Genomic DNA, 288,358 nt, shown 5'->3' on the forward strand with positions numbered 1-288,358 from the left:
TAGAACGTTGATATGGATGACAAACAACAACGATGCAGCACCAATCTCTTTGGCACTCCACTAGTCACAGGCATCAAGTCAGAGAGGCAACCATCTTCCACCACTCTCTGGCTTCTCCCACAAAGCCAATGTCTAATCTAATTTCACAGCTCATCTTGAAAGCCGAGCAAATTAACCTTCTTCACTTAGCTCCCATGCGGGACCTTGTGAAACGCCTTGTGAAGACCATGTAAGCAACATCCATTATCTTGCCTTCATCAACTTTGCTAAAAAGTTCCTCAAAATACTCTATTATATTTGCTAGACATGGCCTACCGCGGACAAAGCCATGCTGACTATTCTTCAGCATTCCATGTCTATCTGGGTACCCATATATCCGACCCCTTAGAATACCTTCCAAAAACTTCCCCACTACTGATGCCAAGCTCACCAGCTTATAATTTCCGGAATAATTTTTAGAGCCTTCTTTAAACAGTGGAACAACATTAGCTATCCTCCAATCCTCTGGTACCTCACCTATCGCAAAAGATGATTTAAATATCTCTGCTAGAGACCTGGAAATTGCCGCACTTGCCTCCCACAGGGTCCAAGGAAACATCTTGTTAAGCCCTAGGGATTTTTCTACCCTAAATTGCTTCAAGGGAGCAAGCACCCCACCTCTGTATTCTTTAAAGGGTTTATAAAGTTGATGCTGCTTTGCCTCACTTATAGACTCTGTGCCCATCTCCAGAGTAAAACCAGATGAAAAAAATCATTTAAGACTTGGCCTCCACAGCTACTTGTGGCAAGAATTCCACAGAATCACCACTCTCTGGCTATAGAAATTCCTCCTTATCTCCATTCTAAAAGTACAACCCTCTATTCTGACACTGTGCGCTCTGGTCTTAAGACTCTCCCACCATACAAAACATCTTCTCCACATCCACTCTATCAAGGCCTTTCACCGTTTGATAGATTTCAATCAAGTCACCCCTCATTCTTCTGAACTCTAGTGAATAAAGGCCCAGAGCCGTTAAATGCTCTTCATATGACATATATCATTTTGGTGAAGCTCTTTTAAACATTCTCCAGTTTCAGCACAACTATATACTACTAAAACTCTCATGCTCTGTCTGTGACCTCCAATTAGCGTGAACGGTGCATTACAGCAACACTTTTTTTGGCTAAATCGATTTAAAATGCGCTAACTTACAGAATGCAGGCAAAGTTCAGGGTTATATATTTGTATAAAATTGCTCATTCGCAAAAATCAACAGGCTGACTTTCACCAGAAACCAATCTGCCATCATGGAAATCGAGATATGATGTCCTGCCTCATCCCTGTACCGAAGACGCCGCACCCCAGGGGCTCCAATGACTACAGACTGGTGGCATTGACCTCCCACATCATGAAGACCCTGGAGACATTTGTTCTAGAGCAGCTCTGGCCTATGGTTAGGCCACACTTAGACCTCCTCCAGTTCGCCTACCAGCCCCATCTAGGAGTTGAGGATGCCATCGTCTACCTGCTGAACCGTGTCTACGCCCACCTGGACAAGCCGGCGAGCACTGTGAGGGTCATGTTTTTTGACTTCTCCAGTGCATTCAACACCATCCGCCCTGCTCTGCTGGGTGAGAAGCTGGCAGTGATGCAGGTGGATGCTTCCCTGGTGTCATGGATTATTGATTACCTGACTGGCAGACCACAGTACTTGCATTTGCAACACTGTGTGTCAGACAGAGTGGTCAGCAGCACTGGGGCTCCACAGGGGTCTGTCCTATCTCCCTTTCTCTTCATCATCTACACCTCGGACTTCAAATACAACACAGAGTCTTGCCATCTTCAGAAGTTTTCTGATGACTCTGCCATAGTTGGATGCATCAGCAAGGGAGACGAGGCAGAGTACAGGGCTATGGTGGGAAACTTTGTCACATGGTGTGAGCAGAATCATCTACAGCTTAAAGTGAAAAAGACTAAGGAGCTGGTGGTGGACCTGAGGAGGGCTAAGGCACCGGTGAACCCTGTTTCCATCCAAGGGATCAGTGTGGACATGGTGGAGGATTACAAATACCTGGGGATACGAATCAACAGTAAAGTGGACTGGTCAAAGAACACTGAGGCTGTCGACAAGAAGGGTCAGAGCCGTCTCTATTTCCTGAGGAGACTGAGGTCCTTCAACATCTGCCGGACGATGCTGAGGATGTTCTACGAGTCTATGGTGGCCAGTGCTATCATGTTTGCTGTTGTGCGCTGGGGCAGCAGGCTGAGAGTAGCAGATACCAACAGAATCAACAAACTCATTCGTAAGGCCAGTGATGTTGTTGGGGTGGAACTGGACTCTCTGACAGTGGTGTCTGGAAAGAGGATGTTGTCTAAGTTGCATGCCATCTTGGACAATGTCTCCCATCCACTCCATAATGTGCTGGTTAGGCACAGGAGTAAATTCAGCCAGAGACTCATTCCACCGAAATGCAACACTGAGCATCATAGGAAGCCATTCCTGCCTGTGGCCATCAAACTTTACAACTCCTCCCTCGGAGTGTCAGACTCCCTGAGCCAATAGGGTGGTCCTGGACTAGTTTCCACTTGGCATAATTTATATATTATTATTTAATTATTTATGGTTTTATATTGCTATATTTCTACACTGTCCTTGGTTGGTGTGACTGTAACGGAACACAATTTCCCTCGAGATCAATAAAGTACGTCTGTCTGTCTGTCTTTGACGCGCACGGCCAGCCTCAGCAGCGACAGCAACTGGAGCAAAAGGGCAGGGCAGCTCTATTTCGAATGGTCACATATCACCATCAGCATGTGCAGGATTGGGACAGATCTAACTGCCACTCATCAATAACAGATCATCTAATCTTACTGTAATGATGTACTTCTCTTTCAATATTTTTATTAGTTTCTGCATAAAGAAATGCAGAGTACAAGAGGATATATATTATGTCAAAAAAATTAGTACGAAGTACATTGTATTAAAAATACAGTTACAATCACTAAACCCTGTAGTTATAAAAATTAAATCATAATATTGAAATATGAAGAATTTGGTACCCAGAAAAAAAGAAAAAAATCTAAACACACTACCAAAAGCAGAGCTGTTAGGAACAGCAAGAAAAAAGGGGGGAACCCTTACCATATAATAAATTATATTATTAGCCACCAGCTGTACTTTTACAACTAATCAAAGATTTTGAAAGTATGAGTGGCGGGAAGCGAACGCCGTCCATTCCTCCGCTGAGGAATTGTTCCCGGTGAGTTGCACCGCTCCCGGTTTCCACGACCCACCACTACACCGGACGGAATGTTAAAGGGTCAGCAGAATGTTCTCGACAGAAGGCAGTGGGGGAATTAGTTGTGGATGAGAGTAGTGGAAGTGGGATGTGGTGACATAAGTTCAGTGACCATTCGTGCTTCATCAGTTGAGGCAAATGGAAGTTTTAAAGTCTCACCTTATCCGCTTCACCACTTCCCTTAGATCTCCATCCATTCTCCCAGTTGAATAATTATATCTCACAATCTTATGCTCCACTGTTCCACGACACTAGTCACTTTTAGATGTTGCACAGCCATATCTCACAACTAATGTAATACAAGAATATTGCCCGATGCTCATTAACACACTTACTTTGGAGCATAAGGCAATGAATATCAATAGGAAACAGCAGGTAGAGTTCGCAGGGAGGGGGTTACTTTTAAAACTGTATACAGAACATAGAATACTACAACACAGTATGGTTCTTTGCCCAACCTTTAACATACTCTAAGATCAATCTAAGACTTCACTCCTGCATAGCCCCTGTTTATGTTTATCATCTGTGTGCCGATCCAAGCGTTTCTCAAATGCATCAAATGAATCTGTCTCTACCACCACCCCTGATAGGGCATTCCACACACTCACCACTCTGTGTAAAAAACTTACTTCTGATAGACCCCAATACTTACCTCCAATCACTTAAAGATATGCACCCTGGTATTAGTTATTTCCACTCTGGGGAAAAGTCTCCAGCTTTCCACTTGACTCATATCATCTTGTACACCTCTATCAAAAACCCTCTCATCTTCCTTTTCTCCAAAGAACCCTGGCTCATTCAACCTATCCTCATAAAACATGCTCCCTAAACCAAGCAGCATCCTGGTAAATCTCCTCTCCATCCTCTCTAAAGCTTCTGCTACACCCTTTCTATAATGGGGGCAAGAACTTATCACAATATTCCAGGGTTTTATAGAGATACAAGATTAACTCACAGGTCTTGAACTTATCCCCTGACTAATGAAAGACATAATATACACCTTCATAACCACCTTATCAACTTGCATGGCAACTTTGAGGGAGGTATGGACCGCAGGATTCGTCTGTTCCTCCACATGTTAATTATCATGCTATTAACCCTGTATTCTGCTTTCAAGATTAACCTTCCAAAGTGGAGTTGCAGTCACTGTCTCTGAAATGATCTGACACCTGATCTGGGTTATTGCCGAGCACCAGACTTGTATGGCCTCTATTCTAGTAGGTTTGTCTACATACTTCCTGCACACACCTAACAAATTTCACTCCACCTACTAAGGAGTAGGCACTAAGGAGGTGCCAATTCATTTAAGAGAAGTTAAAAACACCCATGACAACAACCCTTGTTTACACCTTTCTAAAATCTGCCTCAAGGTCCGTTCCTCAGCGTCTCCTTTGATATTTGGGGTTCTATAAAATACTCCCAACTGGGTGATTGATCCCTTTCTGTTTCTATCTTCAAACCACAGCAACTCAGTGGACAATTACTGCACAATGTTTGCCCTTTCTGCAGCTATGACACTATCTCTGAGTAGCAATGCCATTCCCCCAGCTCTTTTACCTGTGTCCCTTTCAAAATATCTAAATCCTGGGAACATCCAGCAGCTATTCTTGGCCTTGTGACAGCCAAGTCTCTGTGACGCAATATATGTATTGATATTGTGTTGCTATTCTTCTTTACATCGTACCTAATATTGGCTGATGTTAAACTAATGTTATATTCATGTGCTGTATTTTGGTTAAGTTGCTCATAGACAGTCTGGCCAAAAAGAAATGTCTGTGTTGTCTGTCTTTATAACTTCATTTCCTTCTGTTTCTCATTTTTGTATTCCATCGTTCTTTTCTGTACAAATTGTGAAAAATGTGGATTGTGGTTGTTCAGTTCTCTGTGAATTCTTGAAGAGTTCTACTAGAGTTCTCCAGCAAAGACCAGAGATTTAATTACTAGTCCAGTCAACCAACAACCTGCTCTCCGGCTGGATTTCCCTTATAGAATGTACGCTACCCATATTAGGAAAAATTAGGCTTCTGAGTCACGAGTCATGTCATGAATGGGGTAATCTTTTCGTGTATTCATGTATTTGAGCATAGTGGCATGTCATCACAGAATGAAGGAATAATTTTGCTTCTTGGACATTAGTGTTTGACCTTCATGTAACAGTGTTTATGTTCAATGGCAATTTATGATTAAATGAGCAGAATCCTTTTTAGGTAAAGTTCAGCTCAGGGTTTACCTAAAGATAGAACTAAATGTTACATAATGTGCATATGTGTTGGTTTTCCTCTCAGAAAATCATCAAATTCACCAAAAATCCTTGAAAATTTTTTTAGCATTCTTTTTCCAGAATTTGGGAGGATTTAGAACCATAGAACCATAGAACATTACAGCACAGAAACAGGCCTTTTGGCCCTTCTTGGCTGTGCTGAACCATTTTTCTGCCTAGTCCCACTGACCTGCACCTGGGCCATATCCATCCATACACCTGTCCAAGTTTTTCTGAAATGTCAAAAGTGAGCCTGCATTTACCACTTCATCTGGTAGCTCATTCCACAGCCAGTTTTGCAGGGGTCTGGGAACCAGAGCACCAGGTCAGTAAATGAATGATTGGACAGGAAAGTAGATGTCAAGAAAAGTATTGATAGGCAAAATTGAATTAACAGGTAGTTAGAAATGTGCATGTTTTAATGCTAAGAGCATTATGGATAAAGGTGATGAACTTAGAGCATGGATCAGTAAATGGAACTGTGATGGACTTGGGACTTGGTTGAGAGAGGGGCAGGAATGCATGGTTAATATACAGTACCAGAAAAGATAGAGGAGGAGGTAAATCAGGGACAATATCACAGCTGCACTCAGGGGAGACATATGGAGGGGTAGACACTGAGTCCATTTGGATGGAACTCAAGAATAGGAAGGGTGCAATCACACGGATGAGATTGTGCTACAGACAGCTGCCCCCCACCCCACAGCCAGCAGAACAGTGAGGAACAGGTATATGACCAAATTAAGGAAGTGTGTAAAATTAATAGGGTGGTCATGGGAGATTTTAAATTCTCTAATCCAAGCTGGGACCTCATTAGTACAAGGGGTTTAAATGGGGCCAAATTTGTTAAGTGTATCCAGGAGGGTTTGTTAAATCAGTATATAGATGGTCTAATAAGATGAGGGACTGTACTGGACCTTGTCTTGGGTAAAGAGCCTGACCAGGTGACTGACCTTACCATAGGTGACCAGTTAAGGAACAGTGACCACAATTCCTTAATTTTCACGATAGCTATAGACAAGGATAGACAAAGTCCTTGAAGGAGATTCTTAAATTGGAGAAAGTTACAAGGGCATTAGGCAGGAACTAAGGAGTGTTAATTGGGAATACCTTTTCTCTGGCAAATCTACATCAGACGTGTGGAGGGTGTTTAAAGATCAACCGCACAGAGTCCAGTAAATTTATGTTCCTGTGAAAAGGAAGGACAGGGATAGAAAGGTAAGAGAACCTTGGATGTCCAGAACCTTGGATTAGGCAGAAAATGGTGTTGAGTAGATTGATGGAACTGAAGGCTGATAAATCCCCAGGGCCTGCTGGTCTGCATCCCAGGGTACTTAAGGAGGTGGCTCTAGAGATCGTGGATACATTGGTAATCATTTTCCAATGTTCTATTGATTCAGGATCAGTTCCTAAGGATTGGAGGGTAGCTAATGTTATCCCACTTTTTAAGAAAGGAGGAAGAGAGAAAACAGGGAATTATAGACCAGTTATCCTGACATCAGTGGTGTGGAAGATGCTGGAGTCAATTATAAAAGATGAAATAGTGGCACATTTGGATAGCAGTAACAAGATTGGTCTGAGTCAGCATGAATTTACAAAGGGGAAATCATGCTTGACTAATCTTCTGGAATTTTTTGAGGATGTAACTATGAAAATGGATAAGGGAGAGCCAGTAGATGTAGTGTACCTGGACTTTCAGAAAGCCTTTGATAAGGTCCCACATAGAAGATTAGTGAGCAAAATTAGAGCACATGGTATTGGGGGTTGGGTACTAACATGGGTAGAAAATCGGTTGGCTGACAGGAAACAAAGAGTAGGGATTAATCGGTCCTTTTCAGAATGGCAGGCAGTTGACTAGTGAGGTACCGCAAGGCTCGGTGCTGGGACTGTAGCTATTTACAATATACATTAATGATTTAGATGAAGGGATTAAAAGTAATATTAGCAAATTTGCAGATGACACAAAGCTGGGTGGCAGTGTGAAATATGAGGAGGATGTTAGGAGAATGCAGGGTGACTTGGACAGGTTGGGTGAGCGGGCAGATGCATGGCAGATACAGTTTAATATTGATAAATGTGAGATTATCCACTTTGTTGGCAAAAACAGGAAGGCAGGTTACATATGAATGGTGTCAAGTTAGGAAAAGAGGAAGTACCATGAGATCTAGGTGTTCTTGTACATCAGTCACTGAAAGTAAGCATGCAGGTACAGCAGGCAGTGAAGAAAGCTAATGGCATGTTGGCCTTCATAACAAGAGGAGTTGAGTATAGGAGCAAAGAGGTCCTTCTGCAGTTGTACAGGGCCCTGGTGAGACCACACCTGAAGTATTGTGTTCAGTTTTGGTCTCCAAGTTTGAGGAAGGACATCCTTGCTATTGAGAGAATGTAGCATAGGTTCACGAAGTTAATTCCTGGGATGGCGGGACTGTCATATGTTGAAAGGTTGGAGTAACTGGGCTTGTATACACTGGAATTTAGAAGGATGAGAGGGGATCTGATTGAAACATATAAGATTATTAAGGGATTGGACACGCTAGAGGCAGGAAACATGTTCCCGATGTTGGCGGAGTCCAGAACCAGAGGCCACAGTTTAAGAATAAGGGGTAGGCCATTTAGAACAGAGTTCAGGAAAAACTTTTTCACCTAGAGAGTTGTGGATCTATGGAATGCTCTGTCGCAGAACGCAATGGAGGCCAATTCTCTGGATGCTTTCAAGAAAGAGTTAGATGGAGCTCTTAAAGATAGCAGAGTCAAGGGATATGGGGAGAAGGCAGGAACGGGGTACTGATTGTGGATTATTAGCCATGATCACATTGAACGGTGGTGCTGGCTCGAAGGGACGAATGGCCTACTCTTGCACCTATTGTCTATTGAAAGATGATAAATTTAGTCAAAAAGTAAAAGGAAAGGTATGTAAAGCTTTGGAAGTTAGGATTAAATGAAGCACATGGAGAGTATAAAGATGCCAGAAGAGAACTAAAGAAGGAAATTAGGAAAGCCAGGAGGGGCCATGAAAAGCCTTGGCAAGTCGGATTAAGGTGAATGCCAAGACATTCTTTACATACATCAAGAGCAAGAGGCTAACTAGGGAGAGGACAGGACCACTCAAGGGTAAAAGGGGAAACATTTGCTTGGATGCAGAGAATATGAATGAGGTCCTTAATGAGTATTTTAGCTCAGTATTTACCAAGGAAAAGGACAGGGAGGACCAGGAGATCAGTGCTGAGTGCATAAGTACGTTAGGGCATTTAGAAATCAAGGAGGAGAAAGTGTTGGGTCTCCTAATGAGTGTTAAGGTGGATAAGTCCCCAGGGCTTGATGGGATTTATGCCAGGTTATTGAAGAAGGCAAGAGATGAAATTGCTGGGGCATTGACCAGTGTCTTTGTGTCCTCTCTAAGCAGAAGTGAGGACCCAGAATACTGGTGGGTGGCTAATGTTGTACCCCGTTTCAGAAAAGAACAAGGCAAAATCCTGGAAACTATAGACCGGTGGCTCCTCACATCAGTTGCAGGGTAGTTGCTGGAGAAATTTCTTAGAGATAGGACAGGGGTCACCAACCTTTTTTGCACTGCGGACCAGTTTAATATTGACAATATTCTTGCGGACCGGCCGACAGGGGGGGGGGGGGGGGGGGCGGGGTGTTAATCAAGACCAGAATATAGGTGATAAGTTAACTATAAGTCACTTATAAGTGGCTAATACACTCAATTTTATTTCTAAAAGTGTTTATCTAATGAATTTAATATTAAACACTCAGGGCATATTTTCCTCGCATGAACGTAGTGATAAGTCAATTATAGCTCACTTGTAAGTCAATAACATCATAACATTTTAAGTAACATTTGGATATTAAACACACAGCACATATTTTCCTCGTATGAACATATAAGATCATTGCAACAGACCAGTGAGAGGACAAGGTAATTGCCGAAGTGATTGTACCGGGGCCACAGTGATCGCAGTCCAGAGAGAGCAACCGACCGAGCAAGAAGTGCAACAGGATGCGTGCCCGCCCCCCTTGTAGATAGGTGGATCTATCGGCCAACAAAAGTTTGGCTGGAGGGATGACTTTCAGTAGATCGCAGCGAGGTAGCTACTCTGCTACTTATGAAACCCTGAGCCTGAATTAGGTTGTCTGTGAATATTTTAGCACCGGGTTCCCCACGAACATTTGGTGTGCTAAACAGGTTTAGAGGCGGCACCCATCTGTCCATGCTCCAGGCCAGTAGCGACGGCACTTCTTGCGATCCGCGTGAGGTGGCCGGTTACCCAAGGCCATCCAGTGATCCCTGGTGCTAGGGTATCACTGAGTTTAGGCGACTGATGGCCTCACGTGGGTTCAAATTCAAGTTCAACAGTAGGCGTGACAGGGAATGAGGAAAGGTGCAGCTGACTCATATTGTTTCATATCGCCAAATCATATTGTTTCCTCACGGCCCAGTAGCATATGCTTTGTGGCCCGGTACTGGTCCGCAGCCCAGTGGTTGGGGACCACTGAAATAGGATATATGAGCATTTGGAAACCCATGGCCTAATTAGGGAGAGCCAGCATGGTTTTGTGCAGGCCAAGTCATGTGTTACCAACTTGATTGTTTTTTTGATAAGGTGACAAGAGAGATAGATGAAGGTAGACCAGTAGATGTTGTTTACATGTATTTTAGTAAGTTGGTAGCCAAAAGACCTGTTCCTGTACTGTACTATTATATGTACATATGGGCTGTGTTATTCTTGTTCTCCGACTTTATATCCGTCCACACTGAAGATCCTCCAATGGCGGAGCAATGTCAAAAAGAAACAACATGCCTTGTAATGCTTCCTCTCCACATTATCCGTTATTCCACACTCCGGCACAGTTCCTCAGCCTTATCTTTCCATTTGACATTATTCCACCCACATTATAGAGGTCAACTCTCTCATGGTAAGTTGTGTCGAACCATTCTTGTAGTTTTTTGAGTAAGATACCAGGATAGTAGATGTTGGCAAGGCAGTAGATATTGTCTACATTCATTTTAGCAAGGCATTTGACAAGGTCCCGCATGGGAGGTTGGTCAAGAAGGTTCAGTTGCTTGGCATTCATGATGAGGTAGTAAGCTGGATTGGACATTGGCTTTGTGGCAGAAGCCAGAGAGTGATAGCAGATGATTGCCTCTCTGACTGAAGGCCTGCGACAAGTGGAGTGCCACAGGGAATGGTGCTGGGTCCATTGCTGTTTGCCATATATATCAACAATTTGGATCATAATATGGTTAACTGTATCAGCAGATTTGCAGATAACACCAAGATTGGAGGTGTTATGGTCAGCAAAGAAGACTTTCATGGCTTGCAGTGGGATCTGGATCAGCTGGAAAATTTGGCTGAAAAATGGTAGATGAATTTTGATACGGAGAAGTGTGAGGTCTTACACAGTGAATGGCAGTGCACTGAGGAGTATGATAGAACAAAGGGATCTGGGAATACACATCCATAACCTATTGAATGCAGTATCTCAGATAGATAGGGTCGTAAAGAAAGATTTTGCCTCTTCGGCCTTCATAAGTCAAAGTATTGAGTACAGGGGATGAGATGTTATGATGAATTTGTATAAGTCATTGGTGAGGCCTACTGTGGAGTACTTTGTCCAGGTTTGGTCACCTACCTACAGGAAAGATGCAAATAAGGTTGAAAGAGTACAGAGAAAATTTACAAGGATGTTGCCGTGTCTGGAGGACCTGAGTTATGTGGAAAACTTGAATAGGTTAGGATTTTATTCCTTGGAACATTGAAGATTGAGAGGAGATTTGATAGAATGAAGGGGTTAATATATGAAGATCATTGGCAGCTTTGGGCCTGTACTGACTGGAATTTAGAAGAATGCGGGGAGATCTCCGAATGAAATCTACCGAATGTTGAAAGGACTAGATAGGGTGGATGTGGAGAGCATGTTTCTTATGGTGTGGGTATCCAGAACTAGAGGACACAGCCTCAAAATTGATGGGTGAACCTTTAGAACAGAGGTAAGGAGGAATTTTTTAAGCCAGAGAGTAGTAAATCTGTGGAAGGCTCTGCCACAGACTGCTGTGGAGACCAAGGCAGTGGGTCTTTTAAAAGTGGAAGTTGATCATTTCCTGATCGGTCAGGGCATTAAAGGATGTGGCAAGAAGGCAGGTGTATGGGCTTGAGTGCGATCTGGGATCTGCCATGATGGCATGGCAGAGCAGTCTCGATGGGCTGAATAGCCTGTTCTATTCCTATGTCTTATGGTCTAGTGTTGGACCCCTTCGAGTTCAGGTGTTATCAGTTTCTCAAATACGTTTTAATCGGCCAAATCATCCTTGCCCTCACTGCCATGTGGCACAGGTGGCAATCCAGAGATTACTATGTTGGAAGTCCTGCTTCTCAGCTTTCTACCTAACTCCCTAAATTCTCTCTTCAGGGCCTCCTCCATTTTCCTCCTTATGTCATTGATACCAAGAGGTTTGCCAGATTGTAATGGAAAAAAAATGAACTGTTCCATTCATTGTGAACTCAGTTTTGAGTGTGGTGCCTCTACTGGCCTAAACTATCAGACCCGTTTTGAATTTCAATGTTTTTGGATTCAAACTGTTATCCATTCCTCCCCTGCCCCACCACACCCCCATACCACACCTCGGGGAGATACCGCTGCAATAACATACTGTACATTTTACATGGCTGCATACAGGTAGGGACCAGTGTTTCATTAAACAGCAGTCAATTGAAATTGACCACTTGGGGCTGTCAGTGGGGTAACAGAACCACATGGGAGCCTACCTGTTGCAATTGCTGGATCAGACTGATTCAGAGGATGATTGATCTAAATGTATCATAATTATTCCAGGAGGAAATGTCTTATGACAATGTTGTTGCTGTGCTGTAGCTGTGCTTCAAGTTTATTAATATCAAGCAGATCTTAAAACACATACAATAAAGCTATATGGAACTTTTGTATTGTGTTTGCCCTATTTAGACTGGTCAGGATGTACTGACCAGGAGATGTAGTAGCAACAACTAAAAAGACAAAACTATTCAGTTAAATATAATTTGAAAAGTATTTACAGTTAATAAATGACAACCATCACCCAGTCCATCTGTGCAAGAGTCTTCTGTAATGTGGGAGAGCAGGTTCGAGGATCCAATGAATGAAACAGGAGACACAGATTGAAGATGGCTACATTAGGTATTTATTTAAAAATGAACAGTGAAACACTAAACAGGGTGTCCAACTAAACAAGCATTTAACTAAATAAATAAGCTAACCAAAACCACTACACTGTACAATGTTACCCTTTAAATGAATGGATACTCAGCTAAAACTCCCCAATTTATAAAACCCTAGAAGTAAGCATGCTATGAACAGATACTCAACAATCGCCCATCTATGTCTGCAATGCTCTCTCTCAGAGCTCCTTCAGTGCTGGTCATGACTCTCAGCATGAAGTGGGCCCTGTGGATGGAAGGAAAGAAAGAGGGTGACCCCGCCACATGTGCTATTTTTATATTCCCCCCCCCCCCCCGGGTGCTCGGAATGGGAATGGGTGTCGTGGTGCATAAGCCAACCAATGGGAACAGAGCATTGCAGGCTTTAAATGAACCAATTGGCACAATGGAAGTGGTTTTCAACTAAAATAAGCCACGACCCAACAGGAAAATCATCCCTCGAAAGTTGTGACTCTGTGACAATCTGCCCCTCAGGATAATAAACTACAGATACAAGACAGAAGTATAATACCCAGTATTACAAGCCCAATAGTTACCCTCTAGTATATTATAGTAGTCCACCAACCTTCCGGAGCCCCAAAAGGCCACTAACATCCCCCCAGAGTGAAATAGTTATGGAACTGGTACCTTGCTTTCATAATTTTGTTCACCAATTGTTTAAAGTGATCAGCCAGCTGAGTAATGTTCCCTGACTCATCAGGAATGTAAGTGCAGCAATTTTGACTAATAACAGCACAAGTACCACCTTTCCCTGCAAGCAGGTAATCTAAGGCCATCTGATTTTGCAAGTCGACCATTTGAATAGCTACCCCCTCGGCAGATACCTCAGTTAACGTTTCCTCAGTATCTGTTTCGTCAGCCAACATTTCTATTGCAGAGATCATGTGTATAATTTCCTGAGACAGCTTAGTGATACCATACATGGGAAAGGCTATCATCTAAAATGGTTTTGCCTCCATAATAGCCCACTTATTACACTGACCCACATAAGCAGGGTGTTCATCCAGATGACTGAGGTGATGTATCAAAGGCACCACATATCCTGGATAGCAGCAACCGTACCACCCCAGTGGAAGCCACAGATAGGTCTGAGTGATGCATATCCACTAAGTGCCGTTCAGCGTCCAAGGAGTACACACCTTTATAGGACCCCTCGGTATAGATACGGCCATCTCAGGGTACCTTTCCCGTTCGCACTCGCTGTATCCCACCGTCTGCTTTAACCTGTGCTCATCATAATGTCTGCACCAACATTCCTTTCCCTTCACTATTGGGTCAGGAATTACCTTCACAGTCGGAACCTTGGAATTAAATAAACTATACATAGGGAAGTACCAGCCCTTAAAACACTCACTCCACTGGGGTCAATTAAGGCTCGTTCTTTAAAACCGCAGCCGTACTGTGGGGTGAAGTAGGTTGGAATGGACACTCCCTCTTGGCTTTTCCCAAATCAGAACCCCGAGAAGCTGGATAATTTCCCCAAGTCTTTCTCCTAAAAAGGATCATTATTAATGGCATTCCTTCTGCGGTGCGGTTCAGTGTTCGCAAACAAATCCAGCAGTCCGACATGTGAGTCCTGTTTTCATATTCATACATCTCTTGCAGGAACGTGTTGTAGGACTGCCCACCGTAAATTACATCAAAACCACTGCCGCCAGCATCCACCACTTTGCCATTCTGTAATGTAGAGAAACACACATTCACTTTCTCTTGAACACCAGAATATCTGCAGATGCTGGAAATCCAGAGCAACACACACCGTGCTGGGGGGGGGGGGGGGTGCGCGGGGTGGCTCAGCAGGCCAGCCAGCATCTATGGAAAAGAGTAAACAGTCCTGATGAAGGGTTTCAGGCCAAAATATCGACTGAATGTATACTCTTTTCCTTACATGCTGCCTAGCCTGGGTGAGTTCCTACAGCACTTTGTGTGTGTTTCTTCACTCTCTCTTGGTTAATCGTTGGGCATTTAAACATGTCATTCCCGCATTTCCCTGGCAATGCAACCCACCGCGTATTCTCCAGTCCATGTGCTACGATATCTCCCCCATCCAGTGGCCCCTGTGGTTGCTGTACCCAAACCTTCCCCAATTACTCCTCCAACTCCACCTCCTCAGAGGATCTGACACCGCTAAGTAACAGGACATCAGAGACCCACCTGGACTTGCCGGCTGGGAGTTCAGGTGATCCACTGCTTCCTGTAGCATCCTCAGCCACCCCTGGAGGGTGTGGGTAGGGGTCAGTAGCTTTATTTCTTGATTCAATAACCCATTCATACATTTGATTAGCCTCACTGCTTGCAAGTAACATGAAATGTGAAACACCCAGGAAATAACTGATTCTCTGCGACAATCCTGGACCTTAGCTCGCATAAAACGTGAGCCATTGTTATTAATGACAAATGCTGTAATCCTGTGATGGCGTGTTCTGGCTCAGCACAGACACGCAGCCTTGTGGCTTGAACTCATGCCAACCCTAGTCAGCACATACGGCTTTTTATTTTGTCATGGCAGAGTCCCAATGTAATTGATCTGCCAGATCTGATAGAAGTGTATAAAATTATGATGGGTATAGATAGAGTGAATGCAAGCAGGCTTTTTCCACTGAGGCTAGGGGAGAGAAAAAACAGGACATGGGTTGAGGGTGAAAAGGGAAAAGTTTAAAGGGAACATTAGGGGGAGCTTCTTCACACAGAGAGTGGTGGGAGTGTGGAATGAGCTGCCAGTTGAAGTGGTGAATGCAGGCTCACTTTTAACATTTAAGAAAAACTTGGACAGGTACATGGATGAGAAGGGTATGGAGGGATAGGTTCTAGGTGCAGGACAGTGGGACTTGGCAGAAAAGTGGTTCGGCACAGCCAAGAAGGGCCAAAAGGCCTGTGCTGTAATGCTCTATGGTTCTATCTGACTGCCTCCTTTATCCTCCGAATATGCCTGGAGGGACCTGCCGGCCAACCCCTAGGTTTAGTGGGTTGGCAGGTCAAGCAATTTGTGGCTGCAATTCGGGCCTTGTCATAAGTTGCATTCATCTGCAAATGGCCACTCTTCTGGTGTGCCCAGTCCTCCTCCTCGGAACACAAAGTGACCATCTTGACCTCTGCCGCTCTACCCACAGCAATGTTATGAAAGGCTTCCTTGGTTTCCTGAAAAGTGTGGGCATCTACATTGTAGATAGTAATCTGCCACTGGCATGTATCCCTCCAAATACGTTCCCAAGAAGGTCACTCATGTACCTCCCATATTTTCCCGTGCCACTGAGGCTTGCATACCACCGTGCCATTAGCGACTGCCCAGGAGTCAGCATAGATCCTGATAGGCCCGCTTCATTCTTGGAGGGGCAGAGTTATGGCCACCAATTCAGCCAATTGGCTGGATCCCCCTCCCCCTCTTTCATGCAACCATGCCCGTTGCAGGATGGAGAGCCACAGCCATCCACTGCTGCTTGCCACTCTGCCAACGGCTGGAGCTGTAGCTGAACCAAACGTTGTTTTACCTCAGGAGTCAGATTGTCGTATGGCTTACCCACTGCATGGATGAGGGGTTCATTGTGGAAAACTTATCGTGAGCGCAATGGTGACTAATGGGCAAGGTCATAACCTGCTCAAAGATCCGGCTCACCCCGTCTGGACCTTCCTCGGCCCTGTCTGCGATGTACCATTTCTATTTGACGATTGTGTCCTTTTTGTGAGTCACATTGTCGGACTTTACTAACTGCATGATAGGGAGTTACAGTTGCAGCACAACCGACTCAGAGGCTGTCTGATGTGAGCTGCAAAGCCAAATAACAGGCAAATAACTGTCTCTCAGTGTATCGGGTTGCTGCCTCAGGGAGAGTCTTAGTTCAAAACCCTAAAGGGAGGTGGTGCCCTTCAAAACCTGCCACAGGCTCCATTCAGCGACCCGAGGGGTGGTCGAAACATGCAGGCCGAAGGGTATGCCACTCTTTCATGGGGTAATGGGAGAGCCTGTTCCATGGCCTGTTTGGCAGCCTCAAAAGCTGCCTGATGTTCAGGAACCCATTGGAGAACGATTTTTTCATGGGAAACCTGGTATAGGAAGGATAATATCACAAATGACCTGACTTGGTCTAACCAAGCAGAGTCCACTGCCAAGAAGGCCCACCAGCGCCTTTACTTCCTGAGGAAGCTGAAGAAATTTGCCTGTCCCCTAAAACCCTCACTAATTTTTATAGATGCACCGTAGAAAGCATTCTACTAGGGTGCATCACAACCTGGTAGGGAAGTTGTCCTGTCCAAGACTGGAAAAAGCTGCAGAAGATCGTAAACATAGCCCAGTACATCACACAAACCAATCTTCCATCCTTGGACTCACTTTACACCGCACGCTGTCGGAGCAGTGCTGCCAGGATAATCAAGGATACAACCTACCCAGCCAACACACTTTTTGTCCCTCTTCCCTCCGGGAGAAGGTTCAGGAGCTTGAAGATTCGTACGGCCGGATTTGGGAACAGCTTCTTTCCAAATGTGATAAGACTGCTGAACAGACCCAGACCTGGGCCGTTCCTTCCAAATATCTGGACCTGACTTGCATTACCTTACTTTCCTTTTTCTATTTTCTAATTATGATTTATAATTAAAATTTTTATTATATTTACTTTGATTTGTACTTCAGGGAGTGCGAAGCGCAGTATCAAATACTGCTGTGATGATTGTACGCTCTAGTATCAATTGTTTGGTGACAATAAAGTAAAATAATATCATGGTCAGATGGGTAAATGTTGGCACCATCAACCCAGGAGTCCAACAAAACATTGCATCTCCTCGTTAGAGGTGAGAATGGTGGTTTTCAGAACCTTCAGCTTAACCTTTTCAGGAAACTCCCACTGTCCAGAATGCCTCTGTATTCCTGGGAATAGAACATTCTGACTGGGGCACTGTGTCTTATAAGACCATAAGCCCTTAAGACAAAGGAGCAGAATTAGGCCATCTGGCCCATCGAGTCTGCTCCACCATTCAATCATGGCTGATCATTTTTGTTTTCTCCTCTTCAACCCCAGTTCCTGGCCTTCTCCCCATAACCTTTGATGCCATGTCCAATCAAGAACCTATCAATCTCTGCCTTACATACACCCAATTATCTAGTCTCCGCAGCTGCGTGTGCAACAAATTCTACAAATTCACCGTCTTTTGGCAAATTTCTCCGCATCTGTATCAAAGGGCACCCCTTTATCCTGAGGCTATCCCCTCTTGTCCTAGTCTCTCTCACCATGGGAAACATCCTTTCCACATCTACTCTGTCTAGGCCAGGGGTAGGCAACCTTAAGCATAAATGATTTTCTAGCATGTGTTATTTATTAATCTGAGACAAAATATAACCAGATGTATTTAACTGGATAATTCCCATATTTCAAGTTTTCTATGGCATTTATCTGGCCCTCTGTCTGCTCATTAATACACGATCCGGCCCACAGAGGCAAAAAGGTTGCTGACCCCTGGTCCAGGCTTTTCAACATTCGAAAGGTTTCAATGAGATCCCCCCTCATCCTTCTGAATTCCAGCGAGTACAGACCCAGAGCCATCAAAAGTTCCTCGTATGATGACCCTTTCATTCCTGGAACCATCCTTGTGAACCTCCTCTGGACCCTCTCCAATGACAGCACATCCTTCCTAAGATGAGGGGCCAAAAACGGTTCACAATACTCAAGGTGATGCCTCACCAGTGCCTTATAAAGCCTCAGTATCACATCCTCACTCTTGTATTCTAGACCTCTTGAAATGAATGCTAACGTGGCATTTGCCTTCCTCACCACCAACTTGACCTACAAGTTAGACTGTAGGGTATTCTGCACAATGACTCCCAAGTCCACTTACATCTCAGATTTTTGGATTTTCTCCCCGTTTAGAAAATAGTCTGCACATTTGTTTCTTCTACCAAAGTGCACAACCATGCATTTTCCAACATTGTATTTCATTTACCACTTTCTTGCCCATTCTCCTAACCTGTCTAAATCCTTCTGCATCCTACCTGTTTCCTCAAAAGCTACATGCCCCTCCACCAATCTTCATATAATCTGCAAACTTCGCAACAAAGCCATCTATTCCATCATCTACATCATTTATATTCAGCATAAAAATAAGTGGTCCCAACACCGACTGCTATGGAGCATCACTGGTCACTGGCTGCCAACTTGAAAAAGATCCTTTTATTCCCACTCGGTGCCTCCTAGCAATCAGCCAACGCTTTAACCATGTTAGTAATTTTCCTGTAATACCATGAGCTCTTAACTTGGTAAGCAGCCTATGTAGCACCTTGCCAATAGCCTTCTGAAAGTCCAAATACACACCATCCACTGCATTCCCTTTATCTATCCTATTTGTAATCTCCTCAAAGAATTCCAACAGGTTTGTCAGGCAGGATTTTTCCAGAAGGAAACCATGCTGACTTGTACTATCTTTTCCTGTGTCACCAAGTACTCCATCACCTCATTCTTAACAATTGGCTCTAACATCTTCACAACCACTGAGATTAGGATAACTGTTTTATAATTTCCTTTCTTAAAGAGTGGAGTGACATTTGCAATTTTCCAGTCCTCTGGCACTACACCAGAGTCCAACGATTTTTGAAAGATGTTTTCTAATGCCAACACAATCTCTAACACTACCTCTTTCAGAACTCTAGGGTGCAGTTCATCTGGTCCGGGTGACCGATGTACCTTTAGATCTTTCAGCTTTTGAAGCACTTTCCCTCTTGTAACAGTAACTCCATCCACTTCTCTTCCTTCACACACAACATTAAGCATACTGCCAGTGTCTTCCACAGTGAAGATTGACGCAAAATACTCATTTAGTTCAGCAGCCATCTCTTTGTCCCCCATTTTAATTTCTCCTGCTTTATGTTCTAGCAGTCCTACGTCCACTCTTTTTCTTTTATTTTTAACATACTTGAAAAAAACTTTTTACTACCCACCTTGCTAGCTTGTTTGCTAATGTTTTTCGTATTCATATTTTTCTTTCTCATGATTTTTTTAGTTGCTCTCATAAGTTATAAAAAACTTCCCAATTTTCTATCTTCCCTCTAATTTTTGCTGTGTTGTATGCCCTTTTCCTTTGCTTTTACAATAGCTTTGACTTCCCTTGTCAGTCACGGTTATACTATTTTACCATTCGAGCACTTCTTCATTTTTGGAATACGTGTGTCTTGCACCTTCTTCATTTTTCCCAGAAATGCATGCCATTGCTGCTCTGCTGACATCCCTGCCAGCAGTTCCTTCCAGTTTACTTTGGCCAACTCCTTTCAAATACCACTGTAATTTCCCTTACTCCACAGAAATACTGCTACATCAGACTTTATTTTCTCCCTGTCAAATCTCAAGTTGAACTCAATCATATTGTGATCACTGGTTCCTAAGGGTTATTTTACCTTAAGCTCCCTAACTGCCTCCGGTTCATTACAAAACACCCAACCTAGTATAGCTGATCCCCAGGCAGGGTCAATGACAAACTGCTGTAAAAAGCCATCATATAGGCATTCAACAAACTTGAGATCCATTACCAACCTGATTTTCCCAATCGACCTGCATGTTAAAATCTCTGATGACCACCATAACATTGCCCTTTTGACTCCCCTTTTCTATTTCCTGTTGTAATCTGTGGTCCACCTCCCAGTCACTGTTGGAAGGCCTGTATATACTGTAACTGCCATCAATGTCCTTTTACACCTGCAATTTCTTAACTCAACCCACAAGGATTCAACATCTTCCAATCCTATGTCACTGATTTGATGCCATTCTTTCCTAGTAGAGCCACACCACTCCCTCTGCCTAACTTACTATCCCTCTAATATAACGTGTAACCTTGGAGATTCAGCTCCCAGCTACAACCATCCTTCAGCCACAATTCAGTGATGGCCACAACATCACATCTGACAATCTGTAATATTGATCATCCACCTTATTTCTTATACTACTCGTATTTAGATACAACACCTTGAGTACGTACTTGCTATCCTTTCTGATTCTGCATCCCTAATGACTTAATATTCAGTCTGTTGGCTGCAACTAAGTCCCATCACCTGCCTGCCCTTCCTGACAGTCTGACTGCATGCTATTGTTTACCATCTGTCCTATCCTGAGTCCCATCACTCTGGTTCCCACCCCGCTGCCAAATTAGATAAAACCCTCCCCAACAGTTCTAACAAACCTGCTCGCAAGAATATTGGTTCCCTCGGGTTCAAGTGCACTTTTGAACAGGTCAGACATCCCCCAGAAGAGATCCCAATGATCCAAGAGCCTGAAGCCCTGCCCCCTTCAGCCTCTTTTCAGCAATGCATTTATCTGCCAAATCATCCTGTTTCTACCCTCAATGGTGCATGACACAGGCAGCAATCCAGAAATTACTACCCGGGAGGACCCGCTTCTCAGCTTTTTACCTAGCTCTCTAAATTCTCTTTTCAGGACGTCATTGCTTTTCCTTCCTATGTCATTGGTACCAATATTGTACCAAGACATCTGGCAGCACCTCCTCCCTTTCCAAAATGTTGTGGACGTGATCTGTTTCATCCCTGACACTGGCAACTAGGATGCAACATACCATCCGGTGTCCCATTCACGTCCACAGAATCTCCTGTCTGCTATAAGGGTTGATGGACCACCCTCGCTCCCCCAGGGAGTTCACTAAGCAATTCAATGCCTGCTGCACTACCTCCTGCAAGGGCCTCTGTAGCCACACATCAATGCTTCCCCTATGTCCTTAGTGATGGGCACCACATCTGGAACAGTGGTTGTGAGGCACGGAGTGTGTTTGTTCAACTGTCAATCGATTCTGCAACAGCCACCCTGAGTGTTATAGGGAGAGGTGCAGGGCAAATAACTCCCTCATGTTACAGGGCTTCTACAGTCTCCCCAGTCTCTTTGGTGTCTCTTACTGATTGGTGTTGCCCACCTTTGAGGGGAGCAGAACCAGCAAAGGCTCCCACTTAGCCAATTCCACCAGCTCCTTTGCTTGGTCTACTCCAAAGGAAAAATAGCCCTTACTTATCTGCAATGCTCTATCCCTCAACACATTCACGCTCGGAATATTCAGGAGATGCTGCCACTAAGACAGACATGGCTCCTGGCTGTCCTGCTTCAAGACCTACCTGCAGAAAAACCTAATCACAACTAAGAGAAAATCTGCAGTTGCTGGAGATCCAAGCAATACACACAAAATGCTGGAGGAACATAGATGCTGCCTGACCTGCTAAGTTCCTCCAGCATGTTGTGTGTGTTTGCAGAGTAACATTCTAGGCAAGAAGAAGGGAACCCCCCCCAAAGACACAGAGTCCCTGCCAAATGTCAGGATTGCCTGAAGTGATGGTGTGCTCGGTGCCAGTATCTACCGGTGTCATCGATCCCTGGACGTTCCCCTTTCCCCAATGCACCGCAATAGGTATGTAAGGCCTCAGGTCTCCAGCCAGGGAAAGGGCCACCAAACGTATTTGCCAGGAGCCCTGACCACATCCCTATGGGTGCGGGATGGGAGCACGCCACCTATTAGTGGACACCTGCTGCCACTGGAGGCCCTTTGTAATCACTCCACTGTGGGATATACGGAATCCTGACCTTGAGACACAGAAACCGGCGAGAAATTAGGCATGCTCCTATCCGAGAGGGATTAGAAGATGACATCCCACTCTTGGCTTTACCCTTGTCTGAATTCCCCTTGCAGTGTTCCTTCCACATCTCATATAAGCTGGAAGTGGGAACGCCATCGATCCTCTCCTTTGGCACCACTGCCCTAAGCAGCCAGAAAGCATCCCTTTGGCTATCCTTTCTCCTGGGAAATCCTAGCGAGTTAAGTATGGACATGATGTAGTGTCCAGTTTCAACCATAGGGTAATCCAACTGATCAGACCAATCTATAGGCAGCCTATAGCCCTGCATGAGGTTAGCAAGGCTTCCAAAGCCTGCGATATTATCTGTCCAACCAGGGACTCGGTATCTCTCATTTGGGGGGAGGGTTCTCTCTCTTGCTCATCCATCTAAAAATACTCATCTTTTGTCCAACTACTGGATTCTGCCATGACAACACCAAATGTAATGCAGGTTCGAGGATCCAATGAGCGATACAGGAGACACAGATTTAAAAATGGGAACAATAGGGTGGTAAATTGGATTAGTAAGTATGCAGATGATACTAAGGTAGGTGGCGTTGTGGAAAATGAAGTAGGTTTTCAAAGCTTGCAGAGAGATTTGGCAGATGACGTTTAATGTGAATAAGTGTGAGGTTATCCCCTTTGGGAGTAAGAACAGGAAGGCAGATTATTATCTGAACAGTGTAAAGTTAGGTAAGGGAGAAATACAAAGAGATCTAGGAGTCCTTGTTCATCAGTCACTGAAGGTGAATGAGCAAGTGCAGCAGGCAGTGAAGAAGGCTAATGAAATGTTGGCCTTTATTACAAAGGGAATTGAGTACAAGAACAAGGAAATCCTCTTGCGTTTGTACAGGGCCCTGGTGAGACCACACCTGGAGTATTGTGTACAGTTTTGGTCTCCAGGTTTAAGGAAGGACATCCTGGCTGTAGAGGAAGTGCAGCATAGATTCACAAGGTTAATTCCTGGGATGTCCGGACTGTCTTACGCAAAGAGGTTAGAGAGACTGGGCTTGTACAAGCTGGAATTAAGGAGATTGAGAGGGGATCTGATTGCAACATATAAGATTATTAAGGGATTGGACAAGATAGAGGCAAAAAGGATGTTCCAGATGCTGGGAGAGTCCAGTACCAGAGGGCATGGTTTGAGAATAAGGGGTAGGTCATTTAGGACAGAGTTAAGGAAAAACTTCTTCTCAGAGAGTTGTGGGGGTCTGGAATGCACTGCCTCGGAAGGCAGTGGAGGCCAATTCTCTGGATGTTTTCAAGAAGGAGCTAGATAGGTATCTCATGGATAGGGGAATCAAGGGATATGGGGACAAGGCATGAACCAGGTATTGATAGTAGATGATCAGCCCTGATCTCAAAATGGTGGTGCAGGCTCGAAGGGCCGAATGGTCTACTTCTGCACCTATTGTCTATTGTCTATTGTCTATTTAGGCCAGTTAGAAGAGTGGGCTGAATGATTGCAGATGGAGTTTAATGCTGATAAGTGTGAGGTGCTACATTTTGGTAGGGATAATCCAAATGGGACATACATGGTAAATGGTAGGGCATTGAAGAATGCAGTAGAACAGAGTGATCTAGGAATAATGGTGCATAGTTCCCTGAAAGTGGAATCTCATGTGGATAGGGTGGTGAAGAAAGCTTTTGGTATGTTGGCCTTTATAAATCAGAGCATTGAGTATAGGAGTTGGGATGTAATGTTAAAATTGTACAAGGCATTGTTAAGGCCGAATTTGGAGTATTGTGTACAGTTCTGGTCACCAAATTATAGGTAAGATATCAACAAAATAGAGAGAGTACAGTGAAGATTTATTAGAATGTTACCTGGGTTAAGTTACAGGGAAAGGTTGAACAAGTTCGGTCTTTATTCTTTGGAGCGTAGAAAGTTGAGGGGGGACTTGATAGAGGTATTTAAAATAATGTGGGGGATAGATTGAGTTGACGTGGATAGGCTTTTTCCATTGAGAGTAAGGGAGATTCAAACAAGAGGACATGATTTGAGAGTTAGGGGCCAAAAGTTTAAGGGTAACATGAGAGGGAATTTCTTTACTCTGAGAGTTGTAGCTGTGTGGAATGAGCTTCCAGTGGAAGTGGTAGAGGCAGGTTTGGTATTGTCATTTAAAGTAAAATTGGATAGGTATATGGACAGGAAAGGAATGGAGGGTTATGGGCTGAGTGCGGGCCAGTGGGACTAGGTGAGAGTAAGTGTCGGCACGGACTAGAAGGGCTGAGTTGGCCTGTTTGTGTGCTGTAATTTTTATATGGTTATAATAGGTATTGATTCAAAAATGAATAGTGAAACACTAAACCAGGTATCTAACTAAACGGATACTTAACTGAACAAACGCCTGTCTATATCTGCAATGCTCTCTCTGAGATCCTTCAGTGCTGGTCATGACTCTCAGCATGAAGTGGGCCCTGTGGATGGCAGGAAAGAAAGGGGGTGACCCCTCCAGATATGCTAACTTTTACAGTATACCTCCAGCGGACCCAAAACTGGAAATGGACACCGTGGAGTGCAAGCCAACTAATGGGAAAAGAACTTCGCAGGCTTTAAACAAACTAATCAGCAAGGTTGGAAGTGGCTTTTGACCAAAATAAGCCGTGCCCCCAACAGGACAGTCTTCGCTTCCCACATTGTCTCACATCTCACAAATCCAGAGTGAAAGAAATTCATTCTCGATTTTAAAGGATGGTCAAAGACAGCGTGTTCAAGTTTGGGTCATTTGTATAATAAGTTTATTAGCAAATCTCCCGATAGCTTGAGGATGGTAAAGTGAATGATCAGCAAAGAACACATTAAAATAGATTAGTTTTCATCCCTGCTACTGAAGCTTATGTTCTGAAAATAATGTCTACCATTGTCCCATACTTACAGATAGATTCAGTGCAGGTAAATCGTACTCTGTAATCTTTACACTTCCCATCACTTTTCTCTGTATACACACAATAGAATCCAGTAGCAATGTTGCACCTGTTGGCCACAGTGCAAGAATATGGGTAAATTATGAATGCTCTGTAGTATGAAATAATATCAGTGAAAGAATGTGATCAGCTTTGTTACGTACCTACAAATGTTCTCTCCAGTCTGTGAGGATGGAACCTCTGATGCTGTTTCCACCTCACAGGTTATTGGGTGATTACAGATGCGGTGTGGAAAAGCTTTTTGTAGACTGGTGAGATTTTCACATATTCCCTGTCCTGATGGGTTATCACGGTGAAACCACTCAGTTTTGCATGCATTGGCTGAAGATGAGAAACAAGCACATTAATCTAACAATTCTGTTAAATCTCACCTGCTCTGTTTGAATTGCGGCCAATCGATGAACATGATCCATTAGCAAGGGTGAATAAAAATAAGGCAGAGGCAAGTGGAGCAGCCATTGTTGGAGGGACCAGCGTTTAAGTCATGAGGCTTCAGCATTGGCTCGCCAGACTTGGTGAGGAAAGTATCTGGGAAGTCTCTTTTGCTTCTTTATTCTTCATTCCTAATCTGAGCCTGGCCAGGTGATTGACCTTTCAGCGGGTGAGCACTTAGGGAAGAGTGACCACAATTCCTTAACTTTCAGGATAGCTATAGACAAGAATAGGTATAATCCTTGCAGGAGAGTCTTAAATTGGACTATGTCAAGGGCATTAGGTAGGAACCAAGGACAGTCAATTGGGAACACCTTGTTTCCGGCAAATCCACTTTACACATGCGGAGAGTGTTTATAAATGAATTGCATAAAGTACAGGAAATGTATGTTCCAGTTAGAAGGAAGGGCAGAGATGGAAATATAAGAGAACCTTGGATGTCCAGAGAGGTGATGAATTTAGACAAGAAGAAAAGATACGTAAAGCATCAGAAGCCCATACTATGCAATTCTCCCTCAAGTCTGTTGTGAATCTTTGAAGTATTAACAAGTAGGATAGACAAAGGAGAGTCAGTGGATGTTGTATACTTGGATTTTCAGAAGGCTTTTAACAAGGTGCCACACATGAGGCTGCTTAACAAGTTAAGAGCCCATGGAATTACAGGAAAGATACTAGCAGAGATAGGCATTGGCTGATTGACAGATGGCAAATAGTGAGAATAAAGGGAGCCTTTTCTGATTGGATGTTAGTAACTAGTGCTGTTCCCCTGGGGGGTTTGCTAGGACCACTTATTTTTATGTTATACAGTATGTCAATGACTTGGATGATGAAATTGATGACTTTGTCACCAAGTCTGTGGATGATACAAAGAGAGGTGGAGAGGCAGGTAGTGTTGAGGAAGCAGAGAAGCTGTAGAAGGACGTAGACAAATTAGGAGAATGGGTAAAGAAGTGATCGATGGAATATAGTTTCAGCAAGTGTATGGTCATGTTCTTTGGTAGAGAAAAAAATAAAAGCACAGTCTAATTTCTAACTTAAGAGAAACTTCAAAAATGCTAAGTGCAAAGGGATTTGGGAGTCCTCGTGCAGGATTCCCTGAAGGTTAATTTGCAGGTGAATAAAACTGCACACAATACTCCAAATTATGCCACACCAATGTCTCATAGAACTTCAACATAACATCCCATCTTTTGTACTGAATGCAGCACACACAAAGTGCTGGAGGAACTCAGCAGGTCAGGCAGCATCTGTGGAAATGAATAAACACGCTACGTTTCAGGGTGAGACCCTTCTTTAGGACTAGAAAGGAAGGGGGAAGAATAGAAAGCTGGGGAGAGAAGGAGTGCAGCTAGAAGGTGACAATGGGGACAGGTGGATAGGAAAGATAAAGAGAGGAAAGAATCTGACAGTACTCCATACTTTGATTTAGGAAGGCCAATATGCCAAAAACTTTCTTTACAACCCTACGTACCTGTAGATCCACTTTCAATGAATTATTCCCAGATCACTTTGCTCTACAGCACCCCAACATTCATTGTGTAAGACCTACTGAAGTGGAAGACTTCGCATTTGTCTACATTAAATTCAATCTGCCATTTTTCTGCCTATTTTTCTAGCTGGTCCAGATCCCACTGCAAGCATTGATAGCTTTTCTTGCTGTTCACTACACCTCCAATGTTGGTTTCATCCACAAATTTGCTGATCCTGTTAACCATATTATCATCTAGATCATTGATATAGATGATGAACAACAGACTTTGCACTGATCCCTGCATCACTTCACTATTCATAGACCTAAGTCAGAGAGGCAACCTTCTAGTACCACTTTCTGGCTTCTGGCACAAAGTCAATGTCTAATCCAATTTACTACCTCAGCTTAAATGCTGAGCGACTCAACCTTCTTGACTATCCTTCCATGCGGGACCTTGTCAAATGCCTTGCTAAAGTCCATGTGTGCATCATTCACTGCCTTGCCTTCATCAGTTTTCCTAGTAACTTTCTTGAAGCTCTGTAAAATTCAACAGCCACAACGTACCATACACAAAAGCCATCCCTAATCATCCACTGTCTATCCAAATATTCATATATCCGGTCCTTTAGAATACCTTCCAATATCTTTCCCACTACTGATGACAGGCTCACTGGCTTATAATTTCCTGGTTTGAAGTATCAACAATAACCTTTATTAACAATGGAACAACATTAGCTATCCTCCATTCCTCCAGTAACTCATCTGTCATGAAGGTTGATTTAAATATCTCTTCTGGGGCCCCATCATTTTCTGCATTTGCCTCCTACGAGGTCTGAGGGGATACCTCATAATGCCTTGGGTATTTATCCACCGTTTGCTTCAAGACAGCAAACACCTACTCTGCAATCAGTGCACGGCCCATGATCTCACTGCTCCTTTGCCTCACTTCTATAGATTCTGAGTCCATTTACCGAGTAAATATAGATGCAAATAATCCATTTAAGATCTCCCCTACCGCTTTTGGCTTCATGCATAGATTACCGTTCTGTTGTTCCAGAGGACCAATTTTGTCCCTTGCAACTTTTTTGCTATAAGCATAACAATAGAATCCTTTAGGATTCTCCTTTGCCTTCTCTGCAATGGAAATATCATTCCTTCTTTTAGCCCTCCTGATTTTTCTTAAGTATTCTCTTGCATTTCTTATACACAATATGTATAATAGTATACCGATTATACTATTATATTATATTATACTATAATATATATATTATATTATGCTTATTATATATTATATTATAATATAATATATATAATAAATTATATTATACTATAAGAGTAAATAGGTATAGCATTTCAAGTTTATGAACATCAAGCAGTTCTTCCAACCAGATAAGATGTTGTTTAATGGAGCTTTTATACTGTAGTCAGGTTAATGGGAAGGATATACTCACTGCGAGCTGCAGTAGAAACAGCACCTAAAAGCAGAATGAAAACACCTCATTTAATGATAATTTGAAAAGTACTGACAGTTATTAAAGGTCAAACAACACCCTGCCAAACTATGGAGGAGCCCTTCCCTCCCGCAGCGGGCTCAGTAGTCACCTCAGGAGCCATAAATCTGGAGTGGAAGTTATGCATTTCTGCTCCAAAAGCAACGTCAGATAAAGAGTGTTCAAGGTTGGTGTGACTAGATTTTTGGACTAGCTGACCTCTTTGGAATTTAAATGTGTTCATATTGTCATCCCTCCCTCAGGGAATTTTGTAAACATGTCTGCATAAACCCTGTATTACAAGGTAGCACACGCAAGGTAGGTCATTGGATATCGCTTTTATACATTAGTCAATCCAAATTGACTTGGAACTGGTGATAGGGCAATGGAACAGCATGGGAGCCACCTGGACCTGGATTGACGTAGAGAATGAAGGACTGGTTGATGAGCTAAGTGTATCTAATTGTTTCAGAGGGAAAAGATACAGCTGTGTCTAAGGTTGATTATAACCAGGGAGCTCTGAAAACACAGACAATGAGGCTTGATAGAAACTTTTTTGCAGTCAAAGTTTTACGCCATTAGAATAGGAAGGATATACTCACCCAGAGTTGTAGAAGAAGCAGTACCTAAAAGCAGAAAGGAAACAACTCAGTTAATGATAATTTGAAAAGTATTGACAATTTATAGAAGTCAATGATCACCCAGTCTTCCCTTTCCACATGGGCCTCATCAGTCCAACAAGGAACTACAAAACTGGAGTGGGTGTAAAGCATTCTCAATCCCAAAGAACTGTATAATAGCAGTGTTCATGACAGGGGTGACTAGAGTTTTGGACAATATGGAAGTGAGCATAGATAGCTATAGTAAGAGGGTGGCAGAGTGAATGATTGGCTCTGAACACATTAATTCAGCTAAGTGTCCAACCCTTCTTCTACAGCATATGTTCTGAAATCAATGACCAACATTGCCCCATTCAGTTTTGCAGCTACAGGTTGAAGATGGGAAATAGGAATTACATTAACAATGAATAAACTTTCTGGTGGTACTCATCTGCTGTTTTTGTTGAGCACAAAATACATGCAGTAATATTTTGTTTCAAAATGTATTACATCAACCTGCATGTGAGACCCCAGTGTGTTATGGAAGCACTGACTGCTGTTCACTTTGCTTTATGCCTTGTGACCCACAATGGCTGATGTCAAGAACTGTTTCCCCTCAGCTCCAGAACTGGTCCTGACCTCTTCACAAATACCATCGTCCACTCTGTCCTCAATAAACTTCCAGCTTTTGTTATTACTAGCAAATCATCAGTATCAGAATTGTCACTGTCTCTCAAATTATTGTTCACATTTTCTGCATCTGCTTCCATCAATACCTCCTCCTCTAGTCACATATCTACTCTCCATGATGAGTCTTATCGACCATTATTTGTGACAAGCATAATCTCTGCTGCTTTTTTTCCAATAGATGTGGACACCGCGTTAGGGAACTGGAGATGCAGCTCGATGATCTTCATCTGGTCAGGGAGACTGAGAAGATGATAGGGAGGAGCTATGGGCAGGTAGTCACACCAGGGCCTCGGAAGACAGATAAGTGGGTAACAGTCAGGAGAGGGAAGGGCAGGAGTTAGATGCTGGAGACTACCCTTGTGGCTGTCCTTCTTAACAATAAGTACTCCTGTTTGAGTACTGTTGGGGGGGGAATGGCCCACCTGAGAGAAGTAACAGTGGCCGTGCCTTCGGCACACAGCTTGGCTCTGAGGGTAGGGAAAGGAAGAGGATGGCAGCAGTGATAGAGGACTCAATAGTTAGGGGGTCAGACAGGTGATTCTGTGGACGCAGGAAAGAAGCACGGATGGTAGTTGCCTCCCAGGTGCCAGGGTCCAGGATGTTTCTGATCACATCCACAATATCCTGAAGTGGGAAGGATAACAGGCAGAGGTCTGGTACATATTGCTACCAACTACATAGGTAGGATGAGGAGGTCCTGAAAGCAGATCATAAGCAATTAGGAAGGAAGGTGAGAAGCAGGACCACAAAGGTAGTAATCTCAGGATTGCTGCCTGCGCCACATGGCAGTGAGTATAGGAATAGAATGAGGTGGAGGATAAATGTGTGGCTGAGGGATTGGAGCAGGGAGAAAGATTCAGATTTCTGGATCATTGGGATGTTTTTGGGGCTGGTGTGACTTGTACAGAAAGGATGGTTTGCATTTGAATCCCAGGGGTCCAATATCCTGGCGGGGAGAATTACTAAGGCTATTGGCGAGAGTTTAAACTAGAACTGCTGGTGGCTGGGAACTGAACTGAAGTAACGGAGGAGGAGGCAGTTGGCTCACAAATAGAAAACCTAGGAGACAGTGAGAGAGGGAGGATAGGCAGCTGATAGAGAAGGGATGCGCTCAGACCGATGAGCATGTAGATATTAAAAATGAGATGTACTGGAGCTTTTGGTAAGTATCAAGTTGGATAAGTCACTGGGACCAGACGAGATATACCCGCAGGCTACTGCGGGAGGCGAGGGAGGAGATTGCTGAGCCTCTGGTGATAAACTTTACATCATCAATGGGGACGGGAGAGGTTCCGGAGGACTGGAGGGTTACAGATGTTGCTCCCTCATTCAAGAAAGGGAGAAGAGATAGTCCAGGAAATTACAGACCCGTGAGTCTTATTATAGGGGTTGATAAGTTGATGGAAAAGATCATGAGTGGCAGTATTTATGAACATTTGGAGAGGCATAATATGATTTTGTCAAAGATGGGTCGTGCCTTACGAGCCTGATTGAATTTTTTTGAGGATGTGACTAAACACATTGATAAAGGAAGAGCAGTAGGCGTAGTATATATAGATTTCAGCAAGACATTTGATAAGGTACCCCATGTAAGGCTTATTGAGAAAGTCTAGAAGCATGGGATCTGAGACGACATTCTTTTGTGCATCCAGAATTGGCTCACAAAAGGCAAGGAGTTTTTGGAGACAGGTCATATTCTACATGGAGGTCGGTGACCAGTGATGTGCTTTGGGGATCTGTTCTGGGACCCCTACTCTTCGTGATTTTTATAAATGACCTGTATGAGGAAGTAAAGGGATGGGTTAGTCACTTTGCTGATGACACAAAGTTTGGTGGTGTTGTGGATAGTTTGGAGGGCTGTCATAGGCTACCGCAGGACATTGATACGATGCAAAACTAGGCTGAGAAGTGGCAGATTGAGTTCAACCCAGGTAAGTGTGAAGTGGTTCATTTTGGTAGGTCAAATATGATGGCAGAATATAGTATTAATAGCACTGTGGAGGATCGGAGGGATCTTGATGTCCGAGTCCATAGGACACACAAAGCTGCTGTGCAGGTTGACTCTATGGTTAAGAAGGCATACAGTGCATTGGCCTTCATCAATTGTGGGATTAAGTTTAGGAGCCGAGAGGTAAGTTGCAGCTATATAGGACCCCGGTCAGACCCCACTTGGAGTACTGTGCTCAGTTCTGGTTGCCTCACCAGAGGAAGGATGTGGAAACCATGGAAAGGGTGTAGAGGAAATTTACAAGCATGTTGCCTGGATTGGGGAGCATGCCTTATGAGAATAGATACTAGAATACTGCAGCACAGTACAGGCCCTTCAGCCCTTGATGTTGTACCGACCCATATATTCTTTAAAATTACTAAATCCATACTACCCCATCACCCTCTATTTTTCTTTCATCCATGTCTGTCCAAGAGGCTCTTAAATACTCCTAATGTTTTAGCCTCCACCACCATCCCTGGCAAGTCATTCCAGGCACTCACAACCCTCTATGTAAAAAACTTAACCCTGATGTCTCCCCTAAACCTCTCTCCCTTAACTTGGTACATATGCCCTCTGGTGTTTGCTATTCATGCCATAGGAAACAGGTACTGGCTATCCATCCTATCTATGCCTCTCATAATGTTGAAGATCTCTATCAAGTCACCTCTCATCCTTCTATACTCTAAAGAGTCCCAGCTCTGTTAGGCTTGCCTCATAAGACTTGTTTTCCAATCCAGGTAACATCCTAATAAATCTTCTCTGCACCCTCTCCATAGCTTCTACATCCTTCCTATAATGAGGTCTAATTCTCTAAGTGTGGTCTCACCAAGGATTTGTAGAGTTGCAACATGGCTTCTCTTCTCTTGAATTCAATCCCCCTATTAATGAAGCCTAGCATCCCGTAGGCCTTCTTAGCTATCCTGACAACCTGTGCAGCGACCTTGAGGGACATATGGATTTGAACCCCAAGGTCCCTCTGTTGATCCACACACTTAGGTAACTGACCATTAACCCTGTACTCAGCCTTCTGGTTTGTCCTTCCAAAATGCATCACCTCACACTTGTCTGGATTGAACTCCATCCGCCACTTTCCTGCCCAACTCTGCATCCTGTCTATATCCTCTTCGACAACCTACAGCTCCATCCACAACTCCTCCAATCTTCGTGTCATCTGCAAACTTACTCACCCGTCCTTTCACCTCTTCATCCAGGTCATTTATAACAATCAGTAAGAGCAGGGGTCCCAGGACAGATCCTTGTGGCACTCTACTACCCTCTGCTTTCTTCCTTTAAGCCAAATTTTGATCCAAACAGCCAAGGTTCCACTGATCCCATGCCTCATGACTTTCTGGATGAGATTCTCGTGGGGGACCTTGTCAAATGCCTTGTAAAATCCATGTTGACCATATCTACTGCCCTACCCTTATCAATTTCTTTTGATACCTCTTCAAAAACTCAATTAGGCTCGTGAGGCACTACCTTCTCTTCACAAAGCAAGTTGACTATCATTAAGTAGACTGTACATCTCCAAATGCTTGTAGATCCTAACCTTAAGAATCCTTTCCAATAGTTTGCAGACCACCGATGTAACACTCACCGGTCTGTAGTTCCCAGGATTCTCCCTATTACCTTTTTTAAACAAGGGAACTACATTTGCCATTCTCCAGTCCTCCTGCAGTTCCCCTGCAGCCAAAAAGGATTCAAAGGTCATAGCTACTGCTTCAGCAATCTCTTCTCTCACTTCCCACAGCAACCTGGGGTATATCATGTCCAGCCCTGGGGACTTATCAATCTTGCTGTTTTTAAGAAAATCTAACACTTCTTCCTCCTTAAACTTCACATTGTCCAGGACACAGGCCTGTTCTATTTCGATCTCATCCTGATCAAGGTCCTTTTCACTTCTGAATACTGAAGCAAAATATTCATTTAGGACCTCCCCAACCTCCACCGCTTCCAGGCACATGTTGCCTTCTTTATACTTTAGCGGCCCCACCTTTGTTCTTGTCATCCTTCTGTTCTTCACATACGCATAGAACACCTTGGGGTTCTCCTTAATCCTACATGCCAAGGCCTTCTCATGCCCCCTTCGAGCTCTCCTGAAGTCCTTTCTTAAGCTCCTTCCTGGCTACCTTATATTTCTCATGAGCCCCTCCTGCTTCCTGCTTCTTATATCTGACATATGCTTGAGTGAACTCGGCCTTTCCTCCTCGAAGCAACAGAGGATGAGAGGTGACCTGATAAGAGGCTCACAAAAGGCAAAGAGTGGTTGGAGACAGGTCATATTCTACATGGAGGTTGGTGACCAGTGGTGTGCCTCAGGGATCTGTTCTGGGATCCCTACTCTTTGTGATTTTTATAAATCACCTGGATGAGGAAGTGAAGGGATGGGTTAGTAAATTTGCTGATGACACAAAGTTTGGGGGTGTTGTCACATATCTACTCTCCATGATTACTTCAATGAGTCTAATCGACCATTATTTGTGACAAGCATAATCTCTGCTGCTTTTTTTCCAATAGATGATTGGCTCTGAACACATTAAATCAGCTGAGTGTCCAACCCTTCTTCTACAGCATATGTTCTGAAATCAATGACCAACATTGCCCCATTCAGTCTTGCAGCTACAGGTTGAAGATGGGAAATAAGAATTACATTAACAATGAATAAACTTTCTGGTGGTACTCATCTGCTGTTTTTGTTGAGCACAAAATAAATGCAGTAATATTTTGTTTCAAAATGTATTACATCAACCTGCACGTGAGACCCCAGTGTGTTACGGAATCAACTGTCACCCGCAACACTACAAAACTAGAGTGGGTAAAATGCATTCTCAATCCCAAAAAATTGGAGGGTGAGGAATGCTCATGACAAGGGTTACTCGGATTTTAGACAACATGGAAGTGAGTATCGATAGCTACAGTAAAAGGGTGGCAGAGTGAATGATCACCTCTGAAGACATTAAATCAGCTGACAGTCCTGCTTTTCTTTACAGACATGTTCTGAAATCAATAATCACCATTGGCCCATTCAGTATTGCAGCTACTGACTGAAGATGGATAATAATAACTAATTATAATAAATGCATTTTCTGATGGAACTCATCTGCTGTCTTGATACATGCAGAAATATATTTGGTATCAGAATGCATTACATCAACTGGCATATGAGAGGGTAATGTGTTACGCAATCTCTGATGTGCTGTTCAGTTTCCGTAACCCATCTAGTCCAATGGTGGCTACTGACAAGAACAATATCCCCTCAACTCCAGACCCGATCCTGACCCCTTCACATGTGCTTCGTACACCCTCTCCCCATTAAACCTCATCTTTCATTATTATCAGCTTATCATGAATATCACATTTGTCCAACAAAATAACATTTTTTTTTAATCTCTACTGAATTTAGAACTCTAGAGTTGCTGAGTTCTGACCAGCTTGCATTCAAATGACTCATATATGTCAGGTATGGATGAACCCAATGACAGATTCTCCATATCTTCCCTCCTCAGCTGTTTCCTCGTGCTACTGTGACTAGCTTTTCCCTTGTGTGTCACTTTCTCATGATTTCAGTCTTCACCTCAAACTGATTGTTACTAAAGCAATGCTAAATCTGATCGATTTGTGACCACTGTCCACAAAAAATTTGTTCATTGAAAACACCAATCACCAAGCAAGACACAGTTCCCTAACTTCCCTTAGCACAGAAATGACCTGATTATATTCCTTCTGAATAAAACTTGTGAGTTCACAAAGACTGGCAATTACAAGCAGCAATTATTTGCTAAGAAGACCCACTCCCTGTTTCAAGATTATTAAAGTCAAAAAACTCTTCAAACTAGACACAATGTCATTTGATGGAGCTTTTGAACCGCAGTTAAAATTTGCAATGTTTAGGATTTGAGGGATGTACTCACTGGGAGCTGTGGTAGAATTAGCACCTAAAAATCAGAAAAACCCAATTTATTTAATTACAATTTAAAAAGCATTGACAGTTCTTAAAGTTCAACTATTACACTGCTCAACTATGGAGTGCTCACATCACATGGCAGGTTCACTATTTATCTCGGGCCACTAATCTGGCGATGAGGTTAAACATTCTTGCTGCAATAGCACAGTGAAATAAGGCTTGTTTCGGGTTGGGGTGACTAGATTCTTGGACTATGTGACCACTTTGGAGTTAAATGAATTTGCAACCTCATTTTATCCTGTCTCACCCACGGGGAATTTTGTAAATACATCTGAGTAAAGCATGTTCTACAAGGATGCACATAGTTCACTTGACGTTGCTTTCAAACAGCAGTCAGTGAAAGTTAACCATTTGTAACTGGTGAGAGGGGAATGAAATGGCATCGGAGCACACTTGACTCATGAAATTCCTGCTCTGTATGACCTAGAAAATAACTGACTGGTTGATGATCTAAATGCATCCACTCATTGCAGAAGGCAAAGTTGCAGCTGTGTTTCACATTAATTATAATCAAGGAGCTCTTGAAATACAAATGATGAGGCTTGGCAGAGTTGCAGTCACAGTTACGCTTTTAGAATAGGAAGGATATACTCACCTGGAGTTGTAGTAGAAGCAGTACCTTAAAGCAGGAAGAGAAAAATTCAGTTAATTATAATTTGAAAATTATTATCTGTTAAAATTGTACAAAGCATCGGTGAGGCCAAATTTGTAGTATTGTGTACAGTTCTGGTCACCGAATTATAGCAAAGATGTCAACAAAATAGAGAGAGTACAGAGAAGATTTACTGGAATGTTACCTGGTTTCAGCACCTAAGTTACAGAGAAAGGTTGAACAAGATAGGTCTTTATATAGAGAGCAGAAGGTTGAGGGGGGACTTGACAGAGGCATTTAAAATTATGAGGGGGATAGATAAAGTTGACGTGGATAGGCTTTTTCCATTGAGAGTAGGGGAGATTCAAACAAGAGGATATGAGTTGAGAGTTAAGGGGCAAAAGTTTAGGGATAACACGAGGGGGAACTTCTTTTCTCGGAGAGTGGTAGCTGTGTGGAACGAGCTTCCAGTAGAAGTGGTAGATGCAGTTTCGATTTTGTCATTTAAAAAAAATTGGATAGGTATATGGAGGGGAAAGGAATGGAGGGTTATGGGCTGAGTGCAGGTAGGTTGGACTAGGTGAGAGTAAGCATTCGGTATGGACTAGAAGAGCCGAGATAGCCTGTTTCCATGCTGTAATTGTTATGGTTATATGGTTATCTGTTTCTATATCTCAATCATCACCCAGCCATAATATGGGAGAGCCTTCTCTCCCCACAAGGGCTTGGATTGTCACCCGCGGCACCAGAATACAGGAGTCGGTGTAAGGCATTCTCAATCCCAAAGAATTGTACGGTAAGGAGTGTTCAAGACAGCGGTTACTAGAATTTTGGACAATTCTGAAGTGAGCATTGATACCTGAAGAGAGAAGGTGGCAGAGTGAATATTCACGTCTCAAGACATTAAATCAGCTGAAAGTCCAGCTTTACTCTTCAGACATGTTCTGAAATCAATAATCACTATTGCCCGATTCAATATTGCATAAGAACTAATTATAATAAACACATTTTCTGATGGAACTCCTATGCTGTCTTTATACATGCAGAAACATATTTGGTATCAGAATGCATTACATCAACTGGCATATGAGAGCGTAATGTGTTACACAATCTCTGATGTGCTGTTCATTTTCCCTGACCCATCTTGTCCAATGGTGGCTGCTGATAAGAACAATATCCCCTCAACTCCAGAACTGATCCTGACCCCTTCACACATTGTTCATACACCCTCTCCTCAATAAACCTCTATCTTTCATTTTTATCAGCTTATCATGAATATCACATTTGTCCTACAAAAAAATGTATTCTTTTCTTTTTGAATTCTACTGAATTTTGAACTCTAGTGTCCTAATGATATGAAAATTCCGCATAGTTGTCTTTGTTCCTTACAGGAAAATTGTGTTCCTAAGTTCTGAGCAGCTTGCCTTCAAAGGACATGTATATGTCAGATGTGGATGAACCCAGTAACAGATTCTCCATTTCTTCCCTCCTCAGCTGTTTCCTCGTGCTACTGTGGCTAGCTCTTCTCCTGTATGTCACTTTCTCATGATTTCAATTTTCACGTGAAGCTGATCGTTACTGAAACAATGGTAAATTTGATAGATTTGCGACCACTGTCCACAAAAGAATTGTTCACTGAAAACTCCAACCACCAAGTAAGACACAGTTCTATCTTCCATTAGCATAGCAATGACTTGTATATTTTCCTTCTGAATGAAATCTGTGAGTTCTCAAATACTGACAATTATAAGCAGCAATTATTTATTGCTCAGAAGACCCTCTCTCTCTTCCAAGATTATTAACTTTATTAACAAAAAACTCTTCAAGCTGGACACGATGTCATTCAATGGAGCTTTTCAACTGCAGTTAAAATTAGCAATATTTAGAATTTGAGGGATGTACTCACTGGGAGCTGCAGTAGAACTAGCACCTTAAAGCAGAAGAAGCCAATTTATTTAATTACAATTTGAAAAGCATTGATTGTTATTAAAGGTCAACTATTACACTGCTAAACTGTGGAATCCTCACATCACACGGCAGGTTCACCATTTACCTCGGGCCACTAATCCAGAGAGGAGGTTAAACATTCTTGCTGCAAAAGCACGATCAAAGAAGGCTTGCTTTGGGTTGGGGTGACTAGATTCCTGGACTACATGACCATTTGGAGTTAAATGAATTTGCAACCTCATTCTATCCCATCCCACGCACAGGAAATTTTGTAAATATGGCTGGATAATGCATGTTCTGCAAGGATGCACATAGTTCACTAGACGTTGCTTTCAAACAGCAGACAGTGAACATTAACCACTTGGAACAGGGAAGAGGGGAATGTAATGGTATCAGAGCCTTTTGACTCATGAAATTCCTGTTCTGTTCTGATCCTGAAAATAAAGGACTGGTCAATGATCTAAATGCACCTATTCGTTGCAGAAGGAAAAGTTGTAGCGAGTTTCACATTATTTATAATCAAGGAGCTCTTGAAGTACAAATGATGAGGCTTGACAGAGCCTTTTTACTACAGTCACAGCTATGCTTCCAGAAATAGGAAGGATATACTCACTTGGAGATGTAGTAGAAGCAGTACCTTGAAGCAGAAAGAAAAATGTTCAGTTAAATATAATTTGAAAATTATTATCTGTTTATATATGTCAATCATCATGCAGCCATAACATGGGAGAGTCTTCTCTCTCCACAAGGGCTTCAATTGTCACCCACGGAACCACAAAACAGGAGTGGGTGTAAGGCATTCGCAATCCCAAAGAATTATACGATAAGGAGTGTGCAAGACAACGGTTACTGGAATTGTAGACAATTCAGTAGCATTGATATCTGAAGGAAGAAGGTGGCAAAGTGAATGATCAACTCTGAAGACTTAAAATCAGCTGACAGTCCAACTTTTCTATTCAGACATGTTCTGAAATCAATAATCACCATTCAGTTTTTCAGCTACTGTGTTAAGATGGATAATAATAACTAATTATAATAAATGCATTTTCTGATGCAACTCATCTACTGTCTTGCAGAAACATATTTGGTATGAGAATGCATTACATCAGCTTGCATATGAGAGTGCAATGTGTTACACAATCTCTGATGTGCTGTTCAGTTTCCCTGACCCATCTTGCCCAATGGTGGCTACTGACAAGAACAATATCCCCTCAACTCCAGAACTGATCCTGACCCCTTCACACATGCTTCGTACACAGTCTCCTCAATAAACCTCCAGCTTTCATTTTTATTGGCTATTTATGAATATCACATTTGTCCTATTAAAAACATTTTTTTTTAATTTCTACTGAATTTCGAACTCTGGTGTCCTAATGATATGAAAATTTTGCATAGTTGTTTTTGTTCCTCAAAGGAAAATTGTGTTCCAGATTTCAGACCAGATTGCTTTCAAATGACTCATACATGTCAGATGTGGATGAACCCAGTAACAGATTCTCCATATCTTCCCTCCTCAGCTGTTTCCTCATCCTACTATGGCTAGCTTTTCTCCTGTGTCATTTTCTCATGATTTCAGTCTTCACCTGAAACTGATCGTTACTAAACAATTCTAAAACTGATCGATTTGCGACCACCATCCTCTAGGAATTTGTACACTGTAAACTCCAAACACCAAGGAAGTCGCAGTTCCCTAACTTCCCTTAGCATAGCAATGACCTAAATATATTTCTTCAGAATGAAACCAGGGAGTTCTCAAATACTGGTAATAATTGTTTGCTAAGACCCACTCTCTATTTCAAGATTCTTAAATTCGAAAAACTCTTCAAGCTAGACACGATGTCGTTAAATGGTGCTTTTGAAGTGCAGTTAAAATTTGCAATATTTGGGATTTGTAAGATATACTCTATAGAACTAGCACATGAAAGCAGAAAACACAATTTAATTATAATTTGAAAACCATTGACGGTTATTAAAGGTCAACTATTACACTACTATATTTAGGAATTGAGGGATGTACTCACTGGGAGCTGCAGTAGAACTAGCACCTAAAAGCAGAAAGAGACAATTTACTTAATTACAATTTGAAAAGCATTGACAGTTATGAAAGTTTGACTATTACACTGCTAATCAGTGGAGTGCTCACATCACACGAGGGGTTCAGCATTTACCTGGGGCTACTAATCTGAAGAGGAGGTTAAACATTCTTACTGCAAAAGAACGGTTAAATAAGACTTGCTTAAGGTTGGGGTGACTAGATACCTGGATTACATGACCACATTGGAGTTAAATGAATTTGCAACCACATTCTATCCCGTGCCACCCACAGGAAATTTCATAAATATGTCTGCATAGAGCATGGTTTGCTGGGATGCACATAGTTCACTAGACGTTGCTTTCAAACAGCAGTCAGTGAAAGTTAACCATGTGGAACCGGAGGCAGGTGAATGAAACGGCATCGGAGCCCAGTTGACTCATGAAATTCCTGTTCTGTACTGACCCAGAAAATAAAGGACTGGTTGATGATCTAAATGCATCGATTTGTTGCAGAAGGAAAAGTTGTAGCTGTGTTTTACATTACTTATAATCAAGGACCTCTTGAAATAAAAACGACGATGCTTGACAGAGCCTTTTTACTGCCATCACACTTATGCTTTTAGAATAGGAAGGATATACTCACCTGGAGTTGAAGTAGAAGCAGTACCTTAAAGTAGAAAGAAAAACTGTCAGTTAATTATAATTTGGAAATTATTATCTGATTATATATGTCAATTACCAACCTACTATAATGTGAGAGAGTCTTCTCTCTCCACAAGGGCTTCAGTTGTCACCCGCAGCACCACAAAACAGGAGTGGGTGTAATGCACTCTCAATTCCAAAGAATTGTACGGTAAGGAGTGTTCAAGACGGCGGTTACTCAAATTTTCGACAATATGGATGTGAGCATTGACAGCTATAGTAAGAGGGTGGCAGGGTGTGTAATCAGCTCTGAAGACATTAATCAGATGAAAGTTCAGCTTTTCTTTTCAGACTGATTCTGAAATCAATAATCACTGTTGCCCCATTCAGTATCGCAGCTACTGAGTGAAGATGGATAATAAGAACTTATTACAATAAAGCATTTTCTGATGGAACTCATCTGCTGTCTCTATATATGCGGAAATGCATTTGGTATCAGAATGCACTACATCAGGTTGCATATGAGAGCGTAATGTGTTACGCAATCTCTGATGTGCGGTTCAGTTTCCCTGACCCATCTTGCCCAATGGTGGCTACTGACAAGAACAAATCCCCTCAACTCCAGAACTGATCCTGACCCCTTCACACCTACTTCGTACACCCTCTCCTCAATAAACCTCCAGCGTTTGTTATTATCAGCTTATCATCAGTATCACAATTCTCCTATAAAATAATGTATAATTTTTTTTGCTTTCTACTGAACTTGGAAATTTTGTGTCCTAACGATATGAAAATTTCACATAGTTGTCTTTGTTCCTTACAGGAAAATTGTGTTCCTGAGTTCTGACCAGCTTGCCTTCAAAGGACATGTATATGTCAGATGTGGATGAACCCAGTAACAGATTCTCCATATCTTCCCTCCTCAGCTGCTTCCTCGTGCTGCTGTGGCTAGCTTTTCCCTCGTGTGTCACTTTCTCGTGATTTCAGTCTTCACCTGAAACTGATTGTTAGTAAAACAATGCTGGATCTGACCTATTTGCAACCACTTTGCACAAAAAATTTGTTCACTGAAAACTTCAATCACCAAGCAAGACCCATAGCAATGAGCTGAATATAATCCTTCTGAATGAAACCTGGGAGTTCTCAAAGACTGGCAATTACAAGCAGTAGTTATTGTTTGCTCAGAAGACCCACTCTGTGTTTCAAGATTATTAGTCAAGAAACTCTTCAAACTAGACACAATGTCATTCGATGGAGCTTTTGAACTACATTTAAAATTTGCAATATTTAGAATTTGAAAGATATACTCACTGGGAGTTACAGTAGAGCTAGCACCTGAAAACATACAAAAACAATTCAATTATAATTTGAAAACCACTGGCAGTTATTAGATGTCAACTATTACACTGCTAAACGGTGGAATCCTCACATCCCACGGCAGGTTCAGCATTTACCTCGGGCCACTAATCCAGAGAGGAGGTTAAACATTCTTGCTGCAAAAGCACGGTCAAAGAAGGCTTGCTTAAGGTTAGTGTGACTAGATTTCTGGGCCACATGACCACTTTAGAGCTAAATGAATTTGCAACCTCATTCTATCCCATCCCAACCATGGGGAATTTTGTAAATATGTCTTCATAATGCATGTTCTACAAGGATGCACATAGTTCACTAGACGTTGCTTTCAAACAGCAGACAGTGAAAGTTAGCCACTTGGAACTGGAGAGAGGGGACTGAAATGGCATCGGAGCACACTTGATGCATGAAATTCCTGCTCTGTATGACCCAGAAAATAACTGACTGGTTGAGGATCTAAACACATCCACTCATTGCAGAAGGCAAAGTTGCAGCTGTGTTTCACATTAATTATAATCAAGGAGCTCTTGAAATACAAATGATGAGGCTTGGCAGAGTTGCAGTCACAGTTACGCTTTTAGAATAGGAAGGATATACTCACCTGGAGTTGTAGTAGAAGCAGTACCTTAAAGCAGGAAGAGAAAAATTCAGTTAATTATAATTTGAAAATTATTATCTGTTAAAATTGTACAAAGCATCGGTGAGGCCAAATTTGTAGTATTGTGTACAGTTCTGGTCACCGAATTATAGCAAAGATGTCAACAAAATAGAGAGAGTACAGAGAAGATTTACTGGAATGTTACCTGGTTTCAGCACCTAAGTTACAGAGAAAGGTTGAACAAGATAGGTCTTTATATAGAGAGCAGAAGGTTGAGGGGGGACTTGACAGAGGCATTTAAAATTATGAGGGGGATAGATAAAGTTGACGTGGATAGGCTTTTTCCATTGAGAGTAGGGGAGATTCAAACAAGAGGATATGAGTTGAGAGTTAAGGGGCAAAAGTTTAGGGATAACACAAGGGGGAACTTCTTTTCTCGGAGAGTGGTAGCTGTGTGGAACGAGCTTCCAGTAGAAGTGGTAGATGCAGTTTCGATTTTGTCATTTAAAAAAAATTGGATAGGTATATGGACAGGAAAGGAATGGAGGGTTATGGGCTGAGTGCAGGTAGGTTGGACTAGGTGAGAGTAAGCATTCGGCATGGACTAGAAGGGCCGAGATAGCCTGTTTCCATGCTGTAATTGTTATGGTTATATGGTTATCTGTTTCTATATCTCAATCATCACCCAGCCATAATATGGGAGAGCCTTCTCTCCCCACAAGGGCTTGGATTGTCACCCGCGGCACCAGAATACAGGAGTCGGTGTAAGGCATTCTCAATCCCAAAGAATTGTACGGTAAGGAGTGTTCAAGACAGCGGTTACTAGAATTTTGGACAATTCTGAAGTGAGCATTGATACCTGAAGAGAGAAGGTGGCAGAGTGAATATTCACGTCTCAAGACATTAAATCAGCTGAAAGTCCAGCTTTACTCTTCAGACATGTTCTGAAATCAATAATAACTATTGCCCGATTCAATATTGCATAAGAACTAATTATAATAAACACATTTTCTGATGGAACTCCTATGCTGTCTTTATACATGCAGAAACATATTTGGTATCAGAATGCATTACATCAACTGGCATATGAGAGCGTAATGTGTTACACAATCTCTGATGTGCTGTTCATTTTCCCTGACCCATCTTGTCCAATGGTGGCTGCTGATAAGAACAATATCCCCTCAACTCCAGACCCGATCCTGACCCCTTCACACATTCTTCATACACCCTCTCCTCAATAAACCTCTATCTTTCATTTTTATCAGCTTATCATGAATATTACATTTGTCCTACAAAAAACTGTATTCTTTTCTTTTTGAATTCTACTGAATTTTGAACTCTAGTGTCCTAATGATATGAAAATTCCGCATAGTTGTCTTTGTTCCTTACAGGAAAATTGTGTTCCTGAGTTCTGACCAGCTTGCCTTCAAATGATTCGTATATGTCAGATGTGGATGAACCCAGTAACAGATTCTCCATATCTTCCCTCCTCAGCTGCTTCCTCGTGCTGCTGTGGCTAGCTTTTCCCCCGTGTGTCACTTTCTCGTGATTTCAGTCTTCACCTGAAACTGATTGTTAGTAAAACAATGCTGGATCTGACCGATTTGCTACCACTTTGCACAAAAAATTTGTTCACTGAAAACTTCAATCACCAAGCAAGACCCATAGCAATGAGCTGAATATAATCCTTCTGAATGAAACCTGGGAGTTCTCAAAGACTGGCAATTACAAGCAGCAGTTATTGTTTGCTCAGAAGACCCACACTGTGTTTCAAGATTATTAGTCAAGAAACTCTTCAAACTAGACACAATGTCATTCGATGGAGTTTTTGAACTACATTTAAAATTTGCAATATTTAGAATTTGAAAGATATACTCACTGGGAGTTACAGTAGAGCTAGCACCTGAAAACATACAAAAACAATTCAAATATAATTTGAAAACCACTGGCAGTTATTAGATGTCAACTATTACACTGCTAAACGGTGGAATCCTCACATCCCACGGCAGGTTCAGCATTTACCTCGGGCCACTAATCCAGACAGGAGGTTCAGCATTCTTGCTGCAAAAGCACGATCAAAGAAGGCTTGCTTAAGGTTAGTGTGACTAGATTTCTGGGCCACATGACCACTTTAGAGCTAAATGAATTTGCAACCTAATTCTATCCCATCCCAACCATGGGGAATTTTGTAAATATGTCTTCATAAAGCATGTTCTATAAGGATGCACATAGTTCACTAGACGTTGCTTTCAAACAGCAGACAGTGAAAGTTAACCACTTGGAACTGGAGAGAGGGAACTGAAAGGCATCGGAACTGAAAGAGCCCACTTGATGCATGAAATTCCTGCTCTGTATGACCTAGAAAATAACTGACTGGTTGAGGATCTAAACACATCCACTCATTGCAGAAGGCAAAGTTGCAGCTGTGTTTCACATTAATTATAATCAAGGAGCTCTTGAAATACAAATGATGAGGCTTGGCAGAGCCTTTTTACTGCAGTCACAATTACGCTTTTAGAATAGGAAGGATATACTCACCTGGAGTTGTAGTAGAAGCAGTACCTTAAAGCAGGAAGAGAAAAATTCAGTTAATTATAATTTGAAAATTATTGAGAGTTTATATATGTCAGTCATCACCCGGCCAACAAGTGGAAGAGTCTTCTCTTCTATAAGGACTTCAAATGACCCCAAGGCACCACAAAACTGGAGTGGGTATAAGTCATTCTGAATCTAAAAGAAGGTTATGATAAGGACTGACTAGTTTTTTGGACACTATGGAAGTGAGAATTGTTAGCTCTAGTAAACGGTCTGAGAGTCACTGATCGGCTCTGAAGGCATTAAAGCAGCTGGGATCCGGCTTTTCTTTTCAGTCTTATGTTCTGAAATCTATAAAGATCATTGCTCCATTCTGTTTTGCAGCTACTGACTGAAGATGCGAAATAAGAATTACATTCAGATCTCTTGATAGCTTCTTATGCTCCTTCTCTGCTTCATTTTCTGCGAGAGCGCAAACTGCCTTCAGTTGCTAAGCACTTATGTATATTTGCTTTCGCTTTATGACAGAATTAAGAACTTGTTTCTTGCAACGATATAAAAACTTCCCATACTCTCACAGGGAATTCTGTAGATATGTCTAGCTAAAGAATGTTGCACTTGGCTGCTTATTGTGTTGATCATTAGTCACCCTTGTTTGGGGAAGATTAAATTTGCATCTTTTTGATCCAGTCTTCTTAATTGTCTAATTGTTGCTGCAATCTTCATTATTATAAGTATGAGCTATGGAGATGAGCAGACAACACCATTACTCCCTTTGAAGTCGAGTCAGCTTTATTTGAGACCAGTGGACAATAGCTGAGCTGGTGTACATGAAAGACCATTAATAACATCTAAGACCGTAAAACTTTTATTTTGATGTTGACTCAACGTATCTCCTCTCCAAACTATTTCTAACAGTTTGTTAACATTGAGCACTTCATCTGTTCAATTCCTACCAAATACAGTTTTGAGAGTGGTAAGTCTTGGTGTCCTGAACAGACAGACCTCTTCAGTATTACAGTGCTTAATTGTAATACTAAAGAGGTCTGTTAGGTCAAGATACTAAATATTAATCGTTATCTGTCCCTCTCTCAGGGACTTCTGTAGATATGTCTACATAATGCACATTGCACCTGGTAGCACATGGGTCTGGTGAGGTTCTTTTCAAGCAGCAGTCAATCTCACCCACTTGGACCTGGCAATAGGTGAAGGCAACAGCATGAGATGTCACTAGACAATTGTGATTCCTGACAAAGACTGATGTAGATAATGAAGGACAGGTAAAAAAGATGATTTAAATGCATCTATTTGCTTCAGAAGGAAGTGTCTTACGACCATACTGTTATTACGCTGTAACTGCGTCTCAGGTTTATTAACGTTAATCAGCTCTTCAAACTAGCCATGGTGTTGCTTGATGGAGCTTTTGTACTGTAGTCAAAATTTGCACTATTTAGAATGGGAAGGATATACTCACTGGAAGCTGTAGTGAAACTTGCACATAAAAGCAGGAAGAAAATTATTCATTTAATTATACTTTGAAAAGTGTTGACAGTTATTACAGATCAGCCATCACCCAGCACGGATGGAGAGCGTGCAAGGGAGGTAGCTGGATTCGAACTGGGGACCTCTCTCCCCGAAGTCCAGCACTGATGCCACTACACTACGAGAATTACATTAATACTCAATACACATTCTGGAGATACTCATCTGCTGTCTAGGTTGAGCACAATAGACATGCAACAATATTTTGTATCAGAATACAATACATCAACTTGCATTTGAGACCCCAATGTGTTACGGAATCAATGATGTGCTTCTCACTTTCCTTTACCCCCCATGTCCCATGATGGCTGATGTGAAGATCTGTTTCTCCTCAGCTCCAGAACCGGTCCTGACCCCTTCACAAATGCCGTTGTCCACCCTGTTCTCAACAAAGCTCCAGCTTTCCGTATTACCAGCAGATCATCAGAATCAGAATTGTCATTGTCATTCAAATTCTTGTCCACGTTTACTATATCTCCTTCAATCAATACTTCCTCCTCAGTTCAGACATAGTCTCTCTATGAATACTTCAATATGCACGATCAGACATTATTTGTGACAAGTACAATCTGCACTCCTCTGCCTTCAATAGATGTGAAATGGTATCTACAAACCTGTCAGTGGCATGTGTAATGCACTTGGGAAATAAGTTGTGGGCAGTTTAGGTCTCAGGAAGGATCAGCTGTCTTTGGCACTGGAGCAGATAATAAAGGAGGTCTTTTCTCTTGAAGGATTCTTTTTACATGGTTACATGGAAGTGAATATGGATAGCAATAGTATGAGGGTAACAGACGGGTTGATCAGCTCAGACTGCATTAAATCAGCTAAAGGTCCTCCTCTTATTCTAAAACATATGTTCTGAATGCTATACACGAGGAAATCTGCAGACGCTGGAAATTCAAACAACAACACACACAAAATGCTGGTGGAACACAGCAGGCCAGGCAGCATCTATAGGGAGAAGCACTGTCGACGTTTCAGGCTGAGACCCCCCGAAACGTCGACAACACTTCTTCCTATAGATGCTGCCTGGCCTGCTGTGTTCCATCAGCATTTTGTGTGTGTTGTTTTCTGAATGCTGTAACTTGCATTTACCCATACTTACAAAATGATTTAGGGCAGGTGAATCGTATTCTGTAATCTTCACAGCTCTGATCACTTTGATCGGTGTTCTTACAGAAGAATCCACGAGCCACATTACACCTGTTCACCACAGAGAAGGAACATGTAATGGAGTCATTGATGAAGCTATTAATGTTCTTTGGAATGAAGTAATATTTGTGAAACAATGTGAGCAGCTTTGTTACGTACGGTTCAACAACGTCTCCAGTCTCTGAGGCTGGAACCCCTGATGTTGTCTCCACCTCACAAGCGCTTGGATAAAGGCAGAGGCGGTCGGAAAATCTAATATATAGATTGTGAAAAGTTTCATAATCTCCCTCGCCTGATGGGTCATCAATGTTAAACCATTCAGTTTTGCATATTTTGGCTGAAGTTGAGAAAAAAACATTAAAACTTTACATTAATAGTGAACACATTTTCATGGAACTTACATGCTGACATTGTCATGCATAGCATAGAGTTTGTATCAAAATATATCAACTTGCAGATGAGACCACAATATGCTAGTGATAAATGATGCACTGCTCACTTTTCTTTACTCTGTCTGTCCCATAGTGACTGATGGGACTGTTTCCACTCAGCTCCCAGAGCAGGTCCTGACCCTTTCCAACAAGACAAGTTCTGTACTGGATCTGCTGTTGAAGAATGAGCCTGGCCATGTGACCGAACATTCAGTGGGTGAGCAGTTAGGGAAAACTGACTACAATTGGTGAATTTTTAAGATAGCTATAGTTAAGGTTAAGCCTGAAACTTATGGGAGAGTACTAAATCAGAGCAGGGCAAATTCAGGGAGCATTAGGCAGGAAATATGGTCAGTGAATTAGGAACAGCATTTTTGTGCATTTCCATATCCAGCCTGTGGAGTGTGTTTAAAGACCAACTTCCAAGTACAGGACAGGTATAGTATGTTCCTGTCAGAAGAAAGGACAAAGATGGTAATGTAAGAGAACCTTGGATATTGAGAGAGGTAGTGAATTAAAGGCTCAGGAAGCTAAGATCAAACACAACCCTTGAGGATTATAAGTAAGCCATAAACAAACTCAAAAAATTAGAAAAGCCAGAAGGAGGCATGAAAAATCATTGGCCAAGAGGAATAAAGAGCATCCTCAAGTATTCTATACACACATCATGAGGAAGAGGGTAAGTGGGGAGATGTTGGATCTCTCAAAGTGCACTGAAGTGGATAAGTCCATCGCGTCCGATTGAATATGTCGCCAGGTTCAGACATGGCCCAAGTGTGGAGTGAGAGATACTGAAACAGGTTGATAGTTCACAGAACTTAACGCAAACAATGTTAAAAGCAAAAGAAAACAATAAACGTTAGGCCAAGCAGGGCCATTGACTAAAACTCTCGAATGGAAAACGAAGCCTACACTGCGGCTGAAAAGAACAACTAAGAATAAAACGAATATCGCTAGTTTTCAGAGTCAGTTGACTCGATAATCCAATTTCTCAGGCTAAGCGGAAAGTAGATACCCCCAGTCTCGACAAATATTAGGGGTAGGATTTATGAGCATTTACAAAACCACGTCCTAATTAGGGAGAGCCAGCATAACTTTGTGTGGGGAAAGTCGTGTCTTACTAAATTGATTGATTTTGTTAATGAGGTGACAAATGTGACTGAAAAAGGTAGAGCTGTGGATGTTGTGTATAGGACATCTAGTAAAGTGTTTGACAAGATCCCTCATGGCAGTGTTTAGTGTCACCTCTAGTAAGGAGAGGTTATTGAAAGGACAGGATTGTAGTCAACAGAATGAGTTGCAATTAGAAGTTAGACAAAATCGAAAAGTGTGAATAGGTTTTATATTTGAATGCATATAGTACAACGTTTGTATATGGAGTAAGTTAGATGAACTTGTAACACTGTTACAGATTGGCACATATAAGCCTGTGTGCATCACTGAATCATGGCTGAAATAGATTATAGCTGGGAACTTAACATCCAAGGATACACATTGTATTGAAAGGACAGAGAGGTAGGCAGATGGGATGGCGTGGCCCCATTGTTAAAAAATGAAAATTGAATTAGAAATAAGTGACAGGATCAGAAAATGCTTAATCATGGCTGGAGCTAAGAACTGCAAGTGTGAAAAGACCCTTATGGGAGTAGTATACCAACCCTCAAATAGCAGTAAAGATGTGGTCTATAAATTACAGCTGGAGATAGAAAATGTGTTCCGAATTAGCAATGTTACAATAGGCATGTGAGATTTCAATAGGCAGGTAGATTGGGAAAATCAGGTTGGTGCTGTACCCCACAAGGGGGAGTTTCCAAAATGCATATGAGATGGATTTTTGGAGTAGTTTGTGGTTGAGCCCACCAGAAGATCAGATATTCTGGAATGGGTGTTGTGTTATGAGCCGGAATTGACTAAAGAGCTTAACATAAAGGAACTCTAAGAGGCAAGTGATCATAATATGATAGAATTCACCCTGAAATTTGTGGAGAAACTAAAGTCAGATGCATCAGTATTTAAGAGCAGCTTAAGGGAATTACAGAGGCATGAGAAAGGAAATTGCCAAAAATGATTGGAAACAACACTGGCAGGGATAATGACAGAGCAGCAATGGCTGGAATTTCTGAATGGAATTCGGAAGGTGCAGACTATATACATCCCAAAAAAGAAAAAGGCAAAGCCAACCCAAAAGCCAAAGAGAGAGCATATAATAGAACAAAAATTAGTGGGATGTTAGAGGATTGGGAAGCTTTCAAAAACAAACAGAAGACAACTAAAAAGTTCGTAAGCAAGAAAATATGGAACACAGAAGTAAGCTAGTCAAAAATATATTAGTGGACCATAAAAGTTTCTCCAGATACATAAAAGAAGCGAGACTGGATATCGGACTGCAAGAAAACGATGCTGGAGGGGTAGTTGTGGGGACAAGGAAATGGCAGATGAACTGAACAGGTATTTTGCATCAGTTTTCACAGTGGAAAACACCAGTAGTATGCTGGAGGTTTGAGACTATCAGGAGGCAAGTGCGTGAAGTTGCCATTATTACTGAGAAGGTTTGTGGGAGAGGTCTGAAGGTAGATAGGTCACCTGGACTAGATGGTGTACACCACAGATGACTGAAGTGGTTGTGGAGGCATTAGAAATAATCTTTCAAGAATCACTCGATTCTGAAATGGTTCCAGAAGACTGGAAAGTTGCAATGTCACTCCACTCTTCAAGAAAGGAGAGAGGCTGAATAAAGGAAATTATAGGACAATTAGGCTGTCCTCGGTGGTTGAATGATATTGGAGTCGATTGTTAAGGGTGTGGTTTCAGAATACTTGGAGGCACATGATAAAATAAACTTTAGTCAACATGGTTTCCTCAAGGGGAAATCCTGCCTGACAAATCTGTTGGAATTCTTTGAAGAAGTAGCAAGCAAGATTGACAAAGGAGAATTGGTGGATGTTGTGAACTTTGATTTTCAGAAGGCTTTAGATAAGGTGCTACACAGGAGGCTGCTTAACAAGTTAAGAGCCCAACGTGTTACAGGAAAGATACTAGCATGGCTAAAGCAGAGGCTGATTGGCAAGGGTCAAAGAGTGAAAATAAAGGGAGCTTATATCTGGTTGGTTGCTAGTTATTAGTGGTGTTCTACAGGGTTGTGTAGTGGAAACACTTCTTATGTTATATGTTGATGAGTTGGATGATGGAATTGATGGCTTTGTTGCAAAGTTTGTGGATGTTACAAAGATAGGTAGAGAAGCAGGTAGTTTGTGAAAGTAGAGATGCTACAGAATAACTTGGGCAGATTAGGACAGTGGGTAAAGAAAAGGCTGATGAAATACAGTGTCAGAAAGTGTATAGTCATGCACTTTGGTAAAAGAAATGAAAAGGTAGACTATTTTCTAAATTGAGAGAAAATACAAAAAGCTGAGGTGCAAAGGGACTTGGGAGTCTTGTGCAGAAGTTCCTTTCCCTTAAAATACTGTTCACAGTAAAGACTGGGAGCTATTGACCCACTTCAGCGTCTCTTTCTCCACACTTAAGTCATATCCATGTATGACACTTGAAGTATTGTGGGCAGATTCAGGTCCCTATCTGAGAAAGGTTGCACTGACATTGGGGAGGGTTCAATGGAGGTTTACAAAATTAATTCCAAGATTGAACATATAATGAGCATTTCATGGCTCTGGGCCTGTACTCACTGGAATTCAGAAGATAGAGGGCTGACCTTATTGAAAACTATCAAATGTTGTAAAGCCTTGATAGAGTGGATGAGGAGAGGATGTTTGCTATAGTAGCAGATTCTAAGACCAGAGGGCACTGCTTTGGAATAGAGGGGCTTCCTTTCAGAATGGAGATTACGAGATTAACAGAACATTCTGTTTTTAATTCTTTCAACAGTGGGAAAGTATACTGTCTGTCTACTCTAAGCCTTTCATTATCTTATAAACCTCTATCAGATCCTCACCCAGACTTCACTGCTCCACTTAAGGTGAGAGGAACTAATTTGAAAAATGATGTGAGGGGCATGTTTCTTTTACACAGTGTGGTAGGTGTCTGGAATGCACTGCATGGGTTGGTGGTAGAGGGTGATACATTAGGGACATTAAAGAGATGTTTAGATGGGCATATGAATGTAATGAAAATGGGAAGACATAGACATTGTGTAGATAGATGGATTAGTTTGGTTGAATATCTGAATATTCATTGGTTGATTATAACATTGTGGGCAAAAACGTCTGTTCCTATGCTGTATTGTTCTATGGTCTGTGTTCTATGTTTAACTCCTGTCATCCATAAACCTCCAGCTCTGGAAATTACCAGTGGATCGTTAATCTCAAAATTGTCACTGTCTCCCAAATTCTTGTCTATATTTCCTGCATCTCCTACCTGCTCCAGTCAAATATCATCTCAATACTTTTGTGGGTCTTAAGCAGTTCACTATTTGTGCCAAGTATAATCTGTCCTACTTTGCCTTCATGATGATGACATCAACTCAGGCCTGAGAAGCCAGTGTCGGGCATTTTTGTGCTTTACAACACACGGAACGAAAGACTGTGTGGCGCGCCACTCCTCACACAGGACATTTCGCAGTATATTTTCTTTTATTTTGCAAGTTGCAAGCACAGCACTCAAACCGGCGTGGATGGAAAGCGTACTCGGGAACAGCCTGACTGGATTTGAACCCGGGAACCTCTGTTCCGGAGTCCAGTGCTGATGTCACTGCGCCACCAGCCGACAACTGATGTGAAATGCAATTCACAAAGCTACCAATGTCATATGGAAAGGAAATGGATAACAAGTGCCAAAATGAGCGAGGTGGAGTAGGTAGTAAGGAGGGTCTTTTCTCTACACAGATAGTATCTGCATGCATACATACTGAAGTGAAAGAGGAGATACCAAAAAACTAATACTGAACATTACTGCTCTCCTCACTCATGATAGTCACAACCTGTCCCTGAGCTCCATGTCCTCCTCCTTGGTAGTTATTGATCCAAAGTGCAAACTTACATAGTTCCTCACCTACATGATTAGTCTCCAGGTACAATTTCACTCTGTTGTAAAGGTAATACTATCTGTCCAGCTACCTTCTTGTTTATAATGTTTGCATTAAATCCTTAGTATTTACCTTAGTTATTCTCACCAAGGATATTTTTGACAATGCTTAGACCTCATGATTCTCTGTTAACACAATTCCATGTTTCCTTCATATTCCGCAGGAGCCAAACTGATTTTAGCTGCCGAAACCTTACATATGTTTCCTTTGGATTTCTGCCTAAATTTACATCTGGTCCTTTTGTCTAAGGATCCCACAAACCACAAATCGCATCTTTGTTCCTCACAGGAATATTTTGGCCTGTGTTCTTACCAGTGGTGCTTTAATGACTCTCACATTTCATATTTGGACTAGCCCAATAGCACCTACTCGATATCTACTATCCCCAGTCGCATCTTCATGCAGTTCTTTCTAGCTTTTTCCATTTTAGTCATTTACTCCCAAGGTCCAATCTTTGGTATTTCCCAAACAGTCAGTATTCAACAAATAGCTTGCTTTTCTCTTTTGTGCACAGATGTGAGTGTCTTTCCATTTCTCTACATTTTACCCAACCTGCAAGTTTCCCGCCATGCTGTGAGTTTGTATAAAACCTCTTCCAGCTTTGTTAGCATCTACTTCAAGTTTAATTATTGTATAACCTTATATGAATATGGTTAATGAAGCAGCATATTTCCAGGGCCAAGGTGCAACACGTGTTACCAACGGCACACAACACATGCCGTGGAACAAGTAGCACATATGTTACAATTTCGGAAAAGTTCTGGCTCACTAGAGAGCAGTACTGAAAGGAGTCACCAGGTTCCAACCCAGTATGGATTCTAGCACTCCCCATGGAATTTCTCAAACATCGCCTCAGCAGACCCTCTCCTGGTTGGATGCAAAATGCACGCCCATGCATTTGGACCAGTTCTCGCCAATGCTGAGGCAACACAGCTCCACAGTATATCACATTACCAAAGTTCAACAGGGGCTTGCAATCCCAATAAAAACATCCAAGAAAATCACTCGCACCATGCACCATTATGGTACGACGGTATGCAACAAGTCTAGGTGAAAACAAAAGAGTGATACGCAACAAGTCCAGCTCCATTGCTATCAAACAATTCACTGATGCGACAGTCCTGCAGAAGTTTGCAGTAACGTGCGATCATAAAAAAAGATAGAAAGGACGAACAAAGACAAGTTTGATTGGACAGAGAGTGGCTGCTGCGGCTGAACTTGCTGCCATCTTACTGGAAATAGCAACTCACACTCAAAGCTCCAAGTTAAACATCAGGTGTCAGCATGATTTTCTTTCCAGCGATGTTGCGTAATTTCCACACAGGTGCGGAAACAACATCCTCACCGTAGCAGAGGAAGAGTTGAGGAGTGTTACTGGTTCAGATTCAGAACATGGCTTGTTCCACTATGCCAATGAAAAGGCAGGCATAGCTGGGTTAAACACGATCAGTTTGAACATGATCAGTTATTATAATGTGCACTGCAGATTGTACTGTTTGTAGCTTCAGGATGCTGATGGAAGAGAGAAATATATTGGAGTCTGAATGGTGTTGAGCTGCATAAGCATGAGGACTCCCATACCAGTGAGTAGTGAATAAACCACTGCATGTGTTCCTTCAACATTGTGATCAGAGGAGTGTGCTTGAAGTGTCAGAAGATGAACAAATGAATGCAGAACACACAGCTTCAGCTCAGTTCCTGATGCAAGGGTAGCAGCAATGTTATTGGTGGATGTCTCGGCTATGATAAATGTCTAGATATCCATGAAAATGGCTAGATTTTATTTATCATTGTGTTGTCCAATAATTGGCCCATTCTTGGGGATGTGTTACTTTACATCTTTTCCTCTCTGCTTTGTTGATTGCCCAGTTGGTCTGCAGACTCAACAATGCAGATGAGTACATAACCCTTTTGCTCCCTTTAAAATCAAGATTGACTCGTTCGTGATCCAATGGACAACAGCTAAGCCAGTGTTCATCAGAGACTGTTGATAAAACTTATGACTCTCGGCTTTTCTTCTACGTTGACTCAACATGACTGTTCTCAGTGGTATTTCTGCCAGGTTGTTGATGGAAGGTTCTGAGCACATCATATATTCGATAAATACTGAACTCTGTTTTTGAGTGTGGTGCTACCTGACCTCTTTGGAATTTAAATGCGTTTGCATTTTCTTCAATTCAGTCCCACCCACAGGGACATCTGTAAATAGATCTGTATGAAGCATGTTCTACATGGTAGTACATAGGTTGCTGGACGTTACTTTTAAACGGCAGTCAGTCTAAGTTGACCATCTGGAGATGATGACAGGTGAATGGAAAATACTGGTGCTAATTGGATTGTTGCAATTCCTGTGCCAGACTAACCCACAGAATGAAGGACTGGTTAATGATCAAAATGCATCGAAATGTTTGAGAAAGAAAGGCCTTACAGCCATATTGTTACTTGGTCATAAGTGTGATTCAACATAATTCACATAAAGGAGCTCTTAAAACACCCAGGAGAGGCTTGAAGTTGCATTTGAACATTAGTCAAAGATCTTCCTATTTATAGTGGACCGAATATACTCACATGTATCTGGAGTAGGAGGAGCAGCACCTAAAAGCAGAAATAAAACAATTCAGTTAATAACAATTTGATAATTATTGACAGTTTATATATGTCAATCATCACATGCCCATCTGTAGAAGTGTCTTCTCTTCTCACATGGGCCTCACCTGTCACCCAGTGTTTCAAGACTTTCTCAGACTCCAAGAAGTGTCAAACAAGGAGTGTTCAAGATATGGGTAACTGTATTTTTGGACAATACACAACTGAACATAGATACCTATAGTAAGATAGTGGGAGAGGGAATGATCAGCTCAGACCACAATAAATCAGCTAAAGGTCCATCTATCATTCCATAGCAGAAGTTCTGAACTCAATGACTTCCATTTTCCATACTTACAAAATGATGCAGGGCAGGTGAATCGTATTCTGTAATCTTGGCAGCTCTGATCACTTTGCTCGTTGTTCACACAAAAGAATCCAGCAACAACATTACACCTGTTGACCACAGAGTAGGAAGATGTAATGAAGTCATTGATCAAGGTATCAGTGTTCTTTGGAATGAAGTAAAGTTGTGAAACAATATATGCAGCTTTGTTACATACGGTTGAACAATCTCTCCAGTCTGTGAGACTGGAACCCCTGATGTTGTCTCCACCTCACAAGCGGTTGGATAAAGGCAGATGCCGTTGGGAAACTTTATACGAAGAAGGGTAAGAAGTTCATTATCTCCGTCCTCTGATGGGTCATCAATGTCAAACCACTCAGTTTTGCATGTTTTGGCTGTAGCTGAGAAAAAACATTAACACTTTACATTAATAGTGAAAACACATTTTGGTGGATCTTATCTGCTTACGTTGTCAAGCATAGCATACATGCATCAATACTTTCCATCAAAATGCATCATATCAACTTGCAGATGAGACCGCAATATGTCAATGATAAATGATGCACTGGTCACTTTCCTTTACTCTTCCTGTCCCACAATGGCTGATGGGACTGTTTCCACTCAGCTCCCAGAGCAGGTCCTGACCCTTTCCAACAAGACAAGTGTTGTACTGGATCTGCTGTTGAAGAATGAGCCTGGCCATGTGACTGAACACTCAGTGGGTGAGCAGTTTGGGAAAACTGACTACAACTGGTTAACTTTTTAAGGTAGCTATCATTAAGGTTAGGTCTAGAAAATGAGGGAGAGGAGCAGGGCAAATTCAGAGAGCATTAGGCAAGAACTAGGGACAGTTAATTAGGAAATGTGTTTTTGTCTGTGTTCACATCCAATTTGTGGAATGTGTTTTGTTACGTACCCGTGGGTATTTTGTACTTGTCACGTGACAGTGGTGTTGAAGCTATACCGGACTTAAGGTAATGGTCTTGTGATGGTGGAATGACGTCATTTTCCCGCCAGTAGAGGTCATGTGACAGGTTTTTTTTAAACAGGGTATAAAAGGAGGACTCCTCCCTGTGAGGAGGGGCAGTTCGTGGCTGGATTTGCCATTTCAACTCCATGTCACTGCGTGGTCCAATCTTATGATGCAGTTTGGTTGAAAGATGGAGTTTTATTTAATGCCTAAAATTTAAAAGGTCATTGCTGGCAGTTTCTTTATAATACTGCCAGCTAAAAGTCAGTGGAGAGTGAAGATCGGAGTTTGGGAGCTAAAAGATCGAGGAAAGTCGATTTTGACGGTGAAACAGGTTCGACCTTGTTTGATCCTCATTGGGAAGGAATTCGTTGGCTGTCCCTATGTTAATCCCTGTGAAATATAGCAGAAAGGTTTTGGGTACAGTTTTGTCAAGGAAAGGTCAGTGCCTTTAAGTCGTTTCATTTTCATCTTCGTAAATTCTCCGGGGAAAAGTAGTTCGACTGGAAATCGCAACAACACAACGTGAAAGAGAATTTAAATCGTCTAAAATGTCTCTCCTTTAATGGACTGTAAGCATTTTGAACTATTGCAGTACTACTTCGAAGAACTGTTTTTGCAACATCGCTTTAAGAACTGTTTTCGCTTTATTGCTTTAAGAATTGTTTAAGCTGCCGCACAGCAGCTGACTTCCGGTTATGTTAGATGTTTGTTTACTTTTGGGGGTTTGTTTTTCAGTGTTTAATAAATGTTTTATTTGTTATAAAAACCCTGCCTCACTTGTATATTTATTGTTGCTGAATCCATAACATAAATATGTGGGCTCGTCCGGGATGAATCATTTTTGAGTTTGAATGCTTGTTAAATTCTGAATCGGTGTTTTAGAAAAGGGGAATACTTGATTCTTTGGTTTGATTGGCTTGTGAGTGGTATTCGGCAACAATGAATATTGATGAGTTTCTGGCTTCACCAGACGCGGAGTTGTTAGCGAAGGCGAAAAAAACTGAGGTGTCTGAGCTAGCTAGTCGATTGGAACTTAAAAGTATTTCAAAGTGTACATTGAAGGCTCTAATACAGAGAAAAATCGCATCACACTATGTAGATTCGGGTGATTTTGATGAATCGATTTTAGAGTCGTTTCCAATAAGTAATCTAGAGATGCAGTTGCAAATCCAACAAATGAAGTTGGAACAAAGTAAAGCAGAATTGGAGCATTGTAGGTTAGAAGCTGATAATAAAAAAAGGGAATTTGAATATGTGATGGCGGAATTAAGGTCTGAGAATCAGTCTGCTGGTTCTAGAAAACCGCTTGTTGCTAGTCAAGAAATTAAATTGGTCCCTCCATTTAGTGAAACAGAAGTGGAAAGATATTTCCAACATTTTGAAACAATTGCTCAGATTTCAGAGTGGCCGAAAGATAAATGGTCAGTGTTGTTACAAAGTGTAATTAAAGACAAAGCACAAGATGTTTATACAGCTTTAACTGCTGTGCAAGCACTTGATTATGATATTGTGAAACAGCAGATTTTGAAAGCATACGAATTGGTCCCAGAGGCATATAGAGAAAGATTCAGAAGTTTGAAGAAGTCTGTGGAAAAAACTTAAGTGGAATTTGCCTATGATAAAGCTATGTGTTTTGAGAGATGGCTTTCCTCTAAAAATGTAAATGGGGACTATAATACATTGAAAGAGCTGATTTTAATGGAGGAATTTAAAAGAAGCATCCCTGTTGAAGTAAGGACCTACTTAAATGAGAGGGATACTGATACATTGCAGGACTCTGCTAGATTAGCTGATGAGTATGTTTTAATCCATAAGAATAAATTTCCTCAGGGCAGAATTTTTAAGAGGAAAAATAACACGGAGACTCAAGGTAAATCAGAAATTAAATCAGAAGTTAATGAGAAAGGAAAGGAGGAAGGAAAACCTGTGAAGGAAAGACAGTTTGGTCCTATTTGTAATTATTGTAAGAAACCTGGCCATGTATTAGCTAACTGTTTCTGATTGAAAAAGAAAAAGAAGGAAGCAGTCCCAGATGCCTGTGTGCAACATATTGAAGCACCTGTAAAATTACAGGGTTCGATAAACACAAATGAGGTTTTGTTAGAGTCTGACCAAGTTAAAAAGAGATATGATCATTTTATAACTGAAGGGTTTGTATCCTTGAAAGAAGGATCTACTCCGGTGCCAATAAAAATCCTTAGGGATACTGGAGCTTCTCAATCACTGATGTTAGACAGTGTATTGAAGTTTAATGAAGAGTCTGATACTGGTGAGGTAAATTACATACGAGGTGTTGGGAGTGATTTTATGCCTGTACATTTGCATAAAGTAAATTTAAAGTCAGGGTTAGTTACAGGATTTGTTAAAGTAGGATTACAGCCTAACTTACCTGTGAAAGATATTTCTTTATTGTTAGGTAATGACTTGGCAGGTGGACAAGTTTTTCCTGAAGTGCATTTGACAATGGAGTCAGAGGAACCAGAGATGAATTCTAACACAGATTCTTCCTGTGTTGTGACTAGAGCTATGGCTAAAAAGATTGATGCGCAGAATGAGGTTGTTACTCATGACTGTTCAACTCAGGTTTCGTGTTTTGAGGATGTGTCAGAGACTTTCTTACCTTCATTGTTTGAACAAGATTCTTGGAGTAAGTCTGACTATGAAAATTTATCTCTGTCTCGGAAGGAGATGATAGCAGAGCAGAGTAGAGACCCTGCGATTATAAAATTAAGAGAACAAGCTCTACCAGATAGTGAAATTGAGAAGGTGCCAGTAGGATATTACTTGGAAAAAGGAGTGTTGATGAGGAAGTGGAGATCACCTACAATTCCTGCAAGTGAGGAATGGAATATTGTTTACCAGGTAGTTGTCCCTAAAGTTTATCGAAATGAGATTTTGACTCATTTATTACTTACATTTATTCCATTTATTACTTACATCTTCGATTGAAAATCAATTAATGAAAACCAGATCTGATTTTTATATACATAGTGATAAATTAGGTAAACTGTTAGCTAATCAATTGAAGAATGCTTTGGTTAAATGCCAAATTATTAAGATTCATCAGCAGAATGGTGATTTGACAGTTAACCATGATGAGATAAACAAATCTTTTCAAGATTTTTATACCTCCCTGTATCATTCTGAATTCCCTCATGATTATATTATCATGTATGATTTTCTTGGGAAATTTAATTTTCCAAAATTATCATCAGATGATCTTTCAATATTAGAAACTCCTATTATGGATGCAGAAATTAAAGGGGGTATTTCCTCTATGAATTCTGGGAAAGCACCAGGTCCAGATGGGTATACAGTAGAATTTTTAAAATGTTTTTCCTCTACTCTTTCTCCTTGGTTCTGCAGGGTTTTTGAAGAAGCAATTAGATTGGGTAATCTGCCACAATCTTTTTATAGAGCTTCCATTTCTTTAATATTGAAGAAAGATAAAGACCCTACTGACTGTGCATCCTATAGACCAATATCCTTATTGAATGTAGATTTCAAGATCTTTTCCAAGTTACTGGCATCCAGGCTGGAGAAAGTATTACCTCAAATTATCTCGGAAGATCAAACTGGTTTTATTAAAAATCGCTATTCTTTTTTCAATGTTAGGAGATTATTGAATATTGTTTATACTCCTTCACATAGCACCTCAGAATGTGTCATTTCATTAGATGCAGAGAAAGCATTTGATAGAGTTGAATGGCCATACTTATTTACTGTGCTTGAGAAGTTTAATTTTAGTCCGACATTCATTTCCTGGATTAAACTGATATATCATACTCCAGTAGCCTCGGTTTTTACTAACAATCAAAGATCTCCCTTTTTTCGTTTATTTCGGGGTACGAGACAAGGCTGTCCTCTTAGTCCATTATTATTTGATATTGCTTTAGAACCCTTGGCAATTGCTATTAGAAAATCACCGAACATTTTTGGAATAACTCGTGGGATGGATATACATAAGTTATCATTATATGCAGATGATTTATTATAATTTATTTCTGATCCTGAGAAATCCATTCCTGCAGTTATATCATTGTTGGCTCAATTTAGTAATTTTTCTGGGTATAAATTAAATCTTAATAAGAGTGAATTGTTTCCTTTAAATAGACAGGTTCCAATTTATGGAAAATTACCTTTTAAATTAGTTAATGACCCTTTTATATACTTAGGGATTAAAATCACAAAAAATTATAAGGATTTTTTTAAGGTTAATTTTTTTACCCTTAATCGATCAGATTAATTGTTTGTTCACTAAATGGTCACCATTATCTTTATCTCTGATAGGTCAGATTAATGCTATTAAGATGATTATTTTACCCAAGTTTTTATATATATTTCAAGCGGTACCAATTTTTATACTGAAATCTTTTTTTGCTAATGTTGATTCAAAAATTTACTCATATATATGGCAGAATAAAAATCCTAGATTAGGTAAAAAATATTTACAGAAGGCAAGGAAGGAAGGTGGATTGGCATTGCCTAATTTTAGATTTTATTATTGGGCAGTTAATATCCGATATTTGATATGTTGGTTAAAGGATTGGGATTTATCTTTTAGCCCTCATTGGGTGAACCTGGAAATTAAATCTGTACAAGGATTTTCATTGGGTTCTATTTTAGGGACTTCTCTTCCCTTTGCTCTTTCTAAATTGCAGAAACGAATTGACAATCCGATAGTTAAACATACTTTATGTATATGGTTTCAATTTTGGAAATTTTTTGGGTTGACTCAGTTTGTTTTAAATATTCCTATTGTATCCAATTTCTTTTTTTATCCTTCTATTATAGACCAAGCTTATTCAGCTTGGAAGACTAAAGGATTACTACGATTTTCCGATTTATTTTTGGATAATTGTTTTATGTCTTTTGAACAATTATCTAATAAATATAATTTGCCTAGATTTCATTTTTTTAGATATTTACAGATTAGGAATTTCTTAAATACTGTACTTCCTACCTTTCCAAATCTTGAGTCTTCGGGTATTTTGGAGAATTTACTAGAACTAAATCCTTCTCAGAAAGAGGTAATATTAAAACTCTACAATATAATTATGAAGATACGTTCAGAGCCCTTCTATAAGATTAAAAATGATTGGGAAAGAGAACTTAACTTAACTATCCCTATTGAAAATTGGGATAAAATTCTTCAATTAGTCAATTTATCATCTATATGTACTAAACATTCATTAATACAGTTTAAAGTTGTGCATAGGGCTCATATGTCCAAGGATAAATTGGCTCATTTTTATTCCTATATAAATCCTATTTGTGACAGATGTCATTCTGAGATAGCGTCTTTAACTCATATGTTTTGGTCTTGTCCGCTTTTGAAAAAATATTGGAAAGACATTTTTGATATTATTTTCATGGTATTGAACATTGATTTACAACCTCATCCTATTACTGCAATTTTTGGTTTACCAATGATGGACTCAGTCCATTTATCTTCTTCTGCTTGTCGAATGATTGCATTTCTTACATTAATGGCTAGAAGATCTATTTTGTTGAATTGGAAAGAAATTAATCCTCCTACCATATTTCATTGGTTTTCTCAAACTATGTTATGTCTAAATTTAGAAAAAATTACAAGTGTTGTATTTGACCATTCTATTAAATTTGAAAAGATATGGAGACCATTTATTCAATATTTTCATATGATGTAATGTGACCCTGTTCCAAGCCTATTTGTTTTTCCAGTTTTGATTTTACATATGTTGAGAGGATCAAAGTTGACGACACTGATGATTTTGTATTTTTGTTAGATATTATAAACAGCCCATTTTTTTCATCATTTTTTTCCCTTTTTTTCTTTTTTCTTTTTTTTCCTTATTAGTTATTAGGTTGTTAGATTAGTTTTTCGAGCATAATTTTTTTTCTTTTTCTCTTGTCTGTTTTTTTAATATATTATGATATACCTAGTTTTGCTTTGTTTATATGCTACTTGTATTGTCCATGATTTGGGAAGACTCATTTATATTGTAACTATTGCTTATGTATCCTTTCATGTTCAGTTTAAATTTGTATGTTTGTAATCCCATTATCTATGTATTAATCTTATTATGTTGATATTAATAATAATAATAAAAAGATTGGAAAAGAAAGAAAAGAAAGGAAAACTGTGGACAAGATTTTAAAACATTTTTACTGGCCTGGTCTAAGAAAAGATGTGGCGATGTTTTGTAAAACGTGCCATACTTGTCAAATTGTGGGTAAACCAAATCAATTTACACCAGTGGCTCCATTACAACCTATTCCAGCATTTGGTGAACCATTTTCTAAAGTTATTATAGATTGTGTTGGTCCATTACCAAAGACAAAAACTGGTTATCAGTACTTGTTGACTATAATGTGTACTTCGTCTAGGTTTCCAGAGGCAGTACCACTTAGGAATATAACAGCTAAAACTGTGACAAAGGCTCTTATAAAGTTCTTTACTTATTTTGGATTACCTAAGGAAATACAAACTGATCAAGGCAGTAATTTTATGTCTGGATTGTTTCAACAGATAGTTCATAAATTGGGAGCTGAGCAAATCACTTCGTCTGCATACCATCCAGAATCACAAGGTGCCTTGGAGAGGTTTCATTCTACCCTCAAGAATATGATTAGGACATATTGTGTGGAAAATGAAAGTGATTGGGATGAGGGTATAAATTTACTTTTATTTGCATTAAGGGAATTGGTACAAGAATCTTTAGGTTTCAGTCCATTTGAACTTATATTTGGGCATAGAGTTAGAGGACCTTTAGCTTTATTAAAAGAACAATGGATTAGTAAGGAAGTACACACTAATTTGTTGGACTATGTTTTGAAATTTAAGGACAGGTTACATAAAGCTTGTAGCTTAGCCAAGGAAAATTTAAAATTGGCTCAGGAGAAAATGAAAACTTGGTATGATAAAGAAGCTAGGATGAGGATGTTTAAGCCTGGAGATAAGGTGCTGGTTCTTTTCCCAGTGCAAACGAATCCTTTACCTGCTAGATTTCATGGTCCTTATGAAATTGTGTCTAAAATCAATGATGTGGATTACATGATAAAAACTCCAGATCATAGAAGGCCAACACAACTTTGCCATATAAATATGATAAAACCATATTATGAGAAACAATCTGATACTGTGACTGTTGTGGTTAATGATAATGAATTTGATTTAACTAGGAACATGATAGATGATTCATCTGAATTTCATTCTAAATCCAACATTGTTTCTATCAGGTTACCAAATTCAACCATTCTGGAAAATATTGATGAGAAATTAGCAAATTTACAGCCAGAGCAGAAACAGCAGATGAAGAAATTAATTTTTAAATATAAGGATTTGTTTCCAGACGTTCTGAGAAGGACTACTAGAGCTTCACATGATGTAGATGTTGGAGATGCCAAACCTATTAAACAACTCCCATATAGGATGAATATAGAAAAATGTGAATTTGCTGAGAAAGAAATTAAATATATGTTAGAGAATAATATTATTAGATCTTCTAACTCGAATTGGAGTTCACCCTTTGTTATGGTGCCAAAACCAGATGGTAGTATTAGGTTTTGTACGGACTATAGGAAGGTGAATGCTGTAACGAAAACAGATGCATATCCAATTCCTAGAGTAGATGATTGTGTAGATAAAGTTGGAAAAGCAAAGTTCCTTACAAAGATTGATTTATTGAAAGGGTATTGGTGTGTTCCACTAACAGACAGAGGTAGAGAGATTTCTGCATTTGTGACTCCATCTGGGCTATATGAATATAATGTTCTTCCATTTGGGATGAAGAATGCCCCAGGTACTTTCCAGAGGATGATTAACTCTCTGATTCAGGGATTGAAAAATACAGATGCTTATATTGATGATTTAGTGACAGGAAATGATACTTGGGAAGCACACGTTATTGCGGAGGAGAAATTGTTTGAAAGGCTTTCAAAAGCTAAGTTAACTATTAATTTAGCTCAGAGTGAATTCAGACATGTTGTGAGTCAAGGTAAGGTAGCTCCTGTTCAGGCAAAAGTTCGGGCAATTTTAGAGATTCCCACTCCAACGGGGAAAAAAACTCTCAGAAGATTCTTGGGAATGGTAGGATATTATTGAAAATTTTGTAAGAATTTTGCTAATGTTGCCCTTCCATTAACTAACCTTTTGCAGAAGAATGTGAAGTTTGTGTGGACAGTGCCTTGTCAAGAAGCATTTGAAAAATTGAAAACAATGATATGTCAACAACTTGTGCTTAAGGCACCTGACTTTGAAAAACCTTTTTCATTAGCTGTAGATGCTAGTGATGAGGCTGCAGGAGCAGTATTAATGCAAAGGAATGAGGGTGATGAGGTTGATCATCCAGTAGCTTACTTTTCTAAGAAATTTAATAAGCATCAAAGAAACTATTCGACAATAGAGAAAGAATTGTTATCTCTTGTTTTAGCTTTAGAACATTTTGACGTATATGTTGGTACAACTCAAAAACCACTTATTGTTTACACTGATCATAATCCGTTAGTTTTTCTGAGTAAGGTGAAAAACAAAAACAGAAGGTTATTAAATTGGAATTTGATGTTACAAGAGTACAATATTGTGATAACTCATATTAAAGGTAAAGATAATGTGGTTGCTGATTGTCTATCTCGATGTTGAAAGTACAATGTAATTTTTTTTATGGAGTGGTTTTTTTTACAATTGTAACATTCCTACTGTATTGTAAGTTGTCAGATGTTATATGATGATACTATGTATACTGTGTATGTTATAAAATTTATACATTTGTTTTTTTTCCTTGTAAATAATTGTTAAAATTTTGTTCTTGACAGACCCAAATTTTTTTTTTTGGAGGGAGGTGTACTTGTCACGTGACAGTGGTGTTGAAGCTATACTGGACTTAAGGTAGTGGTCTTATGATGGTGGAGTGACGTCATTTTCCTGCCAGTAGAGGTCATGTGACAGTTTTTTTTTAAACAGGATATAAAAGGAGGACCCCTTCCTGTGAGGAGGGGCAGTTCGTGGCTGGATTTGCCATTTCAACTCCATGCCACTGCATGGTTCAATCTTATGACGCAGTTTGGTTGAAAGATGGTGTTTTATTTAATGCCTAAAGTTTAAAAGGTCATTGCCGGCAGTTTCTTTATAATACTGCCAGTTAAAAATCAGTGGAGAGTGAAGATCGGAGTTTGGGAGCTAAAAGATCGAGGAAAGTCGATTTTGACGGTGAAACAGGTTCAACCTTGTTTGATCCTCATTCGGAAGGAATTCGTTGGCTGTCCCTATGTTAATTCCTGCGAAATATAGCAGAAAGGATTTGGGTACAGTTTTGTCAAGGAAAGGTCAGTGCCTTTAAGCCGTTTCATTTTCATCTTCGTAAATTCTCCGGGGAAAAGTAGTTCGACTGGGAATCACAACAACACAACGTGAAAGAGAATTTAAATCGTCTAAAATGTCTCTCCTTTAATGGACTGTAAGCATTTTGAACTTTTGCAGTACTACTTCGAAGAACTGTTTTTGCAACATCGCTTTAAGAACGGTTTAAGCTTCATCGCTTTAAGAACTGTTGTCGCTTTATTCCTTTAAGAACTGTTTAAGCTGCCACACATCAGCTGACTTCCAGTTATGTTAGTTGTTTGTTTACTTTTGGGGGTTTGTTTTTCAGTGTTTAATAAATGTTTTATTTGTTATAAAAACCCTGCCTCACTTATATATTTATTGTTGCTGAATCCGTAACAGTTTAAAGACCAACTTCCCAGAGTTCAGAACATGTACAGTATGGTCAGATAAAAGGACAAAGATGGTAATGTAAGAGAACCTTAGATGTGATGAATTTAGTGAAGAAGAAAAAGCGTAGGAAGCTAAAATCAAACACTATCTTTGAGGATTATAAGGAAGCTAGAAAAGAACTCAAAAGAAATTAGGAAAGCCAGAAGTGGTCATTGAAAAGTCTCTGGCAAGGAGGAATAAAGAGCTGCCTCAGGCATTCTATACATACATCAGAAGCAAGAAGATAAATGGAGAGAAAGATGAATGACTCGATGATGAAGGGAGAAAGAAGAGACTGCTAGGGCCTTGACCAATATCCTTGTGTCATCTCTAGCCACAGGCAATATCCCAGAAGACTGGCAGGTAGCTGATGTTGTTCCATTATTCAGAGGGAACAAAGGATAATCCTGGAAATAATACACCTGTGTGTCTCATGTCAATGGTAGTGAAGATTCTGGGGGACTAGAAAATTGCAAATGTCGATCCACTCTTCAAGAAGGGAGAAAGGTAGAATAATGAAAATTAGAGACCAGTTAGTCTGGGCTCATTGGTTGAGAAGATGTTGGAGTCAATTGTAAAGGGTATGGATTCGGGGTAGAAACATAGAAACGTAGAAAACCTACAGTACAATACAGGCCCTTCGGCCCATAAAGCTGTGCTGAACATGTCCTTACCTTATAACTACCTAGGCTTACCCATAGCATTCTATTTTTCTAAACTCCATGTATCTATCCAGCAGCCTCTTAAAAGAGCATATTATTTCTGCCTGCACCACCGCTGCCTTCAGCCCATTCCACACACTCACCACTCTCTGCATAAAAAAACTTACCCCTGACATCTCCTCTGTACCTGCTTCCAAGCACCTTAAAACTATGTCATCTCGTGGTAGCCATTTCAACCCTGGGAGAAAGCTTCTGACTCTCCACATGATCAATGCTTCTCATCATCTTATACAGCTCTATCAGGTCACCCCTCATCCTCCGTTGCTCCAAGGAGAAAAGGCTGAGTTCACTCAACCTATTCCCATAAGGCATGCTCCCCAATCCAGGCAACATCCTTGTAAATCTCCTCTGCACCCTTTGTATGGTTTCCACATCTTTTCTGAATTGAGGCAAACAGAATTGAGCTCAGTACTCCAAGTGGGGACTGACCAGGGTCCTATATAGCTGCAACATTACCTCTCGGCTCATGGTTGATGAAGGCCAATGCACCGAATGCCTTCTTAACCACAGAGTCAACCTGCGCAGCTGCTTTGAGTGACAGATGGACTTGGATCCCAAGATCCCTCCGATCTTCCACACTGCCAAGAGTCTTACCATTAATACTATATTCTGCCATCATATTTGACCTACCAAAATGAACCACCTCAAACTTATCTGGGTTGAACTCCATCTGCCTCTTCTCAGCCCAATTTTGCATGCTATCAATGGCCCACTATAACCTCTGACAGGCCTCCACACTATCCACAACACCTGCAACCTTTGTGTCATCAGCAAATTTACTAACCCATCCCTCCACTTCCTCATCCAGGTCATTTATAAAAATCACAAAGAGTAGGAGTCCCAGAACAGATCCCTGAGGCACTCCACTGGTGATCGACCTCCATGCAGAACATGACCCATCTATAACCACTCTTTGCCTTCTGTGGGCAAGCCAGTCTGGATCCAGAAAGCAATGTCCCCTTGAATCCCATGCCTCCTTACTTTCTCAACAAGCCTTGCATGGAATACCTTATCAAATGCCTTACTGAAATCTATATACAGTAAACTACATCTTCGGCTCTACCTTCATCAATGTGCTTAGTCACATCCTCAAAAAATCTAATCAGGCTCGTAAGGTATGTCCTGCATGTACTTGCAGGTACATGATAAAATAGGCCATAGTCAACATGGTTTCCTCCTGGGAAAATCTTGCCTGACAAACCTGTTGGAATTCTGAAGAAATAACAAGTTTACTGTAATTCATTTTTTCTCTGTTATTTTGTATTGTGTTGTACTGCTGCCATGAAGTTAACAAAGTTTACAGCATATGCTAGTGATATTAAACCTGATTCTGATTCTACCATAATATTTAAATAGGTCTTAAATAATTCACTATTTGTGCCAAGTATAATCTATGCTTCCTTGACTTCAACTGATGTGGAATGGATTCTACAGATCTCCCATCATCACATACAAAGCAAATTGGTAACAAGTGGATAAACTTAGTCCAAAAATTTCCCAGCTTGATGAAACTTCAAAGACAGTCGACGTAAGTCTTCAATCACTTAAATTGGAAATTCAACAACAACAAGCAAGAATTTCAGCTCTTGAAGAAGCCACCCGCCAGAGAGATCGTAAAATTGAAACTTTGGAACAAAAGCTGTCTTCGACTTCTCAAGTGCTGGAATGCTACAAATCCAAAATTATTGATCTTGAAAATCGATCTCGAAGACAGAATCTGCGAATAATCGGGCTCTCGGAAAATGTCAAGAAGGGAGATCCAGTTGAATTTTTCCTCTAAATTCTTAATGGATGTGTTCGGCTCAAATGTTCTGGATACCCCTCCAGTGATCCACCGTGCGCACCGCATTTCTCGCTTAAAACCAGCTCCAGGTGAAAAACCAAGGCCAGTAATCCTCCAGCTTCACTATGCTCATATTAAAGACTGCCTGATTTGAGCTGCCCGACAGAAGGGCACGATCGACTTTCAAGATTTCAAATTTCGAATCGTGGAAGATTTTAGCCCTGAAGTTTTGAGGGAAAGAATGGCTTTTAAATCGGTGATGTCGGAATTCTTTCGGAAAGACTTCAAACAAGTGCTGTTATTCCCAGCGCAGCTGAGAGTTGGTCTTCCCGATAATTCTCGTCGGCTGTTTAAATCTCCAGCTGATGCCCAGAGATTTCTCGAGGAATATCATCTTTCTACTACGAGTTGTTTAATGTATTGTACTTTTATTATCCATCTTTAATAGTTTTTTATTGTTTCTGCTTTTTCTTTTAAGCTTATAGATTCGGACCTTTCATAATTTGAAGATCCGTATACGATGACTGATAGTGTAATTACTTTTTACATGTTCAACTAAAGGTTAGTTTTCGGTTTTTTTATTCTTATTCTTTTGATTTTGAAAGCTACTAATTAAATGTTTTTTAAGTTTGAATATATTTTTGCTTTATATCTTTAATGCTGAAGCATTCATTTTTTTTTAAATCTCTCTTTTCAAGATGTCGTTTCTTCTTCCCATAAGACCTTAATTTCTTGCACACCTCACATCAGTTCGGGTGTGTCTGAACAAGAGCGCTGGTGTTCTATCGAAATATTAGTATAATGTGATCCTGTTTTAGGTTCTAATGGTTTAGTTTATTTTTCTCTCTTAATCTTTTTTTAATAATATTAATTTTTTAGTCTACTTCCTGTTATACTAACCCTTTGTATTTTTTTGAATATGGGTGGATTGTCTCTTTTTTTTTCTTTTTTCTGTGCTGTCGTCTTGAGGGATGGGAGTAGAATTAGTGTTATTTGCCTGCTGGCCTTTCTCTGGCTTTTTCTTGGGTTTTTGCGGGTGGGGAGAGGGGATTTCTCTTTTTGCTTAGTTTTTCCTTTTGTGGACCGACCTGAAACTACCAAAATGTCTGAAGTGTCGTAACTTCTGGTTTCTCTTTGAACCTGCTCTTCTCTTCCAGATTCATAAATTTACTTTCTGTTTAACCTTGTGCGTTTACTACGATAAATGTTAGCAACATGCATAAGATCTTAACCCCTTCACACTTGCTTCGTACGCCCTCTCCTCAAAAAACCTCCAGTTTTCAGTATTATCATGTTATCATCAGTGTTACAATTGTTATATACAAGAAAGTATCCTTTTTTTTTGCTTTCTACTGAACTTAGAGCTCTTGTGTCCTAACAATATGAAAATTTCACATAGTTGTCTTTGTTCCTCACTGGAAAACTTTGTTCCTGAGGTCTGTGAAGGTTGACTTCAAATAACTCGTATATGTCCGATGTGGATGAACCCAATAACAGATTCTCCATATCTTCCCTCCTCAGCTGTTTCCTCGTGCTACTGTGGCAGCCTTTTCCCAGTGGGTCACTTTCTCATGATTTCAGGCTTCACCTGAAACAGATCATTCCTAAAACAATGCTAAATCTGATCGATTTGCGACCACTGTTCACAAAAGATTTGTTCTCTGAAAACCTAATAACCAAGCAAGACACAGTTCCCCAACTTTCCTTAGCAGAGCAATGACCTGAGTATATTACTTCTGAATTAAATCTGGGAGTTCGTAAAGACTGGCAATTACAAGCAGCAATTAATTGCTAAGAAGACCCACTCTCTCTTTAAAGATTATTAAAGTCAAAAGTCTTGAAGCTAGATATGACGTTGTTCGATGGAAATATTGATATACATTTAAAATTTGCAATATTTAGGATCTGGAAGATATACTCACTGGGAGTTTCAGTAGAACGAGCACCCGATAGCAGAAAAATACAATTTATTTAATTAAAGTTTGAAAACCATTGACAGTTATTTAAGGTCATCTATTACACTGCCGAATGGTGGAGTCCTCACTTCACAGTGCAGGGTGAGCATTTATCATGGGCTACTAATCCTTTGAGGAGTTTAAACATTCTTGCTACAAAGCACGGTCAAATAAGGCTTGCTTAAGGTTGGGGCGACTAGATTCCTGGACTACATGACCACTTTGGAGTTAAATCAATTTGCAACCACAATCTATCCCGTACCACCCACGGGATATTTCGTAAAGATATCTGCATAAAGCATATTCTACAAGGATGCACATAGGTCACTAGACGTTGCATTCAAACAGCAGTCAGTGAAGCTTAACCACGGAACTGTTGAAAGGGGACTGAAACGGCATCGGAGCCCACTTGACTCGTGAAATTCCTGTTCGGTACTGACCCAGAAAGTAACGGACTGGTTGATGATCTAAATACATCCATCGTTGCCAAAAGAAAAGTTGTAGTTGTGTTGCACATTAATTATAATCAAGGAGATTTTGAAATACTAAGGAAGAGGCTTGGCAGAGCCTTTTTACTGCAGTCACAGTTATGCATTTACAATAGGAAGGATATACTCACCTGGAGTTGTAGTAGAAGCAGTACCTTAATGCAGACAGAAAGAAGTTCAGTTAATTATAATTTGAAAATTATTATCTGTTTATATATGTCAAACATACTCGGCCATAATCTGGGAAAGTCATCTCTCTCCACAAGGGCTTCAATTGTCAGTCGCGGCACCACAACACAAGAACGGGTGTAAAGCATTCTCAATCCCAAAGAATTATCCCATATGGTGTGTGCAAGACAGCGATTAAGCGAATTTTGGACAATTCAGAAGTGAGCATTAATACCTAAAGGATGAAGGTGGCAGAGTGAATGATCACCTCTGAAGACATTAAATCAGCTGACAGTCCAGTTTTTCTATTCAGACTGATTCTGAAATCAATTATCACCATTGCCGCATTCATTATTGTAGCTACTGACTGAAGGTGGACAGTAAGAACTAAATATAATAAATGCATTTTCTGTTGGAACTCATCTGCTCTCTTTATAATTTGCAGAAACATATTTCATATCAGAATGCATTACATCAACTGGCATATGAGAGGGTAATGTGTTATGCAATCTCTGATGTGCCGTTGAAGTTCCAAAACCCATCTTGTCCAATGGTGGCTACTGACAAGAACAATATCCCCTCAACTCCAGAACTGATCTTAACCTCTTCACACGTGCTTTATACACCCTCTCCTCAATAAACCTCCAGCTTTCAGTATTATCTTGTAATCATCAGTGTTACAATTGATGTATACAAAAACGTATCTTTTTTTTTGCTTTCTACTGAAGTTAGAGCTCTTGTGTCCTAACAATATGACAATTTCACATAGTAGTCTTTGTTCCTCACTGGAAAACTTTGTTCCTGAGATCTGTGAAACTTGTCTTCAAATAACTCGTATATGTCAGATGTGGATGAACCCAATAACAGATTCTCCATATCTTCCCTCCTCAGCTGTTTCCTCGTGCTACTGTGGCAGCCTTTTCCCAGTGGGTCACTTTCTCATGATTTCAGGCTTCACCTGAAACTGATCATTCCTAAAACAATGCTAAATCTGATCGATTTGCGACCACTGTTCACAAAAGATTTGTTCTCTGAAAACCTAATAATCAAGGAAGACGCAGTTCCACAACTTTCATTAGCATAGCAATGACCTGACTATATTACTTCTGAATGAAATCTGGGAGTTCTCGAAGACTGGCAATTACAAGCAGCAGTTATTTGCTAAGAAGATCCACTCTCTCTTTCAAGATTATTAAAGTCAAAAAAGTCTTGAAGCTAGACATGACGTTGTTCGATGGAGCTATTGATACACAGTCAAAATTTGCAATATTTAGGATTTGAAAGATATACTCACTGGGAGTTACAGTAGAACGAGCACCTGAAAGCAGAAAAATACAATTTATTTAATTAAAGTTTGAAAACCATTGACAGTTATTTAAGGTCATCTATTACACTGCCGAATGGTGGAGTCCTCACTTCGCAGTGCAGGGTGAGCATTTATCATGGGCCACTAATCCTTTGATGAGTTTAAACATTCTTGAGACAAAGCGCGGTCAAATACGGCTTGTTAAGGTTCGGGCGACTAGATTCCGGGACTACATGACCACTTTGGAGTTAAATCAATTTGCAACCACAATCTATCCCGTACCACCCACGGGATATTTCATAAAGATGTCTGCATAAAGCATGTTCTACAAGGATGCACATAGTTCACTAGACGTTGCATTCAAACAGCAGTCAGTGAAAGTTAACCACGGAACTGTCGAAAGGGGACTGAAACGGCATCGGAGCCCACTTGACTCGTGAAATTCCTGTTCGGTACTGACCCAGAAAGTAACTGACTGGTTGATGATCTAAATGCATCCATCGTTGCCGAAGGAAAAGTTGTAGTTGTGTTGCACATTCATATAATCAAGGAGCTTTTGAAATACTAAGGATGAGGCTTGGCAGAGCCTTTTTACTGCAGCCAGTTATGTGTTTACAATAGGAAGGATATACTCACCCAGAGTTGTAGTAGAAGCAGTACCTTAATGCAGACAGAAAGAAGTTCAGTTAATTATAATTTGAAAATTATTATCTGTTTATATATGTCAATCATACTCGGCCATAATGTGGGAAAGTCATCTCTCTCCACAAGGGCTTCAATTATCACTCACGGCACCACAAGACAAGAGTGGGTGTAAGGCATTCTCAATCCCAAGGAATTCTCCCATAAGGAGTGTGCAAGACAGCGATTACTCGAATATTGGACAATTCAGAAGTGAGCATTAACACCTAAAGGATGAAGGTGGCAGAGTGAATGATCACCTCTGAAGACATTAAATCAGCTGACAGTCCAGTTTTTCTATTCAGACTGATTCTGAAATCAATTATCACCATTGCCGCATTCATTATTGTAGCTACTGACTGAAGGTGGACAATAAGAACTAAATATAATAAATGCATTTTCTGTTGGAACTCATCTGCTCTCTTTATAATTTGCAGAAATATATTTCGTATCAGAATGCATTACATCAACTGGCATATGGGAGGGTAATGTGTTATGCAATCTCTGATGTGCCGTTGAAGTTCCAAAACCCATCTTGTCCAATGGTGGCTACTGACAAGAACAATATCCCCTCAACTCCAGAACTGATCTTAACCTCTTCACACGTGCTTTATACACCCTCTCCTCAATAAAAATCCAGCTTTCAGTATTATCTTGTAATCATCAGTGTTACAATTGATGTATACAAGAACGTATCCTTTTTTTTGCTTTCTACTGAAGTTAGAGCTCTTGTGTCCTAAAAATATGACAATTTCACATAGTAGTCTTTGTTCCTCACTGGGAAACTTTGTTCCTGAGATCTGTGAAACTTGACTTCAAATAACTCGTATATGTCAGATGTGGATGAACCCAATAACAGATTCTCCACATCTTCCCTCCTCAGCTGTTTCCTCGTGCTACTGTGGCAGCCTTTTCCCAGTGTGTCACTTTCTCATGATTTCAGGCTTCACCTGAAACAGATCATTCCTAAAACAATGCTAAATCTGATCGATTTGCGACCACTGTTCACAAAAGATTTGTTCTCTGAAAACCTAATAACCAAGCAAGACGCAGTTCCCCAACTTCCCTTAGCATAGCAATCACCTGACTATATTACTTCTGAATGAAATCTGGGAGTTCGGAAAGACTGGCAATTACAAGCAGCGATTATTTGCTAAGAAGACCCACTCACTCTTTCAAGATTATTAAAGTCAAAAAAGTCTTGAAGCTAGAGATGACGTTGTTCGATGGAGCTATTGATACACAGTCAAAATTTGCAATATTTAGGATTTGATAGATATACTCACTGGGAGTTTCAGTAGAACGAGCACCTGAAAGCAGAAAAATACAATTTATTTAATTAAAGTTTGAAAACCATTGACAGTTATGTAAGGTCATCTATTACACTGCCGAATGGTGGAGTCCTCACTTCGCAGTGCAGGGTGAGCATTTATCATGGGCTACTAATCCTTTGATGAGTTTAAACATTCTTGCTACAAAGCACGGTCAAATACGGCTTGTTAAGGTTGGGGCGACTAGATTCCTGGACTACATGACCAGTTTGGAGTTAAATCAATTTGCAACAACAATATATCCCGTACCACCCACGGGATATTTCGTAAAGATGTCTGCATAAAGCATGTTCTACAAGGATGCACATAGTTCACTAGACGTTGCATTCAAACAGCAGTCAGTGAAAGTTAACCACGGAACTGTCGAAAGGGGACTGAAACGGCATCGGAGCCCACTTGACTCGTGAAATTCCTGTTCGGTACTGACCCAGAAAGTAACTGACTGGTTGATGATCTAAATGCATCCATCGTTGCCGAAGGAAAAGTTGTAGTTGTGTTGCACATTCATATAATCAAGGAGCTTTTGAAATACTAAGGATGAGGCTTGGCAGAGCCTTTTTACTGCAGCCAGTTATGTGTTTACAATAGGAAGGATATACTCACCCAGAGTTGTAGTAGAAGCAGTACCTTAATGCAGACAGAAAGAAGTTCAGTTAATTATAATTTGAAAATTATTATCTGTTTATATATGTCAATCATACTCGGCCATAATGTGGGAAAGTCATCTCTCTCCACAAGGGCTTCAATTATCACTCACGGCACCACAAGACAAGAGTGGGTGTAAGGCATTCTCAATCCCAAGGAATTCTCCCATAAGGAGTGTGCAAGACAGCGATTACTCGAATATTGGACAATTCAGAAGTGAGCATTAACACCTAAAGGATGAAGGTGGCAGAGTGAATGATCACCTCTGAAGACATTAAATCAGCTGACAGTCCAGTTTTTCTATTCAGACTGATTCTGAAATCAATTATCACCATTGCCGCATTCATTATTGTAGCTACTGACTGAAGGTGGACAATAAGAACTAAATATAATAAATGCATTTTCTGTTGGAACTCATCTGCTCTCTTTATAATTTGCAGAAATATATTTCGTATCAGAATGCATTACATCAACTGGCATATGGGAGGGTAATGTGTTATGCAATCTCTGATGTGCCGTTGAAGTTCCAAAACCCATCTTGTCCAATGGTGGCTACTGACAAGAACAATATCCCCTCAACTCCAGAACTGATCTTAACCTCTTCACACGTGCTTTATACACCCTCTCCTCAATAAAAATCCAGCTTTCAGTATTATCTTGTAATCATCAGTGTTACAATTGATGTATACAAGAACGTATCCTTTTTTTTGCTTTCTACTGAAGTTAGAGCTCTTGTGTCCTAAAAATATGACAATTTCACATAGTAGTCTTTGTTCCTCACTGGGAAACTTTGTTCCTGAGATCTGTGAAACTTGACTTCAAATAACTCGTATATGTCAGATGTGGATGAACCCAATAACAGATTCTCCACATCTTCCCTCCTCAGCTGTTTCCTCGTGCTACTGTGGCAGCCTTTTCCCAGTGTGTCACTTTCTCATGATTTCAGGCTTCACCTGAAACAGATCATTCCTAAAACAATGCTAAATCTGATCGATTTGCGACCACTGTTCACAAAAGATTTGTTCTCTGAAAACCTAATAACCAAGCAAGACGCAGTTCCCCAACTTCCCTTAGCATAGCAATCACCTGACTATATTACTTCTGAATGAAATCTGGGAGTTCGGAAAGACTGGCAATTACAAGCAGCAATTATTTGCTAAGAAGACCCACTCACTCTTTCAAGATTATTAAAGTCAAAAAAGTCTTGAAGCTAGAGACGACGTTGTTCGATGGAGCTATTGATACACAGTCAAAATTTGCAATATTTAGGATTTGATAGATATACTCACTGGGAGTTTCAGTAGAACGAGCACCTGAAAGCAGAAAAATACAATTTATTTAATTAAAGTTTGAAAACCATTGACAGTTATGTAAGGTCATCTATTACACTGCCGAATGGTGGAGTCCTCACTTCGCAGTGCAGGGTGAGCATTTATCATGGGCCACTAATCCTTTGATGAGTTTAAACATTCTTGCTACAAAGCACGGTCAAATACGGCTTGCTTAAAGTTGGGTCGACTAGATTCCGGGACTACATGACCACTTTGGAGTTAAATCAATTTGCAACCACAATCTATCCCGTACCACCCACGGGATATTTCGTAAAGATGTCTGCATAAAGCATGTTCTACAAGGATGCACATAGTTCACTAGACGTTGCATTCAAACAGCAGTCAGTGAAAGTTAACCACGGAACTGTCGAAAGGGGACTGAAACGGCATCGGAGCCCACTTGACTCGTGAAATTCCTGTTCGGTACTGACCCAGAAAGTAACTGACTGGTTGATGATCTAAATGCATCCATCGTTGCCGAAGGAAAAGTTGTAGTTGTGTTGCACATTCATATAATCAAGGAGCTTTTGAAATACTAAGGATGAGGCTTGGCAGAGCCTTTTTACTGCAGCCAGTTATGTGTTTACAATAGGAAGGATATACTCACCCAGAGTTGTAGTAGAAGCAGTACCTTAATGCAGACAGAAAGAAGTTCAGTTAATTATAATTTGAAAATTATTATCTGTTTATATATGTCAATCATACTCGGCCATAATGTGGGAAAGTCATCTCTCTCCACAAGGGCTTCAATTATCACTCACGGCACCACAAGACAAGAGTGGGTGTAAGGCATTCTCAATCCCAAGGAATTCTCCCATAAGGAGTGTGCAAGACAGCGATTACTCGAATATTGGACAATTCAGAAGTGAGCATTAACACCTAAAGGATGAAGGTGGCAGAGTGAATGATCACCTCTGAAGACATTAAATCAGCTGACAGTCCAGTTTTTCTATTCAGACTGATTCTGAAATCAATTATCACCATTGCCGCATTCATTATTGTAGCTACTGACTGAAGGTGGACAATAAGAACTAAATATAATAAATGCATTTTCTGTTGGAACTCATCTGCTCTCTTTATAATTTGCAGAAATATATTTCGTATCAGAATGCATTACATCAACTGGCATATGGGAGGGTAATGTGTTATGCAATCTCTGATGTGCCGTTGAAGTTCCAAAACCCATCTTGTCCAATGGTGGCTACTGACAAGAACAATATCCCCTCAACTCCAGAACTGATCTTAACCTCTTCACACGTGCTTTATACACCCTCTCCTCAATAAAAATCCAGCTTTCAGTATTATCTTGTAATCATCAGTGTTACAATTGATGTATACAAGAACGTATCCTTTTTTTTGCTTTCTACTGAAGTTAGAGCTCTTGTGTCCTAAAAATATGACAATTTCACATAGTAGTCTTTGTTCCTCACTGGGAAACTTTGTTCCTGAGATCTGTGAAACTTGACTTCAAATAACTCGTATATGTCAGATGTGGATGAACCCAATAACAGATTCTCCACATCTTCCCTCCTCAGCTGTTTCCTCGTGCTACTGTGGCAGCCTTTTCCCAGTGTGTCACTTTCTCATGATTTCAGGCTTCACCTGAAACAGATCATTCCTAAAACAATGCTAAATCTGATCGATTTGCGACCACTGTTCACAAAAGATTTGTTCTCTGAAAACCTAATAACCAAGCAAGACGCAGTTCCCCAACTTCCCTTAGCATAGCAATCACCTGACTATATTACTTCTGAATGAAATCTGGGAGTTCGGAAAGACTGGCAATTACAAGCAGCAATTATTTGCTAAGAAGACCCACTCACTCTTTCAAGATTATTAAAGTCAAAAAAGTCTTGAAGCTAGAGACGACGTTGTTCGATGGAGCTATTGATACACAGTCAAAATTTGCAATATTTAGGATTTGATAGATATACTCACTGGGAGTTTCAGTAGAACGAGCACCTGAAAGCAGAAAAATACAATTTATTTAATTAAAGTTTGAAAACCATTGACAGTTATGTAAGGTCATCTATTACACTGCCGAATGGTGGAGTCCTCACTTCGCAGTGCAGGGTGAGCATTTATCATGGGCCACTAATCCTTTGATGAGTTTAAACATTCTTGCTACAAAGCACGGTCAAATACGGCTTGCTTAAAGTTGGGTCGACTAGATTCCGGGACTACATGACCACTTTGGAGTTAAATCAATTTGCAACCACAATCTATCCCGTACCACCCACGGGATATTTCGTAAAGATGTCTGCATAAAGCATGTTCTACAAGGATGCACATAGTTCACTAGACGTTGCATTCAAACAGCAGTCAGTGAAAGTTAACCACGGAACTGTCGAAAGGGGACTGAAACGGCATCGGAGCCCACTTGACTCGTGAAATTCCTGTTCGGTACTGACCCAGAAAGTAACTGACTGGTTGATGATCTAAATGCATCCATCGTTGCCGAAGGAAAAGTTGTAGTTGTGTTGCACATTCATATAATCAAGGAGCTTTTGAAATACTAAGGATGAGGCTTGGCAGAGCCTTTTTACTGCAGCCAGTTATGTGTTTACAATAGGAAGGATATACTCACCCAGAGTTGTAGTAGAAGCAGTACCTTAATGCAGACAGAAAGAAGTTCAGTTAATTATAATTTGAAAATTATTATCTGTTTATATATGTCAATCATACTCGGCCATAATGTGGGAAAGTCATCTCTCTCCACAAGGGCTTCAATTATCACTCACGGCACCACAAGACAAGAGTGGGTGTAAGGCATTCTCAATCCCAAGGAATTCTCCCATAAGGAGTGTGCAAGACAGCGATTACTTGAATATTGGACAATTCAGAAGTGAGCATTAACACCTAAAGGATGAAGGTGGCAGAGTGAATGATCACCTCTGAAGACATTAAATCAGCTGACAGTCCAGTTTTTCTATTCAGACTGATTCTGAAATCAATTATCACCATTGCCGCATTCATTATTGTAGCTACTGACTGAAGGTGGACAATAAGAACTAAATATAATAAATGCATTTTCTGTTGGAACTCATCTGCTCTCTTTATAATTTGCAGAAATATATTTCGTATCAGAATGCATTACATCAACTGGCATATGGGAGGGTAATGTGTTATGCAATCTCTGATGTGCCGTTGAAGTTCCAAAACCCATCTTGTCCAATGGTGGCTACTGACAAGAACAATATCCCCTCAACTCCAGAACTGATCTTAACCTCTTCACACGTGCTTTATACACCCTCTCCTCAATAAAAATCCAGCTTTCAGAATTATCTTGTAATCATCAGTGTTACAATTGATGTATACAAGAACGTATCCTTTTTTTTGCTTTCTACTGAAGTTAGAGCTCTTGTGTCCTAAAAATATGACAATTTCACATAGTAGTCTTTGTTCCTCACTGGGAAACTTTGTTCCTGAGATCTGTGAAACTTGACTTCAAATAACTCGTATATGTCAGATGTGGATGAACCCAATAACAGATTCTCCACATCTTCCCTCCTCAGCTGTTTCCTCGTGCTACTGTGGCAGCCTTTTCCCAGTGTGTCACTTTCTCATGATTTCAGGCTTCACCTGAAACAGATCATTCCTAAAACAATGCTAAATCTGATCGATTTGCGACCACTGTTCACAAAAGATTTGTTCTCTGAAAACCTAATAACCAAGCAAGACGCAGTTCCCCAACTTCCCTTAGCATAGCAATCACCTGACTATATTACTTCTGAATGAAATCTGGGAGTTCGGAAAGACTGGCAATTACAAGCAGCAATTATTTGCTAAGAAGACCCACTCACTCTTTCAAGATTATTAAAGTCAAAAAAGTCTTGAAGCTAGAGACGACGTTGTTCGATGGAGCTATTGATACACAGTCAAAATTTGCAATATTTAGGATTTGATAGATATACTCACTGGGAGTTTCAGTAGAACGAGCACCTGAAAGCAGAAAAATACAATTTATTTAATTAAAGTTTGAAAACCATTGACAGTTATGTAAGGTCATCTATTACACTGCCGAATGGTGGAGTCCTCACTTCGCAGTGCAGGGTGAGCATTTATCATGGGCTACTAATCCTTTGATGAGTTTAAACATTCTTGCTACAAAGCACGGTCAAATACGGCTTGCTTAAAGTTGGGTCGACTAGATTCCGGGACTACATGACCACTTTGGAGTTAAATCAATTTGCAACCACAATCTATCCCGTACCACCCACGGGATATTTCGTAAAGATGTCTGCATAAAGCATGTTCTACAAGGATGCACATAGTTCACTAGACGTTGCATTCAAACAGCAGTCAGTGAAAGTTAACCACGGAACTGTCGAAAGGGGACTGAAACGGCATCGGAGCCCACTTGACTCGTGAAATTCCTGTTCGGTACTGACCCAGAAAGTAACTGACTGGTTGATGATCTAAATGCATCCATCGTTGCCGAAGGAAAAGTTGTAGTTGTGTTGCACATTCATATAATCAAGGAGCTTTTGAAATACTAAGGATGAGGCTTGGCAGAGCCTTTTTACTGCAGCCAGTTATGTGTTTACAATAGGAAGGATATACTCACCCAGAGTTGTAGTAGAAGCAGTACCTTAATGCAGACAGAAAGAAGTTCAGTTAATTATAATTTGAAAATTATTATCTGTTTATATATGTCAATCATACTCGGCCATAATGTGGGAAAGTCATCTCTCTCCACAAGGGCTTCAATTATCACTCACGGCACCACAAGACAAGAGTGGGTGTAAGGCATTCTCAATCCCAAGGAATTCTCCCATAAGGAGTGTGCAAGACAGCGATTACTTGAATATTGGACAATTCAGAAGTGAGCATTAACACCTAAAGGATGAAAGTGGCAGAGTGAATGATCACCTCTGAAGACATTAAATCAGCTGACAGTCCAGTTTTTCTATTCAGACTGATTCTGAAATCAATTATCACCATTGCCGCATTCATTATTGTAGCTACTGACTGAAGGTGGACAATAAGAACTAAATATAATAAATGCATTTTCTGTTGGAACTCATCTGCTCTCTTTATAATTTGCAGAAATATATTTCGTATCAGAATGCATTACATCAACTGGCATATGGGAGGGTAATGTGTTATGCAATCTCTGATGTGCCGTTGAAGTTCCAAAACCCATCTTGTCCAATGGTGGCTACTGACAAGAACAATATCCCCTCAACTCCAGAACTGATCTTAACCTCTTCACACGTGCTTTGTACACCCTCTCCTCAATAAAAATCCAGCTTTCAGTATTATCTTGTAATCATCAGTGTTACAATTGATGTATACAAGAACGTATCCTTTTTTTTGCTTTCTACTGAAGTTAGAGCTCTTGTGTCCTAAAAATATGACAATTTCACATAGTAGTCTTTGTTCCTCACTGGGAAACTTTGTTCCTGAGATCTGTGAAACTTGACTTCAAATAACTCGTATATGTCAGATGTGGATGAACCCAATAACAGATTCTCCACATCTTCCCTCCTCAGCTGTTTCCTCGTGCTACTGTGGCAGCCTTTTCCCAGTGTGTCACTTTCTCATGATTTCAGGCTTCACCTGAAACAGATCATTCCTAAAACAATGCTAAATCTGATCGATTTGCGACCACTGTTCACAAAAGATTTGTTCTCTGAAAACCTAATAACCAAGCAAGACGCAGTTCCCCAACTTCCCTTAGCATAGCAATCACCTGACTATATTACTTCTGAATGAAATCTGGGAGTTCGGAAAGACTGGCAATTACAAGCAGCAATTATTTGCTAAGAAGACCCACTCACTCTTTCAAGATTATTAAAGTCAAAAAAGTCTTGAAGCTAGAGACGACGTTGTTCGATGGAGCTATTGATACACAGTCAAAATTTGCAATATTTAGGATTTGATAGATATACTCACTGGGAGTTTCAGTAGAACGAGCACCTGAAAGCAGAAAAATACAATTTATTTAATTAAAGTTTGAAAACCATTGACAGTTATGTAAGGTCATCTATTACACTGCCGAATGGTGGAGTCCTCACTTCGCAGTGCAGGGTGAGCATTTATCATGGGCCACTAATCCTTTGATGAGTTTAAACATTCTTGCTACAAAGCGCGGTCAAATACGGCTTGCTTAAAGTTGGGTCGACTAGATTCCGGGACTACATGACCACTTTGGAGTTAAATCAATTTGCAACCACAATCTATCCCGTACCACCCACGGGATATTTCGTAAAGATGTCTGCATAAAGCATGTTCTACAAGGATACACATAGTTCACTAGACGTTGCATTCAAACAGCAGTCAGTGAAAGTTAACCACGGAACTGTCGAAAGGGGACTGAAACGGCATCGGAGCCCACTTGACTCGTGAAATTCCTGTTCGGTACTGACCCAGAAAGTAACGGACTGGTTGATGATCTAAATGCATCCATCGTTGACGAAGGAAAAGTTGTAGCTGTGTTGCACATTAATTATAATCAAGGAGCTTTTGAAATACTAAGGATGAGGCTTGGCAGAGCCTTTTTACTGCAGTCACAGTTATGAGTTCACAATTGGAAGGATATACTCACCCGGAGTTGTAGTAGAAGCAGTACCTTAATGCAGAAAGAAAGAAGTTCAGTTAATTATAATTTGAAAATTATTATCTGTTTATATATGGCAATCATCACCGACCATAATCTGGGAAAGTCATCTCTCTCCACAAGGGCTTCAATTGTCACTCTTGGCACCACAACACAAGAGTGGGTGTAAGGCATTCTCAATCCCAAGGAATTGTCCCGCAAAGAGTGTGCAAGACAGCGATTACTCTAATATTGGACAATTCAGAAGTGAGCATTAACACCTAAAGGATGAATGTGGCAGAGTGACTCATCACTTCTGAAGACATTAAATCAGCTGACAGTCCAGCTTTTTTATTCAGACTGAATCTGAAATCAATTATTACCATTGCCGCTTTCATTATTGCAGCTACTGACTGAAGGTGGATAATAAGCACTAAATATTATAATTGCACTTTTTTTGTTGGATCTCATCTGCTCTCTGTATAATTTGCAGAATTATAGTTGGTATCAGAATGCATTACATCAACTGGCATATGAGAGGGTAATGTGCTATGGAATCTCTGATATGCTGTTCAGTCTCCCAAACCCATCTTGTCCAATGGTGGCAACTGACAAGAACAATATCCCCTCAACTCCAGACCCGATCCTGACCCCTTCACATGTGCTTTGTACACCCTCTCCTCAATAAATCTCCAGCTATCAGTATTATCAGCATATCATTAGTGTTACTTTTGTTGTATAAAAGAACGTATCCTTTTTTTTGCTTTCTACTGAACTTAGAACTCTTGTGTCCTAACAATATGAAAATTTCACATAGTAGTCTTTGTTCCGCACTGGAAAACTTTGTTCCTGAGGTCTGTGAAACTTTACTTCAAATAACTCGTATATGTCAGATGTGGATGAACCCAATAACAGATTCTCCATATCTTCCCTCCTCAGCTGTTTCCTCGTGCTACTGTGGCAGCCTTTTGCAAGTGTGTCACTTTCTCATGATTTCAGGCTTCACCTGAAACTGATCATTCCTAAAACAATGCTAAATCTGATCGATTTGCGACCACTGTTCACAAAAGATTTGTTCTCTGAAAACCTAATAACCAAGCAAGACGCAGTTCCCCAACTTCCCTTCGCATAGCAATCACCTGACTATATTACTTCTGAATGAAATCTGGGAGTTCGCAAAGACTGGCAATTACAAGCAGCAATTATTTGCTAAGAAGACCCACTCTCTCTTTCAAGATTATTAAAGTCAAAAAAGTCTTGAAGCTAGACACGATGTTGTTCGATGGAGCTATTGATACACAGTCAAAATTTGCAATATTTAGGATTTGATAGATATACTCACTGGGAGTTTCAGTAGAACGAGCACCTGAAAGCAGAAAAATACAATTTATTTAATTAAAGTTTGAAAACCATTGACAGTTATGTAAGGTCATCTATTACACTGCCGAATGGTGGAGTCCTCACTTCGCAGTGCAGGGTGAGCATTTATCATGGGCCACTAATCCTTTGATGAGTTTAAACATTCTTGCTACAAAGCGCGGTCAAATACGGCTTGCTTAAAGTTGGGTCGACTAGATTCCGGGACTACATGACCACTTTGGAGTTAAATCAATTTGCAACCACAATCTATCCCGTACCACCCACGGGATATTTCGTAAAGATGTCTGCATAAAGCATGTTCTACAAGGATGCACATAGTTCACTAGACGTTGCATTCAAACAGCAGTCAGTGAAAGTTAACCACGGAACTGTCGAAAGGGGACTGAAACGGCATCGGAGCCCACTTGACTCGTGAAATTCCTGTTCGGTACTGACCCAGAAAGTAACGGACTGGTTGATGATCTAAATGCATCCATCGTTGACGAAGGAAAAGTTGTAGCTGTGTTGCACATTAATTATAATCAAGGAGCTTTTGAAATACTAAGGATGAGGCTTGGCAGAGCCTTTTTACTGCAGTCACAGTTATGAGTTCACAATTGGAAGGATATACTCACCCGGAGTTGTAGTAGAAGCAGTACCTTAATGCAGAAAGAAAGAAGTTCAGTTAATTATAATTTGAAAATTATTATCTGTTTATATATGGCAATCATCACCGACCATAATCTGGGAAAGTCATCTCACTCCACAAGGGCTTCAATTGTCACTCTTGGCACCACAACACAAGAGTGGGTGTAAGGCATTCTCAATCCCAAGGAATTGTCCCGCAAAGAGTGTGCAAGACAGCGATTACTCTAATACTGGACAATTCAGAAGTGAGCATTAACACCTAAAGGATGAATGTGGCAGAGTGACTCATCACTTCTGAAGACATTAAATCAGCTGACAGTCCAGTTTTTCTATTCAGACTGATTCTGAAATCAATTATCACCATTGCCGCATTCATTATTGTAGCTACTGACTGAAGGTGGACAATAAGAACTAAATATAATAAATGCATTTTCTGTTGGAACTCATCTGCTCTCTTTATAATTTGCAGAAATATATTTCGTATCAGAATGCATTACATCAACTGGCATATGGGAGGGTAATGTGTTATGCAATCTCTGATGTGCCGTTGAAGTTCCAAAACCCATCTTGTCCAATGGTGGCTACTGACAAGAACAATATCCCCTCAACTCCAGAACTGATCTTAACCTCTTCACACGTGCTTTATACACCCTCTCCTCAATAAAAATCCAGCTTTCAGTATTATCTTGTAATCATCAGTGTTACAATTGATGTATACAAGAACGTATCCTTTTTTTTGCTTTCTACTGAAGTTAGAGCTCTTGTGTCCTAAAAATATGACAATTTCACATAGTAGTCTTTGTTCCTCACTGGGAAACTTTGTTCCTGAGATCTGTGAAACTTGACTTCAAATAACTCGTATATGTCAGATGTGGATGAACCCAATAACAGATTCTCCACATCTTCCCTCCTCAGCTGTTTCCTCGTGCTACTGTGGCAGCCTTTTCCCAGTGTGTCACTTTCTCATGATTTCAGGCTTCACCTGAAACAGATCATTCCTAAAACAATGCTAAATCTGATCGATTTGCGACCACTGTTCACAAAAGATTTGTTCTCTGAAAACCTAATAACCAAGCAAGACGCAGTTCCCCAACTTCCCTTAGCATAGCAATCACCTGACTATATTACTTCTGAATGAAATCTGGGAGTTCGCAAAGACTGGCAATTACAAGCAGCAATTATTTGCTAAGAAGACCCACTCACTCTTTCAAGATTATTAAAGTCAAAAAAGTCTTGAAGCTAGAGACGACGTTGTTCGATGGAGCTATTGATACACAGTCAAAATTTGCAATATTTAGGATTTGATAGATATACTCACTGGGAGTTTCAGTAGAACGAGCACCTGAAAGCAGAAAAATACAATTTATTTAATTAAAGTTTGAAAACCATTGACAGTTATGTAAGGTCATCTATTACACTGCCGAATGGTGGAGTCCTCACTTCGCAGTGCAGGGTGAGCATTTATCATGGGCCACTAATCCTTTGATGAGTTTAAACATTCTTGCTACAAAGCACGGTCAAATACGGCTTGCTTAAAGTTGGGTCGACTAGATTCCGGGACTACATGACCACTTTGGAGTTAAATCAATTTGCAACCACAATCTATCCCGTACCACCCACGGGATATTTCATAAAGATGTCTGCATAAAGCATGTTCTACAAGGATGCACATAGTTCACTAGACGTTGCATTCAAACAGCAGTCAGTGAAAGTTAACCACGGAACTGTCGAAAGGGGACTGAAATGGCATCGGAGCCCACTTGACTCGTGAAATTCCTGTTCGGTACTGACCCAGAAAGTAACTGACTGGTTGATGATCTAAATGCATCCATCGTTGCCGAAGGAAAAGTTGTAGTTGTGTTGCACATTCATATAATCAAGGAGCTTTTGAAATACTAAGGATGAGGCTTGGCAGAGCCTTTTTACTGCAGCCAGTTATGTGTTTACAATAGGAAGGATATACTCACCCAGAGTTGTAGTAGAAGCAGTACCTTAATGCAGACAGAAAGAAGTTCAGTTAATTATAATTTGAAAATTATTATCTGTTTATATATGTCAATCATACTCGGCCATAATGTGGGAAAGTCATCTCTCTCCACAAGGGCTTCAATTATCACTCACGGCACCACAAGACAAGAGTGGGTGTAAGGCATTCTCAATCCCAAGGAATTCTCCCATAAGGAGTGTGCAAGACAGCGATTACTTGAATATTGGACAATTCAGAAGTGAGCATTAACACCTAAAGGATGAAGGTGGCAGAGTGAATGATCACCTCTGAAGACATTAAATCAGCTGACAGTCCAGTTTTTCTATTCAGACTGATTCTGAAATCAATTATCACCATTGCCGCATTCATTATTGTAGCTACTGACTGAAGGTGGACAATAAGAACTAAATATAATAAATGCATTTTCTGTTGGAACTCATCTGCTCTCTTTATAATTTGCAGAAATATATTTCGTATCAGAATGCATTACATCAACTGGCATATGGGAGGGTAATGTGTTATGCAATCTCTGATGTGCCGTTGAAGTTCCAAAACCCATCTTGTCCAATGGTGGCTACTGACAAGAACAATATCCCCTCAACTCCAGAACTGATCTTAACCTCTTCACACGTGCTTTATACACCCTCTCCTCAATAAAAATCCAGCTTTCAGAATTATCTTGTAATCATCAGTGTTACAATTGATGTATACAAGAACGTATCCTTTTTTTTGCTTTCTACTGAAGTTAGAGCTCTTGTGTCCTAAAAATATGACAATTTCACATAGTAGTCTTTGTTCCTCACTGGGAAACTTTGTTCCTGAGATCTGTGAAACTTGACTTCAAATAACTCGTATATGTCAGATGTGGATGAACCCAATAACAGATTCTCCACATCTTCCCTCCTCAGCTGTTTCCTCGTGCTACTGTGGCAGCCTTTTCCCAGTGTGTCACTTTCTCATGATTTCAGGCTTCACCTGAAACAGATCATTCCTAAAACAATGCTAAATCTGATCGATTTGCGACCACTGTTCACAAAAGATTTGTTCTCTGAAAACCTAATAACCAAGCAAGACGCAGTTCCCCAACTTCCCTTAGCATAGCAATCACCTGACTATATTACTTCTGAATGAAATCTGGGAGTTCGGAAAGACTGGCAATTACAAGCAGCAATTATTTGCTAAGAAGACCCACTCACTCTTTCAAGATTATTAAAGTCAAAAAAGTCTTGAAGCTAGAGACGACGTTGTTCGATGGAGCTATTGATACACAGTCAAAATTTGCAATATTTAGGATTTGATAGATATACTCACTGGGAGTTTCAGTAGAACGAGCACCTGAAAGCAGAAAAATACAATTTATTTAATTAAAGTTTGAAAACCATTGACAGTTATGTAAGGTCATCTATTACACTGCCGAATGGTGGAGTCCTCACTTCGCAGTGCAGGGTGAGCATTTATCATGGGCCACTAATCCTTTGATGAGTTTAAACATTCTTGCTACAAAGCGCGGTCAAATACGGCTTGCTTAAAGTTGGGTCGACTAGATTCCGGGACTACATGACCACTTTGGAGTTAAATCAATTTGCAACCACAATCTATCCCGTACCACCCACGGGATATTTCGTAAAGATGTCTGCATAAAGCATGTTCTACAAGGATACACATAGTTCACTAGACGTTGCATTCAAACAGCAGTCAGTGAAAGTTAACCACGGAACTGTCGAAAGGGGACTGAAACGGCATCGGAGCCCACTTGACTCGTGAAATTCCTGTTCGGTACTGACCCAGAAAGTAACGGACTGGTTGATGATCTAAATGCATCCATCGTTGACGAAGGAAAAGTTGTAGCTGTGTTGCACATTAATTATAATCAAGGAGCTTTTGAAATACTAAGGATGAGGCTTGGCAGAGCCTTTTTACTGCAGTCACAGTTATGAGTTCACAATTGGAAGGATATACTCACCCGGAGTTGTAGTAGAAGCAGTACCTTAATGCAGAAAGAAAGAAGTTCAGTTAATTATAATTTGAAAATTATTATCTGTTTATATATGGCAATCATCACCGACCATAATCTGGGAAAGTCATCTCTCTCCACAAGGGCTTCAATTGTCACTCTTGGCACCACAACACAAGAGTGGGTGTAAGGCATTCTCAATCCCAAGGAATTGTCCCGCAAAGAGTGTGCAAGACAGCGATTACTCTAATATTGGACAATTCAGAAGTGAGCATTAACACCTAAAGGATGAATGTGGCAGAGTGACTCATCACTTCTGAAGACATTAAATCAGCTGACAGTCCAGCTTTTTTATTCAGACTGAATCTGAAATCAATTATTACCATTGCCGCTTTCATTATTGCAGCTACTGACTGAAGGTGGATAATAAGCACTAAATATTATAATTGCACTTTTTTTGTTGGATCTCATCTGCTCTCTGTATAATTTGCAGAATTATAGTTGGTATCAGAATGCATTACATCAACTGGCATATGAGAGGGTAATGTGCTATGGAATCTCTGATATGCTGTTCAGTCTCCCAAACCCATCTTGTCCAATGGTGGCAACTGACAAGAACAATATCCCCTCAACTCCAGACCCGATCCTGACCCCTTCACATGTGCTTTGTACACCCTCTCCTCAATAAATCTCCAGCTATCAGTATTATCAGCATATCATTAGTGTTACTTTTGTTGTATAAAAGAACGTATCCTTTTTTTTGCTTTCTACTGAACTTAGAACTCTTGTGTCCTAACAATATGAAAATTTCACATAGTAGTCTTTGTTCCGCACTGGAAAACTTTGTTCCTGAGGTCTGTGAAACTTTACTTCAAATAACTCGTATATGTCAGATGTGGATGAACCCAATAACAGATTCTCCATATCTTCCCTCCTCAGCTGTTTCCTCGTGCTACTGTGGCAGCCTTTTGCAAGTGTGTCACTTTCTCATGATTTCAGGCTTCACCTGAAACTGATCATTCCTAAAACAATGCTAAATCTGATCGATTTGCGACCACTGTTCACAAAAGATTTGTTCTCTGAAAACCTAATAACCAAGCAAGACGCAGTTCCCCAACTTCCCTTCGCATAGCAATCACCTGACTATATTACTTCTGAATGAAATCTGGGAGTTCGCAAAGACTGGCAATTACAAGCAGCAATTATTTGCTAAGAAGACCCACTCTCTCTTTCAAGATTATTAAAGTCAAAAAAGTCTTGAAGCTAGACACGATGTTGTTCGATGGAGCTATTGATACACAGTCAAAATTTGCAATATTTAGGATTTGATAGATATACTCACTGGGAGTTTCAGTAGAACGAGCACCTGAAAGCAGAAAAATACAATTTATTTAATTAAAGTTTGAAAACCATTGACAGTTATGTAAGGTCATCTATTACACTGCCGAATGGTGGAGTCCTCACTTCGCAGTGCAGGGTGAGCATTTATCATGGGCCACTAATCCTTTGATGAGTTTAAACATTCTTGCTACAAAGCGCGGTCAAATACGGCTTGCTTAAAGTTGGGTCGACTAGATTCCGGGACTACATGACCACTTTGGAGTTAAATCAATTTGCAACCACAATCTATCCCGTACCACCCACGGGATATTTCGTAAAGATGTCTGCATAAAGCATGTTCTACAAGGATGCACATAGTTCACTAGACGTTGCATTCAAACAGCAGTCAGTGAAAGTTAACCACGGAACTGTCGAAAGGGGACTGAAACGGCATCGGAGCCCACTTGACTCGTGAAATTCCTGTTCGGTACTGACCCAGAAAGTAACGGACTGGTTGATGATCTAAATGCATCCATCGTTGACGAAGGAAAAGTTGTAGCTGTGTTGCACATTAATTATAATCAAGGAGCTTTTGAAATACTAAGGATGAGGCTTGGCAGAGCCTTTTTACTGCAGTCACAGTTATGAGTTCACAATTGGAAGGATATACTCACCCGGAGTTGTAGTAGAAGCAGTACCTTAATGCAGAAAGAAAGAAGTTCAGTTAATTATAATTTGAAAATTATTATCTGTTTATATATGGCAATCATCACCGACCATAATCTGGGAAAGTCATCTCACTCCACAAGGGCTTCAATTGTCACTCTTGGCACCACAACACAAGAGTGGGTGTAAGGCATTCTCAATCCCAAGGAATTGTCCCGCAAAGAGTGTGCAAGACAGCGATTACTCTAATACTGGACAATTCAGAAGTGAGCATTAACACCTAAAGGATGAATGTGGCAGAGTGACTCATCACTTCTGAAGACATTAAATCAGCTGACAGTCCAGCTTTTTTATTCAGACTGAATCTGAAATCAATTATTACCATTGCCGCTTTCATTATTGTAGCTACTGACTGAAGGTGGATAATAAGCACTAAATATTATAATTGCACTTATTTTGTTGGATCTCATCTGCTCTCTGTATAATTTGCAGAATTATAGTTGGTATCAGAATGCATTACATCAACTGGCATATGAGAGGGTAATGTGCTATGGAATCTCTGATATGCTGTTCAGTCTCCCTAACCCATCTTGTCCAATGGTGGCAACTGACAAGAACAATATCCCCTCAACTCCAGACCCGATCCTGACCCCTTCACATGTGCTTTGTACACCCTCTCCTCAATAAATCTCCAGCTATCAGTATTATCAGCATATCATTAGTGTTACTTTTGTTGTATAAAAGAACGTATCCTTTTTTTTGCTTTCTACTGAACTTAGAACTCTTGTGTCCTAACAATATGAAAATTTCACATAGTAGTCTTTGTTCCGCACTGGAAAACTTTGTTCCTGAGGTCTGTGAAACTTTACTTCAAATAACTCGTATATGTCAGATGTGGATGAACCCAATAACAGATTCTCCATATCTTCCCTCCTCAGCTGTTTCCTCGTGCTACTGTGGCAGCCTTTTGCAAGTGTGTCACTTTCTCATGATTTCAGGCTTCACCTGAAACTGATCATTCCTAAAACAATGCTAAATCTGATCGATTTGCGACCACTGTTCACAAAAGATTTGTTCTCTGAAAACCTAATAACCAAGCAAGACGCAGTTCCCCAACTTCCCTTCGCATAGCAATCACCTGACTATATTACTTCTGAATGAAATCTGGGAGTTCGCAAAGACTGGCAATTACAAGCAGCAATTATTTGCTAAGAAGACCCACTCTCTCTTTCAAGATTATTAAAGTCAAAAAAGTCTTGAAGCTAGACACGATGTTGTTCGATGGAGCTATTGATACACAGTCAAAATTTGCAATATTTAGGATTTGATAGATATACTCACTGGGAGTTTCAGTAGAACGAGCACCTGAAAGCAGAAAAATACAATTTATTTAATTAAAGTTTGAAAACCATTGACAGTTATGTAAGGTCATCTATTACACTGCCGAATGGTGGAGTCCTCACTTCGCAGTGCAGGGTGAGCATTTATCATGGGCCACTAATCCTTTGATGAGTTTAAACATTCTTGCTACAAAGCGCGGTCAAATACGGCTTGCTTAAAGTTGGGTCGACTAGATTCCGGGACTACATGACCACTTTGGAGTTAAATCAATTTGCAACCACAATCTATCCCGTACCACCCACGGGATATTTCGTAAAGATGTCTGCATAAAGCATGTTCTACAAGGATGCACATAGTTCACTAGACGTTGCATTCAAACAGCAGTCAGTGAAAGTTAACCACGGAACTGTCGAAAGGGGACTGAAACGGCATCGGAGCCCACTTGACTCGTGAAATTCCTGTTCGGTACTGACCCAGAAAGTAACGGACTGGTTGATGATCTAAATGCATCCATCGTTGACGAAGGAAAAGTTGTAGCTGTGTTGCACATTAATTATAATCAAGGAGCTTTTGAAATACTAAGGATGAGGCTTGGCAGAGCCTTTTTACTGCAGTCACAGTTATGAGTTCACAATTGGAAGGATATACTCACCCGGAGTTGTAGTAGAAGCAGTACCTTAATGCAGAAAGAAAGAAGTTCAGTTAATTATAATTTGAAAATTATTATCTGTTTATATATGGCAATCATCACCGACCATAATCTGGGAAAGTCATCTCACTCCACAAGGGCTTCAATTGTCACTCTTGGCACCACAACACAAGAGTGGGTGTAAGGCATTCTCAATCCCAAGGAATTGTCCCGCAAAGAGTGTGCAAGACAGCGATTACTCTAATACTGGACAATTCAGAAGTGAGCATTAACACCTAAAGGATGAATGTGGCAGAGTGACTCATCACTTCTGAAGACATTAAATCAGCTGACAGTCCAGCTTTTTTATTCAGACTGAATCTGAAATCAATTATTACCATTGCCGCTTTCATTATTGTAGCTACTGACTGAAGGTGGATAATAAGCACTAAATATTATAATTGCACTTATTTTGTTGGATCTCATCTGCTCTCTGTATAATTTGCAGAATTATAGTTGGTATCAGAATGCATTACATCAACTGGCATATGAGAGGGTAATGTGCTATGGAATCTCTGATATGCTGTTCAGTCTCCCTAACCCATCTTGTCCAATGGTGGCAACTGACAAGAACAATATCCCCTCAACTCCAGACCCGATCCTGACCCCTTCACATGTGCTTTGTACACCCTCTCCTCAATAAATCTCCAGCTATCAGTATTATCAGCATATCATTAGTGTTACTTTTGTTGTATAAAAGAACGTATCCTTTTTTTTGCTTTCTACTGAACTTAGAACTCTTGTGTCCTAACAATATGAAAATTTCACATAGTAGTCTTTGTTCCGCACTGGAAAACTTTGTTCCTGAGGTCTGTGAAACTTTACTTCAAATAACTCGTATATGTCAGATGTGGATGAACCCAATAACAGATTCTCCATATCTTCCCTCCTCAGCTGTTTCCTCGTGCTACTGTGGCAGCCTTTTGCAAGTGTGTCACTTTCTCATGATTTCAGGCTTCACCTGAAACTGATCATTCCTAAAACAATGCTAAATCTGATCGATTTGCGACCACTGTTCACAAAAGATTTGTTCTCTGAAAACCTAATAACCAAGCAAGACGCAGTTCCCCAACTTCCCTTCGCATAGCAATCACCTGACTATATTACTTCTGAATGAAATCTGGGAGTTCGCAAAGACTGGCAATTACAAGCAGCAATTATTTGCTAAGAAGACCCACTCTCTCTTTCAAGATTATTAAAGTCAAAAAAGTCTTGAAGCTAGACACGATGTTGTTCGATGGAGCTATTGATACACAGTCAAAATTTGCAATATTTAGGATTTGATAGATATACTCACTGGGAGTTTCAGTAGAACGAGCACCTGAAAGCAGAAAAATACAATTTATTTAATTAAAGTTTGAAAACCATTGACAGTTATGTAAGGTCATCTATTACACTGCCGAATGGTGGAGTCCTCACTTCGCAGTGCAGGGTGAGCATTTATCATGGGCCACTAATCCTTTGATGAGTTTAAACATTCTTGCTACAAAGCGCGGTCAAATACGGCTTGCTTAAAGTTGGGTCGACTAGATTCCGGGACTACATGACCACTTTGGAGTTAAATCAATTTGCAACCACAATCTATCCCGTACCACCCACGGGATATTTCGTAAAGATGTCTGCATAAAGCATGTTCTACAAGGATGCACATAGTTCACTAGACGTTGCATTCAAACAGCAGTCAGTGAAAGTTAACCACGGAACTGTCGAAAGGGGACTGAAACGGCATCGGAGCCCACTTGACTCGTGAAATTCCTGTTCGGTACTGACCCAGAAAGTAACGGACTGGTTGATGATCTAAATGCATCCATCGTTGACGAAGGAAAAGTTGTAGCTGTGTTGCACATTAATTATAATCAAGGAGCTTTTGAAATACTAAGGATGAGGCTTGGCAGAGCCTTTTTACTGCAGTCACAGTTATGAGTTCACAATTGGAAGGATATACTCACCCGGAGTTGTAGTAGAAGCAGTACCTTAATGCAGAAAGAAAGAAGTTCAGTTAATTATAATTTGAAAATTATTATCTGTTTATATATGGCAATCATCACCGACCATAATCTGGGAAAGTCATCTCACTCCACAAGGGCTTCAATTGTCACTCTTGGCACCACAACACAAGAGTGGGTGTAAGGCATTCTCAATCCCAAGGAATTGTCCCGCAAAGAGTGTGCAAGACAGCGATTACTCTAATACTGGACAATTCAGAAGTGAGCATTAACACCTAAAGGATGAATGTGGCAGAGTGACTCATCACTTCTGAAGACATTAAATCAGCTGACAGTCCAGCTTTTTTATTCAGACTGAATCTGAAATCAATTATTACCATTGCCGCTTTCATTATTGTAGCTACTGACTGAAGGTGGATAATAAGCACTAAATATTATAATTGCACTTATTTTGTTGGATCTCATCTGCTCTCTGTATAATTTGCAGAATTATAGTTGGTATCAGAATGCATTACATCAACTGGCATATGAGAGGGTAATGTGCTATGGAATCTCTGATATGCTGTTCAGTCTCCCTAACCCATCTTGTCCAATGGTGGCAACTGACAAGAACAATATCCCCTCAACTCCAGACCCGATCCTGACCCCTTCACATGTGCTTTGTACACCCTCTCCTCAATAAATCTCCAGCTATCAGTATTATCAGCATATCATTAGTGTTACTTTTGTTGTATAAAAGAACGTATCCTTTTTTTTGCTTTCTACTGAACTTAGAACTCTTGTGTCCTAACAATATGAAAATTTCACATAGTAGTCTTTGTTCCGCACTGGAAAACTTTGTTCCTGAGGTCTGTGAAACTTTACTTCAAATAACTCGTATATGTCAGATGTGGATGAACCCAATAACAGATTCTCCATATCTTCCCTCCTCAGCTGTTTCCTCGTGCTACTGTGGCAGCCTTTTGCAAGTGTGTCACTTTCTCATGATTTCAGGCTTCACCTGAAACTGATCATTCCTAAAACAATGCTAAATCTGATCGATTTGCGACCACTGTTCACAAAAGATTTGTTCTCTGAAAACCTAATAACCAAGCAAGACGCAGTTCCCCAACTTCCCTTCGCATAGCAATCACCTGACTATATTACTTCTGAATGAAATCTGGGAGTTCGCAAAGACTGGCAATTACAAGCAGCAATTATTTGCTAAGAAGACCCACTCTCTCTTTCAAGATTATTAAAGTCAAAAAAGTCTTGAAGCTAGACACGATGTTGTTCGATGGAGCTATTGATACACAGTCAAAATTTGCAATATTTAGGATTTGATAGATATACTCACTGGGAGTTTCAGTAGAACGAGCACCTGAAAGCAGAAAAATACAATTTATTTAATTAAAGTTTGAAAACCATTGACAGTTATGTAAGGTCATCTATTACACTGCCGAATGGTGGAGTCCTCACTTCGCAGTGCAGGGTGAGCATTTATCATGGGCCACTAATCCTTTGATGAGTTTAAACATTCTTGCTACAAAGCGCGGTCAAATACGGCTTGCTTAAAGTTGGGTCGACTAGATTCCGGGACTACATGACCACTTTGGAGTTAAATCAATTTGCAACCACAATCTATCCCGTACCACCCACGGGATATTTCGTAAAGATGTCTGCATAAAGCATGTTCTACAAGGATGCACATAGTTCACTAGACGTTGCATTCAAACAGCAGTCAGTGAAAGTTAACCACGGAACTGTCGAAAGGGGACTGAAACGGCATCGGAGCCCACTTGACTCGTGAAATTCCTGTTCGGTACTGACCCAGAAAGTAACGGACTGGTTGATGATCTAAATGCATCCATCGTTGACGAAGGAAAAGTTGTAGCTGTGTTGCACATTAATTATAATCAAGGAGCTTTTGAAATACTAAGGATGAGGCTTGGCAGAGCCTTTTTACTGCAGTCACAGTTATGAGTTCACAATTGGAAGGATATACTCACCCGGAGTTGTAGTAGAAGCAGTACCTTAATGCAGAAAGAAAGAAGTTCAGTTAATTATAATTTGAAAATTATTATCTGTTTATATATGGCAATCATCACCGACCATAATCTGGGAAAGTCATCTCACTCCACAAGGGCTTCAATTGTCACTCTTGGCACCACAACACAAGAGTGGGTGTAAGGCATTCTCAATCCCAAGGAATTGTCCCGCAAAGAGTGTGCAAGACAGCGATTACTCTAATACTGGACAATTCAGAAGTGAGCATTAACACCTAAAGGATGAATGTGGCAGAGTGACTCATCACTTCTGAAGACATTAAATCAGCTGACAGTCCAGCTTTTTTATTCAGACTGAATCTGAAATCAATTATTACCATTGCCGCTTTCATTATTGTAGCTACTGACTGAAGGTGGATAATAAGCACTAAATATTATAATTGCACTTATTTTGTTGGATCTCATCTGCTCTCTGTATAATTTGCAGAATTATAGTTGGTATCAGAATGCATTACATCAACTGGCATATGAGAGGGTAATGTGCTATGGAATCTCTGATATGCTGTTCAGTCTCCCTAACCCATCTTGTCCAATGGTGGCAACTGACAAGAACAATATCCCCTCAACTCCAGACCCGATCCTGACCCCTTCACATGTGCTTTGTACACCCTCTCCTCAATAAATCTCCAGCTATCAGTATTATCAGCATATCATTAGTGTTACTTTTGTTGTATAAAAGAACGTATCCTTTTTTTTGCTTTCTACTGAACTTAGAACTCTTGTGTCCTAACAATATGAAAATTTCACATAGTAGTCTTTGTTCCGCACTGGAAAACTTTGTTCCTGAGGTCTGTGAAACTTTACTTCAAATAACTCGTATATGTCAGATGTGGATGAACCCAATAACAGATTCTCCATATCTTCCCTCCTCAGCTGTTTCCTCGTGCTACTGTGGCAGCCTTTTGCAAGTGTGTCACTTTCTCATGATTTCAGGCTTCACCTGAAACTGATCATTCCTAAAACAATGCTAAATCTGATCGATTTGCGACCACTGTTCACAAAAGATTTGTTCTCTGAAAACCTAATAACCAAGCAAGACGCAGTTCCCCAACTTCCCTTCGCATAGCAATCACCTGACTATATTACTTCTGAATGAAATCTGGGAGTTCGCAAAGACTGGCAATTACAAGCAGCAATTATTTGCTAAGAAGACCCACTCTCTCTTTCAAGATTATTAAAGTCAAAAAAGTCTTGAAGCTAGACACGATGTTGTTCGATGGAGCTATTGATACACAGTCAAAATTTGCAATATTTAGGATTTGATAGATATACTCACTGGGAGTTTCAGTAGAACGAGCACCTGAAAGCAGAAAAATACAATTTATTTAATTAAAGTTTGAAAACCATTGACAGTTATGTAAGGTCATCTATTACACTGCCGAATGGTGGAGTCCTCACTTCGCAGTGCAGGGTGAGCATTTATCATGGGCCACTAATCCTTTGATGAGTTTAAACATTCTTGCTACAAAGCGCGGTCAAATACGGCTTGCTTAAAGTTGGGTCGACTAGATTCCGGGACTACATGACCACTTTGGAGTTAAATCAATTTGCAACCACAATCTATCCCGTACCACCCACGGGATATTTCGTAAAGATGTCTGCATAAAGCATGTTCTACAAGGATGCACATAGTTCACTAGACGTTGCATTCAAACAGCAGTCAGTGAAAGTTAACCACGGAACTGTCGAAAGGGGACTGAAACGGCATCGGAGCCCACTTGACTCGTGAAATTCCTGTTCGGTACTGACCCAGAAAGTAACGGACTGGTTGATGATCTAAATGCATCCATCGTTGACGAAGGAAAAGTTGTAGCTGTGTTGCACATTAATTATAATCAAGGAGCTTTTGAAATACTAAGGATGAGGCTTGGCAGAGCCTTTTTACTGCAGTCACAGTTATGAGTTCACAATTGGAAGGATATACTCACCCGGAGTTGTAGTAGAAGCAGTACCTTAATGCAGAAAGAAAGAAGTTCAGTTAATTATAATTTGAAAATTATTATCTGTTTATATATGGCAATCATCACCGACCATAATCTGGGAAAGTCATCTCACTCCACAAGGGCTTCAATTGTCACTCTTGGCACCACAACACAAGAGTGGGTGTAAGGCATTCTCAATCCCAAGGAATTGTCCCGCAAAGAGTGTGCAAGACAGCGATTACTCTAATACTGGACAATTCAGAAGTGAGCATTAACACCTAAAGGATGAATGTGGCAGAGTGACTCATCACTTCTGAAGACATTAAATCAGCTGACAGTCCAGCTTTTTTATTCAGACTGAATCTGAAATCAATTATTACCATTGCCGCTTTCATTATTGTAGCTACTGACTGAAGGTGGATAATAAGCACTAAATATTATAATTGCACTTATTTTGTTGGATCTCATCTGCTCTCTGTATAATTTGCAGAATTATAGTTGGTATCAGAATGCATTACATCAACTGGCATATGAGAGGGTAATGTGCTATGGAATCTCTGATATGCTGTTCAGTCTCCCTAACCCATCTTGTCCAATGGTGGCAACTGACAAGAACAATATCCCCTCAACTCCAGACCCGATCCTGACCCCTTCACATGTGCTTTGTACACCCTCTCCTCAATAAATCTCCAGCTATCAGTATTATCAGCATATCATTAGTGTTACTTTTGTTGTATAAAAGAACGTATCCTTTTTTTTGCTTTCTACTGAACTTAGAACTCTTGTGTCCTAACAATATGAAAATTTCACATAGTAGTCTTTGTTCCTCACTGGAAAACTTTGTTCCTGAGGTCTGTGAAACTTTACTTCAAATAACTCGTATATGTCAGATGTGGATGAACCCAATAACAGATTCTCCATATCTTCCTTCCTCAGCTGTTTCCTCGTGCTACTGTGGCAGCCTTTTGCAAGTGTGTCACTTTCTCATGATTTCAGGCTTCACCTGAAACTGATCATTCCTAAAACAATGCTAAATCTGATCGATTTGCGACCACTGTTCACAAAAGATTTGTTCTCTGAAAACCTAATAACCAAGCAAGACGCAGTTCCCCAACTTCCCTTCGCATAGCAATCACCTGACTATATTACTTCTGAATGAAATCTGGGAGTTCGCAAAGACTGGCAATTACAAGCAGCAATTATTTGCTAAGAAGACCCACTCTCTCTTTCAAGATTATTAAAGTCAAAAAAGTCTTGAAGCTAGACACGATGTTGTTCGATGGAGCTATTGATACACAGTCAAAATTTGCAATATTTAGGATTTGATAGATATACTCACTGGGAGTTTCAGTAGAACGAGCACCTGAAAGCAGAAAAATACAATTTATTTAATTAAAGTTTGAAAACCATTGACAGTTATGTAAGGTCATCTATTACACTGCCGAATGGTGGAGTCCTCACTTCGCTGTGCAGGGTGAGCATTTATCATGGGCTACTAATCCTTTGATGAGTTTAAACATTCTTGCTACAAAGCACGGTCAAATACCGCTTGCTTAAAGTTGGGTCGACTAGATTCCGGGACTACATGACCACTTTGGAGTTAAATCAATTTGCAACAACAATCTATCCCGTACCACCCACGGGATATTTCGTAAAGATGTCTGCATAAAGCATGTTCTACAAGGATGCACATAGTTCACTAGACGTTGCATTCAAAAAGTGTCAGTGAAAGTTAACCACGGAACTGTCGAAAGGGGACTGAAACGGCATCGGAGCCCACTTGACTCGTGAAATTCCTGTTCGGTACTGACCCAGAAAGTAACGGACTGGTTGATGATCTAAATGCATCCATCGTTGCCGAAGGAAAAGTTGAAGCTGTGTTGCACATTAATTATAATCAAGGAGCTTTTGAAATACTAAGGATGAGGCTTGGCAGAGCCTTTTTACTGCAGTCACAGTTATGAGTTCACAATTGGAAGGATATACTCACCCGGAGTTGTAGTAGAAGCAGTACCTTAATGCAGAAAGAAAGAAGTTCAGTTAATTATAATTTGAAAATTATTATCTGTTTATATATGGCAATCATCACCGACCATAATCTGGGAAAGTCATCTCACTCCACAAGGGCTTCAATTGTCACTCTTGGCACCACAACACAAGAGTGGGTGTAAGGCATTCTCAATCCCAAGGAATTGTCCCGCAAAGAGTGTGCAAGACAGCGATTACTCTAATATTGGACAATTCAGAAGTGAGCATTAACACCTAAAGGATGAATGTGGCAGAGTGACTCATCACTTCTGAAGACATTAAATCAGCTGACAGTCCAGCTTTTTTATTCAGACTGAATCTGAAATCAATTATTACCATTGCCGCTTTCATTATTGTAGCTACTGACTGAAGGTGGATAATAAGCACTAAATATTATAATTGCACTTATTTTGTTGGATCTCATCTGCTCTCTGTATAATTTGCAGAATTATAGTTGGTATCAGAATGCATTACATCAACTGGCATATGAGAGGGTAATGTTCTATGGAATCTCTGATATGCTGTTCAGTCTCCCTAACCCATCTTGTCCAATGGTGGCAACTGACAAGAACAATATCCCCTCAACTCCAGACCCGATCCTGACCCCTTCACATGTGCTTTGTACACCCTCTCCTCAATAAATCTCCAGCTATCAGTATTATCAGCATATCATTAGTGTTACTTTTGTTGTATAAAAGAACGTATCCTTTTTTTTTGCTTTCTACTGAACTTAGAACTCTTGTGTCCTAACAATATGAAAATTTCACATAGTAGTCTTTGTTCCTCACTGGAAAACTTTGTTCCTGAGGTCTGTGAAACTTTACTTCAAATAACTCGTATATGTCAGATGTGGATGAACCCAATAACAGATTCTCCATATCTTCCTTCCTCAGCTGTTTCCTCGTGCTACTGTGGCAGCCTTTTGCAAGTGTGTCACTTTCTCATGATTTCAGGCTTCACCTGAAACTGATCATTCCTAAAACAATGCTAAATCTGATCGATTTGCGACCACTGTTCACAAAAGATTTGTTCTCTGAAAACCTAATAACCAAGCAAGACGCAGTTCCCCAACTTCCCTTCGCATAGCAATCACCTGACTATATTACTTCTGAATGAAATCTGGGAGTTCGCAAAGACTGGCAATTACAAGCAGCAATTATTTGCTAAGAAGACCCACTCTCTCTTTCAAGATTATTAAAGTCAAAAAAGTCTTGAAGCTAGACACGATGTTGTTCGATGGAGCTATTGATACACAGTCAAAATTTGCAATATTTAGGATTTGATAGATATACTCACTGGGAGTTTCAGTAGAACGAGCACCTGAAAGCAGAAAAATACAATTTATTTAATTAAAGTTTGAAAACCATTGACAGTTATGTAAGGTCATCTATTACACTGCCGAATGGTGGAGTCCTCACTTCGCAGTGCAGGGTGAGCATTTATCATGGGCTACTAATCCTTTGATGAGTTTAAACATTCTTGCTACAAAGCACGGTCAAATACGGCTTGCTTAAAGTTGGGTCGACTAGATTCCGGGACTACATGACCACTTTGGAGTTAAATCAATTTGCAACCACAATCTATCCCGTACCACCCACGGGATATTTCGTAAAGATGTCTGCATAAAGCATGTTCTACAAGGATGCACATAGTTCACTAGACGTTGCATTCAAACAGCAGTCAGTGAAAGTTAACCACGGAACTGTCGAAAGGGGACTGAAACGGCATCGGAGCCCACTTGACTCGTGAAATTCCTGTTCGGTACTGACCCAGAAAGTAACGGACTGGTTGATGATCTAAATGCATCCATCGTTGACGAAGGAAAAGTTGAAGCTGTGTTGCACATTAATTATAATCAAGGAGCTTTTGAAATACTAAGGATGAGGCTTGGCAGAGCCTTTTTACTGCAGTCACAGTTATGAGTTCACAATTGGAAGGATATACTCACCCGGAGTTGTAGTAGAAGCAGTACCTTAATGCAGAAAGAAAGAAGTTCAGTTAATTATAATTTGAAAATTATTATCTGTTTATATATGGCAATCATCACCGACCATAATCTGGGAAAGTCATCTCTCTCCACAAGGGCGTCAATTGTCACTCTTGGCACCACAACACAAGAGTGGGTGTAAGGCATTCTCAATCCCAAGGAATTGTCCCGCAAAGAGTGTGCAAGACAGCGATTACTCTAATATTGGACAATTCAGAAGTGAGCATTAACACCTAAAGGATGAATGTGGCAGAGTGACTCATCACTTCTGAAGACATTAAATCAGCTGACAGTCCAGCTTTTTTATTCAGACTGAATCTGAAATCAATTATTACCATTGCCGCTTTCATTATTGTAGCTACTGACTGAAGGTGGATAATAAGCACTAAATATTATAATTGCACTTATTTTGTTGGATCTCATCTGCTCTCTGTATAATTTGCAGAATTATAGTTGGTATCAGAATGCATTACATCAACTGGCATATGAGAGGGTAATGTGCTATGGAATCTCTGATATGCTGTTCAGTCTCCCTAACCCATCTTGTCCAATGGTGGCAACTGACAAGAACAATATCCCCTCAACTCCAGACCCGATCCTGACCCCTTCACATGTGCTTTGTACACCCTCTCCTCAATAAATCTCCAGCTATCAGTATTATCAGCATATCATTAGTGTTACTTTTGTTGTATAAAAGAACGTATCCTTTTTTTTGCTTTCTACTGAACTTAGAACTCTTGTGTCCTAACAATATCAAAATTTCACATAGTTGTCTTTGTTCCTCACTGGAAAACTTTGTTCCTGAGGTCTGTGAAACTTTACTTCAAATAACTCGTATATGTCAGATGTGGATGAACCCAATAACAGATTCTCCATATCTTCCCTCCTCAGCTGTTTCCTCGTGCTACTGTGGCAGCCTTTTGCAAGTGTGTCACTTTCTCATGATTTCAGGCTTCACCTGAAACTGATCATTCCTAAAACAATGCTAAATCTGATCGATTTGCGACCACTGTTCACAAAAGATTTGTTCTCTGAAAACCTAATAACCAAGCAAGACGCAGTTCCCCAACTTCCCTTCGCATAGCAATCACCTGACTATATTACTTCTGAATGAAATCTGGGAGTTCGAAAAGACTGGCAATTACAAGCAGCAATTATTTGCTAAGAAGACCCACTCACTCTTTCAAGATTATTAAAGTCAAAGAAGTCTTGAAGCTAGACACGATGTTGTTCGATGGAGCTATTGATACACAGTCAAAATTTGCAATATTTAGGATTTGATAGATATACTCACTGGGAGTTTCAGTAGAACGAGCACCTGAAAGCAGAAAAATACAATTTATTTAATTAAAGTTTGAAAACCATTGACAGTTATGTAAGGTCATCTATTACACTGCCGAATGGTGGAGTCCTCACTTCGCAGTGCAGGGTGAGCATTTATCATGGGCCACTAATCCCTTGATGAGTTTAAACATTCTTGCTACAAAGCGCGGTCAAATACGGCTTGCTTAAAGTTGGGTCGACTAGATTCCGGGACTACATGACCACTTTGGAGTTAAATCAATTTGCAACCACAATCTATCCCGTACCACCCACGGGATATTTCGTAAAGATGTCTGCATAAAGCATGTTCTACAAGGATGCACATAGTTCACTAGACGTTGCATTCAAACAGCAGTCAGTGAAAGTTAACCACGGAACTGTCGAAAGGGGACTGAAACGGCATCGGAGCCCACTTGACTCGTGAAATTCCTGTTCGGTACTGACCCAGAAAGTAACGGACTGGTTGATGATCTAAATGCATCCATCGTTGACGAAGGAAAAGTTGTAGCTGTGTTGCACATTAATTATAATCAAGGAGCTTTTGAAATACTAAGGATGAGGCTTGGCAGAGCCTTTTTACTGCAGTCACAGTTATGAGTTCACAATTGGAAGGATATACTCACCCGGAGTTGTAGTAGAAGCAGTACCTTAATGCAGAAAGAAAGAAGTTCAGTTAATTATAATTTGAAAATTATTATCTGTTTATATATGGCAATCATCACCGACCATAATCTGGGAAAGTCATCTTACTCCACAAGGGCTTCAATTGTCACTCTTGGCACCACAACACAAGAGTGGGTGTAAGGCATTCTCAATCCCAAGGAATTGTCCCGCAAAGAGTGTGCAAGACAGCGATTACTCTAATACTGGACAATTCAGAAGTGAGCATTAACACCTAAAGGATGAATGTGGCAGAGTGACTCATCACTTCTGAAGACATTAAATCAGCTGACAGTCCAGCTTTTTTATTCAGACTGAATCTGAAATCAATTATTACCATTGCCGCTTTCATTATTGTAGCTACTGACTGAAGGTGGATAATAAGCACTAAATATTATAATTGCACTTATTTTGTTGGATCTCATCTGCTCTCTGTATAATTTGCAGAATTATAGTTGGTATCAGAATGCATTACATCAACTGGCATATGAGAGGGTAATGTGCTATGGAATCTCTGATATGCTGTTCAGTCTCCCTAACCCATCTTGTCCAATGGTGGCAACTGACAAGAACAATATCCCCTCAACTCCAGACCCGATCCTGACCCCTTCACATGTGCTTTGTACACCCTCTCCTCAATAAATCTCCAGCTATCAGTATTATCAGCATATCATTAGTGTTACTTTTGTTGTATAAAAGAACGTATCCTTTTTTTTGCTTTCTACTGAACTTAGAACTCTTGTGTCCTAACAATATGAAAATTTCACATAGTAGTCTTTGTTCCTCACTGGAAAACTTTGTTCCTGAGGTCTGTGAAACTTTACTTCAAATAACTCGTATATGTCAGATGTGGATGAACCCAATAACAGATTCTCCATATCTTCCTTCCTCAGCTGTTTCCTCGTGCTACTGTGGCAGCCTTTTGCAAGTGTGTCACTTTCTCATGATTTCAGGCTTCACCTGAAACTGATCATTCCTAAAACAATGCTAAATCTGATCGATTTGCGACCACTGTTCACAAAAGATTTGTTCTCTGAAAACCTAATAACCAAGCAAGACGCAGTTCCCCAACTTCCCTTCGCATAGCAATCACCTGACTATATTACTTCTGAATGAAATCTGGGAGTTCGCAAAGACTGGCAATTACAAGCAGCAATTATTTGCTAAGAAGACCCACTCTCTCTTTCAAGATTATTAAAGTCAAAAAAGTCTTGAAGCTAGACACGATGTTGTTCGATGGAGCTATTGATACACAGTCAAAATTTGCAATATTTAGGATTTGATAGATATACTCACTGGGAGTTTCAGTAGAACGAGCACCTGAAAGCAGAAAAATACAATTTATTTAATTAAAGTTTGAAAACCATTGACAGTTATGTAAGGTCATCTATTACACTGCCGAATGGTGGAGTCCTCACTTCGCAGTGCAGGGTGAGCATTTATCATGGGCTACTAATCCTTTGATGAGTTTAAACATTCTTGCTACAAAGCACGGTCAAATACCGCTTGCTTAAAGTTGGGTCGACTAGATTCCGGGACTACATGACCACTTTGGAGTTAAATCAATTTGCAAACACAATCTATCCCGTACCACCCACGGGATATTTCGTAAAGATGTCTGCATAAAGCATGTTCTACAAGGATGCACATAGTTCACTAGACGTTGCATTCAAACAGCAGTCAGTGAAAGTTAACCACGGAACTGTCGAAAGGGGACTGAAACGGCATCGGAGCCCACTTGACTCGTGAAATTCCTGTTCGGTACTGACCCAGAAAGTAACGGACTGGTTGATGATCTAAATGCATCCATCGTTGACGAAGGAAAAGTTGAAGCTGTGTTGCACATTAATTATAATCAAGGAGCTTTTGAAATACTAAGGATGAGGCTTGGCAGAGCCTTTTTACTGCAGTCACAGTTATGAGTTCACAATTGGAAGGATATACTCACCCGGAGTTGTAGTAGAAGCAGTACCTTAATGCAGAAAGAAAGAAGTTCAGTTAATTATAATTTGAAAATTATTATCTGTTTATATATGGCAATCATCACCGACCATAATCTGGGAAAGTCATCTCTCTCCACAAGGGCGTCAATTGTCACTCTTGGCACCACAACACAAGAGTGGGTGTAAGGCATTCTCAATCCCAAGGAATTGTCCCGCAAAGAGTGTGCAAGACAGCGATTACTCTAATATTGGACAATTCAGAAGTGAGCATTAACACCTAAAGGATGAATGTGGCAGAGTGACTCATCACTTCTGAAGACATTAAATCAGCTGACAGTCCAGCTTTTTTATTCAGACTGAATCTGAAATCAATTATTACCATTGCCGCTTTCATTATTGTAGCTACTGACTGAAGGTGGATAATAAGCACTAAATATTATAATTGCACTTATTTTGTTGGATCTCATCTGCTCTCTGTATAATTTGCAGAATTATAGTTGGTATCAGAATGCATTACATCAACTGGCATATGAGAGGGTAATGTGCTATGGAATCTCTGATATGCTGTTCAGTCTCCCTAACCCATCTTGTCCAATGGTGGCAACTGACAAGAACAATATCCCCTCAACTCCAGACCCGATCCTGACCCCTTCACATGTGCTTTGTACACCCTCTCCTCAATAAATCTCCAGCTATCAGTATTATCAGCATATCATTAGTGTTACTTTTGTTGTATAAAAGAACTTATCCTTTTTTTTGCTTTCTACTGAACTTAGAACTCTTGTGTCCTAACAATATCAAAATTTCACATAGTTGTCTTTGTTCCTCACTGGAAAACTTTGTTCCTGAGGTCTGTGAAACTTTACTTCAAATAACTCGTATATGTCAGATGTGGATGAACCCAATAACAGATTCTCCATATCTTCCCTCCTCAGCTGTTTCCTCGTGCTACTGTGGCAGCCTTTTGCAAGTGTGTCACTTTCTCATGATTTCAGGCTTCACCTGAAACTGATCATTCCTAAAACAATGCTAAATCTGATCGATTTGCGACCACTGTTCACAAAAGATTTGTTCTCTGAAAACCTAATAACCAAGCAAGACGCAGTTCCCCAACTTCCCTTCGCATAGCAATCACCTGACTATATTACTTCTGAATGAAATCTGGGAGTTCGGAAAGACTGGCAATTACAAGCAGCAATTATTTGCTAAGAAGACCCACTCACTCTTTCAAGATTATTAAAGTCAAAGAAGTCTTGAAGCTAGACACGATGTTGTTCGATGGAGCTATTGATACACAGTCAAAATTTGCAATATTTAGGATTTGATAGATATACTCACTTGGAGTTTCAGTAGAACGAGCACCTGAAAGCAGAAAAATACAATTTATTTAATTAAAGTTTGAAAACCATTGACAGTTATGTAAGGTCATCTATTACACTGCCGAATGGTGGAGTCCTCACTTCGCAGTGCAGGGTGAGCATTTATCATGGGCCACTAATCCCTTGATGAGTTTAAACATTCTTGCTACAAAGCACGGTCAAATACGGCTTGCTTAAAGTTGGGTCGACTAGATTCCGGGACTACATGACCACTTTGGAGTTAAATCAATTTGCAACCACAATCTATCCCGTACCACCCACGGGATATTTCGTAAAGATGTCTGCATAAAGCATGTTCTACAAGGATGCACATAGTTCACTAGACGTTGCATTCAAACAGCAGTCAGTGAAAGTTAACCACGGAACTGTCGAAAGGGGACTGAAACGGCATCGGAGCCCACTTGACTCGTGAAATTCCTGTTCGGTACTGACCCAGAAAGTAACGGACTGGTTGATGATCTAAATGCATCCATCGTTGACGAAGGAAAAGTTGTAGCTGTGTTGCACATTAATTATAAACAAGGAGCTTTTGAAATACTAAGGATGAGGCTTGGCAGAGCCTTTTTACTGCAGTCACAGTTATGAGTTCACAATTGGAAGGATATACTCACCCGGAGTTGTAGTAGAAGCAGTACCTTAATGCAGAAAGAAAGAAGTTCAGTTAATTATAATTTGAAAATTAATATCTGTTTATATATGGCAATCATCACCGACCATAATCTGGGAAAGTCATCTCTCTCCACAAGGGCTTCAATTGTCACTCTTGGCACCACAACACAAGAGTGGGTGTAAGGCATTCTCAATCCCAAGGAATTGTCCCGCAAAGAGTGTGCAAGACAGCGATTACTCTAATATTGGACAATTCAGAAGTGAGCATTAACACCTAAAGGATGAATGTGGCAGAGTGACTCATCACTTCTGAAGACATTAAATCAGCTGACAGTCCAGCTTTTTTATTCAGACTGAATCTGAAATCAATTATTACCATTGCCGCTTTCATTATTGTAGCTACTGACTGAAGGTGGATAATAAGCACTAAATATTATAATTGCACTTTTTTTGTTGGATCTCATCTGCTCTCTTTATAATTTGCAGAATTATAGTTGGTATCAGAATGCATTACATCAACTGGCATATGAGAGGGTAATGTGCTATGGAATCTCTGATATGGTGTTCAGTCTCCCTAACCCATCTTGTCCAATGGTGGCAACTGACAAGAACAATATCCCCTCAACTCCAGACCCGATCCTGACCCCTTCACATGTGCTTTGTACACCCTCTCCTCAATAAATCTCCAGCTATCAGTATTATCAGCATATCATTAGTGTTACTTTTGTTGTATAAAAGAACGTATCCTTTTTTTTGCTTTCTACTGAACTTAGAACTCTTGTGTCCTAACAATATCAAAATTTCACATAGTTGTCTTTGTTCCTCACTGGAAAACTTTGTTCCTGAGGTCTGTGAAACTTTACTTCAAATAACTCGTATATGTCAGATGTGGATGAACCCAATAACAGATTCTCCATATCTTCCCTCCTCAGCTGTTTCCTCATGCTACTGTGGCAGCCTTTTGCAAGTGTGTCACTTTCTCATGATTTCAGGCTTCACCTGAAACTGATCATTCCTGAAACAATGCTAAATCTGATCGATTTGCGACCACTGTTCACAAAAGATTTGTTCTCTGAAAACCTAATAACCAAGCAAGACACAGCTCCCCAACTTCCCTTCGCATAGCAATCACCTGACTATATTACTTCTGAATGAAATCTGGGAGTTCGCAAAGACTGGCAATTACAAGCAGCAATTATTTGCTAAGAAGACCCACTCTCTCTTTCAAGATTATTAAAGTCAAAAAAGTCTTGAAGCTAGACACGATGTTGTTGAATGGAGATATTGAAACACATTTAAAATTTGCAATATTTAGGATTTGAAAGATATACTCACTGGGAGTTTCAGTAGAACGAGCACCTGATAGCAGAAAATTACAATTTATTTAATTAAAGTTTGAAAACCATTGACAGTTATTTAAGGTCATCTATTAAACTGCCGAATGGTGGAGTCCCCACTTCGCAGTGCAGGGTGAGCATTTATCATGGGCCACTAATCCTTTGAGGAGTTTAAACATTCTTGCTACAAAGCACGGTCAAATACGGCTTGCTTAAGGTTGGGGTGACTAGATTCCTGGACTACATGACCACTTTGGAGTTAAATCAATTTGCAACTACAATCTATCCCGTTCCACCCACGGGATATTTTGTAAAGATGTCTGCATAAAGCATGTTCTACAAGGATGCACATAGTTCACTAGACGTTGCATTCAAACAGCAGTCAGTGAAAGTTAACCACTTGGAACTGTTGAAAGGGGACTGAAACAGCATTGGAGCCCACTTGACTCATGAAATTCCTGTTCAGTACTGAACCATCTCTCTCCACAAGGGCTTGAATTGTCACTCGCGGTACCACAAGACAAGAATGTGTGTAATGCATTCTCAATCCCAAAGAATTGTCCCAATGACCTGAATATATTCCTTCTGAATAAAACTTGTGAGTTCACAAAGACTGGAATTACAAGCAGCAATTATTTGCTAAGAAGACCTACTCTCTGTTTCAAGATTATTACAGTCAAAAAACTCTTCAAACTAGGCACAATGTTGTTCGACGAAGCTTTTGAACTGCGATTCAAATTTGCAATGTTTAGGATTTGAGGAATGTTCTCATTTGGAGCTGCAGTAGAACTAGCACCTAAAAGCAGAAAAAGCTAATTTATTTAATTATGTTTTGAAAGGCATTGACAGTTGTTAATGTTCAACGATTAGACTGCTAAACTTTGGAGTCCTGACATCACCTGGCAGGTTCAGCATTTACCTTGGGCCACTAATCCAGACAGGGGATTGAAACGGCATCGGAGCCCACTTGACTCGTGAAATTGTTGTACTCTACTTACCCAGGAAATAATGGACTAATTGATGATCTAAATACATCCAATAGTTGCAGAAGGAAAAGCTGTATATGTGTTTCACATTATTTATAATCAAGGAGCTCTTCAAATGAAAACGATGAGGCTTGACAAAACCTTTTTACTGCAGTCACAATTACGCATTTAGAATGGGAAGGATATACTCACCTGGAGTTGTAATAGATGTAGTACCTTAAAGCAGGAAGAAAAAACTTCAGTTAAATACAATTTGAAAATTATTATCTGTTTATATACGTCAATCATCATTGGCCATAATGTGTGAGAGTCTTCTCTCTCCACAAGGAATTCAATTGTCACTCACAGCACCACAAAACAGGAGTGAGTGTAAGGCATTCTCAATGCCAAAGAATTGTACGGTAAGAAGTGTTCAAGACAGTGGTTACTCGAATTTTGGACAATTCATAAGTGAGCATTAATACCTAAAGGATGAAGGAGGCAGAGTGAATGATCACCTATGAAGACATTAAATCAGCTGACAGTCCAGCTTTTCTATTCATACTGATTCTGAAATCAATTATCACCATTGCCGCATTCATTATTGTAGCTACTGACTGAAGGTGGATAATAACAACTAAATATAATAAATACATTTTCTGATGGAAAGCATCTGCTGTCTTTATACTTGCAAAAATATATTTGGTATCAGAATGCATTACATCAACTGGCATATGAGAGGGTAATGTGTTACGCAACCTCTGATGTGCTGTTCATTTTCCCTGACCCATCTAGTCCAATGGTGGCTACTGACAAGAACAATAACCCCTCAACTCCAGAACTGATCCTGACCCCTTCACACATGCTTTGTACACCCTCTCCTCAATAAACCTCCAGCTTTCATTGTTATTAGCTTATCATCAGTATCACAATTGTCCTATAAAAGAATGTATATATTTTTTTGCTTTCTACTGAATTTAGAACTCAAGTGGTCTAACAATATGAAAATTTTGCATAGTTGTCTTTGTTCATCATTGGAAAATTTTCTTCCTTTTCAATCGAAGCAAGAGGCTGAGAGTGGAAGACTGAAGGCATCGCAGAGGAAAAGAATGGCGTTTTTTTTGTATAACAACTCGGGGAAAAGAGGCTAGACTGTGCAAGCGCGTAATGTAGTGCGCATAGGTTTAAAAGAAAGACTGCCATATACAGCGGTCATTGTCGGAGCAGGACGTCTTTGGCTCAATCAGGCAGAGGTGAGGGTAGGTTCCGGTAAGTTTCTGTTTTTCTTCTTTTTTTTTGTTCAGACTAGAGAATATGCCAGGCAGGATGTTGGAATGTTCCTCTTGCAGGATGTGGGAAGTCAGGGAGATTTCCAGTGTCCGGAACAATGATACCTGCAAGGAGTGCATCCAGCTGCAGCTAACAGACAGCGTTAGGGGACTGGAGCAGGAGCTGGATGACCTCTGGATCATTTGGGAGTCTGAGCATTTATAGATAGTAGCTTCTGGGAGGTAGTTACACCTAAGAAACAAGGCACAGCTAATTGGGTTACTGTCAGGCAAGGGAAGGGGAAAGGGCAGGTAGTGCAGGGTTCCCCTGTGGCCATTCCCCTCCAGAACAGGTATGCCAATTTGAATACTGTTGTGGGGGGGACGGCTTACCTGGGAAAAGCTGTGGCAGCCATATCTCTGGCACTGAGTCTGGTCTGCAGTGCAGAAGGGAGGGAGGAAGAAGAGGAGAGCGGTAGTGATAGGGGACTCCATAGTCAGGGGTACAGTCGGGAGAATCTGTGGTCGTGACAGAGACTCTCGGATGGTTTGTTGCCTCCCGGGTGCCAGGGTTAGGGATGTCTCTGATCGCGTGCACAGCATTCTGAAATGGGAGGGTGATCAGCCAGATGTTGTGGTACACATAGGTACCAATGACATAGGTATAAAGAGTCAGCAGGTCCTGAAGAGTGAGTACAGGGAGCTTGGTAGGAAGTTGAAAAACAGGACCTCGAGGGTAGTAATCTTTGGATTGCTGCCTGTGCCACGTACCAGTCAGGGTAAGAGTAGGATGCTCTGGCAGATGAACACATGTCTGAGGAACTGGTGTAGGGGGCAGGGTTTCAGATTTCTAGATCATTGGGACCTCTTCTGGGGCAGGTGGGACCTGTACAAGAGAGACGGGTTACACCTGAACTACAATGGACCAATATACTTGCAGGGAGGTTTGCTAGTGTTATTGGGGAGGGTTTAAATTAGATTAACAGGGGGATGGGAACCAGAGTGCCAAAGTAGATAGTGAAACAGGGGTAAAAATAAATTATGTTAGTAATTCATGCAAAGTCACAAATGGTAAGGTTGTGTGTGGTGGTAATTATCTTCTGAGGTGTGTATATTTCAATGCAAGGAATATTGTGGGAGGCTGACGAGCTGAGGGCGTGGATTGACACGTGGAATTATCACACTGTAGCCATTACTGAAACTTGGCTACAGGAGGGGCAGGACTGGCAGTTCAATGTTCCAGGGTTCCGATGTTTCAGACGTGATAGAGGCAGAGGGGTTAAGGGTGGAGGGGTGGCTTTGCTAGTCAGGGAAAATATTACAGCAGTGCTTCACCAGGACAGATTGGATGGCTTGTCTACTGGGGCTATATGGGTGGAGCTGAGAAACAGGAAAGGTATGACCACATTAATAGGGTTGTATTATAGACCACCCAATAGTCAGCGAGAATTGGAGGAGCAAATCTGCAGAGAGATAACAGACAACTGCAGGAGACCGAAAGTTGTGATTGTAGGGGATTTTAATTTTCCACTCATTGATTGGGACTCCCATACTGTTAAAGGTCTAGATGGGTTAGAGTTTGTAAAATGTGTTCAGATAAGTTTTCTAAATCAATATATAGATGTACCAACTAGGGAGGATGCAATATTAGATCTCCTGTTAGGAAATGAGTTAGGGCAGGTGATGGAAGTGTGTGTAGGGGAACACTTTGGTTCCAGTGATCATAACATCATTAGTTTCAACTTGATCATGGATAAAGATATATCTGGTCCTTGGGTTGAAGTTCTAAACTGGAAAAAGGCCAAATTTGAAGAAATGAGAAAGGATCTAAAAAGCGTAGATTGGGACAGGTTGTTCTCTGGCAAGGATGTGATTGGTAAGAGGGAGGCCTTCAAAGGAGAAATTTTGAGAGTGCAGAGTTTGTATGTTCCTGTCAGGGTTAAAGGCAAAATGAATAAGAATAAGGAACCTTGGTTCTCGAGGGATATTGAAACTCTGATAAAGAAGAAGAGAGAGATGTATAACAGGTATAGGCAACAGGGAGGAAATAAGATGCTTGAGGAGTATAAAAAGAGTAAGAAAATCCTTAAGAAAGAAATCAGGAGGGCTAAAAGAAGACATGAGGTTGCTTTGGCAGTCAGGGTGAAGGATAATCCTAAGAGCTTCTAAAGGTATGTTAAGAGCAAAAGGATAGTAAGGGATAAAATTGGTCCTCTTGAAGATCAGAGTGGTCGGCTATGTATGGACCCAAAAGAAATGAGAGAGATATTAAATGGGTTTTTTGCATCTGTATTTACTAAAGAAACTGGAATGGAGTCTACAGAAACAAGGCAAACAAGTAGGGAGGTCATGGAACTTATACAGATTAAAGAGGAGGAGGTGCTTGGTGTCTTGAGGCAAATCAGAGTAGATAAATCCCCAGGACCTAACAGGGTATTCCCTCGGACCTTGAGGGAGTCTAGTGTTGAAATTCCAGGGGCCCTGGCAGAAATATTTAAAATGTCGATATCTACAGGTCAGGTGCCGGAGGATTGGAGGATAGCTCATGTAGTTCCGTTGTTTAAAAAAGGCTCAAAAAGAAAGCTGGGAAATTATAGGCCGGTAAGTTTCATATCAGTAGTAGGTAAATTATTGGAAGGAATACTAAGAGATAGGATCTACAAGTATTTGGATAGACAGGGACTTATTAGAAAAAGTCAGCATGGCTTTGTGCATGGTAGGTCATGTTTAACCAATCTATTAGAGTTTTTCGAGGAAGTTACCAGGAAAGTGGATGAAGGGAAGGCACTGGATGGTGTATACATAGACTTCAGAAAGACCTTTGACAAAGTCCCGCATGGGAAGTTAGTTAGGAAGATTCAGTCACTAGGAGAGGTAGTAAATTGGATTAGACATTGGCTCAATGGGAGAAGCCAGAGAGTGGTAGTGGAGAATTGCTACTCTGAGTGGAGGCCTGTGACTAGTGGTGTGCCACAGAGATCAGTGCTGGGTCCATTGTTATTTGTCATCTATATGAATGATCTGGATGATAATGTGACAACTTGGATCAGCAAATTTGCTGATGCTACAAAGACTGGAAGTGTAGTGGACAGTGAGGAAGGTTTTCAAAGCTTGCAGAGGGATTTGGACCAGCTGGAAAAATGGGCTGAAAAATGGCAGATGGAGTTCAATGTGGACAAGTGTGAGATATTGCACTTCGGAAGGTCAAACCAAGGTAGAACATACAAGGTAAATGGTAGGACACTGAGGAGTGCAGTAGAACAGAGGGATCTGGGAGTACAGATACATAATTCCCTAAAAGTGGCATCACAGGTAGATAGGGTCGTAAACAGAGCTTTTGGTACATTGGCCTTTATAAATCAAAGTATTGAGTATAAGAGTTGGAATGTAATGGTGAGGTTGTATAAGACATTGCTGAGACTGAATTTGTATTGTGTGCAGTTTTGGTCACCTAAGTACAGGAAGGATATTAATAAGGTTGAGAGAGTGCAGAGAAGGTTTGCAAGGATGTTGCCGGGACTTGAGAAACTGAGTTACAGAGAAAGGTTGAATAGGTTAGGACTTTATTCCCTGGAGCGTAGGAGAATGAGGGGTGATTTGATAGAGGTGTATAAAATTATGATGGGTATAGATAGAGTGAATGCAAGCAGGCTTTTTGCAGTGAGGCTAGGGGAGAAAAAAAAAACAGAGGTCATGCGTTAAGGGTGAAGGGGGAAAAGTTTAAAGGGAACATTGGGGGCACTTTTTCACACAGAGAGTGGTGGGAGTGTGGAATGAGCTGCCAGATGAAGTGGGGAATGCGGGCTCACTTTTGACATTTAAGAAAAATTTGGACAGGTACATGGATGAGAGGGGTTTGGAGGGATATAGCCCAGGTGCAGGTCAGTTGGACTTGACGGAAAAATGGTTCAGTACAGCCAAGAAGGGCAAAAAGGCCTGTTTCTGTGCTGTATTACAAATACCTGGGGATACGAATGGACAATAAACTGGATTGGTCAAAGAACACTGAGGCTGTCTACAAGAAGGGTCAGAGCCATCTCTATTTCCTGAGGAGACTGAGATCTTTTAACATCTGCCGGATGATGCTGAAGATGTTCTACGAGGCTGTGGTGGCCAGTGCTATCATGTTTGCTGTTGTGTGCTGGGGCAGCAGGCTGACGGTAGCAGACACCAACAGAATCAACAAACTCATTCGTAAGGCCAGTGATGTTGTGGGGGTGGAACTGGACTCTCTGACAGTGGTGTCTGAAAAGAGGATGCTGTCCAAGTTGCATGCCATCTTGGACAATGTCTCCCATCCACTCCATAATGTACTGGTTAGGCACAGGAGTACATTCAGCCAGAGACTCATTTCACCGAGATGCAACACTGAGCATCACAGGAAGTCATTCCTACCTGTGGGCAACAAACTTTACAACTCCTCCCTCGGAGTGTCAGACACCCTGAGCCAATAGGCTGGTCCTGGACTTATTTCCACTTGGCATAATTTACTTATTATTATTTAATTATTTATGATTTTTATATTGCTATATTTCTTCACTATTCTTGGTTGGTGCGGCTGTAACGAAACCCAATTTCCCTCGGGATTAATAAAGTATGTCTGTCTGTCTATCGCCTCAACTTCAGAAGTGATCCTGAGCCCTTCACTAGTGATTGGTACACCCTCTCCTCAATACACCTCCAGCTTTCATTATTAATATCAGATCACCATCAGTATCACAATTGTAGTACAAAAGAACGTATGCTTTTTGTTTGCTTTCTACTGAATTTAGAACTCTTGTCTCCTAACGATATGAACATTTTGCATAGTTGTCTTTGTTCATCACTGGAAAATTGTGTTCCTGAGTTCTGACCGGCTTGCCTTCAAAGGACTCATAATTGTCAGATGTGGATGAACCCAATAACAGATTCTCCATATCTTCCCTCCTCAGCTGTTTCCTCGTGCTACTGTGGCTAGGTTTTCTCCTGTGTGTCACTTCCCCATGATTTCAGGGGAGTTCTCAAAGACTGGGAATTACAAGCAGCAGTTATTGTTTGCTCAGAAGACCCACTCTGTGTTTCAAGATTATTAGTCAAGAAACTCTTCAAACTAGACACAATGTCATTCGATGGAGCTTTTGAACTACAGTTAAAATTTGCAATATTTAGAATTTGAAAGATATACTCACTGGGAGTTACAGTGGAACTAGCACCTGAAAACATACAAAAACAATTCAATTATAATTTGAAAACCATTCGCAGTTATTAAATGTCAACTATTACACTGCTAAACGGTGGAATCCTCACATCCCACGGCAGGTTCAGCATTTACCTCGGGCCACTAATCCAGAGAGGAGGTTCAGCATTCTTGCTGCAAAAGCACGGTCAAAGAAGGCTTGCTTAAGGTTAGTGTGACTAGATTTCTGGGCCACATGACCACTTTAGAGCTAAATGAATTTGCAACCTCATTCTATCCCATCCCAACCATGGGGAATTTTGTAAAGATGTCTGCATAAGCATGTTCTACAAGGATGCACATAGTTCACTAGACGTTGCTTTCAAACAGCAGTCAGTGAAAGTTACCCACTTGGAACTGGAGAGAGGGGACTGAAATGGCATCGGAGCCCACCTGATGCGTGAAATTCCTGATTTGTACTGACCCAGAAAATAACTGACTGGTTGATGATCTAAATGCATCCATTCGTTGCAGAAGGAAAAGTTGTAGCTGTGTTTCACATTAATTATAATCAAGGAGCTCTCTTGAAATACAAATGATGAGGCTTGGCAGAGCCTTTTTACTGCAGTCACAGTTACGCTTTTAGAAGAGGAAGGATATACTCACCTGGAGTTGTAGTAGAAGCAGTACCTTAAAGCAGGAAGAAAAAACTTCAGGTAAATACAATTTGAAAATTATTATCTGTTTATATATGTCAATCATCAACTGGCCATAATGTGGGAGGTTCTTCTCTCTCCCCAAGAGCTTCTGTTGTCACTTACAGCACCACAAAACAGGAGTGGGTGTAAGAGATTCTCAATCCCAAGGAATTGTACGGTAAGGAGTGTTCAAGATAGTGGTTACTAGAATTTTGACAACTGAGAAGTCAGCATTGATACCTAAAGGATGAAGGTTGCAAAGTGAATGATCACCTTTGAAGACATTAAATCAGCTGAAAGTTCAGCTTTTCTTTTCAGACTGATTCTGAAATCAATTATCACCATTGTCCCATTCAGTATCGCAGCTACTGAGTGAAGATGAATAATAAGAACTAATTATAATAAAAACCCTCTCCTCAATAAACCTCCAGCTTTCAGTATTATCACTGGATCTTCAGTACCAGAATTGTTGTGTAAAAGAGCATGTACTGTTTTTTGCTTTCTATTGAATTTAGAACTCGTGTGTTCTAATGGTATGAAAATTTCTCAGATTTGTCTTTGTTCCTCACAGGAAAGTTTTGTTCCTGAGTTCTGACCAGCTTGCCTTCAAATGACTCGCACATGTCAGATGTGGATGAACCGAATAACAGCTCCTCCATATCTTCTCTCCTCAGCTTCTTCATGCTGCTGTGGCTAGCCTTTTCCCTTGTCTGTCAGTTTCTCCTGACTTCAGTCTTCCCCTGAAACTGATCGTTACTATATGAACGCTAAATCTGATGGTTTTGCGATCACTGTTCACAAAAAGGTTGTGCACTGAAACTCCACAAACCAAAGAAGACATAGTTCCCTTACTTCCCTTAGCACAGCAATGACCTAACAATTTTACTTCTAAATGAAAATCGGACATCCTCAGGGACTGGCAATTACAAGCAACAATTATTGTTTGCTAAGACGACCAACTCTGTGTTTCAGGTTTATTAAAGTCAAGAATCTCTTCAAATCAGACATGAAGTTGTTTGTTGGAGTTTTTGAACTGTAGTTAAAGTTTGCAATATTTAGTATGGGAAGGATATACTCACTGGGAACTGTAGTAGAACTAGTACCTAAAAGCAGAAAGAAACAATTTAATTAATTATAATTTTTAAACCATTGACAGTTATTAACGGTCAACTATTACACTGCTAAACTGTGGAGTCCTCCTATCGCACAGAAGATTAGCATTCACCTCAGCGGCCACAAATCCAGGGTGGAGGTTATACAATCTTGCTGCAAAAACATGGTCAAATAAGGTTTGTTCAACGTTGGGCTGACTAGTTTCTTGGACTACCTGACCACTTTGGAGTTAAATGTCTTTGCATCCTCATTCTATCACATGCCACCTATGGGGAATTATGTGAATATGCCTGCATAAAGCATGTTACAAGGTTGTATACAGGTCACAAGATATTTCTTTCAAACAGCAGTTAGTCAATGTTAACCACTTGGAACTGGTGATAGAGAAACGGAACAGTATTGGAGCCCACTTGATTCGTGAAATTACTGCGCTGTACTGACCCGGAAAACGAACGACTAGTAGATGATCTAAATGTATCTAACTTTTTCAGCAGGAAAAGTTGTAGCTGTGTTTCACGTTAATAACAATCACGGAGCTCTTAAAATACAAACAATGAGGCTTGATAGAGCCTTTTTACTACAGTAAAAGTTACGCTTTTAGAATAGGACGGATATACTCACCCGGAGTTGTATTGGAAGCAGAACCTAAAAGCAGAAACAAAAAAATTCTATTAATTATAATTTGAAAATTATTGAGAGTTTATATATGTCAATCATCACCTGGTCAACAAGTGGAAGAGTCTTCTCTTCTATAAGGACTTCAAATGACCCCAAGGCACCACAAAACTGGAGTGGGTATAAGGCATTCTGAATCCAAAAGAAGGGTATGATAAGGACTGACTAGTTTTTTGGACACTATGGAAGTGAGAATTGATAGCTCTAGTAAGAGGGTCTGAGAGTCTCTGATCGGCTCTGAAGGCATTGAAGCAGCTGACATCCGGCTTTTCTTTTCAGTCTTATGTTCTGAAATCTATAAAGATCATTGCTCCATTCTGTTTTGCAGCCACTGACTGAAGATGCGAAACAAGAATTACATTCAGATCTCTTGATAGCTTCTTATGCTCCTTCTCTGCTTCATTTTCTGTGAGAGCGCAAACTGCCTTCAGTTGCTAAGCGCTTATGTATATTTGCTTTCGCTTTATGACAGAATTAAGAACTTGTTTCTTCCAACGATATAAAAACTTCCCATACTCTCTCAGGGAATTCTGTAGATATGTCTAGCTAAAGAATGTTGCACTTGGCTGCTTATTGTGTTGATCATTAGTCACCCTTGTTTGGGGAAGATTAATTTTGCATCTTTTTGATCCAGTCTTCTTAATTGTCTAATTGTTGCTGCAATCTTCATTATTAAAAGTATGAGCTATGGAGATGAGCCGACAACACCATTACTCCCTTTGAAGTCGAGTCAGCTTTATTTGAGACCAGTGGACAATAGCTGAGCTGGTGTTCATGAAAGACCATTGTTAACATCTAAGACCGTAAAACTTTTATTTTGATGTTGACTCAACGTATCTCCTCTCCAAGCTATTTCTAACAGTTTGTTAACATTGAGCACTTCATCTGTTCAATTCCTACCAAATACAGTTTTGAGAGTGGTAATTCTTGGTGTCCTGAACAGACAGACCTCTTCAGTATTACAGTGCTTAATTGTAATACTAAAGAGGTCTGTTAGGTCAAGATACTAAATATTAATCGTTATCTGTCCCTCTCTCAGGGACTTCTGTAGATATGTCTACATAATGCACATTGCACCTGGTAGCACATGGGTCTGGTGAGGTTCTTTTCAAGCAGCAGTCAATCTCACCCACTTGGACCTGGCAATAGGTGAAGGCAACAGCATGAGATGTCACTAGACAATTGTGATTCCTGACAAAGAATGATGTAGATAATGAAGGACAGGTAAAAAAGATGATTTAAATGCATCTATTTGCTTCAGAAGGAAGTGTCTTACGACCATACTGTTATTACGTTGTAACTGCGTCTCAGGTTTATTAACGTTAAGCAGCTCTTCAAACTAGCCATGGTGTTGCTTGATGGAGCTTTTGTACTGTAGTCAAAATTTGCACTATTTAGAATGGGAAGGATATACTCACTGGAAGCTGTAGTGAAACTTGCACATAAAAGCAGGAAGAAAATTATTCATTTAATTATACTTTGAAAAGTGTTGACAGTTATTACAGATCAGCCATCACCCAGCACGGATGGAGAGCGTGCAAGGGAGGTAGCTGGATTCGAACTGGGGATCTCTCTCCCCGAAGTCCAGCACTGATGCCACTACACTACGAGAATTACATTAATACTCAATACACATTCTGGAGATACTCATCTGCTGTCTAGGTTGAGCACAATAGACATGCAACAATATTTTGTATCAGAATACAATACATCAACTTGCATTTGAGACCGCAATGTGTTACAGAATCAATGATGTGCTTCTCACTTTCCTTTACCCCCCATGTCCCATGATGGCTGATGTGAAGATCTGTTTCTCCTCAGCTCCAGAACCGGTCCTGACCCCTTCACAAATGCCGTTGTCCACCCTGTTCTCAACAAAGCTCCAGCTTTCCGTATTACCAGCAGATCATCAGAATCAGAATTGTCATTGTCATTCAAATTCTTGTCCACGTTTACTATATCTCCTTCAATCAATACTTCCTCCTCAGTTCAGACATAGTCTCTCTATGAATACTTCAATATGCACGATCAGACATTATTTGTGACAAGTACAATCTGCACTCCTCTGCCTTCAATAGATGTGAAATGGTATCTACAAACCTGTCAGTGGCATGTGTAATGCACTTGGGAAATAAGTTGTGGGCAGTTTAGGTCTCAGAAAGGATCAGCTGTCTTTGGCACTGGAGCAGGTAATAAAGGAGGTCTTTTCTCTTGAAGGATTCTTTTTACATGGTTACATGGAAGTGAATATGGATAGCAATAGTACGAGGGTAACAGAGGGGTTGATCAGCTCAGACTGCATTAAATCAGCTAAAGGTCCTCCTCTTATTCTAAAACATATGTTCTGAATGCTATACACGAGGAAATCTGCAGACGCTGGAAATTCAAACAACAACACACACAAAATGCTGGTGGAACACAGCAGGCCAGGCAGCATCTATAGGGAGAAGCACTGTCGACGTTTCAGGCTGAGACCCCCCGAAACGTCAACAGCACTTCTTCCTATAGATGCTGCCTGGCCTGCTGTGTTCCATCAGCATTTTGTGTGTGTTGTTTTCTGAATGCTGTAACTTGCATTTACCCATACTTACAAAATGATTTAGGGCAGGTGAATCGTATTCTGTAATCTTCACAGCTCTGATCACTTTGATCGGTGTTCTTACAGAAGAATCCACGAGCCACATTACACCTGTTCACCACAGAGAAGGAACATGTAATGGAGTCATTGATGAAGCTATTAATGTTCTTTGGAATGAAGTAATATTTGTGAAACAATGTGAGCAGCTTTGTTACGTACGGTTCAACAACGTCTCCAGTCTCTGAGGCTGGAACCCCTGATGTTGTCTCCACCTCACAAGCACTTGGATAAAGGCAGAGGCGGTCGGAAAATCTAATATATAGATGGTTAAAAGTTTCATAATCTCCCTCGCCTGATGGGTCATCAATGTTAAACCATTCAGTTTTGCATATTTTGGCTGAAGTTGAGAAAAAAACATTAAAACTTTACATTAATAGTGAACACATTTTCATGGAACTTACATGCTGACATTGTCATGCATAGCATACAGTTTGTATCAAAATATATCAACTTGCAGATAAGACCACAATATGCCAGTGATAAATGATGCACTGCTCACTTTTCTTTACTCTTCTTGTCCCACAGTGACTGATGGGACTGTTTCCACTCAGCTCCCAGAGCAGGTCCTGACCCTTTCCAACAAGACAAGTGTTGTACTGGATCTGCTGTTGAAGAATGAGCCTGGCCATGTGACCGAACATTCAGTGGGTGAGCAGTTAGGGAAAACTGACTACAATTGGTGAATATTTAAGATAGCTATAGTTAAGGTTAAGCCTGAAACTTATGGGAGAGTACTAAATCAGAGCAGGGCAAATTCAGGGAGCGTTAGGCAGGAAATATGGTCAGTGAATTAGGAACAGCATTTTTGTGCATTTCCATATCCAACCTGTGGAGTGTGTTTAACGACCAACTTCCCGCAGTACAGGACAGGTATAGTATGTTCCTGTCAGAAGAAAGGACAAAGATGGTAATGTAAGAGAACCTTGGATATTGAGAGAGGTGGTGAATTAAAAGCTCAGGAAGCTAAGATCAAACACAACCCTTGAGGATTATAAGTAAGCCTTAAACAAACTCAAAAAATTAGAAAAGCCAGAAGGAGGCATGAAAAATCATTGGCCAAGAGGAATAAAGAGCATCCTCAAGTATTCTATACACACATCATGAGGAAGAGGGTAAGTGGGGAGATGTTGGATCTCTCAAAGTGCACTGAAGTGGATAAGTCCATCGCGTCCGATTGAATATGTCGCCAGGTTCAGACATGGCCCAAGTGTGGAGTGAGAGATACTGAAACAGGTTGATAGTTCACAGAACTTAACGCAAACAATGTTAAAAGCAAAAGAAAACAATAAACGCTAGGCCAAGCAGGGCCATTGACTAAAACTCTCGAATGGAAAACGAAGCCTACACTGCGGCTGAAAAGAACAACTAAGAATAAAATGAATATCGCTAGTTTTCAGAGTCAGTTGACTCGACAATCCAATTTCTCAGGCTAAGCGGAAAGTAGATACCCCCAGTCTCGACAAATATTAGGGGTAGGATTTATGAGCATTTACAAAACCACGTCCTAATTAGGGAGAGCCAGCATAACTTTGTGTGGGGAAAGTCGTGTCTTACTAAATTGATTGATTTTGTTAATGAGGTGACAAATGTGACTGAAAAAGGTAGAGCTGTGGATGTTGTGTATAGGACATCTAGTAAAGTGTTTGACAAGATCCCTCATGGCAGTGTTTAGTGTCACCTCTAGTAAGGAGAGGTTATTGAAAGGACAGGATTGTAGTCAACAGAATGAGTTGCAATTAGAAGTTAGACAAAATCGAAAAGTGTGAATAGGTTTTATATTTGAATGCATATAGTACAACGTTTGTATATGGAGTAAGTTAGATGAACTTGTAACACTGTTACAGATTGGCACATATAAGCCTGTGTGCATCACTGAATCATGGCTGAAATAGATTATAGCTGGGAACTTAACATCCAAGGATACACATTGTATTGAAAGGACAGAGAGGTAGGCAGATGGGATGGCGTGGCCCCGTTGTTAAAAAATGAAAATTGAATTAGAAATAAGTGACAGGATCAGAAAATGCTTAATCATGGCTGGAGCTAAGAACTGCAAGTGTGAAAAGACCCTTATGGGAGTAGTATACCAACCCTCAAATAGCAGTAAAGATGTGGTCTATAAATTACAGCTGGAGATAGAAAATGTGTTCCGAATTAGCAATGTTACAATAGGCATGTGAGATTTCAATAGGCAGGTAGATTGGGAAAATCAGGTTGGTGCTGTACCCCACAAGGGGGAGTTTCCAAAATGCATATGAGATGGATTTTTGGAGCAGTTTGTGGTTGAGCCCACCAGAAGATCAGATATTCTGGAATGGGTGTTGTGTTATGAACCGGAATTGACTAAAGAGCTTAACATAAAGGAACTCTGAGAGGCAAGTGATCATAATATGATAGAATTCACCCTGAAATTTGTGGAGAAACTAAAGTCAGATGCATCAGTATTTAAGAGCAGCTTAATGGAATTACAGAGGCATGAGAAAGGAAATTGCCAAAAATGATTGGAAACAACACTGGCAGGGATAATGACAGAGCAGCAATGGCTGGAATTTCTGAATGGAATTCGGAAGGTGCAGACTATATACATCCCAAAAAGGAAAAAGGCAAAGCCAACCCAAAAGCCAAAGAGAGAGCATATAATAGAACAAAAATTAGTGGGATGTTAGAGGATTGGGAAGCTTTCAAAAACAAACAGAAGACAACTAAAAAGTTCGTAAGCAAGAAAATATGGAACACAGAAGTAAGCTAGTCAAAAATATATTAGTGGACCATAAAAGTTTCTCCAGATACATAAAAGAAGCTAGACTGGATATCGGACTGCAAGGAAACGATGCTGGAGGGGTAGTTGTGGGGACAAGAAAATGGCAGATGAACTGAACAGGTATTTTGCATCAGTTTTCACAGTGGAAAACACCAGTAGTATGCTGGAGGTTTGAGACTATCAGGAGGCAAGTTCGTGAAGTTGCCATTATTACTGAGAAGGTTTGTGGGAGAGGTCTGAAGGTAGATAGGTCACCTGGACTAGATGGTGTACACCACAGATGACTGAAGTGGTTGTGGAGGCATTAGAAATAATCTTTCAAGAATCACTCGATTCTGAAATGGTTCCAGAAGACTGGAAAGTTGCAATGTCACTCCACTCTTCAAGAAAGGAGAGAGGCTGAATAAAGGAAATTATAGGACAATTAGGCTGTCCTCAGTGGTTGAATGATATTGGAGTCGATTGTTAAGGGTGTGGTTTCAGAATACTTGGAGGCACATGATAAAATAAACTTTAGTCAACATGGTTTCCTCAAGGGGAAATCCTGCCTGACAAATCTGTTGGAATTCTTTGAAGAAGTAGCAAGCAAGATTGACAAAGGAGAATTGGTGGATGTTGTGAACTTTGATTTTCAGAAGGCTTTAGATAAGGTGCTACACAGGAGGCTGCTTAACAAGTTAAGAGCCCAACGTGTTACAGGAAAGATACTAGCATGGCTAAAGCAGAGGCTGATTGGCAAGGGTCAAAGCGTGAAAATAAAGGGAGCTTATATCTGGTTGGTTGCTAGTTATTAGTGGTGTTCTACAGGGTTGTGTAGTGGGAACACTTCTTATGTTATATGTTGATGAGTTGGATGATGGAATTGATGGCTTTGTTGCAAAGTTTGTGGATGTTACAAAGATAGGTAGAGAAGCAGATAGTTTGTGAAAGTAGAGATGCTACAGAATAACTTGGGCAGATTAGGACAGTGGGTAAAGAAAAGGCTGATGAAATACAGTGTCAGAAAGTGTATAGTCATGCACTTTGGTAAAAGAAATGAAAAGGTAGACTATTTTCTAAATTGAGAGAAAATACAAAAAGCTGAGGTGCAAAGGGACTTGGGAGTCTTGTGCAGAAGTTCCTTTCCCTTAAAATACTGTTCACAGTAAAGACTGGGAGCTATTGACCCACTTCAGCGTCTCTTTCTCCACACTTAGGTCATATCCATGTATGACACTTGAAGTATTGTGGGCAGATTCAGGTCCCTATCTGAGAAAGGTTGCACTGACATTGGGGCGGGTTCAATGGAGGTTTACGAAATTAATTCCAAGATTGAACATATAAAGAGCATTTCATGGCTCTGGGCCTGTACTCACTGGAATTCAGAAGATAGAGGGCTGACCTTATTGAAACCTAGCAAATGTTGTAAAGCCTTGATAGAGTGGATGAGGAGAGGATGTTTGCTATAGTAGCAGATTCTAAGACCAGAGGGCACTGCTTCGGAATAGAGGGGCTTCCTTTCAGAATGGAGATTACGAGATTAACAGAACATTCTGTTTTTAATTCTTTCAACAGTGGGAAAGTATACTGTCTGTCTACTCTAAGCCTTTCATTATCTTATAAACCTCTATCAGATCCTCACCCAGACTTCACTGCTCCACTTAAGGTGAGAGGAAGTAATTTGAAAGAAGATGTGAGGGGCATGTTTCTTTTACACAGTGTGGTGGGTGTCTGGAATGCACTGCATGGGTTGGTGGTAGAGGGTGATACATTAGGGACATTTAAGAGATGTTTAGATGGGCATATGAATGTAATGAAAATGGGAAGACATAGACATTGTGTAGATAGAGGGATTAGTTTGGTTGAATGTCTGAATATTCATTGGTTGATTATAACATTGTGGGAAAAAGGTCTGTTCCTCTGCTGTATTGTTCTATGGTCTGTGTTCTATGTTTAACTCCTGTCATCCATAAACCTCCAGCTCTGGAAATTACCAGTGGATCGTTAATCTCAAAATTGTCACTGTCTCCCAAATTCTTGTCTATATTTCCTGCATCTCCTACCTGCTCCAGTCAAATATCATCTCAATACTTTTGTGGGTCTTAAGCAGTTCACTATTTGTGCCAAGTATAATCTTAGCCTTCATGATGATGACGTCAACTCAGGCCTGAGAAGCCAGTGTCGGGCATTTTTGTGCTTTACAAGACGCGGAACGAAAGACTGTATGGCGCGCCACTCCTCACACAGGACATTTCGCAGTATATTTTCTTTTATTTTGCAAGTTGCAAGCACAGCACTCAAACCGGCGTGGATGGAAAGCATACTCGGGAACAGCCTGACTGGATTTGAACCCGGGAACCTCTGTTCCGGAATCCAGTGCTGATGTCACTGCGCCACCAGCCGACAACTGATGTGAAATGCAATTCATAAAGCTACCAATGTCATATGGAAAGGAAATGGATAACAAGTGCCAAAATGAGCGAGGTGGAGTAGGTAGTAAGGAAGGTCTTTTCTCTACACAGATAGTATCTGCATGCATACATACTGAAGTGAAAGAGGAGATACCAAAAAACTAATACTGAACATTACTGCTCTCCTCACTCATGATAGTCACAACCTGTCCCTGAGCTCCATGTCCTCCTCCTTGGTAGTTATTGATCCAAAGTGCAAACTTACATAGTTCCTCACCTACATGATTAGTCTCCAGGTACAATTTCACTCTGTTGTAAAGGTAATACTATCTGTCCAGCTACCTTCTTGTTTATAATGTTTGCATTAAATCCTTAGTATTTACCTTAGTTATTCTCACCAAGGATATTTTTGACAATGCTTAGACCTCATGATTCTCTGTTAACACAATTCCATGTTTCCTTCATATTCCGCAGGAGCCAAACTGATTTTAGCTGCCGAAACCTTACATATGTTTCCTTTGGATTTCTGCCTAAATTTACATCTGGTCCTTTTGTCTAAGGATCCCACAAACCACAAATCGCATCTTTGTTCCTCACAGGAATATTTTGGCCTGTGTTCTTACCAGTGGTGCTTTAATGACTCTCACATTTCATATTTGGACTAGCCCAATAGCACCTACTCGATATCTACTATCCCCAGTCGCATCTTCATGCAGTTCTTTCTAGCTTTTTCCATTTTAGTCATTTACTCCCAAGGTCCAATCTTTGGTATTTCCCAAACAGTCAGCATTCAACAAATAGCTTGCTTTTCTCTTTTGTGCACAGATGTGAGTGTCTTTCCATTTCTCTGCATTTTACCCAACCTGCAAGTTTCCCGCCATGCTGTGAGTTTGTATAAAACCTCTTCCAGCTTTGTTAGCATCTACTTCGTTTAATTATTGTATAACCTTATATGAATATGGTTAATGAAGCAGCATATTTCCAGGGCCAAGGTGCAACACGTGTTACCAACAGCACACAACACATGCCGTGGAACAAGTAGCACATATGTTACAATTTCGGAAAAGTTCTGGCTCACTAGAGAGCAGTACTGAAAGGAGTCACCAGGTTCCAACCCAGTATGGATTCTAGCACTCCCCATGGAATTTCTCAAACATCGCCTCAGCAGACCCTCTCCTGGTTGGATGCAAAATGCACGCCCATGCATTTGGACCAGTTCTCGCCAATGCTGAGGCAACACAGCTCCACAGTATATCACATTACCAAAGTTCAACAGGGGCTTGCAATCCCAATAAAAACATCCAAGAAAATCACTCGCACCATGCACCATTATGGTACGACGGTATGCAACAAGTCTAGGTGAAAACAAAAGAGTGATACGCAACAAGTCCAGCTCCATTGCTATCAAACAATTCACTGATGCGACAGTCCTGCAGAAGTTTGCAGTAACGTGCGATCATAAAAAAAGATAGAAAGGACGAACAAAGACAAGTTTGATTGGACAGAGAGTGGCTGCTGCTGCTGAACTTGCTGCCATCTTACTGGAAATAGCAACTCACACTCAAAGCTCCAAGTTAAACGTTCAGGTGTCAGCATGATTTTCTTTCCAGCGATGTTGCGTAATTTCCACACAGGTGCGGAAACAACATCCTCACCGTAGCAGAGGAAGAGTTGAGGAGTGTTACTGGTTCAGATTCAGAACATGGCTTGTTCCACTACGCCAATGAAAAGGCAGGCATAGCTGGGTTAAACACGATCAGTTTGAACATGATCAGTTATTACAATGTGCACTGCAGATTGTACTGTTTGTAGCTTCAGGATGCTGATGGAAGAGAGAAATATATTGGAGTCTGAATGGTGTTGAGCTGCATAAGCATGAGGACTCCCATACCAGTGAGTAGTGAATGAACCACTGCATGTGTTCCTTCAACATTGTGATCAGAGGAGTGTGCTTGAGGTGTCAGAAGATGAACAAATGAATGCAGAACACACAGCTTCAGCTCAGTTCCTGATGCAAGGGCAGCAACAATGTTATTGGTGGATGTCTCGGCTATGATAAATGTCTAGATATCCATGAACATGGCTAGATTTTATTTATCATTGTGTTGTCCAATAATTGGCCAATTCTTGGGGATGTGTTACTTTACATCTTTTCCTCTCTGCTTTGTTGATTACCCAGTTGGTCTGCAGACTCAACAATGCAGATGAGTGGGTGTAAGGCACAACACAAGAGTGGGTGTAAGGCATTCTCAATCCCAAAGAATTGTCCCAAATGGTGTGTGAAAGACAGCAATTACTTGAATTTTGGACAATTCAGAAGTGAGCATTAATACCTAAAGGATGAAGGTGGCAGAGTGAATGATCACCTCTGAAGATATTAAATCAGCTGACAGTCCAGTTTTTCTATTCAGACTGATTCTGAAATCAATTATCACCATTGCCGCTTTAATTATTGTAGCTACTGACTGAAGGTGGACAATAAGAACTAAATATAATAAATGCATTTTCTGTTGAATCTCATCTGCTCTCTTTATAATTTACAGAAATATATTTTGGATCAGAATGCATTACATCAACTGGCATATGAGAGGGTAATGTGTTAAGCAATCTCTGATGTGCCGTTGAAGTTCCAAAACCCATCTTGTCCAATGGTCGCTACTGACAAGAACAATATCCCCTCAACTCCAGAACTGATCTTAACCTCTTCACACGTGTTTTATACACCCTCTCCTCAATAAACCTCCAGCTTTCAGTATTATCTTGTAATTATCAGTGTTACAATTGATGTATACAAAAACGTATCCTTTTTTTTGCGTTCTACTGAAGTTAGAGCTCTTGTGTCCTAACAATATGACAATTTCACATAGTAGTCTCTGTTCCTCACTGGAAAACTTTGTTCCTGAGATCTGTGAAACTTGACTTCAAATAACTCGTATATGTCAGATGTGGATGAACCCAATAACAGATTCTCCATATCTTCCCTCCTCAGCTGTTTCCTCGTGCTACTGTGGCAGCCTTTTGCAAGTGTGTCACTTTCTCATGATTTCAGGCTTCACCTGAAACTGATCATTCCTAAAACAATGCTAAATCTGATCGATTTGCGACCACTGTTCACAAAAGATTTGTTCTCTGAAAACCTAATAACCAAGCAAGACACAGTTCCCCAACTTTCCTTAGCATAGCAATGACCTGACTATATTACTTCTGAATGAAATCTGGGAGTTCGCAAAGACTGGCAATTAGAAGCAGCAATTAATTGCTTAGAAGACCCACTCTCTCCTTCAAGATTATTAAAGTCAAAAAAGTCTTGAAGCTAGACACGACGCTGTTCGATGGAGCTACTGATACACAGTCAAAATTTGCAATATTTTGGATTTGTAAGATATACTCACTGGGAGGTTCAGTAGAACGAGCACCTGAAAGCAGAAAAATACAATTTATTTAATTAAAGTTTGAAAACCATTGACAGTTATTTAAGGTCATCTATTACACTGCCGAATGGTGGAGTCCTCACTTCACAGTGCAGGGTGAGCATTTATCATGGGCCACTAATCCTTTGAGGAGTTTAAACATTCTTGCTACAAAGCACGGTCAAATAAGGCTTGCTTAAGTTTCGGGCGACTAGATTCCTGGACGAATTGACCACTTTGTAGTTAAATCAATTTGCAACCACAATCTATCCCGTACCACCCACGGGATATTTCGTAAAGATGTCTGCATAAAGCATGTTCTACAAGGATGCACATAGTTCACTAGACGTTGCATTCAAACAGCAGTCAGTGAAAGTTAACCACGGAACTGTCGAAAGGGGACTGAAACGGCATCGGAGCCCACTTGACTCGTGAAATTCCTGTTCGGTGCTGACCCAGAAAGTAACTGACTGGTTGATGATCTAAATGCATCCACCGTTGCCGAGGGAACAGTTGTAGCTGTGTTGCACATTAATATAATCAAGGAGCTTTTGAAATACTAAGGATGAGGCTTGGCAGAGCCTTTTTACTGCAGTCACAGTTATGCGTTTACAATAGGAAGGAAATACTCACCCGGAGTTGTAGTAGAAGCAGTACCTTAATGCAGAAAGAAAGAAGTTAAGTTAATTATAATTTGAAAATTATTATCTGTTTATATATGTCAATCATCACCGGTATAATGTGGGAAAGTCATCTCTCTCCACAAGGGCTTCAATTATCACTCGCGGCACCACAACACAAAAGTGGGTGTATGGCATTCTCAATCCCAAGGAATTGTCCCATAAGGCCTGTGCATGACAGCGATTACTCGAATATTGGACAATTCAGAAGTGAGCATTAATAGCTAAAGGATGAATGTGGCAGAGTGACTCATCACTTCTGAAGACATTAAATCAGCTGACAGTCCAGCTTTTTTATTCAGACTGATTCTGAAATCAATTGTCACCATTGCCACTTTCATTATTGTAGCTACTGACTGAAGGTGGATAATAAGCACTAAATATTATAATTGCATTTTTTTGTTGGATCTCATCTGCTCTCTTTATAATTTGCAGAATGATAGTTGGTATCAGAATGCATTACATCAACTGGCATATGAGAGGGTAATGTGCTATGCAATCTCTGATATGCTGTTCAGTGTCCCTAACCCATCTTGTCCAATGGTGGCTACTGACAAGAACAATATCCCCTCAACTCCAGACCCGATCCTGACCCCTTCACATGTGCTTTGTACTCCCTCTCCTCAATAAACCTCCAGCTATCAGTATTATCAGCATATCATTAGTGTCACTTTTGTTGTATAAAAGAACGTATCCTTTTTTTTGCTTTCTACTGAACTTAGAACTCTTGTGTCCTAACAATATGAAAATTTCACATAGTTGTCTTTGTTCCTCACTGGAAAACTTTGTTCCTGAGGTCTGTGAAACTTGACTTCAAATAACTCGTATATGTCAGATGTGGATGAACCCAATAACAGATTCTCCATATCTTCCCTCCTCAGCTGTTTCCTCGTGCTACTGTGGCAGCCTTTTGCAAGTGTGTCACTTTCTCATGATTTCAGGCTTCACCTGAAACTGATCATTCCTAAAACAATGCTAAATCTGATCGATTTGCGACCACTGTTCACAAAAGATTTGTTCTCTGAAAACCTAATAACCAAGCAAAACACAGTTCCCCAACTTTCCTTAGCATAGCAATGACCTGACTATATTACTTCTGAATGAAATCTGGGAGTTCGCAAAGACTGGCAATTAGAAGCAGCAATTAATTGCTTAGAAGACCCACTCTCGCCTTCAAGATTATTAAAGTCAAAAAAGTCTTGAAGCTAGACACGACGTTGTTCGATGGAGCTATTGATACACAGTCAAAATTTGCAATATTTTGGATTTGTAAGATATACTCACTGGGAGGTTCAGTAGAACGAGCACCTGAAAGCAGAAAAATACAATTTATTTAATTAAAGTTTGAAAACCATTGACAGTTATTTAAGGTCATCTATGACACTGCCGAATGGTGGAGTCCTCACTTGGCAGTGCAGGGTGAGCATTTATCATGGGCCACTAATCCTTTGAGGAGTTTAAACATTCTTGCTACAAAGCACGGTCAAATACGGCTTGCTTAAAGTTGGGGCGACTAGATTCCTGGACTACATGACCACTTTGGAGTTAAATCAATTTGCAACCACAATCTATCCCGTACCACCCACGGGATATTTCGTAAAGATGTCTGCATAAAGCATGTTCTACAAGGATGCACATAGTTCACTAGACGTTGCATTCAAACAGCAGTCAGTGAAAGTTAACCACGGAACTGTCGAAAGGGGACTGAAACGGCATCGGAGCCCACTTGACTCGTGAAATTCCTGTTCGGTGCTGACCCAGAAAGTAACGGACTGGTTGATGATCTAAATGCATCCATCGTTGCCGAAGGAAAAGTTGTAGCTGTGTTGCACATTAATATAATCAAGGAGCTTTTGAAATACTAAGGATGAGGCTTGGCAGAGCCTTTTTACTGCAGTCACAGTTATGCGTTTACAATAGGAAGGAAATACTCACCCGGAGTTGTAGTAGAAGCAGTACCTTAATGCAGAAAGAAAGAAGTTCAGTTAATTATAATTTGAAAATTATTATCTGTTTATATATGTCAATCATCACCGGTATAATGTGGGAAAGTCATCTCTCTCCACAAGGGCTTCAATTATCACTCGCGGCACCACAACACAAAAGTGGGTGTATGGCATTCTCAATCCCAAGGAATTGTCCCATAAGGCCTGTGCATGACAGCGATTACTCGAATATTGGACAATTCAGAAGTGAGCATTAATAGCTAAAGGATGAATGTGGCAGAGTGACTCATCACTTCTGAAGACATTAAATCAGCTGACAGTCCAGCTTTTTTATTCAGACTGATTCTGAAATCAATTGTCACCATTGCCACTTTCATTATTGTAGCTACTGACTGAAGGTGGATAATAAGCACTAAATATTATAATTGCATTTTTTTGTTGGATCTCATCTGCTCTCTTTATAATTTGCAGAATGATAGTTGGTATCAGAATGCATTACATCAACTGGCATATGAGAGGGTAATGTGCTATGCAATCTCTGATATGCTGTTCAGTGTCCCTAACCCATCTTGTCCAATGGTGGCTACTGACAAGAACAATATCCCCTCAACTCCAGAACCGATCCTGACCCCTTCACATGTGCTTTGTACTCCCTCTCCTCAATAAACCTCCAGCTATCAGTATTATCAGCATATCATTAGTGTCACTTTTGTTGTATAAAAGAACGTATCCTTTTTTTTTGCTTTCTACTGAACTTAGAACTCTTGTGTCCTAACAATATGAAAATTTCACATAGTTGTCTTTGTTCCTCACTGGAAAACTTTGTTCCTGAGGTCTGTGAAACTTGACTTCAAATAACTCGTATATGTCAGATGTGGATGAACCCAATAACAGATTCTCCATATCTTCCCTCCTCAGCTGTTTCCTCGTGCTACTGTGGCAGCCTTTTGCAAGTGTGTCACTTTCTCATGATTTCAGGCTTCACCTGAAACTGATCATTCCTAAAACAATGCTAAATCTGATCGATTTGCGACCACTGTTCACAAAAGATTTGTTCTCTGAAAACCTAATATCCAAGCAAAACACAGTTCCCCAACTTTCCTTAGCATAGCAATGACCTGACTATATTACTTCTGAATGAAATCTGGGAGTTCGCAAAGACTGGCAATTAGAAGCAGCAATTAATTGCTTAGAAGACCCACTCTCGCCTTCAAGATTATTAAAGTCAAAAAAGTCTTGAAGCTAGACACGACGTTGTTCGATGGAGCTATTGATACACAGTCAAAATTTGCAATATTTTGGATTTGTAAGATATACTCACTGGGAGGTTCAGTAGAACGAGCACCTGAAAGCAGAAAAATACAATTTATTTAATTAAAGTTTGAAAACCATTGACAGTTATTTAAGGTCATCTATGACACTGCCGAATGGTGGAGTCCTCACTTGGCAGTGCAGGGTGAGCATTTATCATGGGCCACTAATCCTTTGAGGAGTTTAAACATTCTTGCTACAAAGCACGGTCAAATACGGCTTGCTTAAAGTTGGGGCGACTAGATTCCTGGACTACATGACCACTTTGGAGTTAAATCAATTTGCAACCACAATCTATCCCGTACCACCCACGGGATATTTCGTAAAGATGTCTGCATAAAGCATGTTCTACAAGGATGCACATAGTTCACTAGACGTTGCATTCAAACAGCAGTCAGTGAAAGTTAACCACGGAACTGTCGAAAGGGGACTGAAACGGCATCGGAGCCCACTTGACTCGTGAAATTCCTGTTCGGTGCTGACCCAGAAAGTAACGGACTGGTTGATGATCTAAATGCATCCATCGTTGCCGAAGGAAAAGTTGTAGCTGTGTTGCACATTAATATAATCAAGGAGCTTTTGAAATACTAAGGATGAGGCTTGGCAGAGCCTTTTTACTGCAGTCACAGTTATGCGTTTACAATAGGAAGGAAATACTCACCCGGAGTTGTAGTAGAAGCAGTACCTTAATGCAGAAAGAAAGAAGTTCAGTTAATTATAATTTGAAAATTATTATCTGTTTATATATGTCAATCATCACCGGTATAATGTGGGAAAGTCATCTCTCTCCACAAGGGCTTCAATTATCACTCGCGGCACCACAACACAAAAGTGGGTGTATGGCATTCTCAATCCCAAGGAATTGTCCCATAAGGCCTGTGCATGACAGCGATTACTCGAATATTGGACAATTCAGAAGTGAGCATTAATAGCTAAAGGATGAATGTGGCAGAGTGACTCATCACTTCTGAAGACATTAAATCAGCTGACAGTCCAGCTTTTTTATTCAGACTGATTCTGAAATCAATTGTCACCATTGCCACTTTCATTATTGTAGCTACTGACTGAAGGTGGATAATAAGCACTAAATATTATAATTGCATTTTTTTGTTGGATCTCATCTGCTCTCTTTATAATTTGCAGAATGATAGTTGGTATCAGAATGCATTACATCAACTGGCATATGAGAGGGTAATGTGCTATGCAATCTCTGATATGCTGTTCAGTGTCCCTAACCCATCTTGTCCAATGGTGGCTACTGACAAGAACAATATCCCCTCAACTCCAGAACCGATCCTGACCCCTTCACATGTGCTTTGTACTCCCTCTCCTCAATAAACCTCCAGCTATCAGTATTATCAGCATATCATTAGTGTCACTTTTGTTGTATAAAAGAACGTATCCTTTTTTTTTGCTTTCTACTGAACTTAGAACTCTTGTGTCCTAACAATATGAAAATTTCACATAGTTGTCTTTGTTCCTCACTGGAAAACTTTGTTCCTGAGGTCTGTGAAACTTGACTTCAAATAACTCGTATATGTCAGATGTGGATGAACCCAATAACAGATTCTCCATATCTTCCCTCCTCAGCTGTTTCCTCGTGCTACTGTGGCAGCCTTTTGCAAGTGTGTCACTTTCTCATGATTTCAGGCTTCACCTGAAACTGATCATTCCTAAAACAATGCTAAATCTGATCGATTTGCGACCACTGTTCACAAAAGATTTGTTCTCTGAAAACCTAATAACCAAGCAAAACACAGTTCCCCAACTTTCCTTAGCATAGCAATGACCTGACTATATTACTTCTGAATGAAATCTGGGAGTTCGCAAAGACTGGCAATTAGAAGCAGCAATTAATTGCTTAGAAGACCCACTCTCGCCTTCAAGATTATTAAAGTCAAAAAAGTCTTGAAGCTAGACACGACGTTGTTCGATGGAGCTATTGATACACAGTCAAAATTTGCAATATTTTGGATTTGTAAGATATACTCACTGGGAGGTTCAGTAGAACGAGCACCTGAAAGCAGAAAAATACAATTTATTTAATTAAAGTTTGAAAACCATTGACAGTTATTTAAGGTCATCTATGACACTGCCGAATGGTGGAGTCCTCACTTGGCAGTGCAGGGTGAGCATTTATCATGGGCCACTAATCCTTTGAGGAGTTTAAACATTCTTGCTACAAAGCACGGTCAAATACGGCTTGCTTAAAGTTGGGGCGACTAGATTCCTGGACTACATGACCACTTTGGAGTTAAATCAATTTGCAACCACAATCTATCCCGTACCACCCACGGGATATTTCGTAAAGATGTCTGCATAAAGCATGTTCTACAAGGATGCACATAGTTCACTAGACGTTGCATTCAAACAGCAGTCAGTGAAAGTTAACCACGGAACTGTCGAAAGGGGACTGAAACGGCATCGGAGCCCACTTGACTCGTGAAATTCCTGTTCGGTGCTGACCCAGAAAGTAACGGACTGGTTGATGATCTAAATGCATCCATCGTTGCCGAAGGAAAAGTTGTAGCTGTGTTGCACATTAATATAATCAAGGAGCTTTTGAAATACTAAGGATGAGGCTTGGCAGAGCCTTTTTACTGCAGTCACAGTTATGCGTTTACAATAGGAAGGAAATACTCACCCGGAGTTGTAGTAGAAGCAGTACCTTAATGCAGAAAGAAAGAAGTTCAGTTAATTATAATTTGAAAATTATTATCTGTTTATATATGTCAATCATCACCGGTATAATGTGGGAAAGTCATCTCTCTCCACAAGGGCTTCAATTATCACTCGCGGCACCACAACACAAAAGTGGGTGTATGGCATTCTCAATCCCAAGGAATTGTCCCATAAGGCCTGTGCATGACAGCGATTACTCGAATATTGGACAATTCAGAAGTGAGCATTAATAGCTAAAGGATGAATGTGGCAGAGTGACTCATCACTTCTGAAGACATTAAATCAGCTGACAGTCCAGCTTTTTTATTCAGACTGATTCTGAAATCAATTGTCACCATTGCCACTTTCATTATTGTAGCTACTGACTGAAGGTGGATAATAAGCACTAAATATTATAATTGCATTTTTTTGTTGGATCTCATCTGCTCTCTTTATAATTTGCAGAATGATAGTTGGTATCAGAATGCATTACATCAACTGGCATATGAGAGGGTAATGTGCTATGCAATCTCTGATATGCTGTTCAGTGTCCCTAACCCATCTTGTCCAATGGTGGCTACTGACAAGAACAATATCCCCTCAACTCCAGAACCGATCCTGACCCCTTCACATGTGCTTTGTACTCCCTCTCCTCAATAAACCTCCAGCTATCAGTATTATCAGCATATCATTAGTGTCACTTTTGTTGTATAAAAGAACGTATCCTTTTTTTTTGCTTTCTACTGAACTTAGAACTCTTGTGTCCTAACAATATGAAAATTTCACATAGTTGTCTTTGTTCCTCACTGGAAAACTTTGTTCCTGAGGTCTGTGAAACTTGACTTCAAATAACTCGTATATGTCAGATGTGGATGAACCCAATAACAGATTCTCCATATCTTCCCTCCTCAGCTGTTTCCTCGTGCTACTGTGGCAGCCTTTTGCAAGTGTGTCACTTTCTCATGATTTCAGGCTTCACCTGAAACTGATCATTCCTAAAACAATGCTAAATCTGATCGATTTGCGACCACTGTTCACAAAAGATTTGTTCTCTGAAAACCTAATAACCAAGCAAAACACAGTTCCCCAACTTTCCTTAGCATAGCAATGACCTGACTATATTACTTCTGAATGAAATCTGGGAGTTCGCAAAGACTGGCAATTAGAAGCAGCAATTAATTGCTTAGAAGACCCACTCTCGCCTTCAAGATTATTAAAGTCAAAAAAGTCTTGAAGCTAGACACGACGTTGTTCGATGGAGCTATTGATACACAGTCAAAATTTGCAATATTTTGGATTTGTAAGATATACTCACTGGGAGGTTCAGTAGAACGAGCACCTGAAAGCAGAAAAATACAATTTATTTAATTAAAGTTTGAAAACCATTGACAGTTATTTAAGGTCATCTATGACACTGCCGAATGGTGGAGTCCTCACTTGGCAGTGCAGGGTGAGCATTTATCATGGGCCACTAATCCTTTGAGGAGTTTAAACATTCTTGCTACAAAGCGCGGTCAAATACGGCTTGCTTAAAGTTGGGGCGACTAGATTCCTGGACTACATGACCACTTTGGAGTTAAATCAATTTGCAACCACAATCTATCCCGTACCACCCACGGGATATTTCGTAAAGATGTCTGCATAAAGCATGTTCTACAAGGATGCACATAGTTCACTAGACGTTGCATTCAAACAGCAGTCAGTGAAAGTTAACCACGGAACTGTCGAAAGGGGACTGAAACGGCATCGGAGCCCACTTGACTCGTGAAATTCCTGTTCGGTGCTGACCCAGAAAGTAACGGACTGGTTGATGATCTAAATGCATCCATCGTTGCCGAAGGAAAAGTTGTAGCTGTGTTGCACATTAATATAATCAAGGAGCTTTTGAAATACTAAGGATGAGGCTTGGCAGAGCCTTTTTACTGCAGTCACAGTTATGCGTTTACAATAGGAAGGAAATACTCACCCGGAGTTGTAGTAGAAGCAGTACCTTAATGCAGAAAGAAAGAAGTTAAGTTAATTATAATTTGAAAATTATTATCTGTTTATATATGTCAATCATCACCGGTATAATGTGGGAAAGTCATCTCTCTCCACAAGGGCTTCAATTATCACTCGCGGCACCACAACACAAAAGTGGGTGTATGGCATTCTCAATCCCAAGGAATTGTCCCATAAGGCCTGTGCATGACAGCGATTACTCGAATATTGGACAATTCAGAAGTGAGCATTAATAGCTAAAGGATGAATGTGGCAGAGTGACTCATCACTTCTGAAGACATTAAATCAGCTGACAGTCCAGCTTTTTTATTCAGACTGATTCTGAAATCAATTGTCACCATTGCCACTTTCATTATTGTAGCTACTGACTGAAGGTGGATAATAAGCACTAAATATTATAATTGCATTTTTTTGTTGGATCTCATCTGCTCTCTTTATAATTTGCAGAATGATAGTTGGTATCAGAATGCATTACATCAACTGGCATATGAGAGGGTAATGTGCTATGCAATCTCTGATATGCTGTTCAGTGTCCCTAACCCATCTTGTCCAATGGTGGCTACTGACAAGAACAATATCCCCTCAACTCCAGAACCGATCCTGACCCCTTCACATGTGCTTTGTACTCCCTCTCCTCAATAAACCTCCAGCTATCAGTATTATCAGCATATCATTAGTGTCACTTTTGTTGTATAAAAGAACGTATCCTTTTTTTTTGCTTTCTACTGAACTTAGAACTCTTGTGTCCTAACAATATGAAAATTTCACATAGTTGTCTTTGTTCCTCACTGGAAAACTTTGTTCCTGAGGTCTGTGAAACTTGACTTCAAATAACTCGTATATGTCAGATGTGGATGAACCCAATAACAGATTCTCCATATCTTCCCTCCTCAGCTGTTTCCTCGTGCTACTGTGGCAGCCTTTTGCAAGTGTGTCACTTTCTCATGATTTCAGGCTTCACCTGAAACTGATCATTCCTAAAACAATGCTAAATCTGATCGATTTGCGACCACTGTTCACAAAAGATTTGTTCTCTGAAAACCTAATAACCAAGCAAAACACAGTTCCCCAACTTTCCTTAGCATAGCAATGACCTGACTATATTACTTCTGAATGAAATCTGGGAGTTCGCAAAGACTGGCAATTAGAAGCAGCAATTAATTGCTTAGAAGACCCACTCTCGCCTTCAAGATTATTAAAGTCAAAAAAGTCTTGAAGCTAGACACGACGTTGTTCGATGGAGCTATTGATACACAGTCAAAATTTGCAATATTTTGGATTTGTAAGATATACTCACTGGGAGGTTCAGTAGAACGAGCACCTGAAAGCAGAAAAATACAATTTATTTAATTAAAGTTTGAAAACCATTGACAGTTATTTAAGGTCATCTATGACACTGCCGAATGGTGGAGTCCTCACTTGGCAGTGCAGGGTGAGCATTTATCATGGGCCACTAATCCTTTGAGGAGTTTAAACATTCTTGCTACAAAGCACGGTCAAATACGGCTTGCTTAAAGTTGGGGCGACTAGATTCCTGGACTACATGACCACTTTGGAGTTAAATCAATTTGCAACCACAATCTATCCCGTACCACCCACGGGATATTTCGTAAAGATGTCTGCATAAAGCATGTTCTACAAGGATGCACATAGTTCACTAGACGTTGCATTCAAACAGCAGTCAGTGAAAGTTAACCACGGAACTGTCGAAAGGGGACTGAAACGGCATCGGAGCCCACTTGACTCGTGAAATTCCTGTTCGGTGCTGACCCAGAAAGTAACGGACTGGTTGATGATCTAAATGCATCCATCGTTGCCGAAGGAAAAGTTGTAGCTGTGTTGCACATTAATATAATCAAGGAGCTTTTGAAATACTAAGGATGAGGCTTGGCAGAGCCTTTTTACTGCAGTCACAGTTATGCGTTTACAATAGGAAGGAAATACTCACCCGGAGTTGTAGTAGAAGCAGTACCTTAATGCAGAAAGAAAGAAGTTAAGTTAATTATAATTTGAAAATTATTATCTGTTTATATATGTCAATCATCACCGGTATAATGTGGGAAAGTCATCTCTCTCCACAAGGGCTTCAATTATCACTCGCGGCACCACAACACAAAAGTGGGTGTATGGCATTCTCAATCCCAAGGAATTGTCCCATAAGGCCTGTGCATGACAGCGATTACTCGAATATTGGACAATTCAGAAGTGAGCATTAATAGCTAAAGGATGAATGTGGCAGAGTGACTCATCACTTCTGAAGACATTAAATCAGCTGACAGTCCAGCTTTTTTATTCAGACTGATTCTGAAATCAATTGTCACCATTGCCACTTTCATTATTGTAGCTACTGACTGAAGGTGGATAATAAGCACTAAATATTATAATTGCATTTTTTTGTTGGATCTCATCTGCTCTCTTTATAATTTGCAGAATGATAGTTGGTATCAGAATGCATTACATCAACTGGCATATGAGAGGGTAATGTGCTATGCAATCTCTGATATGCTGTTCAGTGTCCCTAACCCATCTTGTCCAATGGTGGCTACTGACAAGAACAATATCCCCTCAACTCCAGAACCGATCCTGACCCCTTCACATGTGCTTTGTACTCCCTCTCCTCAATAAACCTCCAGCTATCAGTATTATCAGCATATCATTAGTGTCACTTTTGTTGTATAAAAGAACGTATCCTTTTTTTTTGCTTTCTACTGAACTTAGAACTCTTGTGTCCTAACAATATGAAAATTTCACATAGTTGTCTTTGTTCCTCACTGGAAAACTTTGTTCCTGAGGTCTGTGAAACTTGACTTCAAATAACTCGTATATGTCAGATGTGGATGAACCCAATAACAGATTCTCCATATCTTCCCTCCTCAGCTGTTTCCTCGTGCTACTGTGGCAGCCTTTTGCAAGTGTGTCACTTTCTCATGATTTCAGGCTTCACCTGAAACTGATCATTCCTAAAACAATGCTAAATCTGATCGATTTGCGACCACTGTTCACAAAAGATTTGTTCTCTGAAAACCTAATAACCAAGCAAAACACAGTTCCCCAACTTTCCTTAGCATAGCAATGACCTGACTATATTACTTCTGAATGAAATCTGGGAGTTCGCAAAGACTGGCAATTAGAAGCAGCAATTAATTGCTTAGAAGACCCACTCTCGCCTTCAAGATTATTAAAGTCAAAAAAGTCTTGAAGCTAGACACGACGTTGTTCGATGGAGCTATTGATACACAGTCAAAATTTGCAATATTTTGGATTTGTAAGATATACTCACTGGGAGGTTCAGTAGAACGAGCACCTGAAAGCAGAAAAATACAATTTATTTAATTAAAGTTTGAAAACCATTGACAGTTATTTAAGGTCATCTATGACACTGCCGAATGGTGGAGTCCTCACTTCGCAGTGCAGGGTGAGCATTTATCATGGGCCACTAATCCTTTGAGGAGTTTAAACATTCTTGCTACAAAGCACGGTCAAATACGGCTTGCTTAAAGTTGGGGCGACTAGATTCCTGGACTACATGACCACTTTGGAGTTAAATCAATTTGCAACCACAATCTATCCCGTACCACCCACGGGATATTTCGTAAAGATGTCTGCATAAAGCATGTTCTACAAGGATGCACATAGTTCACTAGACGTTGCATTCAAACAGCAGTCAGTGAAAGTTAACCACGGAACTGTCGAAAGGGGACTGAAACGGCATCGGAGCCCACTTGACTCGTGAAATTCCTGTTCGGTGCTGACCCAGAAAGTAACGGACTGGTTGATGATCTAAATGCATCCATCGTTGCCGAAGGAAAAGTTGTAGCTGTGTTGCACATTAATATAATCAAGGAGCTTTTGAAATACTAAGGATGAGGCTTGGCAGAGCCTTTTTACTGCAGTCACAGTTATGCGTTTACAATAGGAAAGAAATACTCACCCGGAGTTGTAGTAGAAGCAGTACCTTAATGCAGAAAGAAAGAAGTTCAGTTAATTATAATTTGAAAATTATTATCTGTTTATATATGTCAATCATCACCGGTATAATGTGGGAAAGTCATCTCTCTCCACAAGGGCTTCAATTATCACTCGCGGCACCACAACACAAAAGTGGGTGTATGGCATTCTCAATCCCAAGGAATTGTCCCATAAGGCCTGTGCATGACAGCGATTACTCGAATATTGGACAATTCAGAAGTGAGCATTAATAGCTAAAGGATGAATGTGGCAGAGTGACTCATCACTTCTGAAGACATTAAATCAGCTGACAGTCCAGCTTTTTTATTCAGACTGATTCTGAAATCAATTGTCACCATTGCCACTTTCATTATTGTAGCTACTGACTGAAGGTGGATAATAAGCACTAAATATTATAATTGCATTTTTTTGTTGGATCTCATCTGCTCTCTTTATAATTTGCAGAATGATAGTTGGTATCAGAATGCATTACATCAACTGGCATATGAGAGGGTAATGTGCTATGCAATCTCTGATATGCTGTTCAGTGTCCCTAACCCATCTTGTCCAATGGTGGCTACTGACAAGAACAATATCCCCTCAACTCCAGAACCGATCCTGACCCCTTCACATGTGCTTTGTACTCCCTCTCCTCAATAAACCTCCAGCTATCAGTATTATCAGCATATCATTAGTGTCACTTTTGTTGTATAAAAGAACGTATCCTTTTTTTTTGCTTTCTACTGAACTTAGAACTCTTGTGTCCTAACAATATGAAAATTTCACATAGTTGTCTTTGTTCCTCACTGGAAAACTTTGTTCCTGAGGTCTGTGAAACTTGACTTCAAATAACTCGTATATGTCAGATGTGGATGAACCCAATAACAGATTCTCCATATCTTCCCTCCTCAGCTGTTTCCTCGTGCTACTGTGGCAGCCTTTTGCAAGTGTGTCACTTTCTCATGATTTCAGGCTTCACCTGAAACTGATCATTCCTAAAACAATGCTAAATCTGATCGATTTGCGACCACTGTTCACAAAAGATTTGTTCTCTGAAAACCTAATAACCAAGCAAAACACAGTTCCCCAACTTTCCTTAGCATAGCAATGACCTGACTATATTACTTCTGAATGAAATCTGGGAGTTCGCAAAGACTGGCAATTAGAAGCAGCAATTAATTGCTTAGAAGACCCACTCTCGCCTTCAAGATTATTAAAGTCAAAAAAGTCTTGAAGCTAGACACGACGTTGTTCGATGGAGCTATTGATACACAGTCAAAATTTGCAATATTTTGGATTTGTAAGATATACTCACTGGGAGGTTCAGTAGAACGAGCACCTGAAAGCAGAAAAATACAATTTATTTAATTAAAGTTTGAAAACCATTGACAGTTATTTAAGGTCATCTATGACACTGCCGAATGGTGGAGTCCTCACTTGGCAGTGCAGGGTGAGCATTTATCATGGGCCACTAATCCTTTGAGGAGTTTAAACATTCTTGCTACAAAGCGCGGTCAAATACGGCTTGCTTAAAGTTGGGGCGACTAGATTCCTGGACTACATGACCACTTTGGAGTTAAATCAATTTGCAACCACAATCTATCCCGTACCACCCACGGGATATTTCGTAAAGATGTCTGCATAAAGCATGTTCTACAAGGATGCACATAGTTCACTAGACGTTGCATTCAAACAGCAGTCAGTGAAAGTTAACCACGGAACTGTCGAAAGGGGACTGAAACGGCATCGGAGCCCACTTGACTCGTGAAATTCCTGTTCGGTGCTGACCCAGAAAGTAACGGACTGGTTGATGATCTAAATGCATCCATCGTTGCCGAAGGAAAAGTTGTAGCTGTGTTGCACATTAATATAATCAAGGAGCTTTTGAAATACTAAGGATGAGGCTTGGCAGAGCCTTTTTACTGCAGTCACAGTTATGCGTTTACAATAGGAAGGAAATACTCACCCGGAGTTGTAGTAGAAGCAGTACCTTAATGCAGAAAGAAAGAAGTTAAGTTAATTATAATTTGAAAATTATTATCTGTTTATATATGTCAATCATCACCGGTATAATGTGGGAAAGTCATCTCTCTCCACAAGGGCTTCAATTATCACTCGCGGCACCACAACACAAAAGTGGGTGTATGGCATTCTCAATCCCAAGGAATTGTCCCATAAGGCCTGTGCATGACAGCGATTACTCGAATATTGGACAATTCAGAAGTGAGCATTAATAGCTAAAGGATGAATGTGGCAGAGTGACTCATCACTTCTGAAGACATTAAATCAGCTGACAGTCCAGCTTTTTTATTCAGACTGATTCTGAAATCAATTGTCACCATTGCCACTTTCATTATTGTAGCTACTGACTGAAGGTGGATAATAAGCACTAAATATTATAATTGCATTTTTTTGTTGGATCTCATCTGCTCTCTTTATAATTTGCAGAATGATAGTTGGTATCAGAATGCATTACATCAACTGGCATATGAGAGGGTAATGTGCTATGCAATCTCTGATATGCTGTTCAGTGTCCCTAACCCATCTTGTCCAATGGTGGCTACTGACAAGAACAATATCCCCTCAACTCCAGAACCGATCCTGACCCCTTCACATGTGCTTTGTACTCCCTCTCCTCAATAAACCTCCAGCTATCAGTATTATCAGCATATCATTAGTGTCACTTTTGTTGTATAAAAGAACGTATCCTTTTTTTTTGCTTTCTACTGAACTTAGAACTCTTGTGTCCTAACAATATGAAAATTTCACATAGTTGTCTTTGTTCCTCACTGGAAAACTTTGTTCCTGAGGTCTGTGAAACTTGACTTCAAATAACTCGTATATGTCAGATGTGGATGAACCCAATAACAGATTCTCCATATCTTCCCTCCTCAGCTGTTTCCTCGTGCTACTGTGGCAGCCTTTTGCAAGTGTGTCACTTTCTCATGATTTCAGGCTTCACCTGAAACTGATCATTCCTAAAACAATGCTAAATCTGATCGATTTGCGACCACTGTTCACAAAAGATTTGTTCTCTGAAAACCTAATAACCAAGCAAAACACAGTTCCCCAACTTTCCTTAGCATAGCAATGACCTGACTATATTACTTCTGAATGAAATCTGGGAGTTCGCAAAGACTGGCAATTAGAAGCAGCAATTAATTGCTTAGAAGACCCACTCTCGCCTTCAAGATTATTAAAGTCAAAAAAGTCTTGAAGCTAGACACGACGTTGTTCGATGGAGCTATTGATACACAGTCAAAATTTGCAATATTTTGGATTTGTAAGATATACTCACTGGGAGGTTCAGTAGAACGAGCACCTGAAAGCAGAAAAATACAATTTATTTAATTAAAGTTTGAAAACCATTGACAGTTATTTAAGGTCATCTATGACACTGCCGAATGGTGGAGTCCTCACTTGGCAGTGCAGGGTGAGCATTTATCATGGGCCACTAATCCTTTGAGGAGTTTAAACATTCTTGCTACAAAGCGCGGTCAAATACGGCTTGCTTAAAGTTGGGGCGACTAGATTCCTGGACTACATGACCACTTTGGAGTTAAATCAATTTGCAACCACAATCTATCCCGTACCACCCACGGGATATTTCGTAAAGATGTCTGCATAAAGCATGTTCTACAAGGATGCACATAGTTCACTAGACGTTGCATTCAAACAGCAGTCAGTGAAAGTTAACCACGGAACTGTCGAAAGGGGACTGAAACGGCATCGGAGCCCACTTGACTCGTGAAATTCCTGTTCGGTGCTGACCCAGAAAGTAACGGACTGGTTGATGATCTAAATGCATCCATCGTTGCCGAAGGAAAAGTTGTAGCTGTGTTGCACATTAATATAATCAAGGAGCTTTTGAAATACTAAGGATGAGGCTTGGCAGAGCCTTTTTACTGCAGTCACAGTTATGCGTTTACAATAGGAAGGAAATACTCACCCGGAGTTGTAGTAGAAGCAGTACCTTAATGCAGAAAGAAAGAAGTTAAGTTAATTATAATTTGAAAATTATTATCTGTTTATATATGTCAATCATCACCGGTATAATGTGGGAAAGTCATCTCTCTCCACAAGGGCTTCAATTATCACTCGCGGCACCACAACACAAAAGTGGGTGTATGGCATTCTCAATCCCAAGGAATTGTCCCATAAGGCCTGTGCATGACAGCGATTACTCGAATATTGGACAATTCAGAAGTGAGCATTAATAGCTAAAGGATGAATGTGGCAGAGTGACTCATCACTTCTGAAGACATTAAATCAGCTGACAGTCCAGCTTTTTTATTCAGACTGATTCTGAAATCAATTGTCACCATTGCCACTTTCATTATTGTAGCTACTGACTGAAGGTGGATAATAAGCACTAAATATTATAATTGCATTTTTTTGTTGGATCTCATCTGCTCTCTTTATAATTTGCAGAATGATAGTTGGTATCAGAATGCATTACATCAACTGGCATATGAGAGGGTAATGTGCTATGCAATCTCTGATATGCTGTTCAGTGTCCCTAACCCATCTTGTCCAATGGTGGCTACTGACAAGAACAATATCCCCTCAACTCCAGAACCGATCCTGACCCCTTCACATGTGCTTTGTACTCCCTCTCCTCAATAAACCTCCAGCTATCAGTATTATCAGCATATCATTAGTGTCACTTTTGTTGTATAAAAGAACGTATCCTTTTTTTTTGCTTTCTACTGAACTTAGAACTCTTGTGTCCTAACAATATGAAAATTTCACATAGTTGTCTTTGTTCCTCACTGGAAAACTTTGTTCCTGAGGTCTGTGAAACTTGACTTCAAATAACTCGTATATGTCAGATGTGGATGAACCCAATAACAGATTCTCCATATCTTCCCTCCTCAGCTGTTTCCTCGTGCTACTGTGGCAGCCTTTTGCAAGTGTGTCACTTTCTCATGATTTCAGGCTTCACCTGAAACTGATCATTCCTAAAACAATGCTAAATCTGATCGATTTGCGACCACTGTTCACAAAAGATTTGTTCTCTGAAAACCTAATAACCAAGCAAAACACAGTTCCCCAACTTTCCTTAGCATAGCAATGACCTGACTATATTACTTCTGAATGAAATCTGGGAGTTCGCAAAGACTGGCAATTAGAAGCAGCAATTAATTGCTTAGAAGACCCACTCTCGCCTTCAAGATTATTAAAGTCAAAAAAGTCTTGAAGCTAGACACGACGTTGTTCGATGGAGCTATTGATACACAGTCAAAATTTGCAATATTTTGGATTTGTAAGATATACTCACTGGGAGGTTCAGTAGAACGAGCACCTGAAAGCAGAAAAATACAATTTATTTAATTAAAGTTTGAAAACCATTGACAGTTATTTAAGGTCATCTATGACACTGCCGAATGGTGGAGTCCTCACTTGGCAGTGCAGGGTGAGCATTTATCATGGGCCACTAATCCTTTGAGGAGTTTAAACATTCTTGCTACAAAGCGCGGTCAAATACGGCTTGCTTAAAGTTGGGGCGACTAGATTCCGGGACTACATGACCACTTTGGAGTTAAATCAATTTGCAACCACAATCTATCCCGTACCACCCACGGGATATTTCGTAAAGATGTCTGCATAAAGCATGTTCTACAAGGATGCACATAGTTCACTAGACGTTGCATTCAAACAGCAGTCAGTGAAAGTTAACCACGGAACTGTCGAAAGGGGACTGAAACGGCATCGGAGCCCACTTGACTCGTGAAATTCCTGTTCGGTGCTGACCCAGAAAGTAACGGACTGGTTGATGATCTAAATGCATCCATCGTTGCCGAAGGAAAAGTTGTAGCTGTGTTGCACATTAATATAATCAAGGAGCTTTTGAAATACTAAGGATGAGGCTTGGCAGAGCCTTTTTACTGCAGTCACAGTTATGCGTTTACAATAGGAAGGAAATACTCACCCGGAGTTGTAGTAGAAGCAGTACCTTAATGCAGAAAGAAAGAAGTTAAGTTAATTATAATTTGAAAATTATTATCTGTTTATATATGTCAATCATCACCGGTATAATGTGGGAAAGTCATCTCTCTCCACAAGGGCTTCAATTATCACTCGCGGCACCACAACACAAAAGTGGGTGTATGGCATTCTCAATCCCAAGGAATTGTCCCATAAGGCCTGTGCATGACAGCGATTACTCGAATATTGGACAATTCAGAAGTGAGCATTAATAGCTAAAGGATGAATGTGGCAGAGTGACTCATCACTTCTGAAGACATTAAATCAGCTGACAGTCCAGCTTTTTTATTCAGACTGATTCTGAAATCAATTGTCACCATTGCCACTTTCATTATTGTAGCTACTGACTGAAGGTGGATAATAAGCACTAAATATTATAATTGCATTTTTTTGTTGGATCTCATCTGCTCTCTTTATAATTTGCAGAATGATAGTTGGTATCAGAATGCATTACATCAACTGGCATATGAGAGGGTAATGTGCTATGCAATCTCTGATATGCTGTTCAGTGTCCCTAACCCATCTTGTCCAATGGTGGCTACTGACAAGAACAATATCCCCTCAACTCCAGAACCGATCCTGACCCCTTCACATGTGCTTTGTACTCCCTCTCCTCAATAAACCTCCAGCTATCAGTATTATCAGCATATCATTAGTGTCACTTTTGTTGTATAAAAGAACGTATCCTTTTTTTTTGCTTTCTACTGAACTTAGAACTCTTGTGTCCTAACAATATGAAAATTTCACATAGTTGTCTTTGTTCCTCACTGGAAAACTTTGTTCCTGAGGTCTGTGAAACTTGACTTCAAATAACTCGTATATGTCAGATGTGGATGAACCCAATAACAGATTCTCCATATCTTCCCTCCTCAGCTGTTTCCTCGTGCTACTGTGGCAGCCTTTTGCAAGTGTGTCACTTTCTCATGATTTCAGGCTTCACCTGAAACTGATCATTCCTAAAACAATGCTAAATCTGATCGATTTGCGACCACTGTTCACAAAAGATTTGTTCTCTGAAAACCTAATAACCAAGCAAAACACAGTTCCCCAACTTTCCTTAGCATAGCAATGACCTGACTATATTACTTCTGAATGAAATCTGGGAGTTCGCAAAGACTGGCAATTAGAAGCAGCAATTAATTGCTTAGAAGACCCACTCTCGCCTTCAAGATTATTAAAGTCAAAAAAGTCTTGAAGCTAGACACGACGTTGTTCGATGGAGCTATTGATACACAGTCAAAATTTGCAATATTTTGGATTTGTAAGATATACTCACTGGGAGGTTCAGTAGAACGAGCACCTGAAAGCAGAAAAATACAATTTATTTAATTAAAGTTTGAAAACCATTGACAGTTATTTAAGGTCATCTATGACACTGCCGAATGGTGGAGTCCTCACTTGGCAGTGCAGGGTGAGCATTTATCATGGGCCACTAATCCTTTGAGGAGTTTAAACATTCTTGCTACAAAGCGCGGTCAAATACGGCTTGCTTAAAGTTGGGGCGACTAGATTCCTGGACTACATGACCACTTTGGAGTTAAATCAATTTGCAACCACAATCTATCCCGTACCACCCACGGGATATTTCGTAAAGATGTCTGCATAAAGCATGTTCTACAAGGATGCACATAGTTCACTAGACGTTGCATTCAAACAGCAGTCAGTGAAAGTTAACCACGGAACTGTCGAAAGGGGACTGAAACGGCATCGGAGCCCACTTGACTCGTGAAATTCCTGTTCGGTGCTGACCCAGAAAGTAACGGACTGGTTGATGATCTAAATGCATCCATCGTTGCCGAAGGAAAAGTTGTAGCTGTGTTGCACATTAATATAATCAAGGAGCTTTTGAAATACTAAGGATGAGGCTTGGCAGAGCCTTTTTACTGCAGTCACAGTTATGCGTTTACAATAGGAAGGAAATACTCACCCGGAGTTGTAGTAGAAGCAGTACCTTAATGCAGAAAGAAAGAAGTTAAGTTAATTATAATTTGAAAATTATTATCTGTTTATATATGTCAATCATCACCGGTATAATGTGGGAAAGTCATCTCTCTCCACAAGGGCTTCAATTATCACTCGCGGCACCACAACACAAAAGTGGGTGTATGGCATTCTCAATCCCAAGGAATTGTCCCATAAGGCCTGTGCATGACAGCGATTACTCGAATATTGGACAATTCAGAAGTGAGCATTAATAGCTAAAGGATGAATGTGGCAGAGTGACTCATCACTTCTGAAGACATTAAATCAGCTGACAGTCCAGCTTTTTTATTCAGACTGATTCTGAAATCAATTGTCACCATTGCCACTTTCATTATTGTAGCTACTGACTGAAGGTGGATAATAAGCACTAAATATTATAATTGCATTTTTTTGTTGGATCTCATCTGCTCTCTTTATAATTTGCAGAATGATAGTTGGTATCAGAATGCATTACATCAACTGGCATATGAGAGGGTAATGTGCTATGCAATCTCTGATATGCTGTTCAGTGTCCCTAACCCATCTTGTCCAATGGTGGCTACTGACAAGAACAATATCCCCTCAACTCCAGAACCGATCCTGACCCCTTCACATGTGCTTTGTACTCCCTCTCCTCAATAAACCTCCAGCTATCAGTATTATCAGCATATCATTAGTGTCACTTTTGTTGTATAAAAGAACGTATCCTTTTTTTTTGCTTTCTACTGAACTTAGAACTCTTGTGTCCTAACAATATGAAAATTTCACATAGTTGTCTTTGTTCCTCACTGGAAAACTTTGTTCCTGAGGTCTGTGAAACTTGACTTCAAATAACTCGTATATGTCAGATGTGGATGAACCCAATAACAGATTCTCCATATCTTCCCTCCTCAGCTGTTTCCTCGTGCTACTGTGGCAGCCTTTTGCAAGTGTGTCACTTTCTCATGATTTCAGGCTTCACCTGAAACTGATCATTCCTAAAACAATGCTAAATCTGATCGATTTGCGACCACTGTTCACAAAAGATTTGTTCTCTGAAAACCTAATAACCAAGCAAAACACAGTTCCCCAACTTTCCTTAGCATAGCAATGACCTGACTATATTACTTCTGAATGAAATCTGGGAGTTCGCAAAGACTGGCAATTAGAAGCAGCAATTAATTGCTTAGAAGACCCACTCTCGCCTTCAAGATTATTAAAGTCAAAAAAGTCTTGAAGCTAGACACGACGTTGTTCGATGGAGCTATTGATACACAGTCAAAATTTGCAATATTTTGGATTTGTAAGATATACTCACTGGGAGGTTCAGTAGAACGAGCACCTGAAAGCAGAAAAATACAATTTATTTAATTAAAGTTTGAAAACCATTGACAGTTATTTAAGGTCATCTATGACACTGCCGAATGGTGGAGTCCTCACTTCGCAGTGCAGGGTGAGCATTTATCATGGGCCACTAATCCTTTGAGGAGTTTAAACATTCTTGCTACAAAGCGCGGTCAAATACGGCTTGCTTAAAGTTGGGGCGACTAGATTCCTGGACTACATGACCACTTTGGAGTTAAATCAATTTGCAACCACAATCTATCCCGTACCACCCACGGGATATTTCGTAAAGATGTCTGCATAAAGCATGTTCTACAAGGATGCACATAGTTCACTAGACGTTGCATTCAAACAGCAGTCAGTGAAAGTTAACCACGGAACTGTCGAAAGGGGACTGAAACGGCATCGGAGCCCACTTGACTCGTGAAATTCCTGTTCGGTGCTGACCCAGAAAGTAACGGACTGGTTGATGATCTAAATGCATCCATCGTTGCCGAAGGAAAAGTTGTAGCTGTGTTGCACATTAATATAATCAAGGAGCTTTTGAAATACTAAGGATGAGGCTTGGCAGAGCCTTTTTACTGCAGTCACAGTTATGCGTTTACAATAGGAAGGAAATACTCACCCGGAGTTGTAGTAGAAGCAGTACCTTAATGCAGAAAGAAAGAAGTTAAGTTAATTATAATTTGAAAATTATTATCTGTTTATATATGTCAATCATCACCGGTATAATGTGGGAAAGTCATCTCTCTCCACAAGGGCTTCAATTATCACTCGCGGCACCACAACACAAAAGTGGGTGTATGGCATTCTCAATCCCAAGGAATTGTCCCATAAGGCCTGTGCATGACAGCGATTACTCGAATATTGGACAATTCAGAAGTGAGCATTAATAGCTAAAGGATGAATGTGGCAGAGTGACTCATCACTTCTGAAGACATTAAATCAGCTGACAGTCCAGCTTTTTTATTCAGACTGATTCTGAAATCAATTGTCACCATTGCCACTTTCATTATTGTAGCTACTGACTGAAGGTGGATAATAAGCACTAAATATTATAATTGCATTTTTTTGTTGGATCTCATCTGCTCTCTTTATAATTTGCAGAATGATAGTTGGTATCAGAATGCATTACATCAACTGGCATATGAGAGGGTAATGTGCTATGCAATCTCTGATATGCTGTTCAGTGTCCCTAACCCATCTTGTCCAATGGTGGCTACTGACAAGAACAATATCCCCTCAACTCCAGAACCGATCCTGACCCCTTCACATGTGCTTTGTACTCCCTCTCCTCAATAAACCTCCAGCTATCAGTATTATCAGCATATCATTAGTGTCACTTTTGTTGTATAAAAGAACGTATCCTTTTTTTTTGCTTTCTACTGAACTTAGAACTCTTGTGTCCTAACAATATGAAAATTTCACATAGTTGTCTTTGTTCCTCACTGGAAAACTTTGTTCCTGAGGTCTGTGAAACTTGACTTCAAATAACTCGTATATGTCAGATGTGGATGAACCCAATAACAGATTCTCCATATCTTCCCTCCTCAGCTGTTTCCTCGTGCTACTGTGGCAGCCTTTTGCAAGTGTGTCACTTTCTCATGATTTCAGGCTTCACCTGAAACTGATCATTCCTAAAACAATGCTAAATCTGATCGATTTGCGACCACTGTTCACAAAAGATTTGTTCTCTGAAAACCTAATAACCAAGCAAAACACAGTTCCCCAACTTTCCTTAGCATAGCAATGACCTGACTATATTACTTCTGAATGAAATCTGGGAGTTCGCAAAGACTGGCAATTAGAAGCAGCAATTAATTGCTTAGAAGACCCACTCTCGCCTTCAAGATTATTAAAGTCAAAAAAGTCTTGAAGCTAGACACGACGTTGTTCGATGGAGCTATTGATACACAGTCAAAATTTGCAATATTTTGGATTTGTAAGATATACTCACTGGGAGGTTCAGTAGAACGAGCACCTGAAAGCAGAAAAATACAATTTATTTAATTAAAGTTTGAAAACCATTGACAGTTATTTAAGGTCATCTATGACACTGCCGAATGGTGGAGTCCTCACTTGGCAGTGCAGGGTGAGCATTTATCATGGGCCACTAATCCTTTGAGGAGTTTAAACATTCTTGCTACAAAGCACGGTCAAATACGGCTTGCTTAAAGTTGGGGCGACTAGATTCCTGGACTACATGACCACTTTGGAGTTAAATCAATTTGCAACCACAATCTATCCCGTACCACCCACGGGATATTTCGTAAAGATGTCTGCATAAAGCATGTTCTACAAGGATGCACATAGTTCACTAGACGTTGCATTCAAACAGCAGTCAGTGAAAGTTAACCACGGAACTGTCGAAAGGGGACTGAAACGGCATCGGAGCCCACTTGACTCGTGAAATTCCTGTTCGGTGCTGACCCAGAAAGTAACGGACTGGTTGATGATCTAAATGCATCCATCGTTGCCGAAGGAAAAGTTGTAGCTGTGTTGCACATTAATATAATCAAGGAGCTTTTGAAATACTAAGGATGAGGCTTGGCAGAGCCTTTTTACTGCAGTCACAGTTATGCGTTTACAATAGGAAGGAAATACTCACCCGGAGTTGTAGTAGAAGCAGTACCTTAATGCAGAAAGAAAGAAGTTCAGTTAATTATAATTTGAAAATTATTATCTGTTTATATATGTCAATCATCACCGGTATAATGTGGGAAAGTCATCTCTCTCCACAAGGGCTTCAATTATCACTCGCGGCACCACAACACAAAAGTGGGTGTATGGCATTCTCAATCCCAAGGAATTGTCCCATAAGGCCTGTGCATGACAGCGATTACTCGAATATTGGACAATTCAGAAGTGAGCATTAATAGCTAAAGGATGAATGTGGCAGAGTGACTCATCACTTCTGAAGACATTAAATCAGCTGACAGTCCAGCTTTTTTATTCAGACTGATTCTGAAATCAATTGTCACCATTGCCACTTTCATTATTGTAGCTACTGACTGAAGGTGGATAATAAGCACTAAATATTATAATTGCATTTTTTTGTTGGATCTCATCTGCTCTCTTTATAATTTGCAGAATGATAGTTGGTATCAGAATGCATTACATCAACTGGCATATGAGAGGGTAATGTGCTATGCAATCTCTGATATGCTGTTCAGTGTCCCTAACCCATCTTGTCCAATGGTGGCTACTGACAAGAACAATATCCCCTCAACTCCAGAACCGATCCTGACCCCTTCACATGTGCTTTGTACTCCCTCTCCTCAATAAACCTCCAGCTATCAGTATTATCAGCATATCATTAGTGTCACTTTTGTTGTATAAAAGAACGTATCCTTTTTTTTTGCTTTCTACTGAACTTAGAACTCTTGTGTCCTAACAATATGAAAATTTCACATAGTTGTCTTTGTTCCTCACTGGAAAACTTTGTTCCTGAGGTCTGTGAAACTTGACTTCAAATAACTCGTATATGTCAGATGTGGATGAACCCAATAACAGATTCTCCATATCTTCCCTCCTCAGCTGTTTCCTCGTGCTACTGTGGCAGCCTTTTGCAAGTGTGTCACTTTCTCATGATTTCAGGCTTCACCTGAAACTGATCATTCCTAAAACAATGCTAAATCTGATCGATTTGCGACCACTGTTCACAAAAGATTTGTTCTCTGAAAACCTAATAACCAAGCAAAACACAGTTCCCCAACTTTCCTTAGCATAGCAATGACCTGACTATATTACTTCTGAATGAAATCTGGGAGTTCGCAAAGACTGGCAATTAGAAGCAGCAATTAATTGCTTAGAAGACCCACTCTCGCCTTCAAGATTATTAAAGTCAAAAAAGTCTTGAAGCTAGACACGACGTTGTTCGATGGAGCTATTGATACACAGTCAAAATTTGCAATATTTTGGATTTGTAAGATATACTCACTGGGAGGTTCAGTAGAACGAGCACCTGAAAGCAGAAAAATACAATTTATTTAATTAAAGTTTGAAAACCATTGACAGTTATTTAAGGTCATCTATGACACTGCCGAATGGTGGAGTCCTCACTTGGCAGTGCAGGGTGAGCATTTATCATGGGCCACTAATCCTTTGAGGAGTTTAAACATTCTTGCTACAAAGCGCGGTCAAATACGGCTTGCTTAAAGTTGGGGCGACTAGATTCCTGGACTACATGACCACTTTGGAGTTAAATCAATTTGCAACCACAATCTATCCCGTACCACCCACGGGATATTTCGTAAAGATGTCTGCATAAAGCATGTTCTACAAGGATGCACATAGTTCACTAGACGTTGCATTCAAACAGCAGTCAGTGAAAGTTAACCACGGAACTGTCGAAAGGGGACTGAAACGGCATCGGAGCCCACTTGACTCGTGAAATTCCTGTTCGGTGCTGACCCAGAAAGTAACGGACTGGTTGATGATCTAAATGCATCCATCGTTGCCGAAGGAAAAGTTGTAGCTGTGTTGCACATTAATATAATCAAGGAGCTTTTGAAATACTAAGGATGAGGCTTGGCAGAGCCTTTTTACTGCAGTCACAGTTATGCGTTTACAATAGGAAGGAAATACTCACCCGGAGTTGTAGTAGAAGCAGTACCTTAATGCAGAAAGAAAGAAGTTAAGTTAATTATAATTTGAAAATTATTATCTGTTTATATATGTCAATCATCACCGGTATAATGTGGGAAAGTCATCTCTCTCCACAAGGGCTTCAATTATCACTCGCGGCACCACAACACAAAAGTGGGTGTATGGCATTCTCAATCCCAAGGAATTGTCCCATAAGGCCTGTGCATGACAGCGATTACTCGAATATTGGACAATTCAGAAGTGAGCATTAATAGCTAAAGGATGAATGTGGCAGAGTGACTCATCACTTCTGAAGACATTAAATCAGCTGACAGTCCAGCTTTTTTATTCAGACTGATTCTGAAATCAATTGTCACCATTGCCACTTTCATTATTGTAGCTACTGACTGAAGGTGGATAATAAGCACTAAATATTATAATTGCATTTTTTTGTTGGATCTCATCTGCTCTCTTTATAATTTGCAGAATGATAGTTGGTATCAGAATGCATTACATCAACTGGCATATGAGAGGGTAATGTGCTATGCAATCTCTGATATGCTGTTCAGTGTCCCTAACCCATCTTGTCCAATGGTGGCTACTGACAAGAACAATATCCCCTCAACTCCAGAACCGATCCTGACCCCTTCACATGTGCTTTGTACTCCCTCTCCTCAATAAACCTCCAGCTATCAGTATTATCAGCATATCATTAGTGTCACTTTTGTTGTATAAAAGAACGTATCCTTTTTTTTTGCTTTCTACTGAACTTAGAACTCTTGTGTCCTAACAATATGAAAATTTCACATAGTTGTCTTTGTTCCTCACTGGAAAACTTTGTTCCTGAGGTCTGTGAAACTTGACTTCAAATAACTCGTATATGTCAGATGTGGATGAACCCAATAACAGATTCTCCATATCTTCCCTCCTCAGCTGTTTCCTCGTGCTACTGTGGCAGCCTTTTGCAAGTGTGTCACTTTCTCATGATTTCAGGCTTCACCTGAAACTGATCATTCCTAAAACAATGCTAAATCTGATTGATTTGCGACCACTGTTCACAAAAGATTTGTTCTCTGAAAACCTAATAACCAAGCAAAACACAGTTCCCCAACTTTCCTTAGCATAGCAATGACCTGACTATATTACTTCTGAATGAAATCTGGGAGTTCGCAAAGACTGGCAATTAGAAGCAGCAATTAATTGCTTAGAAGACCCACTCTCGCCTTCAAGATTATTAAAGTCAAAAAAGTCTTGAAGCTAGACACGACGTTGTTCGATGGAGCTATTGATACACAGTCAAAATTTGCAATATTTTGGATTTGTAAGATATACTCACTGGGAGGTTCAGTAGAACGAGCACCTGAAAGCAGAAAAATACAATTTATTTAATTAAAGTTTGAAAACCATTGACAGTTATTTAAGGTCATCTATGACACTGCCGAATGGTGGAGTCCTCACTTGGCAGTGCAGGGTGAGCATTTATCATGGGCCACTAATCCTTTGAGGAGTTTAAACATTCTTGCTACAAAGCACGGTCAAATACGGCTTGCTTAAAGTTGGGGCGACTAGATTCCTGGACTACATGACCACTTTGGAGTTAAATCAATTTGCAACCACAATCTATCCCGTACCACCCACGGGATATTTCGTAAAGATGTCTGCATAAAGCATGTTCTACAAGGATGCACATAGTTCACTAGACGTTGCATTCAAACAGCAGTCAGTGAAAGTTAACCACGGAACTGTCGAAAGGGGACTGAAACGGCATCGGAGCCCACTTGACTCGTGAAATTCCTGTTCGGTGCTGACCCAGAAAGTAACGGACTGGTTGATGATCTAAATGCATCCATCGTTGCCGAAGGAAAAGTTGTAGCTGTGTTGCACATTAATATAATCAAGGAGCTTTTGAAATACTAAGGATGAGGCTTGGCAGAGCCTTTTTACTGCAGTCACAGTTATGCGTTTACAATAGGAAGGAAATACTCACCCGGAGTTGTAGTAGAAGCAGTACCTTAATGCAGAAAGAAAGAAGTTAAGTTAATTATAATTTGAAAATTATTATCTGTTTATATATGTCAATCATCACCGGTATAATGTGGGAAAGTCATCTCTCTCCACAAGGGCTTCAATTATCACTCGCGGCACCACAACACAAAAGTGGGTGTATGGCATTCTCAATCCCAAGGAATTGTCCCATAAGGCCTGTGCATGACAGCGATTACTCGAATATTGGACAATTCAGAAGTGAGCATTAATAGCTAAAGGATGAATGTGGCAGAGTGACTCATCACTTCTGAAGACATTAAATCAGCTGACAGTCCAGCTTTTTTATTCAGACTGATTCTGAAATCAATTGTCACCATTGCCACTTTCATTATTGTAGCTACTGACTGAAGGTGGATAATAAGCACTAAATATTATAATTGCATTTTTTTGTTGGATCTCATCTGCTCTCTTTATAATTTGCAGAATGATAGTTGGTATCAGAATGCATTACATCAACTGGCATATGAGAGGGTAATGTGCTATGCAATCTCTGATATGCTGTTCAGTGTCCCTAACCCATCTTGTCCAATGGTGGCTACTGACAAGAACAATATCCCCTGGACTCCAGAACCGATCCTGACCCCTTCACATGTGCTTTGTACTCCCTCTCCTCAATAAACCTCCAGCTATCAGTATTATCAGCATATCATTAGTATCACTTTTCTTGTATAAAAGAACGTATCCTTTTTTTTGCTTTCTACTGAACTTAGAACTCTTGTGTCCTAACAATATGAAAATTTCACATAGTTGTCTTTGTTCCTCACTGGAAAACTTTGTTCCTGAGGTCTGTGAAACTTGACTTCAAATAACTCGTATATGTCAGATGTGGATGAACCCAATAACAGATTCTCCATATCTTCCCTCCTCAGCTGTTTCCTCGTGCTACTGTGGCAGCCTTTTGCAAGTGTGTCACTTTCTCATGATTTCAGGCTTCACCTGAAACTGATCATTCCTAAAACAATGCTAAATCTGATCGATTTGCGACCACTGTTCACAAAAGATTTGTTCTCTGAAAACCTAATAACCAAGCAAAACACAGTTCCCCAACTTTCCTTAGCATAGCAATGACCTGACTATATTACTTCTGAATGAAATCTGGGAGTTCGCAAAGACTGGCAATTAGAAGCAGCAATTAATTGCTTAGAAGACCCACTCTCTCCTTCAAGATTATTAAAGTCAAAAAAGTCTTGAAGCTAGACACGACGTTGTTCGATGGAGCTATTGATACACAGTCAAAATTTGCAATATTTTGGATTTGTAAGATATACTCACTGGGAGGTTCAGTAGAACGAGCACCTGAAAGCAGAAAAATACAATTTATTTAATTAAAGTTTGAAAACCATTGACAGTTATTTAAGTTCATCTATTACACTGCCGAATGGTGGAGTCCTCACTTCACAGTGCAGGGTGAGCATTTATCATGGGCCACTAATCCTTTGAGGAGTTTAAACATTCTTGCTACATAGCGCGGTCAAATAAGGCTTGCTTAAGGTTGGGGCGACTAGATTCCTGGACGACATGACCACTTTGGAGTTAAATCAATTTGCAACCACAATCTATCCCATACCACCCACGGGATATTTCGTAAAGATGTCTGCATAAAGCATGTTCTACAAGGATGCACATAGTTCACTAGACGTTGCATTCAAACAGCAGTCAGTGAAAGTTAACCAAGGAACTGTCGAAAGGGGACTGAAACGGCATCGGAGCCCACTTGGCTTGTGAAATTCCTGTTCGGTACTGACCCAGAATGTAACGGACTGTTTGATGATCTAAATGCATCCATCGTTGCCGAAGGAAAGGTTGTGGCTGTGTTGCACATTAATTATAATCAAGGACCTTTTGAAATACAAACAATGAGGCTTGGCATAGACTTTTTACTGCAGTCACAGTTATGTGTTTGGAATAGGAGGAATATACTCACCCGGAGTTGTAGTAGAAGCAGTACCTTAATGCAGACAGAAAGAAGTTCAGTTAATTATAACTTGAAAATTATTATCTGTTTATATATGTCAATCATGCTCGGCCATAATCTGGGAAAGTCATCTCTCTCCACAAGGGCTTCAATTGTCACTCGCGGCACCACAACACAAGAATGGGTGTAAGGCATTCTCAATCCCAAAGAATTGTCCCATATGGTGTGTGCAAGACAGCGAGTACTCGAATTTTGGACAATTCAGAAGTGAGCATTAATACCTAAACGATGAAGGAGGCAGAGTGAATGATCTCCTCTGAAGACATTAAATCAGCTGATAGTCCAGTTTTTCTATTCAGACTGATTCTGAAATCAATTATCACCATTGCCGCATTCATTATTGTAGCTACTGACTGAAGGTGGATAATAACAACTAAATATAATAAATACATTTTCTGATGGAAAGCATCTGCTGTCTTTATACTTGCAAAAATATATTTGGTATCAGAATGCATTACATCAACTGGCATATGAGAGTGTAATGTGTTACGCAACCTCTGATGTGCTGTTCATTTTCCCTGACCTTTCTTGTCCAATGGTGGCTACTGACAAGAACAATATCCCCTCAACTCCAGAACTGATCCTGACCCCTTCACACGTGCTTTGTACACCCTCTCCTCAATAAACCTCCAGCTTTCATTGTTATTAGCTTATCATTAGTATCACAATTGTCCTATAAAAGAATGTATATATTTTTTTGCTTTCTACTGAATTTAGAACTCATGTGGTCTAACAATATGAAAATTTTGCATAGTTGTCTTTGTTCATCATAGGAAAATTTTCTTCCTTTTCAATCGATGCAAGAGGCTGAGAATGGAAGACTGAAGGCATCGAAGAGGAAAAGAATGGCGTTTTTTTTGTATAACAACTCGGGGAAAAGAGGCTAGACTGTGCAAGCGCGTAATGTAATGCGCATAGGTTTAAAAGAAAGACTGCCATATACAGCGGTCATTGTCGGAGCAGGACGTCTTTGGCTCAATCAGGCAGAGGTGAGGGTAGGTTCCGGTAAGTTTCTGTTTTTCTTCTTTTTTTTTGTTCAGACTAGAGAATATGCCAGGCAGGATGTTGGAATGTTCCTCTTGCAGGATGTGGGAAGTCAGGGAGATTTCCGGTGTCCGGAACAATGATACCTGCAAGGAGTGCATCCAGCTGCAGCTCCTAACAGACAACGTTAGGGAACTGGAGCATGAGCTGGATGACCTCTGGATCATTTGGGAGTCTGAGCATTTATAGATAGTAGCTTCTGGGAGGTAGTTACACCTAAGAAACAGCGCACAGGTAATTGGGTTACTGTCAGGCAAGGGAAGGGGAAAGGGCAGGTAGTGCAGGGTTCCCCTGTGGCCATTCCCCTCCAGAACAGGTATGCTGATTTGAATACTGTTGTGGGGGGGACGGCTTACCTGGGACAAGCTGCGGCAGCCATATCTCTGGCACTGAGTCTGGTCTGCAGTGCAGTAGGGAGGGAGGAAGAAGCGGAGAGCGGTAGTGATAGGGGACTCCATAGTCAGGGGTACAGTCGGGAGAATCTGTGGTCGTGACAGAGACTCTCGGATGGTTTGTTGCCTCCCGGGTGCCAGGGTTAGGGATGTCTCTGATCGCGTGCACAGCATTCTGAAATGGGAGGGTGATCAGCCAGATGTCGTGGTACACATCGGTACAAATGACATAGGTATAAAGAGTCAGCAGGTCCTGAAGAGTGAGTACAGGGAGCTTGGTAGGAAGTTGAAAAACAGGACCTCGAGGGTAGTAATCTTTGGATTGCTGCCTGTGCCATGTACCAGTCAGGGTAAGAGTAGGATGCTCTGGCAGATGAACACGTGGCTGAGAAACTGGTGTAGGGGGCAGGGTTTCAGATTTCTAGATCATTGGGACCTCTTCTGGGGCAGATGGGACCTGTACAAGAGAGACGGGTTACACCTGAACTACAAGGGGACCAATATACTTGCAGGGAGGTTTGCTAGTGTTATTGGGGAGGGTTTAAATTAGATTTGCAGGGTGATGGGAACCAAAGTAGATAGTGTTTAAATTAGATTTGCAGGGTGATGGGAACCAAAGTAGATAGTGAAATGGGGGTAAAAATAAATGATGTTAGTAATTCATGCAAAGTCACAAATCGTAAGGTTGTGTGTGGTAGTAATAATCTTCTGAGGTGTGTATATTTCAATGCAAGGAGTATTGTGGGAGGCTGACGAGCTGAGGGCATGGATTGACATGTGGAATTATCACACTGTAGCCATTACTGAAACTTGGCTACAGGAGGGGCAGGACTGGCAGTTCAATGTTCCAGGGTTCCGATGTTTCAGACGTGATAGAGGCAGAGGGGTTAAGGGTGGAGGGTTGGCTTTGCTAGTCAGGGAAAATATTACAGCAGTGCTTCACCAGGACAGATTGGATGGCTTGTCTACTGGGGCTATATGGGTGGAGCTGAGAAACAGGAAAGGTATGACCACATTAATAGGGTTGTATTATAGACCATCCAATAGTCAGCGAGAATTGGAGGAGCAAATCTGCAGAGAGATAACAGACAACTGCAGGAGACAGAAAGTTGTGATTGTAGGGGATTTTAATTTTCCACACATTGATTGGGACTCCCATACTGTTAAAGGTCTAGATGGGTTAGAGTTTGTAAAATGTGTTCAGATAAGTTTTCTAAATCAATATATAGATGTACCAACTAGGGAGGATGCAATATTAGATCTCCTGTTAGGAAATGAGTTAGGGCAGGTGATGGAAGTGTGTGTAGGGGAACACTTTGGTTCCAGTGATCATAACGTCATTAGTTTCAACTTGATCATGGATAAAGATATATCTGGTCCCTGGGTTGAAGTTCTAAACTGGAAAAAGGCCAAATTTGAAGAAATGAGAAAGGATCTAAAAAGCATAGATTGGGACAGGTTGTTCTCTGGCAAGGATGTGATTGGTAAGTGGGAGGCCTTCAAATGAGAAATTTTGAGAGTGCAGAGTTTGTATGTTCCTGTCAGGGTTAAAGGCAAAATGAATAAGAATAAGGAACCTTGGTTCTCGAGGGATATTGAAACTCTGATAAAGAAGAAGAGAGAGATGTATAACAGGTATAGGCAACAGGGAGGAAATAAGATGCTTGAGGAGTATAAAAAGAGTAAGAAAATCCTTAAGAAAGAAATCAGGAGGGCTAAAAGAAGACATGAGGTTGCTTTGGCAGTCAGGGTGAAGGATAATCCTTAGAGCTTCTACAGGTATGTTAAGAGCAAAAGGATAGTAAGGGATAAAATTGGTCCTCTTGAAGATCAGAGTGGTCGGCTATGTATGGACCCAAAAGAAATGGGAGTGATATTAAATGGGTTTTTTGCATCTGTATTTACTAAAGAAACTGGAATGGAGTCTACAGAAACAAGGCAAACAAGTAGGGAGATCATGGAACTTATACAGATTAAAGAGGAGGAGGTGCTTGGTGTCTTGAGGCAAATCAGAGTAGATAAAACCCCAGGACCTGACAGGGTATTCCCTCGAACCTTGAAGGAGACTAATGTTGAAATTGCAGGGGCCCTGGCAGAAATATTTAAAATGTCGATATCCACAGGTCAGGTGCCGGAGGATTGGAGGATAGCTCATGTAGTTCCGTTGTTTAAAAAAGGCTCAAAAAGAAAGCTGGGAAATTATAGGCCGGTAAGTTTCATATCAGTAGTAGGTAAATTATTGGAAGGAATACTAAGAGATAGGATCTACAAGTATTTGGATAGACAGGGACTTATTAGAAAAAGTCAGCATGGCTTTGTGCATGGTAGGTCATGTTTAACCAATCTATTAGAGTTTTTCGAGGAAGTTACCAGGAAAGTGGATGAAGGGAAGGCAGTGGATGGTGTATACATAGACTTCAGAAAGACCTTTGACAAGGTCCCGCATGGGAAGTTAGTTAGGAAGATTCAGTCACTAGGAGAAGTAGTAAATTGGATTAGACATTGGCTCAATGGGAGAAGCCAGAGAGTGGTAGTGGAGAATTGCTACTCTGAGTGGAGGCCTGTGACTAGTGGTGTGCCACAGAGATCAGTGCTGGGTCCATTGTTATTTGTCATCTATATGAATGATCTGGATGATAATGTGACAAATTGGATCAGCAAATTTGCTGATGCTACAAAGACTGGAAGTGTAGTGGACAGTGAGGAAGGTTTTCAAAGCTTGCAGAGGGATTTGGACCAGCTGGAAAAATGGGCTGAAAAATGGCAGATGGAGTTCAATGTGGACAAGTGTGAGATATTGCACTTCGGAAGGTCAAACCAAGGTAGAACATACAAGATAAATGGTAGGACACTGAGGAGTGCAGTAGAACAGAGGGATCTGGGAGTACAGATACATAATTCCCTAAAAGTGGCATCACAGGTAGATAGGGTCGTAAACAGAGCTTTTGGTACATTGGCCTTTATAAATCAAAGTATTGAGTATAAGAGTTGGAATGTAATGGTGAGGTTGTATAAGACATTGCTGAGACTGAATTTGTATTGTGTGCAGTTTTGGTCACCTAAGTACAGGAAGGATATTAATAAGGTTGAGAGAGTGCAGAGAAGGTTTGCAAGGATGTTGCCGGGACTTGAGAAACTGAGTTACAGAGAAAGGTTGAATAGGTTAGGACTTTATTCCCTGGAGCGTAGGAGAATGAGGGGTGATTTGATAGAGGTATATAAAATTATGATGGGTATAGATAGAGTGAATGCAAGCAGGCTTTTTGCAGTGAGGCTAGGGGAGAAAAAAAAACAGAGGTCATGTGTTAAGGGTGAAGGGGGAAAAGTTTAAAGGGAACATTGGGGGGCGCTTTTTCACACAGAGAGTGGTGGGAATGTGGAATGAGCTGCCAGATGAAGTGGTGAATGCGGGCTCACTTTTGACATTTAAGAAAAATTTGGACAGGTACATGGATGAGAGGGGTTTGGAGGGATATAGCCCAGGTGCAGGTCAGTTGGACTTGACGGAAAAATGGTTCGGTACAGCCAAGAAGGGCAAAAAGGCCTGTTTCTGTGCTGTATTACAAATACCTGGGGATACGAATGGACAATAAACTGGACTGGTCAAAGAACACTGAGGCTGTCTACAAGAAGGGTCAGAGCCATCTCTATTTCCTGAGGAGACTGAGATCTTTTAACATCTGCCGGATGATGCTGAGGATGTTCTACGAGGCTGTGGTGGCCAGTGCTATCATGTTTGCTGTTGTGTGCTGGGGCAGCAGGCTGACGGTAGCAGACACCAACAGAATCAACAAACTCATTCGTAAGGCCAGTGATGTTGTGGGGGTGGAACTGGACTCTCTGACGGTGGTGCGTGAAAAGAGGATGCTGTCCAAGTTGCATGCCATCTTGGACAATGACTCCCATCCACTCCATAATGTACTGGTTAGGCACAGGAGTACATTCAGCCAGAGACTCATTCCACCGAGATGTAACACTGAGCATCATAGGAAGTCATTCCTACCTGTGGGCAACAAACTTTACAACTCCTCCCTCGGAGTGTCAGACACCCTGAGCCAATAGGCTGGTCCTGGACTTATTTCCACTTGGCATAATTTACTTATTATTATTTAATTATTTATGGTTTTTATATTGCTATATTTCTTCACTATTCTTGGTTGGTGCGGCTGTAACGAAACCCAATTTCCCTCGGGATTAATAAAGTATGTCTGTCTGTCTATCGCCTCAACTTCAGAAGTGATCCTGAGCCCTTCACTAGTGATTGGTACACCCTCTCCTCAATACACCTCCAGCTTTCATTATTAATATCAGATCACCATCAGTATCACAATTGTAGTACAAAAGAACGTATGCTTTTTTTTTTGCTTTCTACTGAATTTAGAACTCTTGTCTCCTAACGATATGAACATTTTGCATAGTTGCCTTTGTTCGTCACTGGAAAATTGTGTTCCTGAGTTCTGACCGGCTTGCCTTCAAATGACTCATAATTGTCAGATATGGATGAACCCAATAACAGATTCTCCATATCTTCCCTCCTCAGCTGTTTCCTCGTGCTACTGTGGCTAGGTTTTCTCCTGTGTGTCACTTCCCCATGATTTCAGGGGAGTTCTCAAAGACTGGCAATTACAAGCAGCAGTTATTGTTTGCTCAGAAGACCCACTCTGTGTTTCAAGATTATTAGTCAAGAAACTCTTCAAACTAGACACAATGTCATTCGATGGAGCTTTTGAACTACAGTTAAAATTTGCAATATTTAGAATTTGAAAGATATACTCACTGGGAGTTACAGTGGAACTAGCACCTGAAAACATACAAAAACAATTCAATTATAATTTGAAAACCACTGGCAGTTATTAAATGTCAACTATTACACTGCTAAACGGTGGAATCCCCACATCCCACGGCAGGTTCAGCATTTACCTCGGGCCACTAATCCAGAGAGGAGGTTCAGCATTCTTGCTGCAAAAGCACGATCAAAGAAGGCTTGCTTAAGGTTAGTGTGACTAGATTTCTGGGCCACATGACCACTTTAGAGCTAAATGAATTTGCAACCTCATTCTATCCCATCCCAACTATGGGGAATTTTGTAAAGATGTCTTCATAATGCATGTTCTACAAGGATGCACATAGTTCACTAGACGTTGCTTACAAACAGCAGTCAGTGAAAGTTAACCACTTGGAACTGGAGAGAGGGGACTGAAACGGCATCGGAGCCCACTTGATGCGTGAAATTCCTGTTTTGTACTGACCCAGAAAATAACTGACTGGTTGATGATCTAAATGCATCCATTCATTGCAGAAGGAAGAGATGTAGCTGAGTTTCACATTAATTATAATCAAGGAGCTCTTGAAATACAAATGATGAGGCTTGGCAGAGCCTTTTTACTGCAGTCACAGTTACGCTTTTAGAAGAGGAAGGATATACTCACCTGGAGCTGTAGTAGAAGCAGTACCTTAAAGCAGGAAGAAAAAACTTCAGGTAAATACAATTTCAAAATTATTATCTGTTTATATATGTCAATCATCAACTGGCCATAATGTTGGAGGTTCTTCTCTCTCCTCATGAGCTTCTGTCATCACTTACAGCACCACAAAACAGGAGTGGGTGTAAGAGATTCTCAATCCCAAGGAATTGTACGGTAAGGAGTGTTCAAGATAGTGGTTACTAGAATTTTGACAACTGAGAAGTCAGCATTGATACCTAAAGTGAATGATCACCTTTGAAGACATTAAATCAGCTGAAAGTTCAGCTTTTCTTTTCAGACTGATTCTGAAATCAATTATCACCATTGTCCCATTCAGTATCGCAGCTACTGAGTGAAGATGAATAATAAGAACTAATTATAATAAAATTGCATTTTCTGATGGAACTCATCTGTTGTCTATACTTGCAGAAATATATTTGTTATCAGAATGCATTACTTGCATATGAGAGCGTAATGTGTTACACAATCTCTGATGTGCTGTTCAGTTTCCCTGACCTATCTTGTCCAATGGTGGCTACTGACAAGAACAATATCCCCTCAACTCCGGAACTGATCCTGACCCCCTTCACACATGCTTTATACACCCTCTCCTCAATAAACCTCCAGCTTTCAGTATTATCACTGGATCTTCAGTACCAGAATTGTTGTGTAAAAGAACATGTACTGCTTTTTGCTTTCTACTGAATTTAGAACTCGTGTGTTCTAATGGTATGAAAATTTCTCAGATTTGTCTTTGTTCCTCACAGGAAAGTTTTGTTCCTGAGTTCTGACCAGCTTGCCTTCAAATGACTCGCACATGTCAGATGTGGATGAACCCAATAACAGCTCCTCCATATCTTCTCTCCTCAGCTGCTTCTTCATGCTGCTGTGGCTAGCCTTTTCCCTTGTCTGTCAGTTTCTCCTGACTTCAGTCTTCCCCTGAAACTGATCGTTACTATATGATCGCTAAATCTGATGGTTTTGCGATCACTGTTCACAAAAAGGTTGTGCACTGAAACTCCACAAACCAAAGAAGACATAGTTCCCTTACTTCCCTTAGCACAGCAATGACCTAACAATTTTACTTCTGAATGAAAATCGGACATCCTCAGGGATTGGCAATTACAAGCAGCAATTATTGTTTGCTAAGATGACCAACTCTGTGTTTCAGGTTTATTAAAGTCAAGAATCTCTTCAAATCAGACATGAAGTTGTTTGTTGGAGTTTTTGAACTGTAGTTAAAGTTTGCAATATTTAGTATGGGAAGGATATACTCACTGGGAACTGTAGTAGAACTAGTACCTAAAAGCAGAAAGAAACAATTTAATTAATTATAATTTTAAAACCATTGACAGTTATTAACGGTCAACTATTACACTGCTAAACTGTGGAGTCCTCCTATCGCACAGAAGATTAGCATTCACCTCAGCGGCCACAAATCCAGGGTGGAGGTTATACAATCTTGCTGCAAAAACATGGTCAAATAAGGTTTGTTCAACGTTGGGCTGACTAGTTTCTTGGACTACCTGACCACTTTGGAGTTAAATGTCTTTGCATCCTCATTCTATCACATGCCACCTATGGGGAATTATGTGAAGATGCCTGCATAAAGCATGTTACAAGGTTGTATACAGGTCACAAGATAATTATTTCAAACAGCAGTTAGTCAATGTTAACCACTTGGAACTGGTGGTAGAGAGACGGAACAGTATTGGAGCCCACTTGATTCGTGAAATTACTGCGTGTGTGCACCCGGAAAATGAACGACTAGTAGATGATCTAAATGTATCTAACTTTTTCAGCAGGAAAAGTTGTAGCTGTGTTTCACGTTAATAATAATCACGGAGCTCTTAAAAGACAAACAATGAGGCTTGATAGAGCCTTTTTACTGCAGTCAAAGTTATGCTTTTAGAATAGGACGGATATACTCACCCGGAGTTGTACTGGAAGCAGAACCTAAAAGCAGAAACAAAAAAATTCTATTAATTATAATTTGAAAATTATTGAGAGTTTATATATGTCAATCATCACTTGGCCAACAAGTGGAAGAGTATTCTCTTCTATAAGGACTTCAAATGACCCCACGGCACCACAAACCTGGAGTGGGTATAAGGCATTCTGAATCCAAAAGAAGGGTATGATAAGGACTGACTAGGTTTTTGGACACTATGGAAGTGAGAATTGATAGCTCTAGTAAGAGGGTCTGAGAATCACTGATCGGCTCTGAAGGCATTAAAGCAGCTGACATCCGGCTTTTCTTTTCAGTCTTATGTTCTGAAATCTATAAAGATCATTGCTCCATTCTATTTTGCAGCTACTGACTGAAGATGCGAAACAAGAATTACATTCAGATCTCTTGATAGCTTCTTATGCTCCTTCTCTGCTTCACTTTCTGCGAGAGCGCAAACTGCCTTCAGTTGCTAAGCGCTTATGTATACTTGCTTTCGCTTTATGACAGAATTAAGAACTTGTTTCTTCCAATGATATAAAAACTTCCCATACTCTCTCAGGGACTTCTGTAGATATGTCTACATAATGCACATTGCACCTGGTAGCACATGGGTCTGGTGAGGTTCTTTTCAAGCAGCAGTCAATCTCACCCACTTGGACTTGGCAATAGGTGAAGGCAACAGCATGAGATGTCACTAGACAATTGTGATTCCTGACATAGACTGATGTAGATAATGAAGGACAGGTAAAAAAGATGATTTAAATGCATCTATTTGCTTCAGAAGGAAGTGTCTTACAACCATACTGTTATTACGTTGTAACTGCGTCTCAGGTTTATTAACGTTAATCAGCTCTTCAAACTAGCCATGGTGTTGCTTGATGGAGCTTTTGTACTGTAGTCAAAATTTGCACTATTTAGAATGGGAAGGATATACTCACGAAGCTGTAGTGAAACTTGCACATAAAAGCAGGAAGAAAATTATTCATTTAATTATACTTTGAAAAGTGTTGACAGTTATTAAAGATCAGCCATCACCCAGCACGGATGGAGAGCGTGCAAGGGAGGTAGCCGGATTCGAACTGGGGACCTCTCTCCCCGAAGTCCAGCACTGATGCCACTACACTACGAGAATTACATTAATACTCAATACACGTTCTGAAGATACTCATCTGCTGTCTATGTTGAGCACAATAGACATGCAACAATATTTTGTATCAGAATACATTACATCAACTTGCATTTGAGACCCCAATGTGTTACGGAATCAATGATGTGCTTCTCACTTTCCTTTACCCCCCATGTCCCATGATGGCTGATGTGAAGATCTGTTTCTCCTCAGCTCCAGAACCGGTCCTGACCCCTTCACAAATGCCGTTGTCCACTCTGTTCTCAACAAAGCTCCAGCTTCCGTATTACCAGCCGACTATCAGAATAAGAATTGTCATTGTCATTCAAATTCTTGTCCACGTTTACTATATCTCCTTCAATCAATACTTCCTCCTCAATTCAGACATAGTCTCTCTATGAATACTTCAATATGCACGATCAGACATTATTTGTGACAAGTACAATCTGCACTCCTTTGCCTTCAATAGACGTGAAATGGTATCCACAAACCTGTCAGAGGCATGTGTAATGCACTTGGGAAATAAGTTGTGGGCAGTTTAGGTCTCAGAAAGGATCAGCTGTCTTTGGCACTGGAGCAGGTAATAAAGGAGGTCTTTTCTCTTGAAGGATTATTTTTACATGGTTACATGGAAGTGAATATAGATAGCTATAGTACAAGGGTGGCAGAGGGGTTGATCAGCTCAGACCATATTAAACTAGCTAAAGGTCCTCCTCTTCTTCTAAAACATATGTTCTGAATGCTGTAACTTGCATTTACCCATACTTACAAAATGATTTAGGGCAGGTGAATCGTATTCTGTAATCTTCACAGCTCTGATCACTTTGATCGGTGTTCTTACAGAAGAATCCACGAGCCACATTACACCTGTTCACCACAGAGAAGGAACATGTAATGGAGTCATTGATGAAGCTATTAATGTTCTTTGGAATGAAGTAATATTTGTGAAACAATGTGAGCAGCTTTGTTACGTACGGTTCAACAACGTCTCCAGTCTCTGAGGCTGGAACCCCTGATGTTGTCTCCACCTCACAAGCGCTTGGATAAAGGCAGAGGCGGTCGGAAAATCTAATATATAGATTGTGAAAAGTTTCATAATCTCCCTCGCCTGACGGGTCATCAATGTTAAACCATTCAGTTTTGCATATTTTGGCTGAAGTTGAGAAAAAAACATTAAAACTTTACATTAATAGTGAACACATTTTCATGGAACTTACATGCTGACATTGTCATGCATAGCATACAGTTTGTATCAAAATATATCAACTTGCAGATAAGACCACAATATGCCAATGATAAATGATGCACTGCTCACTTTTCTTTACTCTTCTTGTCCCACAGTGACTGATGGGACTGTTTCCACTCAGCTCCCAGAGCAGGTCCTGACCCTTTCCAACAAGACAAGTGTTGTACTGGATCTGCTGTTGAAGGATGAGCCTGGCCATGTGACCGAACATTCAGTGGGTGAGCAGTTAGGGAAAACTGACTACAATTGGTGAATTTTTAAGATAGCTATAGTTAAGGTTAAGCCTGAAACTTATGGGAGAGTACTAAATCAGAGCAGGGCAAATTCAGGGAGCATTAGGCAGGAAATATGGTCAGTGAATTAGGAACAGCATTTTTGTGCATTTCCATATCCAACCTGTGGAGTGTGTTTAAAGACCAACTTCCCGCAGTACAGGACAGGTATAGTATGTTCCTGTCAGAAGAAAGGACAAAGATGGTAATGTAAGAGAACCTTGGCTATTGAGAGAGGTAGTGAATTAAAAGCTCAGGAAGCTAAGATCAAACACAACCCTTGAGGATTATAAGTAAGCCATAAACAAACTCAAAAAAATTAGAAAAGCCAGAAGGAGGCATGAAAAATCATTGGCCAAGAGGAATAAAGAGCATCCTCAAGTATTCTATACACACATCATGAGGAAGAGGGTAAGTGGGGAGATGTTGGATCTCTCAAAGTGCACTGAAGTGGATAAGTCCATCGCGTCCGATTGAATATGTCGCCAGGTTCAGACATGGCCCAAGTGTGGAGTGAGAGATACTGAAACAGGTTGATAGTTCACAGAACTTAACGCAAACAATGTTCAAAGCAAAAGAAAACAATAAGCGCTAGGCCAAACGCTAGACTAAAACTCTCGAATGGAAAATGAAGCCTACACTGCGGCTGAAAAGAACAACTAAGAATAAAACGAATATCGCTAGTCTTCAGAGTCAGTTGACTCGACAGTCCAATTTCTCAGGCTAAGCAGAATGTAGATAAAAAATCATCGCTCTGTCCAAGTCTCGACAAATATTAGGGGTAGGATTTATGAGCATTTGCAAAACCACATCCTAATTAGGGACAGCCAGCATAACTTTGTGTGGGGAAAGTCGTGTCTTACTAAATTGATTGAGTTTGTTAATGAGGTGACAAATGTGACTGAAAAAGGTAGAGCTGTGGATGTTGTGTATAGGACTTCTAGTAAAGTGTTTGACAAGATCCCTCATGGCAGTGTTTAGTGTCACCTCTAGTAAGGAGAGGTTATTGAAAGGACAGGATTGTAGTCAACAGAATGAGTTGCAATTAGAAGTTAGACAAAATCGAAAAGTGTGAATAGGTTTTATATTTGAATGCATATAGTACAACGTTTGTATATGGAGTAAGTTAGATGAACTTGTAACACTGTTACAGATTGGCACATATAAGCCTGTGTGCATCACTGAATCATGGCTGAAATAGATTATAGCTGGGAACTTAACATCCAAGGATACACATTGTATTGAAAGGACAGAGAGGTAGGCAGATGGGATGGCGTGGCCCCGTTGTTAAAAAATGAAAATTGAATTAGAAATAAGTGACAGGATCAGAAAATGCTTAATCATGGCTGGAGCTAAGAACTGCAAGTGTGAAAAGACCCTTATGGGAGTAGTATACAAACCCTCAAATAGCAGTAAAGATGTGGTCTATAAATTATAGCTGGAGATAGAAAATGTGTTCCAAATTAGCAATGTTACAATAGGCATGTGAGATTTCAATAGGCAGGTAGATTGGGAAAATCAGGTTGGTGCTGTACCCCACAAGGGGGAGTTTCCAAAATGCATATGAGATGGATTTTTGGAGCAGCTTGTGATTGAGCCCATCAGAAGATCAGATATTCTGGAATGGGTGTTGTGTTATGAACCGGAATTGACTAAAGAGCTTAACATAAAGGAACTCTGAGAGGCAAGTGATCATAATATGATAGAATTCACCCTGAAATTTGTGGAGAAACTAAAGTCAGATGCATCAGTATTTAAGAGCAGCTTAAGGGAATTACAGAGGCATGAGAAAGGAGATTGCCAAAAATAATTAGAAACAACACTGGCAGGGATAATGACAGAGCAGCTATGGCTGGAATTTCTGAATGGAATTTGGAAGGTGCAGACTATATACATTCCAAAAAGGAAAAAGGCAAAGCCAACCTAAAAGCCAAAGAGAGAGCATATAATAGAACAAAAATTAGTGGGATGTTAGAGGATTGGGAAGCTTTCAAAAACAAACAGAAGACAACTAAAAAGTTTGTAAGCAAGAAAATATGGAACACAGAAGTAAGCTAGTCAAAAATATATTAGTGGACCGTAAAAGTTTCTCCAGATACATAAAAGAAGCTAGACTGGATATCGGACTGCAAGAAAACGATGCTGAAGGGGTAGTTGTGGGGACAAGGAAATGGCAGATGAACTGAACAGGTATTTTGCATCAGTTTTCACAGTGGAAAACACCAATAGTATGCTGGAGGTTTGAGACTATCAGGAGGAAAGTGTGTGAAATTGCCATTATTACCGAGAAGGTTTGTGGGAAAGGTCTGAAGGTAGATAGGTCACCTGGACTAGATGGTGTACACCACAGATGATTGAAGTGATTGTGCAGGTATTAGAAATAATCTTTCAAGAATCACTCGATTCTGAAATGGTTCCAGAAGACTGGAAAGTTGCAATGTCACTCCACTCTTCAAGAAAGGAGAGAGGCTGAATAAAGGAAATTATAGGACAATTAGGCTGTCCTCGGTGGTTGAATGATATTGGAGTCGATTGTTAAGGGTGTGGTTTCGGAATACTTGGAGGCACATGGTAAAATAAACTTTAGTCAACATGGTTTCCTCAAGGGGAAATCCTGCCTGACAAATCTGTTGGATTTCTTTGAAGAAGTAGCAAGCAAGATTGACAAAGGAGAATTGGTAGATGTTGTGAACTTTGATTTTCAGAAGGCTTTTGATAAGGTGCTACACAGGAGGCTGCTTAACAAGTTAAGAGCCCAACATATTACAGGAAAGATACTAGCATGGCTAAAGCAGAGGCTGATTGGCAAGGGTCAAAGAGTGAAAATAAAGGGAGCTTATATCTGGTTGGTTGCTAGTTATTAGTGGTGTTCTACAGGGTTGTGTAGTGGGAACACTTCTTATGTTATATGTTGATGAGTTGGATGATGGAATTGATGGCTTTGTTGCAAAGTTTGTGGATGTTACAAAGATAGGTAGAGAAGCAGGTAGTTTGTGAAAGTAGAGATGCTACAGAATAATTTAGGCAGATTAGGACAGTGGGTAAAGAAAAGACTGATGAAATACAGTGTCAGAAAGAGTATAGTCATGCACTTTAGTAAAATAAATGAAAAGATAGACTATTTTCTAAATTGAGAGAAAATACAAAAAGCTGAGGTGCAAAGGGACTTGGGAGTCTTGTGCAGAAGTTCCTTTCCCTTAAAATACTGTTCACAGTAAAGACTGGGAGCTATTGACCCACTTCAGTGTCTCTTTCTCCACACTTAGGTCATATCCATGTATGACACTTGAAGTATTGTGGGCAGATTCAGGTCCCTATCTGAGAAAGTTTGCACTGACATTGGGGCGGGTTCAATGGAGGTTTACGAAATTAATTCCAAGATTGAACATATAAAGAGCATTTCATGGCTCTGGGCCTGTACTCACTGGAATTCAGAAGATAGAGGGCTGACCTTATTGAAACCTATCAAATGTTGTAAAGCCTTGATAGAGTGGATGAGGAGAGGATGTTTGCTATAGTAGCAGATTCTAAGACCAGAGGGCACTGCTTCGGAATAGAGGGGCTTCCTTTCAGAATGGAGATTACGAGATTAACAGAACATTCTGTTTTTAATTCTTTCAACAATGGGAAAGTATACTGTCTGTCTGCTCTAAGCCTTTCTTTATCTTATAAACCTCTATCAGATCCTCACCCAGACTTCACTGCTCCACTTAAGGTGAGAGGAAGTAATTTGAAAGAAGATGTGAGGGGCATGTTTCTTTTACACAGTGTGGTGGGTGTCTGGAATGCACTGCATGGGTTGGTGGTAGAGGGTGATACATTAGGGACATTTAAGAGATGTTTAGATGGGCATATGAATGTAATGAAAATGGGAAGACATAGACATTGTGTAGATAGAGGGATTAGTTTGGTTGAATATCTGAATATTCATTGGTTGATTATAACATTGTGGGCAAAAAGGTCTGTTCCTATGCTGTATTGTTCTATGGTCTGTGTTCTATGTTTAACTCCTGTCATCCATAAACCTCCAGCTCTGGAAATTACCAGTGGATCGTTAATCTCAAAATTGTCACTGTCTCCCAAATTCTTGTCTATATTTCCTGCATCTCCTACCTGCTCCAGTCAAATATCATCTCAATACTTTTGTGGGTCTTAAGCAGTTCACTATTTGTGCCAAGTATAATCTGTCCTACTTTGCCTTCATGATGATGACATCAACTCAGGCCTGAGAAGCCAGTGTCGGGCATTTTTATGCTTTACAAGACGCGGAACGAAAGACTGTGTGGCGCGCCACTCCTCACACAGGACATTTCGCAGTATATTTTCTTTTATTTTCCGAGGTCGAGTTGCAAGCTCAGCACTCAAACCGGCGTGGATGGAAAGCGTACTCGGGAACAGCCTGACTGGATTTGAACCCGGGAACCTCCGTTCCGGAGTCCAGTGCTGATGTCACTGCGCCACCAGCCGACAACTGATGTGAAATGCAATTCACAAAGCTACCAATGTCATATGGAAAGGAAATGGATAACAAGTGCCAAAATGAGCGAGGTGGAGTAGGTAGTAAGGAGGGTCTTTTCTCTACACAGATAGTATCTGCATGCATACATACTGAAGTGAAAGAGGAGATACCAAAAAACTAATACTGAATATTACTGCTCTCCTCACTCATGATAGTCACAACCTGTCCCTGAGCTCCATGTCCTCCTCCTTGGTAGTTATTGATCCAAAGTGCAAACTTACATAGTTCCTCACCTACATGATTAGTCTCCAGGTACAATTTCACTCTGTTGTAAAGGTAATAGCATCTGTCCAGCTACCTTCTTGTTTATAATATTTGCATTAAATCCTTAGTATTTACCTTAGTTATTCTCACCAAGGATATTTTTGACAATGCTTAGACCTCATGATTCCCTGTTAACACAATTCCATGTTTCCATCATATTCCGCAGGAGCCAAACTGATTTTAGCTGCCGAAACCTTACATATGTTTCCTTTGGATTTCTGCCTAAATTTACATCTGGTCCTTTTGTCTAAGGATCCCACAAACCACAAATCGCATCTTTGTTCCTCACAGGAATATTTTAGCCTGTGTTCTTACCAGTGGTGCTTTAATGACTCTCACATTTCATATTTGGACTAGCCCAATAGCACCTACTCGATATCTACTATCCCCAGTCGCATCTTCATGCAGTTCTTTCTAGCTTTTTCAATTTTAGTCATTTACTCCCAAGGTCCAATCTTTGGTATTTCCCAAACAGTCAGCATTCAACAAATAACTTGCTTTTCTCTTTTGTGCACAGATGTGGGTGTCTTTCCATTTCTCTACATTTTACCCAACCTGCAAGTTTCCCGCCATGCTGTGAGTTTGTATAAAACCTCTTCCAGCTTTGTTAGCATCTACTTCAAGTTTAATTATTGTATAACCTTATATGAATATGGTTAATGAAGCAGCATATTTCCAGGGCCAAGGTGCAACACATGTTACCAACAGCACACAACACATGCCGTGGAACAAGTAGCACATATGTTACAATTTCGGAAAAGTTCTGGCTCACTAGAGAGCAGTACTGAAAGGAGTCACCAGGTTCCAACCCAGTATGGATTCTAGCACTCCCCATGGAATTTCTCAAACATCGCCTCAGCAGACCCTCTCCTGGTTGGATGCAAAATGCACGCCCATGCGTTTGGACCAGTTCTCGCCAATGCTGAGGCAACACAGCTCCACAGTATATCACATTACCAAAGTTCAACAGGGGCTTGCAATCCCAATAAAAACATCCAAGAAAATCACTCGCACCATGCACCATTATGGTACGATGGTATGCAACTAGTCTAGGTGAAAACAAAAGAGTGATACGCAACAAGTCCAGCTCCATTGCTATCAAACAATTCACTGATGCGACAGTCCTGCAGAAGTTTGCAGTAACGTGCGATCATAAAAAAAGATAGAAAGGATGAACAAAGACAAGTTTGATTGGACAGAGAGTGGCTGCTGCGGCTGAACTTGCTGCCATCTTACTGGAAATAGCAACTCACACTCAAAGCTCCAAGTTTAACGTTCAGGTGTCAGCATGATTTTTTTTCCAGCGATGTTGCGTAATTTCCACACAGGTGCGGAAACAACATCCTCACCGTAGCAGAGGAAGAGTTGAGGAGTGTTACTGGTTCAGATTCAGAACATGGCTTGTTCCACTATGCCAATGAAAAGGCAGGCATAGCTGGGTTAAACACGATCAGTTTGAACATGATCAATTATTACAATGTGCACTGCAGATTGTACTGTTTGTAGCTTCAGGATGCTGATGGAAGAGAGAAATATATTGGAGTCTGAATGGTGTTGAGCTGCATAAGCATGAGGACTCCCATACCAGTGAGTAGTGAATAAACCACTGCATGTGTTCCTTCAACATTGTGATCAGAGGAGTGTGCTTGAAGTGTCAGAAGATGAACAAATGAATGCAGAACACACAGCTTCAGCTCAGTTCCTGATGCAAGGGTAGCAGCAATGTTATTGGTGGATGTCTCGGCTATGATAAATGTCTAGATATCCATGAAAATGGCTAGATTTTATTTATCATTGTGTTGTCCAATAATTGGCCAATTCTTGGGGATGTGTTAATTTACATCTTTTCCTCTCTGCTTTGTTGATTGCCCAGTTGGTCTGCAGACTCAACAATGCAGATGAGTACATAACCCCTTTGCTCCCTTTAAAATCAAGATTGACTCATTCATGATCCAATGGACAACAGCTGAGCAGTGTTCATCAGAGACTGTTGATAAAACTTATGACTCTCGGCTTTTCTTCTACGTTGACTCAACATGACTGTTCTCAGTGGTATTTCTGCCAGGTTGTTGATGGAAGGTTCTGAGCAGATCATATATTCGATAAATACTGAACCGGATCCGTTTTTGAGTGTGGTGCTACCTGACCGCTTTGGAATTTAAATGCGTTTGCATTTTCTTCAATTCTGTCCCACCCACAGGGACATCTGTAAATAGATCTGTATGAAGCATGTTCTACATGGTAGTACATAGGTTGCTAGATGTTACTTTTAAACGGCAGTCAGTCTAAGTTGACCATCTGGAACTGATGACAGGTAAATATAAAATAATGGCGCCAATTGGATTGCTGCAATTCCAGTGCCAGACTAACCCACAGAATGAAGGACTGGTTAATGATCAAAATGCATTGAAATGTTTGAGAAGGAAAGGCCTTACAGCCATATTATTACTAGGTCATAAGTGTGATTCAACATAATTCATATAAAGGAGCTCTTAAAACACCCAGGTGAGGCTTGAAGTTGCATTTGAACATTAGTCAAAGATCTTCCTATTTATAGTGGACCGAATATACTCACATGTATCTGGAGTAGGAGGAGCAGCACCTAAAAGCAGAAATAAAACAATTCAGTTAATAACAATTTGATAATTATTGACAGTTTATATATGTCAATCATCACATGCCCATCTGTGGAAGAGTCTTCTTTTCCCACATGGGCCTCACCTGTCACCCAGTGTTTCAAGACTTTCTCAGTCTCCAAGAAGTGTCAAACAAGGAGTGTTCAAGATATGGGTAACTGTATTTTTGGACAATACACAACTGAACATAGATACCTATAGTAAGATAGTGGGAGAGGGAATGATCAGCTCAGACCACAATAAATCAGCTAAAGGTCCAACTATCATTCCATAGCAGAAGTTCTGAACTCAATGACTTCCATTTTTCTTACTTACAAAATGATGCAGGGCAGGTGAATCGTATTCTGTAATCTTGGCAGCTCTGATCACTTTGCTCGTTGTTCACACAAAAGAATCCAGCAACAACATTACACCTGTTGACCACAGAGTAGGAAGATGTAATGAAGTCATAGATCAAGGTATCAGTGTTCTTTGGAATGAAGTAAAGTTGTGAAACAATATATGCAGCTTTGTTACATACGGTTGAACATTCTCTCCAGTCTGTGAGACTGGAACCCCTGATGTTGTCTCCACCTCACAAGCGGTTGGATAAAGGCAGATGCCGTTGGGAAACTTTATACGAAGAAGGTTAAGAAGTTCATTATCTCCGTCTTCTGATGGGTCATCAATGTCAAACCACTCAGTTTTGCATGTTTGGGCTGTAGCTGAGAAAAAAACATTAACACTTTACATTAATAGTGAACACACATTTTGGTGGATCTTATCTGCTTACGTTGTCAAGCAAAGCATACATGCATCAATACTTTGCATCAAAATGCATCATATCAATTTGCAGATGAGACCGCAATGCATCAATGATAAATGATGCACTGGTCGCTTTCCTTTACTCTTCCTGTCCCACAATGGCTGATGGGACTGTTTCCACTCAGCTCCCAGAGCAGGTCCTGACCCTTTCCAACAAGACAAGTGTTGTTCTGGATCTGCTGTTGAAGAATGAGCCTGGCCATGTGACCGAACATTCAGTGGGTGAGCAGTTTGGGAAAACTGAATAGAACTGGTTTACTTTTTAAGGTAGCTATCGTTAAGGTTAGGTCTAGAAAATGAGGGAGGGGAGCAGGACAAATTCAGAGAGCATTAGGCAAGAACTAGGGACAGTTAATTAGGAACTTTGTTTTTGTCTGTGTTCACATCCAATTTGTGGAATGTGTTTTGTTACGTACCCGTGGGTATTTTGTACTTGTCACGTGACAGTGGTGTTGAAGCTATACCGGACTTAAGGTAGTGGTCTTGTGATGGTGGAGTGACGTCATTTTCCCACCAGTAGAGGGCATGTGACAGTCTTTTTTACAGGGTATAAAAGGAGGACCCCTCCCTGTGAGGAGGGGCAGTTCGTGGCTGGATTTGCCATTTCAACTCCATGCCACTGCGTGGTCCAATCTTATGATGCAGTTTGGTTGAAAGATGGAGTTTTATTTAATGCCTAAAGTTTAAAAGGTCATTGCCGGCAGTTTCTTTATAATACTGCCAGTTAAAAATCAGTGGAGAGTGAAGATCGGAGTTCGGGAGCTAAAAGATCGAGGAAAGTCTATTTTGATGGTGAAACAGGTTCGACCTTGTTTGATCCTCATTCGGAAGGAATTCATTGGCTGTCCCTATGTTAATCCCTGCGAAATATAGCAGGAAGGGTTTGGGTACAGTTTTGTCAAGGAACGGTCAGTGCCTTTAAGCCGTTTCATTTTCATCTTCATAAATTCTCTGGGGAAAAGTAGTTCGACTGGGAATCGCAGCAACACGACGTGAAAGAGAATTTAAATCATCTAAAATGTCTCTCCTTTAATGGAGAGTAGCAGGGCAAATTCAGAGAGCATTAGGCAAGAACTAGGGACAGTTAATTAGGAACCGTGTTTTTGTCTATGTCCGCATCCAACCTGTGGAGTGTGTTTAAAGACCAATTTCCCAGAGCTCAGAACATGTACAGTATGGTCAGAAAAAAGGACAAAGATGGTAATGTAAGAGAATGTTGGATATCGAGAGATGTGATGAATTTAGTCAAGAAGAAAAAGCTTAGGAAGCTGAAATCAAACACTATCTTTGAGGATTATAAGGAAGCTAGAAAATAACTCAAAAGGAATTAGGAAAGCCAGAAGGAACCATGAAAAGTCTCTGGCAAGGAGGAATAAAGAGACGCCTCAGGCATTCTATACATACATCAGGAGTAAGAAGATAAAGGGGATGAAGAATGAATGACTCAATAATGAAGGGGGAAATATTAGCTTGGATGTGGAGGACATGGGTGAGGTTCTTAAAGATTACTTTACATCCATGGTTATGAAGGAGAATGACTTTGGAGTATAGGGAGTTCATTGGCACAAATGCTAGTGCATTTTGAAATAAATCAGGAGAGAGTGTTGAGTCTCTTAAAGAGAATTAACATGAATAAATCCATGGGACCTGTGGGGATATACAACAGCTTATTGAGAGATGCGAAAGAAGAGACTGCTAGGGCCTTGACCAATATCCTTGTGTCATCTCTAGCCACAGGCAATATCCCAGAGGACTGGCAGGTAGCTGATGTTGTTCCATTATTCAGAAGGAGCAAGGGATAATCCTGGAAAAGATACACCTGTGTGTCTCATGTCAATGGTAGGGAAGTTACTGGAGAGAATTCTTAGGGGTAGGATTTAAGAGTATTTGCAAAATCATGTCCTAATTAAGCACAGCCAGCATGGGGTGGGCAAATTTTGATTAGTTTTTTGACAAGGTGACAAGGGTGATGGATTCAGGTAGAGCTGTGGCTGTTGTCTACCTGGATTTTACCAAGGCATTTGAAAATCTTCCTCATGAGAAGATTAAGATGTTTGGGATCAGTGGCAAATTGGCCACTTGATTTCAGAATGAGCTTGCTTAGAAAAGACTGATGCGAGAAGTTGAAGGGATTTATTCCAGCTGGAGGTTTGTTATTTGTGCTGTTGTGTACTGGGTGAGCCAACGTGGCTTTGTTCAGGGCAAGTTGTGCCTTACAAACTTGATTGAGTTTCTTCACAAGACTAAAAAAATATTAAGGATGAGAAAATGGAATACAAAAGTAAGCTGGCCAGTAATAAAGAGGTTACCAAAAGTTTCTTCAGCTACATAAAGTGTAACAGAGAGGTGAGAGTGGATATTGGAGCACTGGAAAATGATGCTGGAGAGGTTGTAAAAGCGTGGAAGCAAATAGCAGATGAAGTGAATATTTTGCATCAGTCTTCACAGTGGAAGACACTAGCAGTATACTGGATGTTCAAGAGTGTCAGGAGGAAAGTTTGTGAAGTTGCCAATACTATGGAGAAGCTTCTTGGGAAACTGAAAGTTCTGAAAGTATATAAGTCACCTGAACCAGATGGTATCCACTCAAAGGGTTCTGAAAGAGATGGTGTGATATTGCGGAAGCTTTAATACTGATCTTCCAAGAATCACTAGATTCTGGAGGACTAGAAAATTGCAAATGTCGATCCACTCTTCAAGAAGAGAGAGTGGTTGAATAATGAGAAGTAGAGACCAGTTAGTCTGGGCTCATTTGTTGAGAAGATGTTGGAGTCCATTGTTAAGGATATGGTTTCGGAGTAGAAACATAGAAATGTAGAAAACCTACAGTACAATACAGGCCCTTCGGCCCATAAAGCTGCGCCGAATATGTCCTTACCTTAGAACTACCTGGGCTTACCCTTAGCCCTCTATTTTTCTAAACTCCATGTACCTATCCAGGACTTTCTTAAAAGACTCTATCATTTCTGCCTCTGCCAGCAGCCCATTCCACGCACTCAGCGCTCTCTGAGTACCCCTCTCTGAGGGGTAAAAAACTTACCCCTGACATCTCCTCTGTACCTGCTTCCAAGCACCTTAAAACTATGCCCTCTCATGCTAGCCATTTCAGCCTTGGGAAAAAGCCTCTGACTATCCACATGATCAATGCCTCTCATCATCTTATACAGCTTTATCAGGTCACATCTCATCCACTGTTGCTCCAAGGAGAAAAGGCCGAGTTCACTCAACCTTTACTCATAAGGCATACTCCCTAATCCAGGCAACATCCTTGTAAATCTCCTCTACATCCTTTCTATGGTATCCATATCCTTCCTGTAGTGAGGTGACCAGAACTGAGCACAGTACTCCAAGTGGGGTCTGACCAGGGTCCTATATAGCTGCAACATTACTTCTCGGCTCCCTAAACTCAATCCCACAGTTCATGAAGGCCAATGCACTGTATGCCTTCTTAACCACAGAGTCAACCTGCGCAGCTGTTTTGAGTGTCCTATGGACTTGGACCCTAAGATCCCTCTGATTTTCCACACTGCCAAGAGTCTTACCATTAATACTATATTTTGCCATCATATTTGACCTACCAAAATGAACCACTTCACACTTACCTGGGTTGAACTCCATCTGCCAATTTTCAGCCCAGTTTTGCATCCTATCAATGTCCGGCTGTAAACTCTGACAACCCTCCATACTCTCCACAACACCCCCAACCGTTGCAACATCAGCAAATTTACTAACCCATTCCTCCACTTCCTCATCCAGTTCATTTATAAAAATCACAATGATTAAGGGTCCCAGAATAGATCCCTGAGGCACACCACTGGTGACCGACCTCCATGCAGAATATGACCCATCTATAACCACTCTTTGCCTTCTGTGGGCAAGCCAGTCTGGATCCACAAAGCAATGTCTCCTTGGATCCCATGCCTCCTTACTTTCTCAATAAGCCTTGCATGGGGTACCTTATCAAATGCCTTACTGAAATCCATATACACTACATCTACTGCTCTTCCTACATCAATGTTTTTAGTCACATCCTCAGAAAATTCAATCAGGCTTGTAAAGCATGACCTGGAAGTACTTGGAGGTACATGACAAAATAGGCCATAGTCAACATAGTTTCCTCATGAGAAAATCTTGCCTGACAAACCTGTTTGAATTCTTTGAAGAAATAACGTTTACTATAATTCATTTTTTCTCAGTTATTTTGTACTGCTGCCATGAAATTAACGAAGTTTACAACATATGCTAGTGATATTACACCTGATTCTGATTCTGCAACAATACTTAAATGGGTCATAAATAATTCACTATTTGTGCCAAGTATAATCTATGCTTCCCTGACTTCAACTGATATGGAATGGATTCTACAGAGCACATGCAAAGCAAGTTGGTAACAGGTTGTGTATATAAGTTTGGCATCAAAATGGTCAAAGTGGAGTTGGTGGTAAAGAAAATCCTTTCCATTGAAAGACATTGTTTTGGCAGTTACAATTCATGTGATTATGATCATAAATGATTTCAGCCGCCTAAACATTACATATGTTTCCTTCAGGATTAAGACTAAGTTTATATCAAGTCCTTCTATCTAAGGATCTTAAAACTTGACATTCTGATCTTTATTCCTCACAGGAACATTTTGGTCCTGGCTTCTGACCAGTTGTCCTTCAAAGGGCTCTTACATTTCATATATGAACTAAACCAATAACAGCTACTCAAAATCGACTATCCCCAGCTGCTTCCTCATGCTGTTGTAGTTCACCTTTTCCATTTCAATCACAAGGTCCAGTCTTCCCTTGATTCCTATCATTATCCATAACTATCCTAAATCTGGGAGAGTTGTGATCACTGCTTGCAAAACTAAAACTCCAGTTACCAATCCAGGCTCATTTCCCTTATTACCCTTCATTTAGCAGTCATCTAACATATGGCTGCTAAGTGAAGGGTAGTAAGGGAAATGAGCTTAGAATTCGCAAGATCACAAGATCATAAGACAAAGGAGCAGAAGTAGGCCATTCGACCCATTGAGTCTGCTCCGCCACTCCACCATTAGCTAAATTATTCTCACATCTAGTTCCAATTTCCGGCTTTTTCCCCATATCCCTTGATACCCTGACTAATTAGATACCTGTGAATCTCCTCCTTAAACACCCTCAATGATTGGGCCTCCACAGCTGTATGTGGCAACAAATTCCATAAATCCATGACCCTCTGGCTAAAAAATTTCTCCTTATCTCTGTTTTAAATGGGTACCCTCTAACTCTAAGCCCGTGGCCTCTTGTCCTGGACTCACCCACCATGTGAAACAGCCTTTCCACATCTACTCTGTCCAACCCTTTCAACATTCGAAATGTTTCTATCCGATCCCCTCTCATTCTTCGACAAGCTGTATACTCTAATGAATACAGTCCAAAAGCCGACAATCGCTCCTCATATGTTAGCCCCTGCATTCCAGGAATCATCCTAGTGAATCTTCTCTGAACTTTCTCCAACATCAGCACATCCTTTCTAAGATAGGGGGCCCAAAACTTATGAGTTTTTAAAATTTATGAAAGGGAAAGGGTAGAGATTAATTTCAAGAAAGGTAAGCTAAGCTTAACTGCCTGTTTTTTTTTTCAGGAAAGATTGGCTAAAAATTGATTCTCTACTCAAAAAAATAATTCTCTACATCCTTTTCAGGGTGTGGGGGATTCTTTTGAAAACCCTGAACTGGGGTTACATTCTGACCGGTCCTTTGCGGGAATGGCAGGCACTCTCAGGACCTCACAACTGGCCGCTTTTTGATATCCCAAGGACACAGCCTGGAAGACGAGCATACCTTCAGGATTCAGTGATCTTGAGGCTCTGGGGACATGTTGATTCTCTGAAGTCTCTCAACTCTCTCCAACATCAGTACACCCCTTCTAAGATAGGGGGCCAAAACTGCACACAGTATTCCAAAAGAGGTCTCACCAGTGCCCCATAGAGCCTCATTAACACCTCCTTACTCTTATACACCATTCCTCTTGAAATGAATGCCAACATAGCATTTGCTTTCCTTACTGCCAGTCCAACCTGGTATTTAACCTTAGGACTCCCAAGTCCCTTTGCACTTCCGATTTTTGAATTTTCTCCCCATCTAAATAATAATCTGCCCGATTATTTCTTCTTCCAAAATGTACAACCGTACATTTCTCAACATTGTATCTCATCTGCCATTTCTTTGCCCACTCCCCCAAACTGACTAAGTCTCTCTACAACCTTTCCATTTCTTCAATACTTCCCGCTCCTCCACCTATCTTCGTGTTATCCGCAAACTTAGCCACAAAACCATTTAATTCATAATCTAAATCATTGATATACAGTGTAAAAAGAAGCGGCCCCAACACCGACCCCTGCAGAACACCACTAGTAACCGGCAACCGACCAGAATAGGATCCCTTTATTCCCATTCTTTGCTTTCTGCCTATCGGCCAATGCTCCACCCATTTCAATATCTTTCCTGTAATTCTATGGGCTCTCATCTTATTAAGCAGCCTCTTATGCAGCACCTTATTGAAGGCCTTTTGAAAATCCAAATACACAACATACACACCCTCTCCCTTGTCAATCTTATTTGAGATTACCTCAAAAAACTCCAATAGGTTGGTGAGGTAGGATCTTCCCTTCATGAAACCATGTTGGCTTGGGCCTATTTTGTCATGCTCCTCAATGTAATTCATAATCTCATCCTTGAGAATCGACTCCAATTACTTTCCAACAACCAATGCTAGACTAATAGGCCTGTAATTTTCTTTATGCTGCCTCCCTCCTTTCTTAAACAGCAGAACTACATTTGTGACGTTTCAGTCCTCCAGAACCATGCCAGAGTCTACTGATGCCTGGAAGATAATTTCCAATGCCTCCACAATCTCCAAAGCCACCCTCTTCAGAACCCGTGGGTGCACCTCATCCAGTCCGGGAGACTTATCTATCCTTAGTCCATTTTGCTTCCCAAGCACTTTCTCTCTACTAATCTTGACTGTACCTAATTCTATTCCCTGGGACCTCTGGCTATTAGGTATGTTGCTAATGTCTTCCACTGTGAAGACTGAGCAAACTACTCATTTAGATCCTCTGCCATCTCTTTGTTACCCACCCTGCTATTATGTATTGCCCTGCAAATGTTAATAAATTAAGAAACATGTCTTCAAAAAAACTAGGGTCATCTATATTGGGGCCATACAAGTTTACTAAGTTTAAGTTTTCAGTTAGTAGAGAACCTTGGATTATTAAATATCTTCCCTTTCTATCTTTAATTACATTTTTCACTTGGAATGGGACTGTTTTATGAATAAGAATCATAACTCTTATTGCGAGAAAAAAAGACTTTTTCATTATCAGAATTCAGACATTTGCTTTTTTGAAGACTTTTCTCGTGAAATTGTTAAGAAGCGTGTGGAATTTGCAACTGCTATGAAATCAGTATATGAAAAAAAGCTCTTCCCACTACTCCAATATCCAGCAAAATTAAAGCTCTTTGTTAAAAAGTCTGGCTTTCATATTTTTGCTGATCCAATCGAAGCATTGAGTTTTATTAATTCTTTACCCGACGCATCCGATGACGAATCTGAAGCTTGAATGATTTATAATGGCCTGATTGTCTTGCGGTGTAAAGAGTGATGAGATTGGAAGATTTGATGGTTACAGAAGTCTTTACCTTAAAATACATTTTTATCTCTGAAAAAGACTGGTTTGGATGGCTTCAATTTTTGAAGACATAGAGGGAGAACTGTTGAAGACTGTTGAACCATTTAGAATTTTTTTGCAGCATTTAAATGAATTAATCATTTTTTTTGTATTGTATGCTTTTGTAAAGATTTTTTAAGTAATTATTTAGATTTCTTTGTGTTTCAAAGATAGACCGGACAATTTAAAGAAGGTGATTGTTTTTCTTCTATGCAAATATTTCAAGAATTGTTTTGGATGTGTTTTTCTTTCCTTATCTAATGTTATGAAGGTTACTTTCAATTGAAGGTCATTTTGTTTTACAAGAAAAACACTTTCCTTCCAAGTTAATTATATTGAGATATATGTCGATTGTAATGAGTTTTATGTTCGGTAGAGGGAGACAGAGATTTTTTTCTCTCTGTTTTTTACTTAGGTAGGCGGAGTTTGTTTCTCTACTGCAGCTATGCTTTTCTTGGGGCTTGTGTCAATTGATATTGACTTGTTTCTGGGCTTTGTAGTTTGGGTGGGATTTTTGTTCTTCTTTTTCCCCATTATGGAATCCTGAAGTATATGCCAATTATTTTTATTGTTGTTCATCTCCGCCATTTTCAACTACCCTATCCTGACATGCGTCTAACTATTGGTTTTAGATACACAGTTCCATGATGATATCTAAACAGCTAAATGGTTTAACTTGGAATGTTCACGGTTGGAATCATCCCATTAAGCATAAGAAAACATTTAAAGTTATTAACCGATTCCAGCCTGATATAATCTTTGCTCAAGAGACGCATATCAGGTTATGTGATAAAAATCGATTTTTTAAATTTTGGATCCTCAGTTTCACGCAAATTCGCAGAGTAAAACTAGAGGTGTTTCTATTTTTATTGATTCCAATATTCCTTTTAATCAGGAGGATATGATAACTGATATTAATGGTAGATTTTTGACTGTTAAAGGAATAACTTGTAATAGGAAAGTGGTTTTGGTTAATATTTATGGACCAAATGTTGATGATCCTTCAATTTTTAAAACTGTTCTTGCTCTATTACCCGATTTGAATAAATATATGTTATTAATAGGTGGTGATCTTAATACTTGTCTAAATCTTTTAATGGATAAGTCATCATCCAAATATCAACTTCCTAATCATTCTGCATCACTTATTAATTCCTTTTTAATTGATTACGGTTTAATTGAGATCTGGAGGCATATGCACCCTAGTGTTAGAGAATACTCCTTTTTTCACATGTTCATAATAAATATTTGAGAATCGAATATTTTATAGTTGACCTTCAACTTTTATTCAATGTTCAGAAATGTGAGTATAATGCAATTGCTATTTCTGATCATGCTCCTTTAAACTTAATATTTGAACTGAAAGATGTTGTTTCTACCAGACCATTTTGGCATTTTCCAGAACATTTATTACCAAGTTCAGAATTTGTTGAGTTTATCGAAGCTCAGATAAAAGAGTTTTTTCTCTTTAATAATATAGGAAATGTCTCTAAGTTAGTAATTTGGGATACATTAAAAGCTTATCTACGCGGTCAAATTATTTCATATATAGCTAAACTGAAGAAACAAACAAGATTGGAATTAGATAAAATCTCGAAACAAATTAAAGAATTAGATAACATCAATGCAATCTCTCCAAATGTTGTTTCATTTAAAAGAAGAATAGAATTACAATCACAGTATAATTTATTACTAACATATCCTATTTTAATATTTGCTTAAATTGAAAAGTCAATTTTATATATTTGGAGATAAAAATAATAAACTCTTAGCTTCTCAATTAAGAGCAGCTAGAGCTAAAAGACAAATCTCAAAGATTCATAAAAATTATGGAGATATAGTAAGTAATTATGAGGACATTAATAATACTTCTCAAGATTTTTATTTTGATCTTAAAATATCTCAATTTCCTGCAGATTCCTCTAAAATGAAGGCTTTTCTACATAAGATTAAATTTCCACAAATTTCTCTTGAAGATCAATAGATACTTGATGCTCCAATTACCGAGCATGAAATTCAGAAAGCTATTTTATCAATGCAATCAGATAAAGCTCCTGGATTCAGAGAGATTTTACAAAAGATTTGAAAGGTTACTTTCTCCGTATCTTTTGGAAATATTTCATGAATCCTTTGAGAAGGGTAATTTACCTTCTTCTTTTTATGAAACATCTATTTCCTTAATTCTTAAAAAAGATAAAGATCCTGTTGAATGCTCATCATATAGACCTATTTCACTATTAAATGTGGACGCAAAAATTCTCTCTAAAATAATGGCTAATCGCTTGGAAAATATTTAAACTAAAATCATTTCTATGAATCAAACAGTCTTTATTAAAGGCCATTATTCTTTCTCTAATGTTCGGAGACTGATGAATATTATTTATTCTTCATTATCTAAATAACCTCAATGTGTTATCTCGCTTGATGCAGAAAAAGCATTTGATAGAGTTGAGTGGCCATATTTGTTTAAAGTAGTAGAAAAATTTGGTTTTGGTGATAATTTTAATAGATGGATTCAAATGATTTATAAGAATCGTATTGCCACGGTTATTACTAATAATTGTAGGTCTTCTTTTTTCTCACTTTCTCGTGGGACTAGACAAGGATGTCCAGTAAATCCTTTATTATTTAATCTTGTATTGGAGCCTTTAGCTATAACATTACATGAATTAGCTATAATATTCATGGTATCTCTATGAATGGAACCATACATAAGATTTCTCTTTATGCAGATGATCTTTTGGTTTTTATTTCAAATCTTGAGGAATCAATTCCTAATCTTTTGGAAACACTTAAAGATTTTGGTAAATTTTCAGGATATAAACTTAACTTGAATAAAAGTGAATTGTTTCCATTAAATGTCCCTGTTAGTATATATAATGATATTCCTTTTAGAATTGTTAATACATTTAGATATTTAGGTAATATAATTACTAAAATAATAAAGATCTCTATAAAGTGAATATAGTTCCTTTAATGGACTCCATGAAACAACTATTTTCCAGATGGAATCCACTTACTCTTTCTTTAATAGACCATATTCATGCTGTGAAAATGATGATTTTACCTAGATTTTATACAGCTTTTTAACTAAAAAAAATTTGATCAAATTGACTCTCTTATTTCTTCTTTTATTTGGAACAATAAGAGACCAAGAATTAATAAGTAGCATTTACAAAAACCTAAAAAAGATAGTGGACTTGCACTTCCTAATTTAAGACTGTATTATTGGGCTGTGAATATTAGACAATTATGTTTTTGGTTATATTGGCTTGATAAGAACCAAAAACCTTTATTGGTTGATTTGGAATTAAAAGCTGTTAAACAATTTCATTTAACTTCAATTTTAGGAGCTCCATTACCTTTACAGCTCTCTAAAATTCCAAATTTAAATCTCTATCTGGTTATTAAACAATCCCTACGGATTTGGGTTCAGTTTCATAATTTTTAAAATTTTAAACAATTTAAGTTGTCTAGTTTTTCATATCGAAAGTTTTCATTTAAACCTTCAACAACTGACCCGATTTTTCTTCTATGGAAAAATAAAGGAGTTCATTCTTTTACAGATTTATTTTGTGATGGTCGATTGATGACTTTTGAGGAGTTAATTAACAAATATTCTCTCACTCATACACATCTTTTGCAATATTTTCAGGTTAGACATTTTTTACAACAATATTTACCTAAGTTTCCAGATTTACAAGAATATGATTTGTTGGATACCATTTTGAAATTGAATCCCTTAGTGAAAGGTTCCATTAGTAGAATTTATAATTTATTTTTGTTACAAAAAGAGAACCTATCACTAAAGATTAAACAAGATTTGGGGAGAGAACTTAATATGACCTTTGTTAATGAAGATTGGCTTCGACTTTTGAAAAACGTAAATTCTTCTTCTGTATGTGCCAACCATTGTTTAATTCAATTTAAAATTGTACTCCGTTATTACTTAACAAAGGAGAGACTATCTAAAATATTTCCTAGTATAGATAACTATTGCGATAGTTGTAAAACTGAAGTAGTTACTTTGTCACATATGTTCTTGTCATGTTCTGCATTAAAATCGTTCTGGAAATCTTTATTTTCTACAATCTCTAAAGTGAAAATTAATTTACAACCTAATAGATTGACTGTTCTATTTGGAATAGTTCTGCATCATATTCAGGGTATCTCATTTTCATATCAACATGTAATCGCATTTGTTACACTACTGGCAAGAAGGGCTATCTTATTAAAATGGAAAGATATTTCTTCCCCTACATTAATTGAATGGTTTTCTCAAGTGATGTTATGTCTTAGTTTGGAAAAAATTAGAAGTTTTAGAACTTTTGATCCTCGATTTGATTTTGAGAGAAGATGGGGTTCTTTTGCCAAATATTACCAATTAATTTGAACTGTTATATGGCATCCTTCCAATTTTATTTTTTTATATAAATATGAAATGGCAGTTGATGATTTTTTAATATATTTAGATGATGGTCAAATGTATTGCTCTGGGGGGTTGATTCCTAATGGGCTTTTTTTATAGTTAGTGGGTTTTTTTTCCTAGTTAGATGGGGTTCTTTTTTTTTCCTTCTTTTTCCTATATATAAATTTTTTTCCCATTTTTATATTTTAAGATCAGTTTTTTCTTCAGCTTTATTAATTGTATACATATTAATCTGTTGAAGTTTTCTATCATTTTACAGCTGTTGAAGATCATATATCAATAAAAAGATTCTAAAAAATGAAAAATGTAAAATGAAAAAATAACTCCTCTAGCCCTAGATGAGAGTGATGCTGTGTATACATTACCCTGCCACCTCCTTTTAATTTTTATACTGTCCTCATCTAAGAGATGAGTTTCTTGTAGAAATACAGTTTTGGAGTCCATATCGTTTATTTTCTTCATGACTTGTTTAACTTTTCTAAGCTGCTGCAGACCTCTGCAGTTCCAAGAAACAAAATTAAGATTTACACCTTGAGACATTTCCAACAAAAAAGAATAGATTACCTTGCAATATAGGAATACATTTAAAGAGAAGCCTAACAAACCTAGATGATTGAACCCACATCCGACACATGGAACATGAACAATTCCCCCCTCCCACTTTCGTGGGAACCCCCCCAAAAAACATTCTGTCTCCCGTTATCGCTGATGACAGTTCCACACTTAGTGAAGATCAGTCCGTCCACTCTTATCTTTACTCAAGCCTATCAATCACTGCTGCTATCCTTATTATAATGCTAATTAACTCTCTTCTGCAACATCTGTAATATTTTTACTCTAAGTCATTAGCTCTTAACCACTTAACTATTTTTGTCCCACATGTAAAACACAACATATCCTTAAAGAGCATATTTTATACCTCAGCTTTTAGTATTTCAATATGTGTATGCTTTTACATGCGCATCTGCCTGTGTGAACATATTTGTGCTTAATATATTTGACCATATCAGCCAAACATTTTAGCAGAGTCCAAAACACTGATTAAGAAGATTTTGTAACAGTCATGTGTTCAGTACATTGTTTTATCTCACATTATTCAAATGGTCTACTGGTTTTATTTAGCTTCCATCGGCGTCTTTCTGGCTCTTCTTAATAAACGCTTCCGCCTCGGTCGGGGTTTTGAAAGTGTAGGTGCGTCCTTTATGTGTCACTAACAGTTTTGCAGGGTAAACCACTCCATGTCGGATCCCCAAGCTACATAGATCCTGGCAGACTGGGTCGAATTGCTTCCTGAATTGGAGTATTCCCGTGGCTAGGTCCGAGTAGAATCTTACTTGCTGGTCCTTGTACCAAATGTCTTTTTTAGCCCATGAAGCAGTAAAGACTGCCTGCTTGTCCTTGTAGTTGAGGAACTTCATTATTAGTGTTCTCGGTGGCGCCTTGGTTTCCCTCATCAGTCTAATTCGGTGTGCCCTTTCGATATCAATTGAGGATCGCAGAGTTTTAATCTCCAGTGCCTTCGGTGACCACTTCTCTAAAAAAGAACATGTATCTCGTCCCTCAGCACCCTCCGACAGGCCTACCAGTCTCAGGTTGTTCCGTCGGGATCTCATTTCCAAATCCAATAGTTTATCCTCCAAAGTCTTATTTTTTGATTCCAATGCGTGTATTTTAGTCTTCAAGTTTGCTACATTGTCCTCAGCGCTAGATATTCACATTTCGGCCTGTAATACACGTTCAGCACAATCATTTATCTCCTTCCTCATACCTTGTATCGCTGCCAACCTTATCTGTCCAACTTTAATGAAAAGTCTGTTTTCATGCAGGTTATAGCAGCCAGTATTGTGTCCGCCTTCATACCTCCGTGTTCCCCCACTCTGCTGGTCTCCTCTTCTGCCATTTCATCGTTAACTTTTGGAGATTCACCACGAGCCCCGTAGTCAGTTAACCGGCTGAGAAGACACTTCGCTCTTTTCTTTACTTTACCAGCCTTCGGCATTATAACACCCACACCGATATTGTGCTTTGAAGAATTGTTGCAAATGAGAATATTTCCTGTAGAAATTGTAGTAGCTAAAGCAGAGCAGTGTGAAACACAACTTTCTAAGTGGTTGCCATACCGGAAGTTCCTGATTGTAAGCTTTCAATATCATGTGTACAAGGACACTATGGTCCTGTGAAAATCAGTTTTTGCTGAAGTCACTGGTCATTAAATACTCTACTTTATTGTTTTGTGCACTGACTGGAATTCCCTCCCATATTTTTGTCTTTTATTCTATATGCTCTGTTTTCTCACAGTCTGTCATCCTGACTCCATCCCTTTCAAACTTCTTCACACTCTCCTTCCTATTTCAACATGCAGGTGAACTGGGAGAATCAGGTTGGTGCTGGACCCCAGGATAGGGAGTTTGTAGAGTGCCTACGGGATGCATTCTTGGAACAGCTTGTACGAGAGTTGACCAGGGACAAGGCTATTCTGGATTTAGTGTTATGTAATGAACAGGATTTGATAAGCGATCTTGAAGTAAGGGAGCCATTAGGGGGTGTGATCATAATATGATGTTTTTATCTGCAATTTGAGAAGGATAAGGGCAGCTCGGAGGTGTCAGTGTTGCAGTTGAACAAAGGACACTATGGAGCCATGAGGGAGGAGCTGGCCAAAGTTAACTGGATGGATATTCTAGCAGAAAAGATAGTGGAACAACAATGGCAGGTATTCTTGGGAATAATGCACAAGGTGCAAAATCAGTTCATCCCCCGGAGAAGGAAGGATTCAAAGGGGGGAAAGGGGCCACAGTGGTTGACAAAGGAAGTCAGAGATTGCATAGCATTAAAAAAAGGAAGTATGACAGAGCTAAGGTGAGTGGGAGGACAGATGATTGGGAAATTTTTAAGGAACAACAGAACTTAACTAAAAAGGCAATACGGGGAGAAAAAATGAGGTACGAACGCAAGCTAGCCAGGAATATAAAGGAGGATAGCAAAAGCTTTTTTAGGTATTTGAAGAGAAAGAAGATAGTTAAGAACAATGTTGGGCCCTTGAAGAATGAATTGGGTGAAATTGTTATGGGAAACAGAGAAATGGCAGAAGAATTTAATGAGTGCTTTACTTCTGTTTTCACTAAGGAAGACACAAGCAATCTCCCAGATGTATGGATGGGCCAAGGACATAGGGTAACAAAGGAAATGAAACAGATTGACATTAGGAAGGAAACGGTGATGAGTAGACTGATCGGACTGAAGGCTGACAAATCCCCAGGTCCAGATGGTCTGCATCCTAGGGTACTAAAGGAGGTGGCTTTGGAAATTGCGGATGCATTGGCAATCATTTTCCAATATTCCTTAGATTCAGGATCAGTTCCTGAGGATTGGAGAATGGCTAATGTTATCCCACTTTTTAAGAAAGGAGGGAGGGAGAAAACAGAGAACTATCGACCTGTCAGCCTGACATCGGTGGTGGGAAAGATGCTAGAGTCCATTATTAAAGATGAAATAGTGGCATATCTAGATAGCAGTGATAGGATTGGGCCGAGCCAGTGCGAGCCAAGGGCAAATCATGCTTGACTAATCTATTGGAGTTTTTCGAGGATGTAACCAGGAAGTTAGACACGGGAGATCCAGTGGATGTAGTGTACCTTGATTTTCAGAAGGCATTTGATAAGGTCCCACATAGGAGATTGGTGGGTAAAATCAGAGCTCAGGGCATCGGGGGGAAGATATTGACATGGATAGAAAACTGGTTGGCAGATAGAAAGCAAAGGGTAATGGTGAATGGGTGTTTCTCGGAATGGCAGCTGGTGACTAGTGGGGTGTCACAGGGCTCGGTATTGGGACCACAGCTGTTTATGATTTACATCAACGATTTAGATGAAGGCATTGAGAATAACATCAGCAAGTTTGCTGATGATACTAAACTGGGTGGCAGTGTGACATGTGATGAGGATGTTAGGAGAATTCAGGGTGACTTGGATAGGCTGGGTGAGTGGGCAGATACTTGGCAGATGACGTTTAACGTGAATAAGTGTGAGGTTATCCACTTTGGGAGTAAGAACAGATAGATAGATACTTTATTCATCCCCATGGGGAAATTCAACTTTTTTTCCAATGTCCCATACACTTGTTGTAGCAAAACTAATTACATACAATACTTAACTCAGTAAAAATATGATATGCATCTAAATCACTATCTCAAAAAGCATTAATAATAGCTTTTAAAAAGTTCTTAAGTCCTGGCGGTTGAATTGTAAAGCCTAATGGCATTGGGGAGTATTGACCTCTTCATCCTGTCTGAGGAGCATTGCATCGATAGTAACCTGTCGCTGAAACTGCTTCTCTGTCTCTGGATGGTGCTATGTAGAGGATGTTCAGAGTTTTCCATAATTGACCGTAGCCTACTCAGCGCCCTTCGCTCAGCTACCGATGTTAAACTCTCCAGCACTTTGCCCACGACAGAGCCCGCCTTCCTTACCAGCTTATTAAGACGTGAGGCGTCCCTCTTCTTAATGCTTCCTCCCCAACACGCCACCACAAAGAAGAGGGCACTCTCCACAACTGACCTATAGAGCATCTTCAGCATCTCACTACAGACATTGAATGACGTTGAACAGGAAGGCAGATTATTATCTGAACGGTGTAAAGTTAGGCAAGGGAGAAATACAAAGAGATCTAGGAGTCCTTGTTCATCAGTCACTGAAGGTGAATGAGCAAGTGCAGCAGGCAGTGGAGAAGGCTAATGGAATGTTGGCCTTTATTACAAAGGGAATTGAGTACAAGAGCAAGGAAATCCTCTTGCATTTGTACAGGGCCCTGGTGAGACCACACTTGGAGTATTGTGTACAGTTTTGGTCTCCAGGGTTAAGGCAGGTCATCCTGGCTGTAGAGGAAGTGCAGCGTAGATTCACGAGGTTAATTCCTGGGATGTCAGGGCTGTCTTACGCAGAGAGGTTAGAGAGACTGGGCTTGTACACGCTGGAATTAAGGAGATTGAGAGGGGATCTGATTGCAACATATAAGATTATTAAGGGATTGGACAAGATAGAGGCAGGAAATATGTTCCAGATGCTGGGAGAGTCCAGTACCAGAGGGCATGGTTTGAGAATAAGGGGTAGGTCATTTAGAACAGAGTTAAGGAAAAACTTCTTCTCCCAGAGAGTTGTGGGGGTCTGGAATGCACTGCCTCGGAAGGCAGTGGAGGCCAATTCTCTGGATGCTTTCAAGAAGGAGCTGGATAGGTATCTTATGGATAGGGGAATCAAGGGATATGGGGACAAGGCAGGAACCAGGTATTGATAGTAGATGATCAGCCATGATCTCAAAATGGCGGTGCAGGCTCGAAGGGCCGAATGTTCTACTTCTGCACCTATTGTCTATTGTCTATTTACATTCCAACTTCTCCAGTAATGATTCAGATATATGGCTCTTTCTCTTTCCACAGATGCTGACTGATCTGCTGAGAGTTTCCAGCAATTTCTGTTTTTATGTTATACCTACAGCAACTGCCATTCATTTGATTGTCTAATCCCACCCAGTCTTGTATTATTAGCAAGGCTGGAATGGTAACATGTTGGTCAAAGTTGTGGACAGCTGGGGCCCATATTGCTTTGGCTCCTCTTCTTGCAGTTATTTCACAAGTGAGATGTTATCAGTTTAAACATAATTGCTTATCCTCCAGGTTCTAGCTTCATTACATTGATGATAAAGAAAAAGAAAAGGATCAAGGAAAGTCCCAAGGCATTTATATAAAGAAATAGGGAATAACCAAGGAGAGGGTAGATCCATTCAAGGATAAAGGAATGGATTCGGTGCTTTCAATGAGAGCAAATGGCAGAAACTTCAATTTCTTTGGCCATTTGCCTCTCCCATCTATCACCTCCTAGCTTTTTATTTCATACCCCTCCCCATACCAACCCACCTGGTTTCACCTATCACCTGCCAGTTTGTACTTCTTCCTCTCCTGCCCCTGCCCTCTTCCTTTCCAGTCCTGATAAAGGGTTCTGGCCCAAAACATCAACTGTTTATTCTCCTCTATAGATGGTGCCTGACTTGCTGAGTTCCTCCAACACTTTGCTTGTATTGCAGAGGTAATAAATGAGTATTTTATGTCAGTATTTATCGAGGAGAAGAAATAGAGGATGGTGAAAACGAAGTGCTAATGCTCTGGGATATTTTGAGAGAAAAAGTAGATGATGCTAGGCCTTCTGAATAGCAGTAAGGTGGGAAATGTTTAGAATTGTTATTTTCTCATGGTTTTGTTTTTTCTATGTTTGCTTTTATTTTCAATGTGTGTAATTGTGATATACTTTTCAGTGAATTTTCAGTAATTCTAGTACTGACTGTATTTTTCTAGAACTTTCTCTACATTTGGTGTCACACCACTGAACCTAACTATTTCATTGGTTACTTCTTATCAATGGAATAGTCTTTATCTGTTTAGCTTGTAGAAGAGCATTATGCTTTCTTTATTCTTGAATTATCGTTGTTCTCTGTTTCTTGTTCTAAAAACATCTCATAAAACAAAGCAAGTTTTATGCCTCATTTCTGACTTCTGAAGAACTTCTGAATCATTACATCTCCAGATCCAACAACTTGGAAATATTGGTAGGATGGTTGCGAAAACAGAAGGACATGGAAGAATCCTAAACAAAGGGGAAAGTTTCAGTATGCACATTATTTAATAGGAGGCCGGTCTTGTAGAACTGGTCATTGATTCAGTCTTGCAGAACCAGTGGGCTGTGCACAGTTGTGTGAATTTTGGTCATGACCGGAATGAGATTTAACACCAAGATAAATTATGGAAATCTACTACAGAAAAAGGAGGAAGTAAACCTCCAGCTGTTATATGTGAACAGATGACTGAGGGTTTGAGTTCTTATTTAAACAAAGTATTGCAATTTGATAAGATTATTGAAGAAATCAAGCTCAGTGTCATATCTAATGGAATATGGCTGCTAGATAATATTAAACAGCCATGGGGTAAGATCCAGATGCCAGCATATTTACCACAGTTAAAAAAGAGAGAACTTGTTCGGTGGGAAGACCAATATGATGAAAAACATCATTTAGAAGCTGAACAATTAGAAAGGAAAAGGAAAACTGACAATTTATGAAATCAGTATGACAGAGACAGTATAAAGTCTAAAGAGCAAATTTGTGCATTAACTGAGCAAATGAGAGAATGGCAGAATAAATGTAATTGGATTGAAATGCACTAAATGGCGCTCCAGGACAAACTGGAGCAGTATCAAAAAGCACAATAGGGGGCTCAGAGGGACAGTCCTCTTCCTGCCCTCCTTCCAAAGAGCCTGTGGTTCATAACATGTCTGGATCCATCACTCCCCAGGTGCTGATCACATATATCCCAGAACCTTGAAAGGAACAAGTGATGGGACTGCTGGAGTTTTGACAAGGATTATTGGAGAGTAGCAAGTGTTGTGCCTTTGTTCAAGAAGGGAAAAAGGGATAATCCAGGAAATTATAGGCCTTTAGGGACAGACAGCGTGTACTTGCGCAGGGCTGCTCAGGCCTTACTGAAAGTGGCCACATAAATGCGTGAAGTAGTAAAGAAGGTAAATGGTATCTTGCCTTCATTGTTAGGGGTGTTGAGAATAAATGTAAGAAAGTCATACTACAGCTCTATAGATATTTAATCAGACAACACTCAGAGTATTGTGTGCAGTTGTTTGACCCAGTATAGGAAAGATGTGGAGACTGTGGAAAGAGTGCAGAAGTGCTACAGGATGCTACCAGGATTAGAGTGTATGAGCTATCGGTAAAGATTGGACAAACTTAAGTTGTTCTCCCTACAATGTCAGAGGCTGAGAGGAGATCTGTTAGATGTTTTCAAAATTAAGAAATGCATAGATAAGACAAACAGAATCTTTTCCCCAAGATAAAATGTCAATTACCCCAGTTTAAGCTCAACCAATTTGGGGGATTTTGGGGGTGGGGTGCAGACAGTGACAGGCAGTTTGGTGGAGTTTAAGAGGCTTTTCAACAGACACAAAACTGTGAAGGGAATGGAGGACATTTAGTATAAATGGGCATCAAGAGTGGCACAACATCATGGGCTGAATGGTCTGTCCAGTGCTATACTGTTCTGTGCAAAGACATTGAGCTACATATTGACAGTTTTGATCTATGTAAGCATAGTTGTGTAAGGATGTATTCTGGAGTAGGGTTATATAGTAAATATTAAATTCAACAACCATTTTTCATACTTGTATAGGGATTGTGGGTTGAATTCAAAATGCAGCTCAGAAGAGTAAATTGCAGACCAAGTAACATCCATGGAACTGCATATGCATGAATGCAATTGATACCCCATTACATGAATAGGACTCAGAGACCACAGTAATTAATACTCAATTTGGGTATATTGGTGGGAAGATCCAGGTATTTTAAAATGACAGATTGACTCAAAATAAGCATTATGAAGGCATTGCAACTATAGAAATTGTCCTCTTACCTTTGCTCCTTAACATATAAAAATGTGCGGTGATACTCAGTTGGGACATCTCTGTCTCGCTCACTCATGACTCTAAAACACTGTCAGCTTGTGTGTATGTGTGTGTTCTGAATAAAAGATCACTTAACATCTACCATCTGAGTCTCTCCAGTGACCTTGTTCATGTTACAACAGTTGTTACTGCACCTATAACCACAAGTAGGGAATATTCCATTGCATGACCTCTAGCTTATGATTGTAGGAGTACCCATCCTCAGCTCAGTTCCTGAAGGAAGTGCTGTATTAGCTGCTTGGATTATATTGTTGAAGAATTTAGGATTGGTAATATCATTCCACACCTAGTGAAGCTAGCTGGGCTTCATTTTTTATTTTGCAGCTGGTCATTAATTGGCACTCTTAAGATCATAAGACCATTAGATATAGGAGCAGAATTAGGCCATTTCGACCATCAAGTCTGCTCTGCTATTTCATCATGGCGGATCCATTTTTCCTCTTAGCTCCATTCTCCTGCCTTCTCCCTGTATTGCTTCATGCCCTGATCAATCAAGAATTTATCAACCCCTGCCTAAATATACAAAAATACTTGGCCTCCACAGCTGGCTGTGTCAATGAATTCCACAGATACACCACTCTCTGTCTAAAGAAATTCTTCTTCATCTCTGTTCTAAAAGGATGCTTCTCTCTTCTGAGGCTGTGCCCTGTGGTCTTAAACTCTCGCAACATAAGATGCATCCTTTCCACATCCACTCTATCAAAGCCTTTCACCATTTGGTCACCCCTCCAGAGCCATCAAACGCTCCTCATGTGACAAGCCATTCAATTCTGGAATCATTTTCGTGAATCTCCTATGAACCCTCTCCTGTTTCAGCACATCCTTTCTAAGGTAAGGGGCCCAAAACTGTTTACAATACCAGTTCTAAGCCTCACCAGTGCTTTATTAAGTCTCAATTTTACACCCTTTTGTGGTAGAAGGGCTACTTTGCCATTCAACAATATTGTCTAAATCCTGCTGTGAACATCCTTCTGAGGAATTCAGAGTAGCGATGAGCAGTGGGGAGTGATTCCAGCTTTGTAACTTATCAGCTCATCTCAGGTCTGAGAATGTGACACTGGACAGTTTCAATTCAGGAACCAGGCAGATCCATAGAATGAAAGCCCAGTTACTGTTCAAAATTCATCTTAAATCCTTCACAAAGACCATTTTGTTCCTCTATAGTTGTAATTTTTAAGTTGATTAACATAATTTTATAATGTACTGGATGAAATTTTAAAGAGCATTAATACTGTAGTCAAAGTTTTCATTATTTAGAATGGGAGATAAATACTCATGGTAAAATCCAGTTACATAATCTAAACACAAATAATTCAGTTAATTACCATTTGAAAACTATTCAGAATGAATAAAAATGGTAATAAATGTTAAAATAAAAATAGTAGTACTTACTGGTGGTGCAGTGTATGATAACAGTTAGAAATACCTGGGATTAAACAAAGACTTGTGTGAAACAATATCTCAATATGCTTGGCTTGTAAATAAATATGGAAAATGCTGGTTCAGTAACTTAAATGAAACTTGCATCTTGTTATTTTGCAACAATAATCTGAAACAGAAAAGCATAGAGCACGATGCCACAGTACAGACCCTACACGCTGTTGTTTCAACCTTATAACTTACTCTAAAATCAATCTAAATGAGTAAACATCTTTTACACTTTTATCAAGTCATCTCACCTCCTCCTTCTTGCCAGAGAGAACAGCTCCAGCTCACTTAGCCTATCCTCATAAGACATTTTCTGGAATCAAAACAGCATCTTGGTAAATCTCCTCTGCACCCTCTCTAGAGTGACCACATCCTTCCTATAATCGAGGTGACCAGAACTGAATGTAATGTTCCAAGTGTGGTCTAACTAGGGTTTTATAGAACTGCAATACACCATGGCTCTTGAACTCAGTCTCCTGACTGATGAAAGCCAACACACCATATGCCTTCTTAACAATCCTATCAACTTGCGTGGCACACTGCTAAAATGTCCACCATTAACCCTGTATTATGCCTTCAAATTCAACTTTCCAAAGTGCATCACTTCACAGTTTTCTGGGTTGAACTCCATTTGACACTTCAGTCTAGCTCTGCATCCCTGCACAATCCTCGCTAATTTGATTTGGTGCAAACAACTTGTATCCCTGTATATTTTGATTTACATGTGATAAATTAAGCTAATTGTTAATATCTGTCTTTTTCTATATTAATTCCTGCACTTGGTCCATAGCCTGTTATGCCTTGAAGATCCAAATGCTCATTCAAATAATTTTTAAATGTTGTGAGGGTTTCTGCTTCCACCACTTTCTCGTGGAGTATGTTTCAGATTCCAACCATTCTCCGGTAGAAAAATGTCCTTCTTACATCCTGTCCCAAAGTCTGTGCACTCTCTGCTTTGGAGAATCATTTCTCTGCATCTGCTTTTTCTTTGACTTATACCTGTCCTAATCAATTTCCCTTCATAACTGAGCCATTCCATCCCAATCAACATCCTGATGAACCACCTCTGCAGCCTCTCCAGCATATGTGTACATTCCTGTTTCATACTCTCCCACAGGCCTTTAGCATTATCATGGAAAAGGATAAAATCAGAGAGGACAGGAAAACTTTTAATTGGGGAATGGCAAATTATGAGGCTACAAGGCTAGAACTTGCAGGTGTAAATTGGGATGATGTTTTTGTAGGGAAATATACTATGGATATGTGGTCAATGTTTAGGGATCTGTTGCAGGATGTTAGGGATAAATTTGTTTCAGTGAGGGAGATAAAGAATGGTAGGGTGAAGGAACCATGGGTGACAAGTGAAGTGGAAAATCTAGTCAGGTGGAAGAAGGCAGCATACATGAGGTTTAGGAAGCAATGATCAGATAGGTCTATTGAGGAATACAGGGTAGCAAGAAAGGAGCTTAAGAAGGGGCTGAGGAGAGCAAGATGGGGGCATGAAAAGGCCTTGGCGAGTAGAGTAAAGTAAAACCCCAAGGCATTCTTCAATTATGTGAAGAACAAAAGGATGACAGGAGTGAAGGTAGGACTGATGAGAGATAAAGGTGGGAAGATGTGCCTGGAGGCTGTGGAAGTGAGTGAGGTCCTCAATGAATACTTCTCTTCGGTATTCACCAATGAGAAGGAACTTGATGACGGTGAGGGCAATATGAATAAGGCTGAAGTTTTGGAGCATGTTGATATTAAGGGAGAGGAGGTATTGGAGTTGTTAAAATACATTAGGATGATGAGTCCCCAGGGCCTGACGGAATATTCCGCAGGCTGCTCCACGAGGCAAGGGAAGAGATTGCTGAGCCTCTAGCTGGGATCTTTATGGCCTCATTGTCCATGGGAACGCTGCCGGAGGATTGGAGTGAGGCGAATGTTGTCCCCTTCTTCAAAAAAGTTAGTAGGGATCGTCCGGGTAATTATAGACCAGTGGGCCTTACGCCTGTGGTGGGAACGCTGTTGGAAAAGATTCTTTGAGATAGGTCTATGGGCATTTAGAACATGGTCTGATCAGGGACAGTCAGCATGGCTTTGTGAAGGGCAGATCATGCCTAACAAGCCTGATAGAGTTCTTTGAGGAGTTGACCAGGCATATAGATGAGGATAGTGCAGTGGATGTGATCTACATGGATTTTATTAAGGCATTTGATACGGTTCCACACGGTAGGCATATTCAGAAAGTCAGAAGGCATGGGATCCAGGGAAGTTTGGCCAGGTGGATTCAGAATTGGCTTGCCTGCAGAAGGCAGAGGGTCATGGTGGAGGGAGTACATTCAGATTGGAGGGTTGTGACTAGTGGTGTCCCACAAGGATCTGTTCTGGGACCTCTACTTTTCGTGATTTTTATTAACGACCTGGATGTGGGGGTAGAAGGGTGGGTTGGCAAGTTTGCAGATGACACAAAGGTTGGTGGTGTTGTGGATAGTGTAGAGGATTGTCGAAGATTGCAGAGAGACAGTGATAGGATGCAGAAATGGGCTGAGAAGTGGCAGATGGAGTTCAACCTGGAGAAGTGTGAGGTGGTACACTTTGGAAGGACAAACTCCAAAGCAGAGTACAAAGTAAATGGCAGGATACATGGTAGTGTGGAGGAGCAGAGGGATCTGGGGGTACATGTCCACAGATCCCTGAAAGTTGCCTCCCAGGTAGATAGGGGAATTAAGAAAGCTTATGGGGTGTTAGCTTCCATAAATTGAGGGATAGTGTTTAAGAGTCTCGAGGTAATGATGCAGCTCAAGAACCTCTGGTTAGGCCACACTTGGAGTACTGTGTCCATTTCTGGTCACCTCACTATAGGAAGGATGTGGAAACATTGGAAAGGGTACAGAGGAGATTTACCAGGATTCGCCTGGTTTAGAGAGTATGGATTATGATGAGAGATTAAGGGAGCTAGGGCATTACTCTTTGGAGAGAAGGAGGATGACAGGAGACATGATAGAGGTGTGCAAGATATTAAGAGGAATTGATATAGTGGACAGCCAGCACCTCTTCCCCAGGGCACCACTGCTCAGTACAAGAGGACGTCACAAGATCACAAGACAAAGGAGCAGAAGTAGGCCATTCGGCCCATCGAGTCTGCTCCGCCACTCCACCATGAACTAAACTATTCTCCCATCTAGTTCCAATTTTCGGCTTTCTTCCCATATCCCTTGATACCCTGACTAATTAGATACATATCAATCTCCTCCTTAAAAACCCTCAATGATTGGGCCTCCACAGCTGTATGTGGCAACAAATTCCATAAATCCATGACCCTCTGGCTAAAAAAAATTTTCCTCATCTCTGTTTTAAATGGGTACCCTCTAATTCTAAGACTGTGACCTCTTGTCCTGGACTCACCCACCAAGGGAAACAGCCTTTCCACATCTACTCTGTCCAACCCTTTCAACATTCGAACTGTTTCTATGAGATCCCCTCTCATTCTTCTATACTCTAATGAATACAATCCAAGAGCCGACAAACTCTCCTCATATGTTAGTCCCTGCATTCCAGGAATCATCCTAGTGAATCTTCTCTGAACTCTGTCCAACATCAGCACATCCTTTCTAAGATAGGGGGCCCAAAACTGCACACAGTATTCCAAATGGGGTCTCACCAACACATAGGACCCCATCAACACACTCTTATACACTATTCCTCTTGAAATGAATGCCAACATAGCATTTGCTTTCCTTACTGCCAGTCCAACCTGGTGGTTAACCTTAGGGTATCCTGCATGAGGACTCCCAAGTCCCTTTGCACTTCCGATTTTTGAATTTTCTCCCCATCTAAATAATAATCTGCCCGATTATTTCTTCTTCCAAAATGTACAACTGTATATTTCTCAACATTGTATCTCATCTGCCATTTCTTTGCCCACTCTCCTAAACTGACCAAGTCTCTCTGCAACCTTTCCATTTCTTCAACACTTCCTGCTCCTCCACCTATCTTGGTGTCATCCGCAAACTTAGCCACAAAACCATTTAATTCATAATCTAAATCATCGATGTACAGTGTAAAAAGAAGAGGCGCCAACACCAACCCCTGCGGAACACCACTAGTAACTGGCAACCAACCGGAATAGGATCCCTGTATTCCTACTCTTTGCTTTCTGCCAATCAGCCAATGCTCCACCCATTCCAATATCCTTCCTGTAATTCCATGGGCTCTCATCTTATTAAGCAGCCTCTTATGCGGCACCTTATCAAAGGCCTTTTGAAAATCCAAATACACAACAGCCTCTCCCTTGTCAATCTTATTCGAGATTACCTCAAAATTCCAATGGGTTGGTGAGGCAGGATCTTCCCTTCATGAAACCATGCTGGCTTGGGCCTATTTTGTCATGCACCTCAAGGTAATTCATAACCTCATCCTTGAGGATCGACTCCAAAAACTTTCCAACTACCAATGTCAGACTAATAGGTCTGTAATTTTCTTTTTGCTGCCACCCCCGTTTCTTAAACAACGGAACTACATTTGCGACCTTCCAGTCCTCCGGAACCGTGGCAGAGTCTACTGATTGCTGGAAGATTATTTCCAATGCCTCCACAATCTCCAAAGCCACCTCCTTCAGAATCCGTGAATGCACTTCATCTGGTCCGGGAGACTTATCTATCCTTAGTCCATTTAGCTTCTCAAGCACTTTCTCTCTAGTAATCTTGATTGTACCTTTTTCTATTCCCTGAGACCTCTGGCTATCAGGTATATTGCTAATGTCTTCCACTGTGAAGACTGATGCAAAGTACTCATTTAGTTCTTCTGCCATCTCTTTGTTACCCATTATAAGTTCGCTAGCATCCTTTTCAACAGGTCCTATATCTACCCGTGTCACTCTTTTACTCTTCATATATTTTAAAAAACTCTTAGTGTCCTTTTTTATGTTAATTGCCAATTTCTTTTCATAATTCATCTTTTCTTTCCTAATGACTTTCTTAGTTTCCTTCTGTAAATTTTTAAAATTCGTCCAGTCCTCAGTTTTCCCACTAATTTTTGCTTCCTTGTAAGCTGCCTCTTTTGCTTTTATTTTAGCCTTAACTTCTCTCATTAGCCACATTTGTGTTATTTTCCCTTTTATGATTTTCTTTTTTCTTGGAATATATTTTTCCCATACTTTCCTTATTTCTTGTAGGAATTTCATCCAATTCTGCTCTACTGTCCCTCCATTTAGCTTACTTTTCCAATCAACTTGGGCCAGTTCCTCTCTCATACCACTGTAATTTCCTTTGTTCCACTGAAATATTGATACACCTGATACCAGCTTCTCCTTTTCAAATTTGAAACTGAACTCGATATTATGATCATTACTTCCAAGGGGTTCCATTACCTCTAGCTCCTTAATCACCTCAGGCTCGTTACACAGCACCCAATCCAAAACAGCTGATCCCCTGGTGGGCTTATGGACAAGCTGCTCCGAAAAGCAATCCCGTAGGCTTTCTACAAACTCCCTCTCCTGAGATCCAGTATCTTCCTGCCTTTCCCAATCCACTTTCATATTAAAATCTCCCATAATTATCTTGACATTTTCCTTCTGACACATTTTTTCTATTTCCAGCTGTAACTTGTAGTCCACATCCCGGCTGCTGTTTGGAAGTCTGTATATAACTGCTATTAGTGTCTTTTTACCCTTGCCATTTCTTAACTCGACCCATAGGGATTCTACCTCTTCTGATCCTATGTCCCTTCTTTCTCGTGATTTGATATCGTTGCTTACCATCAGGGCCATGCCACCCCCTTTACTTACCTTCCTATCTTTCCTATACATGGTGTATCCTTGAACATTCAGCTCCCAATCACATCCATCATTTAGCCATGACTCAGTGATGGCCACTGTGTCATATCTTTTAACCTGTAGCTGTACATCAAGGTCATGCCCTTTATTTCTAATGCTGCGGGCATTTAAGTACAGTACACTTAGATCAGTATCTGTTACTGATTTTGCTATATTTCTATCGCACAGAAGATTACCCCGTCTATTCACCTGCCTGTCCTTCTTGCCATCTTTGCTGCACAGTATCTTTGACTTATTTCTATTTTCCTCTTCCTCGACCCTAACACCCTGGTTTCATTTCCTTTGCCAACTTAGTTTAAACCCTCCCTAACAGCTATATTAAACAATCCTGCCAGGATATTAGTACCCTTTGAGTTCAATTGTAACCCATCGTTTCTGTTTAAGTCATGCCTCCCCCCAAATAGATCCCAGTGATATAAGAATTTGAAGCCCTGCCCTCTGCACCAGTTACTTAGCCACACATTCATCTGCTTAATTCTGCTATTTTTACATCATTGGCACGCAGCTCAGGCAGTAATCCTGAGATTATTACTCTGGAGGTCCAGCATGTCAGTTTTCTTCCTAGCTCCCAGTAATCTTCCTTCAGGACCTCCTCTCTCTTTCTGTCTAGGTCATTGGTACCAACATGTACCAAGACTTCTGGTTGCTCGCCCTCTCTTCTCAGAATACGCTGGACCTGATCCAAGATATCCCGCACCCTGGCACCAGGGAGGCAACACACCATCCGGGTATCCTTGTCCCCTCACGATGGAATCCCCTATAACAACGGCATTTCTCCTTGATTTCTTTGGCTTTAAGGTAAGGGGTGGGAAGTTCAAGGGGGATATTAGAGGCAGATTTTTCACTCAGAGAGTGGTTGGTGCATGGAATGCACTTCCTGAGTCAGTGGTGGAAGCAGATACACTAGTGAAATTTAAGAGACTACTAGAAAGGTATATAGAGGAATTTAAGGTGGGGGCATATATGAGAGGCAGGGCTTAAGCGTCGGCACAACATTGTGGGCCGAAGGGCCTATACTGTGCTGTACTATTCTATGTTCTATGTTCTATAGAGTAATGCACACAATTCACCAGCTGTGGCCAAATCTGTGTTTTATGAAGTTGTACAATAATCTCCTTACTGAAAGAGTCTGTGTCCTGGCTAATGAAAGCGCATATCCCCATGTCGTTTTCACTGTCTTATCTACCTAAGCATATTAATCAAAATATTTCACAGCCTCCAAATGAATGAAATAGTTTGGAACCCCAAAGGAAATCAAGAAACAGTGACATCTAAGACATGATGAATTGTTTGCTGAAGTTGTGAGGAATCTGAAGGGCCCTCTCTGTAGAAGAAAATGTTCCTGAACACCAGCCAACCTTCTGAACAGCAGTGTTCAGGGAACCCAGATCCCAATGTGGAAATGTAGGTCTCTGTTGTAATTGACTAATGCATTCATACCACATTGCTCTACCAGGAAAATTGGGTCAGACAAAAGCCACTGAACCCTTTGAGCCTGCCACAAAGTAAGAACTTCTTCCAGGACATTCAAGGAAGTTTTGTTAACCCTTGAAGCTACAGCCTGATCAGCTCACAACATAAAATGTGTCAAACACCATAATCTCTCTTTCTAAAACTTACAGATAATTAATGAGTAAACAGTGGACAGAAAACGAACATTTCACATTACTCCATGCTGTTGATAAACTTACCAAAAGTACTTTAGCCATTTTCTTCAAACTCTGGAACAGAAAATTCTCAGTTATGAACTATTAAATGTAAGCATCCTGTAAAATGCACAAAAAATACGTTTGTATTAAATTTACATCTGCAGTAATACAGTTTGCAATATGCGATATTTTCTAGTTGAAGTTTATTGTCATCGGCATAAGAACTCATGACATAAATGCCGTGTTTTACAGCATCAACAGCAGCAGGAGTACCTGATAACAAGTCAAATGTAAGTTAACATCAATTAATGTATATAAGACTGTACACTAAGTGGCCACTTCATTATGCACACCTGTACACCTGTTTGTTCATGCAAGTATCTAATTAGCCAATCATGAGGCTGAAACTCTGTCCATAAAGGAATGCAATCATGGTCAAGAGGTTCAGTTGTTGTTCAGGCCAAACATCAGAATGGGGAAGAAATGGGATCCAAGTGACTTTGACTGTGGAGTGATTTGTTAGTGCCAGACAGGGTGGTTTGAGTATCTCAGAAAGTGCTAATCTCCTCGGATTTTCACAAACAACAGTCTCTAGAGTTGACAGAGAATAGTGCAAAAAAACAAAAAAACATCCAGTGAGTGGCAGTTTGGTGGGTAAAAATACTGTTATTAACAGGTCAGTGAAAAATAGCCCGCCTGGTTCAAGCTGACAAGAGACAAAAGTAACTCAAATAAAAATGCATTACTACACTGGTATAGAGAGGAGCATCTCTGAATGCACAACACATTGAACCTTGAAGTGGATGGGTAGAGGAAGACACTCAACTGGCATAGACTCAGAGGCCACTTTATTAGGTACAGGAGGTACATAATAAAATGGCCAGCAAGTGTAGAAGTAAATAATGCTGCTCTGGACACAGGCCCCATTGGTAACTTGCCATTGGCCCTGGATGCAGTCTCAGGATTTTTAACATATCAGTAAAATTTCTACAGTTTCTCAGCAGAGTCAAATGCTTTCTCAGTCCCTCATAATAACTAACCAATTGTAAACTGAGCATCATTGTAACTATCCCCTCTGAACAACTTCTTGGGTCTATCTGAACTGCCATATGTATGTAGATACTTGACCCCACCAAATCTTTCTTCTCCAGGATTCTGAGGACATTTAATGAATGCTCTGCACAAGGATTCTGGTTTCCTGGCATTTCAGCCCTGAAATTAACCTGTCCACTTCTCTGTTAAAAAAACTACAGTTACTATGGGAACCAATGTGATGTTCATGCATGTCTGACCCATTTTCAGATGCTAAATAGGTTAGGACTCCCAACGGTCGCTAGTGCAACATCTGAATCTGGGCTTAAGCTTCTATGCAAAAGTCATAGTTTAGTCCCTTGTAACTACATTTAGTTTCCTCAGGCACACAGCAATAAAATTAATGTTTCCTAAAGAGGCCAACAGCTTCAAAGATCAAAATAATTTACTCATCTAAGTCCATATCTGTCACCATATACAACCCTGAGTTTGATTTTATTCTATAGAATAACCATAAGAGAATCATTGAAGGACTGCTCAACTTGGGCATTCAACCAGACACTCATTTTAGAGCAAGTAATTCCCTCTTCTGTCACTTTACATGTACAAAAACCTTTTATTCAGATTGTTCAGTCCAACCACAAGACCATAAGACATAAAACCAGAATCTGGCCATTTGGCTCATTGAGTCTGCTCCACCATTTCATAATGATTGATTTATTAGACCTCTGAACTCCACTCTCCTACCTTCTACCTTTGACATCCTGAATAATCAAGAACCTATGAGCCTCCGGTTTAAATATACTCAATGACATGGCCTCCACAGCCATCCATGGCAATGAATTCCACAGCATCTCCACGCTCTGGCTAAAGAAATTCCTCCTCACCTCTGTTCTAAATAGATATCCCTCTATTCTGAGGCTGTACCCTCTGGTCCTAGACTCACCTACTTTTTAGGACGTCCACTCTCTCTAGGCCAGGGTTTCTCAATTGGAGTTCCGCAAGATTTTTTGAACTTTGTGCAACATGCAATGCTAGTGTTTGCAGTAGTGGGCAGTGACGGAGCATCCCCGTTAGCAATCTCGTTAGAGGCCTCTCAGCCCAATATGCAAGTGAGCAGTAGGGCCATGTTTATTTGTTTGAGTCCATTCTCAGTGTTTGACGTGAGATAGGGGAGGGAAGGATGGTAGGCTGATAATTGGAGAGTGTTATATTGCATGGAGGGGTGGATGGTAGGCTGATGAGGAGTGTGAAATGCATTTTCCAAGCATTGAATGGACTCGCCTATGTTTACATTTTATTAACCCCTGTGCATTACAGACATGTCTGATGGTCCAATGTGGTGATATTTGAGTTACAGTCTTCTGAATTATGCTACAGAAATGGTTAACTTTATTAAACAAAGACCAGTTCACTTGAGAATGTTTGAAAAACTGTGTGAAAACCTGGAAAAAGAGCACACCAATCTCCTGCTACGTACAGAGATGCGGTGGCTTAGCAGGGGAAGAGTTCTCAATGAGGTGTTTGAGCTGAAAGATGAATTGCAGGAGTACTTTCAAGAAAACAGGTGGGCAGATTTTTCTGAGTGCTTTAAAGATGAAGAATGGCTGCAGAAACTAGCCTACTTAACAGACATTTTTCATCATATGAACCAGTTGAACAAGTCTCTGCAAGGCCCTGGAGAAGATGTTTTGACTTCAAGTGACAAAATTCTTGGATTTAAAAGGAAACTGAGTCTTCAGAAAATCATGTTGCAAAAGGAAATCTTGAAATGTTTCCATTGCTGCTTGGGCTTGAGAATGAGGAAAGATATCAGAAAGTCTTGAGTATTATTGAAAACCACCTGAAAGAACTAAAGAACAAAATTGAACATTATTTTTCCTCCCTTTCGACACAAGTGTATGACTGGGATAGAACTCTTTTTCTGAATTTTCTGCTCAGCCTGACAACTTGAATTTGAGAGAAGAGGAAAAGCTTTTTGAGACACAGTCTGATCATACACTCGATATGAGATGTATGACCTGCCCTGGACGTACTGGATTTCTGTGAAAGAAGAGTATCCTGCCATTCATAGGAAAGCAATGAACATTTTGCTGTAGTTTTCAAATTCTTACATGTTTGAGCAAGCTTTCACTTCTTTAACAAGCATCAAGAGCAAGGATAGGGATTGTCTCCTTTCAGTTGAAGGTGAAATCCATGTGTGCTTATCTCACATTCAACCCAGAATTGAGTATTTGTGCAGCAAAATTAAAGCCCAGATTTCATATGCCAGGCCAATATTTGAGTCTGATCATGTAACTTAGTAAGAAAATGTTTTTTTCAAAGTCTTGTTTAAAACTGCCTTCAGGTATATTTTCATTCATATTGATTTGGCTTATGGTTTTTAGTAACTTTACTATTCAACATTGTCAATAAATTTTCATGTTGTAAATAGCATTAATTAAAATCAATTTACAACCTTTATTTAAATTAAATACACCAAGCCTACCTTTAGAAAAAATAAATTCCATTTTGGCTTAAGCCAGTTATTTAACAGAAATTCATTATGTTTGCCTTATGAGTTTTTAAAATTTATGAAAGGGAAAGGGAAGAGATTAATTTCAAGAAAGGTAAGCTAAGCTTAACTGCCTGTTTTTTTTTTCTGGAAAGATTGGCTAAAAATTCATTCTCTACTCAAAAAAATAATTCTCTACATCCTTTTCAGGGTGTGGGGGGTTCTTTTGAAGACCCTGAACTGGAGTTACACTCTGACCGGTCCTTTGCGGGAACGGGATGCGCTCTCAGGGCCTCACGGCTGGCCGCTTTTTGCTATCCCAAGGACACAGCCTGGAAGACGAGCGCGCCTTCAGAATTCAGGGATATTGAAGCTCTGGGGTCATGCTGATCCTACGCCAGTGCCCCTGACTGGTCAAAAATAAAGTTACGGAAACAACAACGAAGAATCCTATATCTGTGTGCAACAGTATTCCTGAGTCACAACCTAGGATTTCATGAGTGACAGTAGTGAAAACCAAGAGGAAGCTATTGGCATGATGAAGGATGTCCTGAACACTGGCATGGTCAAGACAAAGATTGTATTTTGGAATCTATGAACCATGTAGAATACGGGCAAGCTGGCACAAATAAGTGCAGCAATGCATCATTACATCCTACATATACTGGGTGTTAGTGAAAGGAGATGCACAGGGTCTGGAAGCATCTGGTGAAACAGTTTTATACTCAGGAAACGAAGATGGTCAGCATCGTGATGGTGTGGCTGTCCTTTGGAAGAAAGGCAACGAGAAGTGCTTGCCGGAGTGGAAACCAATCAACAGCAGGCTGATGAGAGTCAGACTGAAAGGGAAGCAAGTGTGATCCAGTGCTATGCTCCAACTAACGACAATGACATTGAAAAAAAAGGATATTTTCTACAAACACCTGCAATCAGAGGTAGAGCTACCACTACACCATGACATAATAATTGTCATGGGATATCTAAACACTAAAATGTGAAATAACAACTCACACTTCACTAGGGAAATTTACATGCATGGATGTGGAATGATGAATAACAATGGTGAAAGACAGGTGGAATTCTGTGTCATGAACAAACTGGCTATAGGGGGCCCTCTATCCACACTGTGAAATTCACAAGCTGACATAGTGCTCACCCAATGAACGTAACAAGAACCAGTTTGACCATTTAATGATCAGTGGTTCATGGAGATGATTCTTGCAGGATACAGAGGTGAACAGATGAATAGATACAGGAAGTAATCACTTTATCAGTGATGAAATTCAAGCTGAAAGGCACTAGGACCAGAACACATGTACAAAGACTTCTTGATCTTGAAAAGCTCAAGGGCACCAGTGTGAAATCTGCCTTCACCATTCAGCTTAAGAACAGATTCCAGGACTTGGAAGACATTGACGAGTTTGTGCCAGTAGACAGGATTGACACAATATAGAAATGGATTGCCTCAGTCTTCAAGGAGAGCAGCGAGGCTTGTCTAGGTTACAGAGCTTGAAAGAAGAACAAAAAATGGATAGAGCAGGAAACATGGCTAGCCTTAGAAGAAAGTGTTAGATGCAAAGTCAACACAAATTGAGGAGAAACTTGAACTTGCATATACGGAAGCTATCAAGAACATGAAGAAGCTTGTAAGAAAGGATAAGAGAGTCGACATGGAAGACCTTTCAGAGGAAGCTGAAGTAGCAGCCTGTCGAGGTGATTGGGGAAACATAGACACGATTTGAAAATTGGAATGTGGAATATTCCGGGCCAGATCCAGTGGCCGCAGGAGAGATAAGAATGGGCTGCTTTAGACAACTGAGAAAGAGCAAGAATCATGATGAACGATGTATTTCAGGGAATTATTAAGTAGACATGGATAATCTAACATACAAGAGGCAACAGAGGACCTCAACATCAACACAGATCTACCCAAGAGAGAAGAGATAAGACCATAGGACATAGGAACAGAACTAGGCCATTCAGTCCATTGAGTCAGCTCCACCACCCTATCGTGGCTGATCCTGGATCCCACTCATCTCCCTATACTTGACATCTCACTATATCCTTTGATGCCCTGACCAATCAGGAAACAATCAACTTTTTCCTTAAAGATATGCACGGATTTGACCTCCACCACAGTCTGTGGCAGAGCATTCCACAGATTTACTGCTCTCTGGCTAAAAAAAGAAATTTTAAGTCTGTGTCTTCCAGTTCTGGATATCCCTACCATATTTCACGTCACATGCTGGTGATAATAAACTTGATTCTGATACCATAGGAAACATCCTTTCCACATCTACCCTACCTGCTTCTATCAACATTCGGTGGGTTTCAATGAGATCCCCCCGCATTCTTATAAATTCTAGTGAGTACAGTCCTAAAGCTGCCAAACACGCCTCAAATGTTAACCCCTTCATTCCCAAAATCATCTTCGTGAACCTCCTCTGGACTCTCTCCAATGAGTGTACATCCTTTCTGAGATATGGGCCCAAAACTATTGACAATACTCAAAGTGGGGCCTGACAAGTGTCTTATAAATCCTTAACATTATCACCTTGTTTTTATATTTCATACCCCTTGAAATAAATGCCAATATTGCATTTGCCATCTTTACCACAGACTCACCTGTAAATTAACCTGCCAGGAGTCTTGCGCTCCTAAGTCTTCTGCACCTCTAATGTTTGAACCTTCTCCTCATTTAGATAACAGTCCACACTACTGTTCATGTTACCAAAATGCATTATCATACATTTCCCAACACTGTATTCCATCTGCCATTCTTTTGCCCATTCTTCCCACTTGTCTAAGTCCTGCTGCAATCGCATTGTTTCCTCAGCACTACCTACCCCTCCACCAATCTTCATATCATCTACAAACTTTTCCACAAACCCATCAATTCCATTATCTAAACCATTGACAAACAATGTGAAAATCAGTGGTCCCAATACTGACCACTGAGGAACACCACTAGTCACCAGCAGCCAACCAGAAAAAATCTGTATAACTCCCACTCGCTGCCTCCTGCCTGTCAGCCATTCTGCTAGCCATGCTAGTATCTTTCCTGTAATACCATAGGATTTTATCTTGTTAAGCAGCCTCATGTGTGGCACCTTATCAAATACCTTCCGAAAATCCAAGTAAATGACAGCCACTGCCTCTCCTTTGTCCACCTTGCTTGTTACTTCTTAAAAGAACTCTAACAGATTTGTCAGGCAAGACTTCCGTTTACAGAAACCATACTGACTTTGACTTATTTTATCATTAGTCTCCAAGTACCTTGAAACCTCATTCTTCATAATAGACTGAGTGGTTCCCCAACCACTGAGGCTGGCCTATAATTTCAATTCTTTTGCCTTCCTCTCTTATTAAAGAGTGGAGTGGAATCTGCAATCTTCCAATTCTCCAGGACCATGCCAGAATCAAGTGATTCTTGGAAGATCGTGACCAGTGCATCGATTATCTCTTCAGCAACCTCTCTCAGGACTCTGGCCCAGGTGACTTCTTCACCTTAAGACCTTTGACTTTGACTTTGACTTATGTCTCCACAGTGAAGACAGATGCAAAGTACCGATTAAGTTCATCTTCCATTTCATTGACCCCAATACTACTTCACCAGCATCATTTTCTGGTGGTCCAATATCACCTCTCAGCTCCCTTTTACTCCTTATATATAACTGAAAAATCTTTTGGATCCCGCTTTACATAATTGGCTAATCTGCCCTCATATTTTATCTTTTCCCTTCTTTCAGTTGCCTTTTGTTGGATTTTAAAAGCTTCCCAATCATCTAACTTTCTGCTCACTTTTGCTACCTTATATACCCTTTCACTGACTTTTATGTGGTCTTTAACTTCCTATTGAGCCACGGTTGTCTACCCCTGCCCTTTGAGAACTTCTTTCTCTGTTGGACATATCTATCCTGTGCCTTGTGAACTATTCCCACAAGCTTCAGCCATAACTGCTCTGCCATCATCCCTGCCAGTATCCTCCTCCAATCCACCTGGGCAAGCTCCTCTCTCATGCCTCTGAAACTCCCTTTACTCCATTGCGATACATGTGAGTTATGATTCACCCTCTGAAATTGCTGTATGAATTCAATCATATTATGATCACAGTCTCCTAAGAGTTCCTTTACATTAAGCTCCCTAATAAGATCTGGGTTATTACACAACACCCAGTCTAAGATCATCTTTCCCCAAGTACGCTGAAGCACAAGCTGCTCTAAAAAGCCATCTCATAGGCATTCAACAAATACCCTCTCTTGCAATCTGACACCAACCTGACTTTCCTAATTCCCTTACATATTGAAATCCCCCATTACCATTGTGTCATTACCCCTAATACATGCCTTTTCCAGCTTCCTTTGTAATCTCAACCCCACATCTTGGCTACTATTTCAAGGACTATATATGATCCCCATAATTTTTTTTACCCTTGCAATTTCTGAATTCTACCCACAAAAATTCAATATGCTCTGACTGTATGTCACCTCTATCTAAAGATGTAATTCCACATCTTACCAGCAGAGCTAGACTGTTGCCTATGCCTTCCTGCCTGTCCTTTCGATACAAAGTATATCCTTTGATGTTAAGCTCCCAGCTATGGACTTTTTTCAGCCATAACTCAGTGATGCCCACAACATCATACTGACCAATCTCTAACTGTGACACAAGTTCGCCCACCTTATTCCGAATGCTACACGAATTTAAATACAGCACCTTCAGCCCTGCATTCTTTGCCATTTTGAATTTTGCCTCTGTGGTACAATTTAACTCTTTGCTCTGTCTGCATTTGTACCCAATCATCCACTTGTCCTTTCCTACATTCATGTTACACCCATCATCTGCATGTAACCCTGTTAGCTCATCCTCTATCATACTGGTTCCCATCCCACTGCCATATTGAATTAAACCACTCCCAACAGCTCTCATAAGTCTACCTACAAGAATATTGGTCCGCTTGGATTCAAGTGTAATCCGTTCCTTTTGTACAGGTCCCACCTGTCCCAGAAGAGTTCCCAATTATCCAGAAATCTGAAACCCTGGCTCTTGCTCCAATTTTTCAGCACGCCTTTATCTGCCACCTCATTCTATTCCTATCCTCACTGTCACATGGCACAGGCAGCAATCCCTAGATTACTACCCTTGAGGTTGCAGCTTCCTTCCTAACTCCCACTATTCTTTTTTTAGAACCTCCTCCCTTTTTCTTCTTATATCGCTGGAACCGATATAAGACCCTCCCTTTTCTGGATATTGTGAGTACGTCCAGAAACATTGCAGACCCTGGCACTTGCAAGGCAAACTAGCATCCATGTTTGCTTTTTATGTGTACAGAATTGCCTATCTTTTCCCCTAATTATAGAGTCCCCAATAACTGCTGCCATCCTCTTCAGTTCCCTACCCTTCTGAGCCACAGGGCCAGACTGACTCAATGCCAGAGGCACGGCTGCTGTTGCTTCCCCCAGGTAGGTCGTCACCCCCAACAGTACTCAAACAGGAGTACTTATTGTTGAGAGGGACGTCCACAGATTGTTGCTGTAATTAAATCATTAAAGAACAGCAAAGCTCCAGTACATGACAATATGAATGCTGAGCTGTTCAAAGCTTAACCAAAAGCTGTAACAGCCATCCTGCAACTACTCCTTACTATAATGTGGGAATGGAGACAGAACCCAGGAATTGGTCAAAAGAGAGCTATTGGTAAGATCCCCAAGAAAGGAGCGCTGTGAATGCAACACTTGGCATGTTATCACACTTTTATTAGTGCTCAGCAAGATTCTCACCAAAGTCATTGTCTAAAGGATTACAGATGCTGTCGATATGTGCTTGAGGATAAAGAAACAGAGGCTCTGTCAACCAGATCTTCACACTATGTAACATTATTGAACAGTGCATAGAATGGCAGAGACAACTGTATGTCAATTTTGTGGACATCAAAAACGCTTTTGATAGCACCCACAAGGAGAGCCTCTCGTGATCATATGGGATTCCTCCAAAATTGTCCAGCTTATCTAGAGTTTCCATGCTAACTTCACCTGCACAGTTGAGGACTGCAATTTGAGCTTTGAAGTCAAGACAGGAATCAAACAAGGTTGAGTGATGTCAAGTGATATTATTTAACTTGGTTATTGACTGTGTTATGAGGCAAACAATGAAAGATAAGCAGAGGAACATTCTTCTCTCTACTTTAGAAGACCTTGACTTTGAGGATGACCTTGCAATATTTAGCAAAATGTGTGAGGAAACTGGACTAAAGTGGAATCAGATGCTGCCTTTGGATCTGATGAATATTTGAGCCTCTGCTAATAGAACCACTGGTTAGTCCCTACATGAAGTCATAATGGGACTGCCCTTGTGCATGCCATTGGATGTGCCACTGGGAGTTAAGCAGATGGATGTACATAACTTGGATGAGCGTAATCTGAACTATTGTTTTACTGGATATCATCAACAGGTAATAGAAGCCCAGCAACCATGAGCAGACATTAAGTACTACGACATTGAGCCCAGAGATTACGTGGTGGTGCGAACATTTAGAAGAAAGAATTGTTTGGAACATTGATGTGAAGGATCATTTCAGGTACTGCTGTTTACTAATATATCCATTAAGTTAAGGGAAAACCTATCATGGATTCACGCTTCTCACAGTCGGAAGGTGCCTAAAGATGTGAAAAAATATATAAAACCACTGAGAGTCCTAATGCAAGCAATTTTTTTCTCTGACAAGTGTAACTGCCATGAACACTTTCTTACGAATGTGCAAACAGCACCAATATCCTAAGCTGCTAGGTTTGTATGGATGTCCAGGCACATGTGGAAATGGGTGTGCCCTTTAATGGAACAGAAATGAACTGTTATTTCAATTGGTCCAAAACCTCTGCCCGGGCTACATTGGTGCAACAATGTTGGGACAAGGAAACATAAACCCATTCTTCCCCATATCAGTACTGCCAGAATTTCACAGTGGGCAGATGGGATATAAATTTGGAAACAAGTGTTTTAGAGAATGACCTATATGCCTTCATAGGACAATGCTAACACCGGAGTAAAAGGACTTAGTGTTGTCCCTGGGAAAGGTAACGTTTGCCTATGGAACTGGTAGAACAGCATGGGACCTGATTAACATGGCATCAGCATTAAAAAAGTTAGCAAATGGAACTGCATATGCTCTCGATCAAACCCAACAAATAATACCCAAATTGTTGGCAAAATTGGTGGCAGTCTGTACAGTAGCATTGAAAATCCGAATAGTTTATCCAAGAAAGAAGGCATGTGTGCCCGGTAGGCCAAGAATGTTTTGTTTACATTCCTCTCTTGTTTCAGTAACTGCAGCCACTTCTCTTCCTTCACACACTACAACATCAGGCATACTGCTAGTGTCTTCCACAGTGAAGACTGATGCAAAATACTCATTTAGTTCATCAGCCATCTCCTTGTCCCCCATTATTATTTCTCCTGCCTCATTTTCTAGCAGCCCTATATCCACTTTCATCTCTCTTTTATTTTTAGCATACTTGAAAAAACTTCAACTATCCACTCTGATATTATTTGCTAGCTTGTTTTCATATTTCATCTTTTCCCTTCTAATGATTTTTCAGCTGCTCCCTCTCTCCAGCACTTCATCTCTTTCACCTATCAGCTTCCCAGCTTTTCACTTCACCCCTCCCACTCTCTCTGTTTCACTTAACACCTAACACCATGTACTTCTTCATCCCCTTCCTCATCTTTAAACTCTCATCCTTTTTGCCAGTCCTGATAAAGAGTCTCGGCTTGAAGTGTCGACTGTTTACTGTTTTCCACAGATGCTGCCTGGCCTGTTAAATTCTTCCAGCATTTTGCTGTAAAAGTGCTTTGGATGAAACATAAGATCAAAGCTATTTTTTTCCAAATGAAACTTGACAGGAAATATACCTTCACTTGCAAGTAAATTAATAAATGCATTAATGTGATCCACTCTGAATTGTAGTTTGTCTCTGTATATTAGAAGATCTAGCTGAATGGTACATAACAGCATACAGGAGGGAGATTGAAAATTTGGATGTGTGTTGCCATAACAACAACCTCCTTCAGGAGAGGGAAACCAGAGGTCCATCATCCAGTTCTCATCAAAGGATCAGAGGTGGAGAGGGTTGGCAACTTAAAATTCCTAGGTTTTACTATTTCAGAAGATTTTTCCTGGACTCAGCACATAAGTACAGTTCTGTAGAAAACACAGCTGCACATCTACTTCCTTGGAAATCTGCAGAGATTTGACAGGACATCTAAATCTTTGACAAATTTCTACAAATGTTTGATGGAGAGAATATCGACTTACTACATCACAGCCTGGGATGTAAACACCAATGCCTTTGAATACAAAGTCCTACAAAAGGTGGTCGATTTGGCCCAGTCCATCATAGGTAAAACCTGTCCAACCATTGAGCACAACTACATGAAATACTGTCATAGGGAAACAGGCTCTATCATCAGAGATCCCCACCAACCAGCTCATGCTGCTCCTTGATACCTGAGGACTCACACCACCAAGACGAAGAATAGTTACTATGCTTCAACCATCAGGCTCTTGAGTAAAAGTGGATAACTACACTCAATTACCACATCACTGAAATTTTCCTACAACCAATCACCTCATTTAAGGACTCTTTATCTCATTATCTCAAGTTCTCAATATTTATTGCTATTTATTTAAATGTGAATTTGCAGAGTTTGTTGTCTTCTGCACTGGTTGATCTTTCATTGATCCAATTATAGTTACTGTTCTATAGATTTGCTGAGTGTGCCCACAAGAAAATGAATTTCAGGGTTGTATATGGTAACATACATATACTTTGATAATAAAATTTACTTTGAAATTTGAACTTCTTTACCACTTGTGTTGCCACTTTCTGGGAATTGTGCGCTTGGGCACCTAGATCTCTCTGTTCAACAACATTCCTTCGTGACTTACTATTTACTGTGTATGTCCTACCTTTATTTGGCTTCTCAAAATCCAAGTTATTAGTGCATACAACAAACTACAAAGGTCTCATTATTGATCTCTGAGGAACACCTCTGGTCTCAGACTTTCAACGGGAAAAGCATCCTTCCACTAATCTAATTTTGGATTCAATTAGCCAGTTTGTCTTGGATGTCAAGTGCTTAACTATCTGGACCACACACGATCATATCAATTGTTTGCAATAGATTTTGACACTAACAAACACAATTATGTTGTTTTGTAAACCAAGATAAAAGCATTTGATCAGGACAAAATTTTCAATATATTGTTAAACCATCACATATCTCTGTGTTAAGTTTCAACAAATGCTGTTTATAGCTTTTTATAGCAATATATGTAATGAAAAGTTTCAAATGGTTTCCAGAATTGGTTCTGCCTACACTATTCATCAAAAGGTACTAATCCTGGTAAGAGTTATAAACAGAAGAAACAAAAGATTCATTTGTAGCGCACACAAAATGCTGGAGGAACTCTGCAGGTCGGGCAGCACCCATGGAAATGAACTAAGAGTCAACATTTTGGGCCAAGACCCTTCCTCAGGACTGGAAAGGAAGGTGGAAGATACCAGAATAAGAAGTTGAGGAGAGGGGAAGGAGGATAGCTAGAAGGTGAAGCCTGATGGGGGGGATAGGTAAAAGGATGGAGAAGGAGGAACCTGATGTTATGACCTCGGCCCCCTCCTTTGTGAGAATCGCAAGAGCCCTAGTCAAGGGGGGGTCAACTGACCCAAGAGGGGGAGAGACGTGCTGAATAGACACAGGAAATGGGAGAGAGAGAGAGAGACGTGCAGAAGACCACGTTCTCCCGAGAAGCAGAATAAAGGCGATATTGACTATTGTCTCATGAAGACCACGTGAAAAGCCCTCGGGCAAAGTGGGCTGGTTGAGAGAGAGAGATCGCATCACCTGCAACCTGATTGACACCTGTGATCCCGTGAAGAAGTATAAAGGAGGATCTGAGGGGGGGGACAACCCTCAGACGCACCAAGGAAGCACAATACCGATTCCCGTGGGAGTGGGAAGCCATTTTGAAGGAAGCCACGTGCGTTAGATTCCGAATTTTGAATCTGTGGCTAGAACCTTGGAAGATAGCTTTTAACTAACAGCGGGGAAGCCTGCTCCCCTGATTCCAAGGATTTGCTCTGTAAAGACAACGGGCAAGTGTTTATCCTTTCTCAACCATCTCTCTCTCTCCACAACGTGAAACCCCAGCGGTTCCCAAAAGGGAAAAGCCTGCAAACTTCTGAGTGACTCTTTATATTTCAATTGGACTCAGTATTACCCCTAGACAACTATAGAGCTTATTTCTGATTGATTATTATTACACCAGTGTTTTAGATTGAGTTTTGACGATGTATATGATCTGAATGTTTTGTATTACCCATACGTTTGTGCCCCTTTTTTGAATAAAATGTTTGGAAATAGTAGCATCCGACTCAGCTGATCCCGCTATCTTTGCTGGTAAGTTACCTGGTTACAAGGTTACGTAACACTGATAAGTAGGAGAAGAGAGTGGACCATGGGAGAAACGGAAGAAAGAGGGACACCAAGGGAAGATGATAGGCAGGTAAGAAGAGGTAAGAGGCCTGAGTGGAAATAGAAGAAGCAGGGTGGGGGAGGAATTTTTTTAACCGGAAGGAGAAACCAATATACATGCCATCAGGTTGGAGACTACCCAGATGAAATATAAGGTGTTTCTCCATCCTGAAGGTGGCATAATCATGGCACAAGAGGGGACCATACACTGTCATGTCAGAATGGGAATAAGAATCGGAATTAAAATGTTTGGTCACTGGGAAGATTCAATTGTCTCCTGTGAAAGAGCGCTTCTTTTCAATCTCAAGAATCGCTTCCATCTTAAAATGCTCTAAATTTTATAAAATTTTGGTCTTTAATACTGGTCACAAACTACTGAAAGTCCTGGAACTCCCTCCCTATTTACATTGTGAGAGAAACTTCACTAGAGAGAATGCAATAAATCAAGTTGGCAGCCCACCAACAGCTTTAGGCTAAACAATAAATGCTGATTTTGCCTGCGATGCTCAGATCCCAAAACATGAAATAAAATAAATTAGAACCCCTGTCTTTGATCTGTAAATTCCTGCATAGAGTCTCCATGCTTTTATTACTCTTTTAACATTTCATGCATCAGCATCACAGAAATGCCCTGTGTACAGATTCAAAGCAGTAGACCACCTCACAATCCATCCTCAATCTGCCCCATCTGTGGAAGAGATCTGGTTTCCACGTTAGCCTCACTACCCATGTCAGAACTCACAAAACTAGAGTGGTAGCAAGTCATCATCGATCCTGACTGACTTGATAAGAACATTTCTTAAACCTGCAACTTTTAAGTACCTTTTAACTTTAACATTTTCTCTGCTTGCGTGCATCAACAATTCCTGTTTCTCAGTTCTAAAGAATACAAAAGTGAATTCAGATATAATTACCTGCAGGAGCCACCTATGACCAAAGTTTCATGAGACCAGTGTTGTTGTGGAACCTGTTGGCATATTATTACTTTTTTATATATTTTCAGGGGACCAATGGTTGGAAAGAGGAGGTGTTTAAAAAGGTGTCATTATGAAAACATGTTAGCTTAACTTTCAAAATCAGTAAAGTGGTAGAAATCATCTGACAGTCTGATGTTGTAATCTAATATGAATGTCACATATTTTCTGAAGTTATTGCATTCAGAAGAAGATATGAAGGACATATTAAAAGAAAAATGAAAAATGAAGTTTAGCTTTACAAAGGAACTTATTTATTTAAGTATAGCAAGGGTGTGGATGTCTTTAAAGTCTCACAACAAAACAGTAACAATAGTTTTTGATGGAATGCTGTTGAAAGCAGCTTTAAGAGTGCATATTAATTCAAAGTGTGGGTGTCCTCAGGTCGTCAAGTTGATGCAGCTATTAAACACCGATTTACATTAAATAATTCTATTCATTCACCCCACGATACAGAACTACTAACCAATTTACAGGGGCAAATTAACCTACAAAATCTCAAATCTTTACAATAGAACATAGGACATTACAGCACATTCTATCATTTATGTGCAGATCTCAGAGTTTCCTTAATGTCCCTACTACATCTGCCTCTACCGTCACCCCTGGCAGGGCATTCCATGCACCCAGCTCTCTCTGTGTAATGAATTTACCTCTGACATTCCCTTTGTACTTGCCTCCAATCACCTTAAAATTAGGCTCCCTTGTGCTAGCCATTTCCACCCTGGCAACATCAGTCCATGCTATCCACAGTGCTCACTCAGCTAGTCCCAATTTCCTGTGTTTGGGGCAAACCCCTCTAAGCCTTGTCCTTCTATGCATCTGTCCAAGTATTTCTCAACCACTTCTCTTGCAGCTTATACTCACCACCTTCTGTGTGAAAAGGTTTCTGCTCAGGTCCTCTTCAAATCTTTCTCCTCTTGATCTAAATTAATGCAACTTAGCTTTGGACTCCTCTACCCTGGGAAAAAGACTGTTACCGTCCACTTTATTTATGCCTCTCATAATTTAAAATATTTCTATAAGGTCTCCCCTCATTCTCTTCCAGTTTAAGATGGTGCTACGAAGGTCAGGTGGCTGCTTACTGATAGTTCAAAAGGGATGATAGTCGAGTCACCAGAGCTGGTGTCGGTGTCAGAGGTGGAGTTGGAGCGAGCGATTCAGAGAGGTGTTGAGGCAGAGGAGCTTTGCTGTACATCCACCTAATCCAGGGTTGAGGTTTGATCAGCACCGAGCCAATTTATAAAGGTCGAGAATGGCCTCAGGTTAGGTGGCAAGGTATCATTGTGCAGGGCCTGGGTCCTAGTGTTCGACACAATCAGGTAATTGGACAATTTAAATGCCAGCCTAGAGAGACTGGAAAGGCAGGATGTCAGGGCTCAAGGTGAGGGTCGGAGGGCAGGAGAAGAGAGGGGAGGTGAGGGGAGAAGAGGGAGGGGGAGAGTAGGAGAGGAGAGGGAGAGAAATTTAATAAGAGTTATCAGAGTGAAAAGTTCAAGAATTCAATCTTAAGACTATAAGGTTACAACATGTGCAAGGGAGAGGTACCTTGTGTAAGCAGATAGCTCCAGGAGCACCTCACCATTCACCATGAACAGTTCCTGTACATGAGTGAAAAGAGATGAAATGTGGGAGCAGGATACTATCCTCCAAGTGCAGTGGCACTACACCTATTGAGTCACTTTCAAAGACTCTACAACTCATTTAATATTTATTCTTTATTTATTTATCATACTTATTTGTTCTTTTTTGTTTTCTATTTGTGCAATTTGTTGTCTTTTGCACATTGGTCATCCATTCTATTGCAGGTGGTTTTCATTGATTATCTTGTTTCTTGTATTTACTGTGAATGCCCACAAGAAAATGAATCTCAGGGTTGTACATAGTGACATATATGCATACTTTGATAATAAATTTACTTTGAACTTTGATCTATAAGCCTATTTTTTTCCTCTCCGGGAGCAGGAACAGGTTCAGTCACTCTGACACCCCTCTGACAAGAGCTTTATTAACCTGGCTGCTGATCCTAGGGGGAGAACTTTGGTATGACCTTTCAGTTCACCATAACCTCTTGCTCGGGCATGATACTCCTGCAGTCACCCAGGGAAGGACAAAACCTCTGTAAATCAAGGTGTGTCAGCTGCCTCTGCCCTTGGACCATGCAGACTGGGGCACAATTATCCAACTTACCTCCTGGGACCTCGTCTAGTCTGCAGGCTGGAAACACAGTATTGGGTTCTCAGTTATTTCCTTGCATTGTAATGGGAACTTTAGAAAGCTAACCATTTTCCAGTAAGTATTGGATTTGTCTTGTGAAATCCAAGAGGCTCATCATCGAGTGAGCACATGACACAACACAGGGAGAGTCAGCAGGATCCTGCACAGCCGATAACTCTTCTATCACAAAAGTCCCTATCTGCTTTGGGTACCTGGAATATGAGAACCATGTACCAGGCAGGAAAGTCCATCATCATAGAATGGATATCAAGAGTCATATCAAGGAAATCCAAAATCAGAATGTGGAAGGTCCAACTGGTGGTGAGTCAATATCCTGTCCAAAACTACACCCTGAAGTCAAAAGAACATTCCAAACAATTCTGCAAAAACATTAGTGAAAAACACGTCAGGATTTGGATACTAGGAAATTTCCAAGTCACTGAATACCGCTTGGAGGACAGTTAAGTCAATCATCAAGAAATTGAAAGAATATGGCACAGAGGTGAAGTTGCCTAGAGCAGGCTGTCCTCAAAAACTGAATGACTGTGCAAGAAGGGGATTAGTGAGGGAGGGCACCAAGAGTCCCTGGACAACTCTGGAGGAGTTATAAGCTTCAGTGGCTGAGATGGGAGAGACGGCACAAAGGACAACTGTTACCTGCATGCTTCACCAATCATAGCTTTATATAAGACCATAAGGCCTTAAGATATAGAAGCAGAAGTAGGCCATCTGGCCCATCAAGTCTTCTCTGCCATTCAATCATGGCCTGATCCAATTCTTCCAGTCATCCCCACTCCTGTGCCTTCTCCCCATACCCTTCGATGCCCTGGCTAATCAAAAACCTATCTATCTCTGCCTTATGTAACACTTGCCCAACAGACTGGTATATGTCTAGGGGAAGAACTCCAGCCACTCTCCAACCCCACCTCCCGTATACGCAGGTGCTGTGGAAAACAAGTTAATGCCGCATCGCACACACAATATCAAACTCACACCAGATACCGTTATAGAATATACTTTAAAGATTTTACTAGAACTAAAAGGTTACTAACATTACAGTATATATGAAGGGAAATAAAATAAAATAAAAGGCGCCAAAACTTATCAGAGTTCAGTCAATTTAGTGCACATCGTTGGAGCTCAACCATCGAACCCCCTCCCTCACAGGGCTCCCCCCTCACCTGAGAACCCTCTGGCTCGTGTTTGGGTTTCACCCTCTCTCCCCCCAATGCTAGCTGCCTCTCCATCTGACAATCAACACCTTCCCTTCTCTTGCCCAACTCAGTATGGGAAGGGTCAGGAGCCTTCTCTTCTGGTACCAGCGCCAGCGAATGGGAGCAGAGGCCACTCATCTGAGATGTCATCTTCCAAATCGGTATCCATTCTCGGGTTAAGGACCCGTCCCGGCTCTTCAGCAGCGGGCTCTTCCCTCGCTCCGCACCCTCGCAGAGTCCTTGAACTAGGCACAAACTCCCACTCTGGCTCCTTGTCCACCTGCACCGCTTGACCCAGGGGCAGCAGGTGATTCCAATGGAGTACCTTGATAGGCCCATTCCCATCCTCAGGTTTCACCCGGTAAACTGGTAGATTCGGCATCTGGCTCTCTATCACATAGGGGGTGGCCGCCCATCGATCTGCCAACTTGTGCTTACCGGGGAGTCCTAAATTCTGTAAAAGGACCCAGTCGCCCGGCAATAATTGAGCAAACTTCACCTTTTGATCATACCTCCTCTTATTCCTCTGATTTTGTTTCGTAGCCGCTGCCTTGGCCAACTCGTACGCCCTCTGCAACTCCCTCCTCATATCGGACAAATACTTTAGATAGGGCTTCCCGGGTAATTCACCCACATCAACCCCAAAACACAAGTCAATAGGCACCCTAGCTTCCCGCCCGGACATCAGATAATAAGGCGAGTACCCTGCAGCATCATTGCGAGTACAATTGTAACAGTGAACCAATTGTCCAATATGACGACTCCACTTGTTTTTCTGCCCAATCTCCAGTGTTCCAAGCATATCCAACAGTGTCCAGTTAAACCCCTCTGGCTGAGGATCACCTTGTGGGTGATAAGGGGTAGTCCTGGATTTCTCAGCCCCAAGCATAGTCAGTAATTCATGGATAAGGTGGCTCTCAAAGTCCCACTCCTGATCACTATGGATCTGCCTGGGATGGCCATAATGAACAAAATACTCCTCCCATAACACCTTCGCTACTGTCGTCGCCTTCTGATCCTTAGTGGGAAACGCCTGAGCATATCGAGTGTAGTGATCCATGATGCCTAAGACATTTGCGGTGTTGCTGGTGTCAGGCTCAATCGACAGGAAATCCATACACACCAGGTCCAGGGGTCCTGCACTCTGCAAGTGTGACAGAGGAGCCGCCGACGCTGGCAGGGTCTTCCTCCTGATGTAACAACTGCATTTCCTACAGTATTCTTCAACCTCCCCCCTCATCCGGGTCCAGTAGAACCGGTCCTTGAGTAATCCATAGGTCTTTTCCACCCCCAAGTGTCCGGAATCATCATGCAAGGCCTGGAGTACAGTCCGCCGATACTTCTCCGGCATGACCAGTTGCCAACACCGGGACTGGTCCGGAGGCACCGTGACCCGGTACAAGACTTGGTTCTTTAACTTTAACCGAGGCCACTCCTTCAATAACAGAGGCACGGACGCATGCTTCGCCTTCTCAGCCAACGCCACATCCCCCTTCTCTACCGCTCTCCACACAGTGCCAAGACCCGGGTCATTTTGCTGCGCAGCTGCCACTTCCCCCGGACTCAGTTCTGGCAACTGTTTAGTCTGCAGTGCGGTCAGGTCACAGTAAGCTAGGGGTATGGTGTCGTCAAAAACCCCCAAATGGTCCACGGCTCACTCCAGCCTTCCTCTTCCCTCGGCCTTCATGGTGATAGCAAACTGACACATAGCCTTTACTCCAAGGGCAGGGACACTCTCCCACTCCTCGTCCTTCTCCTGTTCCCCAGGCTTCCGACATGACAAAGCATCCGCATCGACATTCTTGCTTCCTGGACGGTACTTCAGGCTGAAATCATATACCAACAAGGCCGCTAACCACTGATGTCCTGTAGCATCCAGTTTCGCCGAAGTCAGAATATAAGTGAGAGGATTGTTATCCGTTCTCACCTCAAACTTGGCTCCGTACAGGTAATCACTCAACTTGTCCACCACCACCCACTTCAGCGCCAGGAACTCCAACTTGTGAGTGGGATAGTTTCTCTCAGAGGGCGACAAGCTTTGGCTGACAAAGGCTACCGGTCTCAATGCTTTGCCATGCTCCTGGTACAGAACAGCCCCGAGACCCTCTCGGCTGGCATCCGTGTGCAGCACATATGGCTTCTGGGGATCGGCAAAAGCCAACACCGGGGTCTGTGTCAGTGCCCTTTTCAGAGATCAGAATGGCTCTTCACATCGATTATCCCATCTTGAGCCAAAAGATTCCGCCGGGTTCCAGTGTCCTCCAGCGTCTTGTCCCCGGTCCCCCTTCCTTTTCTTTCCCACCGGGGGATAGCCACACAACAGCAGAGTCAACAGGTGACACAGTTTAGCATATCCTTTCACGAATCGGCAGTAATACCCACAGAACCCCAAAAACGAGCGTAGAGCGCTCACCTTCTGGGGTCTCGGCCAGGTGGTCACGGCCTCTATCTTAGTCGGATCAGTAGCCACTCCCTCTCGCGAAATGATGTAGCCAACATAGCTGACTGACGACTTGCAGAACTGGCATTTGTCCAGGGAACTTTTCAGGCCTTCCTCCTTAAGCCGGCTTAACACCTTTAATAGCCTCTCCTCATGTTCCTCCAAAGTGGATCCAAACACTATCAAATCGTCCAGGTACACCAGCACCTCCAGCAGATTCATATCCCCCACAGGACTCTCCATGAGCCTCTGGAAGGTGGCTGGGGCCCCCGATATGCCTTGGGGCATTTGTTCGAACTGAAAGAACCCCAGCGGGCAGATAAGGTCGTCTTCTCTTTATCGCCCTCACTCATCGGGATCTGGTATTACCCACTTCCTAAGTCCAGCACACTGAACCACTTCGCACCACTCAGGCAGGTCAACGCGTCCTCGACCCTTGGGACCGTATACTGATCAGGGACAGTTCGCCGATTCAAAGTCCTATAGTCATTGCACGTGCGCACCTTCCCATTCTTCTTCCGTACCACCACTACTGGGGACACACAGGGGCTTCGGGACTCAGCTATGATTCCAGATTCCTTCAACTTGCACAAGTGCTGCCGCACATCCTCAACATCTGCCGGAGCCAGCCGCCGGGATCTCTCTCGGAACGGGGTGTCTTCCGTCACCCGGATGGTGTGGCATGTGCTTTTGGAGCAGCCCACATCAAACTCACCCCAAGAAAAAACAGCTTCCATTCTCAGCATCTTCTCCACTAGCCTGCGTTTCCACTCCGGCGACACAGAAGAATCCCCGAAGTTAAAAGCCTCAGCGATCAGCTCCCTTCGCTGCTCCAACCCTTCCCCGTTAGGGGTCCTCATTGGTGCGCTAGACATTACCGTCAACGGGAACAGATGTGCCAGCGGCATTCCCCTCTTAAAGGTGATTTCTCTTGCCGTAGTGTTCCTGACACTTACGGCCATCTCCCTCGCATGTACCACTACTGTGCTCTGCACTTCAGGCCTCACCAGCGCCCCTGCCGGAAATCATGTCTCCCCCTCAAGATCGTCCAGGGTGTCTACTAACAGAGCTTCACCCATCGGTACTCCAGAGAATCTGGGGGTCCCCATCACGAGTGCTACCTCCCCTGGTTGTCTCACCTTGGGCCTCACCTGTGTACACCACACCTCGTTTACACTCTGGGTCCAGCCCTTTGGGGGCAACCCCTTCTTTGAATACCGCCCAAAACACTGGATGCACCGAGAGGGTCTCCAGAAAGTGTTCCCCCCCCCCTTCTCCTTACAAGCTTCCAGGAGCCGTCGCACAACAGGGGAGTTAGTCCCCACCAGGAGGGCAGCACCACCAGTTTCCACCGGGTCCGGACACACCAACACCAATGTCTCAATAGCTTTGGACACTCCCACATCGCCCTCCAAGAACTCCAATCTCACTGATAGGTACCCATCGTACAGATAATCACCCTCGCTCACACCCCAAATCTGCAGGGCGTCAAATGGGGTTATGGGCAAATGCTTTAGATATTGGTTGTAGAACGACTGGTACAATAAGGTCACCTGCGATCCCATATCAAGAATGGCTTTTGCGTAAACTCCCTCTATCCGTAGACCTACACTGGCACGGGGTCCTACCAGCCCATCCGGAATAAAGGCGTGGGCACCCGGTGGTCCCCTGGCTGATCTCTGGGAACGTGTTCCTCCAGAGGCTCCAGTCCGTTCCCTCACTGAGCCTCTCCTAAGTTTCCCGACACCTCCCCCTTCTTAGTCGCAGGAGGGCTTGTCCTCCGCGGAACTCCTTGTCTCTCACAATCCCACCTAAAGTGTCCCTCCTCTCCACAGCTATAGCACACCCTCGGCTGCCCACAGTCCCGCCTGAAATGCCCCTCTTTCCCACAGTTAAAGCACATGCTGCCTGCCGCCCCTCCTCTCCCAGCATGGCCCCCTCTCCCAGCCCACTGCACGGGCCGCCCCCGGGAGTGTGTACCTTCCCTGTCCTTCCCCTCCAGAGGGGGGTCCCTACTCCCCTGGGGGTTTTCAGTCCTCCACCCAGGCACAACTTCCTGTATCACTGAGGATCGCTCCCAGAGGCTCGAGCCCCTTTTCCGCCCCACTGCTCTCTCTTCCTCCCGCACCACTCTAATCAGTTGCCCAAATGATAGAGGGGGGCCTTTCCTATAAGTCTGCCGGATACTCCATGCCTTGTCCTCCTCCAGAGAGCCACTGAATATCTGACTCATCCTCACTCTAGCCACATCAGGCGCCTTCACTACCCTCCTGCACCGCAACTCCGTAAGCATACCCTCAATCCGAAATATGAACTCAAAGAGCTTTTCCCCTCTCTGTTGCTCCAGGTGTTGAAACTCTGCTAAAAGCAGCCAGGGATCCCCTGACAACCCAAACGCTCCCTCCAAAACTTCTATACACTCCTCCACTGAGGCCCCAGGCTTTCCAGCTTTCAACTCCTGGACTGTTTTGGCCACCGCTCCCCTCAAACTTCCCACCAATCGCTGTCTCTTCTCCTCATCTGAGCTTGGCCACTCTCCTCTAACATCAAAGAACTATGCTTGATCCAGGTCTCATAGTCCACCTCCCCGTCCAGAGTAGGCTTGGCTCCTGAGAACACCCTCAGCTTCAGCCATAGCCTCTCGGCCACTCCCACTAGGGAGAAGTGCAGCTGCCAGCTCCGAGGCTTCCACCCTACCTGCGGGGTGGGGCCTAGTCATGCCTTCCCCCTCCGACCCCCTTTACTAGTGACGGGCACCTCCCCGGGGGCCACCTCTAGCTCTAGCTCCTCCTCCGGTGTCTCGTCATCCTCATCCTCGGAGAGGGTGTGGTGTCCCCATGGCCCCGCCTCCCCCGGAACACTGACCGTCGCTGGCAGATCCAACGTCATGATGTCAGCACTTGTATGAACCAACACCCAGCTAGACCCTACCTCTTTACCACATCGTCTAGCTGCTAGTTCTACCTGCCCCGTACCTTTTACCAAACTCAACCCCCGCACTAACGCCTCTCCCAAAACCCCAAAATCCACTCCACTCACCACACACGCATAATGCACGGGTACATCTTTTAAATCGCTCCAGCTCACAATCTTATCTCTGTCCATCTCTGCACTACTGCCTGTGCGATTCCACAGCCCCTGAAAATCCAAATCCCGATTGAGCCCCCACAAATGTAACATTTGCCCAACAGGCTGGTATATGTCTAGGGGAAGAACTCCAGCCACTCGCCAACCCCACCTCCCGTACACGCAGGTGCTGTGGAAAACAAGTTAATGCCGCGTCGCACACACAATATCAAACTCACACCAGATACCCTTGTAGAATATACTTTAAAGATTTTACTAGAGCTAAAAGGTTACTAACAATACAGTATATATGAAGGAAAATAAAATAAAATAAAAGGCGCCAAAACTTATCAGAGTTCAGTCAGTTTTGGAGCTCAACCATCGAACCTCTCGACCCCTCGTCGCTTTCAGCCAACCTCCACATCCTTGCACCTGGGACCTCCCTGGTGGTTGACCGAGCAGTGCCGCACATGTCCACCTTCCTCGGCGTCCTCTTCCTGACTCTTTGAAAAGACCACGAAAACCCCCCAGCTCCCAGATGCACAAGACAAAATAACATTTCCCCATTGGTTAACAAATGAATACAATCCTGATATCAGCAAGTCGAAAGCTAAACAACTGCGAGAGAAAGCACTTATCATAACAAAGAAGCATTCCTACTCTTAACAAAACAAAGAAGCCATTTTGATTAACATACACAGTACATTGTACACTTAAATGCACCCAATGACTTGGCCTCCACACCTGTTCATGACAACAAATTCCACAGATTTACCACCTTCTGACTAAAGTAGTTTCTCCACAATGGATGTCCTTCAATCCCAAGTTGTGCCCTCTTGTCCTAGACTCCCCTACGATGGGAAATAACTTCCCCATATCTAATTTGTTCAGGCCTTTTAACATTTGGAATGTTTCTATGAGATCCCCCCTCATTCTCCTCAACTCCAGGGAATACAGCCCAAGAGTTGCCAGATGTTCCTCATACAGTAACCCTTTCATTCCTGGAATTATTCTCATGAATCTTCTCTGAACCCTCTCCAATGTCAGTATATCCTTTCTAAAATAAGGAGCCCAAAACTGCACACAATACTCAAAGTGTGGTCTCACGAGTGCCTTATAGAGTCTCAACATCACATCCCTGCTCTTATATTCTATACCTCTAGAAATGAATGCCAACATTGCATTTGCCTTCTTCACCACTGACTCAACCTGGAGGTTAACCTTGAGGGTATCCTGCAGAAGGACTCCCAAGTCCCTTTGCATCTCTGCATTTTGACTTTTCTCCCCATCTAAATAATAGTCTGCCCGTTTATTTCTTCCAACAAAGTGCATGACCATACACTTTCCAACATTGTATTTTATTTGCCACTTCTTTGCCCTTTCCCCTAAACTCTCTAAGTCTCTCTACAGGCTCTCTGTTTCCTCAACACTACCTGTTCCTCTGTCTATCTTTGTGTCATTGGCACATTTAGCCACAAATCCATTAATCCTGTAGTCCAAATCATTGACATACATTGTAAAAAGCTGTGGTCCCAACACCGACCCCTGTGGAGCTCCACAGGTAACTAGCAGCCAGCCAGAATAGCATCCCTTTATTCACACTTCCGTTTTTTGCTGATCAGCCAGTGCTCCACTCATGCTAGTAACTTCCCCATAATTTGATGGGCTCTTATCTTGCTAAGCAGTCTCATGTGTGGCACCTTGTCAAAGGTCTTCTGAAAATCCAAGTATACCACTCTGCTGCATTTCCTTTGTCTGCCCTGTTTGTTAGTTTATCAAAAAATTGCAATAGGATAGTCAGGCAGGGTTTTCCTTTCAGGAAACCATGCTGGCTTTGGCCTATCTGTTGTTGTGCCTCCAGGTACTCTCCCAACCACTGATGTCAGGCTAATAGGTCTATAGTTTCCTTTCTGCTGCCTCCCACCCTTCTTAAATAGCAGAGTTACATTTGCAATTTTCCAGTCATCCGGCACAATGCCAGAATCTATCGACTCTTGAAAGATCATTGTTAATACATACATAATCTCTCCAGCTACTTCCTTCAGCACCCGAAGGTGCATTCAATCAGATCCAGGAGATTTATCCATCCTCAGGCCTTTAAGCTTCCTGAGTACCTTCTCAGCTGTAATTTTGACTGTGCAAACTTCACTTCCCTGGCACTCTTGAATGTCCGGTATATTGTAGATGTCTTCCACTGTGAAGACTGATGCAAAATATGCATTCAGTTCCTCTGGCATCTCTATGTAACACATTACAATATCTCCAGTGTCATTTTATATTGGTCCTATATCTACCCTCAACTCTCTTTTACCCTTTATATACTTGAAAAAGCTTCTAGCAACTTCTTTAACATTAGTCGCCAGCTTCCTTTCATTGTTCAACTTTTCATTCCTAATGACCTTTTTAGTTTCCTTCTGCAATTTTTTAAAAGCTTCCCAGTCCTCTATCTTCCCACTAGCTTTGGCTTCCTTGTATGTCCTCTCTTTTGCTTTTATTTTGGCTCTGACTTCACTTGTTAGCCACAGTAGTGTCCCTCTTCCATTCAAAAATTTCTTCTTATTTGGAATATATCTGTCTTGCACTTCCCTCATTTTTCGCAGGAACCCCATACCTTGCTGCTCTGCCATCCTTCCTGCTAGTGTCTCTTTCCATTTAATCTTAGTCAGTTCCCCTCTCACGTCATTGTAATTTCCTTTATTCCACTGAAATACTGACACATTGGAATTTAGTTTCTCATTCTCAAATTTCAAAGTGAACTTGATCATATTGTGATCACTATTCCCTAATGGTTCCTTCACTTCCATCTCTCTAATCACCTCTGGTTCATTACACAATACCCAATCCAGCACAGCCAACCCCCTAGTGGGCTCAACACAAGCTGTTCTAAAAAGCCATCCCTTAGACATTCTATAAATTCTCTTTCTTGAGGTCCATTGCTGGCTTGGTTTTCCCAATCCACTTTCAGGTTCAAATCCCCAACGATTATCATGACATTTTTCTGCTGACATGCCTTTTCTATTTCCTGCTGTATTTTGTAATCCACATCCCGGCTGCTGTTTGGAGGCCTGTATACAACTGCCATTAGGGTCCTTTTACACTTGCTATTTCTTAACTTAATCCATAGAGACTCTACACCTTCCATCCTATGTTATTTCTTTCTAATGCTTTAATATTATTTCTTATACACAGGTCCACACCACCCCTTCTGCCTAATCTATCTTTCTGATACACCGTATGTCCTTGGATATTCAACTTCCAATGGCAGCCATCTTTTAGCCAAGTTTCAGAGATGGCCACAACATCATATTTGCCAATCTGTAGCTGAATTTCAAGATCGTCCATTTTATTTTTATGCTGCATGCATTCAAATACAACACTTTCAGTTCAGTATTTGTTGCTTTCTGTTTTAACTGCACCACACCTCTATTGCCCTGTAACTCATCCCACTGTCTGTGATTATGTCTCATCTCCACCCTGTCCTTTCTATCATCTATCTTTGATTTATTTCTGTTTTCCCCTTCCTCAGCACTATCACTCCGGTTCCCACCTCCCTGCCAAATTAGTTTAAACCCTACCTAACAGCTCTATTAAGCCTTCCTAGTAGGATATTAGATCTCTTTGGGTTCAAATGTAACCCAAATGTATAATCCTTTTTGTATGGGTCGTACCTCCCCCAGAAGATGCCCCAATGATCCAGGAAGCTGAAGCCCTGCCCCCTACACCAGTCTCTCAGCCATGTACTAATATGCTTTTCTTGCGCCCATTAGCACGTGGCCCAGACAGAAATCGCAAGATTACTAACCTGAATGTCCTGTTTTTCAGCTTCCTACCCAACTCCCTGAATTCTACCTATGTCATTAGTACCAAGACCTCTGGCTGTTCACCCTCTCCCTTCAGAATACTCTGCGCCCGATCTGAGACATTCTGTACCCTGGTACCAGGGAAGCAACACACCATGTGAGTATCTCTATCAGGCTGAGAGAACCTCCTGTCTGTTCCCCTCACTATGGAATTCCCTATGACTAACGCATTCCTCATCTTCTTCTCTGCCTTCTGCACCATGTAACCAGGCTCAGTGCCAGAGACCCGATCACTGTGGTCGTCCTCAGTCAGGTCACCCCCACTACAGCTTCTAAAACGAGATTACGATTACTGAGGGAAAGGGCCACAGGGGCGCTCGCTACTATCTGAGCTCTATCTTGCTGTGGGGATTCTTCACTGCAGCAGGCCCTGTAAGGCTTGTGAAGGTAGAGGGTAAAATGAAAGCAGCAATACACAGAGAAACCATGGAGGAAAACCTGATGCAGTCTGCAAGAGAACTGCATCTCGGGAAAAGATTTGTTTTCCAGCAAGACATTGACCACAAGCATAAAGCCAAAGCTACACAGGAATGGCTTAAAAACAACAAATATAATGTCCTGGAGTGGCCAAGTCAGAGTCCAGACCTCAATCCAATTGAGAATCTGTGGCTGGACTTGAAAAGGGCTGTTCACTCACGATCTCCATGCAATCTGACAGAGCTTGAGCAGTTTTGTAAAGAAGAATGGGGAAAGATTGCAGTGTCCAGATGTGCAAAGCTGATAGAGACCTATCCACACAGACTCAATTGCTGCCAAAGGTGCATCTGCAAAATACTGACTTGAAGGGACTTAGGCAATCAATTATTTTGTGCTTCATATTTGTAATTAATTTAGATCACTTTGTAGAGATCTGTTTTCACTTTGACACAGAAGTCTTTTTCTGTTGATCAGTGTCAAAAAAGCCAAATTAAATCCACTGTGATTCAAAGTTGTAAAATAATAAAACATGAAAACTTCCTCATGGGTGAATGCTTTTTATAGGCACTGTATGCTCCGTTGGGAGCTAAGGGCCCTGGACAATACTTGTGAAATCTCATGTGGTCAGGAGAACAGTCATTCGTGTGGCATTTAACTAGAGAATACTACAAGCTGCATACCTTGTGTTTCTAGTTTTGCAAAACAAGGCATTTTTTTTTACATCTAGGAACTCCAATTTGCAATATCAGTAATTGGTTTTGCATGTCACTAAGTTCCTGTATGATGCTGGGTAAACATCCAATTTTGCTTTTTTTTCCAGATATGATTGCAAACACAATTTAGTCTTTGTAAAATCTTTTACCAGGTACACAGTACCAAAAATTCTAGGACCATGAGATTTAATTCCTCGCCATTTTGTCCTTGTTTGAGCCTAAACTGTGAATGATGATTTCAGTAATTCTTGTGAAATCCAAACTGAGCCTTAGTTATCAGCTTGCTAACTAGTGTTGGTCAATATCTTCCATCAGCCCTGATAGCTAAGACTGTATGAGTGAGGTAACAATAAGTTCCGTAAGGGCCCCCAAATCCTAAAAACTTTCTATAGGGGCACATTTGAGAGCATCCTGACTGGCTGCATCACTGCTTGGTATGGGAACTGTACCTCCCTTAATCACAGGACTCTGCAGAGAATGGTGTGACAGCCCAGTGCATCTGTAGTTGTGAACTTCCCATGATTCAAGACATTTACAAGGACAGGTGAGTAAAAAGGGTCCGTAGGATCAATTGGCACCCAAGCCAACCCAACCACAATCTATTTCAGCTGCTACCATCCAGAAAGTGGTACTGCAGCATAAAAGCCAGGACCAACAGGCTCCGGGACAGCTTATTCCACCAGACCATCAGACTGATTAACTCACACTGACTTGAGTGTACTCTATATTACATTGACTATTTTATTTATTATGAATTATTACAAATTACTATGATTGCACATTGCACATTTAGATGGGAGACATAACATAAGGATACTCCTCATGTATGTGAAGGGTATAAGAAAGAAAGTCAATTCAATTTGTTACGTATTCAGGCAACAATAAATATATGTGAGTTAGGCAAGGGTTTTTATAACAAATAACACGTTTATTAAACACTGAAAACAAACCCCCCAAAAGTAAACACACACTAACGTAACCGGAAAACAGCTGCTGTGTGGCAGCTTAACAGTTCTTAAAGCGATGTTGCAAAAACAGTTGTTTAAAGCGATATTGCCAAAAGTTCAAAATGCTCAGTCCATTTAAAAGGAGAGACTTTTTAAGGTGATTTAAATTCTCTTCCACGTCGTTTTCCTTCGATCCCCGGCGTCGAACTCTTCCCACGAAGAATTTTATGAAACGTAACGGCTTAAAGGCACTGACCTTACCTTTATCACACTGTCCTCAATCTTCTGCTATCCCGCAGAGATTAACACGAGAACAGTCAACGAAATCCTTCTGAATGAGGATCAAATAAGGTCGAACCTGTTTCACCATCGAAATTCGATTCTCCTCGATCTTTAACTCCCGAACTCTTATCTTCACTCTCCACTAGCAGTATTGTAAAGAAACTGCTGGCAATGACCTTTTAAACTTTAGGCATTAGATAAAACTTCATCTTTCAACTAAACTACGTCATCACGCAGTGGCATGAAGTCAACATGGCAAATCCAGCCACGAACTGCCCCACCCCACAGTGTGGGGTCCTCCTCTTATACCCTGTAAAAAAAAACCTGTCACATGATCTCTACTGGCGGGAAAATGACGTCACTCCACCATCACAAGACCATTACCTCAAGTCCAGTATAGCTTCAACTCCAGTCACGTGACAAGGGTACCACTGTCACGTGTCATGAGTACATAACAAATTCAATTAATTGGATTGTATTGTGCTTTCTTGAGTAGTGCACAGTTGGGCAAATTGCCACACTTGAAGATGAAATGCTTTTTTAGAACTTCCATTTGGATTCTTTTTGTCCAGTGTTGAGTGCTGCATTGTGTTGTGTTCTCAGGTGTTTCCTTGCATTGTAATGCTTGAGTATCATGCACAAAATGCTGAATCAACTCTGCAAATCAGGCAGTATCACTGGACAGAAATAACCAACATTCAGAGTTGAAACCATTCATCAGGATTCACAACTCACTAACCTTAACCCTAATCCATATGCTTTTTGGGAGGAAGCCGGAGCAACAGGAGAAAATCCACACATCACAAGGAGAATATACAAACTCCTTACAGATAGCAGTAGAAATTGAACCCTGATCACTGATCGATGGGTCTGTAAAGCATTGTGCTAACTCATGTATTGCTGTGCTGCCTAACATTCCATTAGGTAGGACTTGTCCTTTTAGTTGATAGCGATAAATAAAATTTCGAATGACCTTCTCAACTACTATATGACAAGCATAATTATTGGGTTGCTGCAATTTTAGGGATGGAAGAATCTTAAATATGTACCGTAGTACCCTTTATTAACCAGCTGCAGTGTTTGCCCTTTAGCAAGCTGCACTAAATGGCAGAACTGCATCATAGTAAGTATTTATAGATTATTGCATCCAGAATGAAGAAGTGCATGAGGATAAGGGAAACAGATAAAATTAATTAAAGCAGTAAGAACAATATTGTTTATTTTTTGAATTATAGTCTTTCCTGATGAAAATTATTTTCATTGTGATTAGCTATTAACACTAACATGGCACTAAATCATATTTTCTGAGAAGAATCAAGGTGGAGAAAATTAGGGTGGAATTTTTTCTACAATATGAGGGAAAAGAATGCAAAATGGGATCTCTGAAACAATTTTTTCTATTAAACTGATTTTTTCATTATGCTCTGTCATGACTTGGTTCCATTCAAGTTTCATTAGTTCTGCCTTAGTGCCTTCCACAGGTGGGTTGAGTGGAGCTTTATGGAGCAGATGGTGAGCAAATCTGTTGCTCATGAACTCCATATGCTCCCACTGTATGCCCTCCAGAGTCTACACTTCCCTGTATCCCTTCTTCATTTTTGGCTGCCAATGCCCCAGGGTTTTGCACGAGTCCAGGAAGACGTTACTTTGTTTTGAAGACCCCGCTACCATGTTTTCACTGTCAGGTATGTTTGCAACTGGAGTTGGTGTCCTCAATACTAGTACATTTCCTCAAACATGAGGAAATCTGCAGACACTGGAAATTCAAGCAACACACAAAAAATGCTCGTGGAAAGCAGCAGGCCAGGCAGCAACTACAGGAAGAAGTACAGTTGACGTTTTGGGCCGAGATGTCTGGTGCTCCTGATGAGAGTCCTGACAAAGGGTCTCGGCCCGAAACGTCGATTGTACTTCTTCCTGTACATGCTGCCTGGCCTGCTGTGTTCCACCAGCATTTTGTGTGTGTTGCTAGTATATCTCCTGCTTCCATTAAATTCATCAGGTGCACCAGAAAGAAGTATGTAAACATATAAGCAAAAGTGAAATTAAATCCACTTAGTTATTAATAACCTAAGAAAAATGTATTTCAGAGATCCCATTTTGCATTCTTTTCCCTTATATTGTAGAAAAAACTCCACCCTGATTTTCTTCACCTTGATTCTTCTCAGAAAATGTGAATTAGTGCCATGTTGGTGTTAACGAACTCCCTTGGGGAGCAACAGTGGCAATGAGTCTGGCCCTGCGGCTCAGAAGGGGAGGGAACTGAAGAGGATGGCAGCAGTAATAGGGGATTCCATAGTCAGGGGGACAGATAGGCAATTCTGTGGACGCGAAAAGGGAACATGGTTGATAGTTTGCCTCCCAGTTGCCATGATCCGCAATGTTTCCAAATGTGTCCACAATATTCTGACAAGGGAAGGTGAGCAGTCAGAAGTCATGTTAGATATTGGTACCAACGGTATAGGTAGAAAAAGGGAGGACATCCTGAAAAGAATACAGTGAGTTAGGAAGGAAGCCGAGATGCATGACTTCAAGGGTAGGATTCTCAGGATAGAATGAGGTGGCAGATAAATGTGTGGCTGAAGAATTGGAGCAGGGGGCAGGGATTTATATTTCTGGATCATTGGGACCTCTTCTGGGGCAGGTGGGACCTGTACAAAAGGGTCAGATTGCACTTGAATCTGAGGGGTCCAATATTCAAGAGCTGTTGAAAGTGATTTAAACTAATATGGCAGGGGGGATGGGGTATGACAGAGCTGAAGATGAGCCAGCAGGGTTACAAGCAGATGATGATTGTAACATGAATGTAAGGAAGGACAAGTCAATGACTGGGTACAAATGCAGACAGAACAAAGAGTTAAATTGTACCACAGAGGCAAAATTGAAAACGGCAAAGAATGCAGGACTGAAGGCGTACTTAAATGCGTGTAGCATTTGGAAAAAGATGGATGAACTCGTGGCGCAATTAGAGATTGGTGGGTCTGACTCACTGAGTCGTGTCTGACAGAAGGCCACAGTTGGGAGCTTAACATCAAAGGATATACTTTGTATCGAAAGGACCATGCAGGAAGGCACAGGTGGCGGTGTGGCCCTGTTGGTAAGAGATGGAATTACATCTTTAGAAACAGGTGACAGAGGGTCAAAGAATGTAGAATTTTTATGGGTGGAGTACAGTAACTGCAAGGGTAAAAAATTCATTATGGGAATCATATATAGTAACCAAAATGTGGGGGTGAGACTGCAAAGGAAGCTGGAAAAGGCATTGTAATAAGGGTAATGACACAATTGTAATGGGGTCTTCAGTATGCAAGAGTGTTAGGAAAATCTGCTTGGTGTCAGATTGCAAGAGAGAGACTTTATTGCATGCCTATGAGATGGCTTTTTAGAGCAGTTTGTACTTGAGCCTACTCGGGGAAAGGCTGTCGTAGATTGGGTGTTGTGTAATAACCCAGCTCTTATTAGGGAGCTTAATGTAAAGGAACCATACTGCAGTTTGAGAGGGAGAAGCATACATAAGTCACACATATCAGTATCACAATGGAATAAAGGAAATTACAGAGGCATGAGAGAGGAGCTTGCCCAAGTGGATTGGAGGAGGATACTGGCGAAGATGATGGCAGAGGAGAAATGGTTGAAGCTTCTGCGAATAGATCACAAGACACAAGATAGATTTGTCCCACTGAGGAAGAAGATTTCAAATGGCAGGGGTATGCTGACAAGGGAAGTTAAGGACTGCAAAAAAGTGGAAAGGGCATATAAGGTAGCAAAGGTGAGTGGAAAGTTGGATGATTAGAAAGCTTTTAAAATCCAACAAAATCCATTTTAAAAAGCGATAAGAAGGAAAAAAATGAAATATGAAGGCAAACTAGCCAACAATATAAAGCAGGATACTAAAAGTTTTTCAGTTACATAAACAGTGTAAGGGAGGTGATAGTTGATATTGAACCACTGGAAAATGATGTTGGTAGCAACAGGGGACAAAGAAATGGCAGATGAACTTAATGGGTACTTTGCATCAGTCTTCACTGTGGAAGACACTAACAGTGTGCCAGAGGTCCGTGAGTATCAGGGAGCAGGAGTGTATGACATTGCTATTGCAAAGGAAAAGGTTTTTTAAAAATTCATTCATTTACTCGATGTGGGCGTCGCCGGCTAAGCCACCATTATTGCCCATCCCTAGTTGCCCTTGAGAAGGTGGTGATGAGCTGCCTTCTTGAACCACTGCAGTCCCTGTGGTGTAGGTACGCTGCTTTTAGGGAAGGACTTCCATGATTTTGACCCAGCAACAATGTAGGAACGGGGATATGTTTCCAAGTCAGGATGGAGAATGACTCGGAAGGGGATTTAAAAGTGCTGGTGTTCCCAGGTATCTGCTGTCCATCTAGATAGCAGTGGTCATGGGTCTAGAAGGTGCTGCCTTAGAAACATTGGTGTATTGTTGCAGTCCATCTTGCAGACAGCTGCAACTGTCCATCGATGGTGGATGCTTGTGGAAGGGGTACCAATCAAGTGGGCTGCCTTGTACTGGATGGTGCAAGCTTCTTGAGTGTTGATGGAGCTGCACTCATCCAGGCGAGTGGTGAGTATTCCATTACACACCTGACCTGAGCCCTGTAGATGGTGGACAGGCTTTGGGGAGTCAAGAGGTGAGTTACATGCTGCAGGATTCCTAGCCTTTGACCTGCTGTGATAGCCACAGTGTTTATATGGCTAGTGTGAGGTAAGCTCAAAAGTCTTAAGACACCTGGACCAGATGGACTACATCCTAGAATACTGAGAGAGGTTGCTGAAGAGATTATGGATGCCTTAGTCATGACCTTTCAAGAATCACTTGATTCTGGCATGGTCCTGGAGGACGGGAAAATTGCAAATGTCACTCCACTCTTTAAGAAGGGAGGAAGGCAAACGAAAAGAAATTATAGGCCAGTTCGCCTTCCCTCTGTGTTTGGGGAAGTATTGGAGTCTAGTATTAACGATGAGGTTTTGTGGTACTTGGAAACTAATGATGAGGTCAAAGTCAGCATGTCTGTATAAAGAGAAATCCTGCCTGACAAATCTTTATAGTTCTTCGAAGAAGCCTCAAGCAGGGTGGAAAAAGGAGAGTCAGTGGATGTTATTTACTTGGATTTTCAGAAGGCATTTGATAAGGTGCCACACACAAGGCTGCTTAACAAGAAAATGTCCTATGGCGTTACAGGAAAGACCTTGGTACGGATAGAGGAATGGCTGATTGGCAGGAGGCAGCAAGGGGGAATAAAGGGGGCCTTTTCTGGTTGGCTGCCAGAGACTCGAGGTGTTCCTCAGGGTTCACTATTGGGACGGCTACTTTTCACATTGTTTGTCAATGATTTAGATAATGGAATTAATGGCTTTGTAGCAATGTTTGCAGATGATACAATGTTTACAGGTGGAGGGGAAAATAATGCTGAATAACCAATGCGATTGCAGCAGGACTTAGACAAATTGGAAGAATGGGCAAAAAAGTGCTAGAAGGAATACAGTGTTGGGAAAAGTACAATTATGCATTTTGGTAAAAGGAACAATAATGCGGACTATGATCTGAATGGGGAGAATGTTCAAACATCAGAGGTGCAGAGGGACTTAAAAGTCCTCCTGCAAGACTCCCAGAAGGTTAATTTACAGGTTGAGTCTGTGTTAAAGAAGGCAAATGCAATGTTGGGATTTATTTCAAGAGGAATTGAATATAAAAGCAAAGAGGTGATGCTGAAGCTTTATAAGACTCTAGCCAGGTGACACTGGAGTATTCTCAACGGTTTTAGACCAGTAGACCATAAGACATAGGAGCAGAATTAGGCCATTTAGCCCATCAAATCTGCTCCAACATTCAATCATGGCTGATGCTTTTTTCCCCTCTTCAACCCCACTCCCAGCCTTCTCCCCATAACCTTTGATGCCGTGTCCAATCAAGAACCTATCAATCTCAACCTTAAATACACCCAACAACCTGGCCGCCACAGCTGTGTGTGGTACCAAATTCCAAATTCACCACCCTCTGGCTAAAGAAATTTCTCCGCATCTATGTTTTAAATGGATGACCCTCTATCCTGAGGCTGTGCCCTCTTGTCCTAGTTTTCCCCACCATGGGAAACATCCTTCCCACATCTACTCCGTCTAGGCCTTTCAATATTTGAAAGGTTTCAATGAGATCCCCCCCATCCTTCTAAATTCTAGCGAGTTCTATGTATGGTAACCCTTTCATTCTCAGGATTATCCTTGTGAACCGCCTTTGGATCCTGTCTAATGCCAGCACATCTTTTCTTAGATAAGGAGTCCAAAGCTGTTCACAGTACTCAAGGTGAGGCCTCACCAGCGCCTTATAAAGCCTCAGCATCACACCCCTGCTCTTGTATTCTAGATCTTTTGGAATGAATGCAAACATTGCATTTGCCTTCCTCACCACCAACTTTACCTGCTAGTTCTTGGTCGCTGCCATCTTGCCTGCCCGCCTCATGCGAGGCATGAGGGCAGCCATCTTTGTCGGCGCCACCTCGCCTCACCTCCGACCCACGGGTGCTTACCAGGCACCAAGATGGCGGTTCAACTCTGGCCTCCGTGACCAGCTCCACGCCAGTTCGCAAGGTCAATGATGGACATCCTGGTGGAGGGGCACAGGACTAGCTGCCTGTTTGACACGGGCAGCACTGAGAGTTTTATTGACCCAGACATGGTGCAACGCTGCGGACTCGTGACACGGCCGGTAAGCCAGAGGGTCAGCAGGGCTTCTGGATCGCATTCCACAGACATCTGGGGGGGTTGTGTAGTGACATTGGTGGTGCAGGGCACAGAATATCGGGACTTTGCGTTACTGGTCATGCCTCAACTGTGCGCGCCTGTGCTATTGGGGCTCGACTTCCAGAGCCACCTGAAAAGTGTGACAATGGAGTATCACTGGCCCCTCCCACCAGTCACTGTCAGAAATCCTCAGTTTTGTGGGACTTCGTCATATACCCCGCTACTAACCACACACACACACCGACCAACACATCCCACCCAGCACCATGCCGACAGCTGCGCTACTGACACCACTTGCAGCCTCTCCACCCTCAAGATCCCTCCCCCACCGCTGTTCACCAACCTGACCCCCGACTGTAAACCTGTGGCAACTAAAAGCAGGAGGTACAGCGCGGGGGACAGGGCCTTCATTCAGTCGGAGATGCAGCAGCTGCTCAGGGAGGGGATCATTGAGCCAAGCACAAGTCCTTGGAGGGCCCAGGTGGTTGTTGTTCAGACCGGGCAGAAAAATAGGATGGTCATGGACTATAATCAAACCATCAATAGGTTCACGGAGCTTGACGCGTACCCCCTACCCCGTATTGCGGATATGGTCAATTAAATAGCTCAGTACGAGGTGTACTCGACCATAGACCTGAAATCCACTTACCATCAACTCCCCATCCGCCCAGAGGACTGCCCCTACACTGCCTTCGAGGTGGGCGGCAGGCTCTATCACTTCCTGCATGTCCCCTTCAGTGTCACGAATGGTGTCTCTGTCTTCCAGAGGGAAATAGACCGGATGGTGGTCCAGTGCCAACTGAAGGTCACGTTCCCATATCTGAATAACATCACCATCTGCGGTCACGACTGGCAGGATCACAACGCCAACCTCCAATGATTTTTCCAAGTGGCCAAAGCCCTGAACCTTACTTATAACAGGGACAAGTGCGTGTTTGGAATCACCTGACTCGCTATCCTTGGGTATGTCGTGGAGAACGGGGTCCACTGTGCGGAAGGCCACACTCTTAGCCCTTAGGTCAAAGGGATTGCCAGTCTCTCGATGGCAGGAGGTCCTCCCTGAGGCACTCCACTCCATCCGCTCCCTGTTATGTACGTCCACCAATGCCACCCCTCATGAGCGACTCTTTTCTTTTCCCAGGAAGTCTGCCACTGGGACCACCCTACCAGCTTGGCTGACATCCCCAGGGCCAGTGCTGCTCCAGAAACATGCGAGGAGCAATAAATACTCCCTGATGGTCGAGAGGGTTCACCTACTGCATGTGAACCCCCAGTATGCCTACGTGGTCTTACCTGATGGGCGGAAGACACGGTCTCCGTCCGCGACCTGGCGCCCGCAGGAGCACCAGACCCCTACCCCGAACACTCCACGGTGACTCTGAACCCCGTACCCACTGATGTATATACCCATGAGACACCAAGCCCTACACAGACTCCTCACGACACTCCCATACCGGGCGCCACGCACACGCATGAGGGGTTACTGATGCCTAACGGGCTGGCACCTCAAGTCAGGCCGGAGCCAGCACAACCACCGTCACCGGTGCAATCACTGCCAGTGCTACGTAGATCGCAGCGACAGACTCGACCACCTGATAGACTTAACCTGTAAACATACTTGTAAGAAACTTCGCCCCGTGGGGACTCTCTTTTAAAACAAAGGAGGGGTGAATGTGGTAAACTATGTATACCTGTCTGGACATGCCCCTCTGCTGACTGCTCCTGTGGCTCCTCCCACAGACCCCTGTAGAAAGGCGATTGGAGGCACTGCTCCTCCCTCAGTCTCCGAGATGCTGTTCTCCGTTTTGCTGCTAATAAAAGCCTATCGTTCGCCTCCCGTCTCCGAGAGTTATTGATGGTGCATCCGCTATCCACTTTGGTGGCATGAACAGGAAGGCAGATTACTATCTAAATGGAGTCAAGTTAGGAAAAGGGGATACAACGAGATCTTGGTGTTTTTGTACATCAGTCACTGAAAGTAAGCAAGCAGGTACAGCAGGCAGTGGAGAAAGCTAATGGCATGCTGGCCTTTATAACAAGAGGAATTGAGTATAGGAGTAAAGAGGTACTTCCACAGTTGTACAGGGTCCTGGTGAGACCCCACCTGGAGTATTGTGTGCAGTTTTGGTCTCCAAATTTAAAGAAGGACATTCTTGCTATTGAGGGAGTGCAGTGTAGGTTCACAAGGTTAATTCCCAGAATGGCGGGACTGTCATATGTCGAAAGATTGGAGCGACTGGGCTTGTATACACTGGAATTTAGAAGGATGAGAGGGGATCTGATTGAAACATATAAAATTATTAAGGGATTGGACACGCTGGAGACAGGAAGCATGCTCCCGCTGATGGGTGAGTCCAGAACTAGAGGCCACAGTTTAAGAATAAGGGGTAGGCCATTTAGAACAGAGATGTGGAAAAACTTTTTCACCCAGAGAGTGGTGGATATGTGGAATGCTCTGCCCCAGAAGGCGGTGGAGTCCAAGTCTCTGGATGCTTTCAAGAGAGAGTTAGATAGAGCTCTTATAGATAGCAGGGTCAAGGGATATGGGGAGAGGGCAGGAACAGGGTACTGATTGTGTATGATCAGCCATGATCACATTGAATGGTGGTGCTGGCTAGAAGGGCCGAAGGGCCTACTCCTGCACCTACTGTCTATTGTCTATTGTCTATTACCATGGGATCACAGAGATTCCTGCTGGCTGCTTCAATTTCCTGCCCCATATAGATTGGCAGGTGATCAGACACTGTAAATTAAACATGTGTTGGTGAGTGGCTTGTTGAAGAGAAAATAAGGAGAAAAAAATTACTGCATTTAAGTTAAGCCCAACTGGGAACTTTTGGTGGAATTTTCTTTGGTAAACATTGCAACAAAGGATGATTGGTTCAGTAATAACATGGACAGCACATTACAAGTCATGCAGCTGCTGCACAACTTCAGAACATGGCCTCATTTCTGATTCTGAGGGCTGTCTGTGTTTGTATATTCTCCACGTGAATATGAGTTTGCCAGACTGTTGTGGTTACTTCCTACCTTCCAACAATAATTGTGCGTTAGTCGTTTCTAAAAATTGTCTGAAAGTGTGTGGGTTTCAGGAGAACTTGGGAGTTGATTTGCAAGTAAGAGAAACTAGTTACACAGTATTGAGGAATTGAAACTGCAGCGTGATGGCCTTTGACACATATGGGGGAATGAGGAAGTGGTAGCGAGGAACTACAGGGAGGTGGTCACCCCTAGATTTCAGGAGAGAGATAAATGGTTAACTGTCAGGAGAAGGAAGGGAAATGTGCGGCCAGTACAACGTACACCTGAGGTCGTTGCCTTCAACAATAAGTAAACAACTTTAGGTACTGTTAGGGGAGCAACCTATCGGGGGGAGCACAGTGACCGTGTCTCTGGCACTGAGTCTGGTGCCTTGGCTCAGAAGAGCAGAGAGGTGAAGAAGACTGCGGTGTTGATAGGAAATTCCATACACAGAGGAGCAGAGAGATGAAGAGGACTGCGGTGTTGATAGGACATTCCATACACAGAGGAGCAGAGAGATGAAGAGGACTGTGGTGTTGATAGGAAATTCCATACACAGAGGAGCAGAGAGATGAAGAGGACTGCGGTGTTGATAGGACATTCCATACACAGAGGTGCAGAGAGATGAAGAGGACTGCGGTGTTGATAGGACATTCCATACACAGAGGAGCAGAGAGATGAAGAGGACTGCGGTGTTGATAGGACATTCCATACACAGAGGAGCAGAGAGATGAAGAGGACTGCGGTGTTGATAGGACATTCCATACACAGAGGAGCAGAGAGATGAAGAGGACTGCGGTGTTGATAGGAAATTCCATACACAGAGGAGCAGAGAGATGAAGAGGACTGTGGTGTTGATAGGAAATTCCATACACAGAGGAGCAGAGAGATGAAGAGGACTGCGGTGTTGATAGGACATTCCATACACAGAGGAGCAGAGAGATGAAGAGGACTGCGGTGTTGATAGGACATTCCATACACAGAGGAGCAGAGAGATGAAGAGGACTGCAGTGTTGATAGGAAATTCCATACACAGAGGAGCAGAGAGATGAAGAGGACTGCGGTGTTGATAGGAAATTCCATACACAGAGGAGCAGAGAGATGAAGAGGACTGCGGTGTTGATAGGACATTCCATACACAGAGGAGCAGAGAGATGAAGAGGACTGCGGTGTTGATAGGACATTCCATACACAGAGGAGCAGAGAGATGAAGAGGACTGCGGTGTTGATAGGACATTCCATACACAGAGGAGCAGAGAGATGAAGAGGACTGCGGTGTTGATAGGACATTCCATACACAGAGGAGCAGAGAGATGAAGAGGACTGCGGTGTTGATAGGACATTCCATACACAGTGGAGCAGAGAGATGAAGAGGACTGCGGTGTTGATAGGACATTCCATACACAGAGGAGCAGAGAGATGAAGAGGACTGCGGTGTTGATAGGACATTCCATACACAGAGGAGCAGAGAGATGAAGAGGACTGCGGTGTTGATAGGACATTCCATACACAGAGGAGCAGAGAGATGAAGAGGACTGCGGTGTTGATAGGACATTCCATACACAGAGGAGCAGAGATGAGATGAAGAGGACTGCGGTGTTGATAGGACATTCCATACACAGAGGAGCAGAGATGAGATGAAGAGGACTGCGGTGTTGATAGGACATTCCATACACAGAGGAGCAGAGAGATGAAGAGGACTGTGGTGTTGATAGGACATTCCATACACAGAGGAGCAGAGAGATGAAGAGGACTGTGGTGTTGATAGGACATTCCATACACAGTGGAGCAGAGAGATGAAGAGGACTGCGATGTTGATAGGACATTCCATACACAGAGGAGTAGAGAGATGAAGAGGACTGCAGTGTTGATAGGACATTCCATACACAGAGGAGCAGAGAGATGAAGAGGACTGCGGTGTTGATAGGACATTCCATACACAGAGGAGCAGAGATGAGATGAAGAGGACTGCGGTGTTGATAGGACATTCCATACACAGAGGAGCAGAGATGAGATGAAGAGGACTGCGGTGTTGATAGGACATTCCATACACAGAGGAGCAGAGAGATGAAGAGGACTGTGGTGTTGATAGGACATTCCATACACAGAGGAGCAGAGAGATGAAGAGGACTGTGGTGTTGATAGGACATTCCATACACAGTGGAGCAGAGAGATGAAGAGGACTGCGATGTTGATAGGACATTCCATACACAGAGGAGTAGAGAGATGAAGAGGACTGCAGTGTTGATAGGACATTCCATACACAGAGGAGCAGAGAGATGAAGAGGACTGTGGTGTTGATAGGACATTCCATACACAGAGGAGCAGAGAGATGAAGAGGACTGTGGTGTTGATAGGACATTCCATACACAGTGGAGCAGAGAGATGAAGAGGACTGCGATGTTGATAGGACATTCCATACACAGAGGAGCAGAGATGAGATGAAGAGGACTGTGGTGTTGATAGGAAATTCCATACACAGAGGAGCAGAGAGATGAAGAGGACTGCGGTGTTGATAGGACATTCCATACACAGAGGAGCAGAGAGATGAAGAGGACTGCGGTGTTGATAGGACATTCCATACACAGAGGAGTAGAGAGATGAAGAGGACTGCGATGTTGATAGGACATTCCATACACAGAGGAGTAGAGAGATGAAGAGGACTGCAGTGTTGATAGGACATTCCATACACAGAGGAGCAGAGATGAGATGAAGAGGACTGCGGTGTTGATAGGACATTCCATACACAGAGGAGCAGAGAGATGAAGAGGACTGTGGTGTTGATAGGACATTCCATACACAGAGGAGCAGAGAGATGAAAAGGACTGTGGTGTTGATAGGACATTCCATACACAGAGGAGCAGAGAGATGAAGAGGACTGTGGTGTTGATAGGACATTCCATACACAGAGGAGCAGAGAGATGAAGAGGACTGTGGTGTTGATAGGACATTCCATACACAGAGGAGCAGAGAGATGAAGAGGACTGTGGTGTTGATAGGACATTCCATACACAGAGGAGCAGAGAGATGAAGAGGACTGTGGTGTTGATAGGACATTCCATACACAGAGGAGCAGAGAGATGAAGAGGACTGTGGTGTTGATAGGACATTCCATACACAGAGGAGCAGAGAGATGAAGAGGACTGCGGTGTTGATAGGACATTCCATACACAGAGGAGCAGAGATGAGATTCTGTGTGCACAATAGGGACATCCGGGTGGTACATTGCCTTCCTACTGCCAGGGTCAGGGATGTCTCAGATAGGGTCCATGGCATTCTCAAGGGTGAGGCTGTGTAGCCAGAAGTCTTGGTGCATATTGGCACCAAAGAAATAGGTAGACAAGGTAAGGAGCTCCTGAAGAGAGATTTTAGGTTGCTAAGTGGAAAGCTGAAAAACAGGACCTCCAGGGTAGTAATCTCTGGATTGCTGCTTGTGCCACATGCCAGTGAGGGTTAAAAAAAAAGATGATTTGGCTGGCAAATGCTTGGCTGAGGAACTGGTGCAGAAGGCAAGGGTTTAGATTTATGAATCATTGGGAACTCTTCTGTGGAAGGTATGACCTATACAAAAGTTATACTTAAACCCGAGGGAGGGGGGGTCCAATATCCTTGTGGGCAGATTTGCCAGGGGTTTAAATTAATTTGATAGGGGTACGGGAACCAGAGTGATAATGCCAAGGATGAGGTAATTGGTTTACAAACAAAGGCAATTTGTAATAAGACTCCTAGCAAGGAATCCTTAGCTGTTGACAGGGCAGAATTGTAATCAGCAAGATGAGTTGCAAAGTAAAAGACAGACAGAATCAAAACTGTTAATACAGGACTGAAGATGTTATACTTGAATGCGTGCAGTATACAGAATAAGGTAGAATAGATGAACTTGTAGCACAGTTATAGACCGACAAGTATGATTTTTTAGGCATCACTGAATCATGGCTGAAAGAAGGTTATAGCTGTGTGCTTAATGTACAAGGATATACATTGTATCAAAAGGACAGGGAGGAAGGTAGCAGGGAAACAGGTGACATAGTGTTGGAAGGTGCTGAATCACTGTGCGTAGAGCTAATGAACTGCAAGGGTAAGAAGACCCTGAAGAGAGACCCCCAAACAGCAGTAAGGACTTGGTCTAGAAATTACAATTACAAAGGAGATAGAAAATGCCTGCCAAAGGGGCAATGGTACAATAGTCATGGGGGATTTCAATATGCAGCTAGATTACAAAAATCAGGTTGGCGCTGGAATCCAAGAGGAAGAAATTTCTAGAATACCAACAAAATGGCTTTTTGAGCAGCTCATGGATAAGCCCATTAGGAGACCAGCTATTCTGGATTAGGTGTTGGGAAATCAACCAAAATTGATTAGAGGGCTTAAGGTAAAAGAAACCTTGGGGCAAGTGATCATAATATGATTGAATTCACCCTGAAATATGAAAAGCAGAAGCTAAAGTCAAATGTATCATTATTACAGTGGAGCACAGAGGCATGAGAGAGAAGCTGTCCAAACTTGATTGGAAAAGAACACTGGCAGGGATGATGGCAGGACAACAATGGCTGAAATTTCTGGAAGCAATTTGGAAGGCACAGGATATATACATTGCAAAAAAGAAGTATTCTAAAGGCAAATGCACAACCGTGGTTAACAAGAGAAGTCAAAGCCAACATAAATGTCAAAGAGAGAAATAATTCATAATAGAGCAAAAAATCATGATAAGTTAGAGAATTGGGAAGCCTTTAAAAACCAACAGAAGGCAACTAAAAAGTCATTAACAAAGAAAAGGTGGATAATGAAAGTAAGCTAGCCAATAATATTGAAGAGGGTAACAAAAGTTTCTTCAAATATATAAAGTGTAAAAGAGAGGTGAGAGTGAACATCGGAACACTGAAAAATGATGCTGGAGAAGTAATAATGGGGGACAAGGAAATGGCAAACAGAATAAGCATTTTGCATCATTCTTCACTGTGGCAGATGCTAGCAGTATGGTGGAAGTTCCAGACTGTTGGGGGTCAGAAGTGGTGAAGTTGTGGGAAACTGAAAAGTCTGAAGGTAGATAAATCACCAGGACTAGATGGTGTAAACACCAGGGTTCTGAAACAGCTGGCTGAAGAGATTGTGGAGGTGTTAGTGAAGTGTATGGATCTATTTCTCTCAGCACTGACATCCCCCCACCCTTAGCACTATGTATTGATCTCTTGTCTGTGCAAGCGCTGATGTCTACTCATGCACATTGTTCGCCCTCTCCCACATATGTGCTTTTATTTAATCGATATGTAGTTGCGCGCAGGCACAACAAATTTGCAACAAGTATGAACATGGATGGCAGAAAATATCACACACTGCACCGACAGTTATGGGACAAAACAGCTAGAGTTAAACAGCACAAGAAAGCTGAAGGACCTCTGAGTAACACTGAATTTAAAGTGAAAATAACGAGGTGATGGTGTAAAGTCGGGGAAGTTTATGAACTTGATAGCACTAATGGGCCACACCCATTGTCCTGGTGATCAAGAAAGGGAAAGCCAGTGCTGTTAGCATATATGGGGGTTTCAAGGTGAGCATCAACCCAGTTGGTGCTGAGCGGAATAATGGATCAGCCATGATGAAATGGCAGAACGTACTCAATGGGATGAATGGCCTAATTCTGCTCCTAGAACTTATGGTATTATGGTCTAAATAAGTGGGATTTTGCTCTAAGGATGAGACTTTAGCCAAGCAATTTCTCCTCAGGATGGTGAGACTAGAACTAGAGATCTTAGGTTTAGGGTGAAAGATTAATATTCAAGGTGAACTTGAGAAGATACTTCTTCACTCAGATGTTGCTGTGATTGGAGGCAAGTTGCCAGTGGAAGTGGTAGATGCAGATTCAATTGTAACACTTAAGAGAATTTTGTGTAGAAACATGCATGAGAAAAGTATGGAGGACTATCATCTGAGTGGGGTGCCTGTGGATGGCAGAAGACCTGTCTGCACAGACTAAATGGGCCAAAGAGTTTGCTTCTGTGTTGTAATGCTCTCTATGACTGTATGACTCGATTCACTCCCTCCTTAGAACTGCAGCCCTCCATTCCAAGTCACAGCCTGTTGAATCTCTTTTATACTCTATTATTGTCTCATTCTGCTGGTAACTGGAAACCTACTTCTAAAATATCTAAAAGTTGTCCATAGTGCTTTTACTTTGCAGAAATTATATTGAAAATCTGAATTTTCTAAAAAAAAGCCATATTTGTCTGGGTGCTCTTTATTTTTCTTTGTTCTTCTTCAGTATATTCACAGATTGTTTGGCTACATCACCCTCAGTGCATTTAACATTAGTTCTGTTTGTAACTGCTTGATCTCAGCTGGTATTACAATGAGGATTACCTTCAAAATGCAATAATAGTTCAAAGGTCAAAAGTTTAAATTAAATCTATTATCAAACTATATATGTGTCACCTTTGAGATTCGTTTTCTTGCAGGCACTCACCGAACAAAGAAATAGAATAGAATCACTCAAAGACTGACAAGCAACCTATGAAGACAAACTGTGCAAATACAATAGAGAGATTGATAGGCAAATCTATAGGTAAGTAATAAATAAATCAAACATAAGTTGTAAAGTCTTTGAAAGTGGATAGTGGAGGTGATAGTGCATATGTTGTGCAGTCAGTTCAGAGCTGAGGTGAGTGGAGTTATCCACACTCATTCAGGGATCTGATGGTTGAAGGGTAATAACTGTCCCTGAACCTTGTGGTGTGGGACTCAAGGCTACTGTACCTTCTTCCCAACTACAACAGTGAGAAAAGAGCATGGCTTGGATGATGGAGGTCCTTGATGATGGATGCTGCTTTCTTGTGACAATGTTCCCTGTAAATGTGCTCATTGTAGGAAGAGCTTTGCCCTTCCTACCCATACAAATGTTTGTTTTTCTGTCTTATATGTATTGTTTCTCTCTTCAACATTTCCACATTATCACTGAATTGGTTAATTAATAGTCAGGTGAACAACACCCTTTCAGCAACTTAACCAAATACAGAACGGTGCACTGATTTCTGGTCAGTTAATTCCAAATAACAATTCCTGCAAATAATTGCAAAATTGGCCAAAATTTAGCATGAAATCGCAATATGCTAGTTTATTGGAAGGAGTACTAAGAGATAGGATCTACAAGTATTTAGATAGACAGGGACTTATTAGGGAGAGTCAACATGGCTTTGTGCATGGTAGGTCATGTTTAACAAATCTGTTAGAGTTTTTCGAGGAGGTTACCAGGAAAGTGGATGAAGGGAAGGCAGTGAATGTTATCTACGTGGACTTCAGTAAGGCCTTTGACAAGGTCCCGCATGGGAAGTTAGTTAGGAAGATTCAGTTGCTAGGTGTACGTAGTGAGGTAGTAAATTGGATTAGACACTGGCTCAATGGGAGAAGTCAGAGAGTGGTAGTGGAAGATTGCTTCTCTGAGTGGAGGCCTGTGACTAGTGGTGTGCCACAGGGATCAGTGCTGGGGCCATTGTTATTTGTCATCTATATCAATGATCTGGATGATAATGTGGTAAATTGGATCGGCAAATTTGCTGATGATACAAAGATTGGAGGTGTCGTGGACAGTGAGGGAGGTTTTCAATGCTTGAAGAGGGATCTGGACAAGCTGCAAAAATGGGCTGAAAAATGGCAGATGGAGTTTATTACAGACAAGTGTGAGGTATTGCACTTTGGAAGGAAAAACCAAGGTAGAACACAAAGAGAGCTTTTGGTACATGGGTCTTTATAAATCAAAGTACTGAGTATAAGAGTTGGAATATTATGGTGAGGTTGTATAAGGCATTGGTGAGGCCAAATCTGGAGTATTGTGTGCAGTTTTGGTCATCAAATTACAGGAAGGATATTAATAAGGTTGAAAGAGTGTAGAGAAGGTTTACAAGGATGTTACCGGGACTTGAGAATTATCAGCACTCATCAATTTGAAAATAAGACTCCACTGACCTGCTCAAGATATATGGTTTGCAAGGTGATGTGACCATGAGACATTGTTATATGGATCATTCAAAGTGAAAGCAATGGGATTATGTTAAATGGCCACAGCAAAGCTGACTTATTTTGCACCATTGTGATCAAGTTCAGGGAAGCTTGCAAACCAGACTGATTTTGTCATTTAGTACATCAGACATGGTCACAGACATACTTACATTATCAATTAAATACATATATTTGTGTACTCAAAGAATCCGACTTTATAACACAATTTTGGATGTCTGGATTCTCTGTCTTCAGAAGCTTCCATCCTAGTGAATTAATTTGTCCCAGTTAAGGCGTTTGAACATTCAGAAGTGTCTCATCAGTTACAGTGTTCTGCCATGGGTAGGTATGTGACTCAATGGTACTGTTTATCAGACATAAAATATCAAGCTTAACATAATCATAACTATTATACTATATTGAATCACATGCTAATACCTTTGTTCTTAAGAGTCTAAAACTTGATTTACTTTGAGTTTGGGAAGATTGTGCTGAGAGGATTGCGAGGAGAGTGTCTGTTGTGATGGATAAAGACCTTTTACATCAACCAGCTGGTATCGGAACTGATCATTTCCATTAGTCACTCAGCTGTCACCTAGGCTCAGTTTTGTTAAATCCTGCTGCTGCAGAAAATACTCTCACCTGCTTTTCTACTGCCATACAATCTGGAGAACAGGCTGCAGAAATTTAAACACAGATAATACACAAAAAAATAACATTTTCAAAGTTAATGATGCTCTTCGTTATATTTGGCTGCTAAGTGCTGAAAGTGGGTTTAATCTTGAGATACATTCATTTAAAAAGGAAAGTTATCATAGAATGGTTCACACAGACAAAGGTTAAAGGCAAAGGAAAAAATGAGTCAGAAACATCAATGGAGCGAAATTGGGACAATTATCTATAACAGAATGGTTGCAGCCAGTAGAGGATCTACTTCACATCTCCAGAGAACTAGGATCTGTCCTGACCCTGGTGCTATCTACCACAGGTAGATAGGGTCGTAAACAGAACTTTTGCAACATTGCCTTCATAAATCAAAGTATTAAGCACATCACCCTCCTGATGAAGGGTTTCAGCCCGAAACGTCGTTACTACCTCCTCCCATAGATGCTGTCTGGCCTGCTGAGTTCTGCCAGCATTTTGTGTTTTTATTAAGTACAGGAGTTGGGATGTTATATTGAAGCTGTGTAAGACATTGTTGAGACCTAATTTGGCATACTGTGTGAAGTTCTTACAGGAAAGACTTAAATCAGATTGAAAGAGTACAGGCGGAGCTTACAAGGATGTTGTTGGGACTTGTGCACCTGAGCTATAGGGAAAGGTTGAATAGGTTAGGATTTTATTCCCTGGAGTGTAGGAGAATGAGGTGAGATTTGACAGAGGTACACAAAATTATGAAGGTATAGAGTAAATGCAAGCAGGTTTTTTCCACTTAGGTTGGGTGAAGCTAAAACTAGAGGTCATGGGTTGAGGGTGAAAAGTGAAATATTTAAGGAGAACTTCTTCACTCAGAGCTCAGTGAGAGTGTGGAATGAGCTGACAGGAAAAGTGGTTTATGTGGGTTCAATTTCAACGTTTAAAGGAAGTTTGGAGAAGTACATGGATAGGAAGGGTATGAAGGTCTATGGTCCAGGTGCAACTATGCAGAATAACAGCCTGACACAGACCAGATGGTCTGAAGGGCTTGCTTCTGTGCTGTTGTGCTCAATGATACTGTAATGACATCTTACTTTTTTATGCTGAACCCCACTTTTACACAATTAATATCACTGAAAGCTACATGTTCATTCTTATCTTCCTCATGGTGACTTCACTGATGCTCAAACATGTTGTGCAGGGCGTATTTATGTAATTCCCTCTCCCTTGCTGAACAGGTTGGTGTTCAATAGAATCCAGCCCTGGCTCAAGGTAGTCATGCTCATCTGTTTCCAAATAGCCTGAGGAGGACGTAAACAATGTCTCCTATAGAGATAAAAATAAAAACTGCCTGAGGTACACTGCAGGTCAAGTGTCATCCATGGAGCAGATCAGAGTCAGTATTTGGGGTTGTTGACTTCTCTTTAGGACAAGCCTAACCTGGGTATTTTAGTTGTACTTCAAGTCTGTAGCATTGGCTGATTTCTGCTTTTTAATGACCAGTGCTGCAGCTGGGAACATCGAGGACAATCACACCTCCCCCTCCCCTCACATTCCAACTACAACTTGACAAAGACTTCCACTCTGAAAACAGTGTGCAGCTCTAGCACCTCTTCATTTCACTTCAGATATCCAGCACAATGCAGTATTTTTCAGTGCAAGTATTGTAAGTCAGGCAGATGAAGTTAGAGCATGGATCAGTGTAGGAATTATGACGTTGTAGCCATTAGCAAGGCTTAGTTGTGGAATGGCAGCTAATGTTCCAGGGTTGGGTTTTTTTAGACATGATAGAGACAGAGGTATTAAAGTTTGAGGGGTGGCATTAGTCATCAGGGAAAATGTCACGGCAGTGCTCAGAGAGGCAATATGAATAGAAGTGGGAAATGAAAAAGATAAAGACCAGCTATAATCAGATCTACATTATGGACCTCTTACTCATCAATGGATTTAGAACAAATCTGTTTTAGAGGGAGCAATCAGTTGCACAAAATATAAGGTTTGATAGAAGGTGATTTGAACTTCCAACATATTGACTAGGACTTCCATTCTGTAAAAGAACTCGATGGGATAGAGTTTGTCAAATGTGTTTAGGAAAGTTTCCCAGATTAATATATAGGGGTCCCAACAAGAGAGAGAGTTTGATACAGGAGCTCCTCTTTGGGAACAAGACAAAACAGGTGACAGAAGTACATTTTGAATGGTGCACTTTGGATCTAATTATCAAACTTCCATTGGTTTCAGGTTTATTATGGAGAAGGATAGGACTGGCTCTTGCATTGGAATATAAATTGTTAGTCTGGTTTAAGATGGTGCTGGTGAATCTCAGAAACATTCTGGCTGGAGGCCAATGAAACAAGAAAAACAACTAAATACTTTGTTAATCACTCCTTTTCTGTTAAACGATCATCGCAAACAATAGTTTCTAACCTGCTTGGACTTGGAGGCAATTTCACGTGGCAAAACCGAGGTGAGGCAAAGCAGCAGGCCCGTCATCCAGAGTGAAGTGGACCCGAAGATCAATCAATTTAAGCGCTGTGCTGAATCAGAAATTTTGGATACCGGCCAAATTGAGGTGGCAGGGTCCTGGCCCCAGAGTGTATTGTGGCAACTGAACCCAATGTTTGGACAATGATTTAGGCACCGGGCCAGATTGAAAAGGTCAAGATGTCAGGACCCGAAATAAAGAACTGGCCAGTTCAGCTCGCTGCTCCACTCTGCACTGAACTAAGGGTCTAGAGACAGACTCTCTGTGGACTTCAGTTCAGAACGCTATTTGCTTGCATTTATTGTTTGCATAATTTTATTTCTTCTCTGCATTTTGGGTGTTTGATCGTGTTTTTAATGGATTCTTTTGGATTTCTTTATTTTGTGGCTGCTCGTTAGGAGACAAATCTCAACGTTATCCAATGTATATAAGCTTCACTAATAAATGTACTTGGAAATTTTGAACTTTGAATCAAAATAAAGACAATTTTAATGACATCAGAAAGGAACCAGCAGGTGTGGATTGGGACAGATTGTTTTCCGACAAAGATATCAGAAGGTTTCCAAAAGTGAAATACTAAGAGTACGAAATCTGTATGTTCCTATTAGAATAAAAGGCAAGAGTCTTTCAAATATTTGGGCATCATTATGCCAGAAGATTTGGCAAAATTATCCGAATGTAATTATCAGCCTTTATATAAAAAAATTAAGGAAGATGTGGCAAGATGGAACCTGATTCCTTTTTTCAGGCTCAGTTCAAGGATTGAGTCTATTAAAATGAATATACTGCCCAGACTGTTATATCTCTTTCAGACCCTACCAATAGAGATTAATCAAAATCAATTCAATGAATGGAACAAGATGTTATCAAGGTATATTTGGCAGGGTAAAAGGTCTAGAGTTCGTCTCAAAACTTTGCAATTAGCAAAGGAAAAGGGGGGATGGGGCCTACCTTCTCTTAGAGATTATTATTTTACAGCACAGTTGAGAGCTGTGATATGTTGGTGCAACCCATCATATGACGCTCAATGGAAAAACATTGAGGAGCGGGTACTTCCCATCCCCATACAAGCAATTTTGGCTGATAACAACCTGCAAAGGTACATAAATACTATTGATAACTCATGGGTGAAATTGACTCTTAAAATATGGAAAACTACTATAAAAGAATATAATCTAGAAGGAGATATTGCAATTCTTAAATGGTGTGCATATGACTCGGATTTTACACCAAATAAATTGGATGCTAGATTTAAGGACTGGACAGCTAAAGGAATAACAGTTCTTTGCAACATAATGAAAGAAGGAACACTGTTCAGTTTTGCAATGCTTAAAGAGAAACACTTGTTAGAAAAACAGGATTTTAATCAGTATTTACAGATTTGATGATATGTTAATAAGATGCTTAAAAATGTAACCAAGGCAAGTACATGCTTGATAGAGCTATTTAGAAAAGCATATAATTCAGATAACGGTAGTAGAATCATTTCAAGCATGTATAAGTGGTTGTCAAATCTTAAAACACATTCGACTTCATACATTAAAACAAAATGGGAGAAGGAAGGAGGGATAATTATATCTGAGGAAGAATGGACAATAATATGGAGGTATCAATGGAAGTGTACCAGTTCACAGAAATGGAGGGAGTTTGGATGGAAAAACTTGATAAGATATTTTATTACACCCTCTCAGAAATCCCATTATGATAGTAACCTCCCTGTTTGCTGGAGAAATTGTGGAAATCAAAATGCAAATCATTATCATTTTTTTGGGACTGCCCTGTTATCAAAAGCTATTGGAAGGGGATACACAATGCCCTACAAGACATCTTTAAATGTGAAATACCCTTGGAGAGTAAGACCATATATTTTGGATATATACCTCAAGAATGGTTGAAAAGAGATAAATATTTAATGAATACACTGTTGGTGGCTGGTAAAAAGACTCTTACTAGGAAATGGTTATCACAGGAGAGCCCAACTTTAAATGCATGGATGGAAATTACAATGGATATTTACAAAATGGAGAAGATAACAGCATCTGTTAATCATAAGCTGGAACAATTTGATTCATACTGGGAAAAATGGTTTAACTACATAATGCCTCATAGGCCTGATTTTATTCTTACAAATCAATGAATCTGTTGTAAAAAAAGATCACTCCCTACTTGTACATAGTTCTTTCCTTTTGCTTGTTTTTTCTTTCCTCAGATAAATACTTTGTGGAGATTTGTGATATATATAATTATATGATATATATGCACAATGTCTGAAATACATCTTATGGAAATGTTTGTTTGATGAACAATTAAAAAAATCACAAAAAAAAGGCAAGACTAAAAAGTCCAAGTGAAGCGCTTTAGTATAAGAAATGGAGAACTATTAAGAGAGAAATCAGAAGTGGTAAAAAAGGACACGACATTGCTCTGACAACGTGAAAGAGAAATCCTACATAGCAATAGAGTTTCCATGGGTATATTAAGAGCAAAAGAATAGCAAGGGACAAAATTTTAAGAAAGGCTCCAAGAATAAGCAAGGAGACTAAAGTCAGTAGTGGGTAAATTTTTGGGAAGTATTCTAAGGGATTGTACAGAACATAGAATTCTACAGCACATTACAAGCACTTCGGTCCACAATGTTGTGCCAACCATGTAACTTACTCTTGAAACTACATAGAACTTCCCTACTGCATAGCCCTCTATTTTTCGTATATGTAAGTATTTGAATAGGCATTCCTGATTGGTGATGGTCAACATGGTTTTGTGTCGTGTAGGTTATGTCTAACCAGTAGTATAGATTTTCAAGGTTACCAAGAAGGTACTGAATGAAAAGTGGTGGGAATTGTCTACATGGACTTGAGCAAGACTTTTGGCATTCACGCAGCCATTAGGATCCTCAAATTAAACGTAGTCATTTGGATCCAATACTGACTGAGTGGAAGAAGCCAGAGATTGCTCATTGATGTTGTCTTTCTGACTGGAGGTTTGTGACTAGTGGTGTGCTACAGGGATCAGTGCTGGCTCTGTTGTTGTTTTATGAATGATAAACTGGATCAATTAATTTGTGCCTTGCCTTGCGCCCTTCACTCCTGGTGGAGCCGTCAGGGCGCCGTCATGACAAGCTTTGCACCAGTCTGTCCCATCTGTCGCGGTTGTGTGCCAGAGCCTGGGTCACCGTAAATGTTTTCCCTGTCCATTCTTTAATGTTGTCCATCCATCTTTTCCTCTGTCCACCTCTCCTTCTTTTCCCCTCCACAGTTCCTTGTAGAACAGTCTTTGCAAGGCCACTGGATCTTGTTATGTGGCCGTACCATCTCAGCTTTCTTTTCTTCACCGTTGTGAGAAGGTCATCATGAGGGCCAATGTGGTGCTGGATGCCCTTACGGACCTGCTCGTTTGTGATGTGGTCCAAGTATGAGATGCCCAAGATGTTGCGATAGCATCTCATTTCCAATGTCTGTATCTTCCTCTGTAGCTCTGCTGTGAGGGTCCATGTCTCGCATACGTACAGGAAGATGGAGAATACCAATGCACGCGGTAGTCTGATCTTGTACTTCATGGTGATGTTGCTGCCCTCCATATTGCCTTGAATTTGGATAATGCAGTCATTGTCTGTGTGGTTCTTGCCAGGACTTCTGGTATTGATCTTTCATCACTGATGATTGCCCCCACGTATTTGAACTGCTGCACTGTCTCAAGTTTCTGACCATGAACTGAGATGTCTGTTGTGATGGCACTGTTGGCATTTGCCATGAGCTTGGTTTTCTCGGCACTTACTTCCATTCCAAACTTTGTGGAGGGTCTGCCCCATGTTGAATTTCTTCATAGTGTCCCATAAGGCATCATGCCAGACTCTGTCAAACACCTTCTTGAAGCCTATGAAGACGGGGTAGAACTCTCTCTGGTGCTGAAGGTGTTTCTCACAGAGGGTGTGGAGGGTGAAAATCTGCTCAGTGGTGCTTCTGCCCTTACGGAAGCCAGCTTGTTCCTCACCAATGATGTCTTCTGCCTGAGGTCTCAGTCTGTTCAGGATGATTCTGAGCGTTACCTTGCTCACATGGCTGATCAGATTGATGGTACGGTAATACTGGCAACGTTGGGGATTGCCTTCCTTGGGAAGCACAATGATCAGTGACTGAGTCCAAGGTGTCGGCCATTCACCTGTCTGTCAGATCTTATGGCAGATGGTGGTAAGCATGTCCATCATGGTCCCTCCTGCATGCTTCAGCAGTTCAGCAGGGATGTTGTCAACTCCTGCTGACTTCCTGTACTTCAGTGATCGTATTGCGGCTTCAACGGCTTCACACATGATTGGATAGTCATCCTCATTGGAAGATTCCTGTACATTCAGCACGCTTGGACCCCCTTTGCTCTGGTAGTTGTATAGTTCTGAACAGTACTCTGTCCACTTTTCCATTATTTCCTTTTCTTCTGTGAGACTTTTGCCATTTTTGTCTTGGATGGTGTTCACTTTGGCTTGTTTTTCTTTGGTAAGGTCTTTCACCAGTCAGAATGCCTTCTTTGTGTTGTTGTTGGAGAGGCTGTCTTCAATGTCCGCACATTGTTCAGCTATCCATCCTTGCTTTGCTTCCTTCATTTCCCTCCTGCTTTCCTTATTGATTTCACTGTATTCTGTTCTTCCCTCTGCTGTGTTTTTATCTTTCTTTAACTTCCTTCTTGTGTCACACATGTCCGGTATCTTGTTAGTGACCCATGGTTTAGACTTGCGGCAGCTTTTCCCCAGAATCTTGCTTGTTGTTTCCATCATCACTGTGTTAAAGCTATTTGTGGTGGTCTCCAGGTCTTCATCAAGGAGGAGTATTGGTGCAAACTTCCCCCAATTGCTGCCTGAAATTCTTCAGAGATGGCGGGGTCTTTCAGTTTTTCAAGGTCAAATCTCAGCTGGCTGTTTTTTGGCTTGTTGATTCTCCTCAAGCCCACTCTGATGTTCATCATGACAAGGTCATGGTCACTGCCCACATCTGCTCCTGGGAATGTCCTGGTCTTCGGTCTGTTCACACCGGATTTGTGCCGTCGTTGCACCAGGATGTAGTCAATCTGGTGATGTTGACCACTGAGGGCATGCCAGGTCCATTTTTGGGATGCTTTGTGCTCTCCAAGTGTGTTCAACAGCACCATGTTGTTATAACTGGCAAATTCCAGCAGGAGTAGTCCCTTCTCTTTGGAGGTGTCATTGCACGAGAGGCTGATGAGATCCCCCCAATCATCCTGTGTGTCTCTGGCCACCTTGGCATTCTGGTCACCCTGAATGATCAAAATATCTTTTTTGTTCACCTTGTCAATGACATCTTGTAGTTTCTTCAATATATAGAATTCTTCAATGTGTTCATTGTCAAAGTCTGTTGTTGTTCCACTGTGATGTTGAATGGCTTTACTCACAGGCGGATGGTCATGAGCCTGCTTAACACTGATTGGCATCCTAGGACAGTGTTCTTGATGGATTTGTTGACTAGGAACCCTACCCCATTTTCCTGTCCGTTCTCTTCTCCGCTATAACAGAGTACATGTCCTTCCTCAGTATGCACTTCTCCAGCGTTCTTCCATCTGGCTTCACAGAGCCCAAGAAGGCGCCATTTGTATCTTTCCATCTCATGCGTGAGTTCCTTAAGTCTCCCTGCTTGGTTCAATGTTCTTACATTCCATGTGGTGATTGTGATGTTCCCTCTGCCATGGATGTTCTCTCTACCACGGATCTTCTGTATCGAATCACCAGTAGCACATTCATCGCGTCGGCTCTGGTGTGAGACGGATAGCGCGGTCATTGGTAACCCGGGCTGCAACCGATCCAGTGTGAAGTTGCTTTTTGGTGTGCTCATCATGCAGCGTGTCTTGGGCATCTGAAACCGGGCGGAGCCCATCCCTCTCCAGGTTTGACCACAGCCGATTTTCTCCAACTAGGTGGCTCGCCTTGGTTGTGAACACGTGGCCGTTATAGTTCATCTAAGAGCCTTTCCTCCCCAGCCAGTGACTTCATCATGGAAGTCATTTGCCCAGTGGTGCTGTGTTAACACCAGCCCCTCACGTGGTTTAGCCCGCCAGCTGAAATGGTTTACTGGGGTATAGCACTTGGAGCCAACACGTGAGAGATTTAGGAGACGGATGAGGACCGGTGATGCCTGCCCACCCTGTGTGGTAGGGAGCAGCATGCCAGACATCAAAGATACCACCTCTATCCAGAGCCATCTAGAGCCCAAATGAATTTGTAGATATCACCAAGTTTGGAGGCATAGTGCACAGTAAGGAAGATGACCAAAGCGTACAGTGTGATCTGGATCAGCTGGTTAAAAGGGGCTGAACAAATGGCAGATAGAATTTAATGCAGGCAAGTGTGAGGTGTTTCACTTTAGGAGGACAAACCAGGGTAAGACCTGCACTGTGAAAGATCGGGCTATGAGAACAAAGGCACCTGGCAATACAGATCAAATATTTCTTGAAAATGGCAAAACAGGTATAGTAGTAATGAGAATTTTAGCACAATGGCCTTCAAGAGTAGGTCACTGAGTACAGGAGTTGTATGTTTCATTGAAGTTGTACAAGATGTTGCTGAGGCCGAATTTGGAGTATTGTGTACAATTCTAGTTACTTATCTACAGGAAATATATTAATAAATTTAAAAGAGCACAGCAAAAATTTACAAGGATGTCAGGACTTAAGGAATTGAATTGTAGGGAAAAAGTGAAATAATTTAGGACTTTATTCTCTGGATCATAGGAGAAAGAGGTATACATAATTATGAGGGGGTTAGATAGAATTATTGCAAGCAAGCTTTTTTCACTGATGTTGGGTGAGATTAAAACTAAAGGTCATAGGTTAAGGGTGAAAGGTGAAACCTGAATGGGAATTGTTAACATTACGGTAACAGTACAACAAAATACATGATAAATAAATAGAGGAAAAAACTGAGTTACATTAAGTATATCAACATCTATTAAGTAGCTAAGTTAAAATAAGTAGTGCAAAATAACAGAACTAAAAACAGTAGTGAGGTAGTATTCTTGGGTTCAATATCCATTTAGAAATTGGATGATGGAGGGGAAGAGGCTGTTCCTGAATCACAGAGTGTGTGCCTTCAGGCTTCTGTACCTCCTTCCTGATGGTAACAATGAGAAAAGGACACGCTCTGGATGATGGGAATCCTTAATGATGGGCACTGCCTTCCTAAAACACTGCTTCTTCAAGATATCTTGGTAACCATGATGGAGCTGACTAATTCTACAAGTTTCTGCAACTAATTTCAGTCTTGTTCAGAAACCACCACCCCCCCCCCCCCCCAATACCAGGATGATGCAGCCAGACAGAGGGCTGTCCACAGTACATTTGTAGAAGAGTTTGAGTGTTTTTGTTGACAAACCAAATCTCCTCAAACTCCTAATGAAATACAGCTGCTATCTCACTTTCTTTATAGCTGCATCAAAATGTTGCGTCCAGCTTAAGTCCTCAGAGATAAAAGGCACCCAGGAACTTGAAATTTCTCACTCTCTTCACCTCCAATCCCTCTATGAGGATGGGTTTGTGTTCCCTCATCTTGCCATTCCTGAAGTCCATCATCAGCTCTTTGGTCTTGCTGACGTTGAGTGCAAGGTTGTCGCTGCAACACATTCAGCTACGTGGTATCTCTCACTCTTGTATGCCTTTTTGTCACCATCTGAAATTCTGCCAACAATGGCTGTATGGTCAGCAAATTTATAGACGCTGTTTGGGCTATGCTCAGGCGCACAGTCACACATCCTTGAGATGGGCCAGTGTTAATTGTCAGTAGTGGAGATGTTATTTCCAGTCTGTACAGATTGTGGTCTTCCAGTTGGGAAGTCGAGGATCCAGTTGCAGACAGAGCTACAGAGTTGAAGAGAGGGTTGGTGGCAGCAAGGTTCACGGTTGTGAAGGGCTAAGTTTGGAACCGGACTTGGAGGCATCGATGTCCACGGTCTGGAGGTGGTTGATGACTGGATCTGAGTCTCAGCTGAAGGCAGCGGAGTCAGCAGCCTATGGGAGGCCAAGGTCGAGTTACGAGTTGGAGGCAGCAGGGGTAATCGGTTGCTGGGTCTGGAGGTGCACACATGAGGAAGAAGAAGAATTGGCGGTTGAAGGTGTGGATTCAGAGAAGGTTGAAGTGTCGAAAGGGTCTACGGTAGGCAGTGAAAGGTTGGCTCGGAGCTCTGGTAGAGAATGGGACAGTACTTGCAGATATCTTCGCATGGTGGTGAGGATGGCGCATAGAATCCAGAGAGGACATTGGCAAGAGAAAGTCATTCAAACGCAGGAACCTGGGATCCTCGCTGGGAGGTCTGCAAATGGAGTTGAAAGCCATTTGGCCCAGGAAGGAGACACAGCTTGACTGGGTGAACGTGTGGTCAAAGAGTCGGAGAGCAGCAAAGATCACTGAGGGGAAGCAATGAGAGAAGGTCACACGGAACTTCCAACGAAGATAAGACGGGCAGGCATACCTCAAAGAGACTTTGCAGTGAAGCAGTAAAACAGAGGTGGAAGCTTTTAGCCCACCGAAGCAGAAGTAAGCTCACTTACTGAGACACCTCTCGAACAAGACTATTATTGACTTGGGTATTGATGCCAGGGGGAGAGATTTGGGATGACCTCCTTTCTTAGCATAACCTCCTGCTAGGGCAGGACACTCCTGCAGTCATCCAGGGAAGAACTGGGGTGCCATTATCTAACTTATCTCCTGGGAACTCCTGCAGCATTACTGTCTCCCTCTCACAAGGCCTTCCACTACTGCCCTGTACGCAACACACTGTCTACATCAGAGAAGGACAAATAAACAGCCGACAGGAGGAGGTGGTTCCTAAAGCATTCCCTTCCTGAATAATGCTTGGTTTTATCATATGCCCTCTTCTCATTATTATCACCTGGGAGGAGATACTGGAGCCTGACGTGAACATATCATGAACAGTTCCCCTCTGCCATCAGATTTTAGAACGGTCCGTGAACACTACTTTGCTGTTCCTCTTTAGCACTATTGATTGATTGATTTATTTATTTATTTATTTTAGCGCTTATAGAATTTCTTTTGTGTCTTACGCTGTACTGTTGCCACAAGATAACAAGTTTCACAACATATGTCAGTGATAATAAATCTGATTCTGGTTCTGCTAAAACATTTGGCACCGTGATCCACCAGGATGTGGACAGCTGATCCATCTCATCCGCTGCACTTGCTTTGATGCTTCAATCTCCGTCATTGCTTTCATCAGCAAACGATGTGAGTTTTAATCAGAGAAATGGAGCCAAACATTGGCTTGCACACCATCTTGCAGCCTGCCCACTACGAGGTGCATGCACGCTCCCTCCCAGAATCCTCTCAGAGACTGCAGAGTACTGAAACAGCCAAACAAATCAAGTGGCACCAATAGCATTATCAATGTCCCATATTGAAAATTCACTGCCTATGGGAAACCATTAAGTAGCTTCCTCATTAACTAAATAAACAACCAGCACTGAGTACACCCTGGGCATTTTGGAAAGCTAACCATTTTCCAGTAAGTTTTGGAGTTGCCTTGTGAAATCTCATGTTGTCAGGAGAACAGTCTTTCTAGTGGCATTTAACTAGAGAATACTGTGAGCTGTATCTCTTGCACTGCAAAACAAGGCATTCTTTTTACATCTAGGAACATCAGTAATTAGATTTGCATGTAAAATATCAGATTTACCAACCGGAACATACAATTTTGAAATGTTTTTCTAGAAATGATTGTAGATGCAATTTGATCTGGGTAAAATCTATTATCAGTTGCACAGTACTAAAAGTTCTTGCACAGTGAGATCTAATTTCTTGCCATTTTGTCTTTGTTTGAGCCTGGACTGTGAATTCATGATTTCAATAATACTTGTGAAATCCAAACTGAGCCTTAGTTGTCACCTTGCTAACGAGTATTGGTCGATACCTATCATCAGTCCTGATGGCCAAGACTGCATGAGTGAGGCAATAATTGACTGGATTGTATTGTGCTTTCTTGAGTAGTGCGCAGTTGGGCAAATTGCCACACTTGAAGATGAAATGCTTTTCTAGAACTTCTATTTGGATTCTTTTTGTCCAGTGTTGAGTGCTGCATTGTGTTGTGTTCTCAGGTATTTCCTTGTATTGTAATGCTTGAGTATCATGCACAAAATGCTGAAATCAACTCTGCAAATCAGACAGTATCACTGGACAGAAATAACCAACATTCAGAGTTGAAACCATTCATCAGGACTGACTACTTACTAACCCCCAACCCAAACTGATATGTCTCTGAAATGTGAGAGGATAGTAGAGTACTAGGAGAAAACCTACATTTCATAGGGAGAACATACAAACTACATACAGACAACAGTGGGAATTGAACCCTGATCACTGGTTGCCGGCTCTGTAAAGCTTTACATGAACTCATGTATTGCTGGGCTGCCTAACATTCCAAACAAAATTTGTAATGATCTTTTCAACAGTATACTTTAGAGCTACAATGTTTGACTTTTAGCAAGCTGCATTAAATGGCAGAGCTACATCATTGTTAGTGTTTATGAATCAGTGGATTCTGCTGAGGAAGTGCAAAAGGAAATGAGAGAGGAACCGAGATAAAATTAGTTTAGTATCAATAACAACATTTATTTTCTTTTCCATCATAGATTTAGTCTTTCCTGATAAAAATTAGCTTTATAGCAAATATCTCTTAAACATTCATATCATCACCACATCAAAAGAAACAGTTTGACTGAAAAATTGGACAGCCTCCAAATGGATGAAATAGCTTGGCAACCAAACTGAAAATAATGAACCATCGAAGATATGATGATTAGGTCAGAGTAACTAAGAAGTATAGCAAGCTAGGTGTCAGCCATGGCTTAATAGGAATAAACCTATCTCCATGTCTAAAGTCTGTGAGTTCAAATTTAATCCAGGCACTTACTGATCCATAGACTAATACTGCACAGATTTAGCCCTTCAGCCCAACCAGTCCATGCTAACCACAGTGCTCACCCAGCTAGTCCCAATTTCCTGTGTTCAGGCCAAATCCCTCTAAGCCCTGTCCTTCCATCTACCTGTCCGTATACCTATCCAATTTTACTTCAAATGACAATACCGAACCTGCCTCTATCACTTCTACTGGAAGCTCATTCCACACAGCTACCACTCTCTGAGTAAAGAAATTCCCCCTCGTGTTACCCTTAAACTTTTGCCCCCTAACTCTCAACTCATGTCCTCTTGTTTGAATCTCCCCTACTCTCAATGGAAAAAGTCAACTCTATCTATCCCACTCATAATTTTAAATACCTCTATCAAGACCCCCCCCCCAACCTTCTATGCTCCAAAGAATAAAGACCTAACTTGTTCAATCTTTCACTGTAACTTAGGTGCTGAAACCCAGGTAACATTCTAGTAAATCTTCCCTGTACTCTCTCTGTTTTGTTGACATCTTTCCTATAATTCGGTGACCAGAACTGTACACAATACTCCAAATTCGACCTTACCAATGCCTTGTACAATTTTAACATTACATACCAACTCCTATACTCAATGCTCTGATTTATAAAGGCCAACATACCAAAAGCTTTCTTCACCACCCTATCCACATGAGATTCCACCATCTGGGAACAATGCACCATTATTCCTAGATCACTCTGTTCTACTGCATTCTTCGATGCCCTACCATTTACCATGTATGTCCTAATTGGATTATTCCTACCAAAATGCAGCACCTCACACTTATCAGCATTAAACTCCATCTGCCATCGTTCAGCCCACTCTTCTAACTGGCCTAAATCTCTCTGCAAACTTTGAAAACCTACTTCATTATCCACAATGTCACCTACCTTAGTATCATCTGCATATTTACTAATCCAATTTACCATCCCATCTGTCAGAGCCCCTGCTATTTCTACACTAACCTCCCTCAAGGTCCTAGGGAATATCCTGCCAGGACCCGGAGATTTATCCACTTTTATATTCCTTAAAAGCGCCAGTACTTCCTCCTCTTTAATCCTCATAGTTTCCATAACTTCCCTAATTGATTCCCTTACCTTACACAGTTCAATATCCTTCTCCTTAGGGAATACTGAAGAAAAGAAATTGTTCAAAATCTCCCCCATCTCTTTCGGCTCCACATATAGCTGTCCACTCTGTTTCTCTAAGGGACCAATTTTATCCCTCACCATCCTTTTGCTATTAATATAACTGTAGAAACCCTTCAGATTTATTTTCACCTTACTTGCCAAAGCAACCTTGTATCTTCTTTTAGCTTTTCTAATTTCTTTCTTAAGATTCTTCTTACATTCTTTATATTCCTCAAGCACCTCATTTACTCCATGCTGCCTATATTTATTGCAGATATCTCTCTTTTTCCAAACCCAGTTTCCAATATCTCTTGAAAACCATGGCTCTCTCAAACTTTTAACCTTTCCTTTCAACCTAACAGGAACATAAAGATTCTGTACCCTCAAAATTTCACCTTTAAATGACCGCATGTCTCTATTACATCCTTCCCATAACACAAATTGTCCCAATTCTCCTTCTAAATCCTTTTACATCTCTTCAAAGTTAGACTTTCTCCAATCAAAAATCTCAACCCTGGGTCCAGTCCTATCCTTCTCCATAATTATATTGAAACTAATGACATTGTGATCACTGGACCCGAAGTGCTCCCCAACACACACCTCCGTCGCCTGACCTATCTCATTCCTTAACAGGAGATCCAACACTGCCCCTTCTCTAGTTGGTACCTCTATGTATTGCTGCAAAAAACTATCCTGCACACATTTTACAAACTCCAAACCATCCAGCCCTTTTACAGATGGGCTTCCCAGTTTATGTGTGGAAAATTAAAATCTCCCATAATCACAACCTTGTGCTTAATACAAATATCTGCTATCTCCTTACAAATTTGCTCCGCCAATTCTCGCTCCCCATTAGGTGGTCTATAATACATCCCTATAAGTGATATTACACCTTTCCCATTCCTCAATTCCACCCAAATAGTCTCCCCAGACGAGCCCTCTAATCTACCCTGCCAGAGCATTGCTGTAATATTTTCTCTGGCAAGCAATGCAACACCTCCCCCTCTTGCCCCTCCGATTCTATCACACCTGAAGCAACGAAATCCAGGAATATGTAGTTGCCAATCACACCCCTCCTGCAACCATGTTTCACTAATAGCGACAACATCATATTTCCATTTGCTCCCTGTCTGTATCTTGACTCCTGCTTACTGACCTTGTCACCCTTGGAATCTTTGAGGGTCATGATGAGGCGTGCATTTCCTACCTTAAATTTCTCTACAACCAAAGAGAGGGGCAACTGGAGATTGGCTGACTTGCTGTAGAGCCCTGTTGAAGAGAAGCACTGCGGTACGCCTAACCACCTTCTCAGGTACCAGTTAATCCTCCTCTCCAGACCCTCGATCATTGACAGGGCGATGTCATACAGCATCATTGGCCACATTAGTCTGGGTAGGAGCCCATGTTGGAAGATCCATGCCTTGAACTTTCCTGGTAAACCTGATTTGTCAATCTTTACCAGCCTTTCTGTTGTTTGTTGTTCCAGGCATCTGCTGTTGTTGACATCCTTCAGACTGTCATCATACAATTGCCCTAGACACCTGATGGGGTTTCCTATGATAGATGGGATTTCTTCATCCTGGATCTTCAAGGTGAACTTCTGGGTAATTGGGCCTTTCTTTATCACCAAACACCTTGATTTGGCAGGTTAAAATTTCATTCGCGCCCTGTCTCGTCCATTGCCTGGAGAACCTATCTGGCTTGGATATGTGTTGTGGTTGTAATTGTAAGGTCATCCATAAATCCTCTGCTTGGTGGCTGTCTGATATTCGTGCTTGTCTTTGGTCCTCTGGTCTCTCTTTTCCCAGCCTCTATAAGTAGATCATGGCCATGATGAAGAGAACTACGGATATAGTACAGCCAGTCACAATGCCCTTCTCTACTTGCTGCCATGATGTTATGTAGTCTTGCACGTGGAACCTTGGGTGAATCCCCTCGAAATAGCTTGCCAGGATCTTGGTGACCTTCTCCGGAATATGGTAATGTTTCAGTGCTGTCTCAATGAGTTTGTTTGGCACTGTACCATAGGCATTGGCTAAATCCAACCACACAACCTTCAGGTTCCCTTTGGTTGCCTTGGCCTCCTTTAACAGCTGGGGTATAACACTTAGCACACCAAAACAGTTCGAACACTTTTCGATTATCTTCGATTCTCCCATGTTAGGTAATGTATTATTCTTCCAGACCGACTTCTGACACCATGTTGAGTTCTTTATATTAATACGTACCATGGGTTTCTAATAAAGAACCATATTCTGGAAGAATAGAAATTTTATTTAACAGCAACAATCACATGTGTCTTACATGCTTCTAGATCTTTCTATCATTTCTGCGCATACTCAGAACTCTCCCTAATCATGTTCCTACACGTCATATCACCACATCTTCATTTCCTTACAAAGAAAAACAATTAGCAACATTGACCAGAGCAAATGCATAATTTAACATGTCTCTATCAGTCTCTCTGGGGCTTGCGAACATGAGTAGACCTTGTAAGTGGTTCACACAGTTCTTGTGTTTCATTGTTATTTCTATGTTTTGTCTGGTCTGCATCAGTTAACTGAAACTCTGAAGTTGGCTCTTTCTTGAGGTCTTTGCAATTTCTTTTTAACATTGCTCCTTCTTCTGTTTGGAGATTGGTCTGGGAGCTTTCTGTATGACTTCTAGCCATTCCGTTCTATCAAGCTCTGCTTTCAGTCGATGACATAATGCAAAAGGTACTTTTCTACATGGATATACTACGGGAGGTATTGTGTTCTCCTGGAAGACAACCAAGCCCTTTCAACAAGTCCTCATACTCTTTCATCAAGTCACTGTATTCTGACTCTGTGTCACTGCCCAAGACAAAGCTCTTTTCACCAAATTCAGTCTCTCACAGGCCGATAAACCCAGTCTGAACTGTACATCCCTTGGCACCACCACAAATGACAGCGTGTGCACAATAATTTTGTGTGATACTTTTGCCACATGTGTTCCTTTAACTGGAATGTCTGCACATGAATACCCAGTCACTTTTATATTTGTCTTGTATAACTTTGGTCTTGGCTTTAATGCATTAAACTCAGATTTTTCAAGAACATTTACTTGTGCTCCAGTATCCAATTTAAACAGAATAATGTTTTGGTTCACTTGCAATGGAATAGTCCAGTCATTCTTACTTTGTTTGTTTTCACAAAGCACATCTATATAACACTCCTCAAGTTCATTTTCAAGCACTGCATTTACTTGTTTTATTTTCTTTCTACTTCCGCAACAGCGTGAAAAATAATTATTCTTACCGCAGTTGTTGCATATTTTCTGATACGCTGGACACTGTTTTGGCTGATGCTGCCACCCACAACGATCACATAGCTTTTTTCTCTCGGATGATGTCTTACTTTCTGTCAGTTTTGTTGTTGTTTTATTATTTTTCTAATATGTTCACGCTTTCTCATAGCATCTACGTTGCAGTTCTCAATAAAAAGTTCTGTAGCCTGCGACATCACGGTTTCCGAAGATTTGCTGAGAACCAAAGCTTTTTCCAAGTCTAGATCTTGTTCCCTTAACAGTCTTTCTCTCAGACCCTTATTCAGAATTCCACTAACAATTCTGTCTTTAATGAGAGAGTCTGTCATTTCTCCAAACTCACATGTTTTACTCCAATGTCTCAAATTAGTAACATATTGATCAATAGTATCACCAGATCTCTGCTTACATGTAAAAAGTTTATATCGCTCATACATCACATTGTGCTTCAGTATAACAAAATTCTTCAAATTTGTCCATTATCCATTTTATATTTAAATTATCTCCATTTTCAAAAGTAAAATGGTTATATACCTCAAATGCGTCGCCACCTATTACATGGAGTAGAAGCGCAGCTTTTGTTTTTTTCAGGTTTTTATCTGCTCTGATTGCCAATAAATAAATTTCAAAACATTGTTTGAATTTTCTCCAGTTCTCAGCTACGTTCCCAGACAATTAAGTGTCGGTGGAGGTTGCAGCCCTTCCATTTGTAAAACTTTTAGCACACCAAAACAGTTCGAACTCTTTCTGATTATCTTCGATTCTCCCATGCTAGGTAACATATTATTCTTCCAGACCAATTTCTGACACCATGTTGTGTTCTTTATATTAATACATACCGTGGGTTTCTAATAAAGAACCATATTCTGGCAGAATAGAACTTTAATTTGACGGCAACAACCACACGTGTCTTACAATGCCATGCTTCCAGATCTTTCTATCATTTCTGCGCATGCTCAGAACTCTCTGCAATTACGTTCTACATATCACCACAAGGAAGACCAAATCTGTAATGGAAAAGAAAATAAATGATTTTGCTACTTGACTAATTAACTGATTTTAGCTCTGCTTCTCTCTTTTCCCATGCATAACTTCATTCTGGATGCAATCATCTATAAATACTTACAATGATGCAGTTCTGCCATTTAATGCAGCTTGCTAAAGGGCAAACACTGCAACTGTAAACTAAAGGGTACTATATATTTAAGATTTTTCCACCCACAAAATTTCAGAACTCAATAATTATATGCTTGCCATGTGATTGTTGGAAAGGTCATTTCAAATTTTATTTATCTCTGTCATCTAAAAGGGCAAGTCCTACCTAATGAAATGTTATGCAGTCCCCGCAGCAGATCAGTTAGTGTAATGCTTTGCAGTGCCAGCGATCAGCGATCAGGGTTCGAATCCCACTGCTGTCTGTAAGTAGTTTGTATGTTCTCCCTGAGTATGTGGGGTTTTTCCTGGTGTTCCAGCTTCCTCACACATTTCAGAAACATATGGATGCTCCTCAGACAGGATGAAGAGGTCAATACTCCCCAATGCCATTAGGCTTTACAATTCTACCGCCAGGACTTAAGAACTTTTTAAAAGCTATTATTAATGCTTTTTGAGATGGTGATTTAGATGCATATCATATTTTTTTTTACTGAGTTAAGTATTGTATGTAATTAGTTTTGCTACAACAAGTGTATGGGACATTGAAAAAAAAGTTGAATTTCCCAATGGGGATGAATAAAGTATCTATCTATCTATCTATCTTATGGTTAGGGTTAGTGTCTTGTGACTCCTAATAGATGGTCTCAACTCAAAACGTTGACTATTTCCGTGATACTGCCTGATTTGCAGAGTTGATTCAGCATTTTGTGCATGATACTCAAGCATTACAATGCAAGGAAATACCTGAGAACACAACACAATGCAGCACTCAACACTGGACAAAAAGAATCCAAATGGAAGTTCTAGAAAAGCATTTCATCTTCAAGTGTGGCAATTTGCCCAACTGCGCACTACTCAGGGAAGTACAATACAATCCAGCCGATTATTGCCTCACTCGTGCACCCTCAGCCATCAGGGCTGATGAAAGGTATTGACCAACACTCGTTCGCAAGGTGACAACCAAGGCTCAGTTTGGATTTCACAAGAGTTACGAAATCCAGGCTCAAACAAGGACAAAATGGCAAGAAATTAGATCTCACTGTGCTAGAACTTATAGTACTGTGCAACTGATAATAGATTTTACCCAGCTCAAACTGCATCTACAATCATTTCTAGAAAAATTTGCAAACAGTCGGTGGGCAGCAAAGTCTGTAGTCCCATTCTGCTGATTCCCCAGGGCTGTGTGCTCAGCCCACTGCTGCTCACACTGCTAACGCATGATTGTGTCGCAAGATTCTGTTCAAAGCATGTCATCAAACTTGCAGATGACACAGCAGTGGTTAGTCTCATTGATAATGATCTGATGAAATGGAGTGGCTGGTGGGTTTGAGAAGAATAATCCAAGTCTGAATGTGGAGAAGACTGAGGAAATCATTGTGGACTTGAGGAAGGTGCCAATGAACCATACCCCTCTGTGAATACACAGATCCTCTGTAGAGAAGGTTAAGTGCACCAAGTTCCTGGGAGTTCACATCCATGGATGATCTCACCTGGTCCCTGAATATCACCTTGAATATGAAGGCACAGCAGCTGTTCCACTTCCTGAGGAGACTGAGGCAAGTGAGGTTCTAACTTGACTGACAAGCTGCATCTCCATCTGGTATGGGAGCATTGGACCGGAAGTCTTTACAAAGGAATGTGGGAATCATAGGGACATTGATCAGGAGCGCTGCGTACACAGGGCCCTTAGAGTTATCAAGGGTCCCACATATCCATCCAGCATCCTCTTTGATATTTACCATCAGGCAGGGGACTCTGACATATAAAAATAAAAACAGTCATTATGGAGAACAGTTCCTTCTCTCAGGCCATTCGGCTTCTAAACTCACTGCCGTATCACATTTGAAGTGTCACTTGTTAATCTGTTCCATACTTTACAATATTTTACTTATGCACTTCAGTTTGTAATTTATGTATGATTGATCTGAAGATTTTATCCTTACCTCCATACGTCATTGTGTGTTACGTGTACTACTGTGCTTACATCCTGGTTTAGAGAAACGTTCGATTAGACAGTCTACTTGTATATAATTAAATAACAGTAAATTTGACTTGACTTGGCTGGCTATTCCTGTTATTGCAAAAACAACTTGGAGTTCCAAGATGCTAAAAAATGCCTTGTTTTGCAGTAACAGAAACAAAAGTTACACAGCTTGCAGTATTCTCTAGTTAAATGCCACTTGAAAGACTGTTATCGTAACAACATGAGATTTCACAAGGCAACTCCAAAACTTACTGGAAAATGGTGAGCTTGACAAAGTGCCTAGGATAACCTCAAAGTGCTTTCAGTTTTTTTTAGTTAGATAGATAGATAGATAGATAGATACTTTATTCATCCCCATGGGGAAATTCAACTTTTTTTCCAATGTCCCATACACTTGTTGTAGCAAAACTAATTACATACAATACTTAACTCAGTAAAAAATATGATATGCATCTAAATCACTATCTCAAAAAGCATTAATAATAGCTTTTAAAAAGTTCTTAAGTCCTGGCGGTAGAATTGTAAAGCCTAATGGCATTGGGGAGTATTGACCTCTTCATCCTGTCTGAGGAGCATTGCATCAATAGTAACCTGTCGCTGACACTGCTTCTCTGTCTCTGGATGGTGCTATGTAGAGGATGTTCAGAGTTATCCATAATTGACCGTAGCCTACTCAGCGCCCTTCACTCAGCTACCGATGTTAAACCCTCCAGTACTTTGCCCACGACAGAGCCCGCCTTCCTTACCAGCTTATTAAGACGTGAGGCGTCCCTCTTCTTAATGCTTCCTCCCCAACACGCCACCACAAAGAAGAGGGCGCTCTCCACAACTGACCTATAGAACATCTTCAGCATCTCACTACAGACATTGAATGACGCCAACCTTCTTAGGAAGTACAGTCGACTCTGTGCCTTCCTGCACAAGGCATCTGTGTTGGCAGTCCAGTCTAGCTTCTCGTCTAACTGTACTCCCAGATACTTGTAGGTCTTAACCTGCTCCACACATTCTCCATTAATGATCACTGGCTCCATATGAGGCCTAGATCTCCTAAAGTCCACCACCATCTCCTTGGTCTTGGTGATATTGAGACGCAGGTAATGAGGAAACTACTTAATGGTTACCCACAGGCAGTGACTGTCCACTGCTGGGCATTGATAATGATATTGCTGAGAAAGTGCCACTTGATATTAGGTTTTGGAGAGGGAAGGGGAGCAGCCAGATGTCTTGGTACATATTGGTACCAATGACATAGGAAGGAAAAGCAATGAGGTCTTGAAAAGAGAATCTAGAGAGCGAGGTAGAAGACTGAGAAGCAGGACCACCAGGGTAGTAATTTCTGGATTGCTGCCTGTGCCACGTGCCAGTGAGGGTAGAACCAGGATGATTTGGCAGATCATGGTATGGCTGAGAAGCTGTTGCAGGGGGCAGGGCTTCATGTTCTTGGATAATCGGGATTTCTTCTGGGGAAGGTATGACCTGTTCAAAAGTGGCAGGTTACCCCTGAACCAGAGGGGGACCAATATTCTTGCAGACAGGTTTGTTAGAGCTTTTGGGGAGGGTTTAAACTAATTTGGCAGGGGGGGTGGGAATCGAAGTGAAGGGACTCATAGAAACACAGAAGCATAGAAAACATACAGCACAATACAGGCCCTTCAGCCCACAATGCTGTGCCAAACATGTGCTTACTTTAGAAATTACCTAGGATTAACAATAACCCTCTATTTTTCAAAGCTCCATGCACCTATCCAGGAGCCTCTTAAAAGACCCTATTGTATCTGCCTCCACAACAGTCACTGGCAGCCCATTCCACACACTCACCACTCTGTGTAAAAAATTTACCCCAATATCTCCTCTGTACCTACTTCCAAGCACCTTAAAACTGTGCCCTCTCTGTTAGTCATTTCAGCCCTGGGAAAAAGCCTCTAACTATCCACATGATCAATGCCTCTCATCATCTCATACAGCTCTATCGGGTCATCTCTCATCCTCCGTCACTCCAAGAAGAAAAGGCCACGTTCACTCAACCTATTCTTGTAAGGCATGCTCCCCAATCCAGCCAACATCTTTGTAAATCTCCTCTGCACCCTTTCTATAGTTTCCACATTCTTCCTGTAGTCAGTTGACCAAAACTGAGCACAGTGCTCCAAGCGGGGTCTGACCAGGGTCCTATACAGCTGTACCATTACCTCTCGGCTCTTGAACTCAATCCCATGGTTGATGAAAGCCAATACACTGTATGCCTTCTTAACCACAGAGTCAACCTGCCCAGCAGCTTTAAGACTTCTATGGACTCAGACCCCAAGATCCCTCTGATTCTCCACACTGCCAAGCGTCTTACCATTAATACTATATTCTGCCATCATATTTGACCTACCAAAATGAGCCACCTCACACTTATCTGGGTTAAACTCCATCTGCCACCTCTCAGCCTAGTTTTGCATCTTATCAATGTCCCGCTGTAACCTCTGACAGCCCTCCACACTATCCACAACACCCCCAACCTTTGTGTCATCAGCAAACTTACTAACCCATCCCTCCACTTCCTCATCCAGGTCACTTATAAAGATCACAAAGAGTAGCGAGTCCCAGAACAGATCCCTAAGGCACACTACTGGTCACCGACCTCCATGCAGAATATGATCTATCTATAACCACCCTCTGCCTTCTGTGGGCAAGCCAATTCAGGATCCACAAAGTAATGTCCCCTTCAAGATATTGTGGGCATGATCAGAAACATCCCGGACCCTGGCAGCTGGGAGGCAAACGACCATCTGTGTTTCTTTCCTGCGTCCACAGAATTATCTGTCTTACCCCCTCTAACTATAGAGTCCCCTATCCTCTTCCTTTCCCTACCCTTCTGAGCCACAGGGCCAGACTCTGTGCCAGAGGAGCAGCCACTTGTTTCCCCTAGGTAGGTCAACCCCCCAACAGTACTCGAACAGGAGTACTTATTGTCAAGGGGTACAGCTGCAGGGGTACTCTCTAGTACCTGACTCTTGCCCTTCCCTCTCCTGACTGTTACCCACTTATCTGTCTCCCGTGGCCCGGTGTGACCTCATGCCTATAGCTCCTCTCCGTTACCTTCTCACTCTCCCTGACCAGATGAAGGTCGTCGAGCTGCATCTCCAGTTCCCTAATCTGTTCCCTAAGGAGCTGCAGCTTCGCGCATCTGGTGCAGATACAGCTGGGAGTCTCCTGGACATCCCACATCCGACACCCAGTACAGAATGGCCTCACAGACATACATCCTATTTCTATCCTTCACAAGTAACTTAATTCGTCTTGATCTGTTATCACCAAAACCCCGTTAAGCCAAAACCCTCCTACTCTACTCCATCACCCACTCCTCTGACACCCGCTCTATAAAGCTGTCTTCTTTTTAAGCTTTTCCCACTGGTCTATAACTCGTTGACGTCCACACCTGCGCAGTCATTCCTCGATCAAACTCAACTCAGGATAGGACAGGTGGTTAAAAAAAAACTAAAGATAGCGTGCAGTCAGACTGTCAGGAAGGGCAGGCAGGTGATAGGACTTACGGCTAACTTATACTTGTGCATATGGCCAATGCCGTAGCCCTGATTTTCACTCCTGCGTAGGCTTTACGCTGTAGCGAGCGTGCGTTGGTGTGCGCTAAAATGCTAGTTGGCGGTGGGGTTTCTATGCCACTGTGTTGAGTTTCTTTGTGAGAGACATGGACGAGGAAATGCATTTCAAACATTTCCGCATGTCGGCAGATAGATTTTATGCATGAGTTACTTTTTTTGTGGGAGGTGCACGTCACTCTACGGCGTAGGGTACGCAATACCTACGGCATAGATGCGTTGCACAAGTATAAATCAGCCTTTAGTTGCAGCCAACAGGCTGAGTATCAAATCATTAGGGACGCTGAATCAGAAAGGATAGCAAATACAGTACTCAAGGTGTTTTATCTAAATGCAGGTAGTATAAGAAATAAGGTGCATGATCTTTTGCAATATTACCAATTGCCAGGCATGATGTTGTGGCCATCACCAAATTGTTGCTGAAGGATGATTGTAATTGGGAGCTGAATGTCCAAGGTTACACATTATATAGGAAGGTAGGCAGAGGGGGTGGTGCGGTGTGGTAAACTATGTATACCTGTCTGGACACGCCCCTCTGCTGACTGCTCCTGTGGCTCCTCCCACAGACCCCTGTATAAAGGCGATTGGAGGCACTGCTCCTCCCTCAGTCTCCAAGATGTTGTGGTCACGTTTGCAGCTAATAAAAGTCTATCTTTTACCTCCCGTCTCTGAGAGTTATTGATGGTGCATCATGCGGCTCTCCTGGTAAAGAATGGCATCAAATCAGTAGAAAGATGTGACATAGGATCAGAAGATGTTGAATCCTTGTGAGTTAAGTTAAGGAACTACAAGGGTAAAAGGACGTTGATGGCGGTTATATATAGGCCTCCCAACAGTGGCTGGGAGGTGGACCACAGGCTACAATGAGAAATAGAAAAGTTAGGTCAAAAGGCAATGTTATGGTAGTCAAGGGAGATTTTGACAACAGATTGATTGGGTAATGGATCTCAAGAGAGTGAGTTTGTTGAATGCCTAAGAAATAGCTTTTTAGAGCAGTTTCTCATTGAGCCTACTAGGGGATCAGCTATACTGGATTGGGTGTTATGTAATGAACCAGAGGCAATTAGGGAGCTTAAGGTAAAAGAACCCTTTGGAACCAGTGATCACAATATGATTGTGTTCAACTTGAAACTTGATAGGGAGAAAGTAAAGTCTGACGTAGCAGTATTTCAGTGGAGTAAGGGAAATTATAGTGGTATGAGAGAGGAGTTGACCAAAATAAATTGGAAGGAGTTGCTGACGGGGATGTCAGCAGGGAGCAGCAATGGCATGTGTTTCTGGGGAAAATGAGGAAGGTACATAAGTCACCCAGACCAGATGAACTATATCCTAGGGTTCAGAAAGAGATAGCATTAGAGATTCTGGTGGCATTAGAAATGGTCTTTCAGAAATCATTGGATTCTAGCATAGTGCCAGAAGACTGGAAAATTGCAAATGTCACTGCACCCTTTAAGAAAGGAGGAAGGCAGCAGAAAGGAAATTATAGATCAGTTAGCCTGACCTCAGCGGCTGGGACGATAATAGAGTCAATTGTTAAGGATGAGGTGATGAAGTACTTGGTGACACAGGACAAGATAGTACAAAGTCAGCATGGTTTCCTTCAGGGAAAACCCTGCCTGACGTACCTGTTGGAATTTTTTCAGGAGATTACAAACAGGATAGATAAAGGGGATGTATTGGATGTTGTGTATTTGGACTTTCAGAAGGCCTTTGACAAGGTGCCACACATGAAGCTGCTTACCAAGTTAAGAACCCATGGTATTACAGGAAAGTTACAAACAAGGTTAGAGCCTTGGCTGATTGGTAGGAGGCAACAAGTGGGAATAAAAGGATCCTTTTCTGGTTGGCTGCCAGTGACTAGTGTTGTTCCACAGGGATCAGTGTTGGGACCACTTCTTTTTATGCTGTATATCAATGATTTAGATGATGGAATAGATGGTTTTGTTGCCTAGTTGCAGATGATACAAACATTGTGAAGGAGCAGGTAGTGTTGAGGAAATAGGTAGGATGCAGAGGGACTTAGAAGAATGGGAGAATGGGCAGGGAAGTGGAAAATGAAATAAAATGTTGGAAAATGTATGGTCATGCACTTTGGTGGTAGAAATAAATGTGCAGACTATTTTCTAAATAGGGAGAAAATCCAGGAATCTGAGATGCAGAGGGACTTGGAAGTCCTTGTTCAGAACACCCTGAAGATTAACTTGCAAGTTAAGTCAATGGTGAGGATGGTAAATGCTATGGTAATATTCATTTCAAGAGGTCTAGAATATAAGTGCAAGGATGCGATGCTGAGGCTTTATAAGGCACTGGTGAGGCCTCGCCTTGAGAATTGTGAGCAATTTTGGGCCCCTCATCTTAGAAAAGATGTACTGGCATTGGAGGGGGTCCAGAGGAGGTTCACAAGGATGATTCCAGGAATGAAAGGGTTATCATATGAGGAACGTTTGATGGCTCTGGGTCTGTACTCGCTGGAATTCAGAAAGATGACGGGGGATCTTATTGAAACCTTTCAAATGTTGAAAGGCCTAGACAGAGTAGATGTGGAAAGGATGGTTTCCAAGGTGGGAGAATGTAGGACAAGAGGGTACAGCCTCTGGATAGAGGGGCGCCCTTTCAAAACAGAAATGCAGAGAAATTTGTTTAGCCAAAGGTTGGTGAATTTGTGGAATAGGTTTGCCACATGCAGCTGTGGAGGCCAGGTCATTGGGTGTATTTAAGGCAGAGATTCTTGATTGTTCATGGCATCAAAAGTTATGGGGAGAAGGCCGGGAACTGTGGTTGAGGAGGGAAAAAAAATGATCAGCCATGATTGAATGGTGGAGCAGACTCGATGGGCCAGATGTCCTAATTCTGCTCCTATGTCTTATGGTCTTATGATCTTATGTATTATGGTCTTAACTTTTGATAAGACTGGTTGGGTTGTAATTAGCAAGAGTGCAT

The 288,358-nt window shown here is 41.1% G+C and overlaps 1 protein-coding gene and 3 long non-coding RNA genes across 4 annotated transcripts; all 4 read right to left on the bottom strand.

Annotated features, from left to right (window-relative positions):
- Positions 1-48,249: 48,249 nt before the first annotated feature.
- On the bottom strand, positions 48,250-57,097 carry LOC140718204 (uncharacterized). Its single transcript, XR_012096648.1, has 5 exons — positions 56,920-57,097; positions 56,715-56,812; positions 56,339-56,365; positions 48,461-48,638; positions 48,250-48,352 (listed from the first exon to the last, which is right to left on the bottom strand). It is a non-coding gene; the product is annotated as an uncharacterized lncRNA (long non-coding RNA).
- Positions 57,098-75,795: 18,698 nt separating this feature from the next.
- On the bottom strand, positions 75,796-77,801 carry LOC140718205 (uncharacterized). Its single transcript, XR_012096649.1, has 3 exons — positions 77,777-77,801; positions 76,446-76,469; positions 75,796-75,821 (listed from the first exon to the last, which is right to left on the bottom strand). It is a non-coding gene; the product is annotated as an uncharacterized lncRNA (long non-coding RNA).
- A 9,881-nt stretch (positions 77,802-87,682) lies between these two features.
- On the bottom strand, positions 87,683-89,689 carry LOC140718206 (uncharacterized). The gene is made up of 3 exons (XR_012096650.1): positions 89,665-89,689; positions 88,334-88,357; positions 87,683-87,708 (listed from the first exon to the last, which is right to left on the bottom strand). It is a non-coding gene; the product is annotated as an uncharacterized lncRNA (long non-coding RNA).
- A 22,951-nt stretch (positions 89,690-112,640) lies between these two features.
- Positions 112,641-227,262, bottom strand: LOC140718203 (uncharacterized). The gene is made up of 11 exons (XM_073031655.1): positions 227,233-227,262; positions 212,305-212,379; positions 204,760-204,793; positions 182,438-182,621; positions 182,233-182,330; positions 181,857-181,883; positions 124,173-124,350; positions 123,967-124,064; positions 119,556-119,579; positions 118,903-118,926; positions 112,641-112,703 (listed from the first exon to the last, which is right to left on the bottom strand). Exons 2-11 carry the CDS (start codon positions 212,320-212,322, stop codon positions 112,648-112,650), a joined length of 741 nt encoding a protein of 246 aa, XP_072887756.1. The 5' UTR covers positions 212,323-212,379; positions 227,233-227,262; the 3' UTR covers positions 112,641-112,647.
- Between the last annotated feature and the right edge of the window lie 61,096 nt (positions 227,263-288,358).

Source organism: Hemitrygon akajei, chromosome 29 (genome assembly GCF_048418815.1).
Source record: "Hemitrygon akajei chromosome 29, sHemAka1.3, whole genome shotgun sequence".
Classification (NCBI taxonomy): Eukaryota; Metazoa; Chordata; class Chondrichthyes; order Myliobatiformes; family Dasyatidae; genus Hemitrygon; species Hemitrygon akajei.

What these genes read in the sequence shown, in the direction of transcription:
- LOC140718203 (XM_073031655.1), bottom strand. An exon ending in CACCTGCCCTGCATCATTTT is followed by an intron (nt 181,884 to 182,232) that starts GTAAGTAAGAAA and finishes TTCTGCTTTTAG; the next exon opens with GTGCTGCTCCTCCTACTCCA. An exon ending in TAGTTCCACTGTAACTCCCA is followed by an intron (nt 112,704 to 118,902) that starts GTGAGTATATCT and finishes TCCTGCTTTAAG; the next exon opens with GTACTACATCTATTACAACT.